A 288,358-nucleotide genomic window follows, 5' to 3' on the forward strand; every position below is an offset into this window, starting at 1 on the left:
TGTTGTGGCCCCTCCCGTTGCGGAGCACAGGCTCCGGACGCGCAGGCTCAGCGGCCATGGCTCACGGGCCCAGCAGCCGCTCCGCGGCATGTGGGATCTTCCCGGACTGGGGCACGAACCGGTGTCCCCTGCATCGGCAGGCAGACAGACAACCATTGTGCCACCAGGGAAGTCCCCAATCCTTTTATTCTTTTAATGTTTTTCTTTTGGTTCTTTTTAAAATCTGAAACTAAACATTGCTACAATAACTTTCTTGATTATATGACTAGAAAGTTGTTTTCCATATTTATTATCTAATTATATATCTTGAATCAGTAGCTAACCCTTCAACAGTGTGTCTACATGTCAAGCATTGTTCTGAGCACGATTACATATGCAAAATTCATATAATTCTCCCAACTCCCTATAAGGTGGTTATTTTTGTGTCACAGGTCAGAAAACTGAGGCCAGCTCCACGCAAACAAGTCGCAGAGCCGGGTTTCAAATCCATGTGTTCTAGCTCCAGAGTCATGCATTTAACCACTACTTTTCACTGCAAATAAATTACAGCTTAGTTAGGATTAGAATGTGGGGTTGAAAATTACTTTCCTTTGGCACCTTGAAGATATTATTTCATTCCCATCTGCATCAGTTCTCTCGCCGATGAGAAATCTGTTCTGGAACAGATTTTTGGTGAGCGATCTATTCTTTTTGGAAAGCTTCTAGGATTTTCTCCTTTTTCTTTGCATTTTAAAGTCTCCCTAGACATCTATGCCTTTTGCTTACAGCTCAGAATATCATCTTCTAATGTGAGAGTCTATGTCAGAAATCTTCACTTCTGGAATATTTTTGGTTACTATCTCCTTTGTCAGCATCCATCCATTTCCTTCTTCTGGCACCATTAGTACCTGTTGGAGGTTCCCAGTGTAGCCTCTGTGCTGCTTCTCACGTCGTTCATGTTATCACTCTGCATTGCATTCTGGGCAATTTCCTCAGGACTATCTCCCCATGTACCACCTATTTGTTCTACTGGATCTAGTCAAGAGCTTATCCTAATGGGATTACAAAATCATTTTATTATGACATAATTGATGTACCGTCAATTCAACCCATTTAAAGAGTACATTTCAATTTTTTTTTTTTTTTTTTTTTTTAGTCTATTCATGGAGTTACATAACTATCAGCATCATTTAACTTTGGAACTTTTTCATCACTCCAAAAAGACATCTCTTGCCCATTTGCACTCATTCCCCATCTCTCTGTTCTCTCCAGGCCTTCGATGCCTTGAGGGGAACTACTCTACTTTGTCTCTATACATCTGCCTGTTCTGCGTATTTCACGTAAATGGCATCATACACCATGTGGCCTTTTTGTCTGGCTTCTTTAACCTAGTATAATCTTTTTTACTTGAGGTATAGTTGATGTATGATATTAAATAGGTTTCAGGTATACAACATAGTGATTCATCATTTTTAAAGGTCGTATTCCATTTATAGTGATTATAAAATATTGGCTATATTCCCTGTGCTGTACTGTATATCCGTATTACATAGTAGTTTGTACCTCTTAATTACCTTCATTACTATATCTTTGTAGTAAGTTTTAAAATTGTGAATCATCCAATGTTGTTCTTTTTCAACATTGTTTTGGCTACTCTGGGTCCCTGGCACCTGCAAATAAATTTCAGTATTTTCTTGTCAATTTCTACAGAATAAACCCAGCTGGGATTTTAAAAGAGATAACATAAAATCCAGAGATTATTCGGGGGATTACTGCTGCTTTACCAAATTACATTTTCTGATCCATAAACATGAACTTTCCTTACAGTTATATTGATGTTTAATTGGTGCCCATAATATTTTATACTTTCAGTGTAGAAGTCTTGCATATCTTCTGTAAACTTTATTTTTAAACAGTTTAATCTTATGAATGCTATTGTAGGTGGACTTGTTGTCTTAATTTCACTTTAGGGCTGTTCATTGCTGGTACACAGAAATACAATTGAAGTTGGTGTATTGATCTCGTATCCTGCAATGTTGCTGAACTCATTTATCACCTCTAGCAGTTTTTTAGTGGGTTCCTCTAGATTTCCTATATAAAAGATAATGTCATCTGCAAACAGAGATAGTTTTATGTCTTCCTTTTAAAGTGCTTCTTGCTTAATTGCGCTAAGTAGAACCTTCAGTAAAACATGGAATAGAGATGGCAAGGGCAGACGTCCTTGTCTAGTTCCTGATCTTAGGGGCAAACATTCAGTCTTTCACCCTTAAGGATGATGTTAGTTGTGGGTTTCTCAAAGATGGACTTCCATCTGGCTGAGAAGCCTCCTTTATTCCTAGATTGTTGAGTGTTTTTAGTATGAAAGGACAGTGGATTTTTGTCAAATGCTTTTTCTGCATTCATTGAGATCACCAGGTGGTTTTTGTTCTTTATTCTATTAATATAGTGTATTCCATTGATTAATAAGTCATCATCCAGACCATAGTTTTATCAGCAGGATTTTTAAGAGGTTGGGAAAAATCCTTTAACAAAGATCAGCTACCCCTGACCTGCTCACTCAGACCCCAGTCCTCAGGGCTTGACTTCTTACTTTGAGCCGAGGAAAATTCTTATCCATGCACTATAGCCCCATCAGCAAGAGTGGCTCTTCCCAGCTCTTGCTTCTGGTCGATGTTGGGTCACCAAGGCTCACACGGACTAAAGGCTTTACAATGCTGGGCATCTGTCTGCCCTAGACCCTCTGGCGCCATGGACAGTTTATATGCACAGAAGTGAAGCGATCATTCTGGCGGCCACGGAGTAGGACAGCGGTTCTCAAAACGAGGTCCTTAGACCAGAAGCAGCAGCCTCCTCTGGGAACGTGTTAGAAATGCAAATCTGTGGGGCCCACCCCAGACCCACTGCATCAGAATCTCGAGATCTGTGTTTTCAAAAGCTTTCCGAGTACCTCTTGTGTATACTAAAGCTCGAGGACCACTGGGCGAAATGAGGAGAGCAGTAGGAAAGGACAGTAAACAATTATAGGCAAACGCTTTATTTGAGTCAGGGGAGTTGAAACCGAAAAGGAGGAGAGAGGAGTTTAGGAAAGAAAGAAAACAGGCTGTGATGACTGCAGGTGTGGGTGAGGAGAAAGGAGACAAGAACCGAGGATGGCTCTGGATTTGAGCTGGGGTCACTTGGCAATGCTGTGGACCAAACTAGGGAATAAAGAGAGGGAGAGAAATAGGTTTAGAGCAAGAATGGGATGGGCTGTGTACCTGACTCACCCTTGTATTTTGGGGTCAGGGGACCTTGTTGAAAATCCCCAACAAGCCACTCTTGAGCCGTACAAATGTTAACTGAGTCACTTTCAGCTCTCTGAGCATCAGCTGCAAGGAGGGACCACTGACAGTAACATCTTTGCATTGTCTTGAAAAATAATCACTGCTTGTGAAAGGTCTGTTAGGTCTACAACACCGTACGTATTTGCTAAGTCTTAAGAGTCGAAAGGAATGGAGATCAGATCCCTACTCGTTATTGGGAGCCTTGGGTCCGTCACTTCCTGCCTTAGTTTCTTTGTATGTTACATGAGGGTAATAGAATCTACCTCAACGGGTGTTGTAAGGATTAAATGAGTTAACCTGTGGAAATCGCGTAGCACAGATCCCGACCCTGCTAAGTGCTTGGTAAATACAAATCATTATTACTGAATATAACCAGTATTCCTTCTGAAAATAACATGGAACACAGTTAGCTTAATATTAAGTTTACAATGTAAATTTCCAAAGCTTTAGTTTTCACCGAAGACTCGAGTTTCAGTTCAAGTCACCTGCTCGTTACCATCACGACATTGCTGGTTTTGTGTGTCCTAAGACAAGCACACACAGAAAAAGCTTCAGAGCCCAGAATGGGGCCTTTGCTAATGACTTAAGTCTTCTTTTCTGAGGTGAGTATGCTTTGGGGTCCTATGACATGGGAATGGTAGTGCTAATGCATGAGTTCTATTTTGAGGGGATCCAAACAAAGACCCTAAAATCAGTTACGATTCTATTTGCCAGAAACGGGTGCAGGAGGGATGTTGAATCATGGTGTCCCCTCAGATCTGCATTGCTGTGGCAGAGGCTGCCTTTCTCCAGATCTCTGCCCTCCACGACCCATCCAGGAATCATGTCCCATCGTGACATTGACATTAAAATGCTGTGTTGCTCCCTAAAAATCACCCAGAGAACAAAGCTGGAGCCCCTTGTGCTGAGCCTCTAAGGATACTCCTAATTGGGTCTCCAGCCCTGAAATTTTCATTTAAGCACATTGTTAAACTGTTCGTTCTAATCAACCTCATCAACATAGCACTTCATCTATTATTCACACGCTCCAGCCCATCTCCTGATTCAGGAGAGACAGATAACAAGTGTTCAAGTTGCGCAGTTGGGGAAAGTTGAATTCTGATGATTTTCTCCCCAGGGTCTCGTCTCTCCTCTCCGTTTCCTCCTGCTGTGGGGTCTTCTTGCCTGGACCCTGCTCACGATGCTACTGCCTCCAGTTTCTCTTCCCCTAATGAGTTACACAAGGGGCCGCCAGCATTTTCTCTGAATCCAGTTCTAATTGGGCCACTTCTCCACTGTAACCCCCCGCGGGGATCTATATTCTTTGGAAATCTTTGGGAATCAAGTCAAAACTTCCTGGAGAGCATTCTGGGTCCCAGCAAACTACCTTTCCGTTCCCAGCCCCTCTCTCTTCCTCTTTTCTTTTGTCCTCTGCTTTCACCACCACGGATGACTCATCCCTCCCCAGCACCCATTGCCACGGTCAGCTCAGCACCCTTTCCCTGTGTTTCCTCCCATCCGGATTTCCCACTCTCTCTCTGGGGGATGTGGCAATTCTACCAGCCTTCAAGACTTGGCTTCAATGCCCCCTCATTCCTGAGGTCTCTCTCCGTCTCCATCCCCACCATGGAATTTAAATACTGTTCTCTGCGTTACACTCTTCTTTAGGATACCAGGGAGAAAGCAGATAGGCTACAACATGAATAGCTATGGTCAAGGAGTCCCAGCCACTTGCCAAAGTTGTTTGGGAACAAGAACCATATTTCCTTCAACTTTATATGGCTTGTAGATCTGGTGACATAGGACCTGTCTGCCCTGCCAAGACCAACTTATGCCATTTATATCAGCATTCTGTTCATTCTAACATTTGTCCCGAGACACCCTTTTTAATGGTTATTTTAATATTAAAAGGAGCAATAAAACAGGCCTGGACTCTGCACTATACATACTCCGCAGTGTGAGACGCACCAACTCAGATGTTCAGTGGGGGGCAGATTTTGATACAGTACAGGCTGTAGCAGGAAAGCCTGAACCCCTAACTGGCCCCTGGCCCCAAGGGTTGGCGTTGAGAAAAGGGACTGATGGTGGATATAAACTAATTGACTCGAGGTGCCGGGCTGTGGCCCAGGCTAGCATCAGAGGATTGGGGTTATCCTTTCTAGAAGAACCACCAGTGCCGGCAGTGGGTCCAAACAGTGAGAGCGTCCAGGAAGCAAATGCATAAGAAACAGTGCTTAGGGACGCCCCTGGCAGTCCAGTGGTTAAGACTTCTCCTTCCAGTGCAGTGGGTGCAGGTTCAGTCCCTGGTCAGGGAGCTAAGATCCCACATGCCTTGCAGCCAAAAAAACCCAAAACATCAAACAGAAGCAATATTGCAACAAATTCAATCAAAAACTGTCCACACGAGAAAGGTCTTTAAAAAGAAAAACAGTGCTTGGCACAGGGCACAGTCACTTCCTAATTCTGGGGGGGCCACAGAAGAGGGGTTCCAGCAGGAGGTGGGTAGGGCCTCCCCACTCTCTAACCTTGTATTTAGAAGCAGGACTAACTCCATTAGATCAAATAAGCCCCTGGACAGGAAAGAGACGCTACATGTACTGACAAAGCTGCTCTGGGGGCCTCTGGGACTTGCCTTACTCATCCAGCCTCTGCACTACTGGAGGGGTCCCACGGTTTACGTACTTGACTTGGTTAATTTCATGACGCTCCCGCAAAGCAAGTACTGCTGGTCTCCACTGCCTTCCTAAACCTAGGTCTAGACTCTTCCCAAATTCCAGCTTCAGGTGGTAGTAAGGGGTTAAAGGCTGAAGGTTAAGGTGGAACTTAAACAAGAAGCATCCTTCTTGCCCCGATGAATAGAAAATATTCAGAGAGGAGTAGGCCTGACCTGCCTGAAATGCAAGGGAACAAGCAGAGGCATGAAGGTCTGCCGTTGGGTCCGTGCAGTCCGAGCCGGGGAGGGCTCTCCCGCTCTGCGGAAGCGCCTTCTTGACTCTAGCGAGGCGAGTCAGCCAGCCGCAGAAGCACCAGAAGGGCTGCAGTCTGGCCCGGATGCTGCAGAGGAGGCTTTGGCGCCTGACGTCTGCCACTGGCAACAAGATCTGTGTTTGCATCAACGGGATCCCTTTGCTGAGCGCGAAAGACGTTTCAAAGTCATTTCTCAGTCAATCATCCAAGTGTTAGAACTGCATCTTTTCCATCAGTGAGTTGGGTGGTATGTCTACCTCGCCACTCATCCGGGCCTCTGGAAGCTGACTTTCTGGGCTGGGACCCGTGTTCCAACAACGACTAGAAGGGAGGCCTTGAACAAGTGACTTAAGCTCTCCTCCTCGCCTCACTTTTCTCATCAATGAAACGGAGTTGTTTTGAGGATTAAATTAGAAAATACAGGTAAAGGGCTCACGATCGTGCCTGGTCTATTGTAAGTTTCCAATAAATACCAGCTTTTACTGATAAGGTCGGATGGGTGTAAGATGTACCTGGGAAGGCACATGTGGAAACGTTTTGCAAACACATGTCAATAACGATTGTTATTATGACTTGTTCTGTCTTCCTCTTATGTAGGCCTGGCACAGATGTGACAGGTAATGTTTCTACATTACACATGAAGTACCTGCACACAGAGAGATGGATGAAGGTATCTGGTATCTGATGGAAGGGTCATTCCTGTTGTTGTAGGTTCTCTTAGGGCCTAATTATGGGGCCCAGAAGTGACACGGGGCCTCCCCGAAGGCCTGAATCTCCCACGTCAGAGACTGGGTGAGGCTTGTAGCCTCCCCCCATCTGGCATGTCTTACCATGTCTTCCACGTGGACGCCTCTGTGCTCATCTGTGTGTGTCTGTGTCAGTTACTCTAAGTGAGCTGGTACACAAACTCCAGCCCTTCACTATTTTTCTCAATAAACACAATTTCCTTCAAGACTTGTGTTGTTGGAAACTTTCCTGTGGGCCTGAGGAGTCGGTGGGGATGATCTTATAAAGGACCCCAGAGGTGTTTCCCACCCTGTGGCTCTCCAACCTTACGCTGGGCTGCCTTTCCCACGGTCCTTACTGGGTAAGCAGTCCTGCCCCATCGCCCCACCTGGTTAGAGGTGGATGACAAAATCATGGCTACTAGCCTGAACTCTGGTTCCAGACACTTTGGGTTCAAACCAGGCTCTGCAGCTTCCTAGCAATCTCCATGAATCTGTTCTCTTATCCGATAAAAGGGATAATAATGGAACAAAAACCACAGGATAGAGATACAACCGTGCTTTCCTGATACTCTACCTCTGCTTTTGATTGGAGACCACCTGGTATCCCTTTCATAATCTGCTGTTATCTTATAAGCAAAATCCCATTTCACTGGATGACACAATATGAAGGTAGATACTATTCCTATTTTATAGGTAAGTTTAATTAAATTCAGAGTTTGTAGCTTGTTCTCAATCACATAAGTGTTATATGATGCAATCACAACCGGAAATCCAGACTGCTAACTCCTAACTCCAAGTCTAGTACTCTTTCCACCAAAGCTGCGTAACCAGCCAAGCTAGGAGCAACGCAACAGGCACATTTCTAGCTGTGGTGGGACAACTACACAGACAGACAGAAAGACAGACACACACGCAGATATACACATAGACATATGTGTGTATATATACACACCCTTCACTTCTATAGGGGACGAGAGAGTCCAGTTTGGAGAGTATTAGTTCACCCAGGGTAATGCCTCTTACCTCCTGAGCTTATTTAAAAGATAAGTGGTTTTGCTTTTGGAATCCTAAGATTCCAACTAGCTCAGACTAGATGCTCAAAGACTTTGATTTCTCATTTGCTTTTCTGTTGGAATTTTATCAACTGACTTTTTTTCTTAAGTGAAAATCTCATGAAAATAACCCACACTTATTGGACCTATTATACCTGGGGCTAGTCCAAGTGCTTTACGTGAATCAAATTAATCCTGACAACAACCCCTGGAGTAGGTATTATTATCCTGATTTTGCAGGTTTGGAAAAGAAACAAAGAACTTTTAAAGAGGTTGCTTAAGGTCACGTAGCTTCAAATCCATGAGGTCGGGTCTCCACTACCAAGCAGAGTATCCATGATTGCTTGTGACGTGATACCTGGCATTTTAAGTAGATACATTCATATATTAACTTTGTAACTGTACAAAAAGCCAGAAAGGCATTGTATCAAGGGGTATAAAACCAGGAAAGCAGACACCATCCTGTGTGGCAGGAGGTCACTGAGAGGATGTGACCTCCAGCTGACCCACGGGCCGGACCCACGCAGTCGGAGGCTCCTCGGCCCCTCCCCTGTCCTTGGAACATAAGCTGGGCCCACAGGCTCCACAGTGGGAGCCCTGTTCAAGGACGCAGCCTCGAGAGAGCGATGTGGTACTGTGACCATCTGGATGGGGTGCTGAACCCCCTTAAGGCCTCTCTATAACCTTTGAAGATCCCAGTGGGTGAATGCAGAGATCTGCTGTCTTGAGGTTCAAGGCAGGCCTTGCGAGTAAGTTGCCTGCTTATTCGACCGGCCGCCTTCCCATCTGGACTGGCTGCCCCTTTCTTCCATCTCTTCCTCCCCTCCATGCACAGGGGCCAGTTTGCAAGCCAACAATTTTGAGTATTTTGAAAGACAGGGAATTTGATGCAGGGAGACGGTTAAACAGGTAATAGAAAAGCTGACAAATGAATAGGTGATGTTGAACTAGTGCAGATTCAGTAATGCCACAAATCCACTACCTCCATGCTTTTGGCATCAGGAGGTACTGTTACTGGACCCAGTGGCCAGCATTCCTTGACAAGAGTGGGAACCACCACGGACCCTCTGCTAGGAGGTGGAGCCCTGTAAGATGTGGGGCTGCTATGGAAACACTGCCTGAGCCATGTCACAGAGAGAAGAAATATCTGGGATCAGATTAGCGTTTATAATCTAATCTTCTCAGTTTTGTCACTGTAGGATAGACAGGAGCACTTTCCTGATGGTCTACACTGGGCCACGGGGAGTATGGGAATCAGTGCGGTGGCTTCCAGCCCTGATCTACGACTCTGAAGAACGGAGTTGGGCTGGTGGTAACGGGGTCAGGCGTTGAATCGGTAGGAGATGTGCCTTTGCACGTGTTTGGAGGCTCAGCTTTGGATGGGGTGTGCGTGTGCGGCCACATTACAAAGCTCTAAGCAAGTCTCCCTTCTTGTCCATTTGCTGAGCTTCTGTTTATACCTTTGATAAAGAGCAGATCAGTCCTGTTTGCACATCTCCCCCTTCGCTTTGAACCTCAGCCAGCATTTGTTAAGGCCATGTCTTGGAGTAAACAAGAGATCCTTTACTGAACCATCAAAGCTGCAACATCTTTTTTTTTTTAATTTTTAAGATATATAACTTTTATTTTTAATTGAAATATAGTTGGTTTACAATGTGTTAGTTTCAGGTGTACAGTAAAGTGATTCAGTTTTATATATATATATATATATTATATATATATTTTTTATACTCTCTTCCACTATAGGTTATTACAAGATATTGAATATAGTTCCCTATGCTATACAGTAGGCCTTGCTGGTTATCTATTTTATATATAGGAGTGTGTATATTTTAATCCCAAACTCCTAATTTATCCCCCCCTCCCCCCCTCCCCTTTGGTAACCATAAATTTGTTTTCTATGTCTGTGAGCTTCTGTTTTGTAAATAAGTTCATCTGTGTAATTTCTTAGATTCCACATACACATAAGTGATATCATGTGATATTTGGCTTTCTCTGACTTACTTCATAGTATGACCATCTCTAGGTTCATCTGTGTTGTTGCAAATGGCATTATTCCATTCATTTTCATGGCTGAGTAATATTCCATCGCGTATATGTACCACATCTTCTTTATCCATTCCTCTGTCAATGGACACGTGGGCTGCAAACATCATATCAGGTAGGAGAGTCTAGTAGTTCCTCCTCTGTCCTTATTAATAGCCCTGGTCTTTCAGCACCACGTTTACTTATACGTTTTTGAGTGCTTGTTGGAGGTGATATGTGTGCGTGGTCCACATGGCAACTGGAGTCTCCCTGCCCCTAAGATCCATGAGATGGGCTAGAACTCTATTTGCACACTTTGGAAGCCCCATATGTAAAATTCCACACATTTCCGATGATGAGGTGGGGGGGGTAGACTCATGTTTCCATCGTCCTCTCTGGTTCAATGCTCCTGCTTCTGCTGAGTTTACTTTATGCCACTGCCTGCTCGATATTCTCCCACGTTGGTCCAGGTGTGGAACTCAGCCCCTCTCTCAGTTGCCACACGCACGCTCACACATACTCACAATCGCACAGTATTTATACGTGTGGTCAACTTTCCTGAGAGCTTGAGAGGAAGGAGGGGGGTGTTTACGCTGACACAGTGCGATCACGATCACACTGGATAGTCGACTCCCAGACTGCGAGGCGCGCTGGCCACTCAGCCGCACCGCTACATAAGCCCACTCTTCGCCTTCTCTTCCAATAGCCCCACGTGCTCTGCTCTTTCCTAGGACTGAGCATCTTAGCTTTCTCATGTGCTCGACTCTGCCCACTCAGGACTTCAGTGCCTAAGTGTTGACTCAGGCAGCTCATCAAGGTTTCTTTTTGAACAGAGAGCCTTTATTTTGGGGTGCCAGCTCTAAGGCCCTCCTCCCATGGATGTTTATAATTAAGTTGGGGAGGGAAAAGCAGAGGGAGGGAGGGAGGGCCAGGAATCTCCACTGATACTATGGAAGCACGCTCCTAACTACGGGGAGAGGGGACTCGTAGAAAGCTAGAAAAAAACGAGTTCTGTGATGGTGGTGTGTGCAGAGTTTTGGGCAAAGGCAGAGGAGAGACAATCACCCAAGTTTGATTGGTTCTAAACAAGTGGAAACACATTGGAATGGAATAGATAAGCTTCCTGATCCTGTTTATTCCATTTATTTTAAGAGAGATCAGAATTCTGGTGTAGGAGGGAAGGGAGAAAGGGTAGAAACGGATGTGGAATAATACACATGTTCCTGTGTACATTCTGAGAATGTTCAGAAGCTCCCAGCTTGTGAGAGACCAAAACAGGAGGGTAATGGCCACAAAATCAGACACACAGACCAATGGGACAGAATAGAGAACCCAGAAATAAACCCATGCATATTTGATCAATTAATTTTTGATGGGAAAAGACTAGGCTCTTCAATAAATGGTGCTGGGAAAACTGGACATCCACACGCAACAGAATGAAACTGAATCCTGTCTTACATCGTACACAGAAATCTATTCAAAATAGATTGGAGACTTAAACATAAGACTTGAAACCATAATATTCCTGAAGAAAACAAAGGGCAAACTCCTTGACGTTGGTCTTGGCAATGACTGTGGACTTGATACCAAAATCAAAGACAACAAAAGAAAAAATAAACAAATGGGATTTGTTTATTAAACGTCTCTCTGAGGGTGACTGCGGTCGAGGTGGTGAGAAGTAAAGTGCTGTGTCTGGGGGTTAGTTTTGAAAATAGAGCTGGTGAGACATGCTGACAGATTGCACAGGGGGTATGAGGAAAAGAGAGTGGTGGAGGATGGCAACTAAGGTTTCGGCTGGAGTAGATTGCTGGTGTCAATGACTGACTTGGTAAGCCTCTAGGAGCAGGCAAGGGAAGGAGGAATCAGGAGGTGTACTTTGTGAAGTTTGCTTTGACTACTAGACATCTAAACAGATGTCGAGCAGACAGTGGCATAGAGAAGTTGGAGTTCGTAAGTTAGCAATGTACGTACATATAAATATGGAAGTTGTCAGCAGAGCAATGGTGTACAAAGCTGTGGGGCTGACAGAGAGCACACTGCAAGTGTTTAGAGAGAAATGAACTTTCAGGGATGAGTCCTGGGTACCAACATTTAAACAAGGAGGAGCAATAAGCAAAGGAGTGACCAGAAAGGCAAGAGGAGATGTCAAGGGAGGCTGTTATCCCAAAAAGTAAATTCAAGAAGGGCGCCATGTTCAGCCGTGTCCAATGCTGATGAGAAACTGAGTATGATGAGTTCTGAAAGTTGGCCGCTGGCCTTTGTAAGGTGGGGAGAGGTTGGGGTACTGATGGAGCTAGTTGAGAAGAGAAGCAGAGGTGAAGAAATGGAGATGGTCATAACAGACACTGATGTTGAGTTTTACTATAAAGAGGAACAAAAAAGTATCTGTGCCTCTTCCAGAAATGATGAAAATATTAATGTTTTCAATTAAGGATCCATCCTTTCATTCTGAAATAATATTTTATTATTTTAATTTAAATTCACTGCTGAGTTCTATTTGTCTGTAATTTATTATGGAATTTTATAGCAATATTTCAAAGTTAGACTTTAATTTTTTTTCTTATGCTGTCTTCATCAGAGTCTGGAAACAAGCTTATATACTGGATTTATAAAATTGAGAGCGTTTCCATATTTCTGTGTTCTAGCACTGATTATAAAGAGAAAAATTTTTGAAAAAATATTCATTCATAAACTGCCTAGGCTGAGAACTTTTTCATAAGTAATTCTATAATTACCTGTTTTCCAGTTTGGTCCACGGTTACTGTCCTATTCAGATTCCTCTGTTTTCTAGTTATTTTATTATATTTTATCTCATTTTTCTATTATAAAAACATTTATATCCAGATGTCTTAGTTAAGGCAAGATTTTAGTATTTTAATATCCTCTGAGCCCATTCTTGTATCTTTGTTTTAAGATACTCATTTATACTAGTTTGAATTTTTGTGTCTTCCTCTTTATCCTTTTCCTCTGCAATGTGGGATGGATTGGCAAATGTATCAGCCATGTCATTGATTTTATTCTATCCATTTTTATATTCCCTTTAACAATTATTTCTATAGACCCTGGTATGATTTTAAATATACTTGTTGCGGGCTTTCCTATTTCATCTCATCCATTTTCTTTTCCATTCCGCCTAGTTGCCTCAGCTTGTTTTATCCTGTGGTTTTCTGGTACTCTTTGCAGGGGGATAGCTCTCACTGTACCTTTTGAAAATTCCAAACAGCATCCTGGAATTTTCCACTTCACTGAAATAGATTATTTTCAGTGCAATACTCTATGGATAACCTTGATTTCCCTGCTCATGCCATACTTCATAGGACCAATATATATTTTTTTCTCCATATTTACCATGGAATGAGGTGGGTATCTTTTAGATTTTTACATTTTTGCCAAAAGACAGGGTGTTTACGGAGTGCTCTTCCTGGCATATACTGAAGTGATGGTCAGAGACTCCTCAGAGCTGCAGCTGGATGTTAGAGTGATGTATTTCTAGCAAGTAGGTCCTCGGGCGCTGTCTGGTCCTCTTCTGCCTGACCTTCTCTGTTTCCCTTGGCCAGAGCCCTAAGTCTCCATGCATGCCTCCCCTCTCCCTCTTTAAGTCAGACCTCTGTCCCTACCTGCAGTCACCCTAATTATCCTTAACTCTGTTGAACCTTCCTTCGTTTGCCGCTGTGATACTGAAAAACTGAAGTTTCAACTTCCTGCCTAGACCCAGGAACTGTTAATCCTGAACATCCTTTATGCTAGAAACCGTCCCTCATCAACTTCCTGAATAAAAAACTATTTCAGCAAAGCCCACTGTATTATAAAAAGCAAATTAAACTAACACGTGATGATCATATCCCAGTGCAGAAGTCCATTCCATTGATTAAATGCCCAGTGGGGATGTCTTAGCATTTCCTACTCTATCACAGAGTCTTGAATTGTGATACGTATACCTAGTACTTCAAAAGTCACATAAACATACCAATTCATATCCTGCCTCCTACAGGAAGCCTTCCAAGATTACCCCATTCTAATTTTTCATGTCTCAAACCTCTAAATTCCACAGTTTTATCCCCTTAGGGTGATATTTACATTGGACATGTTAACTTTTGTTTGGCATTCTATCAGGCACAGAGCAGATTCTGCATACATTATTATCTTAACACAGCATTTCTGTGGACTAAATAGTATAAATTGTATTTTGCATTTGAAGAAATCAAAGATGAAGAAATTGTCCACATTTACACTGTTAGTAAATGGCTGAGGGAATGAAACGAAGTAACTTCATCAGTTTCTGTGTTATTCACATACCTGTTCTGTAAACGAGGATAGACTCACAGGAGTTACATAAGTCACTCAGACGTCGATAATTAGCAATGAGAGCTAGCATTTGACTCTTGGTCTGCGTGAATCTAAAACCCATGCTCTTTTCTCTCTATTAGCAAGAACTAGGTCACACTTAGAGCAGTGCCGTTTGGGGTTTCCCTCATGGGTGTCAGTCTTCTTCTCTCAAAAAAAAAAAGTCTCAAGAACTCAAAACGTTGATATCATTATTAACATCACTATTAATTACTCCACCACCGCCACCACCGCCGTCATCGGTTTCGAGGCTAAAGCTACAATGTGCCCACTTCGGGTTTCGTGCTGTATCTCCAGTCCGTCCACCTCCTCCTGGGTCTCTGTGGTACTTGGCATTTACACAGGCTGCGTTTCTCACGGTCAGGTTTGCGCACGGTTATTTGCATACGTGTCTCCTTCGGCAGACTCCTGGAGATCAGATTCCGTGAGTCGTGTCTTGGTTCAGTACCCTGGACACCCTAAGGGCTCACTCAGTGTGTCGTGAGAGGATTTTTACTTATAACTTGAAGAAGGGCCTGGCACACTCACCTTGTGTTTTAAACCCCAGACCGAAACACCATTTTGATCGATGCTGTCATATGCTGGAGCTCTGACTACCAATATGATTTTATATATATATGTATGTGTGCATGTATTCTAGTTATTCTCAACTCAGATTGTCGTTACCCATTGATGAATTGGTCAAGTCCCCGTAAAGAGAAATAGACTTAGGCACTGGCCAAGTAAATGTGTTCGCAATTTGGCATCTGAATATCTGAGACCATTTTTCTTTGCTTTTATATGAAAATAGTCTCTTTGCTTGACCCAAGCTATTAGCCTCGGTGGGTACGAATTCCTTTTGCTTCAGGGCTAAAATGTTTTCTATCCAACCTCTGACTTGCTGAACTAACTACTCTGTCTTTTGAGGCTGGAGCTGCCATGGGAGACGTATGTTTTCTTGTCAGGAATGAACCCCCTGCTGCATTGTTAAGACGCTCCCTCATCTGCTCTCCTTGTAGGGCTGCAAATTCCTTGATGATTCTCTGTATATGATCAGTACTTTTTACCCCTACGCTGGGTCATGTGCTTCCTATATACTCTAACTAGACCCAGGGAAGATCGTGACCAAAAGTTCTAACATAAACATGCATCCTTATCAACTGTGTGTGTGTGTGTGTGTGTGTGTGTGTGTGTGTGTGTGTGTGTGTGTGTGTGTGTGTGTGTGTGTGTGTGTGTGTGTGTGTATCTAGGTAAAGTTTTCTTTCTTCGTACAGTGCATGATATGTAATAGATCAATAAATATTTTTGAATGAATAAATGAATGGGCAGATGACTGTACGGTGGCCTGAATGATCCCCCCCTGCAGATGTCCTTGTCCTGATGCCCAGCACATGTGAATGCTCCCTTATATGGCAAAAGCTACTTTGCGGGTGAGATTAAGTTAAGAATCTTGAGATGGGGAGATTATCCTGATTGCCCAGGTAGGCCTGATGTAATCACAATAGTTCTTATAAAAGGGACCTGAAGGATCAGAGTCCATTGTAGCGTATACAGTGATGGAAGGAAAAAGGTGCAGTGAGGTAAGGAAGGGGTCGTGAGACAAGGAATGCACGCAGTCACCAGAGGCAGAAAAAGACAAGGAAGCGGACTCCCCTCCCAGAGTCTACACAAGGAACTCTGCCTTGCCAACACCATTGACCCTATCTGACTCACTTCACACTTCTGACCTCCACAACTGTGCAAGAATAGATGTGCGTCGCTTTAAACCACTACCTCTGTAGCACTTGGTTCCAGCAGCAACAGGAAATGAATACAGGCGGGATGAACGAGCCTCTTCTAATCAGCATGTTTATTCCCCAAGTCATCTGCTTACTCATGCCGTTTGCTCCATCTGGATGACCTTCCTGCATCCTCTCTATCCACCTTCTTCATCCTCAAGACCCAGCGCAGGAAAGACTTTGCTTCTTACCCCGGCTCACAGTTTTCTCTCTCATCTGAGGCTCCAAACACATTGTCTCCACCAGGCTCCACCATAAGCTGTAATAAATACTCGTTGAATTGCACTAATGTAGAAATCATTTTCTTTCTGGGTTCTTATTCAGATTAGGTTGCCCTCTCCAGTATCGTTTGCTGCATTTCGCACTGGATGATAATCGCTCCTCCTATACCCTCCGTGAAGAAAAGATTTCGCACAGCAGCCCTGGGATTGCTATGCTAATAAGAAAGGCCTTCTTGCCAGCCTGATCCTGGGATGGAGATGGGAACCTGGGTTTGGGGAGGGTTTCCACCACTCCCGGGATGAATGAGAGGACTTCCCTGCGCCTCAACCGTTGGTACAGGGTGGTTCATGCTGAAGTCCTGCTTTCTCCCTGAGAATCTGGAGCTTGGTTACGTGCTAGGTAGAGTGCCTACAACACCAGCCCCGAGTGAAAACCTTCGGCGCTGAGTCTCCAATGAGCTTTCCCGGAAGACAGCGTTGGACATGTGCTTCACATCTCATTACTGTGGAAATGAAGTCCATCTTACGTGTCTCCCCTGAGATAAGACCCTTGGAAGCTTGCACCTGGTTTCCTTTGGATTTTGCCCTGTGTACCTGTTCTCTTTGCTCCTTTCACTATAATGCAGCGTAGCCATGAGTATGACTATAAGCTGAGTCCCATGAGTCCTCCTACGAGGTCATCTTATGGACCTCAGATACATCTCTGTTCAGTTGCAAAGTTCACATCGGGAGGGACCATAGTTTTGGCACCTCCCCTACTTATTACCCAGCAAAGTTTACATACAAGTCCTACTGGTTTCTTCCATGTTTGGTTCAAAGAGTGGAGTATTACTTATTGTCAAGGGGAAGACTTGCACCCCTGGGAGGACTGTAAGTGAAGAAGGGGTGCGTTGAAAGGTTCAATTTGCTTACCTCCTTCTGTGTGTCCCTCTGAGGAGAGTCGTTATGTGCTGAACACGTCACGCATACTCATACTCCACACTTTTGCTCATGCCACCCTTCTGCCTGAAATGCTCTTCTCTGTTGGCTTCCATTCTCAGCATTCCCACCAGGACAGAGTTTGTGGGTGCCTCACCCCTTTCTCCACATTAGAACTAATTACTGACCATTTTCAAAAAATTGTGAGGCTTTAGGTGAGGTGGCATGAAGAGCATTTGTCGATTACAGATCATTAATAGATCGAGTTCTGTTCCAGGTAGTATAAGTCTTAGGAAGTGAGGTCACTGAAGAATCTGGGCAACTAGAAAAACTGTGAAGTGTCCACAAGGTAATTCAATGTGCCTGTGATGAGTTACGTCTCCTTAACAAAAAATTTTAAATTGGATTGAAGGCATTCAAAGCTTACGAGACTGAGTGCAGAGATGAACTGTTCGGGCTCATTGTAGATGAAAGGGGGACGTATTGCTGCATCTGTTCTTTCCAACTCATTATACTATCTCCTGCAAGTTCAACAAATTAAAACTTGGCTGGTTTCCATCTCATTAGGGATCAATTTGCATGAATTATAGGTTTGCATTATTTACGATCTGTGTTTAACTACAAGAATGGCATAAAAAAAGAAGAAAAGGAAGTAACAGAAGAAGTAACCCTCACCTTTAAGGTTTTTATGTCGGTTTCACATTTGGCTTTATTGACAAAGCACAGAAATTATTTTTAGGGTTACAAGCTGCTGAAAAAAATGAGTAGGTAAGTCTTTTCCTTCGTTTAGAGCATATTCTCCCCACCTGAAACCCCCGCCCATCTTCCTTCTGCTGTTCAAACTCTGCTTGTCTCTGGAGCCCTGGGTCAGGGGCCTGGTCCTCAGTGGGAAGCAGGATGTGAGTGTGAAAGCAGCAAGAGCTTCCAGGTTAACTGGGCTGGAGTCTCACTCCTGGCTGCAATCCTAGTTGATAACAAGGACTGTTCTAGGTGTTTTCACACGCGCTCTACTACTTCATTATATCCTCTCAGCAAGCCTGCAGCGTGTGGACTATTATTCTCACCTTGGAACTCGAGGCTCAGAAAGAGAAGTGGCTTTCCAAGGTCCCAGCGTTGGGAAGCAGAGGTGCCCAGATGAGACCTTCGCCTGTCTACGTGAAGCCAAGTTTTCAGATCTTGTCCATAGAAGACAAACGGGTGTACCTGGTTCTTGTGAATACAGCCCCTTCGTATCGCCTCTAATTCATACCCTGAACTGCCTGTGCTTCTCTCCTGTCCTCGCCTGCCACATCCCCACTCTCTGTTCTACTGTTACCTTCCTTCCTGTCGCCCTTCAGACTTGGCCTTATCAATGAGAAGAGTGAAATAAAAGCTTTCCTGTGTCTGGTGGTTAAAAGCCAGATGGAAGCAGCATCAAATGTCAACGCCATAGTTTACTTGCTGTTCAACCTCGGGCAAGTAAACGCTTTCAACTCTCCTAAGCCTCAGATATTACATCTGTACTTTTGGGTAATGAAACCTACCTTGCTGGGTTTCAGTTATTTCACTGATTGAAATAATACATACAAAGTACTCAGCATAGGAACTGGGCAGTAAATTACAGTCAGAAATGTTAAGTACGGCATTTGAGCTTATCCTCCAAACATTACTGGTAAACGGTGCTATCATCTCCATCTTACAGATAAAGAAAATGAACCTAAAGGGAGGTTAAGTCACTGATCCAATGTCATGTAGTACGTAGGTGGTGGGGCAGACATACAGAGTCGGGCTCCTGGGCTTCACAGCCTCTACTATTCCATCATGTTTCCTGTGAGACTTCTGAAGTACTTTTCCAACAAGACCCAGCTCCTCCTCCTTCCTGTGCAAGAGCAGCTTGCGACAATGAAGAACTGACCTTATCACCCCCTTATTCTGTGGCCTCAGGATTAAGGCTGAGTTTATGCCATTTGGAACAATGACAGTGTGGGGCGTGCGGGGTGTGTGTGTGTGTGCGCGCACACACACACTTATATAAGTAGACTTAGTGATACTGAAATAAAAATAAACATCTCCACAAATCAGAAATCAAACAAGGATATCCTGCAGTAAATAAGGACTTGCTATGCAAACCTAGTGGACACTGGGCCAGAGACACACACGTGCAGCTACGTGTTCAAACCTTGCAAGATCTAACAATGAGGGAGATTCAGGTTCAGTGCATGATAACACGAGATCCAGGATCACTGCATGAAGTAAGGGGCTCAAAGTAGGGACTGAACTTGCCCTTGAAAAGAGGCAGATAAAAGTTGGGATCAAGGTCCAAGGCTGTGGCCAGAAGGATGCTGATTTCCCAGAGGGGCAGAAATGAGCAGAGGCAGCCCAAGTTGAGAAGGGGGAAAACACCAACCTGACTCAGGGACCAGATCAGGAATATCCCTGTGAGCTAGGAGTCCTGAGCTGACGATATTATATGTGGTTTTAAAATGGGGACTTAGGAGATAATAGAGACCAAAACTAAGAAAAAACTGCTGAGTATATATAATATAATTACTTATATCAATATATTGCATATAATGTATATATACATATCTGTACATATACATGTATGCTTGTATATTTATATGTATGAAAACAAAAATATATGAAAACAAAAATGAAAGTGCAGTTGTCTGGAAGTAAAGTAAGAGTAAACCAAAGAAGAAAAATTCTGTAAAACTGTGACGTGTTAACTGACAAAAACAACAGAGAAAAGTGAGAAACAGGTGGGTAAGAAATCAAAGCATTTAGAAATTCTAGAAGAAAAATTTTAAATTGATAACATCAAAAGTCAGCAACTCTAAACTGGAAACAATCAAGAGAGAACTGAGAATTAGAATAAAATTGTGACAAACTCCCTAAGAACAGACAGGAGGATAAAATAATGACAGATATGAAAGAGATTTTATAAGACTTTGGGGACAGATTGTGGTGTTTTAGTATACATCTAATATTATTTCCAGAACTAGAAAATAGGTGGGATGGCCAGTGTAGCAATATTCTAAGAGAAAAGTCACATCTCAAACAAAAGCAGCAAAGACAAATAAAGCAGTTGAAATTAAAATGATGAGAAATAATATCAAACATGAATGTATCAACGTTATGATCAGATAATGTGAAAAGGGGTACTACATAATGATAAAAAATTTGCCAAGATATAATAATGAACTAGTATGCACATAATAACACAGGCTCTAAATACATATAGCACAGCAAGAGTCAAGCCCTTTAATGTGGCCCACAATATCCTCTGTGAGCTGGCCAGATACAACCTGTCCAGTTTTACGTCTTTATGCACCGTCCATACTCCACACATAGAAATGCTTGAACACATCAGATGTTTCTGCCTCTCCCTAGTATGTGAAGGCCTCAAACTGCCAGGCCACCTAAAACACTCAGATCCCTTTCTCTGTGAGAAACTTCCTTTAGCCATCAAACCCTCTCCTCTCTCTATGTAAAAACTTCTTCGGAACTTGATTATTCTACAGAGCAGTAGGGAGTGGCCCATTTGTGGCAGGAGAGAGAGACCCCTGCTCACTGGCCCTTTAAGCCATCTGTGAAGTTACTCCTGATCAGAATACTCTAGAGCTAAACAAAGAACCATTGATCTAGATCAATCTTCTCATTTTACTAAAGGTGGGACCAAGACCCATAGAGGAAAGTGAATTTCCCAAGTTCACTCTGATACAGGGACCAACATGAGGATTAGAACTCAGATCTCTTGCTACTCAATGTTCTTTCCTGCCCACCGTTTCCCAGTCCAACCTACTGGGACCATGGAATGTAGACATTTACAAATGAAAAGGCCCCTACATCCTCTCAGCCAGACCCTTCATTCTGTAGAGAGGAGCACGGAGGTCCTGGGAAGGGGACTGGGGACACCCCACCCCCCAGGAAGGAGAGTTCCTATAACTCAGCCACCCAGTTTTAGTATTAAACTGGGCGAGCATGGGGTCTATATAGCCTTGTTTATATAATGAAGTGCAAAATGGCCCTTGGTACATACACCTCCCTTTATTGTTTTAAAACATTTCATTCTTTTCAACACAAATTAATGTATTTTCATGATAAGAAATCGAGAATGAAGACTTTGTATAAGAACCAGAAGCCAAAGTCCCCCTTTACATCTTTTCTCCAAAACCACTTCCCCAACCTAAAGGCAAGTGCTATTAATTAACAGTGAACTTTCCAAACATCACTTTATGCGTTTACAGACACACCCTCACGCTTTACAAGCACACACGCTCACACGCATGGACGCTCTCTACATCTGCAGCATTGATGTCGGTTATGGGCTGCACTGTGAACTCCAAGATCCGTAGAATCTTTGAGATTCTAACCCCCAGTACTTCAGAATGTAACTAGTTGAAGATAGGGTCTTTAGAGAGGGAATTAAGTTAAAATGAGGTCAGGAGTGTGGGCTCTAATGCAGTAACTCAAGTCCTTAGAAGAAGAAGAAATTTGGACACAAACAGGCCCAGAGGGAAGACCACGTGAAGATATGAGGAGAACACAGCCATCTACGCACAAGCCAAGAAGAGAGGCCTCAGAAGTAACCAACCCTGAGGACACCTTGATCTTGGACTTGTAGCTTCCAGAAATGTGAGACAATACATTTCTGTTGTTTGAATCGTCCGGCCTGGGGCACTATGTCATAGCAGCCCTAGCAAACTAGTCTAACGTGATTTGAAAACAAACGGTATCATGCCACGCTTGTTTGCTAAGGCTTGCTTTTTCACTTTACTTTAGCAATGACATCTACGGTGGACTTCTAAATCTATGTTACATTGTTCTTTTAAATACGTCAGTATGAGTGTAATATATTAAAGTCTCTATTTTATAGCAGGACAACTGCAAGGATTTTGAGGCCAGCATGTCCAGTGAACTTGTTTGTTATTTCATCTAGAATGTTCTTTGCATTTGTTTATCTTAGACCAAGTGGCAAGAACAAGGGATTCTGGAATCAGAAGAGCTTGGTGCTATGGACTGAACTATGTCCCTCCAACAAATTCGTATGTTGAAGCCCTAGCTTCCAATATGATTGCACTTGAAGGTAGGGCTATTAGGAGATAATTAAGGTTAAATGAGATCATAAGAGTGAGATCTTAATCCAAGAGGACTGGTGGGCTTATAAGAAGAGGAAGCGATCTCTCTCTCTCTCTCTCTCTCTCTCTCTCTCTTTCTCGCTCTCTCTGTCCACACATGTGCTTTGAGGAAAGGCCAGGTGAGGACCCAGCAAGGAGGCAGCTGTCTGAAAACCAGAAAAAAGGTCTCTATCAGGAGCTGAATTCGCCAGCACTGTCATCTTGGACTTCTCAACCTCTAGAACTGTGAGAAAATACATTTCTGTTGTTTAAACCACCCAGTCTGTGGCATCTTGTTATGGCAGCTTGAACTAAGACACTTGCTTTGAATTATCCTGGCTCTTCCAATATGAGACAAGGTACTAAGCTTGAATTTCCTCATCTGTAAGATGGAGCAATGCTATCTACTTCTCATGTTTCTGTGAAGTGTCTTAAATCAGAAATGGCAAACAAAGTTCCTTGCATTTCAGAAGTCTGCAAAGACAGCCAGTGAACACTTCTCCCACTATGAGAAACTTATCTCCTCCCAACAGACTTTAAACCCCCTGAAAACAAGGAATGTGTACAAAAATCCTTTTGCATCCTACAGTGTATCTTGGGTGGGGTGATACATTTAATACATCACCTACATTTCCAGATCATTCGTTCTAGTATTTAACCTCACACCAGTACACTGCTGTTCATCCTCCTTGACGTGCCGATTCCTGAAAAATCATTATCAGCACTCTCTTTCTGTATCCCCTCCCAGTTCTCTTGCCCTTTCTTGCTTTGTAGTACTCTCTTGGAAAAACCCCAGACCTATAAAAGAGTTCTTGGGCTTCCCTGGTGGCGCAGTGGTTGAGAGTCCGCCTGCCGATGCAGGGGACGCGGGTTCGTGCCCCCGTCCGGGAAGATCCCACGTGCCGCGGAGCAGCTGGGCCCGTGAGCCATGGCCACTGAGCCTGCGCGTCCGGAGCCTGTGCTCCGCAACAGGAGAGGCCACAACAGTGAGAGGCCCGCGTACCGCAAAAAAAAAAAAAAAAAAAAAAAAGGAAAAAAGAAAAAATAAGAGTTCTTCCCTGCTGTGTGCCTGCATCCAGGTAGCTAAATATGGCAGGAGAAACCCAGAACGACCACGATCCTACTTAAAATGTATGACTGAATCTCTAAGGTGTGGCCCTTTAATGTAATCTCACAGTCCTTACACCTTCCCCAGGTCACTCTCCCATGCCCTGCACAGTGGCATACTGTCCCTCTCAGACCAACAATCTCTCCCTCATTCTCACTCTCAGGTGCTGGTGTTGCTTCTAGATTGAAAAACAGAATTGATAAGAAATTCCACATGTTTTCACGCCCACACCTCCCCACCTATCAGCTTCTGTCCCTGCACCTTCTGCCCTCTCTCCAGGTTCCGTAGATAAATTCTCTAAGTAACACATCGCGGCCAGCCAGCCCCTCCTCTTGTGCATGCGGTCACACCCCTCTCTTCTACTCAAGGACACAGAGACTGTAATTTTCCACCCCTTTCTGCATCACCACTTCCCCACTCAACTAGATCACTTCCCTGAGCATGAAAGCCAGCTATTATTTCTCCCATCTTAAAAACCCAGCGTCGATCTCACATTTGCTTCCTAGATCTGTTCCATTTTCTGCTCCTGTTTTCAGAAAAACTCCCTAAAATAGTTGTCTCCTCCTGCTTTTTCAAATTTTCTTCTTCCTTTTCTCTCTTGAACTCTGAGCCTTTGTCACCTCTTTTAAAGACATGACTTGATAAAATCAGCGTCTATTCCTTGCTGTGAAACCCTGTGGTCATTTCAGAGTCTGCATCTTAAACTGTGAGTAGCGCTGTTGATTTCATTTTTCTCCTTCAAACTTTAAAATATTTTTCTTTTCTTCCAGGACAGCACATACACTAGTCGGGGTCTTGGCAGATACAGAGGAAATAACAGGGATTTTTAAAGAGACATTGTCATGAATGGACTGTTTAGAGAAGTGTGACAGAGCAAAGGGACGTTATTCACCCAAGAGAATAACCACCGCGGCGATTCTCAGACCTGAAGGGGCGAAGGGTGCAAAGGTTGTTACCGGGACCTCCTTGGGAGTTGAAGCCAAAGAAGGCGGTGCGAGGCACACAGTGTGGTCCTAGAGGGATGCTGTCCCTGCCAGAACTGCTCTGAGGAAGGATGCAAGTGCCCCCTCGGCTCTCTGGCTGCACCTCTGACATCCTGACAGTGACGTCCACTGGCTAAACCCAAAGGGAAGCCAGAGGGCAAGGCAGCCCACGGGGTGCATCAAGTGGGTGACAGCCTTCCAGGGCACGTGCAGCTGGAGAGGACAAGGAAGGAATCCAGGGTGGTGGCAGCAACTGGAGAGCAGATGACACGCCGACTGCCCCTCCCCATCTGTGCTGGGTCTCTCGGCCTCAAGCTGAGCTAAGCTGCAATTCAGTCCTCAGACCTCTTCTCCCTTCTCTGTCTACATTTCCTTAATGATCTTTTACCTTCTCCTGATCTCCAATACCATCTATAAGCTGATGACCTTGACATTTATACCCCAGATCAACCTTTGCTTGGAAACCCACCCTTGTATATTCAACTGCCTGCCCGACCGTGGCCCTTGTTCCCAGGTCCACGATGAAAGCCCTGAGCATCCGCCCCAGATCTGCTCCTCCAATAGTCTTCTCCCTCCCGGGTCATGGCAATTTGATCTTTCGAGTTGCTAGGTCAACAGTCTTGGCTCATTCTGGCTTCATTTTTTTTTAATCACACACCAAATATCCAATTTATCAAAACATAATTTTTACTCTACATTCAAAACGGTTCAAGAACTCAGCACTTCTCCCAACCCTGACTGCTAAGGTCCTTGGCCAAGCACCGATGCCAATTACACAGACCGTTGCAGTAGCCTCTGTGGAGGGTGCTGTGCTGTGCTGCCCAGACCCCTTGCCCCCTCAGAACTGAGCCCACCTTCCCTCCCCTGCTGAAGGGTGGTGGCTGAAGGCTCTCCTTGAGTCCCTCACTGGGAACTGTCCTCCACTGAAGAAAGCTGCCTAGTACAAGTTACTTTTTCATCTTGGAGTCAGAATGCATCCAGTGACTGGCCACTGTGGGGCAGAAAGACCCAGCCCTGTTATCTCAAGACTGGACAACACTAAAGGGCCATCCCAGCTTCTGAGTCCCCTGGGATCAGATAAGGCTTTTTTCACCTGCATCTCTGATCAAACCCTCCCTCTGCTAAATCCTATTTTTTTTTCCCTCCCCACATAAATCCAATGTGATCCCTGGTAAATTTTCTGCATGCAGATTTCCATCTTGGAGTGTGGCAGGGAAACATCTAAGAAGGCTTCTCGGTGACCTCCCTGACATCACCCTTGTCCTCCTGTTGTCCATCCCTAAACACTGCAGCAAGAGTGCCCTTTTAAAGCTTAATGCCACACCATGGACAATAGTACAGTAGTTCCTCAAAAAATTAAACATAGAATTGCAATACAATCCAGTGATTCCACTTCTGAGTATATATATCCAAAAGAGTTGAAAACAGGGTCTTAAACAACTGTTTGTACACCCACGTTCATAGCAGCATTATTCACAATAGTCAGAAGGTAGAAACAACCCAAGTGTCCACTGATGAATAAATGGATCAACAAAATGTGATATATACGTACAATGGAATATAATTCATCCCCAAAAAGGAAGAAAATTCTGACGCATGCTATACCATGGATGAGCCTTGAAGACATCTGAAGCAAAATAAAGCAGTCACAATACCACAAATATTGTATGATTCCAATAATACGGAGTACCTTGTGTAGTCAAATCGATAGAGACAGAAAGTAGCATGGTGGTTGCCAGGGGCTGGGGGAAGGGGGAAATGGGGAGATGTTGTTTAATGAGTACAGAGTTTCGGTTTTGCAAGATGAAAAGCGTTCTGAAACAAAATTGCGTTATTTGTAGTGAGGTGGATGGACCTAGAGTCTGTCATACAGAGTGAAGTCAGACAGAGAAAAACAAATACCGTATGCTAACACATATATATGGAATCTAAAAAAAAAAAAAAGGTTCTGAAGAACCTAGGGGCAGGACAAGAATAAAGACGCAGACTTAGAGAATGGACTTGAGGACACGGGGAGGGGGAAGGGTAAGCTGGGACAAAGTGAGAGAGTGGCATGGACATATATACACTACCAAACGTGAAATAGCTAGCTAGTGGGAAGCAGCTGCATAGCACAGGGAGAGCAGCTCGGTGCTCTGTGACCACCTAGAGGGGTGGGATAGGGAGGGTGGGAGGGAGACGCAAGAGGGAGGAGAGATGGGGATATACTATGCATATAGCTGATGCACTTTGTTATACAGCAGAAACTAACACACCATTGTAAAGCAATTATACTCCAATAAAGATGTTAAAAAAAGAAAAAAAAAGAAAAGAGTTCTGGAGATTCTGAAAAGAGTTCTGCACAACAATGGGAAAGTACTTAATCCTACTGAACTGGACACTTAGAAACGGTTAAGATAGTAAATATTATGTAATGTATATTTTATCACAATTAACAAAACAAAACAACTCAAGTCATATCATGTCATTTCTTGCTCAAAGCTTTTTAGTGATTCCCACATTCACTCAAAGCAAGATCAAAGTCCTTATGGTCAAGGCCCTCAGGGATCTGGCCCCATTAACTCTCTGAGTCTAGTCTCTTCCTTAGCCACACGGGCCTCCGTGAAGCCCCTCCAATATGGCAGCCCTGCAGCTGCTCTGTGCCCGTCCTCACTGTTTCTCCTGCCGGAAACTCCCTTCCCTCAATATTTGTGTGGCTCCTCTCCTTCACCCAATGCTCAAGTTCACCTTCTCCATGTGGGCTTGCCTTATCTATTTGATTGCAGCCTTCCCTCTCTTGGCATCCCCTATCTCCATCCCCTACTTCACTCCTCTCCCTAAAATGGAGTATTTTCTCCTATACTTTAACACTTACTTATTTTAATTATAGCAGACCAGCTCTGTGTCCACTAGAATATCCTCTGTAAGGACAGGAATGCTTGCCTCTTTTTTTCATTGCTGTATCACCAGTGCTGCAAAAGTGACCAGCACATAGTAGGTGGTCAACAAAAATTTGTAGCGTGAGTGTTAGGAGTTGGATATGTATTTTAGTAATGAAATGTAATTTGTTTGCCCCCTTCTCCATCTTTAGGAGAGTTAAGAAGAGGTTTCTAAAAACACAATACTCTTTGGAACATGTTTTTTTTTCCGTAGATTTAGTTTAATTCAGGAAGGATTTAATCAACAAATAGTTTATTTTCAAGACGAAATGCTCTTGAGGATGGACGCTTCTGTACCTGGGAGGAAGATGCTCTTTGATTTTGCCTCGTGTGATTGAAAGAACATAGCTTGAAATGTTTTTGCCCCACTTTTGGATGCATTTGGGCTACGTTCCTGGAAAGGGAGATGGCCTAGTTAAAAAGGCAGGAGTGATGTGTCTAGCAACGTGGCAAGTTTTCCAAATTGAACGATCCAAGTAGGTCTCCATACAGTAGAGGGAAGTGAAGAGGCAGCAGGGGTGTAGAGCTTCAGCTCTTACCTCTGGGGCCACTGCAGTACCACAGATCTATGCTTACTCATCTATTTGGCAAATGTGAGAGTACAGCGCAATGGTACCTTTTAGGAGCCATTCCGGTCATGCCTTTAAGCCTGGAATCCCGTAAAAGGAGCCGCTGGAGACTGCACCACGATTTCAGCTTATCGTATATCTTCCAAGCTGTCATGCTGAGGGAGAAAGGAGGATGAATTATTTATTTGAACTTCTAATTATTGGACCATTTATCAAAATAAATTTAAAGTCATGATCCATTATGCATTCCAGTTTATTGCATGCAAAGGTGTTAATCGGTTTCCCTGGATTCAGAGAATTTCAGCTCTGTTGGCTCCAGCGTTCAGCCCTAGTTTCTGAACTGAAACATTCAGGATTCAGCTAGCAGACCTGTGCAAATAGGACGTGCATTTATTAAGGTGGTCTGCTTTCACAGTACAAAGCTTTTCAGGAGTGTTGAGTGATAAGATCCTAGATTTTGGCCCAAATCTTACCTTTATAATTTTTTAAAATTCAGATAAAGGAGAAATTGATCTTTTTTAAAACTAATAAAGGCATCTAATTTATCAATATTCCAGACCCTCTTGTTCTAGTCTGTAAGGATGAACATGGAAAATGAAGGTAATGAACAAATCCATCACTTTCCCCCAAGTTTTCCGCGTCTCCCTAAGTGGTCTCTGCCTTACATGCTTCCTCATATTGTCAGGTTCCCAGGCAACCACCAATCTGCTTTCTGTCATCCTAGGGTAGTGAATTTTTAAAATGGAACCATGCAGTATGTACTTCTTTCATTTGGCTTTCCTTCACTGAGGATAATTCGTTTGAGATTCATCCGTTTCTTTCTCTTTCTTCTAAGGGCTATTTCATTGCGTGGACATATACCAAATCGTGTCTATTCATTCACCCACTGATGGACATTTGGGCTGTTTTCCAGTGTTTGACTATTACAAACGAAGCAGCTAGGGGTGTGTGTGCACAAGTCTTTGTGTGGACACAAACTTCCATTTATTTGGGGTTGGGGGGCAACCTGTGGGTGGAACAGCTAGATCAAAAGGCAGGTGAATGTTAATCTTCTTAAGAAACAGCCTGTTTTCTATCATGATTGTACCATTTTACGTTCCCACCAGCTTTTCTCTACCAGGTGGAGGCACAAGTTCAAGATCCCCCCTGACACCCGAGGTCTCCTACTTACTGCTGGGTGGGGATGGGAGTTCCGGCTGCCCATGTGGCCTCCACTGACCTGGGGAAGGGGGACTTGTGCCTCATTACAGGTGGGCAGGGATGACAGCCCTGGCTCTTCATCCCAGTGAGAGGGAGGGGAACCTCATCACAGCCTCCAAAGGGTAGAGGAAATCCAGCTCCACATGTTGGCGTGGGTGGGTGGCCAGTTTTTTCCTGCGGTGTTTGTATAGAGTTGGGTGGTTATTTTCTAAAAGGTTTCTGTCTTGCTAGGCTGCCTCTTTCCTGGCCCTTTGGCTAAAGAGAACAGGCTTTCGTTGGGGTTTTTTGGTTGCAGCCACTAGGGTGTCTGAGTTGCTATGTTCTTCAGCTCCAAGTCTGGGATACATGAGGTAGAAAGAAAGCCCAGGGAGATCACTACCTTGTCATTCCTGGAGTCCTGAGGTTCCTAACTGGTCTGCCTTCTCTCCATGGTTCAGAGTCCTTCTGTTTATCTTGCATATAATGTCCAAGTGTTTCTGTTGTACTTAGTGGGAGGAATAGGCAAAAACTCATTCTCCATCTTCCTGGAAGTGAAAGACCCAATAGTATTGTTTTTTTTTTTTTAATTACAATTTTTGATGGTTCCTTGCTAGTATATCGAAATGGAGTTTTTTCAGGGAGTAGCTATGGGGATATATGTATATGTACAGCTGATTCACTTTGTTATATAGCAGAAACTAACACACCATTGTAAAGCAATTATACTCCAATAAAGATGTTAAAAAGAAAAAAAAAGAAATGGAGTTTTTTTTAACATTGATCATGTATCCTTGTAACCTTGCTAAACACACGTTCGTTCTCAGGTTGAAAATGTTCTCTTCTATTTCTGATTAGTTGAGTGTTTTTATCATAAAACGGTGTTGAATTTTGTCAGATGCTTTTTCTGCATCTGTTGCGGTGGTCACGTGGTTTTTGTCCTTTATTCTATTAATATGGTGTACTACATTGATAGTTTTTGAATGTTGAACCAATCTTGTATACCTGGGATAAATCCCACTTGGCTTTGGCTTGTATAATCCTTTTTATATGTTGCTGGATTTGGTATGCTAGTAATTTGGTGAAGATTTTGTATCTATATTCATAAAGGATATTGATCTGTAGTTTTCTTGTGATGTTGTAGTTTGATTTTTGTATCAGGATAATACTGGCTTCACTGAATGAGTTGGGAAGTGTTCTCTTCTATTTTTCTGCAAGAATTCGAAAAAAATTGGTGTTAATTCTTTAAATGACTGGTAGACTTCAACAAGGGTGCTTGTCCTGGACTTTTTTGTTCGAAGTTTTTAAATTACTGATTCAATCTCTTCTTGCTAGAGGTCTATTCAGATTTCTATCTTCTTGAGTCAGCTTTAGTGGGTATGTCTTTTTAGGAATTTGTCCATTTCATCTAGGATGTTTAATCTGTTGGCATAAACTCGTTCATAGTACTTCCTTTTAATACTTTTTATTTCTGTATAGTCTACAGCAACATCTCTTTCATTTCTGATTTTAGTTATTTGAGTATTCTCTTTTTCTTGGTCAGACTACCTAAAGGTTGTCATTTTTTTTGAATATGTGTAGTTTTTTTTTAACATCTTTATTGGAGTATAATTGCTTTACAATGGTGTGTTAGTTTCCGCTTTATAACAAAGAAGGTTGTCAATTTTGTCGATCTTTTCAAAGAACAAGTTATTGGTTTTCTCTATCGTTTTTGTGTTCTCTATTTCATTGATCTCTGCTAATCTAATTTCCTTCCTTTTGCTTGGTTCAGGTTTAGTTAGCACTTACTTCTCTATTTCTTTAAGGTGGGAAGTTACCAACTTGAGGGATCTCTTTTTTTAATATAGCAGTTATAGGTATAAATTTCCCTCTAAACACTGCTTTAGCTGAATCCCATAAGCTCTGGTATGTTGTACTTTTGTTTTCACTCATCTCAATGTATTTCCTAATTCCCCCTGTGATTTTTTTCTTTGACCTCTTGGTTATTTAGGAATGTATTGTTTCATTTCAACATATCTGTGAATTTCCCAAATTTCCTTCTGTTATTGATTTCTAATTTCATTCCACTGTGGTCAGAAAACATACTTTGTATGATTTCACTTCTTTTATTAAATTTATTCAGATTTGCTTTATGGCCTAATGCATGGTCTATCCTGCAGCAGGTGTGCTTGAGATGGTGGTGTATCTGCTAGGGTTGGAAGGAGTATTCTACAGATGTCTGTTAGGTCCAGTTTTGGTTAACCATGTTCAAGTTTTCTACTTCCTTGTTATCTTCTGTCTAGTTGTTCTCTACGTTATTGAAATGTGGCATTAAAGTATTCAGCCATTTTTGGTGAATTGTCTATTTCTACCTTACATTCTGTTGGTTTTGCCTCCCGTTTGATTTTTGTCTTACCCTCCACTGCTTAATGAGATTTTCTGGAGAGGAAGCTCATAACTATGCATTTTAATCAGGTTCACTGAAGTTTGAGAACCACAGTTCAAGTTAGAGTATTTTATTTTAGTTATTGACTGAAGCCCAGACAAGGGAAGAGATTTCCTCTGTCTGTTGGCATCTAATCCAGGTTATCCCACTGAATCGTATCAGAAGTGGGGTTAGCAGAGTTAAAGGCTCTGCTCTTACTTTGAGAGAATAACAAACTCCCTAACACAGCAACAGAAACAAAGAAAATTTATAAAGCAAATACCGAAACCACAAGAAAACACTGAAATTCAAAAGGATAACACTAGTATGATAGATGCAGTTCTTTTGCTGGAATGAAATGCTGATTGTAACACCGATGATCCCAGCTGCTGTAGGACAAGTCTTGTTGAATTTTTCATGCCTTTACTTCTCTTTGCCACATGGAAACTTAATTTCCTCTCGCGTGTCTCATTCTAAACTATTGAAAAACCTTGTACCATGCAGCGTACTATCATTTTGTCCTACTGGTCCAGACATAAACACATTAGTCACACGATAATCTGCTTTATCAGTCCGAGACAATTAATGCAATATCATTAGCCACTCGGTGCCAATATGGTCATAAACAAAAATGATTATGCCTTGATAACAGGTTCTAGTAGATTAGGTATTTCAAAATCATGCCTGTATCCCCACAGTATATCTGGGACAAAGAATCTAATCCTCTCAAGTATATTCATGCAATCAAATCAGACATCAAAGCAGGAGAAGCTAGTTAAGCAAAGAGGTATTAAGAACAAGTGTACAAACAAAAGCACAGTTGATTTTCTAATTGTTCTTACCTTTGGAAAATCTACATTGTGAAATAAGTTTGTTTCACATGTTCAATGGCAGAATGGTTTTAATCAGCTGTTACTACATACAAATCATCCCCAAAATGTAGTGGTTTAGCCTAACATCACTTGTGGACGTTATGAGTCTGTGGGTCAGTACCTGGGCTGGGCTCCGCTAGGTAGTCTGCTTATCTATCCAGGCTTAGCTGACCTTGACTGGGGCTTATTGGTGAATTCGTTCAACTCCCAGAATGGCTGGAGGCCAGCAGAAACTCAACTGGGGCACCAGCGTTCTCCTCCACATAGAATCCTCCAACAAGGGAAACTAGACCTGTTGCCATGGAAACTGAATTCTAAGAGTGACAGAAAAAGCTTGCAACTCCTCTTGGGGCCCAGGCTTAAAATGACGTGACATCAAAGCAAAGCAAGTCAGAGGGTGGGAAAGTAGACTACACTCTTGTTGGGAGATGCTGCAAAGAATTGTGGCCCCTTTTTTTTTTTCTTTTGTGTGCAATCTACCACGGAGTTCTACATAAGAAGTCTGAAAAGTTCTGAGTTCCATGACAATTGTACATGCGTGTAACTGAATGCTAGATTTTGAGCAAACACCAGGGGTGGCAAACTACAGTCTGTGGGCCAAACGGAGCCTGCTGCCTGTTCTTGTAAATAAAGTTTTATTGGAACACAGGCACACATTTTATATTGTTCATGGCAGCTTTCACGCTACAAACAGCAGAGTTTAATAGTTTCAATGGAGACTGGATAGCCTACAAAGTCTAAACATTTATTATCTGGCCTTTGACAGAAAACTTCGCTGACCCCTGCTCAAGACCATTGTGCAATATTAGGGCCTGATACGCACTTTGTTTATGACCATATTGGCACCAAGGGGCTAGTAATATTGCATTACCATACTGTTCAAATTATCTTAGATTCATTACAGTTGCTACCTGGAGGGGCAGCTTCCACCCAGGGTTTTTTTTGTTTTGTTTTGTTTTGTTTGCGGTACGCGGGCCTCTCACTGTTGTGGCCTCTCCCGCTGCGGAGCACAGGCTCCGGACGCGCAGGCTCAGTGGCCATGGCTCACGGGCCCAGCCGCTCCGCGGCATGTGGGATCTTCCCGGACCGGGGCACGAACCCATGTCCCCTGCATCGGCAGGCGGACTCTCAACCACTGCGCCACCCGGGAAGCCCCAGGGTTCTTTTTTTAAAAAATATCTTGGATAGTATCCTATGTTTCCTTTTTTCCAGATAAACTTTAGAAAGTGTTTGTGAAATTTCAAAATGTCCCACTAAGATTTACGTTGGAGTTGTATAAACATAAGTTAATCTGAGAAGAGCTGATAACTCTACACTATTAAGTGTGTCTAGTGGGGAGCAGGTAGCAGTTCCCTGTTTATTCACATCTTCATTGTGTCCATCAATAAAACTTTGGCAGATTTTAGTGCGTGGTGGGGGGCGGCTCCTGGTTTTCATTACTTTGTTTGTTTTCAAGTCAGTTGTGTCCATTTATCTGAAGCTCATTGAGGTGCTTCATCCTCTTTGTTGCTCTCATGAGAGAAAAAAGGTTTTAATGTACTTCGTAGTGAATGTTCAGGCACATTCGAAGAAGCCATTAAGAAACACTTAATGGGGGAATTTAATTAAAGCCAGTTCTCTGAGACTCTTCACTCTGCATCTCTTTATTAGTTTTCTTTGCATATTTGCATGCATTTGAAAGTAGAAAACTATATCTAGCGTAAAAGTATTTGAAAATACACATCTCTCCCAGGTCTTGGCATCAAATAGCCACAACTGATATTATGTTCCTTAAACGCCTGCACGGCAGTCACGCAAACTCTTCTTTTCTGCTCGGCACTCCTGACCATTTTCAGTGTATCTTTTGGCCCCGGGTTGTACCTTCTGGTCCTTTGGCTCAATCGAGTCAAAATTCTTCAGTGATGTTTACATAACCCCTGTGGTCACTGGTCGCACTTTGGGCTCCAGCCTAGCTCAGAGAGCATCACCCTTCCTTCCCTCCTTGGTGGGGACCTTGACATGGCCTTGACAACTATCTGGAATGTCTTGAACCTTGGAGTTGAGGGGATGACAGCCAGGGAATGGGAAAGATGGAAAGGCTGCCACACGTCCCTCCCCACTGTTAGAGCATCCCAGCCAGAGCCAGCGTTCCCGGGAAATCCAGCACCACGCTGCACACTCCCCCGTCCATGCCATGTGCTGGAGTGCATGGTGGGGATGGAGCTTCCTACGGGACTCTTCCTCACTGTGGTTTTTGCAGGCGCCCATCTCATGGCTCTGCATTGAGACAAGCCACTTCCTCCAGGCTCCTCTCAGGGGCTCTCATTTCCACTTAACAGATGGTGGTTTTTACTTCATTGCTTCATCCATTGGCAGCCCAAGTCCATGCTCCAGGTCACTCCCAATATGTCTTTGGCTCAAGGAGAAGGCAAACTGGTGGTGAATAATTTCCTGTGCCTCTGAATTGGTAAGGATGCCAAATTATACTCATTTCAAATCATGCTTGTCCATTTTTTAAGGATGGTTTGACTAACGGGACTAGGCAACTCTCTGGTGACCTAATTTTAGTGTTAGAAAGAAGGAATTTGGAATTATTGTCATATGAGGATGCTTTCATGATACTGTCATTGCTTTGTTTTGAGAAGAGAGAGACAATATGGATATAACTGTCCTGTAATGGAACTTGAAGCACTTTCCAGGGACACAACGAAATACTTCTTCCATGCTGCTCCAAAGAGAGAGATGTAAAGAACTGAGTGAATATTCTAAGATGACATTTATTTCCCACATAAGGAAGATTTATTTTTACATGCTCAGATGTTCAAAAATGGAAATGGGGCTTCCCTGGTGGCACGGTGGTTGAGAATCCACCTGCCAATGCAGGGGACATGGGTTCAAGCCCTGGTCCGGGAAGATCCCACATGCCGCAGAGCAACTAGGCCCATGCACCACAACTACTGAGTTCACGCTCTAGAGCCTGTGGACCACAACTACTGAGCCCGCGTGCCACAACTACTGAAGCCTGCGCACCTAGAGCCTGTGCTCCGCAACGAGAGAAGCCACTGCAATGAGAAGCCCATGCACCGCAACAAAGAGTAGCCCCCGCTCGCCACAGCTACAGAAAGCCTGCGTGCAGCAATGAAGACCCAACGTGACCAAAAATAAATAAAATAAAATAAATAAAATTTTAAAAAAAAGGAAATGGCTTCTCTACTAGGTGGTGAGCTGTCTAGCAATGGAGGTATTCAAGCAGGGATGGGATGCTTACTGAGGGAATAATTTGCTCAAGGTTCTCAGCTCCTATTATTTCCTACAGTTGTTGAACATGGTATCCTGCACTTAAGAAGCAGCACAGAAGAACAGAAATAGTACAGGCACTAGAATCAGACATACTTCGTTGAAAGCACTTTCATCATTTACCTTGGGGCAAATCACTTTATCTCTTCAAGGCTTAGGTGCCCCTTCTGTCAAAAAAGGTTGCCCAGATGTCACTTCTCCTCTGTATTCATGTGCTAGGGCTGCCGTAACAAAATACCAAAGACTGGATAGTTTAAACAACAGAAGTTAATTCTCTCATAATTCTGGAAGCTACAAGTCCAAGATCAAGGTATCAGCAGGGTTGGTTTCCCCTGAGGCTTCTCTCCTTGACTTGTAGATGGCCGTCTTCTCTGTGTGTCCTCGCAGGGTCTTTCCTCTGTGTGCCTGTGTCCTAATCTCTTCTTATAAGGACACCAGACAGATTGGATTAGGGCCCACCCTGGTAGCCTCATTTTAATTTAATTATCCCCTTAAGATTTCACGGGGGAGATGGAGGACGGGCCCTAGGATTACACCCTCTTCGGGGCAGGATTTAGAATCACGAGTCAACTTTTCTCTTTTTGAAACAGGTGAATCCCAAGCCAATTCCACCTCAAAGACTAACCCCTCGCTGCTTAAATGCCTCCATTACTGGAGAGCTCATCACCTCTCCAAGTAGTAACTTTCATTTTTGAACTTGTGAGTGTATAAAAATAAATCTCCCTTATATGAAAAATAAGTGTCATCTTAGAAATTTCACCCAGTTCCTTATAGCTCACCCTTTGGAGCAGCGTGGAAGAAATATTTCTTTCGACCATCTGTACCTCTTCTGGGATTGTTTAGTTGTTTGTGTTTTCCCTCTGTTCTCTCCACCTGCTCCCTCGGTAACATCAAGCTTCTAAGTCCCTCTTTCTTCGGAGATTCCGGCACCTATTCTATTATCAAAGTCTCCCCCACCTCCATCATTAAGCAAAGATGAGCATGTCTCCCCAAACTTACCCGTACAGATCCACCTGGTGCTCTGCAAACAAAGGGGCCACCTCCTAGCAGGGCACCTCCTTCTTAGAAGGCAATTTACAAGGACCTTTAGAGACGGGTCCCCTGCCCAGGAGCCTTACCATAGGATTTCTCCTGACTACACACAGGGCCGCCTCACTGTCTTGCTGGGAGGAATTCTGCGTAACAAAATTTTCTCCATCTTGCTTCAGCATGCTACTAATTGAATGCATCTCATGTGGGAGAGAGGGAGGGGTGGGCGTCTTAGCCACGTTAGATAAGGCTTTTTTTCCCCTGAATGAATGTGTGAATAGATGACTGCTATAAAAGAAATTCCAGGATTCAAAAGAGTATTGTACTACGTGAGCTGACCCTGAAATGACTTTGATTTTCTTTTCCCAGGGGGGCTGTATAATACAGGATTGCTAATTCTGACTTTCTTTACATTTCTACATAGCTCTATTTTTAATAGTGAACGTTTGTCGAATGCTCACAATGGGCCAGACACCTGTTCAAGTGCTTTAGTTATGTTGACTCATGGAATCTTCACAAACACTCTGTGAGGAGGGGCTCTTGTTTTTTCCCTTTTATCCTGGCGAAACGGAGGCAAAGGAGGTTAATAACCTGCCCAAGGTTGTGAGGCTAGTTAGAGGCAGCACTCGTTCAAGTTCAGGCATCCTGGGTCCAGCGCCCACAGGTGAAGCCAACAGCACTCTTCCCCAGTGACGGCACATCCTGAATTCACCCCAAGGTCTATCTATGATCAGGGTGTCTTGAGTCCCAGCTGAGTGACGAGCTGATTAAATGAGTCAAGAGGAAGCACAGCTGCCCTGGAGAAATAGATTAGAAGTGGGAGCTGCTTGAGCACCAAGTCCGCAGAATCCCAGGGTTCAAAGGTACCGTTAGGTCACCTGGTCCAACCATCGACCAGCTGCTTGGTGCAGTTTGCTCAGCATCTTCTTGTAGATTGTGATCAATTCAGATCCCAAGCTCCACACTTCCAGCTGTGACCTCAGGATACTACTTATACCACTAAGCTTCGGCCGCTCATCATTAAGATGGTATATTGATGCCTGCCTAACGGTCCTGGTGAGGGTTAAATTAATTAATGGAATAAAGCTGTCAGCACAATGTCTATAGAATACAGCATGCAGTTAAGTCATTGCTGGCTGTGGTCATCAACAACATCATCATACGGTCAGCACATTGCAGTTAACGTGGAACTTTCACATCTTCCAGTCTTGTTGGAGGTAAAGAATAAATCAATCAAAAAGCAATACTAAAATGGGCAGAAGACCTAAATAGACATTTCACCAAGGAAGACGTACAGATGACCAAGAGGCACATGAAAAGATGCTCAACATCACTAACTATTAGAAAAACACAAATCAAAACTATAATGAGGTATCACCTCATGCTGGTCAGAATGGCCATTATCAAAAAATCTAGAAAACATAAATGCTGGAAAGAGTGTGGAGAAAAGGGAACCCTCCTACACTGTTGGTGGGAATGTAAATTGATACAACCACTATGGAAAACAGTGTGGAGGTTCCTTAAAAAACTACAAATAGAACTACCATATGACCCAGCAATCCCACTACTGGGCATATACCCTGAGAAAACCATAATTCAAAAAGAGACATGTACCACAATGTTCACTGCAGCACTATTTACAATAGCCAGGACATGGAACCAACCTAAATGACCATCGACAGATGAATGGATAAAGAAGATGTGGCACATATATACAATGGAAGATTACTCAGCCATAAAAAGAAACAAAACTGAGTTATTTGTAGTGAGGTGGATGGACCTAGAGTCTGTCATACAGAGTGAAGTAAGTCAGAAAGAGAAAAACAAATACCGAATACTAATGCCTATATATGGAATCTAAAAAAAAAGAAAATGGTACTGATGAACCTAGTTGCAGGGCAGGAATAAAGATGAATACATAGAGAATGTACTTGAGGACACGGGGTGGGAGGGGCAAGCTGGGGCGAAGCGAGAGTAGCATCGACGTGCATATACTACTGAATGTAAAGTAGATAGCTAGTGGGAAGCAGCCGCGTAGCACAGGGAGACCAGCTCGGTGCTTTGCAATGACCCAGAGCGGTGGGGTAGGGAGGAGGGGAGGGAGGCTCAAGAGGGAGGGCATTTGGGGACATGTGCATGCATATGGCTGATTCACTTTGGTGTACAACAGAAACTAACACAGTATTGTGAAGCAATTATACTCCAATAAAGATCTGTTAAAATAAAAACATTGTAAAAGCAATACTGTGTGTGAATACTTTCCCCATTGCAAGTAGCAACACTGAGTCTCACAACATTAATTATTTTTCCCAAGGAAAACTAAGCTTATGAGTGGTGGAGCTGATGTGATTCTAGGGCATCTCTTTCAAAATCTGAGCCTTTTTCTCTGTATTGAGTCCTTCATTTGTCACCTTGCTCATTCATTTATCTGCCAGATATTTATCGCCAGGCACTCTTTGGATGTCAGCAACACAGCTGTGAAGCTATAGCTGTGAGAAGACCTGGGCAGAGAGAATCTTAAGTTGAGTGGAAAATGCCTGCAAAAGTCCTTGAGCTTTTGAGGCGCAGAAAAAAATGCCTGTCCTGGACTTGGGTGAACAAGACGAGCTCAGAGAGCTGGAAGGGCTCGGAGAACGCAGAACCTTTTAACTAAACACAAAGGACCAATCTAGCTGCTAAACCGTGTATATAATTGTCAGTGCTTCTTTTCAAGTGTCAGGACCCCGAGTCAAAGTAATTTACCATTCCGTGGTTTGGAAAGCAGTCTGGGGCCGCTCAGAGAATCAGGGAAGGGCAGCGACCACCTCAGGGACTTGATCTGAGGACTCGACACCCACCTGACCCTCCTCTCTGTCCACCTGGGAAGCTCTGCTGGTCTCTGCACAGTCAGTGGCCTCGGCGTCTTCCTCCTCTTCGCGGGGCAAGTTCCAGCTCTGCACTCTTAGGGGAAAGGAGCCCCTCCTCCAGCACCTGAAATAGCAACCCCCAAGGACGAATTCGGATTGGCCGTTTGGGTCATGTGACCTGTCCTCCGCCAAACCCCGATCCCAGGATGTAGGTGATCGACATTGATCAACCCCACCTGTGCAGAGCTCTTTGGTGAGAGGAAGGAAGGGAGTCAAGATGTGTCCTCAGAAAAGGAGGATGGTCCAGCTTGCTGGACCGTTGTTGCAGTTGTTAAAAACAAGACGACAGGCCCAGAATGGAGTCACTTATGCTAAGTCCTGCATCACCAAACGGAGACTCACCTTAATTACTCACTCAGAAATGGAATCATAAATCAATCAGGAATCACCTGATGAGCACTAGTGAGGTCATCTGCCGGACTGATCCCTGTCATCCCCTAAAGGAACGTGACCTTGACACAACCAGTCTGCTGTTTTGTCTAGTATAACATCCATGTCATGCTCCCTTCTGCCCGTAAAAGTCTTTCACTTTGTACAGCTCCTCAGAACTCCTTTCCATTTGCTACATTGGATGCTGCTGGGTTTAATCATTGAATAGAGCCAATAAGATCTTTCAAATCTACTCAGTGGAATTTTGGTATTTAAGACAGTCCAGGATGACTACAGACCAGAGGAAATCCAAGCCACAAAAAGACCGTGGCTCAGATGCTCAGAACCATGGCCTGTCCACTGGAGGGAGGGTTTGCAAGTCACAGGAAGGGAGGAGCTGGGCCTGCCTGTTCCCTCTCCCGCCCCTGAAACTGGCACAGAGGGAGGCCAGGTGTAGAAGGAAGAGACAGGAGAACGTGCGGAATGTGAATGGGAGTTAAATCAGTCCCTTTCCTGTAGCTCCTCTTTAAGCCTTTAATATGTAAATTTCTCTGGTGGGGCTCCCGGAGGGAGTCTGAGCTCCAGCTTAAGGGAGAGGGAAAGACGGAGAGTTCCAGAAAGGAAATAGCAGGAGGATAGGCACAGCACGTTCAGGAAATCATAAACAAGCCAGGGTTTGCAGTACTCCTGGTGTAGGTTGGAATGGTTGATGGGGCCAGATGGCGGTGGCCTTAATCAGGTCATTCTGAGGACCACGCACTCTGCTAGGCAAGGGGGACCTAGGGCAGGTCTGTTGGTTTCAATGGGATTTGCTCTGTGGTCAGCAGTGTTTTAAAATGTTGTTTTCTCTTCCCTGAAGCCTTCCCTGATCAATGTTTTTTATGCCGAATTCTTAATTCTCTCTCTTCCAGGGATGTGTGATTTGCCTGAAAGTGGAGGAGAAAAATTTAAATGCCCATCTGTGGTTAAGAAAAATCCACACCATGGGATTGGTGGGGCATTAAAAATAGTAGATGGAGGGCTATTACTGACAAGAGAAGGTGGCCAGGAAGTATTGTAAAGTGAAAAGAGGACAATGGGAATGGTGGGAACAGTAAGCTCCCACTTACTATTTTGGAAAGAAAATTCCAGAATAGGGAAAGGTATGGAAGGGGATGTATAAACTGTGCATGGTGAGTGGTGGGGTCCAGACAGGTCATGTCAGCTGCTGACACAGTAGGGCCAGGGGTCCAGGGATGGTCTCCGAGGGGCCATGAACTCTGGAAATTGACTACGAATCAATGCACACATGTGCATTTTTTGGGGGAAAGAGACCTTTACATCCATCCCAGCTTCAAAGATACTAAGAGAGGCACAGACTCACCGAAGGGCTCAGAAGTACTGCTGTCCGAGGAAGATGCCATCGTATTCCAGGAGGCTGACCCCGTAGGACGCTGAGAGGGTAGACTTTCTTTTCTCTGGGGACGAGGATTTGATTGTGACAGTCTGTGGCTGCTATTCAGTGCCCCATAATCGGGTTATTTCAGCAGAAGGATACCTCACGGCTAATTGGCATAGGGAGAGGGCCAGGAGCCGAGGTGTCCCACCAGAGGAGGGAGAGGGAAAGTTAGAGAAGGCTGGAATACTGAGGGGGGCCTTCGGAGATGTTTAAATGGGTTTGAGAGGGAGCCTGTCACATCTGGTTGTTGTGATAATTAGATTAGGAAGCAGACAGATGGAGACAGAAGGTGTCCACTGTAATCTACACTGACTCGGCCAGAGCCTGGAGGTGGATCTGAACATAGGTGGTGTGCAGAGTGACCTCCAGAGGACCATACAGCCCGGAGCCTGAGGCGTGCAGGCCCTGGACCTGGAGAGCATCTGTGCAGTGGCTTCCAACCCTGTCCATGGAGCCGTCTTCGGATCAGAATCCCTGGTGGGCTTGTTTGACCGTATAGGCCCCAGGTCCTGCCCCTGCACATTCTACACGAGTAGACCTGGGTGTGGCCCCAGGAGTCTGTAGTTTAGACAAGTTCCTGGGTGATTCTGAGGCTTGTTCAGTTTAGTAGTCACTGGCCTAGTTCAGCGTTGGTGTTTGAGAGCCCTAGAAACGGGGTAAGGACATTCACCCGGGATCACAGCATAAGCGTATCGGCACCCACGCCGCACCATGCACTTTACATATGATGTATCTCATTTAACCTTCCTGGGCAGCCCTGCAGTTGACAGATAAGGATACCGAGGTTCTGAGGGGACCAGAGACATGGCCAAGGTCACAGAGCTAGTGAGTGATGCCCAGGAGACAGCATCACTGCCTCCAGGACCCCACAGGTCATTGTTGTCCGGGCTTCCTAACACGGTCCACAGAGCCCCAACCCATGAAATGGCACCTAGCTGTATCAGGATCTCCCAGCTGACCCCTGCCCACCCAGGATCTCAGCTCTTGACTCCAGCTTCAACCTTCTCCTCTATCATCACCTCCTTACCCATGTAGCTGCTAATGTTTTGTTTGTTGGGAGAAGAAATGGAAACCTGAAACTCTTCATTCCTAGTTCCTGGTTCTCTCCATTAAATCATGCAGCTGCCCATCCACAGTGTTTTGACCCAACTCCCATGCACAGCAGGGGCTCGCTTTCGGTCTACGCTGTTGGCAGGTGGGGGCATTCACAAGTGACTGCAGCCAGACTGGCTTTGATGAGTTTAAGTCCATGTCACTGAGCCCATGCATAATCTCCTTTCCTGCCGCCATGCCCTGTGTCCATGGGCCCATTTGTTAAAGACAAGCTGACTGGGGAAAGAGGTCAACAGACATCCAGAGAATTGGGTCATTTCATCCACCTGATTATTAAGACTCTCCTCTACTGAGGTTGCTCTTTGGGGCGCATTCACACATGACACAAACACGTTCATGGCTGTGCCCATTCAGAGAGGTCTATCCACATAGCTCTTCCCCAGACCTCCTAGTGATCAATTTCCCAAGCATCTTACTTTTAAGTCCTTGACTCTCCAGCCAAACTGTTAGTCAACGTTCATGAGCCAGTGTAGATGTAGACCTCTGATCGTCTCTTCTTTTAGGCCAAGTGGATATAGCCAGAGGTTCACTGCCTGAGGCTCTGGCCCCTGCAAGCATTTCCCTTTATTGCCTTGACTTTCCTTTGGGTCTGCTCCTGAACGTGGCTGAGGCCCTGCCTCTGTCCATTTTTGGCTAGTGTCAGAATCTTACCTTGTGCAGAACTCTCTGTAAACAAGGCTTGCCTGTTTTCTTCCTCAGTTAACTGGTCATGGGGAATTGCCCATGAGGCGATGGGTACTAACCTGAGAGAGGGGAGGTGATGTAGGCAGAGGATGAGTCATGGGAATCATTGCCACTTGCCCATGCAATTTCCTCGAGCCTTCAGTTCCCATTAGTCCAATCTTGTACACACCATTTCCGCTGGATGATGGAGTGCTTCAGTGCATGACACACTTCACAACGTACTGGATCAGACAACACCCAGTTCATGATGGGGGCCTTAGGTTGCCTAGTAATTTGGTGGGTTTTGCCCAAGCATTTGCTATACACTAGGGCTTGTAGAAAGCCAGGGACTCTCAGAAGAAGAGGATCTGAAGAGGATGGCATAGAGTGCTAAATCCTTCAAGGTTTATGTGGTGATTCTTCCGTGGGGCCTGCCAATGGCTCCACAAAGCATCTGTACCTATTGGAGACTTCGAACACCATCAGATCTGCTGCTTACCTGGCCACAGGCCCAGAGCAGCTTGAACGACAGCTTTGACCTGATCCAGTGCCTTTTCTCCCTCTGGTTCTTAATCAACATGGGCAGCCTTCATGTTACTTGGAAAATGGGTGAGAGTAGCCTGAAAAATTAGGCATACGTGGCCTCTAAGATCCAAAGAGGTCCACTAGGCATTGTGCCTATTTTATGGTCGTAGGAGGGACCAGATGCAGCAACCTGTCGTTCACCTTGGAAGGAATATATCAACATGCCCCAGACCACCAGGCCCCTAGAAATTTCACTGAATTTTCTTGAAATTTAAGATTCTGTCGGTCAGCAGTTTGGAATGGGCTCAACTGGGCGGGTCTCCCGATGTCACTCCCAAGTTCGCTCCTCCTGTTGCATCATCTAGCAATTCACCTGGGGCAGGATAGGCTCAGGTGGCCTCACCCACATGTCTGGCAGTTGGTGTTGGCTCCCGGCCGGACCTCTGTCTCCGTTTGATCTCTGATTCTCAGGGAAGGGAGCCGGGGCTTCCTCATATGGTGCTGTCGGGTTCTAAGAGAGAGCAGAAGTTTAAGGCCTTTTCAGATCCAGGCTCAGAACTCCCACAATTTTACTTTTGCTCTATCCTAAAGGTCAAAGTCAATCACAAGCCAGTTCAGACTCTGGGGGCTGAGGGAGGAGAGGTAGGTGGAGAAATAGACTCTACCTCTTGATGAGAAGAACCACAAAGCCATGCTGTAAAAGGGTATGGATACAGGGAGGGGAGGGATGTGTGGCTACCGCTTGCAGTCTCCCACAGAATCCATTGATGTGTGAAATTCAGGTCAGCCTCTGGGGCACAGAGCAAGCCCCAGGATGTGGGTGATATCCGACATAACACTTTAAGAAAACCTATAAGGATACAAGCAAGAGGGATGCTTTCACAGATGTAACCTTGAATTTTCCCCCAAGTTATTTATAAAGTACATCAGTTATTGAATGGTCATTAACCTCAGATTGCTTGTGCTCACTGAGATACACCAGAGAGTTGACACCAGATTTGAGACCAGCTCTTCTAAACAACAGGGAATATCCATGAAGGAGCAAGAGAAGATGATTTTTCCTGGAATTCTTGTGTCCTGCTCTGCTCTGGACAAACAATATTTCTAAAGTTTAGACCTATCAGTTTACAAGAGGGTTTAGTGATCTAAAATTAAATTAGATGATTTAATCATCTAGGTATATTCTCACGTCAGCTAGATATATTCTTTTCAGTTTTCCTTTTACTATAGGAATTAAGAAATGATGTGTTGACCTAGAAAACAAAGTTATGGTTACCAATGGGGGAAGGAGGCAGAGGATAAATTATTAGTTTGGGATTAGTAGATACACACTACTATATATAAAATAGATAAACAACAAGGCCCTACTGTATAGCACAGGGAACTATATTCATGGTCTTTTAATAACCTATAATGGAAATGAATCTGAAAAACAATATGTGTGTATACATATATAGATAGATATAACTGAATCACTTTGCTGTACACCAGAAAACAACACAACATTGTAAATCAACTATACGTCAATTCAAAAAAAAAATGTTGCGTTGAACATAGACATATACTATTACAAAGTAATGTCTTCAAATGATTGTTATCTACTGAAACATTTAAATGATTCTGAATAGTCACAATGCTTGTGAAACATGCAAGAACACTGCAGTGCTATTGGTTCTATGTGATGTGACCCGTGTGGTATGTATTGCATGGACATTATTAACCAATCACACACAGTTCTCTTGATACACCCTTGCCATGTGCCACAAACTACAGGTGATGGATTTTGAGTCAGGAAATCAGGTGTTTTTTTGTTTGCTTGTTTGTTTTATGACATATAATATGGATCTGGAGATGTGTGAGTCCTGCTTGACGTTTTGCGTTCCTTTGTATGTGATTTATTTTTTCTGCTTGAACCTTATTTTTTTTTTAATTGTTGAGTTCAATACATCAACTAAGAAATGCCATGGAGTTGAAAATTTTGAAACAGTTCCCTGAGTTACAGATTCATGTCAATCTTCATATGTTATTTTTATATTTTAGAGAAATTCCCTTGTATTTTACCTTTAAATTTGTCTTCTGTACCTTTGTTGGTTTTTCTACTTTAGAGCTACCAATTATACTTAGTTTGGCTTGTTTTTGTCCTATATATCTATTAGCTCACCTTTAATTGCTTTAATATTTCTCCTTTCCATCAGAAATCATTAGGTAAAACCCATCCTCTATGTTGATAGTTCAACAGTCAACCATGTTTATTCTGCTTAATAAACCTATGAGTTCTATAATGTCAATATAATAAATCTTCCATATACCTTAAGACAAAGAATAAAATGGATTAATCATTTAAAAATCTCTGTACATAAAAGGGGGAAGATAAAGATAATTCCAGAGTCTTCTTCCATAGAGATATAGCTGCTGACATATATTCAAATATTACAGATTTAAGTCAAATACTGTTACCAGGCCAACTCAGTTGCGTAATCTGCCTCTGTGCCTCCAGACCCACTTCTTATACTTTTCCACCCTGCACTGTGTTCCAGTAGGCTACTCTCTGTGGGCCATGTCTCATTGGCTCCCAGGGCCCTTTCTTCCAGTTGCATTCAGGAAAAAGAGGCACTAGCAGGAGATTGGAAGGGAGCAGAGGGAGGTCTGGGTACTTGTTACCAAGACTCTCTACAGGCTGGACCACAGTTGCGCAGTGGTTGGGCTCCTCTCCCCATATCACAGCTCTCATCAGACAGCCCTTTCCTACCGTTCTGATTCTTACTGGCTTCCAGCATCAGCTTCTTCCCTGTGTCCCCTCAGGCCCCGGGTCATAATGACCTCTTGCTGTTGCTTGTACCTTTGTGCTTCACCATCTCATGCTGATCTTCCTCAATGCTTCCCTCCCCTTTGCTAATAGGCTATTTGCTCCATTATTTTTATTCACCCCTTTTGAGTATGCCATCTGTTTCCCATTTAACCTCGACTGCAATGATCTGTAAGCATAAAATCCTTTAGCGATTAAAGTTTATATTCCTCAGGAAACGCATTAAAACCTTGAAATCCAGATGTCTGGGAAAAACTTGTTGTGTCTGTGTGTGTGCCTATTTTTGCTGCCTCCCCTCCGATGGTCTGCCTGAGTGGCTTACGTGCCATTTCTTTTCATTCTGATCATCGCTAGATGGCTCAATCCTTTCCATTTGCTGTGATGTAGTGAGAATACTTCATGACTCACTGCTCATCATATGTGAGGCAATGCTTTTTCTCTAATGGCTACAGTTGGAGAACAGATTCTGTCTACTCTTCTGACGTCGGGAATTGCTAGAGGTGAGTTGAGAGGTTGTTAAGTCAGCTGAGATCGATTTGGGGTTAACGTTAGGAAAAAAAATATTCAGCACCACCTTTCGGGATTTGATTAAATCTTTGGTGCCGGGTATTACCCCACCTGTTTGGAGATAGTAACTCATTCCATGGGGGATACCTTTGAGCTTCACATTTTCCTGCCAATGTAGCTTTGCTATCCTCATTTCCACCAGAGACAGACAAGAGCAAGTCACCTCCGTGGCAGGTTAAAGATGAACAAAGTATCTGATACTCTTCCCATTGAAAATGGGGTCTGCTTCCTCTCTCCTTGAATTCAGACTGGCCTGGGACTGCTTTTACCAATGGATTACACAGGTTATAATCCGACGCTTGCTCTGAGACTGCCTGCTCAGTTTGGCAACTTCTGCCTTGTTCTCCTGGAAGACAGCCACCAGAGAAGAAGGACAACTATCCTGATATCACCATGCTGTGAAAAGCTCAAGCCACGTGGAGAAGCCCTGGCAGAGGACATGTCCCGTGGACACAGAGGGGCCAAAGAACAGAGATGCTGAACTTGTGTGTAGAGAGGCCAACTTGGAAGCGGGTCCTCCAACCCCAGCTGCACCCCTGGACACCCAGTGGATAAGAGTCCCCAGCCCAGGCCCTTCTGAATCTCTGACCCACAAAACTGAGAGCAAAATAAATCACCAAATTTGGGGATAGTTTGCGATGCAACAATAGAAAACTAGAATAATCTCTTACAATGATTTTGCCCCAGTGACTTTTTCTAGTACTCTTCCGTCAGATGAGAAAATTTTCCATTCAGTTTTGTTTCCCTCTGGATTTGGGGTTGACTCATCAGTTCTGCTTTGTGGATAAAGGTGGGATTAGAAGTGGTACCATGCTGCAGTTCTCTTTATAGGACGGGCCCAGGGGGAGATGGCAGGAAATCATGGCTTGGAAATTGGGTGAGCATGAGGGAAACACGGGTACCAAAACGAAGGTGGGAACATCTTTTATTTACTCCTTTCTTAGATGGCCAGAGTTTATGTGCCACCTGTCATGTGCTAGACAGTGTACTAAACATGGGGATAAATGAATGAATAATGAAGAGTGTATGCCTTTCAGGAGTTTAGAGATTAAGGAGCAGAAACTAACGACTAGGGAATCATGTAAGTGCTTTTTTGTAGAGATGCAGAGAAGGATCCTGTAAGTGCTTCCTTAGGGGATGAACATCGAATTGAGTCCGGGAGGAGGTGCGTGCAGATGGGAGAGGAAATGCCCAGAAACTAATGACTAGGGAATCATGTAATTGCTTTTTTGTAGAGATGCAGAGAAGGATCCTGTAAGTGCTTCCTTAGGGGATGAACATTGAATTGAGTCCGGGAGGAGGTGCATGCAGATGGGAGAGGAAATGCATTATAATCAGAAGGAAGGTACTGCAAAATCAAGGAAATACAAAAGTTCTGGGAACTAGGTTTGACCAGGGCACAAGGTAGAGAGAAACTTGATCATGGACTGTAGTCCTTATGTCATGGGTAAAGGAGTATATTCAGTGATGTGCTGGAAAATTGACCTTCAAAAAAATTCACTGATTTGTAGTATTTGCCATTTTTTTTCTGGAGTGAATAATCCCACCATGGTCAATTTCAAGCTAACAACAATTTAACAACTGACTTGTGAAATTCCCGAGTATTAACAATTGACTCTCAGAAGATGATATGAACAGACTCCAGCACACCACTGGGCCAAATGAAGGATTTTAGAGTGGCATAAACCAATTTGTATTTTACAACATCACCATGTAACTGTTTTGGAGCCCATTGCCACGATCTAGATGAAAGATTCTTAGTTTAGTTACTATATATATATATATATATATATATATATATATATATATATATATATATATATACACACACATACACACATGCACATATAGATTTATTATATATTATTAAATATATCATATATTAATAATATATTAAATATTACTAAAATATAAAATATATGTTAAATATAATATAATATATATGTTTTAAGAGGAACGTTAACAGGCTTTGATGCCAGGTTAGATGCAATGAGCAAAGGAAAGATGCCAGAGATAAGCAGAGAATTTGGAGATACAATTTGAGGATCATGTTATGCAGAACCTTGCATGTACATCAAAGGATCTTGTCTTCAGTAGGCAATAGAGAGCCATTGAAAGATTTAAATTGAGGAATGAGATGACTGGATATGTGGTTTTATCTTGAAGACAAATGATACCTCTCAGAAAATACATATAAAGGCTCTTGACATAACCATATATTATAACATGTTAGGGTGATTGGCTTTAAAATTTTCTTTAAATAAATTTCAAATGGCAACATCTTATCCCAGAAAGATTGGTTTACACCAGAGCATTCACTAAGGCAATTCAAAACCTCAAAATATTTAAGGAAGAAAAGATATGGTTATATCACTTGGCATGGAAAAAAAGTATTAAATAAAATTCAACACCTATATATGATAACAGCTCTTATAGAAAAAAATAGAAATAAAAGGGAGACTCCTTAATTGATTGAAGAGTATTTTTTAAATTACAGTAAACATCATACTTAGGATGACCTGTTAGAAGCATTTCCATTATATTAAAAACAGGACCAAATATTTCCTACCAGCATGTCTATTTAACATTTTTACTGGAGATCCTACTTAGCACAGTAAGACAAGAAGAATAAAAAATGAGACATAGGAATTACAAAGAAAGAGAAAAATTGCAAACTAGTACAAAGGAAGAGAGAAATTCCCCCTTATTTACAAGTAAGTGAATAAGGTTGTCTACATGGATAGTCTAAGAGGACTCTTAAAGGAAAGTAGAACTAATCAAAGGGGTGCTGGATACAACATGAACCCACATATATCAATGGCATAGCTATAATAACTTCTTAGAAACTGTAATGGCACAAAAGACCTAGTAATATGATTAGATACCTTGGAAAAATATGCAAGGCCATTATATAGAAAATTCTGACATATTATTAAAGGATGTAATAGAAGACAGAATAAATGGTTATATATACTATGTTCATGGAAGGGTAGATTCGCTGTAAGATTCTGATCATGCCTAAATTAACCTAAAATTTTAGCTCCAAATAGCCTAATTTTTTTCTCTTGGAACTTAAGCTTATTCTAAAATATATATAGAAGAGAAAAAGGCAGAATTTCAGATACTAAAGTCTTATTACAAAGATAGGGCAATTAGGACATTGTGCTATTAGCACAGAGATAGGAAAATAGACAATACACATCTCATACCATTAAGGGAGATAATACAGGTAAGTGCTTAGAAGAGTGACTTTAAGTGGGACTTAAACTATAGCTAGAGATAGACTGACTGTCTAAGACTCTCTATCCACCCATCCTCCACCCATCTATCCATCATCCATTCATCTATCCATCTAGCTATCTCTCCATCCCCATAGCTTAATAAAATCTTTAGGTTGTCCACCTAACCACCCATGTGTCTCCCTTGACTGTATTCCACTTCCTCCTCCTCCACCCCCAGCTCCTGGGCTCACTGCACTTGGGCCTCTGCCTTTACTAAGGTTGTTCTTGGGAAAGTGGCCCATCACTTCCCCTCTCCAGCCCCATCCTGCCTGACATCTGTGCTGTGCTTTTACTTTGTGGGTTACTTTCTCTTTCTTGAAAACCCACCTCTGCTGGCTCCTGGGCTGCTACCCTCACCTGTCCTCACACCTGCCTGGCCCTCACCTGTCCTCACACCTGCCTGGCCCATTCGCTACAGTGTGTTGTTTTTCCCCTACTTTCACATTCTTAAAATGTCAGCGTCCTGGTGGTTCTTTCTGCAAAATCCTTTTCTTCTCTGAAACTCTTTTTTGATTGCACGCTTAATTATTTGGCTGGTCATCTCTCTGGGTGACCTCATATATCCCTCTAGGAATAGTTCCTTCTAATACACCGTCGACTTTCAGATCCCTAATATCTCTATCCCACCTGGACAGTGGCTCCAGACCTGTCTGCCTCCTGGGCAGACCCCCTCCTCTCCCTGCAAACTTGGTCCTCCACTTCCACACCTGGTCTTTATGAATGGCCCCACTATCCTCCTCAGCAAGTGTACCACGTGTCACCACAGCCTCTTAAATAATTGCAAACATCTCTGTAAACGTAATGAAAATAATAAGGTTTAGTGAAGAGGTATTATTTACCAGGCATTGTGCAAAGCATCTTATATAGTTCTTCTCTCTTCCTTGGTATAGAAACCCTATAAGGTGAGTACTATTACCTCTCACAATTTTTCCGACCTGGATGAGGATAAGTAACTTGCGTGACTGCAAAGAGGTGGAGCCCTTTAATAAGGCATCCTCTCCTCTGCTTCCCTGTTGCCTGCATCCTCCTTGCAGTCAGAAAACTTCCTAAAACCCATTAAACGCACCACTTCCTGGACTTCAAACCACTCGGGGATGTCCCAACAGCTGTAGGGTAACACCCAACTACTTTGCGTGACATACCTTCTTGTAATCTGGGTCCCACCCTTCTATCCCTTCTCAGATTCTGCGGCTCATGGCTCAGTCTTGGGCTTGCTTGGGTTCCCCTGGGCACTCTGCAGTTCCTTCCCAGGTGATGCTGTTCACCAAGCTCCTACCTCACCTTACTGCTCCAGAGTCACACCTGGAAAGCTCTTTGCTGCCCCCTACTGGTCCTCATAAACTATTGGTGAGCGCAAGCAAGTTTATAGCCTTCCCCCATGCTAATCACCCTCGGGACTCCATGCTTCCTGTGGATTTTATACAGACGTTCCTGTTGTGTTCTCTGCCCCGATCCCCCTTCATCACCAAAGGACCCATTTCGCCAGCTGGGGAGGCTACCTTCTCCACTCTGAAGAGGGCTACCCGGCCCTGGGTCACATCCTCCACACGTTCCAGGCCAACTCACACTTACTGGTTGCTCAAGAAGTGGTGTAAGGTGTGGTCCCCTTCTTCCAGCTCAGGCCAGTTCTGAAGGGGTATCCCAGCTTCAGAGTTTCCAGTAGGTTCCACTGAAGCCTTGTCATGACTTATTACTGCCCGACATGCACCCTTCCCTACCCCCATAGGTGCGGACCCTGAGACGTCTCCCCACTGAGTGTCTGGCACCTTCTTTCCACCTGCTTCTGAGGAAGTGGGCCAGGGGCCCCTACCCTGAGGCAGATGGGCTGTGCTCATCATTCCCAGACTTGAATCAGCCGGCTGAGCTCGGGCCTCCAGAAGCTGCATTCTTGGTGAGCATCTTAGGTGACCCTAATGTTCAGGAAGTTTTGTGAACGCCCAGCAGGTTGATGTCAGCCAGACCCACGTCCCAGTTCCTGTTCTGCCACTGTCTTGCCACTCTTGGCAAGACAAATGCCTAGCTCTCTTTTTACCTGAAAAAATAAAATAAACAACCCCCCCACCCCCCGCAAAACGAGATTTCTTAAAACCTGCCTCAGAGGACTGTTGTCAAGTTTGAATAAGATAAATGCTTGCTGATCATATATGTTTAAAAACTTAGCAACGTGCCACACACAGCTGGAGGATTCAGTAAATGCTCGCCCTCTTGAGAGACGAAGAGAGATGTGGGTGAATAAAAACTGGAATCTGAGGGCCACAAAATAGGACACACCAAAACCCTCCTGTCCCACAAGATCTGGGCTCAGACTGCTTGAAATTTTTTTCTTTGGCTGAAGGCATCTTCTTTCACCCTTGTTAACATGCGTATGCCCTCTGGGTAAGTTCAATTGTCACTGAAAAAATTCCTGAAAGTTTTGAAAGTCCTTGCTGTAGCCCAGGCTGTGTTAATCAGATTCTCTCTGGGGCTGGTTTGAGATCTAGGGGGAGGAGGGGAGTGTGGATGTGGGGCCTTGAGGAAATCTCTAGAAAAGGAGACAAGACAAATACCCCTATGTCTGCTTTCTTGGTCCTTGGTCCTGGGGACTCTGGACGCTACTTCTTGGAACTCTTCCCCCATTCCACCTCCTCCTGACCCCCTGACCAAGTCCGTCCCGGAGAACCTGTGCTCCAGATTAAACCTCAAGAAAATGACTTCAGTGCCTAGAGGGTCATCATCACCTTGAAATGAGAATGGAGTTGGCAAAGGGAAGCTGACAGCAGCCTCCCGCTGCTCGGTGACATGACCACCTGGTTTTCATTTTCGATCCTGAGATTACATCTCCGTACCTCCCTAAAGTCTCAGCTCGCCAGCCCCTCCCTCACTAGAAGGTGGAACTGACCCGCCTGATCCAGTGCCCAGCCCCAGGCGCTTCCTCTCCTGCTGGCTCCCCTCTGCCTTTGCAGAAGGATAAAGACTGCAGAGTGTGGTGGGTTTTCTCCAGAGGGCAGGCCCAGGTCATCAGTTACACCCCCCAGGAATAGAGGGACTGTTCATGAGCTCGATCCCTGACACGCTGAAGCTCTGGGCTGGACTACCTGGAAGGGGACCTTGTACCTCCCCTTTAATGCTTAAATTCCCACCCCAGCTTCATCCCCAGGCAGTTGTCCTGCCTTCCTTGATCTGGATCTGGGTGGAAATGGCCAGACCCCCTGCCCCTGCCATGCTTGGTCATCGCAGGTTGTCCTTCAGGCGTGCAGTACTCCCTGAAGGTGCTCAGTGGACGCTGTCAGGAGACGGCCCCTCGCGGTGGCCAGTCCCCATGCTCTGCACCCTCATCATGGCCACAGAGAGGAAAGACAAGAGGAAAGGAGACAAAATCATAAAAGAGACAGAAATAAGGAAGAGGGAGAAGAAAGATGAAATTGGTGAACAGGGTTAGGCATGATCTAGGAACACGGTTATCCTGAGACTCACTCAGTCAGATTTCAAAGGTTATCAGGCCCCTGAGTCAACTTGAACTCTTCCCTTCAAGAGCAAAAACTCTCATTGGCCACTCAGCTTCACAGTGTTCCCTGGGAATGCGGGAACCCATCATTCCAGAGTTACAATAACAAGATCCAATATATGCACAGTATCTTACACTTTTCCGAGAATGTTCACTTACCTTCTCATACTTAATGACCATTCCATCATTATATGAAGTTAGTTTCCCACTTAGGACGTTCTTTTTTCTGTACCATGTTATTTAAAGTCTATCAGAACTTGGAGATGCAAACAGTACCATCACGTGTATCCATTTTCAGGTGAGGGAAATTAGCCAGAGAGATGAAGGAATTTGCTGAAAGCCACACGGATTTTAAGTGGCAGAGCTGCGATCTGAACACAGGTTCTCTTATTAAAAATGCTGAGTTTCAGTTTGTGGGAATAACTGCAGGAGCATATGCTGTACCATCAGGTGAGCCTGTCTGAGCCAAGCATGGTCTCAGCACCTTTCAGGGGCTGACTCTCCCCTCCCAAAGGCACTCTGAAAGCATCAACAGAGATTTATTTAAAGGCGGGGTGGGGGGATCCCAAAATAGGCTTGTGCCTGAGTACCATAAAAAACAGATTTTTCGGTAAAGTAGCAAGTGTTGTATTTCTAGTTCCACATGACAAAAAAATAATAAGACCATGGTGAAAAAAGTCACCCAAGATATCAGATCAGTAAAAAATAGCAAAGCAACTCGAAATAATAACAGCTCCTTAGTGGGGAATCTTAAAAAATATCTCCTGTCTTCATCACACTTCACTCTTTCCAAAAAAGAAATAAAACAGCATCTGATTTTCCTGGAATAAATTTGGAAAATATGTGTTTTCTATGTTTTCCTCCAGCCTAGTAGGATGCCACCTTCTAGTAGATGTCTTCCTTCTACCCCCAGTGAGAGGCACTCTTACCCTCTCCTATTCTCGGCTTCTGCCTTGTGGCACTCGAAGCATTAATTTACTGACTTATCCTGAACCAGACATGCAGAATCTCACTGGCTGTTGGCCAGAGACATCAGTTCCTTGACATGGGGTTGGGGGGCCGCTCTACAGGGCCACCCCCAGAGTGAGAACCCAGAGAGAGAGAATAAGAAAGGGCCAGCAAGACAGAAGGTACAGTCTTTTTATAACCTAATCTCAGGAGATCCCATCGTTTTTGCCCTATTCATTTATTAGAAGTGAGTCACTAAGTCCAGCCTATACTCAGAGGGAGATTATACTGGGGTGTAAATATCAGGACGTGAGGTCATTGGGGGTCATCTTAGAGGCTGCCCCCCCCACACTGAGTCCTGAACTGAGAAGATTAGTGGAATCCAGCTAAGTCTGAATGAACCCAGAGCTGCAACTGACCTCGAGACCCATAATGGGAAATAAATGATTGCTGTCATAAGTCAGTGAGACTTGGCGATTGGTTACTACTGCCGAGGAAGCTGGCCAAAGCACTCAGTCGAATGGAAACCTCCTCTCCTCTGCTCAGGGCTTCCCGTCCTCTTTTTCGGATTATTCTCCATAGAATATATACTATGTCATATCTACAATATAGTATATATTATACTAAATAAAAAGTACACTATATTTTTCAAATTTTTGGTTTGTTTATTGTTTGGCTTCACCTTCTAGAACGTACATTTTATGAGGGTTGGGACTTCTGTCACTTTTGTCTACTGCTGTATCCCCAGCAGTTATAACAGTTAGAGCAATGTCTGGAATATAATTCCCCCTGATAAATATCTGTTGAATGGGTGAATGAATAAACGTTGTTGCAAGAGGCAGTTCTGGGGAATTACTGATGTCAAAGGGAGTCTATTCTCAGAAAGAAGATTGACTGTAGACAGTTGGGACTGCTGAGGTGGGTACTTTGGGGACACTCCTGGGAACTTTTGTCCTCACTTGTGTGAGATGCTCTGTCCCTCTGTAGGCTTCAAGTACTTACTGTAAACTCAGGGTGGGTGAGAAGTTTACATCAATTGGTCCAGCATCACAGAAGTTTGCATCCAGGAGGAACAACTTAACACGTAGTTGAAATAGTTACAAAAAAACCAAAAGTAAGACAGATATGTGAAGAGGCCCCTCCAGACAGGGCTGGTGGATGCAAGGTCAACAGCCATCACCCTCTGAGTTCCTGATGTTCATGTGGTGTCAAAGACGAATCATAGGTGGGTTCTGTGTTAGTCTGTGAGGGCTGTGTAACCAAGTACCACAACTGGGTGGCTTGAAACCACAGAAATGTATTCTCTTGTAGTTCTGGAGGCTAGAAGTTCAAAATCCAGGTGTTAACGAAGTTAGTTCCCTTTGAAGGGTTTCGACAAGTGTCCCTGGCAAGTGTCAATAGTATAGAGCACATAGAACCATGGACACCATGACCTGCCCTGGGGAGTGTGAGGGCGAGAAAAGCCACGGATAAAAACAAAGGCGTGGGAGTCACCAGCATTTACCTGGAAGACCAAGTATGGCAGAACCAAAACAAGAGGGTCTGGGCATGGGAGAGTGGAGGAGGGGGGCGGGGGAGGGGATCTACTTCCAGGATCTGAGGTACTTTCAGACGGAAATGACTATCTGTTAGAAAGGAGCGACTAAAATAATATATATTATTTACTAACAATGTGTATATATGTTCAATTATAATGTAAATACATATACACTATATATCATGTATAAAAATCATATGTATATAAAACTGTAATTGAACTCTAGTGTTTTAAAAACCAACCCGTCTTGTTCTTGGGCTCAGTTCTGAAATAGTAAATTCACCATGTTCTTAAACAGCAATTCTCAAACACAAGTCCTGGGTGGCTCTCTGGGCCAGTCTTCAGGAAGCGAGGGGTGGTGCGGTCGAGGAGCAGAGAGATCCTCTCGAATCTAGCTTGACCCCAAGGACACCAGCAGTTAAACAGCAGAGAACACAATGTGGGCAGGAGGTGTGCGAGGCTTTGAGGATGGACTGGAATGAAGATGGTACTGGCGCAGAGACCATCAGTCCTCAGCATATCGTTGGCCAACTCCAGTTAGGGAGAGAGCTGGGTAGCCCTGCAGATAAACTTCAGTGGGCTTTCCAGGTAAGGTTTCTAACAGGCTCGCTGGAAAGCAGCACAAATAAATGACGACCACTTGGAAGAGAAGGCTGTCTGATGGGAAGAAAGCCTTGTCAAGGGCAGGAAGTATCAACAGAATGATTGAGAAGACCTGTCCCACCTCCACACCAGGGAAGGGAACTTGTTTAATTGCAGCAATAACCTAATATGATTGTTCTTTAAACTGGTGCCTAAACACCCAAATGCACGTGTCTTTCAAAATACTGCCCTTAGCGCAAACACAGGAGCAGGATAGAAAGCCATGCATCTGTGGTCAATTAATCTTATGACAAAGGAGGTAAGATTACACAGTGGAGAAAAGACAGCCTCTTCAATAAGTGGTGCTGGGAAAACTGGACAGCTGCATGTAAAAGTATGAAATTAGAACACTCCCTAACACCATACACAAAAATAAACTCAAAATGGATTAGAGACCTAAATGTAAGACCAGACACCATAAAACTCTTAGAGGGAAACATAGGAAGAACAGTCTTTGACATAAATCACAGCAAGATCTTTTTTGATCCACCTCCTAGAGTAATGAAAATAAAAACAAAAATAAGCAAATGGGACCTAATGAAACTTCCAAGCTTTTGCACAGCAAAGGAAACCACAGACAAAATGGAAGACAACCCAGGGACTGGGAGAAAATGTTTGCAAATGATGTGACTTACAAGGAGTTAATCTCCAAAATATACAAACAGGTCATACAGCCCAATATAAAAAAACCCCAAACAACCCAACGAAAAAATGTGCAGAAGACCTAAATAGACATTCCTCCAAAGAAGACAGACAGACGGCCAAAAAGCACACAAAAAGATGCTCAACATCAGTAATTATTAGAGAAATGCAAATCAAAACTACAATGAAATCTCACCTCACACTGGTCAGATGGCCATCATTAAAAAGTCTACAAATAACAAATGCTGGAGAGGGTGTGGAGAAAAGGGAATCCTCCTACACTGCTGGTGGGAATGTAAATTGGTGTAGCCACTATGGAGAACAGTATGGAGGTTCCTTAAAAAACTAGAAATAGAACTACCGTATGATCCTGCAATCCCACTCCTGGGCATATATCTGGAGAAAACCATAATTTGAAAAGATACACGCACCCCTATGTTCATAGCAGCACTATTTACAATAGCCAAGATATGGAAGCAACCTAAATGTCCATTGACGGATGGATAAAGAAGATGTGGCACATATATGCAATGAAATATTACTTGGCCATATAAAAGAGTGAAATAACATCATTTGCATCAACATAGATGGATCTAGAGATTATCATACTAAGTGAAGTAATTCAGAGAGAGAAAGACAAATATATGATATCACTTATATGTGTAATCTAAAAGAATGGTACAAATGAACTTATTTACAAAACAGAAATAGACTCACAGACTTAGAAAACAAACTTATGGTTACCAAAGGGGAAAGGTGGGGAAAGAGAGAAATTAGGAATTTGGGACAAACATATACACACTACTATATATAAAATAGATAATCAGGGCTTCCCTGGTGACGCAGTGGTTAAGAATCTGCCAGCCAATGCAGGGGACACGGGTTCAAGCCCTGATCCGGGAAGATCCCACATGCTGAGGAGCAGCTAAGCCCATGCACCGCAACTACAGAGCCTGCGCTGTAGAGCCCGCGAGCCACAACTACTGAGCCCGCGCTCCTAGAGCCTGTGCTCCACAAGAAGAGAAGCCACTGCAATGAGGAGCCCACGCACCACAACGAAGAGTAGCCCCTGCTCGCCGCAACTAGAGAAAGACCGTGGGCAGCAACGAAGAGACAACACAGCCAAAAATTAATTAATTAATTAAAAATAAAAGATAATCAACGAGACCTACTGTATAGCACAAGGAACTCTACTCAGTATTCTGTAATAACCTATGTGGGAAAAGAATGTGAAAAAAAAAAAGTATACCAGAATATACTTTGCTGGGCAACTGAAACTAAAACAACATTGTACCTCAACTGTACAACAGTATAAAATTAAAATTAAAATCAAAAACAAAATACTGCCCTTAAGACACTCATCTCTTGTTCCAGTGAAGTGGCCTTGGTGTGAAAGGCCTGGGAAGTCCTTCTCCAGCCAAACATCCCCAGCCTCTGGGCTCATCTTGGTGTCACCTCCTCTAGGAGGTTTTCTGAATGCCTCCAGTGCCTACTTTCCTCTTCTTTCTCTGAAATCTTATGAAACATAAAGTCTGCGACTCAGAACCTATTTTCAAGGAGATATTTAATATGTCTGTTCATCTTTGATTCTATTACAAACCACGAGGATTTGGTGGAGGGTTAGAGTGAGGACTTTCAAGGCCACAACAATCTACTGCTGAACACCGGTTGGAGGTGTAATAACTACCTGACCCTGTTCTACTCACTTGTGCTAACTCAGGCAATCGCTCCAAATACCCTCTGGAGTAGTCAGAGGGTGGTTCCATACCTTGTTCCAAGTCCCAAAGCTGGTAAGTGACAGAGCCAGGATTTGACCATGAGCTGAGTGATTTAGGAGTCCATATTTGTAAGCCCTCCACCATATCTGGGTTGCAGCCTGATACAGTCCATTATGATTGTATGACTTGGACCAGCTTTTTCATGTCTTTGAGCTACAGATCTGTGCCTGGCCTGTCAGTTTGCCTGTGCATCTGACTTCTTTCAGTGTGATTGCCTGTGCCCACGACCCTGGGCACTGAGCCATTTGTTGGGCAGCAGTATGTGAGGAAGAGCTGATGACTTGAAAAAGGCTCTGCCCATGCAGAGAAACCTGGAGCCCTTTCCCTGTGAATTGCAGGAGGAAAGACACAGGGCAGTTGAAATTCACTGCTGGAGCCTATTTCCCTCGATCTCTATGAGCTGAGATAGAAAAGATGGGAGTGAAACAAAGTCTGGGAACCAGAGGCCCACCCTCTCTGCTTTCTGGTACAAACCTCGAAGGAGTCTGAAAATTCTAGATTCAGATAACCTGGTTGGTGGTTATGATTGCGTATTTGTCAATGCAGGAAATTAGAAAACACCTTACTAGCAGCTTGCCAGTTTGGCTTCTAGTTTGTAAATACCCGGATTATCACTGGGCCTCTGTTTGCATCCCTGCCCTGGCTCTTGCGCATGTTGGGAGCCGGCCCGAGTACGAGCCACGAGGACAAATAAACCGGGCTGGGTGGAGAGTAATGGTGGGAAATGGCTATTTTAGACATGGTGGTCAGAGAGGTGCTCTCCCTCTGGGCACAGACCCAGAGAAAGGGAAGGAGTGAGCCGCAGAGGGATCTGTAGGAAGGGACCCTGGCAGAGCAAGTTCCAGGAACCTGAGATGTGAGGATGCTTAGCAGATTTGAAAGCAAAGAAACAAAACGAAAGCTGTAGTGAGTACGGTCAGAGCAAAGGAACAAAGGAGAGGGTGGTAGGAGATAAGGAGAGAAATGTATTCAGGGGCCAGATATTATATATGGGCTTGGGAAAGTACTTTTTGCATTTTATTCTGAGTGATGTGGGATGTCACAGGGGTGTTTTTGTTGTTGTTGTTGTTTGTTTGCTTGTTTGTTTTTAACCATGGAGCTTTCTAGTCATAAGTCAATGAAGGAGAGATGAGCAAAGTAAAAGCAAAACCCAATACAATAACAACAAAAAAACCAATTAAAGAATCACAATAGACTTTTGAAACCATGGCTTCAGCAGGCCAGTTTTCAGTGGTTGGAACAGACATATTCCTACACACATTATGAGTTTAATTTCTTGTATCATGTTTGCTAAATTAGGGGCAAGATCTTTGGGGTAAGGTGACTTTTGGATTTCAGTGAGCAGCTGAATGACCTTGGGCCGTGGGACTTGTGAACTTGGCCTCTGAGCCTCAGATTGCTTTTCTTATGAACTATTTTAAACATGAGGGAAAGAACAGAAATCAGCATAAAAACAGGTGTACTCTCACCATCCAGTTCTATTCAGTTCTAACATCTTGCCATACTCTTAAAGAAGACTCTTAAGAAACATTGTAGGTACTGTGATGTAATAAAATAGTAACAATAGACAGCCCCCAGTCACTCGCCCTGTGCCAGGCCCTGCACATCTGCCAGCTTTTCCAACCTTCCCCACAGTCCTTTGAGGGGGGCGGTGAAAGCATCCTCACTTTATAAAGGGGGACCGTGGGGCACACAGAAATCTCGCGATTGCTAAGGTCATGCTTGTCTCTAGGAAGCTGGTATCTGAACCAGATTCTGTGCTCTTAACTGCCGTGCTCCACTGACTTTCCAACATACAGTTGTGTTTTTTGTGTTCTGCATCTTTCCAAACTGTATGAAATGGGTAACATCCTGACCTTACAATGCAAATTACTCTTCCTACTGTGTTTGCGAGACTCCCCCATGTAATGTATTTAGGCATTCATTCATTTTCATACATTGTCTGGTAGGACAGTATTGAACATTTCCAAATGTATTATTAATGTTTCTGTTGATAAATATTTATACAGTTTCTTTTTTTTTTTTGTCTCTGTCTTACAGACAGTACAAAGAACATTCTTATCTCCTATGAACGTTTACATGTGTTTCCGCTGGGCAGTGTATCTCAACTCTGGTTATACAGTTAACAGAGTTTAAAAATGAGAGAATTTAAAAGGAGAGAGAATGGATGTGCACTCCACCCCCTGACATTCCAGTTTCATTCATCTTTTTGGTTCGATGTGATTTTTAGAATGCCAGGCAATTCTAAGGTACATCCAGTTTTCAGAACCACCACCGTAAGCCACATTCCTCCATGCAGAATGACAGAACTGTCAAATTTTGTATATATTACCAAACTGCTCTTCAAGGTAGTTTTTCCAATTTACTTTCCCCCATCAGTGATGTATGAAGAGCTGCACTTATTTTCCCCCTTTTATTTCCTGATCTTGGTAAAACATGTTCACTCTTTTTTTGATTGGTATTGCTAGAGAATTACCAATTTTATTGATATTTTCAAAGAATCAATTTTTGGCTTTGATGATTTTCTCTATTTTACATTTTTTTCTATTCTATCACTTTGTTTTTTATTTCCTTTTCTATGCTTCCTTTTAATTTTTCCTTTTTTTTCAATTTTTTTTGAGATAGAATTGAATTTTTACCACCTTTCAAATATTGTATGAATTTGAGGCTATATATTTCTCTCCATGCACTGCTTTGGTTGCATTGCAAAAGATTTGCTACCTTGTATCTTTAATGTTCAGTTCAAAACGTTTCTACTTTTTGTTGTGATTTTTTTTGACATACATTATTTAAAAGCATATTGCTTAACTTATAAATAGTTCAGTGATTTTAAATTTACCTTTTGTTATATATTTCTAGCTTAATTTTCCTGTGGTCAGATAATAAGAATAATCGCAATCATTTGAATTTGGTGAAGGCCTTGTTTTGCAATCCATTAGACAGTCAGTTTTGGAAAGTGGTCATGTATACTTGAGAAGAACGTATACATAGGTGCAGTGTTCACTACGTCAAATAATTTAAGTTTGTTGTTTTGTTTTGATTTTCTTTATCTGTACGGATTTTTTCTTTTCCTGTATGATCTATCAGCTATTGTAAGAAGTGTGGTAACATTTCCAATATCCTTGTGAATTTCTTTACTTCTCATTTTGGTTCTGTCAGTTTTTGCTCTATGTGTTTTGAAGCCTATATATACAGGCTTGGAATTGTTTTTCCTTCCAGGTGATTCGGCTCCTTTTTCATTAAGGAAATGTCTTTTTTTCTGTAGTAACGTTTTTGCCTTAAAGTCTACCTTAACTGCTTTGAGTATAGCTAGACCAGTTTTCTTAGGGTTGGTATTCACATGATATGCACATTCCGTCCTTCACTTTGTGTGTTTCTGTGTCCTTATAATAAAAGCATGACTCCTGTCTGCAAAAGTAATACTGCATTTGCTTTTATATCTACTCTGATCATCTCAGTGCTTTAAGTGAATATTTAATCCATTCACAATTAAAATAGGCACTAATACAGTGGGGTTCTATCAGTCTTCCTACTATGTGTTCTCCACTGGACCCATCTGCTCATTCTATGTTCCTATTTCCATTCTTTGTACATTTTTTTGCCTTCTTTTAGATTAAAAAAGTTGTTTCCTTTCTCTATTAGTTATACATCTGTTACTATTCTTTTATTTATTTTTTTAAATAAATTTATTTATTTATTTTTGGCTGCATTGGGTCTTCGTTGCTGCATGTGGGTTCTCATTGTGGTGGCTTCTCTTGTTGCAGAGCACGGACTCTAGGCACGCGGGCTTCAGTAGCTGTGGCACACGGGCTCAGTAGTTGTGGCTCACGGGCTCTAGACCACAGGCTCAGTAGTTGTGGTGCACGGGCTTAGTTGCTCTGTGGCATGTAGGATCTTCCCGGACCAGGGCTCGAACCCATGTCCCCTTCGTTGGCAGGCAGATTCTTAACCACTGTGCCACCAGGGAAGCCCAACATCCGTTACTATTCTTTTAGTGATTACTCAGTGATTAGAATGTGGGTCCTTGAGATGTTATAATCGAAAACAACAACAAAATAAAGGTAATTAGAATTTGAATATTCCAAGGTACTAGCATTGTGAGAAAACTGATAAAAGTAATACTTTGTATTTGATTTGTAGTGAGTCAGGGAGTAACCACTAGATGCTAACAAGTGCCATTCTGCATGGCGGGATGCTCCAAAGAGGAAGGCAAAATACAAATACTTTTGAAAGAAATAAGAGATAATTTAATATCATCAGACCTGCACTAAATACCAAAGGCAGAAGAAAGTGATCCCCTATAAAGTTAAGGGAACGCGGGATGAGATGAAGAACCCAAATTTAATAGATACATAACGGAAATTCCTAAAAACTGTGCAAAAGATGGGAGGAGTAAAAAGGGAGAATTTTAAATTTCTGTGATTGGGCTTCCTTGGTGGCGCAGCGGTTGAGAGTCCGCCTGCCAATGCAGGAGACACAGGTTCATGCCGCGGAGCGGCTGGGCCCGTGAGCCATGGCCACTGAGCCTGCGCGTCCGGAGCCTGTGCTCCGCAACGGGAGAGGCCACAACAGTGAGAGGCCACGCAAAAAAATAAAAGAAAAAAAAAATTCTATGATTATGAGAAAGTGGAATACAAATAATTCAGCATTTTAGCCTCCCCTATCACGCAGCTTCAGAATTCAGCAAATGTCTTGAGCAGGGGTGGCCAGCTTTTTCGGGAAAGGGCCAGATAGTAAATACTTTATTTAGGCTTTGCGGGCCATGTGGTCTCTGCTCAGCTCTGCCATCAGAGCAGGAAAGCAGCCGCAAACAATCTAAGTGACTTGACATGGCTGTATTCCAATAAACTGGCTTGGAAAATATAGAGAGATTTCATATCTGAGTGTGTCTATTTCTGGAGCTTGTAACTGTGTCTTTGGACTCTTTATTTATGCCTTAGTTACTGTGGTTTTTAAATTAATCTTTGTATTTGGTAGATAAAAAATCCTTCCCTTGTTATTCCTAAAAATTGTCTCTGCTATCCTTGACCTTTTACCCTGCAGCATCTATTTTAAGGTCAGTTTGCCAAGTTCCTGAAAAGCCTTGTGAGACTTTTTGGAGTAGTGGAAATGTCCTAAGTCTTAATTGGGGTGGTGGTTACACTGACGTAGGTGTTTATCGAGACTCATCAAACTGTACCCTTGAAAATAGATCATTTTATTTAATATAAATTATAGCTCAAAAAATTGATTTTAAAAAGATAAAGCCAACCCACCAATCAACTAACCTTGTCAGGACTTGGCCGGAATGGCAGGTAAGTTCTGCTTAATGTATGGAAAGGAATGATGTATTTCCAATGAGTTCACTTGAACTAGGGTAACTGGACCCCCTGCTACATGTCAGTCCATTTTGTGCGTCCTGATGGTAAGTCTTCCCATCCTTAACCATGGTATACAGACCCTCATTTGTACAGGTCTTATTTTATGTTTTAATTTTTTTTCTTATGTTCTTTATGATGAACTTGCACACATTTGCTTAGATTTACTCTTAGTTAACCTACGTTTTGTTGCTTTTAGTGACTGAATCTTTTTTAAAAACTTAAATGTCTAATGGGTTATGACTGTTGTTTAGAAGTGCTCTTGATTATCGAGTGGATTTCTCTTTGAAATATCTGTTTCTCAGAGCTTCATTTCCTGCAGCGGTAAAATACGCAAGTTGGATTATTTGAACTGTAAGGTCCTTTTCAGCAACATGATTCTATTCTTCTCTTTTCTTCGGGGCTGCTAAAACCTTCAAGAATGTCAAGGACACTTCTAAAATTACATCATCAAAAGACCTTTCTTTTTATGTCTAAAGCATGCCCAGACCCAGTATGGGTCACATTAGGGCAATTTCCTTTGCAGTTTATTCCTATTGTCCAAAGAAGGCATTGTCTGCAGAGATTTTGCTTTTAAAAAGGAAAACAAAACTTTATTTTCCTCTCAGAAGAGACAAAATGTACCGATGTAAAATATTTGTAAGATACAGAAATGCGTAACAGGAAAAGCAAAATCCTCCCGAAATCCCATCTCAGAGAGATTAACCACTCTAATCAATTCGCTATCCATTTCTCCCACATTTTTCGTGCTTACACTGTTTATGCATATTTATAATTCAACAAGCTATTGTTGATTCCCTCTGAGAGACAGATTGCAGTCTCATTTTACAACACAGACCATCATCGTTACCCTTGCTTAAAACCTCCAGTGTCTTATACAGACGGCCAATAGGCACATGAAAATATGTTCAACGTCACTAACTGTTAGAGAAATGCAAATCAAAATTACAATAAGGTATCACCTTACGCTGGTCAGAATGGCCATCATTAAAAAGTCTGCAAACAAGAAATGCTGGAGAGGGCGTGGAGAAAAGAGAGCCCTGGTAGGTTGGTGGGAATGTATATTAGTACAGGCACTACACTGTTGGTGGGAATGTAAGTTAGTACAGCCTCTATGGAGAACAGTATGGAGGTTCCTTAAGAAACTAAATTATAGAATTACCATAAGATCCTGCAATCCCACTCCTGGGCATATACTAGACAAAACTCTAATTCAGAAGGATACATGCACCCCAATGTTCATAACAGCACTGGCCACAATAGTCAAGACATGGAAACAATCTAAATGTCCATCGACAGGTGAATGGATAAAGAAGATGTGGCACGTATATACAATGGAGTACTACTCCACCATAGAAAAGAAGGAAATAATGCCATTTGCAGCAACATGGGTGGACCTAGAGATGATCATACTAAGTGAAGTAAGTCACACAGAGAAAGACAAATACCATATGACATCACGTATCTGTGGAATCTATAACATACGACACAGAGGAACTTATTTACTAAACAGACTCACAGACACAGAGAACAGACTTGTGGTTGCCAAGGGGGTGGGGGGTGGGGAGGAATGGATTGGGAGTTTGGGATTAGCAGATGTAAGCTATTATATATAGAATGGATTAACAACACGGTCCAACTCTATAGCACTGGGGACTATATTCAATATTCTGTGAGAAACCATAACAGAAAAGAACATGAAAAAGAATATACATAAATGTATAACTGAATCACTTTGGTGTATGGCAGAAATTAACATTGTAAATCAACTATGCTTCAATAAAATAAATTAAAAAATAAAACTCCAGTGTCTTCCCATTGGTTTAGGATGAAGGAAGACATCTTTTCTAAAGCCCAGCACTCAGCTCCCCCGCTTCACCTCACCCTGCTTGTCCTCTCCAGCCTCACTGGCATTCTCTCGGTTCCTTGGAAGTACCATGGTCCATCCCAACACAGGGCTTCTGCACATGTGGTTCCTCTCCCTTGACAACCTCCTTCTTCTACTCCTTCCCCATCACTAACTCATGCCTGTACTTTGGATCTCAGCTGAAGTGCCGCATCCCCCAAGTCATGCTCTTGTATCCACCTTCATGAGCGGATGCGTCCTTTGATTTCCGGACTCTCCTGGAAACTGCCATCCCTTCCACCCCACCCACCAGCAGCCTCAGCCCTGGACCTCATTCCTGTTGTTACCTGTTAACACATGCCTGTCTGAATGCCACCCCCTTGTAGAATTCCCACTGCTTTTGTCTTTTCTGTACCAGGATGCTTGGTCTCTAGTACAATCACTTGCCTTTCCCCAGGTGCCCCTGTGACTATTAAGCCTGAAGAGATGCATTATAAGACCCAGGAGGGCAATGGCAGATCTACTTTGTCTCATCATTTTTCAAACAGCACCCAATACGTTGTAGGAAATGTTTTTGCAGTATGGAATTAAATCGTAATTGTTTCCTCCCGCAATACTGAGCTGCCACCCTCCGACGGATACATGTAGGGTTAGGGGTAAGCCCTCCCCAGGCCAGCCTCTTTAGTTAACTCTTTATAACCTCCAATAATAGGACACATCATCTAAAAGCCAGGTGATCTCCAACACTGGCGTTGACTGGCATTGGGGGATTTGCCTATGATACCTACACAGGGAGAGGCACAAGGGCACATCTCAGGAAGTCAGAATGACCAAGGTGCAGATGTCTGGGGGTTGGCTGATCATGGAATCATTTTTATACGTTCTGATGACTTTGGAGAAAGGCTGTAGTCTGCACACCCTTCTGGAGTTTAAAAAATTAGTCTAATTGATTTCAGGGGGCAAAGCTAGAGATTATATTAAGTGCATTGCCAAGCTCTTGAGATAGTTTTGGATCTGTCTCTATTCTGCAGTGACAAGGGCTTCCGAGGGTCTCGAGGCAGCCCTCCTTCCAGGTCCTCAGGATGGAGGTTTCTGAGGGAAAGCAGCTTCTTTTGGGAGCTGTGCCCAGAAAGGTCTGGAATCCAGTCGTTGGTCTACCACGTAGGAACAGATTCTCCAAATCTACAGCAATCTTAGAAATCATCTCACCTTAGCCTCTCACTCCTTGTGAATAATGATTTGAGAAAGCAGCTTGACAAAGACAGCTGGTTATTTAATGAGAACGCTTTGCAGATCACCATGCTGGAATGGCAGCGGAGGGAAGGGTTTAAGCACATAGATTCTGGAGGTAAGATTCTGCATTAGATCTTGGTCCCACCATATTCCAGCTGTGTGATATTTTTTTCTTATATTTATCCTTCCTGTCCCATTTGTGGAAAATTTATTCTTCTCTCCATCGAAATGTCAAATAGCAGATGATATATATGATTTGCTCTATTCCTTTGACCCATTATTCATCTGTCTCACGTTACACCAATGCCACACTCTCTTGGATACCATAGCTTTGTATTAAGCTGTGATATCATGTAGTGTGGGAGCTTCACTTTACTTCAAGATTGTTTTGGCGATTATAGGTCCTTGGCATTCCCCTATAATTTTAGAAACAATTTCTCTCACCTGAATAATAAAATCAGTAGCACCAACTATGAATAGATAACCAACATTCATGGGATGTATTACTACATGTTTGACACTATGCCAGGCACTCCAAATATACGATCACATTTAATCTTCAATAAACCCTAACAATAGGTACTCTTATTAATATAATTTTATAGATGCAAAAATTGAGAGTTAAGAAGTTTTAATAACTTTCAAGTTTTAAACCCAGTTCCCTCTTTCCCCACATCCAATGGTCCTAACCCCTACTGAAGGATGCCTCTAAAACCCTCGACTTTTTCCACTTACAATTTTCACAAGGACTTGATTTTATCAGCCTCAGGTAAATGGAGGGTCACATCCATCAGGGGCAGAGAAAGAGTCAATTCAATTAAACACCTCCAAGGATCTGGAAAAAAGTTATAATAAACAAATAGGTATCAACCTTAGTAATTAGCACACTCATGACTGAAGAAAACTCAATAATGATGGTTTGTTAACTTCACTGTGAAGATAAAACATTTTCTTTTCTTCCCATCATTTACTCAATACGTCTGTTTCTCCATTGCTGTAATTTCTACAAACTTTGAGCCTACATTGAGAATGAATCTTAGTTCTAAATCACGGAGAGTGTTTTGGTCACGCTTCCACGTAAGTTAATGAAGGGTTTATAGAATAAACTGTGGCAGAAAAACAGAATTCTTGGAAATGATTTCAAATTAAACCAGTATGTAAAGATTTGGGATCTCTTTGACCCCAAACCTTTGGCTTTTACCCAGACCTCTGTTCTGTCCAGAGAGAGAGCCGAGTAAGGTCTTTTGGAGAAACAAGTGCTGTCACCGTAAGCATATTTCTAATGAGCTATTTTGTAGGGTAGATTTCATTTCCCGAGCTCCATGGAGCGGTAGAGGCCATACAGTATTCTGAAACAGCACACATACTTGTAACCTAAGGAAATGCTGCACTAAAGACTGCAATAAATGAGGGAACCCTATTTCCAAAGGCATACCAACTAGACTCGGAGTTTGGAAACACGTGACTGATAGCCAAGAGCTCGCCTTCAAAATAAACCCTAGAAGCCAAGAAGCGGATATTCGAATGTTACCTTGTTTAGAACTTCTGTTTTGGGACAGTTTTCACTGTGAAAAATTTTCCTTTCCATTCATCTGAGATATGCTGTCACACAAAATTCCATCCCTTATTCTGCTCTTTTGGGTGAAAATGGCAAAGACAACTCTTCTTTTATGTGACTGGTCTTCATCGCTGAAGACCATGACCAGACTTCTCCAAGATATCTGTAGGACCCTTCGTCAAGCACCGTCGCCTTTTCCTTTGGGCATTTCATTTCATACCAAAAGCTTATGCGGTGTATAAGTGGTATAATTATTTTCCTATTGTATCGATGGAGGAGGGTGCTTTGGCTTACAGAAAGTTGATGTTTGAGGAAAGTTCTGGATTAAAGAACATAGGGTATAGAAGATCCTGGAGTAACTTGAACTCACCAGCATATATAGACCAAGGGTTTTGAACTCCGTGCAACTGTGATCTGCATTGTCACATAATTGTTTATGGGACTTTTCTTGGTAAAGGAATCAGGTCCTCCAGGGAGGATTCATGACCCCCAAATGGGAGACAAGAATGCAGTGCTTGGAAGCCTGGAGAATCATGGCATCTAAGGATCAGGCAGAGAAAGGGCAACCTATGAATGATACAGAAAAAGCAGTTTCTTTGACCCCAAGGTATTTGTTATTTCCAGGTACATAGGAGCTGGGGGACACAGGGACATTTTTGCCCCTCTCAGCTCCACGATTCTCTTTGTCTGACAGATCCTAGATTCTTGATATCAGGGTTCTCTCTCTCTTGAGCCCTGTTATTTCCTCTTTCTGCCTCCAAACAGCCATTCAAGAGGCAGAATTAAAGTTGGTTTTAGTAAATAACACACAAGAGACTATATCTCACCACTTAAGAGTCATGGAGCTGTCTGGCTTGGGAAGATGGAAACTCTTCCCACCCATCCCCCAGCTGTGCTGGTAGTGATCTCTGCCTCCAGCATCTTTATCCACTGGGTAGCGATTTGGATTGGACTCCATTATATTTCCTCTCACCCCACGTGGCCTGACAGAGACTCATTTGAGGGAAACGAACAGGCTTTGAAGCAGCACTTCATCCAGCTTCCATCTTCATTATTGGCAGCCATGGCAAAGGAAAAGTGTCAAACTGCTGGCTTAGGCTGTCCCTGTGTGTCTAACATTGGCACTTTCTGCAGTGTCGTTTGAGATGTTTACAGTTTAGAGCCCAACGACTTCTGGAATAAGAAGGTAAATGCTTTGCTCTCTTTAGAACTTAGTTTCCTCATCTGTAAGGTCAGAAAGTGGACTAGATGCTTGCTAAGATTCCTTCTCGCTCTCAGATGGTACCTATTCCAGCCACATTATCTTCAAGATACAAAACCAGAGCGGATGAGCAATTTTCTCAAGATCACACAGCAAGTTAGAAAGTGTATGCGTGGTAAGGTGTATTAAGGATAAGTCTGACTTGGGCAAAGAAAGACACTAAGCAAATAACTTTGAGTTTTCAAACCTGCTCAATTGCTTCTATTGTTGCCCTTGCATCCTTGGCATGTGGTTCCCTTTTACCAGGAGAGAGAAAAGGTGTCACTGAACCACAAATCTCAGCAACTAACTTCAAACCTTCCTGTCCACAAACTGTCTTCCCCAGTGAGAGGGGATCATCCCTGAAATTTCATGGAAGTCCTTTATTCAGGTGAGGCTCTGTAAGGTAATTTCTTCTTGCTCACCTGCCTCTAATTCCATAAGTAAGGAGGAACCTTTAATACCTAAATATAGGCCTTTCTAACTATCATTTGTCAAAGCTGATCTCTGCCGGGGCAGTGCTGCGAGACATCCACAATTAATTACTCATCTTAAAGGAAGGGTCTAACGTTGGCTAAGGGGTCTGTGCCAGGTTCTGTGATGGCTTTCCCCGGAGGTGGCCTTGTTTTGTCCTCGTATGACACTGCACAGACCAGTCAGAGCAGAGGCCAATCACACCAGCCACCAGGCCTTACCGGAGGGAACAGGACAGACACTGGGTCTCATCTTCTCCATCTTTCAGACCAGAAAACAAGGCAAGAGATGTGAGCAACCTTGGCCAACCTCACATGGAGAGGCAGAGGGAAAACTCAGACTCAGGTCGGCCTGAGCTAAGCCTGTGCTCTCCGCCTGACCCTGACGGGCCTTCCATCCCTCCTGACATCTGGTCTCTCTCTGCCTCCTGTCCCTACACTGCTCTGGGCCACCTCCACCCAGCTGCCCACCAGAGTGATCTGCCCAGACTGCTGGAAAACATATCAGTGACACACAGTGGAGGAGAATAGTAACCACTCTTAAACTGCACAGCACCAGCCTCAATTTTTTTTAAATTTACTTTTAGCCGCATTGGGTCTTCGCTGCTTTGTGCGGGCTTTCTCTAGTTGTGGCGAGCGGGGGCTACTCGTGGTTGCGGTGTGAGGGCATCTCAATGCGGTGGCTCCTCTTGTTGCGGAGCACGGGCTCTAGACGCATGGGCTTCAGTAGTTGTGGCACGTGGGCTCAGTAGTTGTGGCTCACGGGCTCTAGAGTGCAGGCTCAGTAGTTGTGGCACATGGGCTCAGTAGTTGTGGCTCACGGGCTTAGTTGCTCTGCGGCATGTGGGATCTTCCTGGACCAGGGCTCGAACCTGTGTCCCCTGCATTGGCAGGTGGAGTCTTAACCACTGCACCACCAGGGAAGCCCCAGCCCAAATTTTATTTACTCCACACAACCCCACCTTACAGGAAAGCAGTTTGGCATTACCAGCCTTCAGCTCCCAGCACGGACCTTAGTGCGAGGTACACAGTAGGTACTTAATAAATACTTGCCGACTGCATTTGCTGACTCAACATTTACAATGAGGAGTCAGAAGCTGAGAATAGGGTAGTGATTGGCCCACGGACCTGTGGTGTTGAATGAAATGATGGGACTAGAATAAAAAGAAAAGAAAAAGGGCTTCTCTGGTGGCGCAGTGGTTGAGAGTTCGCCTGCTGATGCAGGGAACACGGGTTCGTGCCCCGGTCCGGGAAGATCCCACATGCCGTGGAGCGGCTGGGCCCGTGAGCCATGGCCGCTAAGCCTGCGCGTCTGGAGCCTGTGCTCTGCAACGGGAGAGGCCACAACAGTGAGAGGCCTGCATACCGCAAAAAAATAAAATAAAATAAAATAAAAAATAAACGCTTAAATGATGTGCTGGGCACGCTTTGTAAATGTTAATTGCTTATTCCTTATAGTAACTCAGTGAGGTGAGTCTGGTGATGTCATCCCTGTTTGGAGGCGAGGACTCAGGCACAGAGAAGGTTATTAATTGCTCAAGGTCACAGAGTGAGCAAACAGCAGAGCCTGAACTTGGCTCCAGAGCCTGAGCCCTGGTCCCTCCCTTTACTGCGGCCACCATTTCTCACTGCATCAAAGCCTCCATCCAAGTCTCAGCCACGATGCTCTGGGGCTGATAAAGGGTTAACGGTCACGCTCACAGCAGCTGTTTCCATTGGTGCCAAATTACCGGGCCTGGTAACCTGCGTCGGGGCCACGTGACACGGGCAGCTGTAAAGGTTACATGAGCACCAACCGGCAAGTTGGTGCTGGCCCTGGAATGTGGTCACCCATCGGTGCAGCCCCACTGATGGCTGCCCAAGTCCAGAGCTGCTTGTAAGACACGGCTCCCTGCTGGTCGGCAAGTTCACCTTCTCACCTGGGCCTCTCCTCCTAAAGGCTTGTGTTTGTTCCCTTCTCACACACCTGTGCCCTTCAGGACGGCTGCCTGCCCTTGAAGCCAGTCCTGGACAAAACAGCACCTCAAACTACGATGCCTTCTTTTTCTATTACATTGCAAATAGCTGTGTGGATACAGCAAATTACAGAAAACCTTACAATGGGTGGTATTGGAGGCTGTACTTCATCCTCCCCAAAATGCCCTAACCCCCCAGTACCTCAGAATGTGACTGTGTTTGGAGAGGGGATCCAATTATTAATTAAAGAGGAAATTTAATTAAATTGAGGTCACTAGGGTGTGACCTAATCCAGGATGGCTAGTGTCCTTATACAAAGATGAATTAGGACACAGACACACATGGAAGAAAGACCATGGGAGGACACAGGGAGAAGCCCATCAACTACAAACTGGTACTTGCCATCTGCCTCTACAAGGATTAATTCATGAGCTGCTATAGCTGCTGACCTTCAACACCCCCAGAAAGGAGTTCTGGGTGGAGATCAGGAATGAGGCTCTCTGTGCTCTGGGAGAAACTGGCAGAACAGGTCATCAGATAGTTAGATCTTTTCGGGAGAAGATTTCATGAGCCCAGTTCTTACATCTCCTCGTATCTAGAAAAGCACTAAAATCCTTCCTGGTGACGTCTGCTCCTCGTGACTAGTAACCTTCACGAGCCTAGCACCACCTTCTGCAAAAACTACATGCTTGACGGTACACACTCCCTGTTCACCAGAATCACATCTATACTGGCCTTTCCCCCCTGCCTCTTCAGAGCAGCTCCTCAGAGCTATCTGAAATGCTGTCTCCCAGGCTATAGTCCTCATTTTGCCCTAAATAAAACTTAACTTACAACGCTCATGTCGTGCATTTTTTGTTTTCAGTCGACAAAACCAAGGAGAGAGGCCTCAGAAGAAACTAACCCCACTGACACCTTGATCTCAGACTTCTAGCCTCCATCATTGTGAGAAAATTAATTTCTGTTGTTTAAAGCCCCTGAGTCCATAGCAATTGTATTACGGCAGCCTGAGCTAAAGGCAGGCTTAAACAAAGGCAGGCTTATTTTTACCTGAAGGTAGGTCATCCAGGGCTAGTGTAGCTAGTCATTAAGAACCCAGAGTATTTCTTTCCTTTTAGCATTTCTTCCTAGGGTTGCAGGATGGCGTCTGCTTCCTGGGTGGTTAGAAGGCAAAACACAAAGGAGGATGAATATCTTCGGGTGTGGTTTCTCCCTTTTATTAGAGAAAGTCCCAAGTTTAATTGGCCAGAGCTAAGTCACATGACCATCTTTCTACAAGGAACCTGGAGGATTCCTTTCAGCTGTGCTCATCCTTCCCCAGATTATACAGCGGTCCCGGGCAGCACATGGCTATTGAGTAGACAAATTACAGTGTCTGCAGCCTAAGTTAAGGGCACCTGCTGAAAAGCTAAGCCATAGGCTTGTGTAGCAAGACCTCATCTTGGAGGTAGGGTCCCCTCAGCCAGCAGCACCATCTCCCTAAATAGTGGAGTTGAAACCGAGCAGGACTCTGTGGGGCTCCTGGGCACAAAAGCCTCTCTGTGTCCCCCCATTTCTTTTTGCAGGAAATAAGTTTCATTCATCCTCCATGACCTTCCCCGAGTTCCAAAGCGTAGGTTCAAACAGTTGCTAATCAGGGAAGGGAGGGGCTGCAGAGACAAGGGAGGAACAGTCGAAAGAAACAATAGTGCAGCCTTGGGGCAGGGTCCTGGTTCCCCCTCAAGGGATACACACAACAACATCTTTGAGCTGTTTTGCAGATACTGAAACCCTCACCAGGTGGGAGAAGTTAACTGTGTGCCGCGCACAAGCACGCAGACCCCAGACCAGGTGGAACCGGAAGGTTGATGATGCCGACTCCTACTTACCTCCCCACCAACCAATCAGAAGAGTGTCCACAAGCTGATCACGCCCTCTTTGAGCCGTTGCTATAAAACTCCTGGCTACCCCCTCCAGGTTGGGCCACACGGTTCTGAGAGCATTAGCCCGCCGTGGCCCCCTTTGCCTAGCAAAGCAATAAAGCTATTCTTTTCTACTTCACACAAACCTCTTGTCTCCAAGATTCGATTTGGTACCTGTGTATAGAGGCAGAATTTGGCTACATAGTCAGGTGTTCACATGGCGGGGCCGGGGGCTCACCTAGTAGGGCCATCTGTCCACTTAGCAGGGCCATCTCGCGATTTCTTCCTAACGCTGTTGAGACAGCCAACTCCTTAGGTTGTGTGGGATAATGAGCCATGTTTATTTGCAAATGAGAAATCCAAGCATTCAATCTGCTCTTTAGGAAATGAGACTTCATTCCTCCAGGGCTTTTGGCTGCGCACCAATTTCCAGTTCGGTAAATTATCCTCATGAGGCAGAGCTACCCATACTCTGGCGAGACGGGGGTGACTGCTCAAAAGTAGGTGTTCACCCTGGCAGAACAGTATCTGTCCCTGCCCCTAAGGTGTCCCCAGACCAGAAAATGATCCTCCCCAAGGTTCAGAATCCTCTAAAGAGCCCCTCAGCAGATAAGAGGCATTCGCTTCAGTGCCTGCTGCCAGCCAGGTGTCAGAGTCTGGGGACCCTTCCTGGGTGGAGCGGAGAGGGTCTGGGGGTAGAGACTGGGATTCCTACAAGCTTACCTGGAGGCCAGACTTTGGAGAATTTCTGCTCATTAGCGCTGCTCTTTGGGTTTGGTTAAGACTCATTTAAGTGGTGGTTACCTTGCATGAAGGGAATTAGCTGTCTGCTTGTCCTTTCTTTTTTTTGAGAAAGGTAGACAGAGCTTCTTCATTCTATGGTTTTTTTGTTTGTTTGTTTTGGTTTTTGTTTTTTTTGTGTGTGGTACGTGGGCCTTTCGCTGTTGTGGCCTCTCCCATTGCGGAGCACAGGCCCCGGACGCGCAGGCCCAGCGGCCATGGCTCACGGGCCCAGCCGCTCCGCGGCATGTGGGATTTTCCCAGACCGGGGCACGAACACGCGTCCCCTGCATCGGCAGGCAGACTCTCAACCACTGAGCCACCAGGGAAGCCCCATTCTATGTTTTGATTCTTTTTATTTGTTTGTTTCTGAGCCTTTATCTTGCCAACAAGATCATCTTTGGGTTGTCTAGTTGTCATCCATGCAAGTAGTTGGTCTTGTGTCTTAGTCTGTTCAGCTGCTGTAACAGAATACCATGGACTGTTTGGTTTATAAACAACAGAAACTGATTTCTCAACAGTTCTGGGGGCTGGGAAGGCTGAGATCAAGCCACCAGCAGATTCGGTGTCTGGTGAAAGCCAGCTTCCTGCTTCATAGACAGCTGTCCTCTCGCTGTGCCCTCACATTGTGGAAGGGGAAGGGAGCTCTCTGGGGTCTCTTTTATAAAGGCACTCATCCCATCCACGAGGGTTCCATCTTCATGACATAATCACCACCTAAAGCCCTCACCTCCAAATACCATCATTTTGGGAATAAGGTTTCAACATAGGGGTTCTGGGGGGACACAAACATGCATTCCGTGTTCGGCTGGTACATTTTGGACCAGAATTTGCAGTGAATCCTCTTTTCGTAGGTCACTACTGTCTTCCCTGAATCTCCAGGCTGTATTGCCTGCCTCCTTGGTGCTCCCATTAGAGCCCCTCTGTCGTAGCACACGCCATGCTGCTCTCACTCTTGGCCGTTACGTGTATCTTCTTTTCTAGACTGAGATTTGCCGTGGCAACCTGGGAGGCTGCAGCCCAGTCATGCCACCTTTAACAGCCCTGGTTCCTTCTTCTCTTATTGGCTTGTTGTGAGGATTAGGTAAGTAACATGGATGCAGATAAGTGGAGAATGAAGTCCAAAAAGACAGGCTTGGTTTCCAATATCAGTGCTTTAGTTTCATAATTTGAAGTTTGGATCCACTCATGTTTCCCACCCTGAGGTCTACATTTCACCCAGGACAGATGGACGTGTCCCAAGCAGTGCTTGAAGCTAAGGAAAGAAATGTCATGTGCGGTTTCATGCTTGGAGCAGCCAACTTTTGTATAGATTTTGATGAAAAAAATTAAATAATTTAAAAATATCACCTCGATGTGAAGAATGGGGGTTGATATATTTGGAGTGGAATATAAAGTGTGTGAGCATTTTTTCAAATTAAACAGCATACTTGCTGAAAAGTAATTTGCTTTGTTGGGTGGGCATCTCGGCATCACTGAGCCAGATGCAGGGAGGGCGTGATGGCTCTCCTCTCCCATACGGACAAGGGCCTTGGAGTCGTGCCACGGGGAGCAGTGGAGCCAAAAAACACACCGTCCTCCCAGCTCTTCCTGCCAGGATGCTTCCAGGAGGTCCTTCCCATCTGTCTCTGATTGCTCCCAACCCAGCCTCATGTCTGTCACCACAGCAAGACAGCATCCTAGGAACATGAGAAGAGATAAAAATAGAGGCAGGGGAAGGGAGCTGGGGTACTGAAATGTTGTACCATTTGAAGGTTACCATAAAGACCTGACTTGGGAGAAAAAGAATGCTCTCTCCACTCTTGGGGTAGGAGTGGTGCTTTGCTTTCCCACAGCACGTACTGTCCAAGAGCAAACGTGAACACGTGAAGACCTCGATATGCTCTGTGGCTGCCCAGGGTCACTAGTCTGAGATGGAAGGGGCAGGCGCCATTGCTTGAGCATCTTTTATGTTCCATGCTGGGCACGTTCCTCATCACTACATCATTTAATCATCACACACCCCCCTGAGGAAGTACTGTTGCCTCCACTGGGTAGATGAGGAACCAGAGGCTACAGGAAATTCATTAAATTGTCCGAAGTCACACTCTCATAGATGGTGGGACTGGGATTAGAACACATATTGGCTTGAGCCCAGAGCCCACCCACTTACCTGCCCTCCCGGGGTGTGTCTGGAACTCAGGTCCTTTCTACTCCAACGGCAAGACGAAATGTCCAGCATGCGTCTGGCACACGGCAAGCACTCAACCCATATGTCTTTCAAGATCAAATGGAAAGAACAAGGTAGACCTGCCAACGTTCCTAATTCGCTATATCCTGTGCTTGTGCTCACACTTTCCTCTAGGCCAGAACTATTTTTTCTACTCCCTGCCCATACAGTCTTTCCTTCTTTCAAAGTTCTGGTCAATGGTTGCTTTCACCAGGAAACCATTCCAGTTCTTCAGGCCAAATGCACCTCTCTTGATTTCATGTCACGTTTTCTTCTTTCTCCTGGTATCCAGCCATTCGGCACATGTCTTGGGTCTCTTCCTTGTTGCTAAGCACTGTGCTGGTTCCTGTGAAACAGGCTGGAACCTGGGACCTGGGACCCTTTGCTGCAGTACTTGCACCTGGACAAACGTCTGCTCCAGCAACAAAATACAGAGAAACTATAAGGGACTAAAAATAACTGCGTGCATATGCAGTTGGGGCAGATTATGGACAAGACACAAAAAGACCAAAAAAACCCAACTGCCACTTCTGAAGAGCCGGGAGCAAAAGCAGGGGCAGACCACAGAGAGAGACAAGCGGAAGTAAATGCAGGGCACCTGCTGCCCCAAGAAGAGGCAGATGGAGAACGGTGACTTGCAAAGGCTCGAACATTCATCCCATCCACGTTGTGAAGCATTTCAGAGACCCCTTTTTATTGACTCGGACAATGTCATAGGCTTAAGCTTCATGATATCTTTACTGGAGATGAAAAAATCCAGCCTTAACAAAAGGGTCACAAGCTATACCCAGAAGGCGTTAACAATGGCTTAACAATCCAAATCTGTCACGTGAGCAGTAACCCACGTGTTAGAAGAACAAATGGGCAGTTTCAAAAGCACTTGCTCATTTTCTCTCTCACTTGAGCATCACAAAAACCCTTCAAGTCACATGTTATTACTTTTTCCATCAATAGTGAGGCTGGAGGTTGACAGGTCGGAGAGACATTACGGTCACAGCCAGGGTTGGTGGCAGAACTGAAGTGGGTGTGGGGAGGGATTTCAACCCCAAAGCTATCCTCATTTCAGTGCTTGCCCTCATGCTAACAGCAAACATCATGGCTCACATTTCACAGAAAGCTCTCAGCCTTCTTCTTGCACCATCCCTCTGCTGCCTTGACGCTGTTGCTGCCCGTGCAGGATTTTGAAAGTCTCTCCTTCTCAGCTTTCTTCATGACAAGTTCTTCTGTTTCACTCTTTTTTTTTTTTTTTTTGCCATTTTTCTTCTCAGTTTCTTGGATGGCCTTGCTATCCACTTTCTTCCTCTTGAAGCTGGGGTTCCTGGGCCACTGAACTCCTTCTGTGCGGCTGTCCTGGGAGGGAGACTCGTCTGCCCTCATGGCTTCCCTCCTCCCTGGGCGTGGGGCTCCATCTCCAGCCGCCTCACTGCTCACCAGCTCCGGCTCTGCCTCTAAAGCATCCGCCTCTGGTGGTGCTGGCTGTGAAATTAACCAACCACTGCCCTCTCTCCTAGACCTGCTGTCTCTTACCTTTCCTTGGGTACAGGGGTGGGGACCTCCAGTGGGAGGGATGAACACCTTTGGCACAAAGTGGGAAATGAGAAACTATGGGGTTTAAAGAACTTACATTGCAGGTGGAAAAACCAAGGACCAGAAAGGGGAAGTGAGTTGTCCAAAGTCACACAGCAGAGCCACGGTAATGTTGCTATTTTTCAGGCTTCCCATTGAGGTGAATTTCAGGTCATTCAATCAAACAAGCATGCAGACATCTCAAACATACAATCACGAGGCATCTACGGATGTGCCGTAGAGACAGAAATGGCCAACAGCAGAGAGAATGAGACATTATTTCAAGAAACTTACGGACTCCTGGGGGAGACAGACACTCACTCAACTAACGACAAACACCATGTGACATGCCCCAGGGTAAGGCACAGGACGGTTGAGGTTCAAATTCGGAGGCTGTTGGTGTCATCTGGACAGCCTTTGAGCAGGTTAGTTCAACCTCCGTGAGCCTCTGTTTTTCTCCCCTTAAAATGAGCCTGGTGTGCTTCCCTGGTGGTGCAGTGGTTGAGAGTCCGCCTGCCGATGCAGGGTACACAGGTTCGTGCCCGGGTCCGGGAAGATCCCACATGCCGCGGAGCGGCTGGGCCCGTGAGTCATGGCCACTGAGCCTGCGCGTCCGGAGCCTGTGTTCCACAACGGGAGAGGCCACAACAGTGAGAGACCCGCGTGCCGCAAAAAAACAAACAACAAACAAAAAGCAAATTATGAGTTAAAAAATCTATTTATGAGAGGGATCGTCCTTGGATAGTCGTAAATATTTTTAAAGCAATGAATCAAATTTTCAACAATGTTTGCTGGATCTCCCTCCCTCCTACAGCTCACAGTGGTTTGTTTCAAAATGTCGATATACTTCACTTTCCTGCTGTAGTGGTGGCCCCTGGAGAATCAGCGGAGGAGGAAGGTAAATGGAATGCGGTGCATCCCAGCCTCCAAGACGACCGTCTGTGGCCCTGGCTGTTCTGAGATTGTGAGTTAGGCATCTGTCCCTGGCAGTCACTGCATATTTAGTTTGACCTCAGGAAAATAGCTTTCTCTCAGCTTCTTGGGAAACTTTGCTTTTCTATTGAATATTTCCAGAATCCCAGCCACGAAGAAGTTAGAGATTTGGCAGTGGGAACGGACAGCTTCCAGACCATTTGGCTGTAGTGGCCTCATTTAATTAACTGACCTTTTCTGCAGGCTGGTTACACGAGACATAGAAATCAGAGGCTCTTTGTGGAACTTAGGAGAAGAAAACGAATCCGTGATTCAGATTTGCAGGTGTGTCCTTCTCCTTTGCTTGGAGAATGGCTACACCTGTTGCTCTGGGCTGTGTCCGGGTGCGGCCTGCCCCCATCCCTCTCCTGCCTTCTTTCCAGGCACCTCATGCTTTATCAGAAAGAGCCCAGGGATCTGGGGGTGCGCACTGGCTCTGCCTCTAATGAGACACTTGGCCATCGACAAGCCTTCTCACCTCTCTGGGCTCAGTTTCCTCACATGCTCCAGGAAGGAGTTGGGCTCCGTGATCTATAAATTCTTCTTCAACTCTTAACCCTCAGGAGTGTCTTTCCATGCCAGGTTCCAGGCTTGATGCTGGGAGAGTTTGCCGTCATGGAACTTACCTTATCAATGGGGAGACAGAAAATAAAGAAGCAGGTAGGCAGACACAAACAGCATCCTTTCAGGATGTGATAGGTGCCCTGAGAGCCGAGAGAGTATGCATCTGACATCACTCTCCTTCATCTCTCTTAGCTCCTTTCAAGGAGAAGCCAAGGGGCCCTGGGGCCTGTTGCTATGGTCCACATCTGTCAGCTTGCTGGGCAGAGAACAGGGTGGAAGAGGGGTGAATAGACTGGGAAGGGCAAACAGATTTTATCTTTCACATCCTCAAAAGAATCTGAAATTACAACAAGTGTAATTTGAACTCATGGTTCAAAGGGGAAATTGTAATAGAAAATTGTCAGTATCTTGTACATTGCTAATAATGAAAGTATTATACACCAAACCATGGCATTTTTTGTTGGGAAAAAAGAAAACCTTACAACATAAGTTAAGCATTAAGAAGCTTGAAAAAAGGACAAGACAGTTCTCCCCTACCACCTCCTAATGTACATGAAATACCTAAATATAAGACTAGAATATAGTGACTTAGAAAACAAATATAAAACAGAAGTATTTGTTTCTGTGAAGTGCTAGTATTTTAGATAACATCTGCTAATACTCATCAAGAAAAAAATGACAGAGGGTAAACATAAGCATTAGGAATTAAAATGGGACATAACTACAAATGCTAAGACATTAAAGATATGTCTCATGAATGCAGTATCTCAATAAATGACACACATGAAAATTTTCTTGAAAAATAAGACTCAAACGTCTCTAGGGCCCTCCCAAGCATGAGGGAAATATATATATAAAATTCCAATTTTGTACAAATGCTTCCATAGAATAGAACTCATCCCCAACTCATTTGTGAGGTGAATGAATACAACTTCATGTCCAAACCACGTAAGGACAGCACAAGACTGAAAACTTCAGGCCAAGCTATTCACGAATATAGATCCAAAACCTGGAACAAGATCTTCGCAGACTAAATGTAGATGACGAAGTGAGGCCAAGGGAAGTGCTCTGTCCCAGGGTTCATGGACTGTAAGTGGCTGATCCAGGTCTTACCTTAACCTCTGCCTCTAGAGAGAGGGCTCTGCTTGACTCACTATTAAGATGGTGTCGAGCGGTCTAAACTTCTGCAAATCGAGAACAATGAGTGTATTCTCCACAGGTAGACAGGACTTTGAGTACCTTTGGGGCTTCTCTTATTGGTTCTCTTCCAGCCTATTTGATGATTGGGGGTGGCGTGACCAGCTCTTCCCGGCTTGCCTGAGACTGCTCCCGTTTTAGCTAGTTTGTTTATTTATTTAGGCCACACCACGAGGCATGTGGGATCTTAGTTCCCTGACCAGGGATTGAATCCGCACCCCCTGCGTTGGAAGCACCGAGTCCTAACCACTGGACCGCCAGGGAAGTCCTTTTTTTTTTTTTTTTTTTTGAGCTCCTATTTCAGAACTAAAAGCCTCGCTTCCTGGGAACCCCTCAGTCCTGGGCAAATTGGGACCATCTGTTATCCCAGATGGGGACAACCTTGGATTTCTTGTTTCCCTGATGGCCCCCTCCAGCAAAGAGCGTGGAGGCTAGAGGAAAGGTCAGTTTGGTGAGTGACAGCTGGAGACAAGTCTGGCAATTAGAGGCCTGACAGGTGCAAACATCCAGAAACATCAAACCTACTGAGTACTTTCTGGTGGCGGAACTTGAGGCAGGCTCTCACTGACCTCGCCATTTATCATGACAATGACCCGCCAAGATAGGTATCATCACCTCCGTTTTGTACTGGAAAAGAAAAAGCAAAATGGACAGAAAGCGGCAAAGGAGGAAAGTGTGAATGAGTTCACCAATGAATAAAGGAATAACATCATTGCTTCCAGTAAAGGGACAGCCTTGATTAATATGGGGGCATCTGGTCTTACGCCTGCTCACAGAGCCTACTGGAGCTTGAACAACGAGCCCCAGGCCCCCGCAGATGTGGCACGGGCACCCTTCCCAGGTGGGGCTGTCACCTGAGTCCCTCCCCGGAGCTTCCCCTCTGCCCTCTCCTGAAAGCCAGCAGGTGGCCTGGCCCACAGAGAACGATTCCTTCTCCTTGAATGGGAGAGAGGTAGTCAGGCAGCTCTGGTGAAGCTCCAATGTTACTTGGGACACCTGGCAGGAAGGACTTCTGCACTGTGGACTGGAGCCGGCGTTCAGAGGACTCACGGGTACTCTTTGTCGAAGATCTGGACTTGGAATATTCCAGGACCATCAGAATCCCTTGGACACTCAGAATGGTTGTGCTCAGCACACGGCCAGGCACACAGTGAGCATTTCATGGACTTCAGGGCTGTCTGGCTCCAAAGAATTGCTTTTATAACAAGCTGGTTACTCATTTCTTTCTCCTTCTGGGTGGTTAGCACCCAAAAAGTAAGAACCCGCATCTTTGCACCCCTGTATTCTCTGGGCCGAGTACAGTGTCTGGTACCCAGAGATGTTCAGGAAATGCTTCTTTTCTTTTCTGCCCCTCTTCCCCTCCTGATGTCCCTGACTATGCTGGTGTGGTGAGCAGCCTCCACACAATGAGGGTGAGGAGTGAACTTGAACTTGAACTGCCCGTGCAGGCACAGACCCAAGTACGTGCTGCTGGCGTGGCGTCATGGGGGCTGGGAGTCAAAGAGATGTGGGTTCAATTTCCAGGGTCACTCCAGGCCTCATTTTCCTCACCTGTAATATGGTGGCTGCCTAGCTGGGAATTTTTATAGTTAAAGGTTGTGTTGAATAGATCTCTTATACTAAATATTCTACAAATGAATTCCATTTTCAAATAAGTCAACTTCGATGACTCTTTTTTTTTTTACAACTGCAGAACTCCTCAGAGCTTCTCATAGTCTCTGGATACCATGAGTCTCTAAGAGGAGTCTGTCATGGGCCTCGTATGTGAAATGTACACAGTCATTTTGTCAAGGAACATCTTGAAGGTCTAGTGATCTTGGAACACACTTTGGGAAATACTGAGAAATCCCTCCATAGACACTAAAATTAGTATCTGCTCTTAGTATTATTTTCAGAATTATTACTGTTGTTTCATTACTTATTTACCAGTTGAAATCACACAGGGAGCCCGAATCTGAACAGCAGCCCTGAGACCATGTTTCAAAATTCACAAACAATTTTCCAAACAGAATTTCGTGCTGGATTGAGTCAGGCCCATCTCCCGTGAATTTTGCTCGGTTTAAAACATACAAACTGAAAGTAGACAAATCCTTTCTCTCCTTGCTAATTAGGATGATGGATTGTAGAGATGTGATCCTTCCATGTCACAGCAGAGATGATACCATTGCTTTTAATTAACCACACAGGGATTTGAGGGAAGTGGGAAAAGTGGAGACCAGTCTCCAAATGGGCACAGATGGACTCACACCCCAAACATACCAAACCTTCAAGGACCTGTGACAAAGGTACACAAGGATGCAAACACCACTTAGAATTTTTAATTGTCTCTTTCCACAAGGTAAGGTAAAGAAATACAAACAGAAAACAAATGGCAGATTCCCAGCATTCAACAGTACCAGCCTTTCTACAAGTCTTCCTGGGCAAGTGCTCTTACTTCTTGGGCCCAGCCAGTTCCAAACAGTCACTTAGGTCATGAGTGATTTTCCATAATTTACATGCATATTCTTGTATCCAATGCGTTCTGTTGGTCTTTAGGCCTGTCTAACACCCCCAGGTTTCTTGGAAGCATGGATTCTAGAAACAAGCCCTAGACTGGGAGTCCACCTCTGGGTTCTTATCTAGGGTCTGCTGTTAACTTACAGAGGGCATTTCTGAAGGTCCCTTCACCATGCATCTTTGCTTTCCTAGGAGCTGGATCGCTTCTCCGTGAGAGCATTTGAGCTGTAGCTGGCCCTGACTAATTTCTCGCAATCCAGCAAACGTTTGATCACCACCTGCTGGGTTCTGGGCGCACTGGGGAATATGGAGAAGCCCAAACCCACTTCTCATCTCAAGGACGGAACAGTCTAGTTACGTAAACATGGACACATGAATATCATGTATATCGTTAACTCAAGAGGGGCTGGGTGGTCAGAAAAGTTGTCATAGAAGAAATTCTACCTGAGCAGGGTTCAGAGAATTTACAGGTTTGTCAGGTAGGCTTGATGGAAGGAAAGGCTTTTCGGATGGAGGGAATAGCAATTGCAAAGTAGCTGAGAAATGAAAAAGTATGGTTTATGTAAAGGACAGAAAGCGATAAACCGTTGGGACAACGTGCATGTGCGTGTTTGTGTGTGTATGTGTGTTACACGGACGTCGGTGGTGGGCGATGGTGAGCAGTGGGGTGATCCAGCTTGTATTTCTTTTTTTTAATTTATTTTTCCTTTTTTTAAAATTAATTAATTAATTTTTGGTTGCATTGGGTCTTCGTTGTTGCGCGCGGGCTTTTCTCTAGTTGCGGTGAGCGGGGGCTACTCTTCATTGCGGTGCACGGGCTCCTCATTGCGGTGGCTTCTCTTGTTGTGGAGCACGGGCTCTAGGCGCTTGGGCTCAGTAGTTGTGGCTTGCGGGCTCTAGAACGCAGGCTCGGTAGTTGTGGCGCACGGGCTTCGTTGCTCCGCGGCATGTGGGATCTTCCTGGACCAAGGTGGATTCTTAACCACTGAGCCACCAGGTAAGTCCCCCAGCTTGTATTTTAAGACAAACTTGTCTCCTAAGTTTTTGACTGGAGTGGGTGCCATTGACTGGGATGGGAATGTTAGTGGGGAGCAGGCTTAAAGGTGCTGTGGAATCAAGAGCTGCTTTGACACAAGTCAGAAAAGTCCACAAAGTAATTGCATCCTTCCAGAGTTCAATGGACCATCACAGAAGCGACTCATCTGCAGCAAAACCCTCCCCTAGATGAAGCCCACTGGTTCTCCTGTTACAACAGACGCCGTAAGTTTGGGTTTTTGCCTTAAACTCTGCCTCTATTTTGTTTGCCGATTTTGGGGAAAAAGAAAAACAAAAATGAATCAACTTCCCCTGTTTGGTTGAAAAAGCAGTGGGCAGGCAGGAGGGATGCCTGGGGAGGTGGGGATTTAGCTGTACTTTCAAGTGTGGAGACATCAAGGTGACTAAATCAGGAGGGCTGACCTTGTTTTCACAGGGCAGGAGGCTTGGGCTTTTCCCTCCACTCAGCACATTCTGTTCACATGCCTCCAACTCAGTGCTGCAAAGAGACGCTTCCAAAACGCAGTTCTCACCTGTGAGTCGTTTCCCAGGCTTCTTGCTTAAACAATGTTCTTCTAAGCCAGGTCCCCTCTGATCTGGACCCTGACTCCTCTCCCAGGCTCACCCCCTTCTCACCACTGTCCTCTCACTCTTTCCCCAAATGCGGAGGCCCTTTCCTCCCCACGACCCCGCTCTTTGTTCCCTCTGCCGAGTATGTTGTGACCGTCGCCTGCCACTCACCCACCTGGCCACCAAACCATGGTTCACGTTTGAACTAGGACATAGTTTCTCTGGGAGAGTTACCGACGAGTGGTCAGGAGGGACCGATGACCCTTCTTCCCCTTCACCGGCGTCCCTGCCAAATTCCCTTTTTCTATGATCCTGCCTGGCAGTGTTCTGTTTATCCGTCTGTCTCTCTCTCCCACTGCCCATTCTGCATGCTCTGGGGACAGAAACGCTGCTCGGGAAGGACTCATCCTGAAAACCTTGTCTGCTGAAGATCTCCTTGAGGAAACTTTATAATATATTCAAGGTGGCAATGCGTGAAAACCTTAGATTCTAAAGTTTAGTGGAAGGAGTATGAAGACCAGACGGAAAGAGTGTGGCATGTTTCTACGTGATCACCAAGGAATGGGGATGTCTCTGCACCCCAAGACCTCCAAGCCCCTACCCCAAGCATCCTCCTCCTGAAGTTAGAGCCCAGTTGTGATTTTCTAGCCTCTTGCCTAGTTTCCTCTGCACCTTGCAGAGGGTCTGGCACACAGTAAGTCTCGATAAATATGTTCTGAATGGATGAGTGGCATGTAAGTCTTGAAAGAATAGCCATAGGTTAAAACTCTCCTGCCCAAATTTGAAGCAGTTTTCTTTCTCCAGGAATGCCTTCCTACTTCTCTCTCATGCATCAAGACCATCTATCTTTCAGGGCCCCACTCAAGCATCCTCTCTTCCACAGCACCCACCCTGCTTCCCAGAGGCAGAAGTATCACTCCTTCCTCCATTCCCCCATCCCTGCTGCAAAGAGAAGCAGGACCACTCTGGTCCTCCTCCATGGTAACAGCAGACCCCTCTGGCTCGCGTCTGCGTCCCTCACTGTCTTGGTTGCCTTGGGCTGCCATAACAAAATACCATGGACTGTGCGGCTTAAACAACAGTTCTGGAGGCTGGAAGTCTGATATCAAGGTGCCATGCGGTCAGGTTCTGGTGAGGACTCTCCTCCTGGCTTGTAAATGGCTGCCTTCTTGCTGTGTCCTCACATATGGAGAGAGAGGGACAGATCTCTCTCTCCCTTCCTCTTCTCATAAGGCCACAGTCCTATCAGATTAGGACCCTACCCTATGACCTCGTTTAACCTTAATTACCCCCTAGACACCGTATCTCCAGATACAGTCACATTGGGCATTAGGGCTTCCACATATGAATGGGGGCGGGAGGACACAATTCAGTCCACAGCACCCGCAGAGCCTTTGAGGCAATTTGCCGGAGCCCCTTGGGTGCCACTCACTGCAGTCCTTCCGGTGATCACGGTTGTTGTTTACTGAATGTCCTCTATGTTCATGGCACCTTGCTAAATGCTACAGTTCCAGCATCTTCTTACAAAGGGAAGACTTTTGTAAGTCCCGAGAGCATCTAGGGACACTTGGCATCAGTTCAAGCCTCCCTAAAATCGGTTCTGATCTCTTGATTCATTTTCTATAATCCTGAGGTTAGAGGTTGTTTCTGGAAGAATGTCTAAGCTTTGTCCATAGGTTTCCATCCCATCCATCGGGTCCCCATCCTTGCTTCCAACAGCCTTCCTTCTCCTGGGGCTGGAGTCTTAGTGCCAACACTGGGCTTTGCTGCCGGCTGGAAGAGTTGCCCGATGCCCTCTCTCCCTCTTCCCCTCTGCCCCTGGCCTTCCCGAGGGTCTGGTCTCCATGACCCTACATTTTAGGCTGTCAGAGATGAAGGAGCGTTGCCCGGGAGGAGGGGAGGAGGTACCAGCCCCCCCTTTGCTCTGGGGGATCTGCTTACTGGGGTGGGGGGCACTCTTACCCCCTCACTAACACTGAACGACATTCTCCAGGTGGCCACATGGAGGCTCAGAGAAGTCACAGACTTGCCTGTCGTCACTCAGCTAACAAGTGGTGGAGAGTGGATTTGCCCCCGGACGTCCCCTCCGTGAGGGATGGCCTTGGTGCTCCACTCAGATCCCTTCACCTGGAGGGTGCACCCAGCCCCCACCTGCCCTGAGTCTTTTCTGCTGAGGGGCTCCCAGTGTGTCCCCTTCTCTTGACATTTATCCTTGACGAAAAGAGCATGTCTCCGCCCCAGGGGACAGCCTGCAGCCAATGGCTGGCTGACAAGGGACACAAATGGCTGACCCCCCCCCCCCCGCATAAGGGCACCGCCCCGATCTTCCCCTATGGATCAGGCTCAGCTCTGTCCCCTCCTCTATTCTGCGTCCCTTACTCCCTTTCAAGTTTCTCCTGGGGGGATCACTCCCTTAACAAGTTACGTGATTCCAAATCCCTGTCTCAGGCTCTGCTTTAAGGGAACCTGACCCCAAACCAGACCTGTTCCCCAGATCACATCCAGAATGCGCCATTCTCAATCTCTCCCTGTCCTGCTCTGTGCCCTGCAGTACTGGGTGACAATAGTGAGATTGTCATTAGGAGTCACTGCCCCCTGGCTTGCAGGTAAGTTGACCCGTGGCGGCTGGAGGTGAGGGGGCAGAGGAGAGGGTACTGGTGTATTTGCTCCTCTGCCCCTGACCTGTTTGGGCTCCTGTGCCCACATCCAGCTCTGCCAGGCTCTGGCTTCAAACCCAGTTCTTGATGTCAAGTCCTCCCTTTTCCTTCTTCTTTAGGGGTGGCAACATCTCCCCCCACCCGCTGCTGCTGGTCCCATGACCCGGCCTCGTTTGTTAGGGTCCCTTCCGCACAGACTCGCTTCATTCAGAGTCTCTCCCACATTTCCAGCCGAGGGGGCATCTGTTCCAGCCAGACACCCTCACTGCTTCAGCTTTCGTCTGACAGGTTGAGGCAAATGGATTGTTAATGGCTGCCTGCAGCGCTGTGTTTTGAAAGATGTGAGCATTTAGTCCTAGCCCAGCAGAAAAGAGTGCTGTGATCTATTAGTGATGCCTGTCAGTGCATAGCATGGGAGCCCTGCCACGAGTGCCACATGTTAGCTGTTCCAGGTGATCAGTCCCTGAGATCCCTTCCAGCTCAGACTTCTAGGACCCACTTACGGACAGAGATGAGCTTCCCTGACCAGAGGGACCTAAAGAAAATGCTGGAGTTAATCAGTCTGGCCAACAGGCTGGCTCCTCATTCAAATAAACCAGTGGTACCTGGGACATTATCTTTCCTGTGTGGCCGGCTGCTGATGGACTCTGTGGATGCCAACGATAGTAGCGGACCACCAGGCAGCAGCCTTCCACAGGCTGTTGGATGCCAGGTAGAAAAAGACCAGGTGGTTCATTGACTGTAAACATTTCCAGTTACAGGTGGGCCGATTTAGACCCCTGAGCACAGACTGATTTGCTCAAGGCAACGGGAAGGTGGTGTGATATCATCGCAAGAGCACAAGACTGGAACCAGAAACTTTTTTTTTGAATCTTACCTCTACCTCAACTCTCTGTGACCTTCGTAAATTCATGTTTTCATTAAAGTACTTTTTGATCAGTTACTGCCGGCCAAATTTTTGGTATATTCTGTGAGTTCCCTCCGAATAACTCCACAGCCCTAGGCCTATGAAGGTAGGTAGGAGGCCCTAAACAATAACCACATGGATCAGTGTGTAATTTCTGAAACTGATTCAAGTTATAAAGGTGATGAATGCGAATGGGGAGTGAACTTTAGGTACAGGGACGTTTGGGCTACAAAAGACCTGAGCTGTAAGTGGTTAGGAGCAGGGGAATTACTGGTCCAGGCAGTGGGGACAGTAGACACCAGGACCCCAGGAAGAAGGAGGGATTGGAAACCAGGCCGGAGCATTTGGACTCTGATGGCGATGAGGCAGCTCACTGGGGAAGAAGGAGAGGGGAGGCGGGGCCCGATCAGGAAGGGGTGAGGCCAGGAACACCCAAGGGAGGCTGACCTAGCGCGTCCAGCGCAGCGCTCCCCGAAGCTGGGGGCTGGGTGGGCAAGCAGGGGCAGGCGAGTGTGGAGCTGGGGAAGGGGTCCAGAAGGAGCAAACCAGGAGCCGTGTGTCCTCGTCTGCACAATGCAGGCGTCACACGTGTCTGAGGGCTGCCGTGAGGCTCCAGTGGGGTCTCAGTGGGAATGCATTTTGTCAACCGTAAGGGGCGGTGGGCGTGGCCACGTTTTCCCCACTGTTGGCGAGCTAGCATCAGTCATCTCCTGAGTGGCAGTAAGTGCACTGCTGCTAGTGCTCGCCCGTCCTCTCGAAGCCCTGGGGGCCAGAACCCCTGTAATCCAGAAAGGAAGGCGTTTCCCTCTCTCTCTCCCTCCCAACCTGGCTCCATCTTTTGACTCCCAGCCCCAGCCTCTCCTTCAAACCGCCCCCCCCACCCGCCACACTCTTCCCTCCTCAACCCGCCTCCGGCAGTGGCTTTAAACCCCCACTTTGGGGTCCCTGATCTGCTCCCCTCTTTAGGACCCTGTAGGGCTCCATCTGCCCTGGATGCAAACACAGCTTGAAGACTCTCCATGGAGACTGAAGGCCACCCGGGAGGGACGGGGGTGCCGAAGCCCCCCGGTTCCATCCAATCCCACTCCACCCTCACCAGCATCTGCTTCCTCCCACGTGGCACCTGCTGGCTCCCAGGCCCCCTTCTGGAGAGCCCTTGCCCTCTTCTTTACCCCTGGACTTCTATATGCCCTTCAAAGCTCAGTAAATGGACCTTCTCGGAATCCCTAGGACGATGGATCTGTCCCTCCCCTCCCCCCAGCCTCCCACAGCCCCTGTTGCCACATCCTGTAGAACATGCATAAGGCTGTGGGGCCTGGTTCTCTCCTCCACGGTCAGCTCCCTGCGGGCTGGGGGTGTCCTGTCCCCCACGGGGCCCAGCACAGGGCTCCTGCTTAATAGGGAGTCTGCAGAAGTTCATCAAAATATGAATATGTGAGTCAGGAAATAGGTAACTGAACACAAGTCTATGGGACATTTCTCCTAAAAATACACCTTGAGAGTAGCCACACCCTGCCCCCCTGCCGGAGTGCAGCAGACTGCGGGGTGAGCCCACCACATCCTAGGAAGGGCCCCTCATACTGCAGAGAAAATAATAAAGAGATAAAAGTATTGTTTTGTCTTCAGCTCTCTGTTCCTTTATGAGACAGCCACAGAGAATAAACTCAGACTCCAGTTGGCAGCCGGAGCCCAGAAACTGAAGGATGGTTCTTCCCCGCTGCCATTGTGAGCAAACCAACCGGCAATAAATTCCCAATTAGCGAGGAGGGAAATTGATTGAACCTGATTCTCTCCTCCTCCACTTTTGTTTGGTGCTCCTTGTAAACAGGCTGTGTGGCTGGCATTCAAGAGGAAAGAAAATTGAATTTAATGTCATTTTAAGCTTGCCGTGATTAATGTTATGCCAGGCGAGCTATGCAAAGGAACATTAAAAGACTACAAAAATAATTCTACTCCTAAACCAGCAGAAGTTATCTTCCTATATGCAAATGTATATATCGTATAGATCCCTATCTTAGTCAGCTTGGGCTGCCATAACGAGAATACCATAGCCTGGGCAGCTTAGACAGCAAACATTTACTTCTCACAGCTCTGGGGGCTGGGGAATCTGAGCTCCAGGTGCTGGCGGATGTGGCGTCTGGTGAGGGCCCTCTTCCTGGCTTGCAGACAGGTACTTTCTCACTGTGTGCTCATGTGGCCTTTCCTCAGTGTGTGCTCCTGGAGAGATCTCTCTCTCTCTCTCTCTCTTCCTCTTCTTATAAGGGCACTAATCCTGTCACGGGGTGCCCACCTTCATCACCTCATCTCAAACCGCCTACCAAAGGCCTGACAGCCAAATACCATTCATCACACTGAGGGCTAGGGCTTCAGCATAGGAATTTTGGAGGGAAACAAACGTTTAGCCCATAACAATCCCTTCGCATTAAACAGATATGAAAGCATGAAGCCTACATGCAGATGGTAGCACACTATCTCTACACACACGTATGGATTCGTCTATAACATTCCCATACTCCTGTAACTGCACTGCCTTCTGGGGCTCTTCCCATCCCAGCTGCAGGGATGCACTATTAACAACAAAACCTCAGTGAGAGAATTAAAGGGGACCTAAATATGCGAGGGCCATGCCATACTCACAGTCATAAAACTCAGCATCGCCAATCCCCGTTGATCTAGAGACTCAATGCAATACCACTCAAAATCACAATTCACGTGAAAGTGCAAAGAACCTACAATAAAGCAGGACAAACTTGAAGAACAGTAAAGTTGAAGGACTTATTCTAAGCTATAAGACATTTTAAATCTCTAGTATTAAGGACAGTGTGATGCTGGCACAAGGGTAATCAAATATACAAGTGGCAAGGAAGGGAGGGTCTAGAAATAGACCCACACACACGTCATCAGGATTTCCTACAGAGACAGCCCAGCGTTTCAGTGGGAGAACGATTATTTTTTCAATAAGTGGTACTGGGAAACAACGAACCTTGACTCTTACCTCACACCGTACATGAAGGTAATTTGAAATATATCATAAGATGTAACATATTAAGAACAAACTTCTGGTACAGGAAATTCCATGGAAGAATTTCACAGCCACTGTGCTGAGTGAGCATGATGGACGCTTCCAGGCTACAGGGTGCCCGTGACAGAAATGTGTCCACATTGTAAAAATTATCGAGTTTCTAACTTATGGTATGTGCACATGTGATGAATGACTGTCACAAGTTGAGTCCCTCATAGTCTGAGGCTGAGATGCAGTTGGACAGAAGATGTGTATAAGGGACGAGGCCTGTGAAAGGGAGGGAGAGAGAAAGATTAAACAGAGGCAGGAGTTGAACAGCGGTGCAAGCCCAAGAAAGCCTCCATCAACCCCACGGAAATTTCCAGAATGTGCACTGCTGGACGTGGTCATCCACGCAGGGGTGGGAACCCCTCCCACATCCCTCCCACACCCCTCCCACATCCCTCCCACACCCCTCCCACGTCCCTCCCACGTCCCTCCCACGTCCCTCCCACATTCCTATTTCATTCACTAGCAGCTCTCTGCAATGGCCCCTGCTGAGCCGAGTTGGGACGCTGGGATGGTCCCTCCCACATCCCTATTTCATTCACCAGCAGCTCTCTGCAATGGCCCCTGCTGAGCCGAGTTGGGACGCTGGGATGGTCCCTCCCACATCCTTATTTCATTCACTAGCAGCTCTCTGCAATGGCCCCTGCTGAGGCGAGTTGGGACGCTGGGATGGTCCCTCCCACATCCCTATTTCATTCACTAGCAGCTCTCTGCAATGGCCCCTGCTGAGCCGAGTTGGGACGCTGGGATGGTCCCTCCCACATTCCTATTTCATTCACTAGCAGACCTCTGCAATGGCCCCTGCTGAGCCGAGCTGGGACGCTGGGATGGTTAACTTCACGTGTCAGCTTGGCTGGACCGTGCCGCCCAAACGTCTCAAACATCATCCTGGGTGTTTCTGGGAGGGTGCTTTGGCAATGAGATTAACGTTTAACTCGGTGGACTTTGAGTAAAGCACACTTGCCTTCCATAATGCGGGTTGGCCTCGTCTAATCAGTTGAAGGAATAGAACAAAAACTGACATCCCCACAGCAAGAGCGGATTCTGCCGCAGACGGCCTTTGGAGTTGAACTTCAACATCATCTCTGCCCTGGGACTCCAGCCTGCTGGCCTACCCTATGGATTTTGGACTTGCCAGCCTCTATAGTCATGAGTCAATTCCTTAAAATAGTTCTCTCTCTGTAGAGAGATAAGCATCCTGTTGGTTTGTTCCTCTGGAGAGCCCTGACTACTACGAATGCCAAGCCCAGAAATCGGGCGACGCGTTGTGACAGCCTCCTGGTCATTCATCCTGATGTGTTCTGCTGGCACAAGCTGGATGGTACCTTTAGTGGTGCCAATCTCTTGCTCCCCGGGATGCCAGGTTCTATCAACCATCGCCATAATCCTCTGAGGGTCAGGCCCCTTGGAGGCCAGGCCAGCCTTGCCAGTAATTGTGATCATTGTGCCCCCCACCCCCCTCTCATGGTGTGAAGGGCTGCTGTCTACTCCCTGCTGTTTCAGGGCTCTTGTCATCACCACAGCTCCAGGACACCCCTCTCCTTCCATCAGCCCTGGCTTAGAGAGGAGAGCCACCCCTGACATTTTTTAATATACTGATGACCCTCTAGCTGTCACATTCCTTATGGCCTTAGTAATCGCCCTGTCTTCTGGCTTGGCTCTTGGGAGGTTGAGACCTGGCGAGTCTTCCGTCCACGTACAGCACGTCCATTCCAGTGTATGCCCCCTTCCTGAGCCATTGAACCATTTCTTTCTCTGTCAGCTGTGACCGTTCTGACACTTCAGCTGGTTGAGTGCAGGTCATCATTTTCCCTGGGCTTCTGAGAGACATCCTTGCCGGGCTATGCTGTGACTTAGCCCTAATTATAGGTCCAGTGACCAGAACAGGAGATGGGGGGTAGATCCTGAGGGCAAATGCAAAGCCTTGGAAGCACAGGTCTCCGCATTGCCTTCCAGCCTCGGGCTGCCATGTCCTGATAGGGAGGGCTGCCATGTCCTGATAGGGAGGGCTGCCATGTCCTGATAGGGAGGGCTGCCGAGTCCTGATAGGCAGGGGTGCCATGTCCTGATAGGGAGGGCTGCCATGTCCTGATAGGGAGGGCTGCCATGTCCTGATAGGGAGGGGTGCCATGTCCTGATAGGGAGGGGTGCCGAGTCCTGTTAGGGAGGGCTGCCATGTCCTGATAGGGAGGGCTGCCATGTCCTGATAGGGAGGGGTGCCATGTCCTGATAGGGAGGGGTGCCATTTCCTGATAGGGAGGGATGCCATGTCCTGATAGGGAGGGGTGCCATGTCCTGATAGGGAGGGCTGCCATGTCCTGATAGGGAGGGGTGCCATGTCCTGATAGGGAGGGCTGCCATGTCCTGATAGGGAGGGGTGCCATGTCCTGATAGGGAGGGGTGCCGAGTCCTGATAGGGAGGGCTGCCATGTCCTGATAGGGAGGGCTGCCATGTCCTGATAGGGAGGGGTGCCATGTCCTGATAGGGAGGGCTGCCATGTCCTGATAGGGAGGGGTGCCATTTCCTGATAGGGAGGGGTGCCATGTCCTGATAGGGAGGGCTGCCATGTCCTGATAGGGAGGGCTGCCATGTCCTGATAGGGAGGGGTGCCATGTCCTGATAGGGAGGGCTGCCATGTCCTGATAGGGAGGGGTGCCATGTCCTGATAGGGAGGGCTGCCATGTCCTGATAGGGAGGGGTGCCATGTCCTGATAGGGAGGGCTGCCATGTCCTGATAGGGAGGGGTGCCATGTCCTGATAGGGAGGGCTGCCATGTCCTGATAGGGAGGGGTGCCATGTCCTGATAGGGAGGGCTGCCATGTCCTGATAGGGAGGGGTGCCATGTCCTGATAGGGAGGGCTGCCATGTCCTGATAGGGAGGGGTGCCATGTCCTGATAGGGAGGGCTGCCATGTCCTGATAGGGAGGGCTGCCATGTCCTGATAGGGAGGGGTGCCATGTCCTGATAGGGAGGGCTGCCATGTCCTGATAGGGAGGGGTGCCATGTCCTGATAGGGAGGGCTGCCATGTCCTGATAGGGAGGGGTGCCATGTCCTGATAGGGAGGGGTGCCATGTCCTGATAGGGAGGGGTGCCATGTCCTGATAGGGAGGGCTGCCATGTCCTGATAGGGAGGGCTGCCATGTCCTGATAGGGAGGGGTGCCATGTCCTGATAGGGAGGGCTGCCATGTCCTGATAGGGAGGGGTGCCATGTCCTGATAGGGAGGGCTGCCATGTCCTGATAGGGAGGGGTGCCATGTCCTGATAGGGAGGGCTGCCATGTCCTGATAGGGAGGGGTGCCATGTCCTGATAGGGAGGGCTGCCATGTCCTGATAGGGAGGGGTGCCGAGTCTGCGGCTTCAGAAGACCCCGAGTAGTTTGGAAAGGTTGAATCTTTGAGGGGCATCCATGGGCAAGGTCCCAGTTTTTCCCAAAGATCTTGGAAGTTCAGCCGCTCTATGGTGTCTTGGTCCTCAGCTTTCTCCACACTTCAGCTGCAGGGGATGAGAACTTCCGGGCTCACAGAGAGCTTCCTGTCATTCACCTGCCACTCAGCTGCCTCGTTCTGCTCCCAGACGTTGTTCTCCTCCTGCATTGCCCAGCAATGACCAACCAACGCTGTTACCCTACGAGTCCTTCACAGTTGCAGGTGACTGGAGTGGGAAGGGGCCAAACTGCAGCGAACACCCCGCAGGGCCCCGGCTGCCTCTGCAGGGAGCTCCAGAGTGGGGCTGCCCATCAGCGGGCCCCTCGGCTGCCTCGCTCGGTCACCAGGGGGCACTGTCCCCAGAGGCGTGTGGCCTCTGACATGGAGGCCCTCTGCAGCTGAGCCGGGCCCTGAAGGAGCTGAGAGCTGGAGGCTGCCTTCTGAGGCTACTCCCCCGTGCAAGCAAAGGTCTGGGCAGCAAGTCCGGCCCTGAAGGGGTCTGGTGGTGGAGTTCCCAGTTTCCACAATGATGTATATCGTTGTGGTACCGGGCGTCTAGAATACAAGGCACACGTGGCCTGGGACATGGGTGCTTACAGGCTTGAGTCTGACTGATGCTCTCTTGGGTGGAGACTGGAGGTGACACTGTGTTTATAGGAAGGGAGGGAAGACTCGCTGCAGACTCTGGGGCCCCTTCTGCACTCCTGGCCATCATTATGGAGGTGTCGACGGAAAAAAAATACACAACCTAAAAGCTGAGTGTTATGTTTTATTTGGAAGACTTTCTGAGGACTTCCAGCCCAGGAGACAGGCCTCTCAGACAGCTCTGAGGGACTGCTCTGAAGAGCTGAGGGAGAAGTCAGGATATATCCGGGTTTTGTCACAAAACCAGGTAGTCGGAACATCAAAAGATTACTGTTAAAGAAAACCAGACATCTCTAGTTAATGAATTTAGCAACTTTCTATATACGGGAAGATGCAACAATCTGGGCTCAGGGTGCACCAGTGGGGGGCGCTGCAGTGGCTGAGGGCCTGATGCTGCCGTCAGGGCTGCTGTGATGTGATGGCTTGATGACTGCAACATCCTTTGTTTACTGATATCACAGGCAACGCTTTTCATTTACAGAATGAATGGAGGAAACTCTGAGGTTATCAAGGGCAGACAGAAATCTGTGGGCATGCAGAAAATTCTCCCTCCTTCCTTCCTCCCTCTCTCCCTTTGTCGTCTCTTCCTCTCTGCTTCTCCTTCTTTCTCCTTCCTCCCTTCCTTCCTTCCTTGTCCCTTCCTTGAAAGGAACCAGTGCCAAGGTTAGAGGCCATGAGAAGATAGGCAGGGGCAAGAGCCCCAGCTAGGGTGAAACATCACAGGAAACATCCTCTCTGACTGCATCCACCCCCCCCCACACACACACACAGCCCACTCCCAGGCTGCCAGGGTGGGTGTTCTGTGGCTGCACGTTCTGGGGTCCAGGAAGATGACAAAGCTCTTTGGAGAGAGGCTGGATTTGAATAATGCCTCATCTACATGCAGCAGCAGCATGTGGGGTAATTATCCACCACCTGAGCGCTCTTCAGCCCCCAGGCCTTGGGCACAGAAGCGCCAGGCTGGCAGAGAGAAGGCTCTGGGGCCGCACGCACAGCCCGCGTGTGGCTCTGGGTTCCCGAGTGGACAGTCCGGAGCCGCTGTCTGGAATCCAGCTTGAAAACTTTTTTGGAAGCGTGTCAGAGCCAGAGGAGCTGCCAACTCTGCCCATCAAACGTAGAATTGACCGCAGGTGGCTCAGATGTGGTGGGCATAGTGCCAAAGATTTGGAGCAAAATGCTAGTAAAGCTGATATGATGCAGAAGCAGCCCTTGGTCTACGCCAGGCTCTGCACGCCAGGCTCTCTCTATGAGAGCTGTGTTGTGAATGTTGTTCAGCCCATTTTGAGATGAAAAATGGCCAGTTTATTGAGTGTTTACTACTAAGATGGGCTGTGCTAGCACTGAGAGGGGTTATCTCATCCAACACTCACGGCTCTGTGATGTGGGTACTGCTATGACCCCCTTTCAACGAGATGAGGAGACTAAGGCTGAAAGATATTGTGTCTATAAGTCAGCAGCTTGTGATTTTATGCAATTGGCTGGAAGAGTGGGGCTGGAAGAGTGAAGGTGTCAAGGAACGTCATGCTCCGTCCTACGATCCTGTGGAACCCTGCTATCTGAGAATGGCAGGTGGAGCTTTGCTTTAAAGGGAGGCCTTGAGATAGTCAGTTCACCCCATGGCCTCCTTACTTGTTCAGTGGGAGCTATCACATTGACCCTGACATCACCAGACTGCTATTATGCAGAGAAGGAATAAAAATATGGTGAACTCCATCCCAAGAGCAATTGTTGGTCCCTCTAGGTGTTCATGGCAGTGATCTGAGCGCTTTGAAAGAAGCAAAGACCAAACAAGTAACGCCCCAGAGGAGAGTGGGGATCAACAGGGAGACTGATGCTGTCGCAGCCTCTGCTCTGGGTCAGCCGACACGCAAGGTGCTTTTCCACATTAGTTTCCCCAATGAAAGCTGGGGGAACCAAGGGTCAGTGTGCTGAGTGACTCCTCTTAGGAACATTTTCACCGTAAGGCACCTGCGACAATCAAGAGTTCATGTGCCGAAGCAATGTAGAGGGATCCAGGGTTGTTTATTACCATTTATAAGAAAATGATGATGTTGATGATGATGATGATTGTGGACAAAGAATGACACCTGCCATATTAGCAAACAAAGGATACTGCAGCCGTCAATCCATCAGTCACTGCAATGTCCCCAACAGTGCACCCTGAGGGGATTCAGGACAGAAAAGAACAGGATACTGGCCCTAGATAGTTCAAGTGCATATCAAAGGAATGATTTCAATGAGCCCAGACTCTTGCATCTTCCCATACATACAAAAGTGCTAAATTCATTAACTTGAGATGTTTGCTTTTTCTTTAATTAACAGTAATCTTTTGATGTTCCAACCACCTGGTTTTTGTTGCAAAAACTCCTCTATATCCTGGCTCCTCCCTGACCTCTTTGGAACAGTCCCTCAGAGCATCTGAGAAGCTGTCTCCTGGGCTTAAATCCTCAGTATGTCCATCGAATAAAACAGAATTCTCAACTTTCAGTTTGTGCATTTTTTTTCAGGCAGCATGATGAGGATGTTAAAGATTCTGTTGTTGATGGTGATGATGATGACGACGATGAATCATTAGCTAACAGAGAAGTCATTTTATGCCAGGAACTCTTATAAAAACTATACCGTACATGTATTATCTAACTGAATCATTGTGAAAACCCCATAGATGAGTATTCTTATTATTATCCCAGTTTTCCTGATGGGGAAATTCAAGCTCAGAGAGGTTAAATGTCTTGGCCAAGGTCACAAGCTATGCCAATCCTCAGAGAGAGGTCTGGGAGAGGGAGGTTATTTGTAACGTGCAAAGGAAGGATCTACCCGAAGAGTGTGTAGCAGATGTGCCCTTCAGAGGGGAGGAGAAGGACAGGGATAGAACTGGCAGAAGCACTTCGTTTTTTTTTTTAAACAAAAGACAACAGTCTCTGGCAGCTGCAGTTGCCCAGTGTGATCATGGTCTTTCAGGGAGTGGGGTGGGCACCCCATCCCTGGTGGAGATGAAACTGAGCAGGACCCTGCGGGGCTCCTGGGCACAAATGCCTTTCTGTGTCCTGTGTTTTTTTGTTTGTAGGAAATAGACTTCATTCGGCCTCCATGGCCTTCCCTGAGTTCCAATGGGCAGTTTCAAACTGTTGCTAATCAGGGAAGGGAGGGGATGCAGAGACAAGGGAGGAACAGTCAAGAAACAATAGTGCAGCCTTGGGGCAGGGTCCTGGTTCCCCCCTCAAGGGATACACACAACAACACCTTTGAGCTGTTTTGCAGATACCGAAACCCTCACCAGGTGGGGGAAGTTAACTGTCTGCTGCCCACAAGCACGGAGACCCCAGACCAGGTGGAACCAGAAGGTTGATGATGCCGACTCCCACTTACCTCCCCACCAACCAGTCAGGAGAATGTCCACGAGCTGATCACGCCCTCCTCTTTGAACCAACAGGATAAAACTCCTCACTACTCCCTCCAGGTCGGGACGGACGGTCTTGAGTGCATTAACCCGCTGTGGTCCCCTTTGCCTGGCAAAACGATAAAGCTGTTCTTTTCTACTTCACCCAAAACTCTGTCTCCGAGATTTAGTTCGGTGTTTGGCGTCAGAGACATGCATGCAGAAGGTGGAAGCAAATGAGCCGGCTGGGTTGCTGAGGACGAGGCTCCATAGAGAGGAGATAAAAGTCCCTGTGCTTCTCACTTTCTGGGATTCTCTGGTAATGTTTCAGCACCTTCATCTGAACTGTGCTTTTTGCAAGAAGCAAGACTGGGGTTAATCTGCTAGCAGGTAAAGGCAACCGCTTGCTTGTTCTCTCCAAGAAAAGGCAAGATTTTCAAAGTCAGCTCTGATTAAGAATCACAGAACTTCTTAAGGAAACTGTGATTATGCATCACAATGAAAGGATAAACAGAGCCCAGGATGGAGAAGCTGCCAATTGTTCTTCCCAGCTGGGAGCACCAGTCCCCCTTTGATAGCAAGCTTACTGTCTGTGTGTATAAATTTTCCAAATTCTCCCCCAGTGGCTCAACAGAGAAATAAAGAAGAGCCATTTTTTAACCTTCTGGAATGAAAAGGAGTCCCAGTCCTGCTCTGAATTCTGGCTGAGCAGACACTCCTGTCTAATGACCACATTTGTTTCTCCAGGATCTCCCTGGGGAGTCAGGTTTACTGCTGAGGAACTCACTGTCTGCAAAAGAAGAGAAACAGGGACACGGACTTACTTGGGAAATGGCTGTCAAATCAATTATGCCCCGAATTTGATGAGCAGCCCCAGAATTCTCACAGGCGGTGTGTTCATCCTGTATCCCTTACCAGGACCACGTTTCAAAACCCCTGGCACAGGGAGAAGGGACAGGGAACAGGAAGGGGACAAAGGTATCCCATATCTTTGTCTGTGCCATTCCTTATTTGGTCATTCTATAGAGCTTGGAAGTCCTCACCACCAGAGTGCTTTAAAGGTCAGAAGAGAGAGAGTTTTGTGTGCCAGAATGTTTCTGGAGATACCGTGTGGACCTTGAAGGAAAAGAATTTGTGAAAATGGCATTTTCCATGTTTATGTGTCATGCACCAGTCTCACCACACTTTGCTGATTTCTGGGCTGTGGTTTCCCTATCTATTAAAAGAGGAGATTGTCTTCAAGGGCAGGTTACAAATTCAAATGATAAAAAGGTTAGTTGGGTTATAGCTATGAGAGAAGCAGCCCTGGATATGGGTGTTAGATATCAAATGACACTCTGGGTTGGGAGCGGAAGGGGAGGTGGCAAATGGGAGCATCACGTGCCCCTTTTACAGAGGCAGCAACTCCAGCTCACGGTGGCCAAGTGGGAAAGTACAAAGAGTGTTCCCAGAGAGTCTTGCTTCTAAAGACAAACTTGGCATCTAGATTCTTCTGAGAAATAGTTTCACCATTAAATATCAGTCACTAAATCAATTTATCTTTCAATACCCAGGACAAATGAGACGTAATCTGGGAGGCTAGTTTGACCTTCAGGCTGCCAGTTTTCAACTTCTGTCCTAGAGGATGAGAAATGAGATTCTGCTAAGGTGATAATAAGGACTGCATGCTTTGTCCTCCCAAATCCATATGCTGAAACTCTAACCCCCCATGTGATGGTATTTGTAGGTATGACCTTTGGGGGGGGTGATTAGGGTATGTGGGTGGGGCCCCATGATGGGATTAGTGCCCTCATAGAAAGAGGAAGAGAACTAGCCCTCTCTCTCAACCACATAGGGACACAGCAAGAAAGTGGCCATCTATAAATGGGAAGGGGACCCTCACCAGAACTGGACCATGCAAGCACACTGATCATGGGCCTGCAAGCCTCCAGAACTCTGAGAAATATATGTTTGCTGTTTAAGCTGGCCAGTCTGTGGCATTCTTTTATAGCAGCCTGAACTAAGACAGATGAGTCTGCTTTGGGGACAGCAGATCCCTCGATGACCCCCACTTGTCCACTCTGCCTGTGGCGAGAGGCTCATCTGTTCTCTGTCTTTGCCCTTCCAGAATGTTGTGAGTAGGGGTGTACATGTGTCTCTATGTATATATAGTCTCCCAAGAGGTCAGTGCACAGACTCAAGCTAAAGAGATTTTGGCTTTTCCCTGTGTTTACCATAAGTGCCACAGTTAGTTTCCAAAGAGCTGTTTAATTACTCTTTTGGTCACTCCAGAGAGCATATGGCGGGAGAGTGAAGGGGGCTGACACTAGGAAGACCTTTAAAAGGGCTACACACAGGTACCCCTGCTTTTTGAAAGTTCATTTTACACCATTTCGTTTTTATGAAAGACTTACAGTAGTACCTGTTTTGGCTAACAGAAGAGGATTTTCACTTTTCCGAAAAAAGACAAGTGAAAATCACTTTCAATGTCTGTTTGGCAGGCAGCTAAGTTGTTACAGAGGCAGTGAGTACACAAAGCAGCGAGAACAGCCCCGCCAAGCTCCCTTCTTTCCCGGGAACCACACTCGGTATCTGATCATCGAGCCGCTGTAAGCTTTGAACTGTCTGTGCTTTACCTTGATTTATGTTGTGCATCCGTTAGCAAGATGTGTCCTAAGGCAACTGCTTCTTTGCTTTACACCGTTTCGGCTTAGGAAAGATTTCATGGGAACGCTGTGCTTTCACACAGTGGGGGACGTCGTGTACTGAGATCAGATGGATTTTAATGGTGCTGCTCCACTCAGTATATCACCCTGGACTCTGTGTGATGTAGGACTGGCACCCAGGAGGGAGTGGGTTAGTTAACAGGAAGCAGATCAGAGGTAAGGGCAGGGGGCAGGTGGGCGCAGGTAGCCTGATGTGCTTACCACCAGCTCCCCCTCGCTATGGTGAGGAGGCCAATAATTCCAACAGGAATCAGACCAACATCTTCCGTGACTGACTGCCTCTGTGTGTCCGTGCTTGACAACGTTATCGGAATAAATCTTCACAACCACCCCCAGAATGACATGGTATAATTTTTTCCTATTTACTGAGTCTATTATTGGCTTGTGCCCACATATGAAGCCAAGTGACCCACGAAACAGCTTGGTCACTTTCTTCCTCCAGCACGGGGCTCTGGGCCGGCCACTCGAGCTCCTGGCTGTGCCTGCAGCCCTGCTCATCTCACCTGGTGAGAGCAGGGTGTGGGGGAAGGGGGGGAAGGGGGGGGATGCCATGCATCGTGCTGCTCTTATAACACAGCTTACTAATATCTACTCTTCCGGAGGGTAGGAGAGTTGATGACGTGGATTGTGTAAAGTGCCCCTACACAATAAGTCATAGGTACATTTTAGGGAACCTCCACCTCAATATTGTCTTAAACAGATGAGTGAACTGTGTGAGTCCGCACTAGGGCCAACAATACACCTAGAATTGATCACCTGTTGGCACCAGGACTAGGCAAATAGGGACCCAGTCCTAGAAACAGACATGACTTCTTGATGGACCAGGTCAAGGGGTACACAAGCCTTGACGTCAGAGCACAGAGCAGGGGTCTTCTGGCCAGCAAAGTATGCATGTGGATTAGCTTTTTTTTTTAGGTTCACCCAAAAATAAACATCTAAAACCTCGGTGGCTTCAAGCTGCAAACATTTCTATTTCTCATTTGTAGGGTTGGGGTCAAGTTCAGCTTTGCTCCAGTGTCACATTCTCCTGGGACCAGTTGCCTCCCACAGCTGAGTCTGCTCCTTGTGGCGGGAGCATCAAAGGAGCAAAGGATGATGGCCATTCTGACTGGTGTGAGATGATATCTCATTATCTAGAAACAATAAATGCTGGAGAGGGTGTGAAGAAAAGGGAACGCTCTTGCACTGCTGGTGGGAATGTGAATTGGTTCAGCCACTATGGAGAACAGTATGGAGGTTCCTTAAAAAACTACAAATAGAACTACCACATGACCCAGCAATCCCACTACTGGGCATATACCCTGAGGAAACCAAAATTCAAAAAGAGTCATGTACCAAAATGTTCATTGCAGCTCTATTTACAATAGCCCGGAGATGGAAACAACCTAAGTGCCCATCATTGGAGGAATGGATAAAGAAGATGTGGCACATATATACAATGGAATATTACTCAGCCATAAAAAGAAACGAAATTGAGCTATTTGTAATGAGGTGGATAGACCTAGAGTCTGTCATACAGAGTGAAGTAAGTCAGAGAGAAAAAGAGAAATACCATATGCTAACACATATATATGGAATTTAAGAAAAAAAACTGTCATGAAGAACCTAGGGGTAAGACAGGAATAAAGACACAGACCTACTGGAGAACGGACTTGAGGATATGGGGAGGGGGAAGGGTGAGCTGTGACAGGGCGAGAGAGAGTCATGGACATATACACACTAACAAACGTAAGGTAGAGAGCTAGTGGGAAGCAGCCGCATGGCACAGGGATATTGGCTTGGTGCTTTGTGACAGCATGGAGGGGTGGGATAGGGAGGGTGGGAGGGAGGGAGATGCAAGAGGGAAGACATATGGGAACATATGTATATGTATAACTGATTCACTTTGTTATAAAACAGAAACTAACACACCATTGTAAAGCAATTATACCCCAATAAAGATGTTAAAAAAAATAAAAAATAAATTTAAAGAAAAAGGAGCAAAGGAAACAAAGAAAAGGGGCAACTCTGAACATTTCATGCTGAAATGGGTCGACATCCACTCCTCAGCATTCCAAAGGCCAAAGTCCGCAAGTCCGTAGGAGGGCAAAACTATTCCCAGGCCAGTGGGTAGTGTTGGCAAGGCCCATGACCAAGAGCAGGATGCATCACTCTGGCTCGGGGTGGCAGGTGAAAGTCAAGAGCAAGGGCACCTTCCCCAATATCCTAACATGCGAGAAGAACAGACCCACTTTTGAAAGGACTCCGCTGTCGGCTCCCTCCCCAGCTCCTCTGTTTCAATCCTCCATCTTGCTATCCATCTGGCGGGTCTTCCAGGCAGAAACTCGTATTGGAGAATTCCTCTCTCTGGCCCCAGGGTCCAGCATTATCCCTGGGAGAGGCCAGTGTTCTGAGCATTGCAATTATGCCCACAAACCCGCTGGTTGTACTTGCCTCTTTCTTTTTCGTTTTCCCTCCAAACTGTGAGATTTTTCCCCTTGATGCCCATATTCTGAATTACCTACTTGAAAGGAAATTCTTCTTGCCCAGATCTATGGATCCTTATATGATACCTAAACCCAAACAAACAAAAGAGCAAAACCCTGCAAAGATGTATTTTTAATGACTTGGCACTCCTTAAAAGAAAGCCTTGGGCATGTTGCTGCTGCCTGCTCCATGCTTTTGCTATGAACAAGCGCCCACAGGAAGTAATACGTGCATGATGAATGCTGTAACACACAGAGGCGGTGACTCTCAGGGGTGTCATGGCCACTTATTTACCAACTGCTGGAAGCCTCTACCTCCTCATCTGTTAAAAGGGAGCAGTGCCTATGATGCTAAATTAAAGGCGGCGCAGCAGCGCTCTGAGAGAGTGGTGTTGGAATCACATATAGAATATGAGTCTGGGTGGGCACTTATATTGCTTCACCACGCCTCAATTTACTCATCTAAAAATAGAGGAGAACAGCTCCTAACTCATAAAATTACCCCGAGGACACAACGGCATGAGAGACTTGGAAGGGATTTTGTAAAGCAATGAGTGTGAGGCACTTCTGATAGGGTTTGATGCCATTGGAATAACTGTCCCTATTTATTTTTTAAACCGAACAATAAACTGTGGTTTGCTGACGTGTGGTGAGTGGTGGGGAATTTATCGTTTTTATTGACTCAGCTGCTGGAGCAACCTTGCACCAGGTGGGGACTGCCACAAAGAGTGTGCTGAATTCTGCTGGCTTTCAGTCACCCAGCTCAGAGCCTGCTGTCTCTCACTGCCCTGTCCTGTGACGCCAGGCTCCCGGGAGCTCCTGGTGTCCCAGTGGGGTAGGTTATAAAAATGGCTCCAAATTCTTCCCTTCCCTGTATCCATGCCTAGCAACGTTTCGATGTACAGAGTCTATTTCTCTGCACCTAGAGTCTGGGTTGGCTGTGGGACTAGCTTTGGTCAGTGGGATATTAGCAAACAGGAAGCACGCAGAGACTCCAGTGCTTGCCCACTGGGGCTCTGCCTTGGAGCAATTGGAATCCTACTGCATGTGACAAGCCGCTGGATGAAGAGAGACACACCGTCCAGTCTCCCCCACTGCCCTATCTGGCATCCAACCAGCCCCTGAAGCAGAACCACCAGCTGATTTGTATTTGACCACATGAGTGAGCCCAACTGAGAGCAGAACAACAGGCTGACTGAGACTAATCCAAATTGGAACCTACAAAAGCATGACTACGTAAATAATTGTGTGAGCCACTAAGTTTGGGATTCTTATACAGTTAAAGCTCACGGACAAAATCAGTACCCTTGGTCCAGACCATGCTCTGTCCATCTTGATACGACACCCTCAACATGTGTGCAATATGTTGATAAACAGAGTAGGCTGCTGTATCCGGCTCCCCCCAAGACCACCCTCATGTTCAACGATTCACTAGAAGGACTCACAGAACTCAGAAAAGCTGCTCTACTCATGGTTACAGTTTATTACAGAAAAAGGATGCAGACTGAAATCATCAAATGAAACGAGAAACACACTTCCTGTTGTTCACTCCTGGTGAGGTTGCGTGGGCCACAACTGGTTCTCTGAAAAGCCCTGTGTGACAGTGTGCAAATTGCTGCACCCTATTTAAAGGTAAGAGACCTTTTCTGGCAGAAGAATAACTCAGACAGAAGGGGGAGAAGGTTCGTGGCTCACATGACGTCAGACCTGTGCTGTGTGTAGAAGCTTAGTGTGGTTGGTGCCCAGGTGGCTGTGAATGTCACAGAACGCTGTCATTTACGTGAGAGCTAGAAAACCAGCCTCGGGCACAGTGCTTTTTAAAACTCCTTTGGTCAAGTTTCCTCTCCCCTCGCCCTCAGCCTCCTCCAGTATAGAATGAGCTGGTCCGATGAGATCACCTCCGAGGCCTCATTTAGTTCCATGATGTTCTGACCCTCCAAACTTGAAATGTCACTTGGAGGAGTCAGTGACTTGGGGCCCGGATTCAAACAGTGTCCTTTAAATGTCAGAGATTGTATATCCTTAGTCATTATTCTAATGATCTTCTTGTCTTGTTCATTCCAGATAGAGATGTAATCTATTCCCAATTCCCAAGATAATCGAGCTTTTAATGTAATTGTGGAAGAAGGATCCCAGAGCATCAATAACTCCACAGCTCTGCCATCCCTTGAAAGTATGAGTGACGTGAACCTTGTGTTCATTCACTCATTCATTCATTCAGTAAACACATCTTTAGCCCAGTTTTGCTTTAGCTCTGAAGCCTCCTAGGCAAGAAATTCACACTTCAGGTGAGCAGTGGCAAAGGCCATACAGTTGTCTCTTGGTATCTATGGGGGATTAGTCCCAGGATCTCTGCAGATACCAAAATTCATGAACGCTCCAGCCCCTCATATAAAATGGCATAGTATTTACATATAACCTATGCACAACCTCTGTACACTTTTAATCATCTCTAGATTACTTATAATACCTAATACAATGTAAATTCTATGTAAACAGTTGTAAATACAATGTTAATGCTACATGAATATCTGCTGACTCACAAGTTTTGCCTTGTGGAACTTTCTGGAGTTTAAAAAACATATGTAGTTTTGATCCATGTTTGGTTGAATCCACAGATTCAGAACCCATGGATTCAGAGGGTCAACTGTATCTGGAGTAAGGCAGAGGCCATCCACCTCCCCCAGGATCTCCAGTGAGCTTCCAAACCCTGATGATGGACTATGGGGGGGTAAATTGCAGACACAGGGAGCTGGTCCCTCCTGGCTAGGTATTCACCTAGGCTCAGATCGAGACACGCCCTGCAGGACACAAGAGGGTAACAAGTGAGTCACGTGGAAACAGACATTGTTTCAGTGTTTACTAAGTGCTGGAAAGGGATCCGGGCTGTAGGTAAAAAAGATAGCTGCTTAGTGAACATCGATCCCATCTCCTCCTTGTTTGCAGTACCTGGTGTTAATAGATGCCCCCTCTCCCCTACATTCCTGGGCGCTTAAAGAGATGCTGACCCCACTCCCAGCTCCAGGGCAGACACAGGTTATTCAGGCTAAAACCATACATTTTGCTAGCGATTCGTTCATTCAGAAAGGACTCAGCCACAGGTGATGTGATTCCTCTGGTCATAGGATTTGTCTCATCGGAACAGTCAGCTGTGAGAGGGAGCTTTGGAGGACATTTAAAAAAGAATTTAAAAAAAATTTTTTTTTTTGGCCGTGCCGCATGGCATGTGGGATCTTAGTTACCTGACCAGGGATCGAACCCCATACCCCCTGCATTGGAAGCACAGAGTCTTAACCACTGGACCACCAGGGAGGTCTCTGAGGGGTACTTTTGAGAAAGGAGCATCCCAGCTCTTAAGAGAGATCCCACAGGGCCCAAGAGTTGTTCTTTCTTTGGATTGGAGGCCCAGGGCTGCTGCAGCAAACTTCTACCCTCAGGGATAAAGCGTCACCTGGAGGAGGCCAGGGCTGGGGAGAATGACAGAGATTCCAAGCCAGAGCCCTTCCCGACCCAAGCCTGACCACCGAGCTGTCTCTCGGTGCATTCACTCCTGTGGGCCAGTAATTCTCTCTGTGGGATCAGGAAGACTGAAAAGCACTTAGCAGTTAAGGAGGAACAGAACTGAGTTTGTACAAAGCCAGAGAGATGTGAATCTTGAAGTAGTTTGAGGGAGGGAGTGAAAAGGGGTGAACCTCGAGAGGCAGACAGACTGGGCACTCAGAGCTTGTTGGAGAAATGAGCCTTCAGCTCGTGCTCGTCTCACTGAACCTCAGTTTTCTCATCTGCAAATGGAGATCTAGTCCCCGCTTCATACCACAAGCGTGTAAATACCTGGGTTGACCAGGCATGCAGGTGAGCCCTGGGTGGTGGCCATCTACACCTGTGCAAATGGGGCCAGGTGCTTCCAACACTAGTTTCTTTAATCAATTTTTTTTATTCAAGTACAGTTGATTGACAATGTGTTCACTTCTGCAGTACAGCAAAGTGATTCAGTTACACACATATACACTTTCTTTTTTTAATATTCTTTTCTATTATGGTTTATCATAGGATCTTGAATATAGCTCTCTGCGCTATACTGTAGGACCTTGTTGTTTATCCATTCTGTGTATAATAGCTCACATCTTCTAACCCCAGCCTCCCACTCCATCTCTCCCCCACCCCCCTCCCCCTTGGCAACCACCAGTCTGTTCTCTATGCCACGGTTCTGTTTCTGTTTCATAGATAGGTTCATTTGTATCATATGTTAGATTCCACGTATAAGTGATATCATATGTCGACTCCAGTTTCTGGTCTTGGGCAGAACTCAGTCGTTGCAAGCTAAGGCTCCTCTACGGTTTGCATCAGCGGTACATGTTTAACGACTCTTTAGAAAAATAAAAAAGGCTCTGCTTTCTTGCATCTGCCAATTTTCATGAAGTAAATACTACCACCACGATCAAATGCTAGCTCCGAGTGGGATGCTGTCACTGAGGAATTGGGAAGAGGAGCTCACACTTAGCCCTTATGAGCTATCATAACTGGCTCCAAATCTCCACTGGTTTCTGCAGCTCTATTACTTTTCACGCTCTGAATGTTAGTTAGGAGTCTTTCCCTCTCCTGGCAAAGGTGGGGAAGTGAGAAGCCAGGCAGGAGATGTGAGCTTTTGCAATTTGTCAGATGATTGATACCGCCCAGCCAGAGGGCCGGGGCAAAGGATGCTTGTACAGCAGACGGGGAAGGAAGAGGGATACCTGTAATACAGAGAGGGGCATGCGATTTACGAAAGTGGATTTATCTTTGTTCTTAAACAAGAGGGACGGGGAATGCCACTCCATAGCCAGGACGTTATCGCTCTGTCCTTGCTTTTCCAGCTTTTGCTCTAAGACTTCCATCCCAGCAGGGCAGCACTGCAAACAAGTCCTCACTCATCTCCCGGCACCATGCTCCTTACCTCTGACCTGTCCTGCAGGGGGACTCGGTGACCTCTGGGCGGCAATCCTGTCGCTGGCAGGCTGGGTGGGATTGAACAAGGTTCTAATCCCCTCGGCTTCACCCGCAGAGTGGGGATCACAACATCTACCCCACATGCTACTCAAACATTTTTTGACACCTGTCATGTTGCTTCTTGGGAAACACAGTTGTAGAGAGGGAAACATTTGCTGATCGATGGAACATGTCAAGTATGGCGTATGTTCTCCTTACACCGTGGTTTTCTTCCTTTTTTTCTTTGCTGAGATCCACTTTACAAACTGACTTGTCTGTTCTGAAATCTCCGTCAGCTTCTTCCTCTGTACTGGAAAAAGCTCACATTCCTTTACTGTTTGGACTCTCACAGTTAAGATGTCCAGGAAACAAATTCTATCGAAATTGAAGCTCTGCTTACTCTCTGGCCAAGTAATGTCATTTCTAGGAATTTAGTCTAGAGACACACAACAGAGCAATACACACACACATGGAAATCTGTTGCAGTGTTGTTTGTAACAGGAGAAATAAAAGAAAAATATTAATCAATGGAGGAAGAGAAAAGTAAAGAACAGTACACTCAACTATCTGAGAAAACTTTCTAGTGCTTAGCACGGCACCCGGCATGTAATAGGCTCTCAATAAATGTTGAATAAATAAATAAAATGCAGTGTGACCATTTCAACAGAAAGGAAAGATCTCAATCAACGGAAATTGACTGATGCTCAAGATTAAGTGAAAAAAGCAAGTTGCAGAACAGCATATGCAGGGTTTTTTTTTTCTATTTTATTAAACAGATTTATTCTCCTTTGCTCTCTCTGCATCTGAATTCCTTCAAATGCCCAGAAAATATCTGTAAAGCTGTAGAAGAAACACTTTGGCATTAACGTCTAGAGAACGAGACGGGAGACTGGTTGTATAATCTGCTTTTTCCATTCGACGATACTCATTAGGCAAATTTACATGAAAACCAGCATCGCTCTGCATCACCATTCCTCACGACTGCCTAATATTTCATTACATGGAGTTTTCATCGCTTGTTTGTGTTGCTATTTAAGGTTATTGCCAATTTTTCACAATTATAAATAGTGCCAAGACGAACATTCTTGTGCACACATCTTTGCCCATAGAGACTGTATTCTAGGTGCCCGGGAAAAACAAGTCTTTCACGTTTACATTGAATGCTCTGTTTCTCGATTAATTTTGAAGGCGTGACATGGCTCAGCCACTCACCCGCCTCAAGGCCGCAAACCAGAAAACCTCTGAATCTCAGTAAATCTCAGTTTCCTCATCTTGAGATAGGAGTTTCCAGTCCCAAGGGGTCATTACAAGAATAAGATACGATCAATGAATGGAAATTGATCAGCTCACGCAGGTTCACAGTAAGCTCACGACATTCAATAAGTAGCAGGTACGATTCTTACTTGAAGTCAATGGGACGAGAAGAACGAGGCGACGGGAACAAGCTGTGTTTGAGGGAGCTGGGAACTCAAAGGCAGGTGAGAGCGAGGTCAGGTACTGCGGCCCGGCCCCAGAGGGGCACATGGACTGGAAGAGGGCAACGGCACAGATGGCGGTCACTTGTTCCTCCTCTCTTCTAAAGAGAACATTTTCCAAGAGTCTCTCTCGATTCTAAAGACACAGGCCCATGAGGATCATGGGGATATTTCTGTCATCGGCAGCAAAGACTGAATCACCCACTCAGTGAAAAACAAAGCCAGGGCAGCCTGACTCGTAGAAGCCGCAGCAGAGCCAGACTGGCCCTTACGGGGAAGCCACAGAGGTCTCACGGTCAGGTCCTCGGCATTGGGTCTAGGGGCCTGTGGAGGCCTGAAGCTGCCCACTGTGATGGCAAGAGGAACAGGGTCGACTCATGGACGTGGGTCACCTCCCACCTTCTGAGGATGCCCAGAGATTCTAGAAGAGGGGAACTTGTTCAAGGGCAGGAGTGGGCAGGGGGCTCAGTGGATTTGAGATTCAGTTATTGAAGCACCTGCTTCTGTCCTCTTTAAAGCCTGGGGAAAGAAACCGATGCTGCGTTTGCCCAGGTGGCTGGATGAGGCACTTTGGGCTCAATTGAATTGAAATTCAAATTGCTGAAGAACTGGCTTCAGTGTCTCCTTTGTCTCTATTGCTCAGGGGTGTGTGAGTATCAGACACCGTGAGAGCAAGGCACCCAGCACATGGGATGTGGGTGTGATGATTCTTTTTTTTTTTCAATATCTTTATTGGAGTATAATTGCTCTACAATGGTGTGTTAGTTTCTGCTGTATAACAAAGTGAATCAGCTATACATATACATATATCCCCATATCCCCTCCCTCTTGCGTCTCCCTCCCACCCTCCCTATCCCACCCCTCTAGGTGGTCACAAAGCACCGAGCTGATCTCCCTGTGCTATGCGGCTGCTTCCCACCAGCCATCCATTCTACATTTGGTAGTGTGTATAAGTCCATGCCACTCTCTCACCTCGTCCCAGCCCACCCCTCCCCCTCCCCATGTCCTCAAGTCCACTCTCCATGTCTGTGTCTTTATTCCTGTCCTGCCCCTGGGTTCTTCAGAACCATTTTTTTTTTTTTTTTAGATTCCATATATATGTGTTAGCATACGGTATTTGTTTTTCTCTTTCTGACTTCACTCTGTATGACAGTCTCTAGGTCCATCCACCTCACTACGGATAACTCAATTTTGTTCCTTTTTATGGCTGAGTAATATTCCATTGTATATATGTGCCGCATCTCCTTTATCCACTCATCTGTCGATGGACGCTTAGGTAGCTTCCATGTCCTGGCTATTGTAAATAGAGCTGCAGTGATCATTGTGGTGCATGACTCTTTTTGAATTATGGTTTTCTCAGGGTATATGCCCAGTAGTGGGATTGCTGGGTCGTATGGTAGTTCTATTTTTAGTTTCTTAAGGAACCTCCATACTGTTCTCCATAGTGGCTGTATCAATTTACATTCCCATCAACAGTGCAAGAGGGTTCCCTTTTCTCCGCACCCTCTCCAGCATTTACTGTTTGTAGACTCTTTGATGATTCTGACCGGTGTGAGGTGATATCTCATTGTAGTTTTGATTTGCATTTCTCTAATGATTAGTGATGTTGAGCAGGGTGTGATGATTCTTATCGGTTTCTTCCCCCAACGAAACTTGAGACTCTCAGCAGGAGACAGACGTAGGCTGTATGGACTTCATTCATTCAACAAGTGTAGTGGTTAGCGCCTTCCAAGTGTCAGGCACCGTTCTAGGTGCTGGGTGTACGGCGTCTGCTCTCAGGGATTTCATATTTGAGTGGGAGATTTTGATGGGAAAGAGCATATTGCAAAGGAGTGATGATTGCTAGTAAGAAAAGACATCCAGGGCGAGGAGATAGGGTGTGATCCCGTTGTTGGCTTAAAAAGGATGGTCAGGGAAGGACTATGGAAGGAGGTGAGTTTGGAGCAGAGACCTGAAGGAAGTGAGGGTGCAGGACGTCTGAAGAAGTGCAGCCTGTGATGCCCCGAAGTGGGGGAACTTTGGGTGTTTTGGAAGAACAGCTGGCTGGAGCACAGCGAGTGGAAAATGGTTGAAAATGGGCCCTTGGACAAATCGCTAGGAACTCAAAGGACATAGCAAGGACTTGAGATTTGATTTTCTGTGTGAAGAAAAGGCTTTGAAGGCTTTCCAGGAAGGGTGATGCAATTGTATTTATATTTTTAAATGATCCCTCCGGAGGTGGCTGAAGGGAGAAGAGCCTGCGATGGGGAAGGGGGCTGACCCAGAATCTCCTTAAGTAGATCATGCATTCCAGATACCCCACCCCCTCCTCCCAGAGGAAATTAAGACACTTGGGCCCTTTTTATTCCATTAAGGTGAAGGCAGAAAAGATTACCGTCCCAGCTCCATGGGGGAAATCACTTATTCAATTTGCAGTCATAACCGCTTTTGCCCAGACGTCATCTGAAGACTGATACATCCACCCTTGTGCGGCCCTCCGGTGAAACACTTGGCGAGGTTCCCCCAGAGCCAGGCTGGGACGACTTCACCATGGCCGACCCCTGTGTAGTGCCACCCAGGGCCCAGATATGAGTGAGGGCCGGGGCAGGGGAAGGCTGGCATCACAGAAGACCAAGGACTCCAGGCAACTGATCATTTGCTTCTAACTGAAGAGTCTGGGTTCCAGGAACAGAGAGACATTGCGAATCCTACTTCATGTTTGGCTAGACACAGATGTCGTTTCTTAAAAGAGAAGTCTGCAGTTTTATGAAAAGGAATAAATGGATTCTAACCCTAAATCTCATCTTTATGTGCAATTTTCTCTACTCTTGAAACAAAAAGAAAATGGAGCAAAGAGGAAGCGGATATTATCAAGTGAAGTGTTGAAATAACGGGTCTTTGAAGGCTTAAAAATCCTCCATGTGACATCCATTGTTTAAAAGTGACATTACCTTTGTGGAAGACCCCATACAAAGATGACCAGGGAAACTGGTGGCCAGTCAAAGCTCGGCTTGGTACGAGCATACCCTCTGGATGCCTCAGAAAGGGGGCTGTTCACCTGAGGCAAGAGTGAGTCTTACAGTGTTCGGGGCACAGATTGACTAGGATTCGTAAATGAGATAACTAGCAAACCTGTGGTCTTCTCTCCAGAATGATGAGCCCAAGCAGAACAATTACTCCTGTCATCTTACTGTGACACATATGGTAGGGGAGGAGTGGCTACTACAGCGATCTATGCTTTGATGCTTTGTGTCGTGAACATTCATGCATGGATACAGACCCTCTGTCTTGACAGTAAAGGTACAGGTCATTCACAAAGTCTGGTTTTCAGTTCATTTTGCACGATTTTAGTGAGACTCGTTCAAGTGATTTCTTGGTTTTCCTATCTGTAAAACAGGCGTGAAGGATGATTTTGTCTGATGATGAAGCAACTACGCATCCTAATATTCTATAAGTTAGCCAAAGGCAGTCATTTCCAAGCTTTTATGAAACACGTGTGTTTGTGACAATTTTGTTAAATGTTCTGGGAGATATACATCACCCTTCTACATAGTTTATAAAGTTATCGGCATATATATATACATACATACACACACGTATGCATGCAGGGTATACTATGTTGCCAAATAAATACTCTACTGATTCAATCAGAACCATTGCACGGGGCCCACACGTGGAACCTCTGTCTTCTTAAGCCACAAGATTTATCCTTCCTGTGTCTTCTTCCCTTGGAAGCCCATTAAGTGTCTTAGGTTCATCTTAGAATCTCTTTCTGACCCAGTTGTGAATAGCTCAAATGTAATTTTCAGCTAAATCCTGGAGAAGACCTAGATTTTTAAAAGGACTGCCTCGGGACTTCCCTGGTGGTCCCGTGTTAGGACTCTGTGCTTCCACTGCAAGGGGCACAGATTACATCCCTGGTCGGGGAGGGGAACTAAGATCCCACATGCCTCATGGTGTGGCCAAAAAAAGAAAAAAAGGACCGCCTCTCTCCAAGCAAATTTAATGCAAAAAACCCCCCAAAATAGAGAAGGGCTGTGTTCAAAATACTGATTTATTTTAGGTGATGGGACGAAGGGTGATTGTTTCTTTTTTGCTTCTCTATCTACTGTTTATAATACGTTTATCTGTCTCTTACTCTTTCTTTGAAATTGACCTTTACTTGCTTAGTTATTATTAATTTTCTAAGCTATTTCTTTCTGTACCCCTGTTTTGGAAAGTACTTATTGGAAATCCTCTCAAAAGGTGGAACTGCTGATCTGGGGGGTTAAGTATGTGCTACCAGGAGACCCCCCAGGAGGAGGGCTGCCCGGGGCTGACATTTCTCGAGGACACCTCCTGCCAGGTAAGACCTCTGGTTCCCTTCTCTGGAGGAATGGGCTGGGAAGTTACACTGTTTTACGGGTTTGTCCCCGTCATCCCCAGGCTGAGCACGCTCTGAGCTGACCAGTACGCACCTCCCAGAAAGTTCATACGGAGCCCAGTCTGTGGAAACGCACCTGTCACTTCCGGTCCCACAGAGCACTTGAATAAAGTGCTAGAAGCCCCGGCAAGAGCTTTGGGCTGAGCAGCTTGTTTCAAATGGTGAAGCGTGGTTTGGGAGTTGCTACTTTAATAATTGGTAACTGACACCACGTGCTTCCTGAGATGAGCACCTTGTCAATACTTAAGAAGTGCAACTCAGATATATACCGGCCTCTTCCATATTTCTGGTAAGAAATTTGTTGTACAGTTTGGAGAGTTGTGCAAAAAAGGAGGATGGCCTCCCAAGAAAAGGAGGTTTCAGGTTTATTTCAACGTGTTTAGCCCACTTTGTCTAAATTGAATTCTTACCTAAGAGATCGTCCCGGGCTTCCCTGGTGGCGCAGTGGTTGAGAGTCTGCCTGCCAATGCAGGGGACACGGGTTCGTGCCCCGGTCCGGGAAGATCCCACATGCCGTGGAGTGGCTGGGCCCGTGAGCCATGGCCGCTGAGCCTGCGCGTCCGGAGCCTGTGCTCCGCAACGGGTGAGGCCACAGCAGCGAGAGGCCCGCGTACCACAAAAAAAAAAAAAAAAAAAGAGATCGTCCCAACGGTGTCTCAGCCAGATAGCTTTCCTGTCCTGTTTCTGTATGGTCGTCACAGCAATTGATTAGATCCCTATGATGGTGCGTCAAAGGCACAGGATGCTTGCTCTGCCTGTCTTCTTCCCACTCCCGCTGAGACTTGAGAAGTGACCTTCAGGGTCTGGGCACAGCAAGTTCCTAGGGCTGGTACCTCACCTGCCTCTCCAGGGCAGAACTTAATTGGGCCACTGTCACAGCACCTTTGTCTCCATCAATCATCTCAGTCTCAAACCAATCTGACCACAGTTGGTTTTTCATCGAGAATTTCTATCCCAGCAGAATTATAGAAAGCCAGACTTCGGCCTGTTAGAATCGCATGGCTTCATGTTCCGTTGATCCATTCCAGTTTAAATGGAAGAGTTATTTTGAGAAAGCTTTACATTTTAGGGCTGTCTTTTGGTTGACAAGCTTCTAAATGGTGCTTCCAGCTCCAATGCGTCGCGCTCACCGTCAAATGAACGTGAAGCTGGCTTCCAGCTGGAACACTGCCATTTGCCGGCTTGGGACCTTTGCCTCTGTGAACCTCACTTTCTTCAGCTGAGAAATGGAGGTAATAATCTAGTGAGCAGGGGAATTGAAAGTTACAACTGAGGGCACACAGCGGTTGTACAGCAGATGTTATTTTCTTTATGATTAAAAAAACCTGAGAGTCGCCTCAACAAAGAATATATACAGCTAGCAAACAATCATAGGAAAAGATGCTCACATCATACATCACCAGGGAATTGCAAATTAAAACAACAAATTAAAGCCACTATACACCTATCAGAATGGCTAAAATCCGAAACACTGACAACACCAAATGCTGACGAGCATTTGTGGAGCAACAGGAACTCTCATTCATCGGTGGTGGGAACGCAGAAAAAATGGTAGTCACCATGGAAGAGAGTTCGGCAGCCTCTCACAAAACCAAACATGCTCTTACCATACAATCCATCAGTTATGCTTCATCGTACCCACCCAAATGAGCTGGAAACTTACATCCGCAGGAAAATCCGTACACAGATATTACTACAACTTTTTTCATAATTGTCAAAAATTGGAAGCAACTAAGATATCCTTCAGTAGGTGAATGGATAAAAAATTGTGGTCCATCCATAGAGTGGAATATTATTCAGTGCTAAAAAGAAGGGAGCTACCAAGGCATGAAAAGGCACAGAAGAACCTGTAAGTTATGTTACTAAGTAAAAGAAGCCAAACAGAAAAGGCTACACATTCTGATCCCAACTATATGAGACTTGGGAGAATTAAAACTAGGGAAACAGTAAAATCATCAATGGTTGTCAGAGGAGTGGAGAGTGAAAGGGATGAATAGGGGAATCACAGAGGATTTTGAAGGCAGTGAAACTGCTCTGGAGGATACTGTAATTGTGGACACATGTCGTTATACATTTGTCCAAACCCAGAGAATGTACAGTGAGTGAACCGTAATATAAAATTTGAATTTGAGTGATAATAAAGTGTCTATGTAGGGTCATCAATTGTGACAAATGTACCACTTTGGTGGGGAATGTTGATGACAGTGCTCTGGAGATGAGGTGTGTGGGATCCCTTCATACTTTCCCTTCAATTTTACTCTGAACCTAAAACTGCTCAAAAGGAAAAGTCTGTTAATTTAAGAAGGAAAAAGAACGAACCCTGCTCATTTAAGCCACCTCATATGTGTTCATACTAGAAAGTTTATTTTTTTTAAAAAAAGAATGAGAGAAAAAGAAAGGGAAAAAAAGCAAACATTTTTTAAGGTATCAACTTAACATTAAAAATTATTTAAATGATAAATGGTTTTAATTTTCAGAAAGTCTATCAGTAAGGAGACAAATTCTGTAAGACCTAAAGTAAAGAAGAAAGCTATTAATCATTTAGGGTTTAGACCACCAGACAGACAGCCAGTCTGAACTTTAAAAATGTAATCAGCTCAAATATCAAATGAAAAATTCATTCACAAAGCTGAGTAAATGGCTTTTATGGGGTAGTATGGTTCCTTACATTTTGGAACTGAATCTAAGAGGCAAATGTCATTGTTTCATGTTGATATCATAAGCTCAAAATCCAACTAAAAAAAAAAATCAGTGTCCTAATTGAATGTGTATCCACTTCACCACCACAGCTTTTTATAAAATCTATGGCTGCACAGTCAGCAACCTAGTTATGAAAGGATTTATTATGACCAGAATTTGTGGCTAAATAATAATCACCTGGTGAATAGACAAATGGCGGCAATTCATAGAATAGGATACAACCTGCCAATAAAAATAGAGGGAGCTACTGACATACACACTCCAGATGAATTCCAAAACCATTATGTTGAACAAAAGAAGCCGGACACAAAACGATACTGTATGATTCCAATTATAGGAAACTCTAGGAAAAACAAGTCGAGCCCTGAAGTAACAAAAAGCCATAGTGTTTGCCTGGGCTGGAAGAAGTGGAGGAGAAACTGTACCAGTTACACGATTTTGTAACTATATCTTGATGGTGTACTTACTTATCAAGACTCTTCAAACTGTACACTAAAATGTACCTTGTAAAGTTTATTTTAAAATAAGTAGAAAAACCTCTGAGAGTGATGAATGCCATCAGTGACCCCCCACTCCCCACCCCACTCGTTGATTCTGCCGGGGGTTTGCTCTTTTTCTGGGTTTTCTAGACTCTTCTCAATTGTATTCAAAATTTGGCATAATTTTGAGAATAATTTTTCCACTGGCAGTTGTTCAAAGCTGTCACCAAGGAGTAGATGTGCTCCTCTACCCCAAATAAGAACTATTTGACTAAAATAGGGAGAGTCTGATGACTTTACATAGGGTTTGAGAATTTTTTGAGTAAGTTGCCAATATGTGAAGTTCAGGAGATTTCTCATTAAAAAAAAAAAATGAAAGCAGAATTTCTGACTTCTCTGGAAATATCAGGTTGGCATCATGGTGCTCTAATTTCTCAAAGGCAGCGAGCAGCCCACTGGAGCTGAGGAGCAGGTCTGCATTAGTTGAGACCATGTGCTCTCCATTAGCCACAGTCCCCACCCCTCCCTAGTATCTTACACCAAGCTCCTTTACTGGTTGATATTACCAGCTTTGCTCCTTTAAGCAATTGAGTTTGCCACCTCTGGACTAGATGATCTGGGCTCTGTCTTTCTTTCTGGTGAAGTCATTCCATGCGGTGACAGAAGAGTTTGGTGAGAGGATACAGGATATCATAGGGCGTATAAAGTGAGAGGGTGAGAGTGTGGAGAAGGTGTAACTGAGCTCTGTGGGGCTCCTGTGCATAAAAGCCTTTCTGGGTCCCCCATTTCTTTGATTATAGGACATAGGCTTCATTCAGCCTCCATGACCTTCCCTGAGTTCTAAGGGGCAGATTCAGGGGGTTGTTAATTAGGGAAGGGAGGGGATGCAAGACAAGGGAGGAACAAACAGTCAACAGAAACAATAGTGCAGCCTTGAGGCAGGGTCCTGGTTCCCCCTCAAGAGATACACACAACAATATCCTTTGAGCTGTTTTGCAGACACTGAAACCCTCACCAGGTGGGAGAAGTTAACTGTGTGCTGCCCACAAGCGCGCAGACCCCAGACCAGGTGGAACCGGAAGGTCGATGATGCCGACTCCCACTTACCTCCCCACCAACCAGTCCACAAGCTGATCACGCCCTCTTTGAGCCGTTGCTATAAAGCTTCTCACTACCCTCTCCAAGTTTGGATACAGTTTTGAGGGCATTAGGCCGCACGTCCCCCTTTGCCTGGCAAAGCAATAAAGCTATCCTTTTCTACTTCACCCAAAACTCTGTCTCTGAGATTTAATTCCATGTCGGTGTGCAGAGGCCAGATTTGGCTTCAAAGGAAAAACTTCTCAGGGCTCCTTGGACACGGCTGTCATGGGATGAGGGGCTGTCACGCGGATGATTTATTTTCTGAGGCCCCATCTTAGGCGGGTTTCCTGAGGCGGAGGCTGAGATGGGGACTTCCGTGAAAGTAATCCATTGGTGGAGAGCTCAGAGGAGCCAGGAAGGGGGAAGTGAGGTTACAGAATAGGGTAGAGCCAAAGCTAAGGCATTTCAGCTGAAGCGTGTCCTCAGTTTGATCCCGGGGGTAGCTGGGAGCATGAATGGCACACAGGGCCGTCCCAGCTGTGGCGATGGGGCCATGTGTTTGAACTGCTATGTCAGTGAGCCACTGGCTGTGGCCGCCCACGCCTCTGGGGTGGGGACATGACCTCCTAGCTCCTTCCAAGCCAGGTAGCTCTTATCAACGAAAAGCATCCCCTAAGAAGGGGGTGATACTCTCAGGAACTGGGGGAAGGAGGGCACCAACTCTGCCAAGGGGGTCTGAGCACAGAGTAACTGCCTCTCCTTCAATCTCCAAGGAGAACCAAGGTAGCATCTGGAGGTTATTGGCAACACACTTGCTCAGAAGATGAGAAATTTCCAAGGGGAACTGTGGGTGTTTGAAGGGACGGCCTCATAGGGCAGGGAGGCTTCCATAACTAGTACTTAAACAGAGGCTGCATGGCGGCCTGGAAAGCTCTCCTGTGCCAGGTGTCCTTTTAAAGTTCCTTCCAAAGCAGAGGCACTGTGATTCTGCAAAGAGCTGCCTTTCCCACTCATCTCTTCCTCTTCTTGTAATTGAAACAAGGATGGTGTGACAGCCAAAACTGATAGCGCAGTTACCACGTTCCAGGCCCATAGCTCCATCCCATTCAGCCCCGTGACAGTCCTATGATAAAGAAATTGGGACCCACACTTTTCAGATGAACTTACTAAGGTTCACAGAGGTTGAGCGTCTTGCCCAGGAGCACCCCTTGAACACGAGGAGCAGAGGCAGAACCAGGTTTGAGGGATGCCTGATTCTTCGCCCAGAAAAAGCTAGTACTTAAAACAAATGAAACCAAGCAAGCAAACAAAAGAACATATAAGTTCACCAAAGAGAAGAAGGACAGAAGGTGATAGAAAGGGCCATGAGGATTATCCGAGGGAAAAGAATAAAATGAAGATGAACAGACTAAGACAAAAACAATGCAAAGCTGAGATTGGCATCTCGTCAGGGAAGGAAATCACAGGGTGGGTCCAGGAGGGCATCAGTCAGGGGTTTCTAGGTGCTTCGGGGGGTGCGGTGTTCATGGTGGTTATGCTAATCAGCTGTGGAGTCCGAATTCCAGACAGGGCCGAATGAGTCCATAGGTCTGAGCAGGACAGGTGGAAACGAGCCCCATGTCCATGGGTCAGGAAAGAGTTCCTTGAAAACGAGATTGATATTGATGCCCCTTAGGCAAGCCCAGCTGAGGCGGGTAATTTCCCTGTTTTAGAGACCACCCCACGTCTCAGAATCGATGGCCTGATGAAATTGGCTGCAATTGTCAGGAACACAATTGTTTGAGGTGATGGGAAGGTCCAGTCCTCCCATCTTCCAGAGGAAAAAACTGAACCCCAGAGAGGGGTGATTTTCCTGAATCGTGTGTCACAAACAGAGCCAGGACCATAACGCAGGTCTCCCAAGACCTCAGGACTGAGGTAGGCTGTTCCTCCAGCATCCTCGCTTGAGGGGAGGGTCCTTGGAGCCAGAGGGCAAACCGACATCTCTCCCACTGTGGTTCGCCCAGGACCCAACAGTTGTTGAATGGAGAGAGGATGAACCAGTGGATAAATGGGTGAGCGAGTGAACGGGTAGCAGGGCAGGACCGAGCTCCAGCTGGCAGCTGGTCCGCAGCCCATCTCAGGACATATGTTTCTGGAGCAGTATGCATGCCATGATGTTTAGATTTCAAAGTGATTCCTCTCTCAGAAATCATAATCTCCAACACAAACGGCTTCCACAATCCTTCCTGATGCGATGATGTAAAATTGGAAGGAATATTTTATTTGAGACTGCCTTGCCCTAACCCCAAGAATTGCTGCTTTTATGGCCTTTTGTTCATTCCTAGACCACGGGTGGAAGCTGACGAGGCTCATTCAGTGATGACCAGGAGATGAGGGCTGATGTCTTACACGGAGCCCTGTTGATGCAAGAGAAGAGACCTTGGATGCAAAGGGATTAGCTCAGTGGTTCTCAGCCAAGGTGACTGTGTGCCCCAGGGCACCCCTGGCAATGCCTGGAGACATTTTTGGTTGTCACAGTTGGAGAGGAGGTGCTCCAGGCATCTAGTGGGTGTAGGCCAGGGGTACTGCTCACCACGCTGCAGTGCACAGGGCAGCAAAGAATGATCTGGTCCCCGAAGTCAATAGTGCTGAGGTTGATAAATTAGCTGAAGAGAGTTGAACTGGAGGTGGAAACATAGTTTCGCTGTGAATACTATTTATGTCTGACTATGGTTGTCTTTCCGTCAGTGGTATCGGAAAACCGATATTTTTAAAAAATTACCTGTATTCCCACCACCCTATTTCTCGGTATGTTTTAGATAACACAGTGGGAGGTAAAATAAGGGCTTTTTATTTTTAAAAGTCCGAGGGCACTGAGTTCAAATTATGCGGCGATCACGTGGTAACTGAGGGGCCTTGGGAAAGTCGGCTTGCCTCTGTAGTCTCAGATTTCCCTGTTTAAGACTCTGACAGCTCTCATTTCTGAAGGCAGCCAAGTGGTGGCAGCAGAACAGCTATTATGCAGAGCACGGTGCACATAGTAGGTGTTCAAATGTTAATTTCCAATTCCTAGCCACAGACATCCATGGCTTTAATAGAATTGTCTTCACAACACTGATGCAATCTTTCAATGCCATCTGATTACATAGCAATATTAATTATGCTTTTAGGGTGAATAAACACCATTTGCAATTGCTTTGTAACATCCCAATTGGAAAATCCATACTTAACGAAGCCCCTCTTTTTACTGTAATGAACATACGTATTGTGTGTACGGCTTTCCGCACTGGGGATTCTTCCCCTCAGGTAAATTCTGGATGAGGGGTGGGGGTTATTGGGTTAAAGGACGTAGACAGTGTAACGGTCTCGGGAGTTTTAGGACACAACGTCAATGAGGAGCGAGAAGCCAGGGTAGGAAGCACCAAACAGGAGGAAGGACCGACAATCACCTGAGATCTTGAGGAACACGGACCAGCCTCCACCACGTCTGTGAAGCTCTGCTTTGTCAAGTTCAATCAAGTTAACACGGGTGCAATATTTTAATCTATTCTGTCCCCTTCCTTCCCGTTCTGTAAGTTGACCCCAAAATGTCCTTTATAGCAGTTTCCCCTCCAGGATCCAGTGTAGGGTCAGGTATTGCATTTGGCTGTCAGTTCTTGCTATCTCTTCGACTTACTAGATTGAACAATAACTTTGTTGCTGCCCGTATGTCTTTACCCATGTGCTAACCACCATCTCTATAGCTCTCTGAGGGGTCACAGAGACAGCTGCCACTCTGATCCGCTGCTTATTTTGGTCAATGTTCCCACCTTATTTATAACAGTCCAGCTCTGCCACCTGGCCTTATCATTTTTATCTTATTTTAATAGATCTTTATTGGAGCATAATTGCTTCACAATACTGTGTTAGTTTCTGTTGCACAGCAAAGCGAATCAGCCATATGCCTACACATGTCCCCATATCCCCTCCCTCTTGAGCCTCCCTCCCACCCCCCATCCCACCCCTCTGGGTCATCGCAAAGCACCAAGCCGATCTCCCTGTGCTGTGCGCCTGCTCCCCACCAGCTATTTTACATTCAGTAGCGTATATATGTCGATGCTACTCTCACTTCGCCCCAGCTTCGCCCTCCCACCCCATGTCCTCAAGTCCGTTCTCTATGTCTACCTCTTTATTCCTGCCCTGCAACTAGGCTCACAGGATACAAAATCAATGGCCTTATCATTTAAGGATCCTGTTATTTCTTCTGTAGTGTGCCAGCATTGCCACTGTCATCCTGCCCTTGAAGACAACCACAAGCTCCTCGAGGACACTGGTGCTTTTCTTACCAGTGAGTGTCTCACGGTGGCTGTGTGAACTGAAATGCCCTCCAGCCCCTTTTGCGAGCGTAGAGAGCTGGTGACATATCACATGTCCACCGTAGCGCCCACTTCCCTCAACCTTGGATCCTATTTCCAATGTCTGCCATGACTTTTCCTCGTCACCCGTGGGCACCACTTTCTCCAGGGTTCCGAGAGCTATCCTAGCAGTGTGTGGGGTCTTTGCAAGGGGATTGACCACTGTATTGTGAGAGAATGTTCTGTGCCTCTCCACTCTCCTTACCTAGTCTTCTGTTTCATCCTTCTTGGGCTGGTACCCTCGGCATCCGGTTCCGTACACGTTGGCAGGTCCTGTAGCTCCTTCGGGGAGGAGATCCTGTCCTCAGCCAGCAAATCTAGCAATTTTCCAGCTGTGACTTAACGCTAGCTGTTGGTCCGGTAGCCATCATGGGAGGTAACTGTAATTATTGTTTGTGATGCAGAGACTCCTGCGTCATCTTCAATGACTTAAGGGGTAGTCTTATGTAAGAAGGAAGGGGACAAGCCTGACAGCCCAGAGGTTTTGAGCAATTCTGAGATGAAAGTTTTTCAAGTACCCCAGCCAGGATCTCCACATCCGCATAGCACTGCGGCCTCCCATTTCTTTCCAGTCCCAGCCCCAGCACTGGTGCAGAAGTCGGTCCGAGGTTGAGAACGAAAGCCCCTCTGGAGCTTTGCTACTCTTGAAAGTAAGTCCTGTGTATGATCCTTAGTTTTTATCCCCATGTCTGTGGGAGAAGGGAGTCTATCTACATACTGTTATGAATGTTCTTGATCTTAGCTTTTGTATAGAGAAAAAAGTATAACAATTTTATGGCTTCATGCTGTTGTGAGGATCTAAGACAATTGGGCTTGTAAACAGCCTGTCTCAGAAGCTGTTATATAGTAGATTTTTGATATAAGTAAATAGAATCAATTATGACTATGAGATTCAGGCTGAGAATGAGTTGGACGTCGGGCAAGTTTTCAATTACTCGCAGCTGTGTCAATCTGATTCAGAGTCAATAACATTGAACTCCCTAAACTCAGTACCTGACAAGTTGGATAAATTATATTTCTCCCCAGTCTCTGCTTTCCACCATACTTGCTCAAATTATACTTCCCATTTTTGTACAAACCTTGGACACGTTCTTTTGCTTTCAGGCCACTTTTGGTTATTAAAAAGTCTAGTCAAGTTCAGTTCAAATCTAAACTCCCATTAATATCTCATCTCTCTCCCTGCAGTATCTAGACCTGACCCCTGCCCTGAGGGGCCTGGGGCGAGACGAACATAGGACTGACTCTATCCTACCTCTTCCCCCTGCCCCTCCTCTGTTGGCACCAACTTCTCAGGGGGCTGGAGGGAGGGAGGCATGGAAGAAGAAGGACAATTGTTCCCTCCTTCCTTGGAGACCATGGTGTGGTCCACTCCTGGCTGTCTCACTTTGATCAGACATTCAGCTGCTGCCTCTCTAATGGGGCTTTTGTGACATTTTCCCCAGGCCTTACAGGACCCCCTTCACTGAACATCCCCCTGGCCGTGGAGTGCCATTCTGCCTGGATCTCTCCCAAGCCCCTCTCAGCTCCTGTCTCTGATGATATGTTTCATCCTCTTACTGCAGAAGTTTTCTTGCTCTGCAAATGGGCATCTTGTCTGGGTCCCAGCACAATGCCTAGATCCTTCTCCCCACTTTGTTTCCATTGGCACACTGGACCACGGAGCGCAGGCAGCCCCACGGCAGCCCTCTCTCCACCCAGGAATCCCTCCCCAGGTCTCCTCTCCACGTTCATAGGGACCCAGGGTGGGGAGAGTGTTGTTAGATTGGAGACTTTACTGAACCTGAGTGTATTATCTCCTGGGGCTGCTGTAACAGAGTACCTCCAACAGAAGTCTATTCTCTCACAGTTCTGGAGGCTGGAAGTCCAAAATCAAGGTATCAGTAGAGCTGGTTCCTACTGGGCAGTGAAGGTAGTTCAGGCCTCTCTCCTACTTCCTGGCAATGTGCTGGCATCCCTGACATTCCTCAGCTTGTAGCTGCATCACTTCAATCCTCTGTCTTCACACGGTCTTCTCCCTGTGTCTCTTCACATCATCTTCCCTCTGTGTGTGTCTGTCTCTGTGTCCAGATTTTCCCTTTTTCATAAGGACACCAACCATATTGGATTGGGGCCCACCCTAATGACCTCATTTTGGCCTGGCTACCTCTGTAAAGACCCTATTTCTAAATAAGGTCACATTCCGAGCCTATGGGGGGCTTATGGCTTCAACACATCCTTTGGGGGATGGGGGGCACAGTTCAATCCATAACACTGGATCTTTCTGACTCCAAAGCCTATGCTTTCCTGAGGTATAAATTAGGGGGTGACAAATTCTATGAGGAGAAGAAAGGGATGAGTCAGCGAAGTCCTAACGAAGGAGGTGACGCTGAAGTAGTGGTTTGTGAAAGATTCAGGAACCCCTGGCAGAGGACGAAGAAGGGCTCTGCTCATCCCTTCCAAGCAGCCAGACTTGCATGTCCTCCAGCTTCCCCTTCCTTCTCACGGGCCTCTGTACTCCACGTGAATCTGACCCTGCAATTCCTTGGAAACACCCGTCCCGACTGGCACCTTTGAAATAAGGTTGATGGGCCTTTGGGACAAGGTTATCTGATCACACTCAATCCCAAAGCGTAATATCTCTTACGGGAAATGAAATGAAAAGCCTTCATGATCACTGGTTGCCCCTCTTGAATGTTTCCCAGTATAAATCCATTTCCATGCTCTTTAGAATGACAGAGGAGCCGCTGGGTTGTTTCTATTTCTGAGCCAGACAGAGACGTACGAGGGAACCCTGGGAGACAGATGAGGCTATCTTTACCCTGTTCCTACGTTGTTCATTACACACACTTGGTGAATGATGACCAGGCCGCAAAGAAGTCTGAGCCAGCTTAGTTCTGTTGCTAATTTGGCTGTAATTTGCAGCATAGTGACAGATGTTATGGCTCAAAAATCCCATTTTCCTGTTGTGGCTGTTCATTTAAGCCCATCCGTCCATCCACCCATCCATCCATCCATTCACCCATCCAATATGGCGGTAGGCAGTGTGTGCTGAGCACGGGGCTGGGGAGAGGAGCACACGCCCCGCCTCACAGGACCTGTGTCATGGTCTTTCCTCCTGGAGGGACTTCGGTGATTAAATGAAGTAATGTGTGGAAGTGTCGGCAGGCACAGATTTTTTTAAACATTTTTATTGGAGTGTAGTTGTTTTACAATATTGTGTTAGTTTCAGGTATACAGTAAAGTGAATCAGTTATACATATACATATATCCACTCTTTTTTTAGATTCTTTCCCATATAGGTCATTACAGAATATTGAGTAGAATTGACTGATTTTGTCTCTCTGCCCTTCCCCCGTCCCTTCTTGGGGCTCTCAAACCTTAGCTCTGTGACCTTGAACAAATTACTTGCCATCTCTGAGCATTAGTCTTCTAAGCTGTAAAGAAGGGGTGATGCTAGCCGTCTTGCTGGATGCCTCCTAAGGGTATTAAATGAGCTTACCTACCTGGGTAAACCTCCCAGTGCGGTGCTGAGGACCAGAACGAAGAATTATGAAAATGGCCTTCCCTGGTGGCGCAGTGGTTGAGAGTCCGCCTGCCGATGCAGGGGACACAGGTTCGTGCCCCGGCCCGGGAGGATCCCGCATGCCGCGGAGTGGCTGGGCCCGTGAGCCATGGCCGCTGAGCCTGTGCGTCCAGAGCCTGTGCTCTGCAACGGGAGAGGCCACGGCAGTGAGAGGCCCGCGCACCACAAAAAAAAAAAAAAAAAAAGAATTATGAAAATGATTCTCCACCTGCGCACACCCTGTTCTACTCAGTATTTTATGTGTGTCAAAACACACTGCACTGTACTCTCCACCATAAAAGTCAGTGGAAAATCAGGGAAAGAAAGTGAATGATGGAGAAGAAATATAAGCTTTCCCTGGGTTGGGGTGAAACTATAGTGAAAATAACCCAGAGATTCCTTCTGGCTTCTCTTCCTCCTCTTCTTTCCCTCACTGCTTCCAGGCATCCATTGGTATCCTTTATGATAATGTCTCCCAAATCCATCTCCAGCCTAGATTTCTCCTGAAGGACACATGTATGTATTCACCTGCCCTTGGATGGCCGCCCTGGATGTCCCACAGACACCTGAAAATCAAGGTGTCTGAACCTGAACTCGTTACTGCCCTCCACCTGCTCCAAGCCCGTGTTGCTTCCCCTCAGTAACTGGCACCCAGTCACTCAAGCCAGACTCCTCCCCACACATCTTCCTCAACCTACTTCCCACCGCGCCCTGGAGTCTTCTGCTTGAACAGCACCTCTCCCCTTCTCTGTGCCTTTTCTGAGACCGCTGCATCGGCCCCCTTACTGGTCCCTCTTCTGTTCTAGCCCGTCCTCTCTAACGTTGCTGTGGATCTCTGCCTGGAAGCAAATCAAAGGAGGCCCCCGTGCCTGCAGACTTGCCCTGGTCCCCAGAGGCCTTCCCGGTAAAGCACGAGCTCCTTCTCTAAGTCACAAAGGAAGGCTCGGGCTGCCTTGGTAGATGCCTTTCTTCAAATGTGAAAGCCCTCTCTCCCCGTGAATTCCACCTTACCTCTCCAGCCTGAGCTCTCGCCAGCCCATCACCTTCCAATTCTGAGACACTCGACTTCCCTCTGGAATACACCACGTGCTCTCGCTCGTCCTGTGAGGGATTTAGGAAGAGGGGAATGTTATTACTGGTGCACAACCTTGCCCACCTGCCCACTCCCCAGCCATCCTTCTGAGCTCAGTTCAGGCATCCCCTCTTCCAGGAAACTTTTCCTCTTCTCCCTAGACTGGGTTTGATAACCCTCATCTTGGGCTCCGTACACTGACTCCATCATATTTTTTTGTTTGTTTGTTTTGTTTCTTTTGTGGTACGCGGGCCTCTCACTGCTGTGGCCTCTCCCATTGCGGAGGACAGGCTCCGGACGCGCAGGCTCAGCGGCCATGGCTCACGGGCCCAGCCGCTCCGCGGCAGGTGGGATCCTCCCGGACCGGGGCACGAACCCGCGTCCCCTGCATCGGCAGGCGGACTCCCAACCACTGCGCCACCAGGGAAGCCCTGACTCCATCATATTTAATGATCTTTTTCTGCCTCCATCACTGGACTTCAAGCTCAATGCAGGCCGTGCTTTAGACAGTGGGCCCAGCACACAATAGAATGCCCAGCCCATGAATGAATGAGTGAAAACAAAAAGGACAATTAAATCCCCAGTACCACCACCTGTGTCCATGGTGTAGCTCAGACTGTTATCCTTCTCCATTGTATTCTGTTATAAATGCAAGGACAGCAAACATCACATAGTGAATTTCACTTTGTAAAACATCCCCACCTCCATTTATCTCACGCGATCCTTGCAAACTTGTGAGGTACTTAACAGGTGAAGAAACTGAGGGTTGAAAAATAAGAAAAATAACAGGGATTGCACACTTAGGGGTGCTGGGCACTGTCTAAGTTCTTGTCATGTGATACCTCATATAATTCCTCTGACAACCCTATGAAGTCTCTATTGTTCTCTGTTTAACAGGTGAGGGAGCTGAGACACAGAGAGGTCCAGTGACTTGCCAAGTACTTGCTTGATTTGCACGTAGAAGGGGCAGTGTGCCCCGGAGCCCGGGACTGGAGGGAACTTGCACATTTCTGTTCATCCTCTTAGGGGCCGGCCCAGTGGCCGTGTGAACAAACCCCAGACAGTGCTGGAGAAGAGGGACCACAGTGCAGATACCAGCTAATCCAGCTGAGGCCATCGTGGACCGGCCAGCCCCAGGCAAACTGCAACCGCTACAGAGACGTGTCTCAGTAGAGCTGAAAACAGAAGGGACACCAGTGGAACCCAACCCAAATTTTAGGATAAATGAACAGTAGTTGTCTTAATCTACTAAGTTTTGAGGTAGTTCATTCCTGTAGAAAAAAATCTACTGACTCATGAAGAGATACCAAACATCATTATTTATTAAGGGAATGAAGATTAAAACCCCAATGGTATATGACTTAACACCCACTTGGGTGGCAATAATCAAAAAGACACATAAAGACAAGTGCTGGTGAAGATACGGGGAGACCAGAATTCTCCTACTCCACGGGTAGAATGTGAAACAGTGCAGCCACTTTGGAAAACAGTTGGACAGTTTCTTAAAAAGCTAAGTGTAGATTTACCATATGACCCAGCAGTTCTACTCCTGGGTATCTACCCAAGAGGAATTGAGACATGTCTACACAAAGAGTTAGACAGGAATGTTCACAGCAGCATTATTCCTTGAATCCAAAAGGTGAAAATAATCTGAATGTCCACCAAGGGCTAAATGGATAAAGAAAATGTGGTACATTCATACAATGGCATACTATTCAGCAAGAAAAAGGAACAAAGTGTTGATACGTGCTGCAGGATGAACTTCAAAAACATTATGCCAAGTGAAAGAAATGATATGCAAAGGCTTATTATCTGGTGCTATTTATATGAAATATCAAAAATCTACAGAGACAGAAAGTAGATTAATATTTGCCTAGATCTGGGGATGGAAATGAGAAGTGATTACAATTGGTTGTGAAGGATCCTGATGGGCTGATAGAAATGATCTAAAACTGGATGATGGAGAGAGTTGTGCAACTCTGTAAATATAATAAAATCATTTAATTGTGCTTGTAAAACACGGGAATTTTATGTTACATAAATTATACCTCAATAAAGCGATTACATTTTAAAAAACACCTAATGATTCATTGATGTAACATATGATTCGGGAAAATATTGCAGAAAGAAAACACACACAACGCATTGGTAAGCTCCTTGCTTCTGCCCATGGTTTGCATCATCACAAGGCCCTGGCCCAGGATAGCATGTGGTGTGCGAGCCCCCAGGCTGCAGTGTGCTAACTCTCAGTTTGCCTTTGTCATGTATCACTTTGCCCACCTCTCCATCCCCCCATGATGATTTCGCCTGCCTGCCTAATATTCAGTACTTTATCAGAGACCTGTTAGATGAAATTTGCTCTTAACTTAATCCCTTGTCAACCACTTAATATTTTTCTCTTTCTGAAAAGCCTCCAAAAAGATTGTAGGTGTGTTATAAGATCTATTCTAAAGTAAAATAATATTCTGAGATTCTGAATTTTTTCTTTCCTCCAAATTATATTCCTACACTTGTGGAAATGTAGGGCTTTGAGATCACTTAAAACATCATTCTCTCAATCTTTCAAATCATTCAGAATGATTAGTGGCTCTGAGCAAGATGCCCTGATTGGAGCTGCAGGTACAGAGACAGCCAGGCTGGGACTCTGTCCTCAGGGGCCACTGTGAGTGGGGTAGATGACAAAGCTTCCCCTCAGAACTCCAGGGAATACCTGGCTCCGGGGTCTCCTCACCTGGAAAACCTTCCCTGACCACCAGCTTCCACACAAGGGACCCTGTCAGGGCCGAGTTCCCAGACAGCAAAAGCAAAAGGCTGCAACACCTCTTCCAGCCTACGCTCTGGAAGCTGCATGATATCCTACCCACTGTGTTCCACTGGTCCAGAAAGACAGCCTGATTCGCCATGGGAGGAACCTGCACAAATGGGGGTACTGAGGGAGGCATGGTCATTGGGGCCACTTCCTAAGAATCTGTCACAACGCTAATATTCTGAGATTGTTTCCCCCATTCTCCTGAAGTACAGAGATGTTCAGTAGTTTACACAAAGGCACACAGTGAACTGGGTAAAGAACCCAGGGTAAGCCTTCTCCAAGTTCAAACTAGGTCACTTGAACCTCAAAATAAAATACAAGGTCCTCACAGTTATGTACCTTTTACAATTTATAACCTTTTCTGTTGGTGGTGATGATGATGACTTTGGCTGGAGCCTTACAGGAGTCTAGACAGTGAAATCTAAGTTACGTCATGGATTTCTCCCTTTATTAGTTTGTGAGGGCTGCCTACCACGAAATGGGTGGCTTAAAAAACAGAAATGTATTATCTCATCGTTCTGGAGGCTGGAAGTCTAAGATCAAGGTGTGGGCCGGGTTGGTTCCTTCTGAGGCTGTGAAGGAACCCTCAGCTTCTCCTGGTTTTGTGGCAATCTTTGGAGTTCCTTGACTTGTAGAAACATTATCCTCATCTCTGCTTTTCCTTTCACACAGGGTTCTACGTGCATGCATGTCTGTGCCTAAAGTTCCCCTTTTTAATGACATTGGATTAAGGGGCCCCCGACTCCAGTATAACCTCAGCTTAACTTTACTAATTACATCTGCAATAATCCTGTTTTCAGTCAAGGTCATATTCTGAGCTACTGGAAGTTAAGCCTCCAACATATCAATTTGGTGGGGATACAATTCCATCCGCAAGGCCCCCTTTAACATGTGTGCAAAATGAGGTTCAGTATAAAGCTTCACAAGCCAACTGAGAGAACCCCACCTTCACACTCGGATGCACAGGTGCAGTTTCACACAGTTCTAAGGACTGTCGAAATGATCGTACTCAAACTTGTATTCACATAGTGGAGGAAATGGAGTCCCAGAGGGAGGTGGTGAGTCGTCCAAAGTCACAGGGGCCAGAAGCCAGGACACCTGACAGCTCCTTTTAGAAATGTTTCTGCCACATCACACTTTATTCTCACATACTCACAATTTAGTCCATTCCTGGGCCTTTAGGAGACAATTTTTAAAAGCTACAAAGGGCTCTTTGGTGAGGCCTCCTGAACTCGTAAGCCCTTTGCAGCCTTAAAACAAATTTGCTGTAGGATTACAGCCCCCAAGACTGAGCCCTGCCTGGCCCTGGGCCACAATTATCCTGAAGGCGCTGGAGACGCCATTGCCCTCGAGACAAAAGGACAGGCTTCTGTGTCAAGAAGAAACGCTCCCAAGAAAGATCTCTCGGTCTAACAATTGGGCAAACACACTCAAAATGCTTTTATTCTATTAGTGACCAGTTCTGCCAAGGCAGGGATTTCGCTCAGCTCAGCAGCTCAGTACAGATTTTTTTTTTTTTAAATGAAAGCTTATTTATTTATTTATTTTTATTTGGGGCTGCGTTGGGTCTTCGTTTCTGTGCGAGGGCTTTTTCTAGTTGCGGCAAGCGGGGGCCACTCTTCATCGCGGTGCTCAGGCCTCTCACTATCAGGGCCTCTCTTGTTGCGGAGCACAGGCTCCAGACGCGCAGGCTCAGTAGTTGTGGCTCACGGGCCTAGGTGCTCCGCAGCATGTGGGATCCTCCCAGACCAGGGCTCGAACCCGTGTCCCCTGCATTAGCAGGCAGGTTCTCAGCCACTGCGCCACCAGGGAAGCCCCAAGAAAGTTTTTCTTTAAGATATAAATATAAGATAAATATAAATATAAATATAAGATAAATATAAATATAAGATAAATATAACTATATATATTTATATATATATTATATATATAAATATTTATATATATTATATATAATATATATAAATATAAATACATTTTTATAGCCACCATTTTAAGAGCTGCCTGGAATTCCACTGTATATGCACGTGTGTGTGTGTGTATTTAACCATTCCCATTGCCATATGGATGGTTATTTGGGCTTTTTCATATTTAAAATTTTTGTCCTTAGCAGTATTGTAGTGAACATTCTTATGTCTGTTTTTTTCTTTTTGTTTTCTTTAGTATAAATCGTAAGACTTGGAATTGTTCAAAGGGAAAACACCCTTCTCATAAGGACTTTTACAACCTCCCCAAAGACTGTGGCAGCTGACACACCTTTCTGGTAGAGCATGTGAATACCAGTGTTCTCGTGTCCTCACTCACCATGAATATCCTTAGACTTTTGATCTTTGCTAATTCGGTATATTACTATATTGTTTCAGAGTGTGTGTGTGTGTGTGTGTGTGTGTGTGTGTGTGTGTGTGTGTGTGTGTGTGTGTAAGAGCTTTTGCAAGGTGTTTCCAGAGGCTTTGAGCTGCTGTTATGGGTATTATCATGCCCAAGAAAAGGTGAGGCTGGGGCCTCTTCGTAACAAACTTTGATGCCATATCTCTGTGATGTCTTATAACACACTTTCCAATATTATATAATTTAAAAAGCGAATGTGATAATGCCCACCTCACAAGGTTGTCGTGTGAGTGCTGGGAATAAAGAAGAGAATGGTTTTTAATGTAATGCTCTTTCTTACAGAAGCATTGGAAACCACTTGATTTTCAACACCTAGGAATCAGCTCAATAATGTACACCATGCATGTAATAAAACACCTGTGGTCACTGTAAGGCCACAGTAGAGATGAGTTTACTGAGCTGGGAAAATGGTCATGAGAGGTTGTTAAGTGGAGAAAAAAGCAGGTTATAAATAGGTATGTAAGCTATGATTCCATTCTTTTGGTAAGTAATCATATTCAAGTAGAAAATTATCTGAAATTACATGTATTTTTATATTCGCATTGATTGTTTCTGGATAAGTGGGTGAACTTCTTATCTTGCCTGTTTCTTCAGACTCTTCTGATGGCCAACGTATTGGTTGTAACAAGAAACAGGCAATTTCACAAGAATAACCAACACCAACATTATTTAAAGTGCCTAATGGGCGCCCAGTAAATGCTTATTAACCTTTGACACTTTCAGCATCTCTGCCTGTGGGCCATTATCTTCCCCACGTGTCGTACAATGGCCAGGGAAGCCGAGGTTCCAGGAGAGCAGGTACTTGACCCGGCTAATGCGAGGCAGCGAAGGCACTTAAACTAGTTCTCTGACCCCAAAGCGGGTGCCTTTCAGCTTCATTCCTCACTGCACAACACGTTTGTCCTGAATCTTCCTTCTCCTCTACCTTCTGGTAGCAAAATTCCACTGCAACGTGGCCCTCATCTTACACCTGTCTCTGCCAGCAGGGGCCAAGAGGACTTGGAGAAGTTCCAGCATGTGGAACTCTTCAGAAAGGACCCAGAGCACCTGCATGAATGCGGGCCCTGCAGGGAAAGCCCCACCCCTCCCCTCCCCCGTAGCCTATGAGCCAGGATGCTTCAGACTCCAGGGAGAAGCCATGATGGTGATGTTCCAAAGAGCAACCCCCCTGTGGGAGTTGCATGGTGGCTGCTGTGACCCATCCCATGGGCCATCAGAGAGGTGGGTGTCGTAGGGCCCCGGAGGAGCAGCCGCTGAGGTCCCTCAGAGCCCAAACCTGCCCACACCCTCCGCAAGCGACCCGGAGTTCAGCACCACTCACACGATGCTGTACGCTTGATGAAAAAGCCTCCCTTTGTGTGATTCTTACTCACCAGCCGACCACCCGAGGGAACTGGGTAGATATTAGCATAGTACCCACTTCACATAGAGGTTAAATCGCTGAGACACAGCCAACAAGCAGTCCAGGTGGGTCGGAACCCACACTCTCCAGGTTCAAATCCATGAATGCTCAATGGAGAAACACTTAGCACAGTGCCTGCCATCAAGATGTGTCCTCCCTCCTTTGGTCTTTCCTTCCCTGGGAGGCAGAGCTAGGGGACACGGATAGAGGGTTTTGTGTTGCAACCCTAATTCTATGGCTGTGGTCAATGGCTTAATCCTCTCTGAGCATCACCTTCTTCTTAAGCAAAATGGGGATGGAACTCATAGGATGGTCAAACCTGGAGACAGTGGGGCATATGAAGCACCTGTTAAAGTACCCAGTGCATTGTAGGGGAGTAACAGACAGCAGTTCACACAGGCCCATGTGTGAGCAGTAGAACTTCTGTTCCCTGGGGCTTAAATGAGCTCAGGCTCCCCAGGGCTCATTGCTGCCCACTGCCTTCCCAGGGGGGTGTCGTGACTGAGGGTAGAAACAAGCCCTCAACAGTCAGCCAGATCGGCGTTTGAATCCTGTCTCTGCCACGTCCTAGCTGTGTGTCTTGGGTGGGCTGTTAAATCTCTCAGCCTCAGTTTGCCCATCTGTAAAATGAGGGTAATTATACCCACCTGGGGAAGTTGAACAAATTAAACTAAATCCAGCAGGTGGAAAGTGACCCTCAAGAGGGCAGGGCTTGCTGTCTTCTGTTTGCTGTTCTTTTCCTAGCAGCCAGGAGAAGGGCTGCTTATAGAAGTTGGATAAATATTGTGTGAACAAAGGGATCCAGTGAGGCATGAGCCAGCGTGGGGTGGGTTTGAGTCTTGTTAAAGAATGGAGAGCACATGAGATCATATTTATTATTACTTTAACCGTCGCCACATCCCAACATGAATGAACGTGAACAGGAATGTCTAGGGTCCTGATGGACACCACCTCTGAATCCTGCTGGCCTGCGATTGGTACCTGGCCGCCACCACCCCTGGCTGTTATCAGAGCGCCACAAGTTCCGCTTAGCAGGGATGATTCACGGTGCCCCCAGAAGCTCCCCCTGGCGGTAGCCTCTCAGAAGAGGTGGCCCCTTCCCCCCACATGGGTGTGGGGTTTCTCCTTCTGCATAAGTGCTCCACGTGCTGGGAAATGGGGGCTTGGGCACCAGTCAAACACCAGCTCCAATTCCGAGCCCCCCAGTGCGGAGCTTTGTTACCTTTGGGTGCCTCATGAAACCTCGCTGAGCCTGTTTTCTCCTTGGAATAATGGAGGTACTTGCTTTGCACGTCTGTTGGAGCAAACAATATCTAATGATCCCCGGGATACACTGCAGATGCTGCGAGACCCTCTCCACCATCTGCACCGATGGCGAAGCCTTTGTCTCTGGTGACACCTACTGGTGCCTGGTCCGTGGGGAGGAGGAAACCCTGAGACTTCTGGAATCGCAGGGTGTTGGACCCGGAGCTTATGACACCCCAGTATCACAGCTAATAAGGACAGCGCCCCCCACGGCTGCATGGCTCACCCACCGCTGGGGTGGCCTTCTGCTCCGGCTCGGGCACCGCGAACCACTCTGCAATTCAGCAGCTGGGAGAATCCTTGAGAAGGTAAAAAGCCTGCTGGCTCAAGGCCTGCCCTTGGTTTCCATTTAGCTTAGGATGAATCCAAGCTGAGCACCTCGGTGACAAGACCCCACGTGGCCTGGCCTCTGTCAGTGTCCGCTTACCTGGGCCCCTTCCTCCACGCACTCTCTGTTCTGGGACCCACGGAGGCCCTTACTTGTCCTTCTGCCTTGGACATTCTTATCCTGCAGGCTCGTTTCCGTCCTAGGGTCTGTTCACAAGCCGCCTCCCCGCAGGGCTGCCCCAGTGTGTGGCCTCTGCCCCCAAGCCCGCCCCTGCGTCACTCTCCTTAGTTCCCAACAGCGGCCATCAGCTCAAGAAATGAACAAGGACATGGGCCGAAGGCAGGTCCTAGTCATGCCTGTCTCTCGCACTAGAATGGGAGCCCCATGAGGGCAGGGACCCATTTTTCTGCTCTTGTGTTGACACATAGTGAATGCAGGTTTGCAAACTTAGACTTTCATCACTTAGCCACAATGAGGGACACAGACAGGAGATGAGGATCTCCATCCATCCAAGGCCCGGCAGCTACCCAAGTACGGTTTCCTTCCGCCCCTCACCCATTTGGGCGTGTCTGGGAAGAAAGCTGGGAGGGGTGGTTCCCCCGGGCAGAGAATCTCCGGCCTCGTTTTCTCACCAGTCTCTTACACCCTTCTGTCTAGTCTATTGGTCAAGGGTTGCTGCCCAGATGCCACTCCCCGGCCTCCTGCGTTCCCTAGGTCAGAGGCAAATCCAGCACACACCCGTCCACATTTATCAGAACTGCTGTGTGGGACTGTCGTGAGGCTTCAATAGCATAACATGGGTATAGTGTGCGGTTCTGGGTAGCCGGCATGCGTAGCTGATCGACAGCTAGAAGTTGATAATCAAGTGATGCTCGTGGGCTTTCCAAGTCTGTGTGCAAAGGGACCAGAGGGTGGCTTTTAAAATGTGCTCCAGGATGCTCCTTAGAGACTGCGGTGGGCAAGACCGTGCCCCTGCCCCTTGTCTGTTCTACATTTTGGACTTTGGAGAAAGGTTCTGTTTAAGGAAAATCTTTCTCTCCCCTGCAATGCCCCTCCCCATCTCCCCATCCAAAAAAAAAAAAAGAAAAAAGAATGTTTAATTGTGTACCATCATCTGTGCGGAAAGAGGTCTGCACATGACTCAGGGGTCCTGGCTCTGATCCCAGTTCTGTCTCGTCCGGGGGCTGTGACCATGGTCAGCTCGCTTCCATTTTCTGGGCATCAGTTTTCCTCAAACATCAAAAGAAACTAATTATTTCATCTCCCTCTCTGGCATGTGAGGATTCAGTTCAGTGTCTGCCTCGCTAGACAACCATTAACCAGACACTTATCAGAAAGGAGCCGGTTCTAAGGCCAGGAGCCTGGTGCAAACACTCCTCTGCCGCTTCGGCTGTGTGATGGTGGATAAATGACTTCACCTCTCTGGGCCTCTCATTTCGTAGGTGGAAGATCACTAAACTTACAGAGCTGCTGTGAAAATCAGTTGAGCAAGCGGGGGTGGGAGGGCTAGCACCTGAATTCCAGCCTGCGAATCACACCTTGTGCTGAAAGATGTCTTTCCCTGTCTCCCAGGCTCCTACCTCAGCTTCCTAAGGGCTGCCTGGGACGGCCACCCAGAGCCCTTTTCATCCAGGGAAATGTTCTGCAGCTCTCTTTTCTCTTCCTTCATTCACACCAAAGGGCTCAGAGAGGCCGGAGGCGCACAGTGATAATTTGGGGTCTTGACATTCTCTCTCTCAGTGGGGTGGAGTTCCGGGGCTTCATCCGCTGACCAGAGAAGCGCTCGTTCTTCACGCGTCCTGTGCATCTGCAGCTGGACCGCGCTGCGTACGTGGGTGGGAGGAGGCCGAGCTGTCAGCAGGCAGCCCCCGCAGGGCCAGCCCCGGACCCCCTGCCGGGCCCTAACTTCCTCCCATCTCCAGGGTCCTGCTGACGGGTCTGCCATACATGCGGGCAGTGGGACGTGTGATGGTCCAGCTGACGGGTTCTCCTCTGTTCCAACACCATGGCGGGGGGCGGGGCTGCCTGCAAAACGTTTCCCCAAAGCCGGGGCTCTGGTATTTGTTGCTGAGAAAATTCTGAGCTGGGACGTGGTCTCTCCTTTCTTAGCAATAGAAAGAAAGGGCATCAGAAAGCGTCTGCAAGAAACCAAGCTCTGTGGCGGATCCCCATGCACTTTACCTTAATTTCCCCCAGATTTGGCAAATTGTGATCATCATCCCCATTTGTTGGGCACTTCTACGTGCCAGGTTAGAAACTGTGAGTAGTATACTCGTATAAGAGATTTAAGCCCGTGAGCGATGCTTTCTGAGCAAACTTGAGAATGCAGATTAGCAAAATGAAGGTGAAAATCACCCCAAGGGCCACCACTGTCGACATCTTCAAGTGTATTCTTCCGGACCTATTTTAGGAGTTCCCTGTAAGTGGAGTGGTGTGGTGATATGAAGGAGACTTCTGGAATTACACTGAGTTTGAATCCTGTTCCAACCACTTACTAGCTGTTGACCTTGAGTAAGCCTTGCTCTCAGCCTCAATGTTCTTACCTCAAAATGACAGTGTTAGTACAGTGTATCTCGGAGATATTACGGGTCCACTTCCAGACCACTGCAATAAAGCAAGTCACACAAATATTTTTGGTTTCCCAGTGCCTATACAAGTTTTGTTTCTATTGTATTGCAGTCTATTGAGTGTGCAATAGCATTATTTAAGAAAACAACGTATGTACCTCAATCAAAAAATACTTTATTGCTAAAAATGCTGACCATCATCTGAGCCTTCAGCGAGTTGCAGTAGAAACAAAGATTGCTGATCACAGATCACCGGAACAAACAGAATAATGAAAAAGGTTGAACTATTGAAAGAATTCCCAAAATGTGACACAGAAACATGAGGTGAGCAAATGCTATTGGAAAAATGGCGCTGGTGGGCTTGCTCGACGCAGGGTTGCCACGAAACTTCAATTTGTAAAACAAAAATGCAACATCTGTGAAGTGCAATAAAACGAGGTGTGCCTGTCTGTCTGCAATATGGGGACCCCGACAGCAAAGGAAATGGATGATACAGGTAAAGTACTGGTTAGTGAGAGCTCAGTAAAAGGCAGCACAGATGTGCAGAGATGCATCCATTCAGAATATTGTTTGAGCCACATTATATGCCAGACATCATGTGAAGACTAGGGTGTAGGGGGGGTGTGTGCGTGTGAATTGTTGATCAAATTTGGATTTGACCCTTCACGTTACTTGTCATTCTGCAGGTCTATCCGGGTGAGGGAAGCTTAGCCTGAAGACAAGGGGACTCTTTTAATCCCTGTCAACGACTTTTGTAAGCGAAAGGGGGCAAACTTGCCCTCCCGTCCTCAGTGTGGTACCCGATGCCTGGCAAGCGTCCAAGAAATGTTTGTTTGGTGAAGAAATGAATGATTGAACAAATGAACAGATTAATTCTGAGAGTGGTATTAGATGAAAAACTCTAAAGGAGTGAGAGGACAGTTTCAAGTTCTCAGAGATCCCGGTCCACGGCAGAGCTGTCCACGGGGTGAATGGCAGGCAGACAAACTCGTGTTCGGGGGCTGCCTGTGTGACGTCAGGAAGCCTCTGCTTCCCCATCTGTACTGTACCGTCAGATGGGGATCATCTCTGAGCCCCAGTCCCTGGTAGCCATCATGTGGCTACTGTGATCATCAACACTTCTGACCCTCCTGCCAAGCCCGGTGTTGGCTGGCTGGCCTCGGAGCCGCTGAGGAGGAACTGTGCCGTGAGTCTGCAGGGGGTCTGATTCATCTCTCTCCTCCTCCGCCTCTTCCCCTGCCCACTTGGAATGTCATCATCTCATCTGTGGTTAGCTGCGCTCAGCAGCGACTGCCGGGAGGTGATGGATGGGCATTGACTGCTTCCTGTCTGGTACCCAGCAGGGCCTTCTGGGCATCCTTCCTGAGCTTCTCCTGGCCCTGCTGATCCCCTGCCTGGTCTCCAGCCTGCATGTTGAATGCACCTGAATTTTAAAATATGGCTTTCCACTTGGCAGAATTTACCTAATTCTCTACTGTTTAACCTCCAAACATTTTTTTTTTTAAATTTGTGCAATGAGAAAAGAAACCTACCCCTGTGATGGCTGTTGTCTGGAAAGTACCCATCCCAGTGCTTAGAGGACATCCTCTCAGTGCTGGCACTGCCATGTGACTGTTAGAGGAATATCCCGGCAACTCCGAAACGGGGGCAAAGGACAGACCAGAGGCTGGGTGTGTTTGTCTGCTCTGCAGAAAGACTGTCTAAGGATGACTGAAGGTAGACGGGCTTCAGAGACACCCTGTGCAATGCTGTGCATCCTCCCACCTACACAACATGCACCCTCCCATTTTGCCACCAAGGAAAATGAGTCCCAGGTAGAATGGCTTGCTACAGGTCACACGGTTGACGCCAGATGCTGTAAGAGAGCCGTGCCTCACAGCTACAACAGAATTTTCCTCAGAGCAGCAGCTGTGAACAAAAGGTACCTGACATCTGCTTGATTGCTTCTAGGAAAGGGGAGCTCACTCCTGAGTGGAAGCGTCTTTTTCTCCTCTGGGATTCCAGGAGGGTTTTAGTCATACAGGATCCGAGGGAAAATAAAGTAAGTGGGTAGAGAAAACTATGGAAACTAAAGTAAATGGGTAGAAAACTATGGCCCTAGAAAAGGATGCTTCCTAGCGGCCAAGCTCATGGTAGGCAGGTACTTCCCTTTCATCCCTCATATTCGAAGGAGAAAATTCAACCCACCGAAAACTAATTAGATACAATCCTGAATCCTGATAACTCATCTTTCTCTTGGTAAAAGGATTACTTCTCTGATTGATCCTAAATGATCCCCAGCTGGACCTGAGTCTATTGGATGGCAAGAATATTCTAGTCAGTTCCTTTCTCCTTCACCAGAAAACAAGGCATTTAATTTTACAGAGTCTCATTAACTGGTTCTAGAAACCTGGGAGGAAAGCCAGCACCCAGATCCATTCAGTGGCCTTGGAAGTAAAGGCCACAAAGCTGTTCAGCTGCTAGAAACAGACTCTCAACGTCAGTGATTTAAACAAATAGGTACTAGTAGAAAGAAAGAAAGGGATCTATTTTAAGGTAGTATAAGGTATTGGCTCACATGATTCTGGAGGCTGAGGTTTCTCAAGATCGGCTGTCTGCGAGCCGTAGACCCAGGAAAGCCCTGGTGGAAACAGTGTTCAGTAAAGAATTAACTCAGCAGGTGTCTGCATCCTGCACTTTCCAGTCAGACCTTTGCCTGACTCCTGGGAGGTCACCTCTAAGCCCTTGGAATGTCTTGCCTAATAAGAACATTTTTGCTTACCTGGGACCCTAGGGCCATACCAGAGAGTCTATGGTAACAATGTGATTTATGGTGGGGCCTTAGCCATGTGATAACATCTTAGTTTCTGGAGGGGCTGGTCAGCCATGCCTACGTCTGGATGGACTCCACAGTAAAAACCCTGGGCGTCAAAGCCAGGGTGAGCTTTGCTGGTGGGCTATAGTCCGTGTGGGTTGTCCTGCCTCGCCACTGAGAATTAAATGCTGTCCACACAGCTCCACTGGGAGAAGACACCTGAAGACTAGTCCTGGAATCTCCTGGACTCTGCCCTACGTGTCTTTTCCACTGCTGATTTTAATCTGTATTTTTTCACTGTACCAAATTGTAACTCTGAGTTACAATTAGTAACTGTATTAAATTGTAACTCTGAGTTACAGTCATGGCTTTGCTGAACTCAGTGAGTCCTTCTAGTGAAACACTGTGACTGAGGGTGGTCTTGGGGACCCCAAAACACAGCTAGTTTATGAGCTCCTGGTGGGTAGCCTATTCCCTGTTCATACGTTACCCCCAGAGACGCCACAGTCAACGTTTAGCAAATGCATGAGAAAGGAAGAGGATGGATAAACATAGGCCTGTCAGCTCCCTCTGCCTTTGCTGTAGGAATAGAATGGTCCTCACAGTGTATGCTGGGGGTACCTTTCTCAAGGTGACAGTGAGTGACTTTTGTTCATTGATCTGCCAGTTTCCTCTTACTTTTCCCAGGTATGCTTTCCTCAGCATGTGGCTGGACCTCTTTCAGCATGCTGGTGGAGAAACCAAGGAAAGCACAGGTAAGAATCGACAATTCACACATCATTTACGTCCGTATATATTTTTCCTGATTCTGACGTTAATTTTACCTGGATTTAGCATCAATAACCCTTTTCCCATCTTCGCCTTTGTCAGTAGTAATTATAAAACCATAAGTACTTTTCTGTGCGGGCTTTAACTCACTCCAGTGGACCATCTTAGGGTAAGCACAGGTCACATCTTCTGTTCAGAATTCTACAGAACGTTTGTGTCTTAGGTTGGATTTTCCCAGGTGCCCCTACTCTGCAGGGAGCCTTGATGGTGCTCAGGCCACTGGCATCGGGGTCAGCGTGGATTCTCTACCCAGAGTGGAGTATGGTCGCCAAGCAAATGACCACAGTTCACTTTGGGAAAGGATGGAGATATCATTACTGCAACTACTTGACCTGGAATTGCAGGACCTTCCTTCGTGAGACCTGGCCTCTCCTGTAGTTGATGCGTTTTGGGTCTTTGAAGTGTCTCGGGTGTAAAAACTGGGCAAGAGATTTTGACTTTCCATGGAGGTGGCTAACCCCAGTCTTATGATCATCCATCCTTGACCTTTTGTGATAAAATATATTAAACAATAGTTCTGCTACTGGCCCATCTCTCTGGCCGCCAAGATCATATATCCTTAGAGCCATCTTCGTAGCTTCCCGCAGGTTAGGCGGCTTTATACATTTCCAGCCTCACAGCCCTTTAAGGCAATGCCCAGGTGACTTCTGAAGGCTGATGCGGCCCCTGGCCTCTGCTGCCCTGGGATTCTCTCATCTCTATTGCCACAGGAAGCCTGGCTCTGTACCAGCATCCCCTACTGTCACTCCAGCCTACAGTGGACGGCATCACCCAGGTCTCGAGCTGGGATCCTTCACTTCCCCCCTTGCCTTGCTGATCACAGGGGCCTGACACCCCCTCAGGAACATTGCCAGCCTGCGGATTTCCAAGTCTCGCGGGACCTATTCCTTCCATCATACTCACTTCTCCGAGCCTTTGATCTTTTCCTCTTCATCCGTCACAGCAGTTTTGGTGTCTCTGCTTCATTTAGGTGGGCTGTCAGTGCTTCCAAGCTTCCCCGTGGCACTCCGGTAGGATATTAGAATCGTGTCCCAAGTCCCCCACAACGGGGTTACATCCTGTGTTGACAAATTCTTTCTTAACTAGCCTTATTATCTGTGTCTCTCCATCCAGCACTCCCAGGTGTGTCTTCAGGGCTCCTGCTGATACGCGAGAGCCACGCTCCGCAGCCCCTTTGGAGTAACATAATTCTTCTCATCCATCAGCCCTGGTGGGCTGTGCCGTAGGCTCTACCCTAGAAGTGGGTCTGGTGGCTGGGAGCAGTGGTGGGACCAACCTGGAGAGCAAACATCGTCCCACAGGGGGCTCTGCCTTCTTTGAGTCTCTGGCACAGTTGGGCCATTTCTTCAGGGGCAGAGTGTTTAGAGGTTCTGGGAACTCAGGGTTTTCAGTACATCTGCCCAGATGTCCCCACGTCTCAATCTCAACTCCCCCCCCTTCCCCATCAGGGGCCCCCGTTGTCACAGAATTGTCTAGGCTGATTATAATGATGACAGAGAGAAGCTTGAGTTAAATCCCGTGCCTGAACATCAGCTCCGTCTGCCCTCCTGCTGCAAAGCGATGGATGGGTCTTCAAATGCTGCCAAGAATGCCTCTGACTCTCCCGCTCCGCTTTAAGTTGGTTGTAAACTGACCCAAGCCTGTTCCCTGCTCTCTGATGCATCAGTTTCTCCCTGCAACAGCCACGTACTTTTCTTTTTTTTTGCGGTACACGGGCCTCTCACTGTTGTGGCCTCTCCCGTTGCGGAGCACAGGCTCCGGACGCGCAGGCTCAGCGGCCATGGCTCACGGGCCCAGCTGCTTCGCGGCATGTGGGATCCTCCCGGACTGGGGCACGAACCCGTGTCCCCTGCATCAGCAGGCGGACTCTCAACCACTGCGCCACCAGGGAAGCCCAGCCATGCACTTTAACTTTTTCGTTCATGATTACTTCTCCCAGCAGGTGCACACCTGTCCACCTGCATTCCATCCCATCTCACCACAGGTGAGGCTCTTAGCATCTGCGCCCCTACTGCATAGCATGCCAAGAACCATACTCCTCATTGGCCTGAGGGGTCCTCGTGCCATCTCAGTGGTGGGTGACCCCACCGCCAGAAGCCCATCTCAGTCTGCCTCTTGGGGTCTCTCCTGGTACAGCCATCCTGGGTTTCATCCTCTAGAAGCAGAGCCTGAGATAGAGATTTACGGAGGAAGAACTCTTGAGAAAACAACTTGTAAACTCTTTGGAAAAAAACACATAAGCAGAATATAGAATGGAATGCAGCTGAGCCAGGGTATAAAAGTGGGGGATGTATTGATTCCCAGGGAAGAGTCTAGGCTTCTGACTTTTAGAAGACAACGTCCATCGTGGTGCCCCCTCACTGAGCTGGGGAAATACACAAGGACGATGGCATTGGCGAGGTGAAGGAGGTAACCTTAGTTCTGCAGTTTCTCACCTGCAAAGCCGTTAGACCTCCCTCCCGTCCAAAAGCACTGAAGCTCCCAGGAAATAAATCACAAAGCTAGTGGGCCTCCATCAGCGCATGAAGAGGGAGCCCCGTCTGTACAGCTCCAGGCACACAAAGGGCCTGTCTGGTCCACCAGGTACTCTAATTACAATCCTACTAGAGCAGCGGTCCCCAACCTTTTAGGCACCAGGGACCGGTTTTATGGAAGACGATTTTTCCATGGACCGGGGAAGGGGAGTGGTTCAGGCAGTAATGTGAGCACTGGGGAGTGATGGGGAGCGATGAAGAGCCACAGATGAAGCTTTGCCCACTCACCCACTGCTCACCTCCTTCTGTGTGGCCCGGTTCCTAACAGGCCACGGACCTGGTACCGTCCTCGGCCCTGGGGTAGGGGACCCCTGGACGAGAGAAAGTTCCACCCAGGTTGGGGCCTGGACCAAGGAATGAAAGGCTCTTCCTGTCAATTTAAAGACAATTGCTGGGCTTCCCTGGTGGCGCAGTGGTTGAGAGTCCGCCTGCCGATGCAGGGGACACGGGTTCGTACCCCGGTCCAGGAGGATCCCACATGCCGCGGAGCGGCTGGGCCCGTGAGCCATGGCCGCTGAGCCTGCGCGTCCGGAGCCTGTGCTCCGCAATGGGAGAGGCCTCAACGGTGAGAGGCCCCGCGTACCGCAAAAAGAAGTAAATAAATACAATTGCTAATAGGGGCAGCTTTTCTCCGTTGAATGGAATTCAGTCCCCAGGAGCATTCACATTTAGGTGTTTCCAGTAAATAGTTGAGGCTATTATTAGAATTTCTGTGGCCTGGAATGTAAAGATGGGAGTCTGCCTACTGTAGGAGAAAAATGCCAGACGTGGGAACTTGGAGAAACAGACCTTAGAGTGGGCCCTGCTGCTCACCAGCTATGGGACTGGCCGGCAATTGATCATATGAGGGCAACAGGCCACAGTTTCCTTACGGCCGGGGCTGACTCCATGGGCGTGCGAGCCTTTGCGTGCTCAGAAGGGCCTGTGGCTGGTTTAACGCCCTGCTGTTGTCTTCTTGATATGTTCTCTGAACTTGTGTTTTGTAACTGAAGTCTGATGGGATAAGGGGACACGGGAGTCAGTAGAGGAGATTTACGCAACATGTCTGCCCACTCTCCTGGCTGTCCCATGGGCACACGGTGTCCACAGCGTCCCACAGGCGCAGAACGCCGGTGGGCCCTGCATGGGGGACACCTCAGTGCGAATCAAACCAGCACAAGGAAAGCGTGTCCCATCTCCCACTGAGGAACCTGACGCTGGCAGCCTGGAGAAGCCACGCCTCCCCCTGGGACCAGAACTTGTTTGGAATGCCAAAGAAGGCCGTGGTGTTCCAAGACCCAGGAAGAACCAAGGAACCCTACCAGCTCCTTTCTTATTCAAGTGACTTTCCTGTTAATTAGTCAGCCACTTATACCGAAAATGAGGACATGAATGGAAAGGGAAAGAAGACAATCTGTAGTCCCTTTTCCTTCCAATCCTTCCTAACTCATCGGTAAAACAAAACTAGAGAGTGTTTTAAGTGTGTGCCCGTGAAGGAGAGAAATAGAAACAGGTGAGTTCATTTTATGCAGTGTTTTCATGATGCTGCTGTGGACCAAGAACGTCGCCTGCCGCGTCAGTTAAACAAAGGATGCTGCAGCCCTCAAGCCATTGCGTTACAGCTGCCTGCCCTCCACAGCGAGCCCCGAGGGAACTCAGGATGAGAAATCACAGGAGGCTGGCCCCAGATGGCTGAGAGGAATATCAAAGGAATGACTTCAGTAAGCCCAGACTCTTGCATCTTCCCACATACAGAAAAGCCCTAAATACCTTAAATTGAGATACCCAGTTTTCTTTAACAGTAATCTTTTGATGTTCCAACTACCTGGTCTTTGTTGCAAAAACTCCTGAAGATCCTGGCTCCCCGCCTTGCCTATCTAGAGCACTCCCTCAGAGCTCTCTGAGATGCTGGGTCCCGGCTTAAGTCCTCAGCTTTTTCTGCTGAATAAAACATAACTCTCAACTTTTAGGTTGTGCTTTTTTTTTTCAATTGACACCGGTAAGAATGAAATACATAAGCATCTACAAGCTATGCAATAGCAATTGTGTCACTTTGGTGATTCTGCCTATGAGTTAAATGCTCTGATACTGGCATTTAAAACTAGCATCGCACATTACAAAAAGAGAAAAATTCATGCTAATAGCTTACAGTTTTAGTTTTTATTTACCTGGAATGACATAAAAAGCAAGTAACAAACACCATAACAGGAGGAAACTCAGAGTGGAAAAAAGCTTCATTTTAGTATGTTGATTGGCACTTTTTTCCAGTTTGTTTTTTTTTAAACAAGGGGCCCCGTATTTTCTTTTTGTATTGGACCCTGAAAATGACATAGCTGGCCCTGCTCCTGGTACAAATAGGGGGTCAGGTTAAAAGATTCCACTCGAACTATTCACAGTTCTATGACTTTTAGTTAGTAAACATCTCACACAACTGGTCTGGAATGCTAATTATTTCAAGTTTAATTACAAATGTATATATGGTGCAAGTCTTAAACTTAACCACACACATCCTGGATCTTTCTTGCCCCCAACACCACATCCCATGGATTCTAGTTCATTCTACCCTTTGATCTCTCTCCAAGCCAACTACTCGATACCATTGCCCTGGCCACTGCCCAGGAGAAAGTCACCGTTTTTTCACAGGAGCTTCTTCGATGGTCTCCTAATGGTCTGTTTCCAGTCTTGCCTTGAGCACGCCACACCCAGCTGGCAGAATGACGTCCTACAACGTGGTTCTGATCGTGCCTCCTGCCCTTCACAAGCTTAAAATCTCCCCATGGCTCCCCACTGCCTGTAGAGGGTGGGAGTCAAACAACCCCATCTGGCCCCTCCTCACATCACCCCCAGGTGGTTCTGCCGGCCCTTCCACACCTGCCGTGAGTTCTTGCCATCCAGAAACAGCTGCTATTTCCAGAAGGAACCTGACCCACTCAGGCCCTGGGGCCTTTGCTCACACAGCTACGTAGCATTCCCCTTTACCTGATCAGCTTTGACCTATTCTTCCAAATTCAGATCAGGCCTTTACTCCTCCTGGAAGCCCTCCTTGACTTCTCAGCTGGGTGAGGAAAATAACCCGTGTGCTCCTATAGCATCTTGGACATCCCCAGCTGATCATTTCCCCATTACACCGAAATGATGGATTTATGTATTTGTTTTTCTCTCTAGATATTGAACTCATGGAAAACAGAGATTTTTGTCTTGTTAACTATTGGAATATGAGCTAATACAGGCACACCTCATTTTACTGCACTTTGCTTTACGGTGTTTTGCAATACTTTGGTGTTTTGTGTGTTTTTGTTTTTCATTTTGTTTTTGTTTTGTTTTGTTTCTTACAGCTTGAAAGTTTTGTGGCAGCCCTGTGTTGAGCAAGTCTGCTGGCCTGATTCTTCCAACAGCATTTGCTCACTTTGTACCTCTTTGTACCTCTTGGTCCCATTTTGGGAATTCTCACAATATTTCAAACGTTTTCATTATTATATTTGTGATGGTGATCCGTGATGTTTGATGTTACTTTTGCAAAAAGATTATGACTCACTGAAGGATCAGAGGATGGTTAGCATTTTTTAGCAATAATGCATTTTTAAACAACACTTTTTTTAGACATAATGCTATTGCACACTTAACAGACTACAGTATAGAGCAAACATAATTTTTATATGCACCGGGAAACCAAAACATTCATGTAACTCGCTTTTCAATTTTTTTTTGTCTGCATTGGGTCTTCATTGCTGCACGTGGGCTTTCTCTAGTTGGGGTGAGCGGGGGCTACTCTTCGTTGCAGTGCGCGGGGCTTCTCATTGTGGTGGCTTCTCTTTTTGCGGAGCACGGGCTCTAGGTGCACGGGCTTCAGTAGTTGTGGCTCGTGGGCTCTAGAGTGCAGGCTCGGTAGTTGTGGCACACGGGCTTAGTTGCTCCGTGGCATGTGGGATCTTCCCGGACCAGGGCTCGAATCCGTGTCCCCTGCATTGGCAGGCGGATTCTTAACCACTGCGCCACCAGGGAAGTCCCACGTGACAAGCACTTGTGGTGCTCTGGACCTCGAGCCGAGTTGTCTGAGGTGTGCCTGGAGTAGAAGGCATTACTGGATGAGTATCCATTGGGCTCCTTTCTTCTCTTCTCCACCTGCTCTCTCTTCTCAATTTTCTTTGAACAAGAGCGCCCAAACAAACAAAAATGTACACTTTTAGGAGCAAATGAAACCCCCTTCCAGCTTACCATCTAGTGAGAGGGAGAGAAATGACCAGTGATGTTTCTGTACACCCTGAGTTGTTTCAGATTTGAAGCAACTACCCCTGTGGGGAGTCAGGGAAGACCGTCTCCATGAGGACCTTCCAGGATGAGCGGAGAAGCACACAGTGGTGCCGGTCACAAAGGAGATGCTACCCATCAATAAGCAGTTAAACCTCCCCCAACAGGTCTCGAAGCCACGTGATTTGGTGACTTTGGGGCTTGAGTGAGACGCCTTCTCATCGTTTCTGCATTAAACAATTGCCTCTTTATCTCGCGGTGCCTCAAATCGGGAACATTTTTCATTTTCCTTCCTGTGGCCCATGTTTATTTCAGACAATTCATCTTTCTCTCTGTGCCCTTTGCTGCCACCTGGTTAATTGCTTGTTGTTCAAAGTTTTTCATGTTTAAGTTTACTTTTTTTTTTTTTTTTTTTTGCGGTACGTGGGCCTCTCACTGTTGTGGCCTCTCCCGCTGCGGAGCACAGGCTCCAGACGCGCAGGCTCCGCGGCCACGACTCAAGGGCCCAGCCGCTCCGCGGCATGTGGGATCCTCCCGGACCGGGGCACGAACCCGTGTCCCCTGCATCGGCAGGCGGACTCTCAACCACTGCGCCACCAGGGAAGCCCTAAGTTTACTTTTTTATTCGGTATCCAGGAAGCACAGCTTGAAAAAAATCTGTGGTAAGATATACTAGAAATACAGCTTTTTTTTTTTTTTTTTTAATACCTTTTCTTCTCCTCTCCATGAAAATGCTGAGGGGGAAAAATATCAGCCTAAGGTGGGGGTTTCTAGTCCATGCACTGAGGGTGTGAAAGGAAGGGGCCCCTGCTTTGTGATCCCGGGGCCCACAGGCGGGGCCTGGGATGTGTTTACACCCAGATCCGTAAGGAAATTAACTCAGCCCCTGTTTTGTTTTGTTTGGGGTCTCTGAAGGTCCCAAAGTTATTTAATGTGATGTAATAAGTTCCATCTGAAAAATGGAAAAATCTGGGGAAAAAAGATTATTTGAAAGGATTCCGTATAGTTATTTTCAGAGAATCAGATAATAGACTGGGAGGGGCCCTACAGGCTCCAGTCTGCGATTCCCCAGCAGCTTCACATCCCTCTGCCCTGAACACTCCTCTGGGGACCATCACTTGACCTGTTCCTGAGAGGTTTAGGCCTCTGTCCAAAGCTCCCTCCCCAGTCAGGTCCACCTGACCGTATGGTCATTCTCACCTGATCAATCTGCAAACCCCACTCCCACTGACTGAGGTGGCTCTTGTCCCTGCTTGAAATTACATATATATATATTTTTATAACCATGTTCACTACTGGTCTCCCCCCAATAAATTCTAAACGTTCCATGAAAGCAGGGACTTTGTGCTGCTGCCCACTTCTTCTCCACGGTGGGCACTCAGAAACATCTGGTGAATAAGAAAGCAAAAGAATGATGTCTCGGTTGGAATTTCGCATTCGCAAATACCTCCCTATGTGAAAATGACAGTGATACTGAGAATAGTAAAATAATCACTTTTAAACTAGGACTTATTGGCTATTAACCAAGTCTCAGGCACTACGTAAAGGGATTTGTGCGCGCCGTCTGACTTCAGCTTCATCACAGTCCTATGAGTTTCACGTCACTATTTCTCCCATTTTCCAGATGAGGAAACTGAGGCTCAGCAGTGCCGTCCGACTTCAGCTTCATCACAGTCCTATGAGTTTCACGTCACTATTTCTCCCATTTTCCAGATGAGGAAACTGAGGCTCAGCAGAGCCTGGGGACTCACCTGAGTTAACACAGATATGAAGTAATGGGCACGGACCATAACCCACACCTGACTCCAGTGCTCCAACTTTTCACCCCAATGCTAGACACAGCTGCTGCCGGCCCCCCATTTCTTACACGGAGCGTAACATGAGCCCTGCGCCTTAGAGCAACCTCCCGGAACTGTCCACCAAAAGGGCTCATTTCACTGTAAAATAGTATGTCTCAAAGGTCTCATCAAGTGCCCTCTAAGCTACAAACAGCATCAGAAGGGGGTTTCGTGGGGAGGAAGCACTCAGGAGACAAAGCTGAATGGACTTCAGCTTGTTCAAGGGCAGCCTGCCCACCCCCCCGCCCTGGGAAGGTCAGGACGGGTCTGGCAGATTTTGCAGCCCATCAGATGTGAGGGGGGTAATGATGATGACAGGAAGGTACAATCATAAGAAAAGCAATGCACTTTTGACTTGTGTGACGTTAGGTGCTTTATGTACCTTGTATCAGTGGAATCTCCCGACAGCCCTGGGAGGTAGGCATCCTCAGCCCCACATCGCAGTGGTCCAGCCAGTTCGTTGTGTTATGTAACCAGGCCACACCCCCCAGCTAGGAGGAGACAGTGCTTGCATTCAAACTCCTTGCCAACCTCCCCAAAGACTATGCCGCTTCAACTACTCCACTCCCCCAATGCACATCATGTCCTCTATTAAAATTTTTTCTTAATTATCTTTCATTTTATGCAGAACTGTGAGCACAGTTCTTTCTCCCATTCTTCTGTTTAATATAAAATAATGACCCTTAAACTCTGCCAAATAATAAGAAAAATTCAAATGAAGTTTTAAAAAATAAAAAAAGAAAAGGAAAGTGGTAGGAAGGAAAACCACAGATTGTCATTTTGCTCCTACGGCCAATTCTCGTGTGCAAATAAATGTTAACAGGAGACACCTTGACGGAGTAGCATGGCCTTGACCCTGACCCATGACCTCCACCCACTGTTGCCCAAAATTTGTTGGCAAGCTCAACTTCTTCATTTCCCCCTCATGGCTTCCTAGAGAGAAATGGAAGTTACGTGGCTTCTTACTGTGTCATTTATTTTTCTCACTGAATGTGCCTTTGAACATGTCTATTTTCTTTATATATTTACAGCTTAACTGATACCTGTAGAACTGCACGTTAAATATGTACAATCTGAGATTGAACAAGTATAAGTATCCACGATACTGTCATGACAATCAAGGTAATACACAAACTAACACCTCCCCACGTTTCCTCGCATCCTTTTTCGTTGTTTGTTTGGTTGGTTTTTTGGAAGCACACGTAACAGATCTACCCTCTTAATTTTGAGATGCACAGAATTGTGTCATTAACTGCAGGCACTGCGCTGGCAAATCTCTGGAACTTATTTATCTCGCACGAATGAAACTTTATACCCACTGGACAGCAACTCCTCCCGCCCGCAGCCGCTGGTCAGCACGGTTGTATTCTCTGCTTCTGCGACTCTGTTTTAGGTTCCTCTTCTAAGTGGAATCATGCGTTTCTGTCCTTCTGCGCCTGGCTTATTTCACTCAGCGTCACGTGTTCCAGATTCACCCATGTTGTCACTAGTGGCAGGATCTCCTTCTTTTTCAAGGCCGAATTCTTGTAATTGCCAATTTTCAGGTTTATTCTTTTTATTCCATCTGATTGTCTGGTGAAATTCCCCACCTCGTCGTGTGTTTTCTTACCCATAATGATTACAGTTCCTTTGAAGACCTTGTCCCCGGGGATTCCAACCAAGTCACCAGAGTCTGTTCCTATTGTCCTTGTTTTCCCTTTTGATGCTGTTTGTTGACACGCCTGGTGATGTTTCACAGTAACTGTCTGCCTGTGCGTACGGAATGTCATGGAGCCTCCGAGGGTGTCTCCTTTACCAGGTAGACCAGGTGAGGTCAAATCACCTGAGATTGCTCTCTGGTGCTTGTAAGGCGAGTTCAACCTTAGCTTCATCCTGACTCATGGGTTTCAGCTGATGACCTGGCGATTTTATTAGGACCCATCCTCCATCGTGGGCTGTGAACTCCAAGTTTTGTCTTCTCAGCACCTTGAGATCATGCTTAATCTTATCCCATTTCTTCAGTGGCTTGTTCTGCACTCCGTAGACCCTTGCCTGTTCGCTTTAAGAACATCAACGCTTTTAGAGAAACCAGATGAGTGTTGGGCCCACTGCTCTCTGGATCCTAAGTCCTGGCTGCCTCGACAGCCCCAAATTCCATTTTTTCTTTTATCTCTCCTGCCCCGTGAGATTTCCCTTTCTGCTGGCTTCTCTGCCTTCTAGCAGCAACCCTCTGCCGGTTCTTGCATATGGGATCCTCATCTGCTCACCCTGAAGTATGAATCAGCAAATACACAGAGAGAGAGGCAGGTACAGAAGGTGGGCTTACTTTTCTGCGGTTCCCTGCTTGCAAAACTCTTGTTCTTCGATCCTGAGTGCTGCCGTAGCTGTCTGCCACCTGTGAGCAGAGCTTTCAGCATCCTATCTGGATTTTCTATTTGTTCCTGGCTCTCTCACTGCTGTGTCTCCAGCCACTCCTTCATGGCTGGAAGCAGAAGTTCTCGGGAGGATTTCAGTACAGCAGGTGGCATTTCTGATAAGTCCAGAAACAGAGCTGATCCAGGCAGGTCATTGGGCAGCTCCACAAAAGGAGCCACAAGAGGTACGTGGAGTAAAACCCACAAATCAAATAAGGAGAAATGGTGAAAACTGAGCTGGGAGCAGGATAGTTCAAAATGAATGGAGAAGCTGGTACTTCCCAACGGCCCTTGTAAGGAGCAGGAAATTACACCGGAGAAGTGGTCCATCATCCCCATTGAAGGACCATGAACAACAAGGCAGCGTCTGGGCTTTTCCCCCATAATCAGAAGTAACCAAAGGAGTTTGACCCAAACTGGAATTTCTGGGAATAGTTCTTTTAGCAGAGAGACCCACTGGGCACTTCACCCTCAGAACTGAGATGGGAGAGGCTGGAAGAATTGGGGAAAGTCAGGAGGTTAACACAGGGTTTCGAGAGTTTGCAAAGATGTATTTCAGGGGGTGACAGCAGGACTGGGTAGGAAAGGAGAAGTGGATGGGACCTTGGGGCCCTATAAGCTTTTCCTGAGCTTCACGCCGCACCATCCGTGAGTCGTGTGGGTCTTAGGATGCACGTAACTCCTCCTGCGAGGGAAGGAACTGCCTGGATTTGTGTCCGTGGAGTTTATAAAAGGCAGAGGCACACTCGGAAGGCGACTTCTCCTTTCTCATCAATCAGCAGTTGCTTTCCTGTGGGACAATGGTTCGAGTCTGAAAGCAATTGCCTGATGAATGTGCCTCTTCTCAGGAGAGCCTGGCAGGCAGGAAGCCTTGCGAGGGAGCAGTCACGTGACCAATTCTCCAGCCTCCAGGGACTTGCAGGTTCACAGAGACGGTTTCAACAGCCCACAGGGGCTGTGTTTTGTCTCAGAGGGGCGCTCACATTAGCTAACCACACAGGAGTGCGTACGTGAATCAAACCCACTTTATTACATTACAGTGAACAACAGCCCTTCACACTGGCAGACTCACGTTAGTGTGACAAGCCCATTACCTCCCTGTAGGTGGAGAGGGAGAAGACTGCCGAAATACCGAGAACCTCTGAACAAAGCCATAGAGACAGAATTATGAATTCAGGAAACAATCAGATACAGGCACAAATGTTTCTTACGGTGTAATTTGTGAGTGAAACTGGAAACCGTGAAAATGTCTTGCAGTGGGGGCACTGGTAAAGTTGTGGTATAACCAAATAGTGGTTATAGCCTGCAATGATTTCAATTTATATTTGGTAAAATAGGTAATGATAGATAAAATGCAGACAATATTTTTATCTTACAAAGCAGACTGGAAAGTCTGTATCAGCATTGAATGTGTGAGGGCGGGCAGGGGAGAGAGAGAAACTGGGGGGAAATACCTGAAATTTTTAACATTAGTTATCCCAGGGCGACGGTCCTTATATTATTTTAATTTTCTACTTATTCCACAATGAACATATGTTATGTTTATACTTATAGGAAGTATATGTTTATACTTTTATACTTTCTAAAATGCATGTTTACACATTTCATATTAAAATATGACAAAAGGATATTGAAAAAATTTGCGACAGCAGAGTATCCTAAAAAAACATTTAAAACGAGGCAGACCTTGTTTAAATCAACACTCTGCCAATTTCTAACTCTCAGATCTTAGATTTTAAAAGGCAGTTCACCATTCTTTGAGTTCTGTTTAGTCAAAAACGGGGAATCATGAAAAGCCCCTTACGCAATTTTTGTGAGATAAAGTGCAAAAGCCCTTAGCGCATCATCAATGCGCAAATAGGGAGCTGTTATTATTACTGTTAGAGAACCATGAGAATACTCCAGTTTTCTTCTCTGCAGGGACTCATGCAGATGTGACTTGTGACTCACAGCGAAGGATGCTGATTGGGTGGCCTGGCGCCAGGGTGTGAGGCTGCTGGGGTCCCAGGGTTTGGGACACCGAGGCCCAGGGAAGCACCCGCTGGTAGGGCCACCGTTGGCCTCTACAGCTCTGCTTTCCCTGTGTGCTCCGTGGACCAGCCTCTCCTGCTCTGAAAGTTCTTTCCTGTGCATGAAGATGATGACGATGATGACTTGAGTCGAGATAGGCAGGCATCGTGTCTCCTTCAGCCGAAAGGGTGGTCTCTGTTCTCCTCCATTCTCCATTCTTGGGGACGACTCCCTGAGGACCTCAGATCGCACCTTCTCACCACATTCAAAACCCAGTAACGCAAACATGGCGCCGCCTCTGAAACCCCCCACAGGAAGAACATATTCTGACCCAAGTCCTGGCAGGACTGGCATTTGGACTCCCTCTGTCTTCCAGCCCAGTCCTCAGCAACCCTCTCTCGCAGCTGGGCATCTACTTAGACAACGTTTAAACTCAAGCTCTGCCTAGTCTTAGCTGATGATTTGGGGTGAGTCACTTCCCGGGGCTTGGTCTCTCCCGAGTCTCAGATCTCCCCGCCTGGCAGGGCCTTTACGCATCATCTGGTCCAAACTCCTCATCTCGTCAGGTGAACAGTCACTCTGCCCCCGGCCCCATCACTCTGCAGCCCCATTGATCAGCCTTGGCCCGCCCTCACCCCTCTGCCAGGGAAGTGGGGGCTGGAGCCTCCCAGGCCAGGAGAGGCAGTGGTGACTCATGAGTATGGAGGGGGCCCCCCTTCGCTGAAGAGTCAGAAGTCCTCTCTGCCGAGGAAATTCATCGGCGTGGAGTCTGACTCCCCAAGAAATTATATTTCTGATTTTAGTTTTCTGTTATCAACCTTTATTTTGCTAATTTCAGCTATGAGTATCATGTATGGGATCCCCACTCTATGCTAACCAAGGGCAAGGTATGCTATTTTTATCTAATTCCTATATCAGTGCTTCAGGGATATTAGTGTTATCCTTATTTCAAGGAAGAGGATATTTACTTTAGAGATGGGATTGAGAGATTTAGAGACGCCAGCTGTCAATGCAGCTAGTAAGTGGGCTGTAAAATGCAGTTGATGATTATTATTGAAATAAGCTGGAACTCTTTCTAAAGGCCACTGTTTTCCTATTACAAGTGAGGAAACCGAGGTTTCAAGATGGTAAGTAAGAGGTCTGAGGTTCTCACATTTGAAGAGCAGTTCTAGGACTTAGAGCTGCTCTTCCAGGTCCAGGAAGGATGCTGCCTCTCCTTGGCATCTTGACATCTTTCATCATGTGCTCTGAGACTACTGTTTGAGGCCATGTCACTGGGCCTCTGCCCCTCGTTTTCAAAACTAGCCTCCACTATGTTCAGCAGTGTCCACAGATCTAGGCGCGTCCATCCATCATTACAAGGTTTCATAGGAGAAATCTGCCTGAATAGCAAGATCAGGGAGTGATCCCCAAAGAGAGACTTGCAGCCTGAGCTGGGGATGTGGAAGCAGAGGAGGAGAGTGTGGATCCAGGCGGACTTGGTGAGAGAGAGGGAGGAAGAAGAGGCAGGCTGCTTTCCCGCGTACGTGCAAAGCAAGCTCAGGTGTTTGTTTTTTCATATCTTGTTATTACTGGTCACCTCCCTTGCCCTCATCGCCTGTCTGTGGGAGTTACTCTCTGTCTTCTTGGTTTCCGACTAGAGTACCTGGAACAAACTTGGTGTGAGATCCGCCGTAGTTCAGATCAGACTCCACGTCCGATTATATTGTCTGTATATTCAGAGTAAATGGGCGTACAGTAGGTGCTAACAAAAGCAGTACTAAGAGGAAAGTTATAGCCATAAAGGCCTACATTAAGAAAGATATCACATAAACACGCTAACTTTATACCTCAAAGAACTAAAGAACAAACTAAGCCCAAAGTTAGCAGAAGGAAGAAATAAGATTAGAGCAGAAATAAATGAAATAAAGGCTAGAACAATAGAAGAGATCAATGAAAATAAGAGCTGGTTTTTAAAAAAATGATAAAATCAAGAAAAAATTGATTCACATAAATAAATTTAGAAATGAAACAGGAGACATTAGAACAGATGCCACAGAAATACAAAGGACAATAAGAGAACACTATGAGAATAGAGTGGTGGAGGGAGGGGGGACTGTTCTTCAATGGGTATAAAGTTTTTGTTATGTGAGATGAATAAATCCTAGAGACCCACCGTACAGCATAGTAACTTTAGTTAACAATAACCACAGGTTAAAAGTAGGTGCACTTTAAAAATATGTATGCTTTAAAATATGTTTAGAGGAGAGATCTCATACTAAGTGTTCTCACCAGAACAAAACCAAAATGCACAAAAGAACACAAGGACACCTTTGGAGGTGAGGAACGTGTTAGTACTTTGGTCATGGTAAGGGTATCACAGGTGTAACCATATGTCCAAAACTCATCAAGATGTACACATTAGATGTATGCAGTTTCTTGTATATCAGGCATACCTCAATAAAGCAAATGAACAATGTGTTGAATAAACGAGCAAATGAAAAAGAATCCCTGCTTCCATATATCCAGATTGTGAGCTGAGGACCAAAAGGCAGCTCCATTCAGTATAAAGACCGCAGATTAGCACCAGGCAGACTTGACTTCAAATGCTGGCTATAAATGCTGGCTTTGACTCATATTAGTGGCTCAACTCTTTTGAGTCTGTTTCCTTTTCTCTAAAAGAGGATAATAATCGTTCTTACCAATAAGATTGTTGGGAAGATAAACGTTAGCTCTTGTGTATGCTATTCTGTGACTAGGATTTTCAGTATCATGACGACAGTGATTAAACCTGGCCAACAGTCCTGGCCTGAGTGGCTGAGTCCGTCAGAGGGGCTGGGAGAGGGGCCAGGGGCTGCACTGGCCCGCACGAGACCCTCTCCAGATGCCTAGTCTTTGACCTTCAGAAATACAACCGCATAAGCAGAGGTGGACGTTGGTGGAAGCCTGCCTCCTGGGGGCAGCTGACTCATCTGGGTTACAGTGATGTGGAGGGAGGATTCCACCAGGCTATGCAATCTGTGAGTAGAAAAGGACGTGGGTGGTTTTGTTGCCTTTTCTAAATTGTGCGATTTCCACTGAGTTCTAATTCACTGAATCCTGAGGGACCCTCTGCTCTAGAGACCAGAGCCAGACTTGATGGAAGAACGCAGGCGGGGAATGCCCGTGGCTGCTGCTTCCTGGGCATGCAGCGCCCTCTGGTGGCCTAGAGCCCAAGCGTTCACTCCGCTTCCTTCGTGCAGGTGCTGCGGCTGAAGGGAGGCTCCTGAGATTTCCGCCATCCTCTGGGCTGTCTTGCTTCCCTTGGGAGCCTGGAGATCTATGAGGGAAGGAGGACAAGGGGAGCCCTCTCGTTGTACTCAAATGTGGCCTCATGTAATGGCTCTGGGCTGTACCATGAACTTGCTGGGTGATCCACAATTATGTGCCTGGGCTCTTAGAGTCAGTTTCCTCGGAATTGTGTTGGTGAGATTAAAGAGGACAGATAGTGCATGTGGAAGCACCCTGAGCAATTCCTAACACCCAGTAGATTCACATCAAACAATTAGTTACCCTGACTTCAACATTTTCCTCTCTCGGCTAGATGAAATTGCTACAGTCCAGAAAAAAGTCTCAATCTTTCCATAGATGTTAGCTAAGTGCTGAAGAGTGAGGGGTTCACAGATCTCTAAAACCTGCCCCCGCAGGAGCTCATAAACCTGACGGAGAGAAAGAGCTGTGCAAGAAAATAACTTTGTTTTTAAGATGGTTGCGTGAAGGTTAATCTTAATGTATCGTTAAGCTCGCTAGGCTATGTTCTCAATATAGTCCCATCCTTGCTTCAGAGATGGAAGAGAAGCTAATAGTCCTAATAACCATACCCGGTCCATAGGGTACCTATGAGAGGGACGTGGCAGCAATAGTCACACGAGCAAAATCCCTTAGGGGTTAACCTGAATCTACTGCATCTCGAAAAGAACCATTAGGGAATTAAATTAGGTATGCCATGGCCTTTGACCCAGTATTACACTCCCAAGAAATTATTCTAAGCAAATCATTTTGATAAAAAATTTAAAAAGCAATTAAAGTCACATACAGAGGATGTTGTTAACAGGACTTCGTAAAGAACACAAAAAGATGGACATAATCTAATGGTAAATAGAATTACATCAGTCAGAGGGACTATTACACAACCATACAAAGTTAGAACTAGGAAGACACTGAAAGAAATATGTATGCAATTAAATACAAATAAGAGCAGAGTATAGGGCTTCCCTGGTGGCGCAGTGGTTGAGAGTCCGCCTGCCGATGCAGGGGACACGGGTTCGTGCCCCGGTCCGGGAGGATCCCACGTGCCGCAGAGCGGCTGGGCCCATGGGCCATGGCCGCTGAGCCTGCGTGTACGGAGCCTGTGCTCCACAGCGGGAGAGGCCACAGCAGTGAGAGGCCCGTGTACCATAAAAAAAAAAAAAGAGCAGAGTATAAAGTTGTACATATTTACACCTAAAAAGGATGTATATACAATGAAAGAAACTAATATATTAGGATAATGTGATTTGGGACATGGTCTTGTACTAATAATATAAAAATTGAGGCTCGTACTTTTATATAAAGATGCATACAAATTTTATGTAAAGATCCTAATCCTAAAACAAAGTGAATAATTTAAAAATACAGTTTATTCTCAATTGTGCAAGAGTGAGGACAGAATGTGACGTGACTTCAGAATGGTGAGAGAGCCCTTCTGGACTGGGTGGTTTGTGCTGCCGTCTCGGAGTTGGTGACACGTCTCCTGCATAATGAAAGTAGAAAAGCTGTAGTCATCCCTGGACGTGGAGCAGCCCACGGGTTAAGAACACAGGCTTTGGAGCCCAAACGCCTAGACTTAAGTCCCCACCTGGTCAGCTGTTCCACTTTCAGCAATACTTATACCCTTGTGACTCAGCGTCCTTCTCGGTACTGTTAGATCATAATAGGACTTGACTTAAATGGTTCTTGTGAAGCTTACAGAAGTTAACATTATACACGGAAAGAGCTTGTTATGTAAAGTTAGCGTTATTTGATGTCTTAGTATCGTCACCGTAATTTTCTCATCATCACCGTGTAGTCTGAGTCGAGTGAGGGCTAGGGGAGGCTTTACAGACTGAAAAGGCTTGGATGTGGGACAGCGTTAGCTTTTAACCAGTCCCAATTTCCACGGAGTCGACAGTAATAGGTGATGTTACGGAGCAGGTCTGGGAGGTGTGTAAGTGCCCGAGTGCCTGGATTTTATCCCGTAGAGACCTTTGAGATTCACAGGGAAGTTGTGGGGACAGGAGGCAGCATGTCCCCTAAAGTCATGCTTATGTAAGCCATCAGCAACTCAGATGTGGCTGGGGGCAGCACTACCAAGAAGCCATTTCCTCAGCATCTTCACTGAGCTGCGTGGAGCAATAAATAAAACCTCATATGGATTTTATGCTCCAATTTCACGCTTGTGAGGCTGGAAAAAGTTCAGTAAGCAAATAAAAGAAATTCAGCTGAATTTTATTGAGTTAGTTGACTCAGCAACTGAGTTAGCTGGATTGCACATCCCTGAGTTCACTGTCCTTTACAGGACCATAAACACGGCAGGGGATGAGAGTGGGGAAAGGGGAGTCTCCAAGCTGAGACAATAGCCAAGGATGTTCTATGTTCAGAGGCAGCTACTTTCCTATGGCTTTCCCGAATGCTCCAAAACAGAGTCCCAGAAGCCTGGTGCAGCAGGAATCAGCATGTGTGTGTTCTGCAAGCAAGCACCAAGGCCCAGTGCAATGGCTCACCACACAGGTAAGGGGCTACATATGGGCTGGCCAAAAAGTTCATTCGGGTTTTTCCGTATGATGTCATGGACCAACCTGAACGAACTTTTTGGCCAACCCAATAGATGATCAGGAAAGAGAACCCAAGGCTCAAATTAGGAAGGCTGTGCAAGACATAGATTCATATCCACCAACTGAGCATGTGTGGGACAACCACCGGGGCCTCAGGCAAGTCTGGTTCTAAATCCAGGTCTCCCGAGGTCCCTGACACTGCTTTGTCCATCGAAAGTGTTGCTTCGAAATCTTCAAGTTATGAGAAGCAAAAAAGGATCCTTCCCACGCTGTCACGGACTTCGAGGCAGGTGATCTTGCAGAGGTGTGGTGACCCAAGTTCAGCCACTGGTTTAAGTAGAAGCCTGTACCTGAGAGCCTGAACCGGTACCTGCCTCAGCCCTGCCCCAAATCCATGCCCCACAGCAGGGGAGAGTCCTGCAGTTTTCAGGGCACCAGATGTCTTTTTGAACTTTGTTTTTCATGCCAAGCAGTTGTAACAGGAAAACTAGTGTTACAATCTTTGGAGTTACAATCTCCGGATGTACCACTGATGGGATGAATATTATCTACTTGCTGTCAAACCTTTGTTAGATGCTGTGTAGACCAAGGAGGGTAAGTTCTATTAACTAGTTGATATGATTAACTCACCACTCTGTACCTGAGGTTAAAAAAACAAAAGGAAAATGACCTGATCCTAGTTCTTTCCTGGAAGGACCTCCCCATCTGTAAGAGGAAACAGTGACCAGGAGCCACAGTTAAATGGATGTAACAGGGTGAGGGCTCTGATAGCCTCAATGGAAGCCCAGAGCAAGAGCACGTACATCCCCTTGGGGAAGCAGATGCAGGCCTGGATTCTTCCTGGAAGAGGCAACACTATAGCTCAGTAGAAGTTAAGCTCAGGGTTTCGCAATTTTAGCAGTACTGACATTTTCGACTGGATAAATCTTTGTTGCAGGGGGCTGTCCTGTGCATTGTAGGATGTTTAGCAAGCAGCATCCCTGGCCTCTACCCAGTTGTGAAAACCAAAAATGTCTTTAGACATTGCCCAGTGTCCCCCCTCCCACTGAGAACCACTGATGGAGCTCCAAGAAAGCAGGTGGGAAAGTGTCTAGAAAACAGAACTGAGTTTTATTTGTAGGGAGTCCCTGTGAGGTTTTAGAGCTCATCCTGCCATGAGGCTCACCTGGCAGAGGCAGTAGCTAGTGGTGATGTCCCCGCTCAACTCAGCATCTAATCAGGCAGGAGGTCTCGGGCCAGTCACTGGTCTGATCCTGCCTGAGGTGGCTTTCCTCGAGAACAGCCGTAGCGACCCCTGGGGCTTCCTGAAAGCCCCACGCGGCCACATGGCTCTATGACATCAACGTCTCCGATTTCAATGTGACATGGGCTTCCACTTACAGTGTAGACAGCATGTGAGCAAAGGGACTTTGAAAAACAGAAAAATCCAGGTTCTGGTTCAAAGTGAAGTTATGTTTGAAATGCTGAGGTTCAAAGACGTTTGGGAGCCGGAAGTCGACCGTGGAGGCTATCTGGTCCATTATATGGGTGCGTGATGGAGGGAAGGGAGGAGCTCAGACAACAGTCTTTTCCTCAAAGACCCTCCGCCCCTCAGCGGTGAATCTGTTTGGGCTCCAGACACCAGAAGAGGCCTTATACTTCCCTGGGTAACAGTACAGGCAAAATAAATGGTATGCCAGGGACAAGTGACACATCCTGTTTCTCCCATTCTTTCTGAAAGCACACAATGGAGGCACTGGCAACAGCAGGACAAAGACCTGCGGACCATCAAGAATTGGTTGGGGGCTTCCCTGGTGGCGCAGTGGTTGAGAGTCTGCCTGTCGATGCAGGGGACGCGGGTTCGTGCCCCGGTCCGGGAAGATCCCACATGCCGCAGAGCGGCTGGGCCCGTGAGCCATGGCCGCTGAGCCTGCGCGTCCGGAGCCTGTGCTCCGCAATGGGAGAGGCCACAGCGGTGAGAGGCCCGCGTACCGCAAAAAAAAAAAAAAAAAAAAAAAGAATTGGCTGGCCAACGCTTTGATGTTACGTGGTAGAAAACAGTGATTTCTTGCTTAAAAGAAGGCACTGTATGGAGACAGTAACTGTCATGGAGCCATTACTACGTGACATTCCAACCTGAGCATCAGCAGGCCTTCTCCTGAGCTCCCAACAACTCTAGAGAAGACGTGACTTGCCCAAGGCCACACAACTAGCAGGTGACATGAGTGGGACTGTCCTGACCCCAAATCTGCCACCCCTAACCCCTGTGCTGGCCAGCACTGTTTCCTCCCATTCCCCAGATACTTTAAGGTCTGGTGAAATTGCTGACACATGAAGTCAGCATTTGAAATAAAACCGTGACTCTTAGAACGTCAGACTCTCCTGGGGGACTTGGTAAGGCAGACTGCTGGGCTTCCCCACACCCCCCGAAGTTCACTCCAGGTGCTGGTCCAGCCTATTTGATGTATCATGTGGCATCAGCATCTGAAGATACGGGTGACGTGCGTTCGGATGAATATCGTAGAAGTCCCACACGTACAGTTTACCCCGATCCTGGCTGCTCACGGCTGGCTTAATCAGCGCCCCCGACTCCTATCCTTAGCCTATGCATTAATGTACATTATCCATGGTTATCAAGTTGGATGACTGTGGTTGAGAGCCTTCTATTCTTATCAGAATTAAAGAGTTTAGGGGAAAATAAGTTTAGCTGCTACGTGCCCTCACACAGTCTTTCAGGGTTCGGGCAAAATTCTGGGAAGTAAAGTTTAACAGGTGCCCTAGGCCTGTCCACCATGACGAAGGCCATGGAGTTTTCAGTTCAGGATCTCACGGCCCCAGGCAGACGAGGAACAGGACAGTCTGCACTTTCCCTCCAGCTCTGTCTGATGCTCAGGTGCTTTTACCAAGGGACTGGGGCCAGGCCCCCAGGGGCAGCTGGGCTCCATGCTTCAGTTTCAAGGGCAGCGCACAGAGAGATGACCCAGAGGTGCCCAGGGCTGAGGTCAGGTCAAAGTCACTGGCCATCACACCCCAGTATGCAGGCCCCTCTGCTTCCTTCGTGGCTGTCAGGGTGCCGAACCAGGAGGCACAGCAGGGCAGCCTGAGCCTGTGGACTCTGAACCTGGTAGGTTTATCCAAACCCAGCTGTGGAGCCCATGAGACCATAACCCCGTAAGCCTTGGTTTCATCATCTGTGGGTTGGCCATTATAATTGTTCCTGCCTTGGTGTTCATGTGAGGATTAAATAAAGGACTATCCCATATGGAAACACTCACGATGAGCTGTAGCTGTGCTGACCCTGGAGAACTACTGACATTTATGTACACCTAAGGGCATCGTCTGCACCCTCCGAGTCAATGCATTTTATTCCCAGAGGCTGGCCCAGAACTGACCAAGTCCTAGCTCTCAGAGTCACCCCAAGGAGTCCTTCTATTATAACGCCCACAGCTTCCTGAGATGTAGCACAGAGCTTCTCAATGGGCATACAAACTGCATGGGTCTCTTGTTAAAATGCCCTCACTATTCAAAGTATGGGCCGTGGACCAGAAGCCTTCACATCACCTGGGAGCTTATTAGAACTGCAGCATCCCAGGATCCACCTCAGCTCTATCGAATCAGAATCTTCCTTTTAACTAGTTCCCGCGGGTAATTTGCATGTTCACTAAAGCTTGAGAAATCCCAGCTCGGAAAATCCTGTTAGAAAATACGCTTTACTCGGGGTGTTTTAGAAGCACATCCCTCCCTGGCTCACTGTATGTATGTCTAATCCCTTCTTCCACAGTCATTTACTTTACATCTAATAATACTGTTTCTTAGCATTTACTGTCTGATTACATACAGATACATATATTCATGACTTTAACCTTTGTATGACTCCGTAAGGTAGATATTGCATTCTACAGACGAGCAAGCTAGGAACTGGTGACTAGGTGACCCGAGGCAAGCAGTATTAGCTCTCCAGGTAGTAAGAAAGACCTGGGCTCAGATCCTGACCCGGCTGTCAATGCTTCGTTACCCAGAACTTACCAAGTGGAGGACCTTCACATCTGCACAAATTGTCGCTCAAGACTGTTTGTATCTTCTTCCAAACAGATGAAACAGATTCTAGCGTAATAATGTAACTGCATACCAATAACAGAGCAATTTCTTCATGAAAATTCAATAATGAAAACTGATAATAAACTGAGAGACACCAAGAAGTCTTCACCTGACATTTCTAGGTCTTGCCCCTTCGGTGCAGGCAGTCCCTGGACCCCCAGGTGCTGAGAAGTGGGGTGGCTGGTGAATTTCTTCCTTGATGTAAACCCTCCACAGGGGGAACAGTGGGGGGAATTTTTGGATGGCTTCTCAGAACCAGAAGGTGCCTGGGAAGGCCAGTCAATCTCACTGAAGAGGCTATGTGAGCCTGCGTTACCCCTGGAGTTAACGTAAGTGTTTTCCTATACACTTACCCAACTCTTTAGTTTTCAGAGCATTTCACATTCATTATCTGCTTCCATCCTCTTAACCTCAGTAGTAAGCCACGTTCGAGATACTGATTTCTGTTTTACAGAAGAGAAAATGCGGGCCCAGGATCCTCCCCTTAAGAGTGATGCCCAGTGTCACTTATGTCAGTATCCGAAACATTTTCACAAGCAAACTCTGGAAACATCACTAACTCCCTTGTTACAGGTATAAACCTGAGGGCTGGGAGGCCGAGTGACTTATTCCACTCACCTAATCTCTTCAGATTCAGAGCAGTTAGGTACTTTTTAAATTAACCACACGTGAGTCAGTCAGACCACACCGTTAAGTGAAAGGTTTGCGTTCAAAGTATCTGTCTGAGCCACAATCCCTGCCACCAGCCATGACTAACTTGGTCAGGCAGCTCCCCCCGAGGTCCTTCCTTCTGGCCCCAGCCGAAGGGGTCTGTTCAGACCCGTTTCCAACAGGGAGATGGAGCCATGACTCACCCTCTGTGGAAACAGCTGACGTTTTTACCATGTGCTTTACAGTCCCTAATAATGATCCTTTGAAAACAACGGTAAGCCAAGTCTTATTGAGGCTGAAACTCAGAGACCTAAAGTGACCTGCCCAGGGGCACAGAGGTGGAAGGTTAGAGCTCCAGCTTGAACACAGTTGTTCTGAGTGCATGTGTCCACAGCAGGATTTCTCAGAGGACAGTCCACAGGCTCATCACCTCCAAAGCATGATTTCAGATGCTTATGAAGCTACTGATTCCTTGGTACATACAAGATACTTGAGAATCTCTGGAGTGCAGCCTGGGATCTGCTTTTTACAAGCTCGCCAGCATCTTCCTGCACTCTCAGTTTTGAGAAACACCCTCAGTACCATTTAGCGCTTCTGAGTAAATACAGCCCATCACATCAGGTTTCTCTCCAACGTTCTTCCTCTCAAGGCTTCTCCCTGCAACAACGTTCAGGAAGGCCGATGTCCTTTATTCCACTTGATTACTTCCTAGTACTCGCTGTGCCATTCATACGTGGCTGGCCTGAGATGATATCACCCTAGAGTCTCATTCGAGGCACCGGTGTTCCCAGTGAACACAGGTGACAACAAAGGCTGAGGAAGATGAAGGAACTCCCATTAGGCATTGCAGCAAGCAAGAGGTGGGCCAAGCCTGAAGTCGAATGCAGGAGGATCTGATTTCTAAGTCCAGTGTTTCAGTTCAACAGTCCCAGTGACAGTACAGAACAGTAAGAACAGTATTTGGCACGTGGTGTATGCTCGATGTTTACTGAATGACTGAGTGAGTCACTGCATCCTTGGTGAACTCACTTGTTCTCTGAGCTCCCGCATCCCCACGTTAGAACACGGGGAGGGTAGTATCTGCAGTGGGGCCGGGAGTGGAAAATGCCACATGGTGAGGAGGGTAGTGCAGGGCAGCTGCCCACTAAGTGTTAACTCCCTTTCGTCTCCTGGTCAGGGGCTGCATCTGGCTGCTTCCAAAGGTGTTTAAGCTGAGGCGAATCGCACTCGAGAGTGACAGAAAAGCCTGAGACCTCGGGATACAAGCATCATCTCCTGGAGCCGAGAAGCAGGCCTGGGCAGGCTCTGCCTCCTTTTCTAAGACACGACCCCCACCCCCGCCACCGCCGGCATACAGGGGAAGCAGGAGGGAGAGGATGCCCGCTCCCCGCACCCCCCACCCCACCCCGAGCTCACCGCAGCCGGTGGTGGTCACACCTCTCCCACAGGGGCGGCACCTGCTGGCAGCCCGGCGTGTGGGCACCTGCCCGGGAGGAGCTGTGAGCCACGGCTATGTCGACTGCTCGTCAGGGCACCTCTCGTGTGTGTGTCTTGCATCCTTGCACTGCAGGCCAGGAGGGATGCGGGCTCCTGACCTGCTGTACTTAGGTCCCAGGCAGCAGGCTCCGGGCGGAGCTGCTCAAGGCTCTGTTTTGGAGAATAGAGTCGGGGGACCCCAGACCAGAGACCAGCATGAGGAAGGGTGGTGAGGGCCCAGTGGGGATGAGGCTCCACAGTGGCTCCTGGAAGGAATGTCCAAGAATGTGGAGGATGGTGTCCCCAGAGCCCAGGCTGGGGCCCAGGGGTGTCTCTGTGGCCGATTTCCCACGGCACGTGGACAAAGTTCTTGACTAACTGTGCCTTGGTTTCCTCAATTCTCAACACAAGCAGATGCAGACGAGGCACAGCCCAGAAGCTCCCTAAAAGCCTTGGGTAGTAAGAACTGCTGGAAGAATTACATTATTACAAAAGTGACTTTAAAATATATTATTATTGTCTTATTTCTTAAGTAAGCACTAATATTGCTATAAAAGTTTTTATATGGAATTTATGTCAAATGTTGATAGAAGTTTTCTTCAAACCTGATTCAACAATTTTGTATAGAAATAAACCTCCTTTGTTTCTTCTGGTTAAAAAAAAAAAAAAAACAAAGCCTTGGGGACCTAAGCTTCCTGGTTACTGGCTCATAGAAATAGCCGGGTGGCCACTGTCACTGCCAGCCCATCACCGAAGCCACCGCTAGGCTCTCTAGTGGAGTGGGTGGCTTGGACACGCGTCCGCTGGGTGCCCCTAGTTGTTCGTCGTGTTAGCTGATCCAGCCATGCCTTGCGTGAAAGGTTAACTGGAAGTCAAAACAATATTCCGGAAATAGACCTACGTTACCCTTTTGGTCAGCGTCAGACAGCGAGAGTTCTTCTATCCCACACCAGACACGGGGTCATTGCATTAGTTCTTGAAGGTGGCAAAACAAATTGACACAAACTGGGTGACTCAGAAACTTGAATCGTGGCTCTGGAGGCCGAAGTTGGAAATCCAGGTGTCCGCAGACTTGGCTCCTTCCGGAGGCCCCGAGGGGTCTCGTCCACGCCCCTCTCCCAGCTGCTGGAAGTTGTTGCCGGTCCTTGGCTTTTACACGATTCCCTCCAATCTCTGCAGCCATCTTCACATGGTTTTCGTCCCGATGTATCTCAGGGTCTGTGTCCAAGTTCCCTTCTTCTGAAAGGAAAACGGCCATCGAACTAAAACCTTGAACCTTAGTTCACGGAACCCAGCAGGCCCTCATCCTAACGTGACTGCACTGGAAGAGATCTTATTTCCAATAGGGTTACATTCACAAGTACTAGAGATTAGGATCTGAACATGTATTTTCACGGCCTTAAATCAACCCATGACAGTCACTTAGGGATCAAACTCTAGTTGCCCTCCCTAAGGATTCAAGCTAGAGAGTGTTTAAGTTCTTTAACTGGGCTTGTGCAGCGTGGATAACTATTTAGAACATCTTTGGCTATACATCACGGATCCCACCGATTTCATAAGAGGGTCTATTTCCCATATCCAGCACGTTAATTAGAAAAACACTTAGTATTGATCAAAGGTAAAGCTTCCCAAGCACCCACACCTGGAGGTGTTTTCTGATTGGAATGCTTCTCGACCAACTCTGAGATGTGATTTCCTTAAAGCAATAATTTCCCTTTGAATTTCAGTGTAAACTCACCAGTGCACATATTTATGACTGTTTATGATGAAGTATAAGTGAACTACAGATGCTATAACATCAACTGACAGTCATATCTACTTCGCCTGGTTGCCAAGATAAAAATGAAGAAATACGTTCTATCATCTCTGGTTAATAAACAAGCAACCTGAGGAAGAGAGCTGAAGCCACTAATTTAACAAACACACAGTTAATACACTGCAGAGGGGAAGTGAAAATATAGTCTACTCACCCCAATTTCTCACTGAACTTAGGCTCACTTTTCATTCCTTCTTAACTTACTCACTTGAAAGTTGAGTGACCTTGGATGGGTCACTTGCTCTCTCACAGTTGTAGTGTCCCCAGTAGTATAAAGACTGAGAAATTGTTTTCTCTGACAGAATATTTGTATGTCATTGGAGGTAAAAGTGCTCTGTGGACTCTAAGCTGATAGACATGTACCAGGAGGGTCGTGATGGGAATTTTCTGCTTCCAGAGTGGTCTGCTGTCTTAGCTCTTTTAACAAGCACTGAAACAGTTATGGAAGATGAGGCATCTAGCTCTAAAAATAGCTTCTCGCAATTGCTCAAGGAAATGCAATGGAGGTTACTTTTTTAAACAACTTTCTGGCCGAGTCTCATCACAAGGAGGTTAGGCGGGACTTTTTCTTAGAGACGAATTTTAGCCAAGACATGGGTCTCCCTGCGTAGCCAACGCCAAATCTGCTCTAAGAAGGATGGTCACTGAAACGTCCAGATGTTTCTCCAGGGAGTAAAACTTTCCTCTTATCCCCTTAACTCAGCCATCCCGCAATACGTATTTCTAAATTTAATTACAAGGAGTTTTACCATTTTAAAGTAATACAGCTGCATGTTAGATACTTGAAAACCAGAGACTAGCCTACAACATCCTTCCCTCTTCCCCCGCCCCCGGCCATCACAAAGCTTGTGTTATTTGTAGTGGCCTCAGGACATTCTTACATATTTCAACTTTTACATAGATAAAATCATACTGTATACTTTTTTAATCCCATTTTTTCCTGCTTACATCATGGTGTAAGTATCTTTCCATGTCATTTCAGAGTTTTCTTAACTCATTTAAAGGAGCTGAGCGTATATAATTGATATACCTATTTCCCTGTTGTTGATTATTTAAGGCTCTTTCTAGTTTCTCCCCATTAAAAATGCCTCAGGGAATATATTTATACACAGATGTTGCTTTCTTTCTCAGACAAGGAATTACATCCTTAGGCTCAGTTCCCAGAAGTGAATTATTGGGTCAAAGAATATGAATATTTCTTTGTGTCTGGAAGTCTTTGCCAAATTGCTTTCCAAAATAGTCATTACAATAAAAGAGGGACAGGAGAGTTCTACCCTAACTCCGGCAATTTTGTGTTTTATTTTCTCCTTCAGCCACTGATACTTGAACAGGCAGAAAACCCTCCTTGTTTGGATTTGGGTTTCTCTGTATGTGAGACTGGCCACCTTTATGTATGTATCTGCTTCCTAGTTGTAACTTCCCAAGCCCTATGCTCTTCTTTACACGTGGAGACCCCCAAGTGGTATTAGGCGGCACTGGAGATTCAGACACAAGGCAGCCTCGACTGACTGCACAGACATGGGGTCCGAGTAGTTGGGAAGGGATTCAAGCCTCATGCTCAGTCATGACCAGGGTTTGGGGAACTGGTGGGTTACAGAGAGTCAAGAGAAGGGCTGAGATCCGGGGTCTAACAGGCTGTGGTGCTCAGTTGTAATTCACACACCAGGTGCAAGAGAAAGACTGGGAACGAGGAGTTAGATAGCGGCCACCGTCCGAAGGTGCAGGCTCATCCCCTAGCCTGGTGTGTGTCACCGGGGCCGAATCACTCAGTCTGGGATGTGTGTGCCGAGCGCCTGGCCCCAGTGGTCAGTACCCGGTTACGAGCAGCCTCTATTCCTGAGGGACAAGCCCTGCCATCAGGGCCTAATGACTTAGTGGGAGCAACTGACATCCTCAAAGGAAATGTCACAAATGGTTGCAGGGGCCACGTCCGAAGTCCCCAGAGCTCAGCACAGTGCTTGCAACACAGCAGCCCTTGCTGGGTGTCATCATGTTAATGAGCAGGTAACTGACAGTTGAATGGTTAGCACGTGTGCGATGTTTAACATCTTGGAACCAGACCCATACGGCAAGGAGAAGGAACCAAAGGTGTCAGGACTAGGGAAGAGGCCTGTAATGTGACAGACCATTTGGGTTTCAGCAGCTCAAGAGAATCCCGAAGGAGATGACAGCTGAAGGCTGTTGCTGGCAGGATTTCTAGGAGCTGCCGTCACCAGGTCTTCGCTGAAGGAAGAGCTGGGTGACACCTGCATGTGTCTAGTACACGATGACAGTTCAATACATATCCCTTCTAGTTCCCCTCTTGTCCTTCAGCAGGAATTGAGTCTACGCATATATCATTAATTGGCAAAGCCAAAAGTTTACCTTGAAGCCACACATCAGAGCATGACAGACCTGATAGGGATGTGAAAGACAATCCAATAAGAATCCCACATTTTAGAGATGGAGGAACTGAAGCCCAGAACGTTCTGCTCGCCTTCTACGGCCAGAGCATGAAGCGTTAGATTGGCCCCGAGGTCATCTGTCCCCTCATACCCATGGTATCTCCTCTGCCGTCCCCAAATGCACTTGAGAAGCCCAGGATATTTATTTTCTACATTTGGCCTCCGGCTCCACAGTGGTTCTAGGGAAGCCCAGACTCCCTCTAAGAGTGAGGAAGGCAGGAAGTGTGTGCAGTAGAACAGCCATGCCTGTTTGTGGTCCACTGAGGGGGATCTGGTCAGTGGCCCCGACTGCACGTGGGCATCTCCAGGTTAGGACACTCCCTGCCTGCACCTTGGGCAGCAGGGTTAGGGTTAGACACACTCATAGTGACACAGGGCAGGAGCTGTGGCTGCGTGAGATCTGGACACACCCTCAGCTGTACACTTAGTGTGCCCTGTGATCCAAGGAGAGCCATTCCCCACTCTACCTCAGTTTCCCCATCTGTCAAATGGGGAGACTAGAATAGGGAGGATCTATTTCACGTGTGATTTTCTCGCTCTGAAGAACAAGTCAGTATTTTTCTTGCATGTGCTTCCTCAAGTGCCTTTAACGCCAAACACTCAACGTGCCAGAGAGACATATTTTGGGATGGCGGGTTCTGAACTCCTACAGCATTTCCAGATGTTTGTAGCGAAGGGAACAGAGCCCAGCTCATGTGTCAGGCTCTTTAAAAAGATGCAGCCCTGGACACAGCTAGAGGGGCAGGGGGTTCTTTGGAACAGGTGATCTTGATTTGAGGGACTACAGCGTGGCAGGTGGCCTAGAGGACAATAGACTGCGTCAGCTGATAGACCAGAAATATCGCAAAAGCTAACTTTGTGAATTCAAGTGTGGCTGGTATCACAGTGAATGGTCTACTCATTAGTCGGGCTAGAAGTTGTATGCTCAAGTCTCTACTCTGTCGAGGAAAATACGTTCTGTCCAAAAAAGTTTTGCTGGTTGGTGAGTAGTCAGTTTTACAAGAAACGAGATTTTCCAAAGTGTTCTGCGTCTGACTTGGTGATAGGAAAAGCTCGGGGAATAGGAATCAGGTTTTGGGAAGTTCCTTCCTATGCTAGATAGGAAGTTCCAGTAAAACGCTAAGAGCCTTGGCTTTCAAGTCAAAACCTGGACTCCTACCTTGATTTACCGCTTACTAGATCTTAGATTGTTCAAACACTCTTAACATGTCTAGTCTCCCACCTCAAAATTAGGGAGAATACTAACCTCTTAGAGATGTTTTGAGGATTAAATAAATGAATGAAAATAACAGTTGGCGCCCAGTAGATGCGTCGTAAGAATTCAACAAGCATCACTCAGGTTTGAAGGGACTGCACTCGTGACCCATGCGACCGGTGTGGGGACACCCTCATCTTTTCCATTTTGATTCTAACTGTCATATTTCATCAGAAGGGCCTTCATATCCAAACAACAATTCTGAGTCTTGGCAGGGATTTCAAATGAGTCTTAGTTCAATTAGCATTTATTAAGCAGCCTTTCCTGGGTGAGGGGCTGGGTACTGAGGAGACACATTCATTCATCCATTTATTAAATACCTGCTGACCCAGAACCTACCATCGTAAACAATGGGAGAGTCTAGGGAGATCCCCCCTCTTCAGCTGTGGATTCCACATCTCAAGAACCAAGAGAGGGTTAACAACTTGAGCTCTCAAATGCCGAGCTGTGAAATCCTGGCTATCTATTCATGAAAGATTACTTTTATAAAGTGGGTTGTTTACATCTTCCACTGAGAATAACAAAGCTTTTCTTACGACACCATGCCGTTATTTGGAGGGCGCTGGTCCTGGACATGGATTTTTGGTGACATCTGGAGAGCAAGGCTAACCAAGGTAACTTTAGGTGACACAACTACTTCTTCTGAAAGAACCCTCTGGGTTCATCCTTAGACCACCTGGAAAGAGCACAGATTTCTTGCTCTGCAGTGTGGGATTGTAATTGGGTCTGTGTGGGCTCTGCTGATTGAGTTGTCTCTGAGTCATTATTGTAACCCCAGAGAATTTTGAGCAGAATTGTTGCTCAAGCTATGCCTGTGGAATGACAATCCCATAGTTGTAATGGAATCAGCCAAAGCAATCCACTTATTTGTTCATCTCTTGAGTGTTCATTGAGCCTTTCCTGTCTGCCAAGCCCTCTGGAGAATATAAAATTGAATCAAATGAGAATTGTGCTCACAGTGTAATAGAGAAGGCCAGACACGCCAAGTGCAGGGTAGAGAGAACTGAGACCTGGGGGAAGAACGGATGAAGTTATTGGGTTTTAAGAGAGATTATTTTGGATGAGATGAGAGATCTGGACCATCTTTATAATGGCAGTTGAACTGGGTTATAATAATTATTTGTACACACCACGCACTGTTATCTATTACACACCTGGCAATTTTCCTATGGTAGCTTATAAATTCTGACCCCCAAACCCTCAAGTAGCCACACACATGACTCATTTTACGAGTAAAAAGAGCTCAGGATGTTAGCAGTTTGTCCAATACCACTACGGACCTCACAGAACTTGAAACAAGGTTAATCTGTCCCCACCTCAAACTCTCCTCCCAGTCCTGTGCTGCCTACCAGTTATGGTTGGCTGATACTAAAACTGAACATGGACGTGGCCAGGCAGGGAGGCAGGATATGTCTGACGGATGGAAAGCAGCAACATTTGACGGAGGCATAGGGGGGAGGAGTAGAAGGTGTGCACGCAGCCCAAGAGGACCCTCCCTGCCAGCTGGGGAGCCTGGACTCTATCTTGCAGGCAGCGGGGAGCCACTGATTGTAGAAGCGGAATAGCTGAAACAGAAGATGGAGAGACCACTGGAGGTAAGCGGACATCGCAGCAATGATCTAAGCTGGATTGTGAGAACTTATAAAGAGAAGCAAGAGGACCAGACGTGCTTTCCTGCGCCCTAAAGCCTCAGTTAGGATGAGGGTGAGCGCAGCTGATTTCTGGTGAAGGGGTTCAGAACGTGCCGCCCCAACGTATGCCACCTCAGCCTATTATTTTGAGCTGCAAGCACTTGAGAAACAGCAGATGCAGGAGGACTACTGACCTACCCCTTTCTGCCCTAAATGCAGTCCACAAAATTTTCCTGAGAAAGGTACCTGCACTACAGCAGGAAAAGAACATTCTTATCACCAGAGATAGGGCGACAACACCAAAATGAGCCTATATAAACCAACCTACTAAGACAGCCCTCATCTTCCATTTCTTTCCCCCGTATATTTCCTGCCTGTTGCCCACAGTTTGCTGCCCTAAGACCAAGCCCCTTTGTCGGCTCACATCCCCACAATCATTCTGTGTGTAAACAGATGCGAAAGGTTTTTGGACTAACAGCTTCTTCGGGTGTTCACTTTCCTTCTGAAGACTCCCATGTATGTGTAAAGATATTCAATTTGCATGTTTTTCTCCTGTCACTCTGTCTTAGGTTCTAAGAATTAAACTGACGTAAGAGGGTAGAAGTTTTTCCCAACCCACAGTGGGGAAGATGTAAGGCATGTCTTCACTAACATGCTGATGGTTGCCAAATTCCCGAGTTTTATTATCACGGGCTTGTATGTGGTAGGGAAGGTGGAGAAACAGACACACAGACCCCCTCACGCGTGATGCTCACGTACAGGCATGACCCTTGCTCGTACACGCACAGGAGGCTCACACAATAGGTGTTCAGATCATAGGACGCACCCCAAATTCAGAAACATGGGAAAAAATGCAGCAATGTGCATCTTGAATGCAGGCACCAAAGCTGATCGCTCCACGTGACCTGTGAGCTCCCTCTACTGAGGGAGTCAAAGATTCAACCAGCAGACCTACTGGACCTCTGCTGGTGGACGGCACCAGAACCACCACTCACTGGCCTCCAGCCTGAGGCTCAGAAGGGTTAAGAAGTATGTTCAAGTCCACGCAGCTGGGAAGAGGCAGAGCCAGGATCGATTGTTCCAATCCTGTCAGTTTCCTTCTTCTGTAAAAATAGGACTTATTCTTCTCAAGACTGCTGTAAGAATTAAATAATGCATGCACACTGCTGAGAGCTGGCACCTGGCAGGTGCTCAAGGCACAGGAATTCATTTCAGTTTACTGCACAAATACCGAGCTTCCTATCAATCATAAGACGTTGGAATCAGTGATACCATAGCAGTCTTACAACCCAACTTCCTTGCTGTGCAAAGAGGAAGCTGAGGCTCAGAGGTGGGGGGTTGCTCTGGCGGGGCCAGGGACTGACCAAACCAGAGCGAATACTGAGGTCTCCCACCTCCAGGCCAAGAAATTAGCATTTGAATTGGTGGAGTAAAGCCTTGGCCGATTGATGTAAGCCACCCCCTGTCACTGGCCACCCCATTGCCAACATGGAGAGCACATGAACCAAATGACCGCGGAGACAGGGACGGAAGTTATGCATTTGGCCAAACAGCATGGGCTCCCACTTACCAAGGCTGATTTAACTACTTTGAACCTCTGACAGGGACCAAAGCCGAGGCCCTGGAATAACGCCATTCCTCTAGGAGCCCAACTTGGAGGTAAGCGGACTACACTGGGCTCCGTCCACCGTAGAAGGGGCAGTGACTTATCCTGATGGGCAAACCTCTCATCTATGAAAAAACTAAACTCAGAAAGTAAATTGTTCAGCTAGTAGGTGAGGACCACAATGGAAGACCAGCTCTGGCTCCATCGGAATGTATACCCCCCTCCAATTATTTTTTCGCATAGCGAGTGAATGGCTAACTGTTAGCTAATAAGCCTTTAACTGCGCGTAGAATTTTACAAACCATAAATCTGACTCATGGGTTACTTCCTTTGATCCATACAGAAATCCGCGAGGTAAGCAAGGCTCCTTCAAGCTCACGTTACAAATGAGCAATTGGCAGCACATTCTCTCCTATATCCCTCCTCTACCTCCTGCCAGAGCAGCGTTTGAAAAGTGATGGCCTAGGATGTTAACTCTAAAACCCTACTCACTCCTTAGTGAACTCAAGAAAATATTCATACTGTTCATATATTATAGCACAGTTCATTTAAGAGAAAATTTAATGAATTAGCTACCTAAAGGTTCTGAACCTCGGCTAAGATAACTGTGTGTAAAAATCGTTTACACCAGGCTTCCCAGGTGGTGCAGTGGTTGAGAGTACGCCTGCCAATGCAGGGCACGCGGGTTCGTGCTCCGGTCCGGGAAGATCCCATGCCGCGGAGCGGCTGGGCCCGTGAGCCATGGCCGCTGAGCCTGCGCGTCTGGAGCCTGTGCTCCGCAACAGGAGAGGCTGTGACAGTGAGAGGCCCGTGTACCGCAAAAAAAAAAAAAAAAAAAATTGTTTGCACCCTGTAAAGGACCATGCCAGTGGGTTGACAATGAAAACCTGAAAATACAGGGGCATTCGTCAGCATTCTGGAATTCCTAAGTAATCTTGATTTTCAAGAGAACGGGGCAATAAGAAGGTATAATATCGTGCTCAGTATCATAACGGGAATGGGTGGTGAGATGCAGACCTGTGTCTGAGTACCAAAGAATGATGTTCTCCCAGGTTCATAGGCACTTTAGGAGAGATTCAGCACCGTAGGTTAGAGGATAGTGTGGAAGATGGAAGGGAACTCGGAGCAGGAGGAATCCAGGTCAACTAAGACAGGTGAGACCAGAGGCACAGCACTGTTATTCAGCATCACAATGCAGAGCTCAGGTGAAGGCCACTGCCTGACTCAGACTAATCCCAGCACATCCTGGAAGTAAAGGAAAAAGAAAAGGCTGCTTCTGGGCTTCCCTGGTGGCGCAGTGGTTGAGAATCTGCCTGCTAATGCAGGGGACACAGCTTCGAGCCCTGGTCTGGGAGGATCCCACATGACGCGGAGCAACTAAGCCCGTGTGCCACAACTACTGAGCCTGTGTGTCTGGAGCCTGTGCTCCGCAACAAGAGAGGCCGCGATAGTGAGAGGCCCGCGCACCGCGATGAAGAGTGGCCCCCGCTTGCCACAACTAGAGAAGGCCCACGCACAGAAACGAAGACGCAACACAGCAAAAACAAACAAATTAATTAATAAACTCCTACCCCCAACATCTTCTTTAAAAAAAAAAAAGAAAAGTCTGCTTCTGACACTTTCTGGAAGGAGACAGGATATACGTTATAAATAAATATTGTCCGTACCTGCTGAAAAAGCTCAGCTCAGGAATGAGGACTGAAGGATGTTATCCTCCTAAACTCCCTCCCTCCAACTCACCTCTGGGGGAGCAATGCTTCTCTCTCCCAGGTTTCCCTTGCTGTTTTATGTTACTGTTTTAAAAGTAGCTCTTAAACCGGAAGGCACAGGATACGCCTGCAAACGTGTATCAGGATTATGATGTATTCCACCTATTAACTGACAGGGCAAGGTGGTGGTAAATCCAGACAGGGTTTCACTTGAAGCTAGATTTCCTGTTAACTGCTGTTGAGGGTGTGCGCGTGCCTGTGTATTTCGCACGTGTGTCTAAATACAATCTAACCACGTTCCCTCATGTATTTCACATCGCTCCTACTACTTAGGAAACAAATGAATCAACGCATCATAAAGAACAGGCAAGGATGGGAGTGTGGGGTAAGTGAGGCTTATTTTCCTGGGAGAGTTATTAAAATAAGTAGTTTTAGAAATGCCCCTGTTAACTCCTTCTGAGAGAAGGGAAAAATCTTAAAGGCCACAAAATATAGAAAAAGAGTAGGCACCTTACAGCTCACCTACCCAAATCCCCTCCATTTTTACAGGTGAGAAGGCTGAGGCATAGAAGGCCCAGGTGACTGACCCCAGGCTGCCCAGTGGATGACTTTACAGACAAGGGCACAGGACTCAGGTTTTTACCTGGATGAGGTGGGAAGCACTGGGCTGCCCACGATTTTGTGCAGCGTTAGGTTACCTCCACAGGTACCTTTTCATAGCGATCAGTTATCTCCTACATAATGGGAATGAAAGTATTCAAGAAAAAATATTCTGGCCTCCAAACTGACTAGCAGTGGGACCTTGAGTAGGTCACTTAACTTCTCTGCACCTTGGCTGCCTTATCTTCTTATCTCTAAGTAGGAGACCCTACTGCTCCATTTCAGAATCAAGTGAGCTCATTAATGGGTATCGGACTCTCCTCTTTCCCATCCTGGGGGCAGGAAAGCCCCTTTGCCGAAAGGTGGGATTGCCACACAATGGCTAGAGAAGACTGGCCAAGAGGACGTGACACCCTCCCGAAAGCGAGGGGGCTTCCAACCTCCAGCACAAGTTCGTCACTGGCTATGATCACCCCAGGGAGATGTAAACTTCCGGGCACTTCTAGCTACCTGGATAGAATCAGAGCAGCCCAGGCAGCCCAGCATTCACGGTGAGGATGCCCACCGTCATATGTAGTGATCCACTTCGCTTCTGAAGAGGTCAGTTTGGAGCTATGATGGACCCAGCAAATCCTCCACCTCTGAGTGCACCCATCATCTATCTCTTCCATTCCACAGGAGGCTTGGCTAGAAGTGGGGACTATTTTATGCTTTCCACTGGGCCTTTCCTGCTGTGATAGCTTCCAACCCACTGGTCAAGAAACTAGTAAGCATTTGTCCAGTTGCTTTGTTCATCCTGATTATGCATTTGGTAACTGGGGACGTGACTAACAGATGGGCAGTGGACCATTCAACTCTATTATTGGTCAGAGCTGGGTCAGATCCATTCATCCCCTGACCTCCAGAAGTCCTTACTCTCATGGGGGGCTTTGGGACCGCTGGAATCATGTCAGTTCACTCTTACATCCAGAATCCCTGGAAGTAAGTAGGTCTTTCCCCACTGTCCAATTATTTGCAAAGATTACAGGATCCTTCGAGGAAGAACTGAAAAATCACTACAGGTGATCTCAGGTTTTACTTAACTCCAGGAGTTACGCATTGCTAGATCCATTCTGAAGGTGAACCTATTTCTCTCTCAATAAATACGTCCTCAGAACCGGCTCGGTTCTGAAAATTGAGGGATTAAGACTTTCCATGGGCCTCGGCTCACCCTCCCTTTCTCTTGATGCACACGTGTGCATTTTCACACATACATATGCAATTATTTGTTGGCTGCCTATCTTGTATTATATTTATATATATTTACACACAGTTCCTTTGTCAGCTGCCTATTCATCTTGTCCTAATGAACTCCATGGCCCGTTGGACTCCTATGGGTAAAGGCCCCCGGTTGCCGTTACGATCGTGCCGTCTACTCAGTTATTTGATCCTTGATTTTGCTCATTGGTCGTGGTCCCTCCATGGTCTCTGCTCTTCTGCAATCCTATCAGCTCACTGACACTAGGGGACCCAGCATCTCCTAACATCACCCTCCTCTGAGAACTGACAGCACGGCTCAGTGGCAGGGCCCTCCCCCAGCACAGTCAACTGAAACCTGTTCTCTGGGAGGGTCCAGAGAATGCTATGGGTGGAGGGGCTCTCTGATCTCATAGAGTAGATTCTTCCCAGTATGCCTTCTTGCCTGAGCCTTTCCATTGCTTCCTGAAGACAGTTTTAGCAACTCTTCATTTGAGAATTTTTCCCTCATAGCTTTCATAATCCCTCCTAGCACGTAGTAGAACTGTCTCCAAGGACCCTTGCCAAGGCATCAAATCCCAAGCCATGGGAGAATGCCCCACGTCAACACTCATTCATCTTTTCACCTTTCTCTTCTCGAGGGCCCTGAAGATCTGTTCTCAGGCATACTCTCCCAGTTCCTAAGAGTACATTTGGGTCATATCTTTGCAGCTGCTTTGATAAATAATTCTGCTATTCTTTGAACACTGTTAGCATTACCCCAATCCGGTCATGATGAAACTGACCCCAGTTACCTGTTACCATGTACAACTCATGGCAAACAACTTCATCACCTAGAGCACAGTGCTTACGTACACTGCCTTTTGCCGTTAGCCTTACAGACTCCACTCAGTTACTTAGTTTGGGATTTTATTCCTCTGCCCCCCTTAGTGAAATTCGTACTTGTGTAATACGTTTATATTCTTTCATCACATTCTGAACTGAATTTGATCCTGGGATCTCCCAAACTCCTAAATATTTTTTTCTAAGTCTTGAATATTAAGGTTTAGGCCTTTATGCATTTGTCAAATGCCCAATAGAAACTTAAAGCATAATATCTTCTATTCACCATTACATGTGATACAGAATAACTGCTATTGCACCATATCCCCAGAGCTTCATCTATTCTGCCTTTCTCTGGTTTTGATATTATCTGGCCAGTAATCCTAGCCTTATAGCATGAATTAAGTGTTACCTCTGCTTCTAATTTCTGGAATAGACTAGCGAATCAATACCATTTCTCCCTGAAATGTTGACAAGAATTCAAAGCAATCTGGGTCTGGAACACTTAGATTGTAATTATTGGTTCTATTTTATAGATGTAGGGCTATTCAGGTTATCAATTTTTCCTTTTCTGAGTTTTACTAGTTTGTCTTTCAAGGAATTTGGTAAACTTCATCTAAGTTATCATAACTGCGGGCCTAGCATTGTTAGTCTTTTTTTTTTTTGCGGTACGCGGGCCTCTCACTGCTGTGGCCTCTCCCGTTGCGGAGCACAGGCTCCGGACGTGCAGGCTCAGTGGCCATGGCTCACGGACCCAGCTGCTCCGCGGCATGTGGGATCTTCCCGGACCGGGGCACGAACCCGCGTCCCCTGCATCGGCAGGTGGACTCCCAACCACTGTGCCACCAGGGAAGCCCCTGTTAGTCATTTTTATATTATTCTTTTAGCGTCTATGGGTTCAGTAGTGATGACCCCTGTTTCATCTGAGACTGACAATTTTTGTCTTCTTTATTAGTCTGGCTAGAAGTTCACTTTTCAGATAACCTGCTTTGGGTTTGAATTTCTGTTTTCTTAATTTCCATTTGTTGATTTTTGCTCTATTATTTTAGTTTCAATTTGATCTTATTCCTCTAGTTTAACGCATAAGTTCAGGTTATTGACTTCAGACTCTTTTCTAATATGTTTATTTAATGCTGTAAGTCTTCCTCTAAGCATGGCTTTTGCTTCATCCCACAGTTGATATGCAGAACTTAGTTCAAGATCTTAAAGCTTATCTTGATACTTCTTTGAACCATGTGTTTAGAAGTACGTTTAATTTGCAAGTGTTTGGAGATTCTCCATGTATCTTTGTTATTGATTTCTAGCTTAATTTTATCATGGTGTGAGAACATTCTTTTATGATTTGTTCTTTTAAATTTAAGGTGTATTCTATACCCAGAATGCAGTCTATCCTGGTGAATGTACCATGCAAGCTTGAGAAAAGTGTATTCTTTTGCTGTTGGAATATTCCATAGATGTCCATTAGACAAGCTGATTTATAGTGCTGTTCAGGCCAACTTTAAACTTATTGGTTTTCTGCTGCTTTGTTTTTCCTTTCAGTTCCTTGTCTGAGGAATGTCCAGGTTCTCTTCATTAGGCAAATGTATTTAAAATTATGACTTCATGAAGAATTGACCTTTTATTATTGTGTAATGCCCGCTTTTATCCCTGCTAAATTTTTCTTGTTCTGAAATCTGCTTTGACTGAAATACAGCTATTCTAGCTTTCTTTTGAGTAGTGTTAGCGTGGTTTTTCTTCATCCCTTTACTTTTAGCCTTTCGGTATCTTTATATTTAAAATGTTCGCTTCATGTAGACCACTTACTTGGACCTTTCTTTAAATCCACTGAAAATTTCTATCTTTTAATTGGAGCCTTTACGGCATTTACATTTAAGTTAATTGATATATCTCAGTGTCTCTTAGTCTGCATAGGCTGCTATGTAACAAGATGGTGTAAACCGGAGGATGGGAAGGCCAAGTCTCAGCCCAAGGTGCCAGCTGATTTGGTTCTTGGCTCGCAGACACCCAAACTTTTCACTGTGTCCTCACATAAGAGAGCAGAAGTGAGCTCGCTGGTGTCTCTTATAAGAACACTAATCATACGGGATTCGGTTGTATCTCAAGGGTCTTTGTTCTTTATACTATTGTATCTTTATACTATCCTTATAACCATTCAGGGTGTGTTATTATCCCCCAGTTTATACATGAGAACTGAAGCTGGCTCTTCAATGTTTTACAGTGTTTAAAAATTTTTAAGTTCCCCCAAAGTTGCCCTGTTTAAATAGAACTTACCTATATAGTATAGAGCCAATAAGAATTAAGGACCCTAACATCTGAGAGTGTCACACTCTGCAAGCTGGTTTTTGCAACATCATCGCATTGACTCCAAGGGTGCTATGAAGTGGGCATTACTGATCCAGCTCTGCTGGCGAGGAGACAGAATCAGGGAAGTAAAGCAATCACCCTGTTTCATCTACAATGGGTAAGTGGAGGTGTTGATGTTAAAACTTGGCTCTGCTGGACCGAAAACCTTTCTGCTATGGGCCACCAGCTCTGTTAGAGTGTGTTTCTTGCACACCCAAACTCTAGCTGGAGGGGATCGGTGATGCTTGGATTCCCTGGCGGGATCTGGGGCTGGCTGGCCACTGCAAGGCCCTGTGGCACACTGGGTTCATGCTGGTTTCATCTCTACCTCACGCCCCCCTGGGCACTAACAGGGAGAGCCGCCAGGGCTGGTGGCTTTCAACAATGGGACCCTCCACACCCAAGGAGGGTCATGGGAGTCTTGCCATTGGCAGCCGATGCTGAGATTGTTTTACTTCCTCAGTGTTTAGCCCTCTGCTCTCTTTTCCTGCTCCAGATGGTGACAGCATAACCTGGAACGTGTAGGGTTGAGGCACTTGGGGACACGGTGCTGGACTTTATGTCAGGACGCCCCATGAGTCTGAGTGCCTGGCTTCTGCTCTAACTAGCAGAACACGATGCTTTCTGACTTTTAAAAGCATGAAGAGCAGAAACCAAGCAAAAGATGAGGCAGCTCAGACCCTCCCATGCAAGCCGTTTGCTAACATGGCCCCCTCTCGACCACGGGAACTCCCCCGGCTTGGGAGCTGCTGGGAGCTGCTGCCTCCATTTCCTGCGTGCAGACAGGCTGCTTCTGAACTATCAACTCCACTTAGCACGCCGTCAGGCTGGGAGGATAAAGCACACCCTCATGAGAAGTCACAGACTAAGCTGCTCCCCTACAAAACGTTTGGTTAAACAAGAAGAAAAGGCAAGGAATATATGGCTCAGCCTCAAAAGAGTTCTTTACTTTTGCAAAGCTTGCTTTAAGGAACACGTAACAGATCACCACAGCCAACTCTAGGAATCCAAGGAGACCAAAATTAACACTTTCCATCATTAATGTTATGACTTCCACAAGTAGGGTTACTATCCTTACAATTTTTTGTTATGTGCCCAAACAGCTAAGCACTTTGCATGCTGTCTTAGCCAGTCTGGGATGCTGTAATGAAATGCCACAGCCTGCATGGCTTAAACAGGAATTTCTCACAGCTCCAAGATCAAGGTGCCAGCATGGTCAGGTTCTGGTGAGAGCCCTCTCCTGGCTGGCAGAGGGCCTCTTCCTTGCTGTATCCTCACATGGTGGCTCTTCCTCTTCTAAGGGCACTAATCCCATCATGAGGTCCCACCCTCATGACCTCATCTAAACCTAATCACCTCTCCAAAGCCCCATTCTCCCAACACTATCACATTGGAGGTTAGGGCTTCAACGTGAGTTTGGGGGATGAGGACACAGATATTCAGTCCATAACACATGCATTACCTTTTCATTGAATCTTCACAATAGTCCTGTGAGATTAAACTCGGCCCTATCATTCCCATTTTACTGATGAAACTCAAACTTAGAAATTTAAAAATTCATCTCGGTTTACACAAGTAAGAGGCTGACCAGAGTTTCAGATCCAGGTAATGAGTGATACCAAGTCTGTGCTGGGTTACACTACAGGAACCCAAAGGGGCCAAAATAACACTACAATCCTTTCTTTGTCTGTCATTACGATGCTCCTTTTCATCGTTGTCTATTTGTAGAATCATTTATTATCATTTACAGGCGGCTCTCACAGCATTTTCCCCTTTATTTCTACTTTTAGAAATAAAGTAATTCCACCTGAATTATAATTCAAAGACTCAGTGAGATTAAGTGGCTTTCTCTTCCTCATCTCAGCAAAATGTCAATCTTGAACCTGGAAACTTGTATTACTCACGTTACACAGGAAAGTAGAGGAGCATGCACTGATAACTGCTTAGGTTTCCATGAAATTCTATAGCCATATAAGTATTTACTCAGAACTTTAAGATTACTGCACCAGATGACTACACTTTTCCTTCACATTTTCTGGAAAAGAATCTTAAACGTAACTTGCATCGGGACGTGAGCAGACTGATTAACAGACTCAATCTGGCACCGTGGACTGAGCATCTCCTTTGTGCCAGGTGTGGGTGGCGTCCCTGGGGAAGACGGCAGAAAGTGCTCATCTGTCAGGAGCTGAGAAGCCAGGGAGAGTGCAGGTGCGTACATGTCCACAGTGCAAAGCAGAACGGGGCAGGCCCTGTGGGGCCCCTGAGGACAGGCTATTCCCCCCTGGACAGGCAGGGTGAGGCTTTGGGAGGAACAGAGACGTTGGGGCCAGGCACGCCTGGGTTCAATTCGCCTTGACATCCACAGTGAGGTCTGGGGCATGTCACTTAGACACTTTACTGCCTCTCCTGGTGGGTTAATCCCACCATAACCATTTACTCATGTGCCAGGTTTGACACTGGTCTCTAATTTATCTGCAATCTAAGATCACTATTTCTGCAATCATGCCAATTATCACAGTCACCTGGGGAGATTTAAAATTCCTATCAGCGGTTCCCAGCCATTTTGGCACCAGGGACCAGTTTTGTGGCAGACAATTTTTCCACGGACCAGGGAGCAGGGGATGTTTTCGGGATGATTCAAGCGCGTTACATTTACTGTGCACTTTATTTCTACTATTATTACATCCGCTCCACCTCAGATCATCAGGCATTAGACTCCGGAGGTTAGGGACCCCTGCCATAGATCTATATAGCTTCTCACGCCTCATTCCTGGCGGCTCTGACTTCACGGCACCTGGGAATCAGCAATTTTAGCTTGTTTTGTTACTGAGGCTTCCTGGGAGAGGAACACTCCACTTGGGAAGTAGCATCATACAGGAAAATGAACAGGCAAAGCCTCAGACGGAAAGTTGAAGCAGAGAGAGAGAAAGCCATCACTACAGCCCAGGCAAGATAACACGGTGACTTGCATCGGAAGAGTAGGCAAGGGTTGGAAGTGGTTTGCTTGACAGTGGAAGGGAGGATGTTCTAGAAGGGTCAGGATAGAACCAGCTTCCTAAAACAGAAGTTAGAGCAGGTTATCTGACCAATTAACGTTTTACTGGCTCAGTGACTCCCATGACTGAGAGATGCCCAAGGCTGTGTGTGACCACACCCCCCCACCATCACCCAAACTTTCCTGCCTCATCTTCAGAAACTCTGAATGGGATACAGTTCCTTACATATGCAGACGTCTTAGTCCTCTGAGCATTTGCACATGCTGTTCCCACTTTGTGGAACACCCAGAAATCCACATCTAACTAATGTCTTCAGTGATCTAAACATTCAGGGAATTCAGACTCAGAGCTGTAATAGCACATGTTATGGACTGGATGTTTGTGTCCCACTAAAATTCATATGTTGAGAACCAGTGTGGCTGTATTTGGAGATGGGACCTTGAAGGAAGTAATAGGGTTATATTAGGTGATAATGGCGGACCTCTGGTCTGATAAAATGAGAGTCCCTATCAGAAGGGACACCAGAGAGCTCATTCTGTCATGTGAGGACAGAGTGAGCAGGAGACCATCTGTGAGCCGGGAAGAGTCTTACCAGAAACCAAATTAGCCAGAACCGTGAACTTGGCTTCTAGCCTCTAGAACTGAGAAAATACATTTGTTGTTTAAGCCACCCAACTTGTGGTATTTTGTATGGCAGTCTGAGCAGAGTAATAGAGCACGTAAGTCAGAAGGGAGGTAAGGAGTTAGTGCTCTAGGACCCTTACATTCCCACTCATGAAAGAAAATGCTTATATTAGACCTTAGTGTTCCAGGAATGCAGGTTATAGTCGTCCTAAGATATTCTTTCACTGTTCGGTGGTTTATCCAACAAGGTAAGAGAGGAGAGGGGAAGAAATGAGTGATGTGAATTATTTAGTTAATTCAGAACAAGAACAAAAGGAACACAAAATATGAGAGTAGAAAGAAAACTCCATAAAGCACTAGGAGTAGCAGAAAGGTGCCCTGGGGGCAAAGGCGTTTTCGGCAGAAGTGGAAAATCCTCAGGAGGCAGCCACACAGCAGCATCCTTTAGAGTTCAATGTAATCAGTGTATTTCTAGAGACAACGCTTTGCACTTTGGAAACTACTCACACTGCCCCTCAAACAACTAGTTCTGACCCTGGGGTGTGGACCGTCTATTTGGACAGAGGAACCCCCAACACCCTGGCCAATGTAGGACTTGGAAAAGCAGAAGCAGGACACTTCTGTCGGCTGAGAGAGGCCCTGAAATGAATTTCATTGGCTTATGCACATCCACTCTGGTGGTTAAGCCACAAAAGTATGACTTAACCACCTTATTGCCATTCACATGCCCTGTTTCCAACTCTACAGTTCTGACCTTCGATAGGGCTTGAGGCGGCAGTTAACACCCTTGGGCAGCTTTTGTGACAGTCACAGTGTAGAGTCCATGACAGGGCAGACATTTAGAGATGGGGGCCCTCCAAGGCCGTATCAATAAGAAGGGTCCTTTCATTATTTTTTCCTGAAGGCAGGTAGGTAGCATGGCACAGTGACAGAGCTTTCAACACCCATGAGTGTCAAGTTCCTGAGCAAATCTCTACTGCACAGCCTGACACCTGGACAGACTCCCAGTTTCTAGTGACAAGGCTCCTGACTGCTGAGCCAAGGCACTGAGGTCAGAGAGTCTCCTTGGAACAGTCAAACGGAAGCCAGAGAATGCTATGCAGTCTTTCTGCTTGAGTGGGAGACCCTCAGCCATGCCTAGAGTCTCTATTTTCAAGGGGTGTCCTGAACCCTGGGGACATTGTCCCTCTCAATCTCGATCATGTAGGAAGTTTCACGCCTGGGTCTCCTGTGAACTATGGCTCCTCCTCTAACTATCCTCAGGTTGGGATTATCATGGCTGAGGAAATATCTTAAAACACCAACTTTCTAACAGCTGGCCTCTGACAAGGAGGGAGGAAAGGGTCCCGTGTTTGCTAAGCTGCTCTCCTCTCTTGGGATCATTTCTTTCAGGGAAGCACCTGGCCATGCTGCCACCACCTATGAGAGCACAGTTACCAAAAGGTCAAAGTCATCACGTTCAGCAGGGCTTCCTGATAAAGTCCTGTGGGAACTCACGGGTTGGGAAGAGAGGGGAAATTTTCAAAACGAAGGAAACAAAATACTGTACAACCCCAAACAAATGGAAACAAGTGAACAGCTTTGGTACCTATGAGAGCTCCATCTTTTAGAATGGAATACAGATTTTTAGAAGTTCCTGGAAGGAAGCCCAGGAGAATGACTCTACATTTTGGGAAGAAATAATCATGAATGATCAACTCACAATTTTAAGTCTTGTGCAGAGGAAATGAGGCAAAAGTTAACTTGTCTACGATTGATTCCCTGCAGTCTGGCCTCCCAGAAAGGGAGGTCCCTTGTAAGACTTCATGGAAACCATCCACCTCTCAGCTTAAGGCAATCAATCCTCAAATACAAGTATCATATTCTAGCCCCCGAAAAAGTCACACAGGAGGAGGGGCCGTTTCTCCTCAACCATGACCACTGAGACGGCAATACCTGCTGTGAGGTTTCACAGCTGCGATGGCTAGGTTAGGGCCTATCTCCTGGGCACACTTGGGGAAAGTCTAAAATGTCCCTAGCCCATGAATACTTCATAGGCGGGATAGTTTTGAAGATTCTGTGATGAGACTCTGATCACCAGATGAGGGATTCGTTTTGACCTCATCATATGGCTTAAAATCCCCAAGTCACAAACAAGACCCCTCCTCCAGAGTCTGTCCATCCGGCCAGACTGCCACACGCTACCCCAGAATACGATGGGCACCACATATATGCCTCACAGTGACAGAGGCCAGGGAGAGCTCTTCTCATTTTCTTACTATGGAAAAACTTCAAGTGATATTTCCAAATTCAGGCGAGTTGAGTTGAACCTTGTGGTTCACCTGGCAGAAGATGGAGGGTGGGGGGAGTCAAGGCAGTCCTTGAGCGCCATCAAACCTTGGGCCCCTTGAAAGTGTTACACTCGCTAGGACAGAAGTCCTGGTTAGTCTGCCTTCTGCAGGTGCCCATGTGACTCCAGATTTGGAAGCTGGGAGTTTCCTGAAGCCACTTTGAGGAATAAGTGTGCAATTAGGCTGCAGCTCAGTCACCAAGAGCCGCAGCTGGGCCCACATCCTCACTGTCATTTCCTCGGTGAACTCAGGACTCTAGTGTTCTCCAAGGACTGGTCCAGCTAGAGACCCTTCAGGAGACCCAGTGAAAGGCTGCAGCTGTCCCAAAATCATCAGAAGGGATATAAATGCAGGACCGGGCAGGAACCTGCAGTCTTCCTAGCACGCTGCTACCCCTCGTGTTGCAGGAATCTGAGCCTAGGTGGAGCAAAGACAGGCAAGGCTCTCCTACCCTTAGGCACCTGGAGGGAGAAAGGATGCTAACCCAGTCCTGACCTCTGTATCTAATCAGGGGCAAGTGAAAACAGTTACTGATCACATGGCCAGAACCTCTGATACAGGAAATGCGGTAACTTCCACCAGCTGCCCTCCCCGTCCTGGGATGGGGATCTTACACCAGCACAACTGTGGTGAAAGGGTCGAATTGGCCACTCAAGGCATAACAGGCTTTAAACTAATACTTTATGTGGCTTCGTAGGAGGATCCTAACAAAAGATGCATCTACGATGTCTTCATCGCATTGGGGACCCAAGAGTTTCCCAAGCACGCGACTTCCTTTGGCCTCACGCGCGTGGGACCCAGGACTGCACTGGAGTGCACACCAAGCTCTACACTGAGCTGAACTCTGCAGCTTGGAGAAGCACACTGTGAGCAGGTAGAGTCCAAGGTGTTTTGTGAGGAAGGTCTGGTCAACCCAGACCTGATGAGTATCTTACCAGAACTTTATATGGAGAAAACCCCATGTTAAAAGCTTAAACCTGCAGAGACCTGTCCTGGACAATGGGGTGTCACCACTCTTGTGTTTCTTCGTGTTACTAGGACTTAGTCCAATGCGTCTCGTTTCCACAGAGGTTGCCAGGTGTTCCCCTCCCCACGCTCACCCAGCGGCAGAGCAGTTGGTGCACGTTTCTGCTTAGGCAGATGGGACTCATTCCTCTCATCCCTTCCTAAAGTTTCTCTCCCCAAGGTGTCTGCAGTTCCCTCGTCCTGGTCCCTATGCAGTCAGGAAAGGGCCTCTTTGCCCTCTGACCTCATTCGGCCCATCGGGAAGAAGCACTTCAGAGTGGAGGGGAGAGCTGGCCCCACATAAGCCCTGAGCCTTCAGACCTGAACATGCAGACCTGAGTGAGCCCTGAAAAGGAAGTGCTGGATTCAACACCCCACTCTTAAAGCGACCACAGCGGATAAACATCCGACTTGCCCGGAGAAAGTGATGCTGTGGGCATCCTTCCTGTGCGACTACAGGTTTAGCCTCTCTCAGGGAGGCTCGTTCCTCATTCCCAAAGGTCTCAGTTCCAGAAAGGAAACAGATTCTACAGACCTGTGTCAGTGGCCTGCAGTTCCGTGAACCCCTGCTTGTCTGAGACTGACTGAAAGCACCTTGCTTGCGTTTATGGGCAGAGATTCCCTCTGGGCTTCAATATCCTGCTCCCTCTGAACCACAGCTCTGTTCTGCTCGTCTGTCCCTGATCTGTCTGCTAAGCACTGAGATCCCAAGAAACAAGGCAGCATGGAGGCCAGGCCCGGCTGCCCTCTCTGGACCACTCAGGGGGCTACAACTGGCCATGGTGACCATGAGGGAAAGGAAGTGTCTACTACCAGCCAGGACTTCCTTCATCACGGATACCCTAGACCCATCCTCAGCCACCCTGGTTGTCACGGCCTTAAGAAGTTGACAAGATTCATCCCCGTCAGAGCAGACATCCAGTGGGTGACTCACCCAAATCCCTTCCGGAAAACTAGACCTTGTTAACCGTCCTTGATCTCCGTCCTCCTGTCCCATCACTTTTATTCCGTGGCAAAATAGGACCTAGGTGAGAACAAATCATTCCCTCAGTCTCGCAGAGAAAGCAGGACTCACATGAATAAAACATTCTAGTCAACATTAATAGCTGTTGAAAATGAAGCCAGGAGCAAAAGCCCACAGGCTTCTCCACAGGGCAGATTCCATAACTCAGAAGTCTTAGAGGCTATGAGAAAATTTAATCGTTTAAGGCATCATTCATGCATCCCCTGTACTTAGCCCAGAGCGTGCCTGCCTGTTCTGGAATGAGTCTATGCATGTAGGAGCCGGGGGCTTTAGGTAACATGGGGCCTGGCTCATGGACACTGCAGCGTGCCCATAGAGCCTGGAGGACAGTTTGAGTGGGCTGAAGAAGCAAAGACACCAACCAGCTACAGCTATGAGCATCTGTGGTTTATAAGAGCTTCCCTGGCAGGTACGTTGTCTTTCCAGGAAAGAATGGCTTCCATCCTTCAACCTCATGTAGCTCCACACTTTGTTTAAAAATAACACTCTTTGATAATGTGATGTGTAGCCTGGAGTACTCTTATTAGCCCTTTTGAAGGGCTCATGACATTGGGCCCTTTACTATAATGTCACTTATACAGGAAATCTCAGACCCCTCGCCACACAGCTCCCCTTATTGGAAACAAGTCTCTGCCATGAAGTGAGAACAGGACTTAATGGCAGACAAAGCCTTCACCATCCTGTGCCCTTCGTGTTTCCCAGGATCCTGAACTGAGGACTCTTACTACCTGGCCTGCCACTAAGCCACTAGATGACCATGTTCTTGGGTACACCAGGTAGATATCTAGATCCTACATTTATTAAAGGTAACCAAGCCTTGTCTGAAAACTGTCTAATGGTATCTCTGTTGGGCAGTTGTCTTTGTGCCATGGAGAGAAGTTTTCTTCCAAGAACCTGGGGCATTAGATACCCCTTTTCCTCTTATGAGCACTTATCTAATATTCCTTTTATCTCTGCTGGATCCTTCATCGACTATGTTTGGGACAATTTGTTAGGTGTGGGGTAAGCTTCCCAAATACCAACTTCAGAATAACTGGCTGTCAAGAGCAAGTAAGAAAGAGAGGGTAGGAAAGGGAAGTGTTCTATTCACAGTCACTAAGGAATCACTTGACTATGAACATTCCTCAGAAAACTTGGCCAGGAAGTCACTAGGATCACCAAGGAGTGAAGGGAATGCGGAGGACTCCCAGGAGATTTGAGCTCATACCCTCCACGGGATGGCTCTGGGAGATACTGCACAATAGAGAAACAACTATACAAGCCAAGATTTAAATGGAAATAGCAGTGAGCATCTTTGCGACTGACTACACCTGCTTTACTTCAATTTGAAGAATTGGCCAGGACATTCTAAAGAATTTCCTTTGACAAAGTAGATAGATGGTTACATGCAGAAGTCCCAGGAGACTGATCTTTCCCCAAACTATTTTAATACCTCAGATTAAATTAATTTAATGTCTGTCTAGAATCTAGATGCTGCATATGGAGCAAGAGAAAAATCAAAGCCTGATTCTGTTCAAGAACCACTCGTCTTGGCAACCTCAGAGAAGGTGGTCTGATCTGTCCAACTCCATTTTTGTTGGTGACAACAAAGTGTTCAAAGTCATACATGTAGGTCTCCCTAGAAAAAAGGGGAGGGAAGATGCTCATTTTTATATAAAGTAAAATTATTTCCCACAGGTTTAAGAAAAGGTAGAACCTGGCCAGAGAAGACAAGAAGGCCGACGACCATGGCAAGTCGGGAGTGTGACCATTCTTGACTAATCACAGGCCTAGAGCTGCCAGCTGTCAGACTCTGAAACTGTCTCCCTGACACACTGTGTTCCAGGGCAGGAGGCTGATGGACAGTCCCGCTCAGTGCCGCCCCAGGAGGGCAGCAGAATAGGCTGTATTATAGGGCAGCCATTGGCAGAGTCAGGAAGGCTACAGATAGGGCACATCCGTGATGGAGGAGTTTGACTTCCCAAGGAAGAGCCCTTGGCCATCCCTCTGATGGCTCCCGTGAGTAATCTCTCAGCAGTATGAGTCTGGGATATCGATTAACTGACTGAAGCAGCTTTTAACACGGTCCCATGGACACTCAGTGGTCACAGCCTGGGTCAGGTCCAACTCGGAAACCAAGCTCATCCTAAGATGACTGGAGAACTACAGAAGGAAGAACATCTCCACCAACAGCTGGCCAGTGTGGCAGAGGCAAACAAGATTTGGACTCTTTGGCGTTCGTGGTATGACCTAGATCTGCCAGGTAATACAGTCAGGTCTGAGTTGAAAAAGATCATCTCAAACACAAAGCAAGCCTTCAGTGTAAACGGAAGGAAGCCCCCACTCTACCAAAGCTGGTAGGAGATAATAGTTCCACACCTGAAATTGGAGGATCAGGTGGGTAATAGTAAGGCATCTCAGTAATAGGCATAAAGTAGACCTCTCCCGCCCTCTGCAGTTCTGGCTGCAATCTCCCATCATATCTGGGGATGGAGACTGCATTCCTGGGGAAGACATGCCATCCTATCTCCTCTGGGTGGTCACTCAGGGATCCTGCACTTATTGCTGGATGGTGGGCTTGATGAAGCCAGGCTTCCTCCAAGACACTGATGTGCTGGGACAAGCCCTCTGGCCACAGAGCACACATCCATACACCAGGGGAGCGTCTATGACAGCATCCAGCTCTCAATCACTCAGCACATGATTTCCTTCAAGTTCCCAGTGCTGATGGGGGTGGGGTAGTGGTGACCCCCTTGGGCTGCAGCATTACCATTTCCAGGATTCTTGTGGGAAGGAGACTGGGACACAGTGCAGGCTGGCTGCACTGTAACACAGAGAATGCTTCCGGTAGCCAGACAGAAAGGCAGGAGTGTTGCAGGGTAACTTGGACACCCTACCAGCTCCAGAACTCCGTGCTGGGATGGCTGAGGCCGCGTCACAGCTCAGCATCTGCATCTGACCAACCCTGCCTCTTCCCCCTCCCTTCACTGGTGTTTATGCCTCACACCCCACGTTTGGTCTGGACATCTGTTTCTTGCCGTGACCTGTACTTCCTAAGAAGATAAAAGATCTAAATAGCTTCAGTGAAGCCAGCCTTGTGTAAGTGTTGGCCCTGTGTCAAAGTCTTAATAGAATTATCGCACCATCTTCTGCAAACACCCAGAAGAGATGACAGGCAAGATTACTGTTCAGAGGTTCTGCTAAGATTGAGATGGCTTTTTCCTCTCCTTGGGCTTTGGCTTCAGAAGCGAGCCTTCTCGGCGATACCTTGGAAAGAGTCACAGATATCCCCAATTCAACCTCTCAGTGTCCTATATGGACCCAGAAAAGGTGGCCTCGCCGTGGGAAAATTCATCTCTTGCTTTTATCATCCCGTGGGCCACAATCTCCGTGTTGGCTGTAAGCTGTCAGGCTGTCTCCTTCCTCCTATGTCCAATCAACCTGGCCAGCTCAAGCTTTTCTAGGCTGAGGTCAGGTAAATTCTAGCTTTTGTTCTCAATCTTTCCTAGCCACCTTCTCTAGTCATGATCCTGTGATGAATATTTTCAGCGACCCTCGTCGACATCCTCAGCTAACCGTCTTTATGGTCTGATAAGGTTTTAAGACCCAGGACATTCTCCTGGACTTGTTTTGAAAATTCTATGAATTTGAGATATGATGATCTAGGTAGATCCATGACTCCCTTGTTTTCCAGCCACAGACAACTCTCTGCACACCACTGTCTATTTGGGTTTCAAGGACACTAGGACCAGGATGAAGCTCAGACTCCTTTATGGCATTTGGCGTCTAGGTTGGCTTATCTTTTAAAGGGAAACAGATTTGGACACTGACATCCAGACTTATGCTCTCAGTCCCTAGTCACTCAAGTGTTCTCACAAAATAACAAAAGCAAACTCAGAGCAAATTGGTATTTGCCTGAGGGGAAGAGGGTTGGAGGGTGACAAAAGTGGGTGAAGGGCAGGGCCATGAAACAAACTTCCAGATATAATCATGGTGATGTAATATACAACATGGCAACTACAGTAATATTGTATTGCATATCTGAAAACGTCAAGAGGGAGTAAATCTTAAGTTTTCATTGCAAAGAAAGAAACACTTGTCACTTTGGTGATGGATGGTAACTACAGCTTACGGTGATCACTTCAGTGTATACAAATAATGATTTTGTATACCTCAAACTAATGTTATGTCAGTTCGATCTCAAAATTACAAAACCTTCTAAATGATTTTAGAAAGTAAAGCAACACTCAGTGACACTCAGAACAGGCTCATGCTACTAGAAGTAAGGAACTTCTAGTTAGGTAAACTGTTTTCTTCAGTAACACCAGAAATATGCTTGCCTTACTTAAGACCAAAATAAATAATTGCTGAAGTGGCTCTGGGATTTTTCCTAGCTCAAGTGATTTGATGTTCTGTGAAGTTCAGAAATAACTTGGAACTTTCCAAGCCTGGGACACAGAAGAGACTTGGCATTCCTGTTCTTTCAGAAGGTAGAGTCAGAATTGGGGTTCTGGCTCTCGTCTCTTTTTGTAGATGATCCTGGATTGAGGGGAGAAGGCTCTGGTCTGCTTCAGTGCTGTCCTGTATCTTGTGCTGCGCTCTAATGAGGGGTGGGGGTCATCTGTCAGGCTCCTCAACTATGTACAGTTGACCCAGGAGTCCGCTGGTCCCATCACCATCTGTCTCAGATGCGAAGATCTGCACTAGAGACACCAAAGCGATGGTGGCCTTTAGGAAGTGCAGTCCTCCACAAAAGAGCAAAAGGGCTGTGGGCGTGGCCTCCATCCATCCTAGGTTCTGGAGAGCAGCTGAAGACTCAAGGTGGCTGGGAGGACAGTAGCAGAAAGCCAAGCCCTGCCCGATGGCCCAGCAGCCTCAGCCAGAACTTGAGGACAGAAGATGCTCACAACAAAGGACAAGGGACAAAACAGGAGAGAAGGGGAGGGTGATCAATTTACTGCGGATGAATTATGCGTAGACATTTGAAGAGACTCTTCATGCTGATTTTACCACTGGAGAAGAACTGCGGCGCTGGACAACCCCACCATCAAGTGTGAGTGATCCCTGGTTTCAAAGACAGTCAGACATCGAAAGCAGAGCCGACTGCCAACTCCTTAAGGGAAGGGCAATTGCAGCCACACGAACAGCCTCAAGCTTGGACTCGAGAACACTTCCCCAAAGAAGCCAGGACAAAGAGAACACCCATCGCTCGATCACAAACCAGTATTCTCCTTCAAGCCTTCGAGAACCTATTTCCTGGCACGGCTATCAGGGAAGGACTGGCTAGACAAACAGGCATCCCAGAACCCAGATACGTCTTTAGAACCAGCGAGGTGGGCACCAGGAGAGCAGAAGTGGGCCCATGAGTGCCTTGGCTGGGGGCCCAGTCCCAGGTCTCGCGGGACTGTCCCTTTGGACCAAAGCATCCTGTCCACTGGTCCCAGCAGCCTTCCCCTGCCTGCCCACCATCATCTCGGGAACATCCAATCATTTGCTCAGCAGCTCCTCTCTCCCCAACCTTCTTTCGAGTTCCTCTGGGGGCGATGGGGGCCAGTCACCAGGGAGCGGGGTGGTCCAGCCTACCTGTGCCAGAGGAGAGAACTCAACCTCCTCAGACACTTAGGAGGAGTCACTCATCAAAGTCACAGATTGACCCCGGAAGGGGGCTCATCCCTTCACTCCTCTGGTGTCCACAACAAGGAAAATGCCAGGAGCGCAACTAGCACACTGGCCTGGCAGCACTGCCCCCTGTCCCAGCCTGACCCTGAGCATCCCCAGCAACAGGTGCAACACCTGGTCAGCCAGGCACATCCCACACTAGGCCAAGGTGGGGCCAGAGGGGAGGGGACAGGGGAAGGGGCAATTCTGCAGCCTGAACACACGGACACACGGATGGTAGCAGCACTAGGCCAAGGTGGGGCCAGAGGGGAGGGGACAGGGGAAGGGGCAATTCTGCAGGCTGAACACACGGACACACGGGTGGTAGCAGCACGCACCATCGGCCGAAGAGCTGTTGCCTCTGTCGCTGGGCCAACAGCACCAGCGTCTGCAGAAACTTGAATTTAGCCCCTTAGATGATCTCCTGTCAACCACGAAGACCCAGGAAGAGGCCTCGTCTCTCTTCTGCATGAGGAATGGCAAGAAGAGGACTTTCCAGGACCACCGGAGGCATCCCCCCAGCAAGGAGAATTTCAGGCTTCTCTCGACAAACTGCAGAGCTCACTAGGGCCTCAGCTTGAACAGAAGGGCATCAGCTTTCTCCCCACCCTTTTAGGTCTCTTTTCCTGGGATGCAGAGTCAGACTGACAAAGGGACAAGGAAACCCAGCATGCTGGAGTCCAAGACAAAGGCAAGAACACTCCCAGAGGGAGTGCTTCCTTTGTCCTGCAGGTGGCTCTTTCTCCGCTCCCTGATTGTTGCCAAGCTCAGATGGCCTCTAGAGCCACCATGGGTACCAGGCAGTGGACACCCTCCCTGACGAATGAATGAACCGGAGCATTCTCAGGACACACGTCACCCCCTCCCTGCCATTACCACACCTCAGCCATCTGGACCACCCCAGAACTGAAACCAGAACCAATCATAGGTCTAAGGACTCATCCACATGGGTTTCCCTTCTGGCAAGATCAGAAGTCAAGCCTGAAGTTAGGCTGGTGTATAGAAGAGGGGGATGCCCCATGTCTCGAACATGGGAGTTCAGGAACAGGTCTGTATCCCAGCTGTGAGTACTGGACCCGGCAGTGGAAGCAGCTCCTTTCTTCATCTATCAATGGTTAATTCAAAGGTTAAGTCCATAATATTGTGGAATCTTCCAATCTTGGAGCATTAAAACAAACAGAAGATAGCAGAGGACGGTATGGTAGCAGCTCCAAGAAATCGCTGAGGACAGTATGAATCTGGCACTTTCCATAGTGGTAGCATCTTTGGATGTATGGGCACGCCTGTTTACCCACCATCTTCCCTCGTGTTTTATGAAGTATAAGTTGTCTAAGCCTCTTGGTGGTCTTCTTTCAACTGTCTCCTCCCTTTTTTTTTTTTTCACGGTACGCGGGCCTCTCACCGTTGTGGCCTCTCCCGTTGCGGAGCACAGGCTCCGGACGCGCAGCCTCAGCGGCCATGGCTCACGGGCCCAGCCGGTCCGCGGCATGTGGGATCTTCCCGGACCAGGGCACGAACCCACGTCCCCTGCATTGGCAAGCGGACTCTCAACCACTGTGCCACCAGGGAAGCCCCCCGCCTTTTATTTAAATTAATTTATTTTTGGCTGCGTTGGGTCTTCGTTGCTGAGTGCGGGCCTTCTTGTTGTGGCCGGGGGGGCTACTCTTCGTTGCGGTGTGCGGGCTTCTCATTGCAGTGGCTTCTCTTGCTGCAGAGCACGGGCTCTAGGCATGCGGGCTTCAGTAGTTGTGGTTTGCGGGCTCTAGAGCGCAGGCTCCGTAGTTGTGGTGCATGGACTGGACTTAGTTGCTCCGCGGCATGTGGGATCCTCTCGGACCAGGGCTTGAACCTGTGTCCCCTGCATTGTCAGGTGGATTCCTAACCACTGCGCCACGAGGGAAGTCCCTCCCTCCTTTTCAAGTGCTAACTTTGAAAGATACATCCTGGATTATCAAGCTATGTGGCTTTCCATTGGTGTAATAACAACAATCTTTGTAAACTTGAAATTGTTCTTCAGATATAAACAAGCTAACTCCTTGAACCAGGGTGTTACCTTAATTCCAGGTTGTCTGAGAAATGAAATCACAACCTCTGAGTTTGTTCCTAGAGAAATGTCAGGACATTATTGCCCCTCTATACCTTCTACAATCTCTTCTCCCACTTTTCTCTTAAAATTGCCACCCACCCCCCAGCATCTTTGGCAGACGCCAGCTCTATGGCAGGGAGACACCTTAGAAGTCCTTCCACCCCACCCTTGGGGATCTACTATCAATGTTACCATGTATGGAGATGACCTTCTGAAAGTTTAGCTTTGTAAAGCTTCTTTCGTGACCAAGCTACAGGCCAGGCATACACTATTCACTAACTTTCACCACTCTCAATTTGTCTAGACTTTAGAGATTTGAAGTTGTAAAGGACATTCAAGAGGCAGCTACCACATGTGCCCAAGTGAGCTGTTAGGCTTTCAGTGGTACGGGAGATTCTTGCATGAACTGCCCGGAGGAAGAGACAGCGGGAGAACTAGCTCCATAGGATTTAGACCTTGAGACAAAAAGGGGAGTGATTATCAGAGGGGGTCTCTCCCATATCAAAGTCACAGGTTCCGTCCTGGACTCTGCAATGTTCCTTCTTTTATTATCCCTATTTCCAGGGAAATTTCCTGAAATTCTAAGTTAATAGAAAAAGGAATTTAAGCTGAGACGTACAATCCTGGCCTCGTAGAAATCACATCCATTTCCAGGCCTTCCCTGGTCATAAAACCCAGTGGGCCTCTGTCCTTAAGGTGGGTTGTGGCAAAGGACATCTTAAATCCACCTGCTGAATTTAATGTCCCACAGCCCAGTGCTAGGGGTCTGGGTTCCTCCTGGGCCCCACTCAACACCCAGCTTCCCTTTCTGCCTCATGGATTTCTTTGATTCCAGGTCTCTCATCTAAATGTCCATCTTCCATCTCCAAACTTGAGCGTTTACGTTTCCTAACCCATCAGGCTAGATTCCTACTTGCCAAGTCATTCATTACCTTTACTCCTTGTTTTCCCCCCGCAAAAAAAATACACGAGTTTTCTATGATCTCATTGAGTCACTGAATCAAGCAACTATCAAGTCCCACATTACCTTTGGACTTAAAATTATAGTATATACAGTAGTACATTTCTCTGATGTTAAATTTAGGAGTTAGGAGTCTACTTACATGAAATCCAGATATCCTCACTGAGGAAGAACCCTCTTGGGCACCTGCCTGCTGCTGCCCCTCCTGTGGGCCCCCAAGGCACCTTTGAAGAACATCAGGGCTCCAAGAAATAAGGTTTGAAAGCTTCTGAGATGCTCCACATCTTCTTATAAACGTAACAAGCTGAAAAAATGTTATTTACAATAATTCATAAATTAGGTGAACTGACCATACACCATCTTCAGTAAGTTATTTTAAAAAAAAGAAGCACTGATTAACTTTTGGTTTCTTTATCCTATGATTAGCATAGGTGTGAGTATCGCTTAAACTTCTAAGTCATTTAGTTGTGAGTAGTTTTGCTTTGTTTTATCTCTACAGGTTATTTTGTTCCTTTATATTTTATTACTGGTGTTTGATTTAATTCACTGTGATCAGAACCTATTGGCTGTATCTTGGATATTTCAAACTTGTTGAGATTTATTTGTGATCTAGTACCTGGTCAAAATTCTAAATGTTTCATATGCATATAAAAATAATTTTTAGATTAGGTATACTAATGCACTATCCTTTCTGTATATTTTATTAAGTTGTGTCAGTCTGAGAGAAGAATTTAAAACCCTGAATGAGAGGACCTTCAAGATGGCAAAGGAATAAGACGCGGAGATCACCTTCCTCCCCACAAATACATCAAAAATACATCTACGTGTGGACAACTCCTACAGAACACCTCCTGAACGCTGGCAGAAGACCTCAGACTTCCCAAAAGGCAAGAAAATCCCCATGTACCTGGCCATGGGGCTGACAGGGTCTTGGTGCTCTGGCCTGGTGTCAAGCCTGAGCCTCTGAGGTGGGAGAGCCGAGTTCAGGATATAGGACCACCAGAGACCTCCCAGCTCCATGTAATATCAATCGATGAGAGCTCTCCCAGAGATTTCCGTCTCAACGCCAAGATCCAGGTCCACCCAATGGCCAGCAAGCTCCAGTGCTGGACGCCCCATGCCAATCAACTAGCAAGATAGGAACACAACCCCATCCATTAGCAGAGAGGCTGCCTAAAACCATACTAAGTTCACAGACACCCCAAAACACATCACTGGACACGGCCCTGCCCACAAGAAAGACAAGATACAGCCCCACCAACCAGAACACAGGTACCAGTCCCCTCCACCAGGAAGCCTACACAAGCCACTGAACCAACCTCACCCACTGGGGGCAAACACCAAAAACAACAGGAACTACGAACCTGCAGCCTGTGAAAAGGAGACCCCAAACACAGTAGGTTAAACAAAATGAGAAGATAGAGAAATACACAGCAGATGAGGGAGCAAGGTGAAAACCCACCAGACCAAACAAATGAAGAGGAAATAGGCAGTCTACCTGAAAGAGAATTCAGAGTAATCATAGTACAGATGATGCAAAATTCTGGAAACAGAATGGAGAAAATAACAGAAACACTTAACAAGAACCTAGAAGAACTGAAGAGCAAACAAACCAGTGATGAACAACACAATGAAAGAAATTAAAAATTCTCTAGAAGGAATCAATAGCAGGATAACTGAGGCAGAAGAACGGATAAGTGACCTGGAAGATAAAATAGGGGAAATAACTACTGCAGGTCAGAATAAAGAAAAAAGAATGAAAAGAATTGAGTACAGTCTCAGAGACCTCTGGAACAACACTAAATGCACCAATATTCAAATTATAGGGGTCCCAGAAGAAGAAGAGAAAAAGAAAGGGTCTGAGAAAATATCTGAAGAGATTATAGTTGAAAACTTCCCACATGGGAAATGAAATAGTCAATCAAGTCCAGGAAGTGCAGAGAGTCCCATACAGGATAAATCCAAGGAGAAACATGCCAAGACACATATTAATCAAACTATCAAAAATTAAATACAAAGAAAAAATATTAAAACCAGCAAGGGAAAAGCAACAAATAACACAAGGGAATCCCCATAAGATTAACAGCTGATCTTTTTAGCAGAAACTCAGCAAGCCAGAAGGGAGTGGCAAGACATATATAAAGTAATGAAAGGGAAAAACCTACAACCAAGATGACTCTACCCAGCAAGGATCTCATTCAGATTTGACAGAGAAATTAAAACCTTTACAGACGTGCAAAGTTAAGAGAATTCAGCACCACCATACCAGCTTTACAACAAATGCTAAAGGAACTTCTCTAGGCAGGAAACACAAGAGAAGGAAAACACCTACAAAAACAAACCCAAAACAATTAAGAAAATGGCAATAGGAACATACATATCGATATTTAGTTACCTTAAACGTAAACGGATTAAATGCTCCATCCAAAAGACACAGACTGGCTGAATGGATACAAAAACAAGACCCATATATATGCTGTCTACAAGAGACCCACTTCAGACCTAGGGACACATACAGACTGAAAGTGAGGGGATGGAAAAAGATACTCTGTGCAAATGGAAATCAAAAGAAAGCTGCAGTAGCAATTGTCATATCAGACAAAACAGACTTTAAAATAAAGACTATTATAAGAGACAAAGAAGGACACTACATAACGATCAAGGGATCAATCCAAGAAGAAGATATAACAATTCTAAATATTTATGCACCCAACATAGGAGCACCTCAATACATAAGGCAAATGGTAACAGCCATAAAAGGGGAAATCAACAGTAACACAATCGTAGTAGGGGACATTAACACCCCACTTACACCAATGGACAGATCATCCAAAATGAAAATAAATAAGGAAACACAAGCTTTAAGTGACACATTAAACAAGATGGACTTGATATTTATAGGACATTCCATGCAAAAACAACAGAATACTCTTCTCAAGTGTTCATGGAACATTGGATAGGATAGATCCAATCTTCTAGGATAGATCATATCTTGGGTCACAAATCAAGCCTTGGTAAATTTAAGAAAATTGAAATCGTATCAAGTATCTTTTCTGACTACAATGTTATAAGACTACATATCAATTACAGGAAAAAAACATGTAAAAAATGCAAACACATGGAGGCTAAACAATACGCTACTGAATAACCAAGAGACTACTGAAGAAATTAAAGAGGAAATCGAAAAGTACCTAGAAACAAATGACAACGAAAGCACAATGACCCAAAACCTATGGGATGCAGCAAGATCAGTTCTAAGAGGGAAGTTTATAGCAAGAAACAAGAAAAATTCCAAATAAACAACCTAACCTTACACCTAAAGCAATTAGAGAAGGAAGAAGGAAAAAAACCCCAAAGTTAGCAGAAGGAAAGAAATCATAAAGATCAGATCAGAAATAAATGAAAATAAATGAAGGAAACAATAGCAAAGATCAATAAAACTAAAAGCTGTTTCTTTGAGAAGATAAACAAAATCGATAAACCATTAGTCAGACTCATCAAGAAAAAAAGGGAGAAGACTCAAATCGATAGAATTAGAAATGAAAAAGGAGAGGTAACAACTGACACTGCAGAAATACAAAGGATCATGAGAGATTACTACAAGCAACTCTATGCCAATAAAATGGACAACCTGGAAGAAATGGACACATTCTTAGAAAAGCAGAACCTTTCGAGACTGAACCAGGAAGAAACAGAAAATATAAACAGACCAATCACAAGCACTAAAATTGAAACTGTGATTAAAAATCTTCCAACAAACAAAAGCCCAGGACCAGATGGCTTCACAGGCAAATTCTATCAAACATTTAGAGAAGAGCTAACACCTGTCCTTCTCAAACTCTTCCAAAAGATAGCAGAGGGAGGAACACTCCCAAACTCATTCTGCAAGGCCACCCTGATACCAAAAGGTATCACCCTGATACCAAAACCAGACAGAGAGGTCACAAAAAAAGAAAACTACAGGCCAATATCACTGATGAACATAGATGCAAAAATCCTCAACAAAATAATAGCAAACAGATCCAACAGCACATTAAAAGGATCATACACCATGATCAATGGGGTTTATCCCAGGAATGCAAGGATTCTTCAATATATGCAAATCAATCAATGTGATACACCATATTACAGATTAAAGAATAAAAACTATATGATCATCTCAATAGATGCAGAAAAAGTTTTTGACAAAATTCAACACCCATTTTTGATAAAAACTCTCCAGAAAGTAGACATAGAGGGAACTTACCTCAGCATAATAAAGGCCATATATGACAAACCCACAGCCAACATCATTCTCAATGGTAAAAAAACTGAAACCATTTCCTCTAAGATCAGGAACAAGACAAGGTTGCCCACTCTCACCACTATTATTCAACATAGTTTTGGAAGTTTTAGCCACAGTGCTCAGAGAAGAAATAAAAGGAATCCAAATCAGAAAAGAAGTAAAAATGTCACTGTTTGCAGATGACATGATACTATACATAGAGAATCTTAAAGACTCTACCAGAAAACTACTAGAGCTAATCAATGAATTTGGTAAAGTGTCAGGATACAAAATTAATGCACAGAAATCTCTTGCATTCCTATACACTAATGATGAAAAATATGAAAGTGAAATTACGGAATAAACCTACCTAAGGAGACAAAAGACCCGTATGCAGAAAATTATAAGACACTGATGAAAGAAATTAAAGATGATACAAACAGATGGAGAGATATACCATGTTATTGGATTGGAAGAATCAACATTGTGAAAATGACTCTACTACCCCAAGCAATCTACAGATTCAATGCAATCCCCTATCAAACTACCAATGGCATTTTTCACAGAACTAGAACAAAAAATTTCACAATTTGTATGCAAACACAAAAGACCCCGAATAGCCAAAGCAACCTTGAGAAAGAAAAACGGAGCTGGAGGAATCAGACTCCCTGACTTCAGACTATACTACAAAGCTACAGTAATCAAGACACTGGATTGACAGTGTGGTCTGGCACAAAATGGTCCTGGCTCAAAAACAGAAATATAGATCAATGGAATAGGATAGAAAGCCCAGAGATAAACCCACGCACATATGGTCACCTTATCTTTGATAAAGGAGGCAGGAATATAAAATGGAGGAAAGACAGCCTCTTCAAAAAGTGGTGCTGGGAAAACTGGACAGGTACATGTAAAAGAATGAAATTAGAACACTCCCTAACACCATACACAAAAATAAGCTCAAAATGGATTAAAGACCTAAATGTAAGGCCAGAAACTATCAAACTCTTAGAGGAAAACATAGGCAGAACACTCTCTGACATAAATCACAGCCAGATCCTTTTTGACCCACCTCCTAGAGAAATGGAAATAAAAACAAAAATAAACAAATGGGAACTAATGAAACCTAAAAGCTTTTGCATAGCAAAGGAAACCATAAACAAGACGAAAAGACAACCCTCAGAATGGGAGAAAATATTCGTAAATGAAGCAACTGACAAAGGATTAATCTCCAAAATATGCAAGCAGCTCATGCAGCTGAATGTCAAAAAACAAACAACCCAATCCAAAAATGGGCAGAAGACCTAAATAGACATTTCTCCAAAGAAGATACACAGACTGCCAACAAACGCATGACGGGATGCTCAACATCACTGATCATCAGAGAAATGAAAATCAAAACTACAAGGAGGTATCACCTCACACCAGTCAGAATGGCCATCATCAAAAAATCCACAAACAGGGCTTCCCTGGTGGCGCAGTGGTTGAGAGTCCGCCTGCCCATGCAGGGGACGCAGGTTTGTGCCCCGGTCTGGGAAGATCCCACATGCCGCGGAGCGGCTGGGACCGTGAGCCATGGCCACTGAGCCTGCGCGTCCAGAGCCTGTGCTCCGCAACGGGAAAGGCCACAGCAGTGAGAGGCCCACGTACCTCAAAAAAAAAAAAAAACAATCCACAAACAATAAATGCTGGAGAGGGTGTGGAGAAAAGACAACCCTCTTGCACTGTTGGTGGGAATATAAATTGATACAGCCACTATGGAGAACAGTACAGAGGTTCCTTAAAAAACTAAAAATAGAACTACCTTATGATCCAGCAATCCCACTACTGGGCATATACCCTGAGAAAACCAATATTCAAAAAGAGACATGTCCCACAATGTTTATTGCAGCACTATTTACAATAGCCAGGACATGGAAGCAACCTAGGTGTCCATCGACAGATGAATGGATAAAGAAGATGTGGCACATATATACAATGGAATATTACTCAGCCATTAAGGAAATGAAATTGAACTATTTGTAGTGAGGTGAATGGATCTAGAGTCTGTCATACAGAGTGAAGTAAGTCAGAAAGTGAAAAACAAATACCGTATGCTAACACGTATATATGGAATCTAAAAAAAAAAAAGGTTCTGATGAACATAGGGGCAGGACAGGAATAAAGATGCAGATGTAGAGAATGGACTTGAGGACACGGGAAGGGGGAAGTGTAAGCTGGAAGGAAGTGGGAGAGACGTTGAGATATATACACTACCAAATGTAAAATAGCTAGCTAGTGGGAAGCAGCCGCATAGCACAGGGAGATCAGCTCAGTGCTTTGTGACCACTTAGAGGGGTGGGATAGGGAGCGTGGGATAGAGACGCAAGAAGGAGGGGGTATGGAGATATGTGTATACGTATGGCTGATTCCTTTGTTATACAGCAGAAACTAACACAACATTGTAAAGCAATTATACTCCAATAAAGGTGTTTAAAAAAATTAAAAATGAAAAATCCCTCAGTGTGTCCTAAAGGTGGTCTGCAGTAGCAGAATGCCTAGTCTTTTATTCTGAGTATATATCAAGGGCTTATTTGATATATTCACTATTTTAAACAAATATATGTGTTCAACAAGATTGGCCAAACCTTTTTATTGTGTGCTCACCCTGTATCAGGGGGTGATGGTCAAAACTGAACAAGAAAAATAAACTGCCAAGAGAGATCTTCCATTGCAGGAGGAAAAACTGAGTCACGAAGAGAAAACCATAACACAGTTGATGATCTCAGAGAGAGGGAGGAAGTGGGGGCCGTGGGATGGGAGGATGATTCACAATGTGCTAGAGGAACGTAGCGGAGCATAGGCAGGGGAATCCATTACTGTCTTATGCCTTGGAGGAAAAAGAGGTCATTGTGGTAGCTTCCGGGAGGAGGTGACACGGATTTGAATTTAAAGCAGGAGTAGGAGACAGATTCATAGTAATAGCCTCTTTGAGGAATGAGGGAGAGCAATTAAACTGCAGAGGAGAGCATGTCACTTCAGCCTTACTTCCCTTAGAAAAGTATTTTAATTTCATATATGAAAATTATCAAAGTTCAAAAAAGGAAGATTCATTAAGAGAATTAAAAACCAAGCCACAGTTTGGGAGAAGATAAGCAAACACCCAAGTTAAAAAATAATTGGCAAAGACCTGAACAGACACCTTACCAAAGATGATATACAGATGGCAAATAAGCATATAAAAAAAGATGCTAAATATCATATGTCATTAGGAAATTGCAAAGGAAAACAACGAGATACCACTACGAACATATTTGAATGGCTAAAATTGAAAAAATTGACAATACCAAGTGCTGACAGGGATGCAAAGCGAAAGGAACTCTCATTCCTTGTTGGTGGAAATGGAAACGGTACAGCCATTCTGGAAGACAGCTTGGCAGTTTTTTACAAAGCTAAACAGAGTCTTATGATTCAGCACTTGTTCTCCTAGTTATTTTTCCAAGTGACTTGGATACTTAGGTCCACACAAAAACCTAGACACAGAGGTTTAAAATCAAATAATAATTAATATTTATTGAGTGCTTTCTACATGCCAGACACTTGGCTCTAATTTCCCTCATTTTTATAGTTAAAGATGACTTCTCAGAGAACTGAACTCACATAACTTGCCCAACATCAACCACGCAGGAAGCAAAGCTAGATCAGAACCACAGGAGTCTAACTTCAGATGCCATGTTTTCAGTCACAGTGCATTTCTGTCCCCAACTCTAAAAGAAGGGAAAATATCCTACAATAAAATGCAGCATCGAAATTCATTAATTCCAGGAATATTTTAACTTTTCATCAGTGGAGTACTGTGAGAATACCTTTGGGGACAGACAGAAGTGGGTCCAAGTTCTGGTTCTGCCATATACCAGCTCTGGAAAAGGTACTGAAACTCCGTAAGCTTCTGGTATTTTAGCTGATAGATACTTTATTAGGATGAAATGTGGTAAGATACATAAAATGTCTAGCACCTAGTGCTAGACACCAACTTTTGCCATTTACGTTTTCCTGATGTGGTCTCCCAGGTGGATTTTCCCAGCGTGAGCAAATGAACTGTTTATCTTGGCAGCTCCGTCTCCACATGGAAATGAATAAACTGCTGCTGAATTTCATGTCATGAGCGTGGTCAATATGAGTCATTGGCAGAGTGAGATCAACTCTTGGAGAACCTGTAAGTTCTGTTCTTTGAATATATACCTCTGTGGACCAGAGTTTGAGTTCACTGAGTCCATCGTCTGAGCCAGCAGTCTACTTCCCCTCTCGTATTAGTACAGGATGTGCAAAATTCCTCTTTGATGACTTTGTTTTTATAGCTTCTGTTGATGACAGGGTAATGATCCCAGACTGCTTACCTGGATAGCACATCAGCGGTAATTCACGGAGAGAACAAAAACACGATGTCTCGGTTGGCGAGCTCAGAAGTGCACATTCTGTTGATCTCCGGCTCCTGGACAGCACCTCCTGGGTGCTGTGCCAGGCCGGCCTTAGCTCTCCTACCGCTCCCCATGCCATCAGGCTGAAGGTGCTGTGCCTACTGGATGAGACAGTGGGTGGAGAGCTGTTACTCTGTGCGTGGGACAGGGTGAGAACTCAAGCGTTCTAGAAAGCAAGAGTTATGATTTTCCACGCAAAACGGCCAAAGCTCCTCTTGCTGCTATTAAGGGTGAGATATTCATTTCCCTGTCCTAGCACTTAGGATGCTTGGGACTAGTGTCAGACTGCTGGGTGCAAGTTCTCAGGAAGGAAGATGACAGAGTCAGGTATCTACTTGAAGAAGGCAGGTTTTCTCTGTCTGTTTATTTCTTGGTGTATCACAAGGGTCTAGCATAGTGCCTGGCAACAGAGCCTCTGCCCTGTAAGATATATTCCCGATGCCTGATGTGTCACAGATACTCTGCTACCACGTATTCCAGTACCATCCCCTTCACCATCACTGGAACCATCACTAAAAAGCAACCACAGAACAATGATGCTTAGGGCTGAACCGCTAGTCACACTCACTCCTAATCGGTTCTCCAACCCTGGAATTTTCATTTAAGCACACTGTTAAAATATTCTTATTAACTTGCATCATCAATATATCCTTCATCTAGTATTCATATTCTTTACTTCTGCAGCCTGGTCTGGAAGAAACAGATACCAAGGGGGTTTATATTACCCAGTTGTTGAAAATTGCTTTTTCTGATTCTGTCCCCAACTATCTATCTTCCCTTCGCTTTCTCTCTGTCACTGCAGTGCTAGTACAGTTTCTCTTTGTCATTGTCACGGACCAGTTCCAAAGCGTCCTCATTGCTTGCACTATTTCTGATTCATTTTCCCCCTAATGAAGTAGAACTTCCTGGTTGCCTTCTAAACATTGTGCTGATCGCACCACTTTTCCTTCCTGGGCTTAGCATCACCTTCTGAATCCAAACTGACCTTCCCATGGGCTCTGAAGCTCCTTCATCATTTGGTTCGCGACCTCGTGCTCCCGCTCACCTCTTCCTCTCTTTTCCCGGCCACGACTGCACAACAGCCAATGATTCATCCTTTCTGAGCACCCACGTGCCCCTTTTCACCTTCTTCCATCAACTGGAATACCAAATATATTATCCTTAATACAATCATCCTTCAGGACAAAGTTCAGACATGACCACATACATCAAGAACGTCTCTACGGCTCCCCCTGGCTATTGAAGTGTACCCCACGCTCATACCTTCTTATACTTTTTAATGCTGCATTTTGTTTCTGCATTTTAATATAGGTATGTACGTTCATGGGTGTCTCAGCCTGCTTTCTATTACATTTTGGGAGGTGTAGCATATTGCAGAAAGAGCCACAATACTTTTTATCTTTTCCCATCAAAAGCTGAAGCCCAGAAGTGTTATTAATACCCAAAGAATGGACGGTGAGCATGGAGGTGTTTAAATACCTTCTTCTAGCTGTGGAGGAAACAAGCTGGCTACAGTGACTAGCCCAAACTCACTTATGAAGAATAGGATGGGAATCGATATTTAGGTGGAAGCTCTGCAACCAACAGTTAGTCAAGGTTCAGGTGACCTGGGGCTGTGGTCTTAGCCTCTTTGAATAGTGACAGATCTTTCTGCACATCAGACGTACGGTGCTGACCAGAAACTAAGATTCTCAGGTTTATATAGTAAAAAAGAAACATAAGCCAGCTAATTAATACATGGAACGTGCACCATGGTACTGTAAGTGCTGATTACCCAATATTTTTAAAAACTGACGACACAGTGCCTTCACTTCCTGACTGCCACCGCCTCGACTGGAGAAGTGTGGACCCCCTCCCTAGAGACAGTCCCATACCTGTGCACGGGCTGCCACGTGCTTCCTGTTCTCAGGCTCACTGGGTGACGAAGGCATGCATCCCATCAGTCAGTTGTGGCAGAGGCCTGGCTGACAGAAAAGTCCAGCAAGCAAACCGAGCTCGTCCACAAAGCTGAGAGGATTGTTCCTGCAAGTGTGCCCCATGGACAGTCTGCTGTAGGCTTCAGCAGTTCCTGGGAGGTCCAAGGCTGGAGCTGGGGGTCTGGGGTGAGGCCTGGGAATCAGGATGCTCATCAAACACCCCCAGTTACTGCAGGCACATCAAATGGGGCCTATGGAACTACTACAACTACAGAGCTGTAGGGGGAGGCTGCTCCGACCAGCATGTAATGGCTCACTCTTGCCATGGTAGGAAACCCCTTTCTCCATCCTTGCCCCACACTAACGCAGCTCCCAGCTCAGGAAGGGTTGTTTTTTTGCAGGGAGCGGGTGTTGTGTTGAGAATGTGAGTGTAAACTAAATAGCTCAAGGATGCAGGGCTGTGCCCCAGGTAATGTTGGAGAGAGTGGGATTACCTCCAGGAAAAAATACAAAACCAAACCCCCAAACACCTCAATCTCAGTTTGCGCTGAATCAGAACAGTAAAGGATCTGGATCATTTCTCCAGGGCTCCTGCAACAAAGTGCCACAGCTGGCGGGCTTAAAGCAACAGAAAGGTCTTCTCTCACATTCTGGAGGCTAGAAGTCTGAAATCAGGGAGTCAGCAGGGCCACACTCACTCTGAAAGCTCTCCGGGAGGATCGAATCCATGTTTTTCTCGTAGTTTCTGGCGTTGTCGCCATCTTTAGTGTTCCTTGCTTGTAGATGCGTCCGTTCAATCTGCCTTTGTCATCACATGGTATTCTTCTCTTTGTGTCTCTGAGCCTTTTCTCCTGTTCTTATAGGAGCACCCATCGATTTGGATTAGAACTCACTCTAACCTAGTGTGAACTCATCTTAACCTGATGGTATCTAGAAAGACCACCCCCCTTCCCAAATAAGTTCATATCCACAGGTACCAAGTGTTGGGGATTCAACATATCTTTTGGGGCGACACAATGCAACCCATAAGAGCATCCAAGAAGCAATGGACAAGAACACACTGTGCAGCCCACCCCCCAGTCTGCAACAAAACCCACAGAGCCAGAAAATGTAACTTCCTTGGGGAGTAACTGGGCTACTCTGAGTTACCTTCATCTGGTATTTGGAAGTAGATCTGGTATCTTTAGACTGAGGATGTCCTTGAAGTTTCTGGATAACAATGGAATATGGGATTTTCTGGGATCTGGGTGTGAAAAGGAGAAAAAAGGAGTGACTTTTTATTCCTCAAGCTGTTGGAAGGGGTCCTACAGTTTACCCCATCTGCTTAATTCCATTTCACAACCATCTTTGAAACATTGTATGTTTCGAATACTTCTCTAAATCCTGGACTCTTCCCAGAGCACCATACACTTATGTATCTTGTACTGATACACAAGGTTAAAATTTATTTCTGAAGCACGTGGTGAGAGGAATAAAGCATATGTTAAACAATAAGCATATTTTTTGGTAAGTCTGACTATCCCTGTAACGCAAATGAGCACAAGAAAAACTCTGCCATTTGGTCAATTCTGCAAAATATCAGAAAAAGTCTTCTAGCTCATCTTTGAAGATGATTTCTTGACTTCCAGGGCAGAATTTGTCCAGCAAATTAGCCAACTGCAAATTAGCCAGTTGCCTGGGGTCCTTGTTAAGGAGACTTCGGTACTTGCACTTGACCTTTGCCACTGGCAGTGACAGCTGGCTTTGCATACTAATGATCCTTCTGCCGAACTCTTAGTGCTTTTCAAATAATTTATCCATCAATAATCCCACCTGTAATAGGGTAGGTCATTAGGTCTCCCTTACATCTTGACTGGACAAATTAGACATTTCAGTCTTGGTCTCTGTATAAGAATTCCTGGGATAAAATCTATGTCTCTATTTACCAGCTACATGACCTTGGGCACGTTAATTAATCTTTCTTTGAATCAAGTTCCTCTGATGTAAAATGGGACTGATAAATCTGATAAGAGAATTACATAAGATAATTCACGAAAAGCACTGACACAGGTCTGCCCCACAGCAAGTTCTTAATAAATGGAAGTTTTTGTTAATACAGGAGACCTCATGATTACACAAATCAGGATGTAACAAAATTAGTCACGGGCTTCCACCTTCCATTGTAGGCTCACTCTTGTCATTTCACTAACCTTGAAATACAGGTACTTAACTTTTAAAATATATGTGCACTGTTTTGCACTGTTCTCACTTACAGTGATTTAACTATAATGTAGTACTTGTGTAATATTTGAGTGGAATAATACGATTGGAAATAGACAACATTGATGTGGTATATACACACGAAATTTAACTTTATGATTGGCTACGTTTTCTTCACATTAACACTCTGAGATTATATATTCAGTTACTATTCCGACATCAGCATATTTTATTCTTTCTGATTTTTTTAATTGAAGTATAGTTACTTTACAATGCTGTGTTAGTTTCAAGTATACAGAAAAGTGATTCAGTTATATACACATATATATGTGTATGCTTTTTCAGATTCTTTTCCATTATAGTTTATCACAAGATATTGAGCATAGTTCCCTATGCTACAAATAGCATACCTTGTTGCTTACCTATGTTATATATAGTAGTGTGCGTATGTTAATCCCAAACTCCTAATTTATCTCTCTCCCACTATCCCCGCTATTCCCTTTGGTAACAAGTCTGTTCTCTATATCTGTGAGTCTGTTTCTGTTTCATAGATATGTTCATTTGTGTCATATTTTAGATTCCAAGTATAAGTTATATCATATGATATTTGTCTTTCTCTGACTTACTTCACTTAGTATGATAATCTCTGGGTCCATCCATGTTGCTGCTAATGGCATTATTTCATTCTTTTTTATGACGGAGTAATATTCCATTATATATATATATATACACATATATATGTATATATATTTACACACACACACACACACACACACACACACACACAGCACACACTACATCTTCTTTATCCATTCATCCATTGATGGACACTTAGGTTACCTCCATGTCTTGGCTATTGTAAATAGTGCTGCTATGAACATTGGGGTGCATGTATCTTTTTGAATTAGAGTTGTCTCTGGATACATGCCCAGGAGTGGGATTGCAAAATCATATGGTAACTCTATTTTTAGTTTTTTAAGGAACCTCCATACTGTTCAACATCATTATATTTTAATGATATTATCTAACAATGCAATTCCCCACCATTCTACTTATAGTGGATAGAGTGGTACTCTGCCCTGAATGTTCCTTCAAGCTGATGTTACCATCCCATAGCTATTGGTTGCTGAAGAGTCAAAGAAGTGTCCCTCACTGGATTGTCCTAAGCAACAGAGAACCGCCCCAGCTAAAGTGATGCCCTCTGCAATGGTTAATTTTAGGTGTGAATTTGACCAGGCTAAGTGATGCCCAGATAGTTGGTAAAGCATTATTTCTGGGTGTTCTGTGAGGGTGTTTGCAGAAGAGATTAGCACTTGATTCAGTAGACTGGGTAAAGAGCGTCCACCCTTCCCAAGGTGGGTGGGCATCAACCCATCCATTGAGGAACCAAAACAGAACAAAAACACAGAGCGAGGGTGAATTCTGTCTCTCTTCTTGAGTTGGGACTTGCACCTTCTCTTCCCTGGGACACTGGGGCTCCCGGTTCTCGGGCCTTAGGACTCCCGGACTTACACCAGTAGCCCCTAGCTCTCAGGCCGTCAGACTGGGACTGAATTATTTCACAGCTTTCCAGGTTCTCCAGCTTGACGGCAGAAGATCGGGGGACTCCTCAGCCTTCATGATCAGATAAGCCAATGCCCCTGATAAGCTTCTCTTGCACATCTATATGTATCCTATTAGTTCTGTTTCCCTGGAGAACTCTGACTAATATACCTTCCAGGAAGAGGCTAAGACTGATGACTGACTGACAGAGGAATGCAAACACCCAGCCGAGGGGCCGTCCCAGATCCAGAGCTCCCATAGGATTGGCTGAGGCCCGGGTCCCACCTCACTGCCAGTCAGCTTCTTCCTCTGCCCGTCTTGCCTTCTCCTTTCTTCAGTTTACATACTGATTTTCTATCTTAAGCTTTGTTTCTACACACTCTGCTTTCAGACACCCACTTTGATATCCCACAGTGGATCCACTGGTCATGTCAATTGACGACATTATTCTACATGTCCCTGTTGAGCAGATTATAGTGGACACGCTAAGCGATTTAGCAAGGCATATGTGTGTCCAAGGATGGGTGTGAAAACCAGAAGACCGGTGGCCTGCCACAAGGGTAAGGTTCCTATGGCCCCATGTTCTGGGGTGTATAAGGATATTCCTTTAAAAAGAGATAGATGCAGTTTGCTATGTTTGCACTTTGCAACCAAGAAAAAGATGCAATGCGGTAACTCTCTTTGATTTTTGGTGGTAAGATACACTACCTTTGGGCATGATGTTCCGATACATTTATTGAGTGACCCATAAGCCTAAGTTTTATTGGGAGCCTGTAGCCAGAAATGGCTCTGCAGCAGGTCCAGGCGGTCTGCTGCTTCCGCCTCATGTTCCTGTAGATCTAATGATACTAGAAGCATCTAAGGCAGACAGGGATACTCATGGGCCCTCTGGGAAGTCCTCCACTGATGAATCTCAGCAGAGACATTGAGGACTTCGGAGTAAAACCGTCACCTCTTTTGAGACAGCGATTCTTCTTTTGAAAAGCACCTCTGGTTTCCTGGGCCCTGATAGCTATTGAATGCCTCAGGACACCATGGGAGTCAGCAACTTCAGTTTACTTTTATTGGCTGAATGGTACTTGAGCTGGCAAATCATAAAAAAATGGTTCTTTGATTAAATGGAAGTTATTTAAATGAGACCAAAGCCAATTCAGAGGCACAGGTAACCTGCAGGAGAATGCGGTACACATTCCAAAGTTACCCTCTCTGACTGTGCTATACAATGAATTGTGTCTCTCTGAAATTCCCATGTTGAAGCCCTAACCTCCATTGTGACTGTATCTAGAGATACGGTCTTTGGGAGCTAACATCAGATAAAGTCATAAGAGTAGAGCCATAATCTGATAGGATTATGGCCTGTGGGCTTATAAGAAGTGGAAACTCTCTTTCTCTCTTGCTCTCACTCTCCTGACCCCATGCCTTGTGAGGACACAGCAAGAAGGTGACCATCTGCAGGACAGGAAGAGAACTCCCTCTAGGACCTACCCACACCTTCACCCTGACCTTAGACTTCCAGCCTCCAGAACTGTGAGAAAATAAATTTCTGTTGTTTCAGCCACACAATCTATGATATTTTGTTACATCAGCACAAGCTGACTAATACATACTACTATACTAGTTCTCCATCAGCTCTCACCTACAGAACCATGTGCAGCCTCTGATGGCAGCCAACACAACAGGAAAGAAGCAAGGGTCTCTTTCAAAATCTGCAGTGTGCTGTCATCACTGGAAGTGAATGGCAGCTGCAAGAGAGACCCCCCCAAGGGTGCCCCTGTGGACGGTTACAAAATAAAGTTATGCAATGAAGAACTTGGGTAGTATTTCTATACGTTCATCATACAATGGAAAAGACAGAACCTGCATAGTGATTGCAAATGGATTGGCTGGCAGCTCATTTTTTTTTTCCAAAAAATAACTATTGGAAATTAGGTGTCATATAGAGGAGTGATGTGTGGACGGACCTCTTAGAAAGGGAATGGTGAATGAAGACATTTATGATAAAACTAAATAAACACCAGGAGACGTAACCCATTTGGAAAACACTCAGTAACCAGGTGGACAAGGTGAACATATGTGGACGTCCATCAGCCTCTTTCTCCAGGAAGCCTGGCATTTTCTCTGTGGACACAAAGATTCTGTGGCATCAGGAATGAAGACTATGCATGGGCTCTACAAGCTGGACATCCTTCACCAAGCTGAGCTGGACACTGCTATTGCCAAGTACTGATGGTGTCTTTAGCAGTGACTAATGCTAAGTATCTAGCATGCAGGGTAATTGTGCGTTCACTTTTGCCCCTAGAGTCTTGGTTTATCCCTTTTGTCCTGATGTCCCATTAGCTCCTCTTTTCATTCTCAAAAGTGTCCTACTTGAGAAAGTCAATTTTATGGCCACTCTGCTGATATAGCACCACCCCCAAATGCAATCATCCTGCTAGCAGGTGGTAGGTGTAGTACTTTGTTTCCTTTCTATAGTGGAGTGGGCGGCAATTTATTCTAATAGAAACACATACATATTCTAGATGCAGATTTGTCTTCCCTGCAGGAAATATTTCTAACAGAACCATCATCATTCAGTGACTTGTGGAATTCATCACCATAGTATTCCACTTTGCAGCGACACTAACTGAGGAAATCATTTTACTGTGAAGGAGAATTTGTAATGAGCTAAAACCTACAAATTAATTTTTCACCACGCGCCTTATAAAACAAAGTCACCGGCTTGACAAACAGATGCAATGGGCTTCTGAGACTCAGGACAGATTTGAGGTAACTCCGTGCAAGGCTGGGGTGCTGTCCCACGAAATGAGATGAGTCCCTTACACCAACAGCTATTTGTTTCAGTTAGGATCCAACAGGAGACAGAAACCACGAAGTACTTTGAAAATGAAACGTTTAATATAAAGAATTATTCAAGAATTACTAGAATAGGAGGTGACCCATCAAGGGACAAAGAGAACTCTGAAGAATCTAATGATGGACCTACTGTAGAGCACAGGGAACTATACTCAGTATCCTGCAATAACCTATAAGGGAAAAGAATCTGAAAAAGAATAGATATATAAAACTGAATAACTGTGCTTTACGCCTGAAGTTAACAACACTGTAAATTATAATGTTGTAAATTGTAAATCAACAACATTATAAACTATACTTAAATAAAAACTTTTTAACTAAATAAAATGTAGCTAAAAAAATAAAAGTTAAAAAAAAGAATACAACGATGACAGATCTGTAGAGCAGGCAGAATCACTAAAACTAAGATAGATCACCCATGGGGGATACAAATCTGTAAGTGCCTTACCCCCTGGCCGGAGCTTAGGACCCCGACCTCACTATGTCCTTTTGTTTCCCACACATGCAGCCTTGTGCTCAGAGGGTTCAGATGTCTGGTGCCCAAAGGATGCCTACTGACCAGGCTATACATAAAATTTCTGTCAAATCAGAATCGGAAACTCCCCCTTAAGCATTTGATCTCCTTGTGTTGCTACATCACCACACGAAGAAGAGCTTCTTGTATTTGCTGAGGTGGTCGATTTTGACTACCAAGGGCAAATTCTGTTACTAAAACACCACTGTAAAGAAACACAGTGTCAAGAAGGACCATGTGTGAAATCCAAGAAAGGCGCTGACTACTTCTTAGACATCTTAAGCCCACAAATACCAGTGAATAGGAAATTCTGGCAAATCCAATAAGGAAAGATCCAGGGAGGATATGAATCCTGTGGGAGTAAAGGCATCCATGACACCATCAGGAAGAAAATTTCAATGAACTGAGAGGCTGTCAGAGGGGATGGGAAACACGAGATGGGGGTCGTAGAAGAAGGCTCCAATTTATTAAACTATTCCCTCAATTATCTAAAGAAAAGTTAACCAGAACACACGTTTGGTTAATTAATTTAACCCCCTTTTTCTTCCTCCTACTACTTTATATAAAAAAGCACTGGTGGTGCCAACACCTCAAGTTTCAGGTGGGAATTTAATTATACTGACATTCTTCAGATCGCTCACCTTCAAAAACTTTGTAACAACCTAGACATTAAGCAGAGTTTGAAAGTACTGTGATGTGTCAGCCTGAGTAGCATCACGATAACCTGAATCATCTGTGGAACGTTCTTCTAGATAATGCCTAGTCTGTGTGTCATACGGACTTCCCCGAGGACACTGGGTGACCCAGCTACCTCCTACCTCTGTGCCTGGGACAAATCAGCTTCACTGAACCTTAGTTTGCCCACCTGTGAAATAAATAAAGATGATAACATACTGCATAGGGCTACTATGAGGCACACATGATACAATGTCTATAAAGCAACTGGAAAATATTAAAATAGTATAAAATTGTAAATGGTTATTATTCTTTGTTGACTCTACAAAATTCTTCTATCGTGTCAAGGTAGTTAACCAAAAGGCTCTTACAGACCTCTCATCTTGGTATCTGCATAAAACAGAATCCTACAAAAAAAAAATATATATACAACAAAAAACCTAGATAAGAAATAGTAGTCAAAAGAAGAGAGCATGACCTTACTTCAAATACCTGGAAACATGCACTGGTATCTTCCATCTGGGTCTACCAGAAGGTTCTTCCTGCACTGTGGCCTGACACACACCCTGCCTTTACCATTATCTGGTTTGAAAGATCCAGGTAGCAGTTTAAACTAGAGTCTAGACCTAAAACAGAGCCTTCTTTCGTGCAGAGCCCATCTGAAAACTTGCAGCCTATGCATAAATGGATTTGAACAATATTCCCAAATGTGGTACATGGTTACCTCCAAAATCCAGAGAGATCCACAAAGTATCCTATCCTGTTCTCCAGAGTGATGTAAGGTGAAGAAAATTCTCTCTACTTTTAAAAGGATTATTTCGACTTGCCCTACACTCTGGCACCCGGAAACTTCACTAACGTGGCAGAGCACTTACTCAACTATCAGACAGAGGTAAATCAGAATCTGTCGTCTCACTGTCCTAATCCCAAACTGACTAATAGTATTCAGTGATGTTCTGGGTGCCCAGGACTAGAGACAGAGCCTGTATCTAACAGAAGGTCTGGGAATTTCCCTTTTTCTGGTGCATGGTTACCCTGATGAATAGCCATAGGGGTTTTTTTTTGTGGCCATTTACGTTTTTAATAATATATAATGATTGTTTTTAACACTTTTAAATTTCATTAACAAATTTGAAAACACATTTCTCCATAATTTTAAAATTTGTACATTTTAATCTCTGAATCATTATTATAGGCCCCTCCCTTGAAGTTACTAATGGTTTTAATCTCAGTTATTTTCCTCTGGAACCTGGAGGGATTCTTGCATATTTGTTGTCTATACTGCTTATTTGAGTCCATGGAATTTTACATCTCCATGTTTTTTAGTCCCCAGTGTGACTTTTCCCTTTTTGTCTAACTTCCTTTTCTACTTCATCCTGTTGGCTTTTTGGCTTCGGTTTTGCTCACCTTGTGGTTTTCTGCTCCATTTCACAGAGGCTCTGCCTTCTTGAATTTTCCAAAAGCCCAACAGTTTAATTCCCATTGAAATGCAATTATACTTCATAGGTGAAATAATGTTCTTTTTAGTCATCGTTGAGTGATGTGATTTTTTTTCTGGATGCACTTTTAGCAGCAGGTAGTGTGGGTACGTAGTGCTTCTCCTGGCATACTGAAGTGACCTGCTCTGTGGACCTGACTCAGACCTGCAGCTGGATGTCACATTGATGTGTTGGAAGGAAGTATATGCCCTCAGAGAGCTGTCCAGGGAGCTGTCTGGGGTACTGAAATGTTTCTTTTTTGACAATCCCTGGGCTCCTTGGATAATGCACTCCACCTCCATGGTATTTAGAGACCAAGATCTGAATGTAATGTGTGCTAATTGCTACCCTAGCGTTATCGTCCCCAGTCCCTCTTAGTGGAAACATATGCATGAACACACACACCTTAAATCTAATTATTTTATATCTGTAACTACCCACTCATTTATTTATGGAATAATACATGAGGTGTTACCATAAGGTATCTTTCCATATTTCTACCTCCCTTCTTGTCACTGGAAAGCTGGCTCCCATTCCCAACATACTTACTTATGTGCTCAAATCCCTGTATGCCGATCTATGCCTCTTTTACCCTGTTCTGATACTGAATTTCAGACTATCATTTCAGTCACCACTGGAATGGCTCTGTGGTCTGTGTCTGATGCCATCCTATAGGATACTGTTACTGATTCACTTTGGTCTTCCCAGTGACTTTTGGACTAAATTAACAGGAAGGAAGGAAGGCAGGCAAGGAGGGAGGGAGGAAGCAAGGGGAAAAAAAAAAAGAAAGGAAATTTGGTCTATTCAGATCTTACCCAAACTTCAAGGCTCAGCTCAGAGAAATATTCCCTAGTTTTGCGGAATAGTAGCCTTCCAAAGATGCCCATGCCCTAACCCATAGAACCTATGAATATGTTACCCTGCATGTAGAAAGGATCTTGAAGATAAGATTAAATAGAGGATCTTAGATGGGAAGTTGTTACAGTGGGTCAAAACTAACCACAGGCGTCCTTATAAGTGAAACTGGGAGGCAGGAAAGTCAGAGAGAGACTTGACAATGATACACTACCGGCTGTGAGAATGGAGAAAAGGACCACGGGCCTAGGAATGTAGGTGGTCTCTGGAAGCAGGAAAAGGCGAGGAAACGTGTTCCCCCTTAGAACCCCCCAGAAGGAACACAGCCCTGCTGACACATCAGCTGCAGGCCAGTGAAACCCAGGTCTGACTTCTGACCTCCAGAACCGTAAGAGAGGAAATGTGTTATAAGCCACCAAGTTTGTGGTAATTTGTTAGATCAGCAGTAGGAAGTTCATGCACTGATCTTGGGTGATATTTACTTGAGGACTCTTCTTAGGATCCTCACCAGGGTTCAAACTCCACAAAGACAGGAGCCATGTCTTTCGTGTCCATCTTTATAGCCAGCACGTGGTTGCATCCCAGTGAAACTGACCCCTCCAATGGTTTAACTTTTGAGGTCTGACTCTTATTTATTTTAGCGGAGACCTTTAGGCCTTTGTGTGAATTACAGATAAAGAGAAGCGACCTTGAGAGATTTTCTGAGTTCTCCTTCATCCTGTATTAATCCATGAAACAACCAACACACCAAGGTAAAGCAATTCAGCCAAGGTATTATCTTCTAAACATTCCCTTGTTTGTGCATTTATTCCCCCATACATTTCCTGTGCTGGTTCCTCTGTCTAGAATGCCTGTCCCTTCTTGCCTTTGGCTCTTCCTATTGCCACCCAGAACCAAGATTAGGAATGCATTACTCTCTCTCCTCATGCATTAGAACACATCAGAGACCGTTTCCAGGAAATTGCAAGGCTACAGTCAAGGTTGCATTTAAAGCATTTATTGATGGCTTCAGGAAGTGAGCTCACCAAAGACACAGGGGACTATGAGATATTGGTGTAGCTTCAGAGATTGCATAATTGACTCAAATTCCCTGTCATGAATGATCGTCTCCTAATAGGGTAGTAAAAATTATAATGGAAACCTAAAACGCTTATAAGTCTGAGCTAAGGAAAAATCTCTGGGCTCATTTAGGGTAAAGAGGAATGCATTCTACACCCCTGCTTTCCTAGTCATTACATTATGTCTTTTAAGTTCAACAATCTGAAAGTCAGCTTTTTCTATCACACTAAGGACCCATCGATGACTTACGGCTTTGCATTATTCAAGGGTTTGTTTAATAAGGATTTGCTTACTAAAAATAGAAATGATGAAGCAGCTTTGACCTTTAAACTCTTCATGTGTGGTTTCAAATTTGGGTCTGCACTCATCTAGAAGGAAGATTTTGGCATTGAAATCAACTGAAATTGGAAGCTTCTCTTGCGTAACAGTTTATATGTTTTGTCTTCCTCTGAAATGTCCGTGTATCTTCCTCCTGCAGTAAGAAGTCCCTCAACAATGGAGACCTGGATAAAGTGCTACATCCTCAAAGGAAAGCTAGGTGGGGATGTGTGAAAGAAGCAAAAACATTCATTAGGCTGACTTCTGCTGTAAATCCTGGAACTCCATAGGTTTGGATTTGCTCAGGGACAATATCATCCTTTATGCTTTTATAAATGTTATAAATAACACTTCATTGGGCTTCCCTGTGGTGCAGTGGTTAAGAGTCTGCCTGCCGATGCAGGGGACATGGGTTCGTGCCCCGGTCCGGGAAGATCCCACATGCCGCGGAGCGGCTGGGCCCGTGAGCCACGGCCGCTGAGCCTGCGCGTCCGGAGCCTGTGCTCCGCAACGGGAGAGGCCACAGCAGTGAGAGGCCCGCGTACCGCAAAGAATAAATAAAAATAAATAAATAAAATAAATAACACTTCACTTATTTTCGTGAAACGTTATGAAATGTTTTATGAAAGGTTATCTTCATGAACGATAGTTATCCAACCATCCTGCAAAGAAATCACTGTTCTTTCCATCCTTTTGAAACATGAGAACTTGAGGCTTATAAGGATGACTCACCAAGGTCACTGCGGGCCACGGCAGTGGGAGGGTCAAGCTGAAAACCACTGATGTGATCCAAGCTCCTCATTTTCCCAACAGCAGGACGAAGACTAGATTCAGAAAAGAGAAATTTCCAAAAATTACTCCATGACTTAGGATCAAAGAAGTATTAGAGGCTTCCCTGGTGGCGCAGTGGTTGAGAGTCCGCCTGCCGATGCAGGGGACGCGGGTTCGTGCCCCGGGCCGGGAGGATCCCGCATGCCGTGGAGCGGCTGGGCCCGTGAGCCGTGGCCGCTGAGCCTGCGCATCCGGAGCCTGTGCTCCGCCACGGGAGAGGCCACAGCAGCGAGAGGCCCGCGTACCGCACACACACACACACACACCAAGTATTAGAATGCAAACTTGTGGCCTCAATCACCAGTATACTTCCCAACACCGAGGTCAAAGAATATAGGTATGCAGAGTGAGGACGAAGCTCAGACGCCATCTCATTCCTATCCTTCACTGTGTATTTCAGAACACTGAGGCCCCTAACAGACAGACAGGGACACCACACAACGAGACAAATTTCCCATAACTGAGCTGCGGTACCGATCATCAACTGCAAACTTCCATTAAGCTGAGTAAGCATGAATTCTCTTTACTGTTATCAACTTACTAAGGAGTCACATCCCCTCCATGTTATACACCCCTTTTATTTTTCTAATACTTTTCATATTAAAAATTTTCTATCTATAATAAAAATGGAAATTATCTTTTTATTTCATACACCCAACCCCAGTTCTCTAACTGAATAAAATTCTTATGAATAATTCATTGTGCATTCTTCCAGATACGGTTGGTTTTCTTTTTTTTGTATTTATGAACACACACACAGTGTTGGCGCTTTAAAACACAAATGATATCATAATATACAGGCATTCTATTAGTTGCTTCTTCCCCATATAATATCATGGTCATCTATGTCAATATCTGCATATTCATTTTTTTTCAATATTAGAGCATGAACAAAATGCATCAAATACCTACATGTTACAAGACATATTATATAAGGATTTAAGGCCCATACGAAAGGAAATGTCCAGTAATTTGCTCATCTTTCCCATACATTAAAATTATGCTTCAAAAAAAATCTATCCCCTTGTTGTCACCGATTCCTCTCTGCCCTTCTCTAAACTCAATTTAATAAGCTTTCAACCTTACTCCACCAAACTGTTCCTGTAAAGTCATCCAGGGCTGCCATGTTGTGAAACCTGATGGACATGTTCCAATCCACACCTAATTTTATCTTTCAGAAGTATTTGAGCAATGGGTCCTCTCTTCTTAACATCTTCTGTGCTTAGCTTCCAGGTTGCCACATGCCTGTTGTCTTTCTCCTAACTACGTCTCAGCCTCCTGTTCTGTATAATCCTTATTCCCCAACTTACAAACACCAGAGTACAACAGAGATCAGTTTCGAGTCTCTCTCCTTCTCTCCATTCACTCCTTGTGTGATCTTACAGATTCACAGGCTTCAAATATCACATAACACTGGAAATTCCCCAATTTTTTATCCAGATCAGTTTATTTCCAGACCAGACATCCCTCCTGAATAACAGACTTCTATATACAATGACCTACTCAAAATTTCCAATTCTATATTTACTAGTTAACTCATACATCGCAACTCTAAATCTGAACTCCTGATCTGCACCCTAAATACTGGCTTTCCATGTTTTCCCCATCTCAGTTAATGCAAATTCCAATTTTCTGGTTGCTCAGACCAATAACCTTGGAGTCATTTAAAATTATTTCCTTTCTCTTACACCCCATGTCTCGTATGGCAGCAAATTCTCTTGGCACCATCTTTAAAATATATCCAGAATCTGACCATTTCTACCACCTCTACTGCTACTCACCAAGCACAGACTCTGTCTCTCCACCTCATTGCAATAGCGTACTATCTACTCTTTATCCTTTTGTCCTTGATCCTTGTTGTCTACCCTCAAAAAGTTGCATGAGTATTGCTAATAAAATATGAAAGACTGTTATTCATCGGTTCAAACTTGCAAATGTTCCGAATAAAAACCCAGGTTCTTTCAAGGGTTTAAGATTACCATAAGAAAGAATGAGATTTTTAAATTGCGATGAAAAAATTTTTTTCCAACAGAGAGTTAGAGAAGGCTTTATGTAAAAAAGGGAGTACTTAGGGACTTCCCTGAGGTCCAGTGGTTAGGACTCCACGCTTCCAATGCAGAGGGTGCGGGTTCGATCCCTGGTTGGGGAACTAGGATTCCACGTGCTGTGTGGCATGGCCAAAAAACCCAAAAAACTTAAAAAAAAAGGGAGCACATTCTGAGAAAGGCATAAATATTGGAAAGTATGAGCATTCAGGGTAAAAAGTACATACAGAGGCACAAAAGAGAACTATAGTGCTCATGAATTTTTAAGAAAATGACTATTGGGCTTCCCTGGTGGCACAGTGGTTGGGAGTCCGCCTGCCGTTGCAGGGGACACGGGTTCATGCCCCGGTCTGGGAAGATCCCACATGCCGTGGAGCGGCTGGGCCCGTGAGTCATGGCCGCTGAGCCTGCGCGTCTGGAGCCTGTGCTCTGCAAAGGGAGAGGTCACAACAGTGAGAGGCCCACGTACCGCAAAAAAAAAAAAAAAAAAAGAAAAAAAGAAAATGACTGTCGACTGATGAGTGATTTACCAGGAGTTTAAAAACAAAAGGGTAAATTTAAGCTAGACTGTAATAGGACATTAACGTATCCTGGACTAATTTTGGTGGGCAATAGGAACCACAGAGACTTTTTTTCCACAGAGGAATTATGTGACCAGAACTGTAAAAAGTAATCTGAGAGCAGAATGTTAGCTGAAATAGCGTGGAGATTCCAGTGAGGGTACTTCCCCAGCAGTACAGGTAAGGGATAATGTCCAGCGGTGATGAACACGCAACTGAAAATTCTGTACAAAATGTGAGGAGGAGTGACTGATGACACCAGGAATTGGAGCCTTGGTTATCTACTACGTGGTTGAGAAGCTATTACAGTATCTCTGGAAATAGACACTGGTATTCTAAACTAAAGCAGTGGCAGTGGGGTGCAGAGAAGTAGGTGATTAGATGCAGTATCCAGGAATTCTCCCCTCTCTGCTTCTCCGCAAGTGAAAATCATTACAACACCTTTAACATTTTTCCTTCTGGCTCACAGACTTAGAGAATGAACTTATGGTTACCAGGGGGGAAGGGCGGGGGGAGAGCTAGGGAGTGCGGGATTGACATGTGCACACGGCTGTATCTAAAATGGATAACCAACAGGGACCAACTGTAGAGCACAGGGAACTCTGCTCAATATTGTGTAACAACCTAATTGGGAAAAGAATTTGAAAAAGAATAGATACGTGTAGATGTATAATTGAGTCACTTTCTTGTACAGCTGAGGCTAGCACAGCATCGTTGATCTACTATACTCCAATATAAAAGAAAAAGTTAATAAAAATTGTTTTCCTTCTGGTACCATATTTAGAGATATATTTATAGGGTATTCAGATTCAGGTCAGAAGTTTGTTTTTCTGATCCTGTTGCCATGAAGACACCGTGTTTACACAGTATGAAGTTCCGTTGGAGTCCCTGGTGGTAGAATTGGCAGGATATGAGGGCCGGATGAGCGAGATGGGTCAGAGTGATGGAGGAGTTGAAGATGACTTTTGAGTTTTACAATTCTAACATTTCAGTCCACCTTTTTAGAAAATCTTTCTTTATACTTGGTATAGACAAGCTTTCATCCACAAAATATTATCCAAGAAAACATGACTGGGTACGTACCTAGTGGTTGTCATTAAGAATATCTTTTTAATATGAAACAGATGTGTCATGCAATGAAGACTCCATAACTTTGCTCAAGACAAGATATATTACACCTGTCATCGTCTTCCCATCTCTGAGCCCCATTACCCTGTCACGGAAGATTTAGACTCATCAGGCAGAAGATGTTCCTTCAGAAAATCTCTCAGATGCTGCCTAATTCTCTGTTCTCTTCGGCGGTACCACAGTTTGTTTTCAGTGAGCATTTTGTGACTACATAAGAGACGGGATGGCTGGCTTACAACTAACATAGAGCTTCTAATTATAGTTGAAAAATTCATTTGGAGAAAATACAGATCAAAACAGTTTCCTGAATTTCAGTTAACTACTTGACAAAATAATTTTCAACATGCTAACATTCACTTGCTCTTGACTGCAAAGGGAGTCAATCCTGACTACACCTAGAGTCACCAAGGGAGCTTTCTTAAACAAAACCTGTACATGGGCAAGTCTACACTGGTCTAGGTTTAGCCAGAGACATCAGTATGATTTCAGAGCTCCTGGGTGATGCTGCCGTTGCCTCCAGCCTAAGAACCCCTGTCTAAGGATGACACTTCTGAATGTGTGCCCAGAACACACCTACATCAGGATGGCCCAGAATGCATGTTCAAAGGCAGGGTCTCCAGGGCCACCAAACTGCTAACTCGGATTCTCTGAAGCTGGAAACCTTGAACGTGCGTGTTCACCGAGCTCCTCCAGTGATTCTTATGCTGCATAAGATCTGAGGACCACAGTTTGTGTTCAAACCTCTCATTTTTTAAATGGGAAACTGAGGCCCTCAAGGTGGAAGGAACTGGTCTATGACACCAGCCAGGACATGGGGTCTCATCTCAGGTCTCCTGAGATATAATCCAGCATTCATTCCAATGGGTTATATTCAGAGGGGCAGGAAATTTGAAAGCTCTGGTATCCTTTGTGCAGCAAATTAAGCACAACCTTCTTGAATCAACTATAAAACCAAATAAAATTTATAACAGAAACATAAATAAGATCATGAAGCAAATAAAATTTAAATAAACAACATTAATGAGAAACACAAAAACTGTTTTGTTAGAATAAAAGAAAAGCTTGCTTGAAACATTATATGAACACAGGAGCCCCTCCACGGCCTCTAACCCGGAGAGTTCTTTCGATTTTGACACGTTCTACCGCTTCGCGCCATGTGATTTTATTTCCTCACCACTTTTCTCATTCCTAATATGGAAAAAATAAACACTCGTTGATGGTAACTCACCATGATATCAGTTTTGCTCTACCTAACCAGACACAACACATGGCTTACATATTAAGATTTCCTTTTTAATTTTCTCATTAATCTGAAAAAATTAAATCAATATAACTGGACATTTTGCCAGTAGTGTCATAAACATACACCTATATCTGGGGCTTAGAATGCATGATTGTAATGGATATAAGGTGATCCAGAAGGCTTTAAATTATGGCAAATAAATCCGTGTAAACACACATTTTCATGTGAAATGTCAAAATCAAATTGGGCAAACCATAGATACAGAAATGCCAATTTTGACCGTGTAAACTAAATATATTCTGACTTAGATTTCCAAGAGATAAAAACGATTTTCAAAAAACCAGCGGTGCTTTTGTTTTGCCTCTGGATTTATGGGGTAGATACTTCTTTGCGTTTACTAGCTGATTGTCTTTTGATTTCTGGTTTAACTAAATGAAGATTTTTTTAAAAAAAGATCAGCTCCTCATAATGAAACAAAACAGGGAAGTCAAACATGCAATTAAAATGCACATTTAATCTACCAAGTGTCTATTTTCTGGTCTATCATTTAATAGACCAGAAGGATCATTTTTCTCTTTTAAATTATTTATTTATTTGTTTGTTTGTTTATTTGGCTGCGTTGGGTCTTTGTTGCTGCACGCGGGCTTTCTCTAGTTGCGGCGAGCAGGGGCTACTCTTCATTGCGGTGGCTTCTCTTGCTGCAAAGCACGGGCTCTAGGTGTGCGGGCTTCAGTAGTTGTGGCGCAGGGGCTTAGTTGCTCCGGGGCATGTGGGATCTTCCCGAACCAGGGCTCGAACCCATGTCCCCTGCATTGGAAGGCGGATTCTTAACCACTGTGCCACCAGGGAAGCCCAAGTATCATTTTCCAATCAGTCCTACAATGCCATTAAAGATCTTGATGTGTCATCCTCCAGTCACACTAACTATGCTTTTTGGACATGAAGTAAAAACATTTCTTGCTCATAACTTTTCCAATTACTTATTCTACCTCTATAATTATTCATTAGGGAATTTTCTTCATATCATACAAGTAGCTCTGTGTTATTTTGTTAATCACTTACGCCGTCATACACAGACATATGCATATGCGTATATGTGTACATGAAAAGCATTTCATTAAGTAAATCCATCTTTTTATTTTCAAATATCTATTCTATTCTTATAAATTTTACTCAAACCTGTTTTTATATAGGTTTATACTTTGTTGTTATTACCACACTTTTTATAGTCAAGCTTCACTCTCTCTGCAAGCAGTTTTACATGTCAGATGAGTATATACCTGATTTTTCCCTCAGCCAAACTTCAAAATACTATTTAACAAGTAACCAAATAATCATTTTAACTTCCAATTTGAACCACTACCCTTTCATACATTAGAGTTTAAATAATAGATTATGTCTCTTTCTATTACATCTTCTCTCTCCTATACCAACACCAGGAGTTAAATTATTTTATGTTTACAGTAATGTCTCATATAACAGGCGACGGCCCCCTCCACTGGCCTTTTTAAAAATCCTTTTGGATATTATCCTATGTTTATGGTTAGAATTCCTTTAGAATCACTTTGCCAACTAGTATAACATCACATTAAGATTTAGGTAGAACTATGTTTAAGTTATACAACAATTTGGGACAAATTTTAATTTTCAGAAGATTGAGTGAGGCTCTCCAGGAACATCGTATGGCTCTCCATTTATTTTTAAACTTTTATTTGTTTCCAAATAGTGTCTTTGAGTTTATCCCTGGGTAGTTCATACGTTTGTTGTTGCTCACATGTCACATAATGTTTTCATGGTATCCAAGAGAAGAAGTGGAGACACAGTCAAAGCAGACATTAATCAATATATCTGATCTCATTCAAAGCCCTCCTTGAGACTCAGTCTCCAGCACACGCACCTCATCAGTGTAGTTTGTTTTCTTTGTACACATCCGAAAGTAAACAACGTGAACATCTCTAAGGATATCTTGAAAATTTAGAACTTCTACTTGATTCCATAATCGAATCTCCACAACTAGCGTCACCGTCCCCAAACGCTAACATCTCACCGACCCGACGCCTCTTCTTCCGGTGTGGAAACTTGAACTACTTGCAGTGGGTGTTGGAGTCCTGGGTTGCACCTTCTGGCTCTTTTGCTGAATTGTCTAGAAATCTGCCAGGGGCCGTTCCACAGCCACAGCTGTCACTCGTCCCTCTTCTGTGCCCTGCTCGGTCCTTGGCCACAGCCTCTCCTTATGCTCCTTGGCAGGGGACCTGACAGCCCTTTGACAATGATTCAGTATGACGTGGGCCTTGGCAGTGAAGGGACCACAGCCAGGAAATGAAAGAGATGGTGATGCTACCTCCATTCATTCCTCCCTGGCTCATGCCGGCCAATGTCCATGACCCTGGGAATCGCAGCGCTGCCTGGGGCACTGCCATTTCCCACGGGGTGCCCGGTTCTTTCCTACGTGATTTGTCTCCTCTCCTGACTGTGTGAGAAGCAGACCCAGCTTTCTCCAGCTACTTCTCAGGTCCTCTCTTCCACTTAGCAGATGGCGGTCTGTATTCCACTGCTCCATCAGCTGGCAACCCACAGCCCTCCCCGGGTCTCTCCCAACATGGCTCTGGCTCAGGAGGAGGCAAGCTGTTGGGGACTAATATCCTGTGCATATATTAATAAAAATTTTTTTAAGTTGTACTCATTTCAAATAATGCTTATATATTCTCGAAGGCTGAGCATTCGCGGGACTGGGAGACCTTTGGAGAAGGAACTTGGCATTGTTGTCATAGAAACAATTCATTGGCAACATTGTGGTTCCTTAACCTGGGGGAGAAAAGGGTCAACTGCGACTTCCCCTCTAAGAGCTGGAAAGACTTTCTGATAATTTGGAGGGAATACTTCTTTGATGCTGCCTCAAAATTTTGAATGAGGGCTGAGAGATTCAAAGTGAAATCTTCACTTTCATATTGAAAGTGAAATTCTTTTATTTTATAGAGTAAGTTTCACCCCCAAGGAATTAAAAAAAAAATCTAACCGGCTCTTCGGGAGGCAGTGAGCTTCCTGCCACCTTTGATTTTTCAAGTAGGAGTGGGATGGGTACAGTATAACTCTTTAAGGAAAGCATTTTTTCACGATTCACCTACGCTACCACCTTACTGCAATTATCACGATGTCGATCGCTGTAGAAACAGCACAGAAGAGTGTAAATAATTCAGCCATTGAAAGCAGACAGATCTAAATTCTACCTGAATAAGCTCTATCACTTACAATATCGCTTTAGACAAGGTACTTGCCAAACCTCAAGGCGCTTGTCCATAAAATAGAGGCTACACAGATGCCCCTCTGCTCTCTTGCTGACATGTGCTGAAGCAGTTTTCACTCCCTGCTAACCTGGAACAGAACTCATCCTCTTAGACGTCCCTGAAATAACCCATCTGCACTGAAGCCTCAGTGAGCACAGCAGACTTTCCTGAAGTGTCCAAATGGAGGAGGGTCTACGTTGCATCCCCCACATACATAAACAACTCACAAAAATGGACAAACGTTCCTCAAACTCCCTTCTCACCCGTGCCTCTGAACTGGCTGGCTGGCTGTCTTTATTTTTCCCTTGTTCCACCTGTCCCCTCATGGATACTGATTCCAGCTCTCCTTTCTTTCCAGATTCCAGCCCCAAACCCATCTTCAAATCCCTCCACGTTAATGAAATTCTACTTCCATGACTGACTCAGCCAGTGAGATACTCTTCAAATAAGGGATGTACAGAGGAAACTCCCTCCTTGGAAGGCTTTATCCCAGGACATTTTTGTGATTTCACTTCTACCCCAGGAAACTCATAAAAATATTTCTCCTGAATAAACAGAATGCCCTCTTCACAAGAAAAATGTTCTCAGTCTTGAGTCAATGAGTTAGTAGTAAAATGCCTCAGATGCCTCATTCATAAAGTGATTCATTATTATGACTGAACGATGTAAAGTGTGCGGCACCCATTGTTCAGTGCAGCTTAGAAGAGACAGAAAAGGAGGATGAGGATAATTAAAAGGCCAAAAAAAATTTCTAAATGAATGAGTGAATTCATGAGTGTCATGAGGGAATTTCAAGTCAACCAAGGTGCTATGGGCTGAACTGTACCCACCCCCATTCATTGCTGAAGCCCTAACTCCCAATGTGATGGTATTTGGAGGTGGGGACCTTTGGGAAGGAATTAGGTTTAGATGAGGATGGGGCCCTCATGATGGGATTAGTGTCCTTATAAGAAGAGGAAGAGACACCAAAGCTCTCTCTCCACCACATGAGGACATCTCCACCATCTGGTGGCCATCTGCAAGCCAGGAAGAGAACTCAGCCATGCCTGCTCCCTGATCTTGGACTTGCAACCTCCGGAACTGTGAGAAAAAAAAATGTCTGTTGTTCATTGTAAATCAACTATACTTCAATAATTTTTTTTAAGTGTCTGTTGTTTAAGCCACCCAGTCTATGGTATTTTGTTAGAGCAGCCCAAGCTGACTCATCCACGAGGCATCCTGGGTCCAGCTCACACACCTGACCACGCACAACGCCATCCGACAACAGGACCTGCTCTGGATACTCCCTGCCCAAAGGTCCACTGTCCACACTTCACTGCCAGTTGCTGGGCTGTGTGAGGCCAAATCCTTATGAATTACATCTGCTGCGCTCCTTGCCCTCTCACGCTTATTTGGGTTTGGCCGTCGGGCAGCACAAGCAGACAACCGGAGGGCAGGATAAAAGACTGACTGGGCCACGGTCCAGCAGTGACTGCCTCCCTCCCCACGTGGCCCTCGCTGAGTGATTCTCCTCCAAACTGCAACTCCATCTGGGGTCTGATCTCTCTTCATTCCCCCCTTGTCCCTTCACAGCTATAGGGGTGGAAACTGCATCCCAGGGTTGCTTGTCTTGGGCACCCTACATCCTGTCACAGTTCTCTTAATGCTTCCGTCACTTCTATAAATATTTCCTTCCTTGCAGGGTATTCAGTTGAACCCCCGTAAATGTAATTCAGTTTCCTAAATACAGTGCTGACCCTGACAGGTAGGTGCCTTACCCAAAGCATATTAGAAAAACTTAAGGATTATTTGCTCCTGGATTCCAAATTAGGCGATAAGTTTGTTACATAAAAGCTAAGATGAAGCATAGCTGCTCTGGAGACATGGACTATAAATAAGAGGTGCTTTAGCCTGAGATCCACAGAAATCAGAGGTAGAAAGAACATGCAGGGGTCACTTTGTCTAATTTTCAGATCACTTTTAACACGCATAATCTAGTGGAAACAGAATGGTCTATGGTGTCCGACAGCTCTTGGTTCAAATCGCAGCCTGCTTACTTACCAACTGATTTGGGGAAAGTACTTAAACCCTTCTGAGTCTCAGTTTGATCAACTTTAAAATGAGTGTAATATAGGCAAGCCCAAATCCCTTATCCAAAATCTTTGGGCCCAGAAATGCTTCAGAATTCAGGATATTCTCAAAGTTTAGAAGTTTAATATAATACCATGCCTGTTTCTAACTTTGTGAAAGGGCCAGAAAGGGTCAAGGGCATGACTCTAATAAAACTCATCACTGTTTTTGCAGGGAGACGTGAATATTCATGAGAACAAAACAAATGAAAACTATAAATAACATCACGCCATTTCTAGCCAGGTTTTTCTACCTGATTACTTACAAAATCCTTGGACTTTTTACCTACCTTAAGAGTCATTCTGAGATCACATTAATTAATGCATTTCAAGTCAGTAGCACAATAGCTGGGATACCGTCAGTCCTCAACAAATGCCATCCTCATCAACACTGTTACAGTGGCCAACAGCGAACCATCATACAGAGCCTTCCTGTAAACTGACCGGACTCAAGGCAAGAAGCTCTCTGGCATCTCCTCCAATTCCCACAGGTGGTCGGCAGGGCACTGGATCTCAAAGTGTAACGTTTTCGAGTTTAGATAGTTGGTAGGTAGAGCTGGAATATGAGTTCAGATCTTCCATCTCCAAGTCTGGGCTCTTTTCCTATATTTATCCATCCATTCAAAGACTGAGGAACAATATCTACAGTATAATCCCATGTGTCTAGAAAGAAAAGCATTACCTGAAAAGGTCTAGAAGGAAACACAGTAAGTTGTGCTCAGTGAGTGACCGGCATGGCTGGCTCATGTCAGCCACTAGAAGAGGCACCACGGCATTGACGTGGCCCACAGCTCTGGAAAGGGGTAGATCACTTTGCGAATATGCATTTCATTTCCTGGGGAAAGGCACCTTTATATTCATCACATTTTCAAAAACGCACACAGAGAGAGACACAGACACTAGAAGTGCTCGCAGGGAGAGGGTGTGCTGTTCCAGGGGGCTGACCCCCGTGATGTGCTCTCTCCTGGGCCCAATAATCGGATTATTGTGGCAGAAGGACATTTCATTGCTAATTAGCACAAAGAGATCTTCCAGGCTTCTTGGGTCAGGGCCTGGCGAAGGATAAAACGCCGGGTCCTGAACGGTGCCCTTTGAGATGTTTAAATGGGTTTGGGAGGGAGCCTGTCACATCCGGTTTCTAGGATAATTAGATTATGAAACAGGGAGGGAGAGAAGGCATCCAACATAATCTGCAAAGTCTCTGGCAGAGCCTGGAGTAGGAAACTGGCCACAGAGTTGACCTCCAGAGGGTCACATTCAACACGGGCCCCAGAGCCGGAGTTGGGGGCACCGACTCAAGGAATGTTTGGTGTCTAAGGGCCTGCTGAGGACATCTTGTCAAGTGGCTTCCAAATGCCAGGCACTTGGTGTGTTTGTTTGAAAGTATAGGTTCCCAGGCACTGTCCCTGCAAATTCTAGGTCAGTGGACTTGGGTTTGAACCAGTGGGGAGGGCGGTGTTTTTAGTTCCTGGGTAGCATTTAATGCATACAGTTTAGTAGTCACTGGCCTAGTTCAGTGCTGACATTTGGCAGATGGAAGTGAGGAGACATACTGGAGATGGTGGTGATGACAGCACCCATGTATGTTGTACCACATTTAATCTTCCTGGCAGCCCTACAACGGTGGCTGTGTTTGCCCAATTTGACAGATGAGGATACCGAGGCTCTGAGAGGACCAGGGACTTTTCCAGTCACACAGCCAGTAAATGATGAAATGAGACTGCATCAGTGCCTCCCAGGGCATCACTGAAAGCACTTGTCAGAGCCCACAGGCTCAGCATGGTCTGGCCCCTGCATAATTCCGAACATCTCGAAACTCTACCTCATTCCTGATGCTCCAACCAATTGGTCTTCTTTCAATTCCTCAGAGAAACGTGCAAAGCTCTTCTGATCTCAGGGCCTTTGCACGTGATGTTCTGACTGCCTGGCCAGTGTTCCCCCCACCACCTCGGCTCTTCACATAATTATCTTCTTTCCACCCATGTTAAAGGCAGAGTAACCACTGTGTCCGAGTGCATGTCCACATACACACAAATACACATGCATACACTTGCATACACACACACCCCTAAGGAGGTTCAGTACCTCCCAGTGCTCTAAGGTTAACAGCAAAATTCTTTAACAGGACCTGGAAAACCCTGTGTTGCTGGCCCCTGACCTCTCTCTAGCCTCACCTTGCCCCAGGCTTTCCTTTATGCTCTGAGCTTGTAACGCCTGGACCTTTCGGTCCTTGAAGTCTCCACGTGCCTCCTGTGGGACCCTGGCACACCCACGTGCTTTTGCTTTGGTTTTGCTTTGGGTCCCAGAATGCTATTTCTTCCCCTATTCTTTCACTCGATCGCTACCCAGCCGTGAGCCAGACTTTCTCGGGGATCCTGCCCTGACCTCCCAAGTACACTGAACACCCGTTTGTGGATGTTCAGTGTGTCCTGTCGGTGGCCAACATAACCCTTGTCATTTCAGAGCCTCAATCTTTAAGATGGATTGTCTCTTTCTTCTACTAAGATACAGTGCCTGGTGGTTCTCAGGAAGCCCCAGCACACAGCACAGAGCTTGGTACACAGTAGGCGCTCTGTAAGAACATGCAGGTGGTGACCTCACTGAGCCATTTGGGTATGTGCTTAAATATCACCTTTGCAGCCAAAGGTCTTCCCCAACTGCTTCCTAAAGGAGGTGTCTCTGCTGTTGCTTATTTGTCTCACTCACAGTCGTAATGGCAAATTATAATGATCTGGGTATCTTTTAACTTTCCGCCTTCCCCGTAAGGATGGGAGTTGCCTGAGGGCAGGAATGATGTCTGCCCCTTGCTCACTTCTAGAACGAGGCGCTTGCATTTGCTGCCTGATGTTCACGTGAGTGAATTGGTAGAGACCAAACTCCAGATTCTCAGTCCACGAATGTCTCTTCTCAACATGCAGCCCTCCTGCTGGTAGATTTAGAGCCACTCCCACCGTGATACTGGGAAAGGGATGTCCGCTTTCTGGACCTTAGTTTTCCCACATAAAGAAAGGAGTGAGATCAGATGAGCTCGAGTTTCTTTCCAGAGTGGACATTCAGAAATTCTAGGACCCACCATTTATTACACTGGACAGATGCCATTGTGATAATTGTTACTTCTAAAGGGCTGCACGGGACTCAATTCAGAGGCTGAACTTTGGTTTTTAGACCAGTGTTTGGCTCGTGATGGATGATGTCAAGTTCAGACCCAATCCCACAAGTTAACCCAGATCTGTAAGTAAACTATGCTGAGAACTAAATCATCTTAACTTCCCTTAACACCCTGGCAGAAAAGAGACAGCGTACGTAGATTTAAGGAGAATTTACATGGGAACGATTTGTAAACGGAACCATTTCATCCTGTGGGCAGGATTCAGGGGGTCAGGAGGGAAGGTCCCATCCGGAATCTGGTAACAACGGTGAGACACAACACCCCTAAGCCTGCAGGGTTAGCGGAGGTACAGTTACTAGATCCCAGAGGGAGGGGATGCTGTGTGGGGAACAGCATCTAAGATGCACTGCGGTTGTCAAGGACACAGTCAACCTGCAGAGATCTTGCAGGGAGAGTCAAAAAAAAAAAAAAAACCAAGACTCGGACTTTACCATCTCCCTTCCCTCAGATCTCTTGCCAATGATCCCCTGTGAGTTGGAGCAAAGTGGAAAGAGTAGAGAGAATGGTGGGTGGGGGGAGGGTGGTGGATAGAAAATGTTCAGCGCACAGTTTGAAGGAGACATCAAAATGCAATCAAGTAGAATTTTACAGATAACCTTGAATTGCTCTAAGTTATTCATAAAGTCCATAATTTGCAAACCTCAGCATGTTAACGGTTATTAGTCGCAGATTGCTCGTGGCACGCGTCTAAATCATTTGAGGTACATCAAAGAATCCTCACTGTGTTTACCAGGAGAAGGGGAGAAAAGATCATTTAACTGGAACATAGGGCTTCCCTGGTGGCGCAGTGGTTGAGAGTCCGCCTGCCGATGCAGGGGACGCGGGTTCGTGCCCCGGTCTGGGAAGATCCCACATGCCGCGGAACGGCTGGGCCCGTGAGCCGTGGCTGCTGAGCCTGCGCGTCCGGAGCCTGTGCTCCGCAACGGGAGAGGCCACAGCAGTGAGAGGCCCGCGTACCGCAAAAAAATAAATAAATAAATAAATAACTGGAACATATATGACCTGCTACGTTCCTGACAAACATTTCTAAAATGTCAATATGTCAATTCTAAAAGTATAATTACCTAAAAAATATAATTCACTTGTAGGATCATCTGCATATATTCTCTCAGGTTCTCCTCCCATTACATAATGGAAATGAGAAACATGACATACAACATATATTTACACAATCTGCAACTCAGTGACTCCAAGGGCTTGTTATTCACCAACCATGTAAGTGCCTGAGAACACTCACAACCCTTGTACTGTCAGCAAAGCTACCATTACAGTAATGCACTTTATACGGCCTAGCCTGCCCTGTCTTTATTGAATGGATTGGATTAATGGGGCATAGTGTCCAATTATTCACAATGCTTCGATCCTATCATTCTTCTATTCTATGCCATTCACTATGGAAAATTGTTCTTCAATTATATTTGCACTTCTGACTGTGAAAAAGTGTTAGGCCAACACTCCTTCCAAGAATAACTAGAAGAGAGTTTATATATAATTTCACTGCACATCACAATTCTATAAATGTGTAATAAATCACCCAAAATTTGCACACACACAAACACATACATATATTCCATGAGTGGATAAAGAACTACCCCCAAATTTAGAGGCTTAATCTAACCAAAATAATTCATGTTCTCGAGCTCCTTCAAACGGGGATGTGGCTCCAGCTGGGGAAGCTCAAAGAGGGCTGAAGGTTCTATTTCCAGGAAGGCTCACTGCCGCGGCTGGCAAGTTAGCGTGAGTTGTTGGCTGGGACCTTAGCCAAGTCTTCAGTTCCCAGCATGGCTTCTCCAGGTGGCTAGGTTGAGCTTCTCCCAGCATTTTACCTAGGTTCGAAAAGGAAGCATCCCAAAAGCAAGTCTTCCCGGAGATCAAGCCTCAGTATCCATGATTTTGCTGTTTCAGGAGCTAACAGTTAGCCTCGTGGCCAAGCCAAGACAGCAGTTAATGTGACAGGAGACTACAGAAGTGCGTGTGTTCCAGGGAGCACAGCACGTTGGATACGTGTATGCATTTGTTTATTTATTGGCACAGATAATCTGTCAAGGAAATTAGAATTCGGGGACAAAAACCTTAGAGAAATTAAAAACAAAATGAGGTGAATCCAAAATCAAACTGGATAGTGATTCCTTTATCTGAGTCATTTTCACGTAAATACAAATAGCCGAAAATAGCCAAGACAACCTTGAAGAAGTGGAACAAACGTGGAGGATTTTCACTACCAAACATTAAGATTTACGTAAAGTTACATAATTAAGACAATACACTCATAGGTGCAGAAACAGGCACATAGAGGAATGGAACGGAATAAAAATCTCCACTAAACACACACACACATAAATGCAGTAAAATAACTGAATTATTCCGGATAAATTGGATATCCATATTTTAAAACTATGAGTATTGATTCCTTCTTCATTGGACACATAAAATTCATTCCAGATAGATTATAGGTCTAAATTTAAAAGGAAAATTGCTATAAATTCTAAACGGTGACTTGAAGAATGGCTTAATGCTATGATATAGACACAGGTTTTTTTGATATAGGCAGCAGAGATAAATCTCAAAAAGATAATGCTGAGTGAACAAACCCAGACACAGTGAGGTCCACACTGTATTGTATATGTGTGTGAGCATATATATATGTGTACCGTGTGTGTGTGCATGTGTATTGTGTATGTGCGTGTATGTACACATTGGGCATGCATGTACGTGTGTGCACGTGTATTTTAAACACAGGAAAAATTCATCTTTGATGGCAGAAACCAGGGTCTTGGTTATCTCTGGGGGTAAGTGTTGTGACTGGAAGGGAAGCCAGAGGAGCCATGAGGGGCAATGTTACTGTTTTTATTTTCTTCCTTAACAGGTGGTAGAGACTTGGTCAATTTTTACTTTGTGAAAACTCATCCGGCTGTACATGTTTTATTTGGACACTTTGAGGTGTGATTTTTTGGCTCAAATAAAAGGAAGTTTCTCTTTAGAATGCTTTTTAGTTATTAAATGTACGATCATAGAGTATGGCTGAATGGCAGAGTAGGAAGACCCTGAGTTCCCCTCCTCCCCAGGCACACCAAAATTCCAACGGTTTACAGCTGTAATTACAGAGCAACTGTCTATAAGAACAACCCGAAGACCAGCAGAGAAGATTTTCCACAACTGACGACACGCAGAAGGATCCACGAGACAGGCAGGAGACGCGGTGAACTCAAGACCCACGTCTTGGGCAGGTGACCCACGAGCAGGAGAATAATCAAAACTGCAGAGGTTCTCCCCAAGGAGTGAGGGGTCTCAAGCCGCCATGCTGGGCTCCCAACCCAGGGGTCCTGAACAAGGAAGACAAGCCCCAGAATACCTGGCTGCGAAGGCCGGCGGGGTCTGCGTGTGGAAGGTCTGGGGGGGCTGCAGGAAACACGATCTGCTCTTAAAGGGCACGCACAGAATCTCACATGCTCTGAGTCCCAGCACAAAAGCAGTACGTTGAAAGGAGCCTGAGTCAGACCCATCTGTCCATCTTGAGAGCCTCCTGAGGAGGCAGGAGGCTACTGGGGCCTCCCGTTGGGGAGCTCGTTCTACCACAAGGGCACTGGTGCTGACAGGTGCTATTCTGGAGTCCTCTCTCTGGCCTATCAGTGCCAGGGGCTCACCTGTCCACCAATGGGCTGCCACCAGCCTCCGGCCCCAAGGGCCCCATGGCCAGCTGCCCTGGAACCTGGCCTGGCCCACCAGTGGGCTGGCAGCCACCGAAAGAGGCAAAGACAGACAGCCAGCTGGCCAGGGGCCAGCCCCACCTACCTGCACATCCACGGCAGTCGTCCCCGCCGTAACAGAAGGGTCCACATAGCCCACGTCGGGAGGCACCACTAGAGCACACACGTGGCTCTGGCGGCCAGAAGGGGGCGTGCTGCTGGAGAAATGGGACACTGATAAGTGCTGTGTGCAGGGGACTTCCTCAGCAGCTGGCTCGGGGGGTGCACGTAGAGGGCAAGTTGTTGATTCAGTAATTAATTACTGTATGCCACTTAGAAGCTGAGCTGATAATGCTGATTAGAAATATTGAAACATGGGCTGCAGCTTCAAAGCCTTGAATCCTCAACTCAGGCTGCAGGTAGAAAATCAGGTAGAAAATCAAAAGGTGTCTAGGGCAGTTCCGAAAGCAGCCCTTATCCCCTGCGGCTGCAGGTGAACGTGGGTCAAACACAGAGTCTGTAAGGACCACTGAATTATAGTGACCGTTAGATGATAATTCTCTTTGGTCTCCTGTGCCAAGTTAAGGGAACCGGAACTGACGGGGAGAGAAGGGACCCCAAGGGATGGCACGTACAGGCTGAGGACCTTGACCTCTCAAATCCCTCTCGTCATTCCTCGCGGTGAAAGCAACCCTCTCTCACGTGGAGAGAAACCAGCCTCTCGCTGCATTTAGAGATGTATTTATGAAGAACTCTGCTGGCGTCACACAGGGCGGTTGATTCACAGGGGGCTGTCGATTCTCCTCCAGACTCCGCCCACCCAGGGGCACCCTGTGCCTCGGACGGATCACAAGAGTTTTATTCCAGCAAAGCCAAGGTGCGGAAATGAGGCCTTACTGCAGGAGGAGGTGTAATACACCACCTGTTACCTAATCCTTCCAGTCTTTGTGGACACAGCCGAAGCCACATGAATGGCAAAGTGTTCTGAGGGCATGAGATGGTGGAAGGCGAATACAACACTGGATTGTGCCAGCTGGACTGCTATGACCTGAATGTTTGTGTCTCCCCCGCCCCCAAAGTCAGGTGTTGGAACCTAACCCCCACTGCGATGCTGTTAGGAGATGGAGCCTCCGGGAGGTGATTGGGTTATGAGGGCACTGTCCTCGTGAACGGGAGGTATGATTTCCACGGTAAGCCAGGGGAAGCAAGATGAGGCCTGATAAAACAGGTGGGATGACGCAATGACGGCGACCTGGTCACAGACATACTTGGGCTTAACTACATGTTCAGCCTCTTACACTGCAATATATACAGGAACATTTCAGACCTGGCAGACATATGCTTGATTTGAGATACCAGAGTGGCAGTGGGGGGGCAGGGGCGTGGGGTGAGGGATGTGTGGCCTTTTGCCAGATTCCCAGGTAGGAGTCAGTTCACAGATCCAGATCCCCTTCACGGAGAGGGAAGTGAGCTCCCTTTGAGAAAGGGCTTCACCACGCAGCCATAGGTGTGCACTGCAAATTGTCACCCAGACGGTCTTCCCGGGGAAATGTGTCCCACGGACAGGAACCTGGTCATGGCTGTGCTGTATTGACGTGATAAGTTTGCTCTTATGTTGTGGGGGGAAGGAGACCCATTTTAGGATTTTGAACAATTAAGAGACAGACTCCCGTCTCTGTCTTACAACAATGATTCTTGAACCCATTTAGAATGGTGCTGAGATAAAGGCTTTGAGGCTTGAACTGAAGCAAGGATTCTAAGTATGGAAAATAGGGATTGGATTAAAGAAACATTCAAAGATGACAATTATCAAGCTATAGTGACTGGCTGGGTATGAGAGGCTTAGAAGAGAAGACAGATGAGGGATGAGATGTAAAGTGTGAAGGGCCCTGGATATACTCAGAAGAGTTTGAAATTCAGAGAACAAAAGAGAGGCACCGAAGAATTATAAAGAGGAGAAATGGAGAATCAGGAACGTGGTTTTATCCTAAAGATACGTGACAGCTCCTGCAAAACACTTCTCCTGGCAGACTAACGTAAGGCTCCATTAGGGCGTTAAGGTCGCCGGCATTCATGAGTGATCTACCCAAAATGGTAACGTATCTCAGCAAAACAGAAAAGATGGCTCAATTTCAAAAAATCTAGTCATGAGATTCAACACACTGACATCCTAAAGGACAGGAAAGCAGCGAGCAACTTAACAGGATTAGGGAACTGAAACATGTATTCCTGCCCAACAGCTGTCTCTAAAATACCAGTATATACGGGGAGGAAAACTCATTTCCCTCCACCCTTCTAGGTTGTCGGCTGAGAATCCCATAAAAGACATACTAACAGGAGAAAAACAAACAGAAGCTTAGTAACATGTATCCCTCCTACATATTCAGTACATGGGAGAGATGCAGGAAAACTGAGCAACTTGTTAAAACGGCCCATCCACACCTTAAACACCTCCTCCAGTGAAAGACAGAAGATGTTGTTTAGGGGTGAGCGTTTTGGGGTGCAATTATCGGAGGCTTTCAGGTAAAGCACAGTAAAAGAAGCTACTGTTGTTACGTCTCTGCCTTCTTCATTGATCAGAGTTTCTGGAGATCTGGTCTCTAAGTTCCCCTGCAGCAGGCCCTCACCACCACGCCCGCCCCTCCTTCTGGTCCGCCCTCCACACTCCACTGACAGGCTACCCTTTCAGTTATGCACGATGAAAACGTTCTAGAGACCTGCTGTGCAACACAGCGCCTGTAGTTAACGACAATGTATGGAACACTTAAAATAGTTGTCACGGGTGTGGACCTTGTGTTACACGGTCTTAACATAAAAACAAACAAAAATACCCAAGGGGCACAAAGACGCTTTTGGAGGTAACGGATATGCTTTTAACCGTGATTGTGGTGATGGTTTCTCGGGTGTATACGTACGGACAAGCTCATCAGATTGTAACATTAACTATGCACAGCTTATGAATACCAGGTGCACCTCAATATGGCTGTTCTTAAAATTCAAATTCCTAAAGCAGAGCCCTGCCCAGATATCTCTGAAGGTGGGAATTGGACTCGGATCAGCTGGGTTTGAGCCCTTATTAGCTGTGACACCTTAAAGCTGCTTAAACAACCTGTGCTCCATGTTCCTTGTTGCAAAGTGGGGATGATACCCATTCGTAGGGTGATTGCAGGGGAAGAGGAGATGACGCCGATAGAGTGCCTGGAACAGTGACTGGTGGCTTACCATCAATGAACATTAGCTGCTATTAATTTTATTATCTGTAAGTTTCCTATGTCTACTTATAAACAAATCACAGTGCGATGGGAGGTCCCCCTCACACCTGCCTAGGCTCACCTGTCCTCCCTATACCTGCCAAGTAGCCTTAAACCCTTGAATGGAGGTTCCGATCTCACCTTCCTCCTCTTTTCCAAGTTTATTCTAACCTGACATTCAATCGTTTGTTTGGTCACCTCTCTGGGGGACTCTGATGCCCCCTGGACACAGTCTCCTCCTAGAATCACTGTCAACTCTCAGACCCCCAGTATTTCCATCCTCACGGGGACAGGGGCCCCAGGTGGGTCTGACTGCCCCCCTGGGAGAGCAGGTCTCCTCCCTGAAAACCTGCTCCACGTCTGGTCCCCAGCCCCCTCCCACCTCACAGCCAGCCTCTCACCACGTCCTGTGAATGAGACCACAAAGTCTCTGTAATTACAATGAAGATATTACTAATCGTTAACATTTAATCAGTAGTTAAGCACTTGGCGACATCACACTAAGCAGTTTAAGTGGATTAATTCATTTAGTAACAACCATATGAAGTGGATCCCATCATTCCTCCCATTTTGCACGTTAAACAGCAGCCTGGAGCTTAAGCTGCCTGCCCGGCGCTGCACGCGCAATAGGAGGTGAAGACCCTTCCTAATACGCCCCTCCCGGCACCCCCACCATTGTATTGCCAGAACCTGCCCTGCAGCTGCCACACTGAGCTTCCGAAAACACAGGAGACCTATTGCTTCCCCAGTTGAAACTGTTCAGGAACCCCGCATCTTCCGTAGGTGCAAGGCCCACCTGTGCCCTGCCTACCGACCAACCTCGGGCCGAGCTGCCGATGCTCCAACGTCACCCCGGGAAACTCCCCCGGTGACGCCTTCACAGGCTCTCATCGCAGTCACAGCACGCGGACGGATTTCAACACGTGGAAGCTCTTTGCTGCCCCCTGCCGGCCGTCGGCAGCTATAAGGGAGCCTACAAACCAGCTGTGTACCACCCCGTCCGCGGGATTTCAGCCCAGGGAGTCCCAGAATATTGTCTAGCACAGGGTTTTCCTGATGCAGTTTAGTTTACTGTAACGTTTTCCAAACTTGAATCTCAGAATCCCCAGTTGAGGGACCCTAGCATCTGTAACTTTAATAAGTGCCTCTGTTGATTTTTATTATCAGGCCAGTTTAGAGAAATCACGTTCCATACACCTTTGGCACCCAGACAAAGGGGCTTCACCTGTCAGCTCTGTCCCTCCTGCAACTGCCATCCTGCCCCATCGTCAATCTGAGCATCTCTCTTCGTGATTAATTACCACTTAATTGAGGAGGGTTTGTGGAGCTTGATTAAGACGATGTTGGTCAATTAATGCAGTCTGTCACCACTCACCATGGTCCTGACTGCAGCTGTTTTTTGTTTTTGTTTTTGTTTTTGTTTTGCGGTACGTGGGCCTCTCACTGTTGTGGCCTCTCCCGTTGCGGAGCACAGGCCTCGCAGGCCCAGCAGCCATGGCTCACGGGCCCAGCCACTCCGCGGCATGTGGGATCTTCCCGGACCGGGGCACGAACCCGTGTCCCCTGCATCGGCAGGCGGACTCCCAACCACTGCGCCACCAGGGAAGCCCTAAGAACACTTTTGACAGGGTCAGCTAACCAGGGGATTGACGTGAGGGATAATGTAACAGAAACGGCAGGAGTTCATGTAACAAAACCAGTTATCTTCTGCTCGACCAAAGCTCTGACTCCCAGGGCTTCAGGCCCTCTTACCAAAACCACTGCAAACGGTCTTCTTGACCCCCACCCCGTAGCCCTTGGGGTGGCAGTGTTGTGGGAAGGACCTTAAGCGGGGCGGGGCGGGGGGGGGTCAAGGAAAACCTCATATAAATTCATGCAATACATAGCTAGTGTTTAATACTGTAGCCACTAGCCGCATGTGACTACAGAGCACTTGCAATGTTGCTAGTAGAAACTGTACGAACTGAAACGTTAGAAAATACACACGGACTTTAAAGACTTAACTTAAAAAATGTAAAGTACCTCATTAATAATTTTATAGTAATTGCATTTTAAATAGGTTCGATAAAATATTAAAATTAATTTCACAATTTCTTCTTATTTTTTAAATGTCTACAGGAAAATTTAAAATCACCCCGTGGCTCACATTATACTTCTATTGGACAAGGTGATCTAGACCACAATGAGTGTAAATTCTAAACTTCTCCACGGGCCATCGGACTCGCCGTTCTGTGGGGTGCACGGAACGTGGACGGATCCCACACATTCAGCCCCTAATGAATCCATATTCTCCACATTTGAAACAGGAATTTCCGGCCCCCAAGCTCGGCCTACAACCAGTGGTTCTCAAAGGTTTCTTCCCAGATCAGCACATCAGCATCTCCTGGGAACATTTCAGAAGTGCACGTGCTGGGACCCCATCTCAGAGCCACTGAGCCGGCCGGGAGCCCCGAGCGGGGCCGGCAGCCTGTGTGTCAGCCAGGTGTTCTGAATCACGCAGAGGGGCCTCTGTCTGAAGTGCCCTGGGGCAGACGCTGACTTTGCTTGGCCATTCGTGACCACCCTTCACCCTTCCATTCCTGCTAACAAAACTCTTTGTTCCCTCAGGTGACAGTGACCCTGATCTGGAGGGAGGCAGCCAGAGGCTGGGTCTCACGATTTGGGTGAGTCCCGGCCATGCCATCCTCCCTTACCTGACGCTCACATCCCTCACGTTTCTGGATGCTCACACTAAGGTGCTCAGGGGATGGCAAGGAAGCCTGTGATGTCTCTTCTGTGACAGCTTTTTCTCTTTGACAAAAGCAAAGCCCCTTTGTTGTCTGACCTGCTTCTCTCCTTCTTGAGAAACTTTAGCATGAGGGCAGGTGCTCAGAGCAGCAGTGACCTTACAATGTGGAAGAAAAGGTCCAGGGGATGGCAGAGACCCACCCAGAATCCAGATATGGCCCCGCCTCTGGAGCAGGGCTGGCAACGCCCACCTGCGCACTTCTTGTTCAGTGCGGTGATTACACGTCCTCCTCCTTAGGCCCCCGTGAAGTAGATGCTGTTATACTAGCACATCCAAAGCTACTTAAACCTGGGGTCTCTAAATCTACTGAAATTCTAACCATCTCTCAAGACCCATGACAGTGTCAGTTAGCTTTCGGTGAGACCAAACGATGTCTCTGTCACTGACAACGGTGAATTGTACCGAGTCTGTGATCCTGGAAAACAGACAGTTAAAGAATTCACCCTCCCCACCAGCTCCAGGAACTAGCTCACTGCAAGAAACCCCCTCCCCATAGGACTTAGATGAGACCCCCGGATGCCTGAGGCTTACCCCTCCCAAGGCCAAACACGCACCCTCCGCGTCCCCATTACTCGCCCCACAATGATTCGCCGAGCTGCTCGTCCGCACAGATCAATGAGAACAAGTCCTCTTGAACCAAAGTTCAGTGCAATTTCTCTCCTTGCCCAGTTCCTGAACTTTGACCCACCCTCAGCCGGAGCCTCCCTTTAGGACCCTCCTGAAGATAAGCTGGCCCTCGGGAAAACCGTCCCAAACACCGGTTCTTCTAGACTCCTCTACTTTCCCTATAAAGCAAAAACCAAAAACGCTTTTTGTCTGATTTTTGAGATGCTTGCAGCTTTCGTGGTTCATCTCTGTACTGCAATAGCTCTTTCCCTTTTTGCGATAATCCTTAGGGAGAGTCTCTCCCTACCTAAGCTTGTGGTTTTATTCGACACCAGCACTACACACACACACACACACACACACACACACACACACACACACACACACACACACACACACACACACACACACACACACACACACGGTGATAGGCGACTTCTAAGATTCCCTGATCTCCTCCTGGTACACACGCCCTGTGTAATCCCTCCATGCTGAGTATGCGTTGGCTCTAGTGACTCACTTCCGATAAACAGATTACAGCAGAAATGATGGTGCATCTGAGACCAGCTCATACACAGACGGCGGCTTCCATTCGGGCTACTCTCACCCACTCTCCCTCATTCTCCCAGATTACCCACGTGCGGCCAGCCAGCTGCCGTGTCGTGAGGGCACTGCACAGTCCACGTGGCCAGTACCTGAGGTCTCAGTCCAACAGCCACGTGAACCTGGAATCTGAGCTGACGGCAGCCGTGGGCTGGAGGGCTACCTCCTGGGGGACCCAGAGCCAGGAGCACCCAGCGAAGCCACGCTGGCCCGAGGAAACCGTGAGATGATTCTTCTTTCCCCCTTTTCCTCAGAGAACAAAGGAGCCTGTAATTCCCTTATCCTCTGATGTTGGAGCCTACTGTGCATCTCTTCGCGTAGTAAATACCCTTATTTTAAAATAAATATCTAAATGTATTTTAATTAAATCTCAGTTACTATTAAATATTTCTATATTAATTCCTATCCTCCTAAGGACATTTGAACATTTTAACTTCTCAGTGAACACCCTTCCCCCATCATTGTAGTCATTGTTTTTATTTTTAAGCCTAAATTGTAGCGTACAGCATCCTAAATATTCTCATTTAAAAGTATTTTTGCACTGTCCCATATAAATAACTGGAACGGGCGATTTTTGTTTATATTATTGATTTTGCTGGCCCTCTCTCTTCGCTTTGGTGAACTTCATTTATTTCTTGTTTGTTGTTTGTGAGATGTTTTGCTAAAGAGATGATTTTGATCCAGTCTAGCTCATTCTACATAAGTTTACAGTGCCTCTGTTTAGTCTTACTAAAAAGTCAGCAAAAACATCTGTATCTTCCTATCTGCGGTGGTATATTCCTCTTAGTTATTTAAGATCCTGATCTCGTGGCCCAGCTCCTGCCCTTCTGCTGTGCTTTTCTCTCTCTTCCTTATTAGTCCCCCATATTCTTAAGGAAGATTTAAACTCAGAAAATACATTGCCAGCAGTTTCATTCAGCTTAATTCTGTGAGCGCCACAGGAGTGTACATGGGAGTTGAACTTGCCTATCAAAGATGCTTTTGGTGCCCCAGGTGGCTTTCGCTCAGGCTCTGATTTCAACCACACCTGTAGACTTGTGAATAGCAACCACCTTGGAGTCCTTTTGTCGTCTGCCTCAGGGCCTTCTCTGAAGCCACGGGAGTTCACTCAGCACTTTTGTCCTGTACAAAAGAGCTGTCAGAAAGTGTCTGTGGTCTGCCTTTTCATCATTGATTTTTTAAATGTTCTTTTATAGTGTGGATTTAAGTCTTTTGTCACACAGGCATTGCAAGACTTTTTTCCCAGTCTGCAGCGTACCTATTAATTTACTTACAGATGTCATTTGATGATCACATTGAAACAACAGTCTGTTGAAGCCCAATTTTTCTCTTAACCTTTTTTTTTAGGGTCGGTGCTTTTGTGTCCTCAGGTATCTTTGCCCACATGAAGGTGCATATATGTGATACGCGTTCTTTTACGAGTTTTATGGCTCCTGCTTTTAAAATTGAGTCTATGGTTCATTTCAAATTTACACTAAATAGTGCGTTTATATGGTTGAAGCAGAGATTCAGGGGTTTTTTTTTTTCTTCATATGGATACCCAATCGTTTAGCAAGTTGACCTTGTGAAATTCACTTATCTGTTCTACTTTTCTTTTTCAGAGTCCCTAGAGTTTTATGCATATACAGTCATGTCCTTGAGAATGAAGAGCTTGAATTCCTCCTTTGTAATGTCTGTCATCTCCCCATCTCTTGCCTATTGCTCTAAGACTTCCAGTTCAAGGCTGCATATAAAAGGTGAGAATGCGTGTCCTTGCCTGATACTCAATGATGGAAGGAAAACATTCAATATTTTACTTTTAGGTATGATAACTGTTGTGATTTTTGTAGATGTCCATTAGCAGATTGAACATGTTACCTTCTATTTCTGATTGATGTTGTCATCATGAATAGTTATTAAGTTATATAAAATAATTTTCATTCTTTCATTAAAATGGTCATATGATTTTTCTCGCTGATACTCTTTTTTTTTTGGTCGCACCATGAGGTCTGCAGTAGCTGAGTTCCCCAACCAGGGAGAGAACCTGGGCCTGCGTCAGTGAACGCGCCAAGTCCTAACCTCTGGACCACCAGGGAAATCAGGATACTCTTCTTTTAATTGAAGTATAATTGATTGACACTCTTAATCTGGTGAATTACCTTGACTGATTCCCAAATGCTGAACACACCTTACAGTTCTGAGATGAACTTCACTTGGTCATATTCACTCGATCATTAGATTCGTGCTACTAATATTTTGCTATGAATTCCTGCATATATATTCCATTCCTTCTTTCCTGATCTTGTGCTCTATACTTCACTTACAGATTTTGCAAACCACACAATACTTTGTTATTTCTGCTTTCTACAGTCATTGTTTTAATGAAAAATGTACAGAATAAGATTTTTCATGTATTTATATACATATTTATAGTGTCTGATATCCTCTTATTTTTCCTGTAGGTCTGAATTTCCATTAGGTGTCTTTTCTCTACCTTGTCCACTAGATTTTTTTCACCTAGTTTTCATAGCTACGTTAAAGCCCCGTCTGCTAATTCCACGCTCTGGGCTATCTGTGGGTCTGCTTCTGTTCAATGTTGTGCTACCTGATTTGGGTTGGTCTGACTCTTCATAGGTCATAATATTAATTTTTTATTATATGCACACAAACAGTAGGTTAAAAAATAATAATTATCCTCAGAATATATTCAGTTCTTAGGATGCAACTACTGGTAGAACTCCAAAGACCTCTCTATGCTTTTCTATCTATCCGCCAATTTTCTGAGTCAAAGCCGCTTTCTCTCTGATCAAAACGCTTGGCCACCAGACTTTCGAGCCCTTTTACTCTGCCATCCTGTTTCCAGCCTTCTGCTCCTGGGGAGACCCATCTCCATTCTGCTTCTCTGCTCCTACCCTTCAGCCACCTGCTACCTTACACTCAGTGAAAGCCTTACATGCCTGGCGGTAAGCTCTCACTCTCCTGCCCCGCCTCCATCCAAAGCAAGCATTTGTATGCGGGAAAGCTTTCATCTCGCCTAGAAGATGCCTCTTGGCTCTCCTACCCGTCTGCAGGCTTCCGCATACCACTATGTGCCCTTGGTGAGAGTTGTGTGGGAAAACGGTGTCAGGGGGGCTACCAAAAGCTTAGCGATGGGGGTACCTAGGAATTCCAGCCCATCGTATCAGCTGACACGTGGCCATTAAGCGTCCATTAAAATTTGTGCTGATTTCTTTTTACCACCTTCCATGCCAGGTTCACTCTTCCTTCTTCCCTATCCCCAGAGGTGAAAACAGGTGGGAACTCTCCTAGGAAACATTCATCCCTCTCTAGCATTTATTTCATTCTGCATATGTAGATCTCTGATCTTTAAACAATTAAAATCGCTTTGTTTATTCAGCTTGTTCTTGGTTTTTAGGGTAGTGGGAACTGTCTCTTGAGATGTCCTACATCCTACCTGGGAGGTGTGCTCAGAGTGGTCACATCCTTATCTTCCTTTCTTTACCTCCCCTAAATTCAGAAGTAGTGTGTCCTGTAACCAATAACTTAGGAAATTAATCTTGGTTACATTTTCAGATATTTAGAAATGGATAGTCTCAATCTGTCATGTAGGACTTGTTTTATTAAGTCATCGGTACGAACATGGGTTCGTAGAACAGAACAGATCCTTAGAGGTCAGCAAGACAACCCTTCCCCCTCATATTTTTTTTAATTAAAGAAATTTTTTTTAAGGCTGTGTCCTACAGCATGTGGGATCCTAGTTCGACCAGGGATCAAACCAGTGCCCCCTGCACTGGGAGCACAGAGTCTTAACCACTGGACCACCACTGGAAGTCCCCCCCCTCACCCCTCATATAGTAAAAGTATAGAAAACTGGCTCAGAGGAGACACAGGACCAGTCCAAGGTTACCCAGTAATTAGTTACAGAGTCAGAACTCCAACTTACCATACATTTATCTTTCTACTTTTGAAGTACCTGCATTTTAGAGATTCAGCTCCCACATTAGTAAAGGAAGGGAGCTGGATCAGGTTAACAGCAGGTCCCTTCCAGCATCATGATTCTATTTTTTCCTTTCATGTGCCTGTGAAAGCTTTCAAGGATGTCAAGGACATGATCCACGTTACATCATCGGAGGACCTTTTCTATTTATGCTTAAAGGTTTATCGGACCATGTCTAGATTACAATTCCGGGGAAAAATAATAGCTTAATGTAAAAAAGAAGAAAAAACCAAAATGAAACATTTAAAAAACATTTATTCTCACCAAATCCAAATGTGCTCACGTGAAATATTTGTTAGGCATTGTCAGGTATACTAAAAACACTATAATTTCCTTCTCCTTCCATTCCGAGATAACCACTATAAAGAGTTTCATATATAATTCTCACCATTTTTATGGACTTACATTATATCTATGCTTTAGTCCTTCTGCGTACGCTCACTGATGTCCTACTGTGTGCTGGAATACTCTGCTAGATACCAGGATGAGACAACAAGACAGGCAAGGTCTCTCCTTCCATGGACTTTATATCCAGTGATGAAGGCAGACAAGAAGCATCCGTCCCACAGGTAGAGATGGGCGACAGTGACCGGGAAGGGGGCTGTCCTGGAAAGGGTGATCAGAGCCTGGCTGTCTCAGAAAGTGAGATCCACATAATACCAAAGAATCAGACATTTTAAAGCATGAGGTAAGAGTGAGCTGGGGAGAAAAAGCAGAGGCCCTGAAAAAGACCAAGCTTAGTGCATTCAGCCCCCAAGCAGAGCGGCTGGAGTGCACTGAGTGGGGACGGGCAGAGTGAGGTACAGTGGAAGCGGGGTCCACGTCACACAGAGCCTCAGCCAGTGAATTAGGTAACGGCCTAAGTGCAGAAGAAAGTCACTGCAAAGTTTTAAGCAAAAATTTCAGAGTCTGATTCATAATTTAAAATATGGTTAAATCTAGACTCACACATAACACATGCTTATACTAAAATAGATATATATTCATCCATACGTACATTTTACTGCAGATATAATTCCTTCTTGTTTGAGAAGTGTAGGATCTTTCTACATATACTCTCGACACATCATTCAGTTAATGGTTTGGACATCTTCACTTTTCAGTGTCTAGCGATCACACACGGTTCATTTTTTTAAAAAAAACAATTTTATTTATTTATTTTTGGCTGCGTTGGGTCTTCGTTGCTGTGTGTAGGCTTTCTCTAGTTGTGGCGAGCGGAGGCTACTCTTCGTGTGGTGCACAGGCTTCTCATTGTGGTGGCTTCTCTTGTTGCAGAATGCGGGCTCTAGACGTGCAGGCTTCAGTAGTTCTGGCACACGGGCTCAGTGGTTGTGGCTCGCGGGCTCTAGAGCACAGGCTCAGTAGTTGCAGCGCACAGGCTTAGTTGCTCCACGGCATGTGGGATCTTCCCAGACCAGGGCTCGAACCCGTGTCCCCTGCATTGGCTGGCAGATTCTTAACCACTGAGACACCAGGAAAGTCCCTCACGCACACGGTTCTTTTCAACAGCATTGCTCTGTTTTCATTCATCTTTGCAGAGGGATGTTCACTGACATGACAGTGTGCGTATGAGTTCAATTTGCTTATTTCAGTTATGAATCATTCACTTATTCAGCCATCCAGAAAGCATTGTTTGAGCCACTGCAATGCCTAAAACTCTAGGCATTCAAACACGAGCAGGGTCAGCTGCTCAGTGAAGGGTCCTTGTCCTTAAGCAGCAGCATTCCAGAGAAAGGGTGCACTGTGCATGACCACGTCCTATCAAGTTTCACAAGGTCGGGAGGGGACATTGCACAGCGTAACAGAGGAGAACACGTAGGGAGGAGTCCAGTTTCAGATGCTAGGGGTCAGGGAAGCCTTACAGCGTGGCTGACTCCCGGAAGGAGTTCTGAGAGGTTGGTGGGGACATGCGTCAGGCAAAGGGCCGGGCATGGCCAGAGAGGGCCAACAAGTGGCAAGCACAGGGCAGGACGTAGCCTCACGTGTGACAGGCGCTGAGGAGACTCAGGGTGAGGAGGAAAAAGGCCCCCCCCGGTGGTCACACAGCTGGGCTCCCGACTTGCTTCTTCCCCTAATCCCTGTGTCTTCATCGCTAAATCCCTTCCCTTCCCTGTGTCTCAGCCTCCACATCTCAAAGGAGCACTTTGACTTTCACATCCTGTGACTTTAAGTAAAACTCTGACATAAGCAAGACAATTGTGGGGAAAAAAAATTTCTGTTTTGGTTGCTCCTGAGTTCCGAAATGCTGCCAAGTCTTTTTCCCAGAAGACAATATCGAAACAGTTAATGGAATGAGAAATACTGATCTCACAGAGGGCATCTTCAACAAAATAAGGGGAATCATTAAATAATACTGTAGTTAGAGTTTCAAAGTAACAAGGAGGTAATCTGGTCCCACGCCGGCCGACAATCTGATGGTCCTCAACAGCGCCACCTAGTGGTCATCCAGCTTTGCCTTGAAGCCCTTTAAGGAAGGAAGCTCGCCCTGCGCAGGAAACGAACCTTCTCTCCTGGGAGGGTCAAGATCGGCCCCCACTATATCAAAGATCCGTTTGTTCTGGGTGCCTGCCACACCCATAACTTCTGCTGAAGACATCTCAGACTGCAGCCCCGAGCTGGGGTGTCCATGATCTTTACAGTGTGACTCCCCACAATCTTGAGTCAAGGCAGCCTCAACCAGGGGAGGGCCCTTCCTCAGGGACACTCAAGCATCAGGCTGGTCGTAGGCAACGGTGCATCTTGTGGAAGAGCTGCAAACAAGGGTGATGGCGCGTAGCGGAAACAGACTCCTTCTTTGAGGAATCGGAAACGGGGATGTAATTAAACAGCCGATAGTGAGAGCAGAAGTATAGACATTCACCGTTCAGGACATGGTGTTTGCCCTTCCAATTCCCAACCCACTTTGCCATTGGGATTTGGGGTGAGTTTGCGACCCCGCCCTAAGCTCCAGGGGCATTTAACCAGAGAGGTGAATTCTATCCTCTTTGCTGTGTTGATTAGCATAGGCCAGTGGATGCCTGATTTTCCTCCCGGCCCCAGAGAGTGGTTTATGAACTCAGGATCTTGCAGGGAATTCTGAAAAACAGGATCCTATTTAGGGTCTAAAAATGCAAAATTTGGAACTTGAACAACTGCCATCATTTCCCCACTACGAGAAAAGGCAACACGAGAAGAAAGCAGACATGCAGAGATGGGCAGAATAAAGGGAACTGTAGAGAAACAGAGGTAGTGCTATTCAACCGGTCCTAAATCCCATTCTCTATTATTGTCTAGGCCAGTTTGATTTGGAATTTCTGTTACTTATAAAAAACGTATCCTCAAAAAAAAAAGAGAAGAGAGTGTTCTCTCAAAGATACCGAGGAAGGGTGCGTGTGCTGTATCCCCGTGGGAACCCAGCATCCCGAGTTCTCCCGGCTTGGGGCGTGACGATGTGGATGAGACCTTAGCACTAACGCAGATCCTGGTCATTCTGGAGCCAGGAATCTGCACGTACCCCAGCTTCCAAGTTGTGTTTGTTCCACAAACTTTTTTGGGTACCTTATTTCACAACACACATCTGATCATTATCTCCCATCCTTACTCCTGCTTAAAACCTTTTGTTTGAGGTTTCAGTGACTTTAGGACTCAGAACAACATTTTTCCTGGCCCAGAAGCTCACTCTCAGGTCTTCTTGACCTAGGTTACCTCCTTCTCAAAGATAAATGCTCTAGTCCACCTGCATCAGACCCCCCTGTCCCTAATATAACCCCTCACCCGTCACCAGCTCCTGGTGTGTCAGATGATTTTGCCAGTGAGCTTGTTGGGGGAGCCCCGTTGGGTACAGACACCGAATCTGCCTCTGCTCACCACTGCCTTCAGTCTCTGGCACGGAAGAGGTGGGAGGGGATTAACAGATAGGTGAATAATTTCCTACCATTAACTGAAGGGGTGAGTTCTGGCTAAGCAGAATGTCTGCAATTAACCCTTTCCAGCAAGCCAGACCGTGATACAGAACCTCTAGAACTGCCAAGTCAGGCTCCATGGTGTTCCCAGATGCTGCATGCCATCAGAGAACGGCAGGAAGGCACACCTCCTCAGTGGACACGAGCAGGGTCAGCTGCTCAGTGATGCCGTGGGAATTGGCAAGCCACGGAGTTATTACTATCAGTTCCACCGGATTTAGGAAAAGACCGCAGCTGACACACCCCTCTAGAGTCTAAGAAAAACGGCGACTTGATTTCAGGGGTGGGGTGGGGCGGCTTTTATAAAATTCATCACCAAACCCTTGGAATATATTTGAAGTGACAAGTGTGCTGTGCTTCCCGGGGCAGCTCCTACCACCTGCCTGGATGGATGAAGGTCGTGCCGAGGCGCAGGCTGCATCACTGGTACCATCACTGAACCATGCAGTCAAAATCCTGAGTTTTAAATGCAGCCCCACCACTTGGGAGCACAGACTGTCGAAGCTGAAACACGCATGAGAAGTTCGCTTGTCTTCCCCTCTCATCTTTTGTAGATGCGGATTGGGGAAATCCGATGACTGGCCGGCTTGGCATTTGGTGAGCATCCTTCCCAGATCACAGTGGAAGGTGTCCTTTCATGTGGCAGCTCAGAGCTCGGGCTCTGGTGTCAGACCAGTTTGGAGCCCTGCCTCCACCCCATGCCTCGGTGCGGCCTGAGGTATCATGCTTCAACGTCCAGCTCTTTCCTGATCTATGACATGGGGCTATGGTGCTGTTGCAGGCATTCAACGATACGAGTAAAAAGCAGTTAACAAGGCAGCACACGGTACGGAGCAAGTGTTGGGTGAATCTGCCCTCATGCTTTTCCCAATGAAGTCAAAATCTAGCTCTCTTTCTTGTTACACAGCTCAGAATTCCAAATCCTACACCACGGAGAAGGGGGAGCCTGGGAGACCCCCAGGAGGCAACAGCCAAAGGCCGAAGGAGCCGTGCACATCGTCCTCAGAAGGTCGGCGGGTCCATCTTGCCGGAGGAAAGTGTTCTGCGATTTGCCGCCTGCGCTTCTCCACAGACTGCAGGGAGCCCCACGTGTGGAGCCGGGCCCCGCCCCATTTCATGGATCCCATGTACCTCCAAGGCAAGCACTCCAAACCCATTTCCTCTCTCTGAAGCTCCGGGGACACCCCACTGGCTTCTCAATGGAAATGAGAATGGGCGACAGTATCGCTTAGTTCCCATGAACTGACGTCAGAGAGCTAAAAGCAGAACGTTTTGTGAGCTTGGAGAATGGGTCCTTTGTGCTACCTCAATTGCCGAATACTAGAGATGGGAGGGATCTCAGATCCTTGTGTTTTCCTGAGGCCAGAGAGGGAGAGTAACTTCCTCACACAGTGAGTCGCAGGAATGACGGGACTGGAAAATGCTTATTGTGACCCTGAGTTCAGATATTTTCCATTATCCCACATTGTCTTTGCTTTTGTCCTCAGATAATTTACATGGCCGCTCTTTGTGAGAACTAAATGTTGGGGAGAACTGCACAAGATTTGCAGTGAGAAGACCCCTGCCGTCTGTGTGACCTGCAGGGGGCCCTCAGGGATGCTCAGAGAATCAAGAGGGCTGCCCCACCCCCCCTGCCCTGCCTCTGCCCCTCCCTCACTCTGAGACTTCGGGGGAGTCACTGTGCTTCCCTTGCGCTCTGCGTCCTCATCTGTAGATCGACACAGGTGAACCAGACATTCTGAGGAACCATTGATTCGGAAATATCTGTGGTCCGATTCCCCAAGTGGTCAGAGACTAAGACGATTAGCTTTCTTCAAAACATCCCACCCTGGACATAGTAAACACCTGAGAGATATTTGAGGATAAATTAACAAAGGAATGGAAGGAACTTAAAAAAAAACTGCACCGAGTGAAAGAAGCCAGTCACAAGAGAACACATAGTGTTGGCTTCCATTTATAGAAAACGTCCAGAAGAGAAAAATCCAAAGACAGAAAGTAGAGCAGTAGTTGTCAGAGCTGTTATGCTCAGAGCAACATGCAGTATACAAGGACTTTCATATATGCCATCTAACAGAAGCCACAGAAGGATGGTGCCCAAAACAAGAATTACCTATGTTTCGTCTCCGTAACACTGAGGTCCAGACACGAGAAATGACTTGAAGGATGACTCACATACCTTGTCGGCGGCACAAGAGGGAGAGGGATCCCTCTTTGCTCCTCTGTGCCTCTCCTTTGCACCACAGCCCCTAATCCCACCCACTCACACCCATGTACCACCTACCTAGTGCTAAGAGCAATAGGTCCTGGACCAAGGCAGAAGATGGTCTCAGCCCAGATCTCACAGGGCCTGTACGCTGCCTCCACTGCTGCTCCCTCAGCCCCCCAGAAACGCTTGTCCCGCCAGCCACTCTTCCCTCCCGCTAGTGTCCTCACGCCGCGGCCTCCTGGTCTCCCGGGCAGCCCCCCATCTGCGTCCTGCCCATTGATGACAGGTGTTCTCAGCTCCTGGACTCGCCAGCTTACCCTATGACCCCTCCCAGGGGTATCTCATTCTTCCTCGTGGATTCTTCTTGCACTGTGTCCGGCTTCCTCTCCAGATTCTTTGCCTCTCGTCATCTCCAGTTGTACCTCTCCACGTGCTTCCTGAATTTCAACAGCTGTGGGTCCCATAGTCACGTCAAACTCAACTTCATCAATAGCTTCTCTGCTAGACCTTCTCTTGGCTCTGATCTTCGAGGGTGCAGAAACCTCACGTGATTGTATCCCTAAGTTCATGACATGCCAACATCGGCACAGAAGCCACCTCAGGCTTGCTCTCGCCTCTCTTCTCTCTCCTCCCTCCCTCTCTCTCTGGGTTCTGATTCTTCCCCTACTCCTTCCTCAATTACACCCCTTGCCTCTCCAGCAGATAACTGCTATGTTTGGTGTCATTCCCTGAATATGGGGGTATCCTTGGAAAACGTATAATGTTGTTTTCTGGGTACGTAGTTCGAATGTGTATTAATGATATCATGCTGACATTTCGCTCAGCACTTTTCAGACGTAGCCGTGTGGCGGCGTGCTCCCCTGGCTTGCTGCCTCTCACTGCTTCATGTCCTAGCGCGTTCACACAGTCTGTCTGTCTCTTTCTCCACTGATGGGCAGCTGGGCTTCTTCTAACACCTGCTATCACAAACAAAGCTGAGATACGCCTCCTTATATCTGTTCCCTGTAGAGCAGCTCCTCTGCTGGATCACTGGCTACGCGCCTTTTTATTTCCACTGATTCCACCCGTATTCCCTCCAGCACGGCTGGACCCGTCCAGCCTGCCCATCCCGGCCGGGCACCAGGACCCCTTTCCCCACTCCCCTCCCACATTCTGAATTGTACCTCCTTGCCACTGTTGTCAGGATGAAAGGCTGTACCTTTGTTTAAATTAGCATTTTTAATTACTGAGTCTGGATGTTTTTAATAAACGTGTTAGTAATTCTGACTTCCCCATCTGTCAGTAGCTATTTATAGCCTCAGCTCATGTTTCTACTCCACTGAGTGTCTTTTGTATTTTATTTTCAGGAATTTTATTCTTTATTACTGATATAAATCCTGTGTTCATTTTGGAAGCTGGAAGAAAACGTTTCCTGGCCTGTCATTAATTTAACTTTAAAAAAAAATTAGGAATCATTATTTTTCATGTTGTGAGAACAATTCTTATTCCCTGGAGGTTGGGGCTTCTAGTGGCACCTGTCTGTCACCCTTCATCCTAGCTGACAGCCCCAGTGTGTCCCGTCTCACCTGAGCCCAGATGGCACATCCTCCCTGACGGCCTCACCTCCTCCACCAGCTGCCCTCCACCAGCCCTGCCGGCTGTGGGGTCTGACCGTGACTGACGCCATCTCCTCTCCCCCCAGCATCGCTGCCCTGCTTTGTTGCTCACCGGCTGTCACCTGGACTGTCGACCTGACTGCTCTCCTGCCCCCAGACCCCACCTCTTCCCACTCTATGCTCCAAACTGCTCAATGAACCCTCATTTCCAACACACGACTCTGTCCTCCTCCTAAAATCCCTCAGTGGATCCCACTGACTCAAGCAGTTTCAAACTGAATGAAAAAAGCTTCACCGGGTGAAGCTTTTTTTTCCCCCTTTAATCAGAATTCTTAGATTCCGACCCAGAATTACAGAATGAGAACACTGGAGGACAGGGCTTGGGGAACTGTATTTTAGTAGAGGGTTCCCATGCAGGACTCCCTACTCCTTATGCAGGACTTCTGAAAACCCAGTCCTGAGGAAGGCTCTGTAGAAAGCAGCCGCGGACCGCCAGGCAGCTCTCCTGCCACACCTGGCCTCCACGGCCATTAGAGTAACGCTGCGGGCGTCCCTGGCGGCGCAGCGGCTGAGAGTCCGCCTGCCGATGCAGGGGACGCGGGTTCGTGCCCCGGTCCGGAAGATCCCACATGCCGCAGGGCGGCTGGGCCCGTGAGCCATGGCCGCTGGGCCTGCGCGTCCGGAGCCTGTGCTCCGCAACGGGAGAGGCTACAACAGAGGCCCGCGTACCGCAAAAAAAATAAATAAATAAAGTAATGCTGAGATATTTGTTCTTTCATGCGCTAGACTAGTTTTTGCTTCTCTGCCTCTGCAAGATTTGTGTCATCCTTCTGGGAATTCTTCCCCTTGCCTTCAACTTATTTTATCTCTTCAAGGTTTTGCTCAGCTGACCTCTTCTTCAGGAAGCTTTCTTTCTGTCAACTGCCCTCATCCTTGCCCCTCCTCGGCGTCCCTCCCTATAGCTCGTCCCACCACCGTCTGCCGTGACCCTGCCATCCCCGTGTTGCTTTCTAATGATTTATCCATGTGTGAGTCTGTTTCGTCAAAGTCTGAGTTCCCTGAGATAGAATGGTGTTAATTATTATTGAACCTGGGTCAAAAGGTCCTAGCATTTCAGACATGAAAAGAAGGAAGATGAAATCTGATGAACAAAAATCTTAGGAGTATCAGTGGAACTGTAAGGAACTGTAGGCAAGAACACGGCCATTTTCTAGAGGTACTAACGGCACCTTTTATAATACGAATGAGCGTAAGCTTCTGAGCATGGGGCTTAATGCCCATAGTTTCACTGGGAGACAAACCACCCCAAACTTAGTGCGATTTAAAAAACCCAATTTTATCACAACGACTCTACCACCACCCGTTCTTGTGGTCTGGGGGTCGGCTGGACTCAGCTGAAGGCTCTCACTTGAGGGCTCTCACCCAGCTGCCATCAGATGTGGCTGAGATGGAGTCTTGCTGAAGGCTTTCTCACTCTTGTGTCCGTCGGTTGGTGCTGGTTACTGGCTATGCCTTAGCTGGCATTGTCAGCAGGGCTGGCATGCTCCATGTAGCATGGGCTTCCTCAAGGCAAGGTGGCTGGGTTCTAAGAGCAAGTGTCTCAAGAAAGAGTCAGGAAGAAACTTTATTTCCCTTCATGACCCTAAGTCACATGGGGTCACTTCTGCTATACTGCATTGGTCCCGGCAGTCACGGAGATCCACCAGGTTTCAAGGAGAGGGGATAGACGCTCCCCCTGATGGGGCAGTGCTGGGTCACGTGGTCAGAAGAGCCTGTAGACTTTGTTATGACCCACATTTGGAAACTACTGATTACAAGCTGCCCCACCACGAAGCTACTTCACATCTCTGAGCCTCAGTTTTCCCGTCTGTAAAATATGGACACTAGCACAGACTTCACAGACTTTAAATCCAACGACACCTGACTTCTGTTCAGTAAATACTGAGCATCTGCTGAGTGAAAGCAGAAATGGATTGAAAAAGCCTGTGGTTCATGGTTATAACGAGTCTACAATAACCATTAGCTTCAAGTTCTCTGTAGAAAATGCCAACACCCAGTGTTCAAAGTTGGAGTCTCCATCTGGGGATGGGCCTTTGTGAAAAATACCAGGGCAGGAAGTCGCCTGCCGGTGTAAACCTCCCCTCAGCCACCACTGCTCCCTCTCTCTTCCCTGTTTTCACCCTTTTTCTGAGCTGGTTTCAAGCAGATCTGGGCATATTTCCAGCATCCAACACCCTTAAATATTTTGTCTTCAAATATTTCATTTTGGAAGAAATCCATGTTTAATTGAATAACCAGCCCAGTTTGTGTTAAGGAAAAGACAGAATATTCCCATTTTTGCTACAAGAAGGCTTATGTATCTCTCTTCTTTTTATCTTATTATTCCTTTCATATTCACAGATTTCCTCCCATAAATATCACTATACACATGCATGAATTTTATGAAATATAGGGCTTAATTTTTTTATCCCTCTCCCCTTTCCCCTTTGGTAACCATAAGTTTGTTTTCTATGCCTGTGGGTCTATTTCTGTTTTGTATATAAGTTCATTTGTATCATTCGTTTTAGATTCCACATATAAGCAATAGCCTATGATATTTGTCTTTCTCTGTCTCGCTTACTTCACTTAACATAATCGTCTCTAGGTCCATCCATGTTGCTACAAATGGCATTGTTCCATTCTATTTTATGGCTGAGTAATATTCCATTGTGTAGATGTACCACATCTTCTTTATCCATTCATCTGTCAACGGTCATTCATTTTGCTTCACGTCTTGGCTACTGTAGATGTTGCTGCAATGAACTCTGGGGTACATACCTCTTTTCAAATTATGGTTTTCTCCTGGGCTTAATTTTTTATCATGTAATAATTTATACCTAAGACCACTGTCTGATACAATGACTGAATTAATAAATGCATATACAGGTACAAAAATAAGTACATACAGTATATGTAATATATGTAAATGATAAAGCAAAAAGAAAAAATTACCCATGAACCTACTACCCAAATTAATATAGCATTGACTCAACCCGGGTGCTACCATCTGTCCCATCCTCCACCTCCTGCAAAGGTTAAGTTTCATTCTGAAGTTTAAACTTATTATCCTCTTGCTCTTTGAAAAATATGTTTACATTATATGTTATATTTTTTCCCCAACAATACTGTGCTTAATTTTGCTTATTTGGGGACTTTTAAAATAAATGCTTTCAGGAGATGGAACGTGGTGAGAAATTACAGAATGGTAACTATCTTAGAACACTGGAGAGTGAATTATGCCCTTTCTAAAGTTATCCAAAGTCAGTTAAAAGCAACAACAGCAACAGCAGCCTCGGCAACACCACAGGTTTTGCATGGAAAACCTCCAGCTTAAAACCCCTGGCTTTGAGGAAAAAGTGTGAATCCTAAGGCATGGATGCAGGGCTCCCTAAAATCCATCCACAACTTGCTTACCAGCCCATTTCACTTGTTATGGCAAGGATGCGGAGCGACTACAACATTCATGTTTTGCCAATATACACGTAGCTCTGCCCAAGCACTATGGAAAATTTTTAGTTCTAATTGCTGAAGATGGTATGCCAGTACTCTGTGACTGAGCAATTCCATTCAATATACTCAATAGAAATAAATGCACGTGTATATCAAAATATACATACAAAGATGTCTTCTGTAGATTTTGTTATAATACCTAATCTAGAAACAACTCAAATATACATCAGCAATCATCAATATATATTCCATCCCACATGTTTTTCTTACAGCAAGATGTTAACCTTCTTCCATTGAGAAGTGAGGGGGGTTTCCCCCCTTTTTTTGATCCTGGGCCAAACTTTGTAGTTGCCTTGACCAACATAATACAGTAGAAGTGATGCTGTGTGACTTCAAACTTGGAAGCTAGGTAGTAAAATTAGGTACACTTCTGCTTTGCTCTCTTACCCTCTCAGAACCCTCAGCTTTGAAACTCAGACACCGTATTATGAGAAGCCCAACTCACATGGAGACCCCATGTGTAGGAGCTAAGGTCTCAGCTGGAAACTAGAATCCACCCCCAGACAAGAGAATGTAGAAGACTGACTCTGTCAGCTGAGGCCTCAGGTATAGTGGGGCGTAGACAAGCCCACCGTACTGTGCTCTGTCCGAAGTTCTGAACCTATAAGTACAATAGATGGTTGTTTTATGCTACTGAATTTTGGGATGACTTATTATGCAGCCATAGTAACTGGAATAATTACACAAAAAACATGAATAACTCTCACAAACATAAAAAGTTAAGGTCAACAGAAGTGAGTACATGCTGGATGAGTCCACAGATAGGAAGCTCAAAATCATGAAAACTAACCCATAGTGGAAGAAGTCAGAAGAGTGGTTATTTTTCAGGGTGAACTTATTAGAAGGAGACAGGAAAGAAGATTCTAAAAGTACAGACAGTTTTCTGTGTCTCAAGCTGGGTGTGCATTTCATGACTGTGCTCACTTGTAAAAATTCATCAAGCCTTACACAGCAGACGCAAAAACTACTTCTTCAAAACAAAGTTTTTAAAAGCAAAAGCAGAGGTATTCTGAAGTGGGTGTGGATCCCTGGGGACCACTGACTCTGCTCCCTCTTATCCCACGGAATTCCAAGAGCTCAATAAGGAATGTGGTTTGAAAACCTTGTGAGTAAGGTTCTTCTCAGTTTTTACATTCCATCATCATTCTACCCGCAGGAACTACCATATGTAATAGCTGGTATGGAATAACTGCTTAATAAATGCTGAATTCATGAATGAATGAATGATAGCTTTTGTTTGTCTATGGTAACTACAAGGGTTCTTTCTGGAAGACTGAGTAGGAAATCCTTTGGAAAACTTCTGGAACTGTATTAATTCATTCAGACATTTAGTGTACTCTTTCAAATCATCTGACAAATTACTGTTCATTTTTTAAATTACTGTCCATTTTGCAATTTTTGTTCTTCCAAGTACCCTCCCTTGTTGTCTAATGGAAGCTTAGACTGTGGTTTTTCATACCATTAAGTCCTAATCACCTAATCTCACCATTAGTCATATACATATATGATTCTATTAAGAGGTGGATAAGAGATATTAAAGGGAATATCTAGCGAACACCTCGTCTGTTACAGAAATATATAAAAAGGGCAATATGATTTGACCAAGTGGGATTTATTCCAGGAGTGAAAGTTTGGTTTAATATTAAAACTCTAATCACTTTAATTTACACATAACAGAAAACAGAAGAAAAAATTTTGACAAAATTTGATATCTAATGATTAAAAATAATCAACAAACTGTGTTAAAGGGAACTTCCTGGGCTTCCCTGGTGGTGCAGTGGTTAAGAATCTGCCTGCCAATGCAAGGGGACACAGGTTCGAGCCCTGGTCTGGGAAGATGCCACATGCCGCGGAGCAACTGGGCCCATGTGCCACAACTGCTGAGCCTGTGCTCTAGACCCCACGAGCCACAACTACGGAAGCCCACGCGCCTGGAGCCCACGCTCCGCAACAGGAGAAGCCACTGCAACGAGAAGCCCACACACCGCAATGAAGAGCAGCCCCAGCTCGCCGCAACTAGAGAAAGCCCCCACACAACAATGAAGACCCAACGCAGCCAAAAATAAATAAATAAAATAAATATTTAAAAACAAAGGGAACTTCCTTAATCTGATAAAAGGTATCAGCTATAAACCTTTTGCTAACTTCATACTCAATGGTAAAATATTTAATGCTTTCCCTTTGAGGATAGAAACAAATAAAAGATGCCTATTGTTACCACCTTTAATTAACTTTGTATTGGAGACACTAGCCATTACAATCAGCATGAAAAATAAATAAAAGGTACAATGATTCAAAATGGAATAACAGAAATAGAGTTACAGATGTAGAAAACAAACTTACGGTTGCCAGAGGGTGAGGGCAGGAGGGATAAATTGGAAAACTGGGATTGACATAGACACACTACTATATATAAAATAGATAACTAATAAGGACCTACTGCATAGCACAGGGAACACTACTCAATATACTCTGTAATGACCTATATGGGAAAAGAATCTAAAAGAGTGGATATATGTATGACTGATTTACTTTGCTGTACACCTGAAACTAACATAATATTGTAAATCAACTATACTGCAATAAAAAGTTTTTTAAAAAAGGAAAAAAATCAAAAAGGAATCAAGCCATCTCTCTTCATAAATGGCATGATTATATATGCAGAAATTGCCTAAATCTACAGTTAGAATTAATAAGTCAATTTAGCAAAGATGCTAGAAACAAGGTAACTCTAAAGTGTACATAAATACAATAATATTTATATATTCTAGCAGCAAATAATAGAAAAATAAATTTGAAAATATGACTATTTACAATTGCATGGAAAATTATTAAGTACATAGGAATAAATCCATGTAAATGTGTGTAATATTGAATTTTTTTTTTTTTTTTTTTTTTGCGGTATGCGGGCCTCTCACTGTTGTGGCCTTTCCCGTTGCAGAGCACAGGCTCTGGACGCGCAGACTCAGCGGCCATGGCTCACGGGTCCAGCCGCTCCGCAGCATCTGGGATCTTCCCGGACTGGGGCATGAACCCACGTCCCCTGCATCGGCAGGCAGACTCCCAACCACTGCGCCACCAGGGAAGCCCAGTAATATTGATATTTTAAAATATCAAATACCTAAGAATAAATCTAAGTAAAGATGTGTAAGAATTCCACATGGAACAACACAAAATGCTGCTGAGAAAAATTAAGTAACGCCTAAACAAATGGACAGTTATTCCATGTTCATGTCTTAAGATACTTAACATTATTAAGATTTCAATTCTCCTTAAATTTATTTATAGACTCAATATAATTCCAATCAAAATCCTAGAAGATCATTATTTTAATCGACTTCATTTTGTAGAGCAGTTTTAGGTTTAAAAAAAACTGAACAGGAAGTACAGGGTTCCCATATACCCCCTATCCCACGAGTGCCCCCCACCACTATCAGTATCCCCAACCAGAGTGATACATTTGTTACAACTGATGAACCTACACTGAAGCATCATTATCTCCCCAAATCCATAGTTTATATTAGGGTTTCCTCATTGTACATTCTATGGGTTTGGACAGATGTATAAGGACAAATATTCACTATTAAAGCATCATACAGAATAGTTTCACTGCCCTCAAAATCTTCTGTGCTCCACCTACTTATTCCTTCTTTCCCATAACCCCGGGCAAACACTTATTTTTTTATTGTCTCCATAGTTTTGCCTTTTCCAGAATATAATATTGTTGGAACCATATCATACAGTGTGTAGCCTTTTCAGATTGGCTCTTTAATTTACTTAGTAAAACGCATTTAAGGTTCTTCCATGTCTCTTCATGGCTTGATAGCTCTTTTCCTTTTAATGCTGACTAATATTCCACTATCTGGATACCTAGGTTGCTGATATCCACTACTGAAGGACAGCTCTGAGCAGATCTCTCACCACAGAAGATATAGAGATGCAAAGAAGCATATGAAAAGATGCTCTGCATAATATGTCATCAGGGAAATGCAAATTAAAACAATGAGATACCACTGCACCCCTAATAGAATGGCCAAAATTCAGAACACTGACAACCCCAAATGCAGGCGAGGGTGTGGAGCAACAGGAACCCTCGTTCACTGCTGGTGGTGGTCACTTTGGAACGCAGTCTGCCAGTTTCTTATAAAACTAAACATACTCTTCTCATACCATCCAGCATTCACGCTCCTGGGTATTTACCCAAATGAGCTGAAAACTTATGTCTACACAACAACCCACACATGGGTATTCACAGCAGCTTTATTCTTAATTGCCAAAACATGAAAGCAGTTGAAGATTTTTTAAAATATTAGTGTGGTAGATACTGATACAGAAATTCAAAACTTTAATGAAAATGCTATGAACAAAGAATGGCCAAGACAACGTTAAAAAATATGTTAGATGATTTATAGGTTTCAAGACTTAGTGTGAAGCTGAAGTAATTAAGCCAGCGTGGACACTGACACAAAGACAGACAAATAGAATCATCAGTCAAAAGAGACCCTACGGAGACGGACATTGTCATTTACAGTGACACAGATTTTCACTGGGGAACAGTCTTTTCAATAAATTTTGCTCCCCCCGAATCCAGTATATGTATGGAGAAAAACAAACTTTCTTCCCTATCTCATAATTTAATTTGAGGAAAATCATAAACATAAATCTGAAAGTTAAAATAATCAAGCTTTAGAATAAAACAGTAGAATATGTTCATAATCTTGTTTTAGGAAAAGATTTCTTAAATAGCCTATGAACCATTCATCATAAAAGAAAAACAAGATAAATTAGACCGAATTAAAAGAAGGAAATTCTGCTCATCAAAAGCCAACATTATAAAAAGTGATTAGTTGGGCCAGGTCTTGGTGGAAACATTTGTGGTACGTTCCCTGTTCCAGCTATCTTTGTATCCCAGGCCCAACCGACACCCATTCCCAGAGCCGACACCCATTAGTTCTAAGGAAAGTTTTATTTTTTTCCCTGTCTCCTTTCTTCCCCCTAACTGGTGGCCTCTTGCTGTGTAGTATACGCATGAGTCTCTTGCACTAGCAAAGGGATGAAAAGGCCCATCATGCCTTGTAAGGAAGTCTTAAATCAAGGTCTGCTGTCTAGTTGTGGGTGCTTTATTTTGCAAATGTTCAAAAGAACTCCTCCACAAATCAAGGATGGAAGATTTCATTTCAACGGTCAAGTACATGCACACACCAAGACCCATGTCACCAACAAGATACACTCCTCGAGGGAGTATGGACTTTGGGATCAGACAGATAGGAGTGCAGATTCCAGGGAGGGAATTTACTTGTTGGCTTTAGACAAATTACCTTGCCCCTCTGGGTCTCATTTTTCTTATCTCTAATGGGATAACTACTTAATACTTTGTTTTTAATGCTTAAAATATCAAAATCTATTCCATGAAATACCAATTCCATGATGCTGATAGATATTACACATATGATACATTATCAAATATGGTTCAACAGTTCTAAGAAGAAACTATTTTTTTAAACTTTATGACTCCTAAAGGGATTTTTTCTAGTGAATGTTATAAATCTCCAAGGAAGGACTAGAAGATTCAGTTTTCCAATACAGCTCTGACCCTGGAAGCATCTTCCATAGTAAAAACTAGTGCTGTAAGAACACACTTGGAGAAATGACGATGTAGGACAGAATACACATCCCAAAATGCTACCTACTGTTATTATGGATACCATAAATATTATTAGGTTATTATTACTTTGCAGCAACAATAATAATACAAGGGGCCCAAATCTGAAGAAATCCAAGTTACAGTGCAAGATTCATAAAGTACCATTTTCCAAACAAAATCCTGCATGTTGGATTTTGCTTTTGCTGCATCTCCTCTGAATTGTACCAGTTTTAGAACAGACAACTTGAAAACAGACAAATCCCTCTTCCCTTTGCTAATTAGCATGATGGATTGTTGCGATGGGACCGTTCCATCACAGCAGAGATGATGCCGTTGTTTTTAATTAACCATACAGGGACTTGAATTGAATCAAAAAGAAAGAAAAGTTCGGAACATGCCTGCTCACCTGGGTTAAGGATCAAAGGAGTCAAAGAAGTAACAGCTGTGGGCCTACATTTCCTATCGAGTTCCTTATATGAAGACAGATTTATACATACCACTTTGAATATTTATAACTGTGTTTTCATAACGTGGGGCTAATGAGAATGCAGACAGAGAAAAGCAGTACACTCACATACTTCTGCAGGGCCAGCCTTTTGTCCAGTGCCTTCCTGGATTATGCTATTAATTCCTTGGAAAGTGTGAATCATAGTAGTTGCTAGACGATGAGTGATTTTCCCTTATTCATGAGTGCATTCTTGTACGTAAACAACAGCCTCCATGTGCATCTGTTTTACTGAGAGGATCCTGACCCCTGCACTCTGGCTCTAGCCCTCCAGCATCCACAGGTCTCTAGGACTCATGGAAAACCAGAAAGAACCCAGGCTCTGGACTCTTCCCCCTTGGGAATTAGGGCAAGAATCTCTGTCACTCCCCTTCTCTTTCCTGGTAGTAGACTGAGATGAGCTGGATACCTTCCGATTTCAAGACTGCATGACTCCACGGCTTCAGGTTAACAGGGAAATGAAACCATTGGATTGGATGGAGAATACAGGAATATTTGCTTTGTCACTAGCCCTATTTTTATAACTATTTAACAGGCCTTTACTGAGCACCTAGGTACCAGGCCATAGGCTGGACACTGGAGAAACAGAGCTCACAATCAAGTTGGATAGAAAAACATATGCCAATAAAATAACGCGGCGTGGAACATTTGATGCTGATGCGGACATACTACAGAGAGATGACAGAAGGCAGAGTGATCGCAGCAGGCCTCCCGGAAGTCATTACACTGAAGCAGAGTTCTGAAAGCTGCATGTGAGTTTGGCAGCTGAGTAGGGATGGGCGCTCTGGGTAGAAAGAACCGTACGTGAAAAAGTGCTATGAGACTCAATATACAAACGGACAAACGTGTGTGTGTGTGCGCGCGCACGTGTGTGCGTGTGCATGTGTGTGTGTGCGCATGTGTGTGCATGTGTGCGCGCTTGTGGAGGTGCATGTGTGAGCGTGTGTGTGTGTGCGCGCGCACGCACGTGTGTGCGTGTGCATGTGTGTGCGTGTGCGTATGTGTGCGCACTTGTGGGGGTGCATGTGTGAGCATGTGTGCGTGCATGCGTGTGTGTATATATGAAACGTTAACTCCAATCCGCAATTTGCAGCAACCAACCCTGGAAGCCAACCAATAACCCTTAAAACGATCAGCCCCAAATGGCCAGGTCTTGGTTGATAACTGACAGCCTCTCTAATTTTTGCCCCCATTTCTAGCTTAGGACCAACTGGAATAAAAATAATATTCACCTCGTAACAGTCACATGCCCTACTGGAGGTGGTTAGTCCAACTCCAGCGTCTCCAGGCCAACAGCCTCCAATCAGGGCACCCTGAAGGCCTGTGTGTTTTCGACACTATAAAGCTTTCCTGCTCCTCTGCCAGCTCTGGATTCTCTGCCAAATGCCCATGATGGTGGGTGACTCCCTTGCTAGAGCAAGTTCAAACTAAATAGCCTTTGCTTGCTTTCATCTGGGAAATCTTCATTTAATTTCACAGCAGAGAGGCGTGAAACCCTGTGTTTTGTGTAAAGAACTACAAGTGTATAGTTACTGTAGGTGGTTTTGTGTGTGTGTGTTTCTGAGAATGTAAACATGTATAAATTGAGGGGAGGGCAATGGTAGATGGGTTTGGAGAAACAGGCAATGGGCTTTTGTATAATGTATTAGTTAACGACTGCTGTAGAATAATATTGTCACAATCTTTGGTGCTTCAAACGACACACGTGTATTATCTCCATCCATGTGGGTCAGGGGTCCAGGCATTCTCAGCTTCAGACAAGGTCTCAACTGGGGCTGGGCTCATCTGAGGCTGGTCTGGGGAAGGGTCTGTTCCTGGTCCATGTGGCTGCTGGCAGCCTTCATTTTCTTCTGGACTTTGGTCTGAGGGCCTCAGTTCCTTCCTGGCTGGAGGTACTGGAGGAGGCAAAATAATGCCCCCTCCCAAAGATGTCCATGATGTCATACCTAGAACCTGTGAATATATGCCCTTATGTGGAAAAAGAAACTTTGCACATGTGATTACAGCTAAGGACCTTGAGATGGGGGGGGTGTGGGGGGCAGGTACCTGGATTAACCAGGTGGGCCCAGTCTAATCATGTGGACCTCTAAAAGTGGGGACCTTCTCCTGGTTATCGTTACAAAGAAATGTGAGAACACACGAGGGGTCAGACTGTGGCTGGGCGTGAAGATGGAGGGTAAGGGTCGTGAGCAAAGGAGCACGGGCAGAGCCTCCAGGACCTGGAAAGGGCGAGAACGCATTCTCCCGCAGGGCCTCTGGAAGGAACCCAGCTCCTGAATTGTGCACTGCGCAAAGGTCCCCAACCAGACCAAGCATGTGGCCACTGAAACCCTGCCTACGCTCTGCTCACCAAGCAACACCCTGTCCGAGTGGTGTCCACCCATCGGGGGCCACGTGTGTAATTTGTCCACCTGAAGACGATGCCATTTCCTGAATCTCTCTAGAAGGAATGTCGCTGTATACTTTGCCCAAAGGCACCAGACAGCAAGTCCTCTGTCTGTTCCCACAAACGCCTCCACAAATTTACTGTTACCTGCTCCCTGGAAACGACGCTTAGAAGTAAGTGACGTTTTGCTCTTAACTCAAAGAGACATAGGCTTTAATATTAGTGGAATTTTTTTCCCCCACTGCCGAGCAGTCTTCTTCATTTGTATAATCCCCAGAGCCTATACTGTGAGCCAAGCAGACCGGGCTTGGTGAAAGTCTGTTGCACTGAAATGACTGATTTGCAAAGGGACTTGGATGCCGAGGCTGCCACATCAGGGCTGCAGTAGGGAACGGTCCACCCCACAGCTCCCATTTCTGGAGGCCACCCTAAATGCCAGGGACTGTGCCAGGCAACCCGCCTTCCTATGACCCCAGGCCTCACAACAACCCTACCACATACGACTCGTAGTTCCCAATTTCCAAATAAGAAAAGAAAATACAAGAGTAGGGTTAATTAACTAGCCCAGGGTCATAGAACCAGTAAGGACAAAGCTGAGATCAAATCCTGGCCTCTGGGCACCAACCGATGTGATTTCCTCTGAGAAGCGCCTCCCATCATAACCTGCCCAAAGGAAAAAGAGAATCAGGGTTCACAGAAGCCAGCTTCTGCAAATCTGCTCTTCGAGATTACTTTTCATCTCGGTTGGGGTAGGGGACGGTGTCTAATAATATATATTATTTTTGTAACGAGGCTAAGTTATTCACTGTCCTACAATGCAAATCTTTATTCACACAACGTATCATTATTCACACAAATGACACCCATAACTCAGATAAGAAAACTTGTACAGGAATGTACGTTATGAACACTTTCAAAACTACCTCACAACCCCAAATGCCCATGGTGTTAGGTGACACACTCATCCGTGTGCACAGAAATTTTAAGAGGATGCACTTCTGAGTTAGACACTGCTTCAAACAAAGCCCAGTGGGGAAGGGCCACGTGGAAGCACTTCATCTTCAAGGAGGAGAAAGGGTGAGAGATTTACCTGCGGGCTCGTCCCGGTCTCCTTTCTCCACCAGACAGAGTACACTCGACAGTTCATTAGGTCCCTCAGTCTCCTGGGATTGTCATCTAGACCCTGCAGGAAGCCTCTGGGAAGCAGAAGCCTCTGGCGGTCCAGTCCCACCCATGCGTACGTGTACAATTTCCCCCTCATCAGGTGATGGCGCATGTCAGGGCTCCTAGGCCTGTGGGAACTTGTACTGTGGCAGCTTTGACGAGACCTTTCCAACAGCACGAAGTACACAAGACATCGCCGGGGCACGTTTGCAAGGAAACAAGATGTGTGGCTAAGAGCTGGAAGGAGGGGGGCAGAAGGGGCCAAGCTGATCTAGGGTGAGGTACAATCCAGGTCCAGTTCAGTCTGAACATCTAAACTGACCAAATGCATAGAGAAACAACGTGTCATTGGTAATATATAAGCACAGTACAATGCTTGATACGTATGAATATTGCATAAACAAGAAGTTAGAGTAGATCGGTACACAATTACTAAGACTTCTAAGAACTTCAGATAAATAATACTTAGAGTTTATGGAAGCCTGGGCGCCACAGCTACTGAAGTCTGCGGGCCTAGAGCCCATGCTCCGCAACAAGAGAAGCCACCGCAATGAGAAGCCCACGCACCACAGTGAAGAGTAGCCCCTGCTCGCCGCAACTAGAGAAAGCCTGTGCGCAGCAACAAAGACCCAACACAGCCAAAAATAAATAAATAAATAAATAAATTTAAGTACATTCAAAATAAATAAAGAAATGAAAGATAGACTCAAAACTGTGAGAAAACGGTAATATACTAGGAACAGAACAGCAGGCAAATAGAACACCCAGAAGGAAAAATGCAGTCACTGAAATTTTAAATAAAGTTAATGAATGGGCAAAAGTGACGTTTGAAAAAGATGATGATATAATAACATGTTCTAGATATTAGCTGTGATAACACTTCGACCTTACTCTAAACATAATCCAGAGAGATACAGACAGATAAATATGAAATGTAAATTTACAAGGATCGTGGGAAAAGGAGGCATGACATACATCTAATAGGAACAAGATAACCATGGGGTCAATATGTAATGAGGTAACGACCAGAAAAATTGAGAATTTCCCAGAACTGCCGAAGGACATAAACACTCAGACTCAGGAGGCGTGCAAGTCCCAACACAGACAAATACACAGAAAATCACATCTGGACCCACTGTCGTGATATTGAGTAATGTCAGCGGCAAAGAGAAGGTCTAAACAGACAACTCGAGAGAAGAGAGAGTACCTACACTGGAAAGACATTTGGACTAAATTACTGAATTTTAGGAAAGGTATTTTAGTCATTATGATGTTTGAAGAATATCTTAAGAAGGAAGAAAGAAGGAAAGAAAGGAACGGAAAGGAAAGAAGCGAGGGAGGGAGGGAGGCAGGAGGGCTGTTACACCCACAGGATAACCGCCATCTCTACCAGACAAGTCCCGCCTGGAGGCAGTTTTGACAAAGACCCTTCTGTGAACTGAAGGAGGTCAGACTACACTGGGCTTTGGTTATCAGCTTGAATTCTTCTTCTCAAGAGTCTCTTTGGCTGCTTATTTTAAAGGTAGTGGGGAGACCATCTACCTGGGCAGGTGGGGCCTCTGTGTGCTCTCAAGTATGACATGGTCGAGCGGAGCAGATCAAGGTCTCTGACCACGTTTTCTCAGCACCTTTTGCCCCTCAACTTGAACATTCAGATTTCCCTGCATCCACCTCCAGTGTAGCAAGTGACTTGTATAAAAGGCAAATCAGACCATGTGACTCTTCTTCCTAGCTCCCTGCTTCGTTTGCAGCCCCAGGTCCAAACGCCTAAGCCAGACCCTCGTGACTTACTCCTTCCAACCTACCCAGCACCTACCACCCTCTCACCCCAAGCTCACTCCTGCTTCAAGCCACCGAGCCCCTGTGCTTCCCCAGATGGTCACTGCTCTCTCCCTGCCAAGTCTATGCATATGCCGTCTCTCTACTCAAGCCACAAAACTAACAACTCCCGAAGTCTAGGTGTGACCTCAGAGCTAAGAACTAGAAGGCAACCCCTGGCATCTGGCAGCTGGCCTGGCGTCCTCCTGCTGAATCCAAACATTTCACAGAATATCAACACCAGACAAGGCCACTCTGCCCGTGACAGATCAAGACAAACAAGACCATTGCATAATCATGAACAAGAACTTTATCCAAAACACAAAAATGTCCAAACATCCCCCATCGTGGTTGACGGAGTGACTGCTGCTTCTTTGGAATCACAGCTGTAGCTGTCACCCCTACCTTCCCCTGAGAGCTGAAGGATCCTTGTCTTGATTTACCTCTACGTTTGTTTCAAAAGCACCTGGGGTTGAGACTTCCCTGGTGGTGCAGTGGTAAAGAATCCGCCTTACAATGCAGGAGATGTGGGTTTGATCTCTGGTCAGGGAACTAAGATCCCACATGCCACAGGGCAACTAAGCCTGCACGCCACAACAACTGAGCTCGCGCGCCTCAACTAGAGAGCCTGCGTGCCGCAAACTACAGAGCCCACGTGCCCTGGAGCCTGCGCGCCACAACTAGAGAGAGAAAACCCGCACGCCACAACTAGGGGGAAGCCCGTGTGCCGCAACAAAGAGACCGCATGCTGCAACTAAGAAATGACACTGCCAAAAATAAATTAAATAAATAAGTAAATAATAAAATAAATCTTTTAAAAAAAAAAAGCACCGGGGGTTTGACAGAGATGTTTTGTAGCTGTGCTTTAAAAGACATGTGCCTGAACCTACTCCGACCTGACCATAGGAGCCAGCATAAGCAAAAGAGACCTCGAGCTGTCGGGAAGCTACCTTTGCTTCATCATTATGCTAAGATCTCTGCCCAATGGGGGGATCTGTACTCTGCTAGGCACAATTCGTACCTTGTGCAGAGAAGCAGGGAAGACTTCGCATGCCCTGGCTGTCCCTGGAAATCTCTGCCCCTTTCCTAGTTCCCTGATGACACGCCTGCCTCCTATCCCTTAAAATTCCCTCACTCCCCTTCCATCGGGGAGAAGGTGTTTTTAGAGCATGCGCTCTCCCTCCTCCATTCCTTGATCGATGAATAAAGTTTCTGCTCTGCTACACCCAACACGGTTTCGTTTGATTGACATTTGCAACTCTGGGCAAAGGACCCACTGAGATAACATAGCCTCACTCCAAACTCCCTTACATAGGGGAGATCTCCCTATATGTAAGATATAGGTAGGATACCCAAAACTAGGATTACCTGCTTTTTCACTGCATCCAATCCAGAGCAAAGCCCACTTCCTTAACTCCTTCCCATACCACCTAACAGACTCCAACCCTACGTGAGTCTCTTCCAGCACACTCTGACAGTGACTCCCTCACCGGAAGGTAACCAAGCCTCCTCATTCATTGCAGGTGCATCCCTGGCGGGGACTGGCTGGAGGGCATGGACCGAGGTCTCATCAGAGACCTTTCCTTCCCCCTCATCCCAGGTGAGCTGGCAGGTCAGAGAAGAGCTCTCAGGCTTTTCTCTGTGTTCACGGCACCCAGAACAAAGCTCTCGCCACCTCTTCCCACCCAGGAGCAATTCCCAGGGAATAAAAATAAAGTCTGAGCAGTAAAATAAAGTCTAACCTTTTCTTTTCCTTTGCGCTTAGTCTAGTTTCACTCACTCACAGGGGGGCCGCAGTCAGAGGCCACGCTCTGGGCGCTTCAGACTAGAGATACTGGTGCAGCATGGCTGAACCCACACTTCAGCTCTCCGGCCGTGTGCAGACATGCTGCACCCGACCCTCAATCCAAGATGGCAGCGGCGGCAGCGGGCCGTGTGCAGAGGCACCGCGCCTGGCAGGGCCATCTGGAGCGGGGAGCCGCGCAGCTGCGCCTGCGCCTGCCCGCCCCCCCCCTTCCCGCGAGAACCCCGCCTCTTCCCTTGCCAGATCCCCAGAAGCAGCCCCGCCCGTGGCCTGGGGGTGGTGGGAGAGCATGCGCCCTAGAGCCCCACCCGTGCCCCTCCCTTCTCTGATCAAAGAATGGAGCTTTCGGGTTTCCCTGGTGGCGCAGTGGTTGAGAGTCCGCCTGCCGATGCAGGGGACGTGGCTTCGTGCCCGGTCCGCGAAGATCCCACGTGCCACGGAGCAGCTGGGCCCGTGAGCCATGGCCGCTGAGCCTGCGCGTCCGGAGCCTGTGCTCCGCAACGGGAGAGGCCACAACAGTGAGAGACCCGCGTACCGAACGGAGCTTTCCTTTGCTTCTGAACCCAACTTGGTCTCGTTCTACTGGCTCCAACGACACCAGGAAGAAGGACCCTTGCTGGGGTTGGTAACTACCTGTGTTCCATTTCTTCCTGTATTCACCTTGCTGTCTCCCACTGAAAACTAAGAACTTTCGGGGGCACAAGCTTTCCTGGAGGAGAGCTGCCCCCATACAACCAGCCTCCACGTGGAGGCCCCTCTGTGTTTAAGTTACAAGGGACTTCCCCGGAGGTCCAGTGGTTAAGACTCCACGCTTCCACTGCAGGGGGCGTGGATTCGATCTCTGGTCAGGGAACTAAGATCCCATGGTCAGCGCGGCAAGGACCAAAAAAAGACAGATGTGGTGATAGTTAAGGTCGGAGGAAGCAAGTGGCAAGCAGGACCATGAGACAGTGAGGGGACGATTCCTCTTTTATTTTACTTACTTATTCTGCTAACGTGATTTTCCCTTATGAGCCAAGGTAGAGGCCTGGTGGTCCTGCACGCTGTGTGCCCCTCGCCACTGTCCTCCCCCAGGCTCCCTCCTCTGAACGTAGAAGCTGCTTCTGGTTCTAACTCATTGCATCATGTCTACCTAGAGCAGCGCCTGGCAGATACCGGTGCCCACACACGTTTCAGATGATTGATTGGTCGGTGACTTGACCCATGGCTCTCCCAGCTTAACCAGAAAATGTTTTTTTCTCCTTCTTTGCCTTTCTGCCCCCAACTCAATGCATCAGAATTCTCATCCTCCAGGGCCCAATTCAAATGTCACCTCCTCCACAGAGCCTTCTCTGGAATTCGCCTTAAGAAGGAATCACTTCTTCCTCTGTATTTCCTGAAGAAGTCAGCAAATCCTTATGGAGAAATGAAGGTGTGGGAGTGAGTGAAGACCAAACCCCTGGTACGGAGACACTTCTAAAAGCTCACCTTGATTTTGCCCTTCTGTTCCATCTCATGCCACAGATAAAATAATAAATACATGAAAATACCATTTTGTCTTTGGAGTTTACCCTTTCATGAAGCAGCTCATAAGTAGTAAACCTCATTACACAACGCACATTCCAATTAGAAGCTCACAGCCCAGAAACAGAAGGATGGGTCTGCCCCCTGCCATTGTGAGCCAACGAACCAGTAATAAGTCCCCAGTTAGCCAAGAGGAGCAGGGCTTGAATATCTCTCCTTACTTTTTTTAGCCCTGCAAACAGGGCTGTGGGGTTGGCATTCAAGAGGAAAAAAATAAAGTCAGTTTAAATTTGCCATGATTTATGTCTTGCCAGGTAAGTTATTTAAAGTTTCTCAAGAATAACACTAGGGAAAGTCATTATAAAATCAGAAAGGTTATAGCTATATATATCTACACGTATGTATGACATCATCTTCTTATAGATAATAAATATCAATACAACGAAAAGTTCAAGAATTTTTGATGTTACCAGATCTGGTGTTTTATAATTAATTAATTACAATTACTTTGGCCGCTTTCTAGTTGGGTGATACCAATTAGGGTTTTTGAACCTAAATTTTCTCATTCTGTACAGTGGTGATGTTGGATATAAAGCTCTATTTAAAAGTTTTTAGGACAAGCAGCTGTCAGGGGGATGGGGCTGCCTGTGATTATTATTAATAGCGGAAGTCCCGACAGCAGGACAGTAACGCTGACCCACAGGTGTGCAGAGAGTGCCGTGTTCCCGGGGCCTTCCAGCCACTCCCCACGTGTACCTCCCTTGAGTATCTGAATCGAGGCAGGAGCTATTCTTATCCTTACCTTCTGAGCGAGGCTCAAAGAGGTTACATGACTCACCCAAGGTCACAGGCCCGTGGGAAACCTGGAGGAATGAGTAGTGACAGCGTGCTGGGAGGGTCCTGACTTCAAACGGAGATGGGCATTGTGGAGAGCACACACAGCTGGGAAGGAGAAGGCTCCGTGGGTGAAACCGCAGAGGATCCGCCCTCTCCAATAGGATGCATCATCTTCTGGCAGCTCAAGTTGTCCCGGCAAGTGAAAGGCTGTCAAGGAAAGTACTGAGTTCTCTGCTACGGGAGGCATCCAAGCCGAAGCCGCCCAGCAAAGGATGCTGAGGAGCAGGCCCCCAAGGAAGGGGTGCAGGTTGAAGCGGAGGACCCCCAAGGCCCCTCCTCATTCCCGCATCCTGGGATCCTAAGACGATACGCAGACGTCCCTGGGTTTGTCCGAGCCTCCTGGGTCTTACGTATCTCAGCAGGCCCTGTCTTCTGACGGCGTTAAGATTGGAATTCGTCCGCTGTTTATGGTAGTAAAGCAGGCTGTTTTCATAATTGCCTTTTGGAAAACACAAGCATTGCAAAGTCCAGTATGACAAAGAGACACTTTTTCTTAAGGAAACCAGAAACTGTGCTTCACAATGAAACACAAAGCAGAGAACTGGACGGTGAATTTATGGACTGTTCTTTGCAGCTGTGAACATAGGCCCCTCTTCGGTGGCGAGCTTGTTGTGTGCATACATTCTCTGAATTTTCCCCAGAGGCCGGGTAGAAAATTAAACTGTAAGGGTATTTCTACAAACCAAAGCTATGCCAGCAGATCCTGGGAACCAGAGTTTTCTGGCAGCAACTAAAGCCATGGTAGATGCCGTGGGACAGTAGAGGAGACAGCATGGCCAGACCGTGCTCAAAGCAAGAGGAAGGGGAGAAATACCCGCCTCACCTCTTCCAGCTGCCCTTCAGTCTTGCTCTTGGCATCCTGCTGGCCTTCCCCACTGGGAAGTCAGGAACCAGGACGCCTGGGGAATGCAGGTCCCCACCACGCAGGGGAGAGTATGCAGGGGTGGATGGATGCGAGAACAAGCAGACCACAGCTGTGCCCTGCAGTCACACGCATGCTCTCACGACCCTGAGGGGAAGGAATCAGTCTTCACGCACGAGGAAACTGAGGCTCAGAGCTGTTGAATGACTCACTCATTCAGCTCATTCAACCCCCCAAAGCTGGGCAGAATCGTAGCAGAATTCAATCCTGAGCTCTTGCTGCTACGCCGGTCAGCCCCTGAATGGCAGGGTTATGCGTGGCTCATGTTGTTGTCCCTCTTGGGACCTAGCATAGCATCCAGCATGTACGGGGCATCAATAAATACTCGCAGAATGTAAATGGGAGTGGATGAGTCATTACTGAGAGGGTAGCAAAGACAGCACGGGGTCTGGGATTTAGAGACGACAGGGCTCTGATGGCCCGAGTGGCTTCTGGACGTGGGATGTGGAATTGGAACGAGCCCTCGAGGGACACAGTGTCACAGAGTCAGAGGTCTCTGGCGTGGGCGGCTGCCCCAGATCCAGCCCAGACGACGACTTGGCAAGACCCTTCCTCACCTTCCCCACCAGTTGCTCACCTTCCTCGTTGGACACAGCAGGGGATGTTTCAAAGCAGACGTTGTAAACACGATTGTACAGGTAGGCCAGATGCTGCCTGAGGACGGAGAGACGGGGGGCGGGGGCACTAACTGTGACCGACCATGACACACCCCTCCTGCTGAGGGTGGGGGGCCCTCAGCTTCAGGCCGTCCTGCCCTGTGGGAACAGTGTGGCCTCACCGAGAAGCTGGGGACTGGAGCTTGACTGTGAAATTTTGAGATGCGATAATGAATTCAGCTTGCTTTTCAGTACCACACAGGTAATGACAATAATAACAACAACGAGAATGAAAATCTTAAAGGTCAAGTCTGACCTGAAGGCCACGAGTTCTGTCCTTCTGCCCTGGAGAAACTGACATGGGCTCCCCGCCAGCGGGCCTGTCCCGACTCTGTACCGTTGCGTCAGCTGGAGGCACGGATTCAGGTATTTGGTTTTTGCTCATCTATGCGCCTTCCAGGGCAGCTTTTTCGGGGGCATTTGTAAAAGGCCTTCTCCAGCTCGGCCTTCCCTTTCTGAGAAGGCAGTCATCTCTGGTCCCATCCCCTGGGCAACAGCAAGCCTTGGTCTGAGCTGCTGTCACACACATGTGATGATCCGGGTGTGGGTCTGTGTGCTGGAGGGTCTGGGGAACAGAAGACAGAGGGCCAGGTCTGGGGCGGGGAGTGGGGCAGGGCCCCAGCTGGCTGGCGAGGTGCACGGGGAGGAGAACGGGCCCCGGCTGCAGCCTAGCCCCAGTGCCCAGTGCGGCTGAAGCCCAGGGCTGGTGTGGTAGAATCAGAGCTGCTGAGAGCAGCCCCCTCAGGCCAAGGCAGTGTGGGGAGCAGGCCAGGGCAGGGGCCAGGGGGCGAGTGCAGAGGGGCCAGCAGGCTGTGTGTGTGTGCAGCCCAGGGTCACGGACACAAGGTGCAGGGGATTTGGGTGGGTGTGTGGCTGTGCTGCCCTCCTTTCGGGGATCTGCATTCTGAGCCCCCGGCCTCCTGAAACTGAGGGAGCTCACGGCGGGGGGGGGGGGGGGAGGGGGGAGGGGGGGGAGGGGGGAGGGGGGGGAGGGGGGAGGGGGGAGAGGAAACACAGCCTGGAGTGGTTTAGCTGATGCTGTCATTTAGCTTTCCACTGGAGAGGAACAGAGACGCAGAGAGAGAGAGACAGAAGTATAGAGACAGAAAGAGAGACACACACAGAGATGGACAGAGACAGAGAGATGGACAGAGACAGAGATACAGAGACAGAAAGACAGAGACACAGACAGACAGAGAGGGAGTGCTCCCTGGGAATTGAGACGGTGTCGCCTGGAGCTCATAAGGTCCTGGCCGTCCCTGTGTTCAACTGGCCTTCACGTTGCAGCTCAGTTGTCACTTGGGTTGGCCCCAGAGAGCCCCTGACTCTTCGCTCGCTGCCAGTAACAGGCTTTGCACGCGTTCCCTTTGCGCAGCTCAAGCTCAGAAAGGCAGCCTGGGGCTCAGCGTGCGGGTGGCCCTGGCGTCCAGGAGGGACTGGGTCGGGAAGAGACAGCACAGAAGAGCCGGGAGAGGCAGGTGGGAGGAAGGACGTATGGCTGGTGCGGCCTCGGCCGCCAGCCCTCCCCCTTCAGACAGCAGTCCCCCCGACGGCGGGCCTGCTCCGTGTCAGGTCCATAGCCCACGTTCTCCTCGTCGGTCCTCAGGACAGCCAGGCAGACGGGGCATTGCCGTCTCCGCCCCCACACCCCTACTTTACAGGGGATGAAATTAAGTGCAGAGAAGCAAATGCTTTGCCCAGGGAAACACAATTTTTAACTAGCAGAGCTGCCAGAACGAGTTACCTCCTTGATGGCTGAGAGAATTGAGAGTCTCGGATAATCTAAGGACACGGTGCTGGCCTCTGCACGGTCCTTCCTTCCCGCATCCCCATCCCTGAGGCCTGCCCCCCTCGCACTTGCAGCTCTGCTTCCTTCCAGGCTGCCGAGAGAATCGTGGAGGAAGAAGTGACCCCCATTCCAGCCCCGGGGGAGGGGTGTGGTCAGCCCTGGCCCTGCCCCTCACTCACTGAGACTTTGTGTGGCCCCTTCTCTCTCTATTCACCCTTTCTGTAGCTTGTTGATTGTTGCTCTTATTTTTATTTCATTTTTAAAATGGACTTAATATTCAGTTTGCTCTGAGTTTTTGAGTTTCTTAACATGGAAGCTTGGGTTATTGATTTTACAATTTTCCCCTAATATTTGCATTAAAGCTGAACGCTTTCCTCTAAGCACCCCTTTAGCTACATACCACAATTTTTTCCTATCTCTGATTTTTAAAAAGTTTCCAGTGGTCTTATAAAATAATTTTTAATATTTTAATGAAAACATTTTTATAGAGGTATAATTGACCTATATCACTGTATTAGCTTCAGGTGTCCAGCATAGTGGTTTGATATAGGTCTGTATATTGAGAAATGATCACCACCTAAGTCAGTGATGTTTTTCATGTTGTATTTTCCTTAAAACTCTGTGAGAACTCTTTTCCAATTTCCATTGTGATTTCTTTTCTCTTTTTTTCACGACGGGCTACTTAGAAAAGCATTACTTCCTTTCTATACTATGGGTCACAGTTTCTTACCTCTTTGTAAATTTTATAACGCTTGATTTTACGTCAAACATTGTGTATGGATGAGTAGTAGAGACTTAACTAAAAAATGTTTACCCCCAGGAAAGAGCGTACTCCTCCCGATAGGCTGCCGGGAGGTGGTAGCCCGTGAAGTTAATCCGTATTTACACCGAGACTTCTGCACTGCCGTTTAGATTTGCTGAACAATTGGCTTCCATTATTTTTAAAAAGGTAAGAAGGCATTTCCTTGAGGTGTGCACTGCAAAAACTCTAGTGATATCTTTACGTTTACAGTGTAGCTGCCAGCCTTTTGACTGTGGTAGGTCTCTCTCTCCTAATCTCTTCCTCACCTCAGATACGAGCTTTTGGGCTCCCTGGGAGTTATTTTCTTCCTCCAGTCCCATCCCGGGATTTCTATACCTCAGGGGATCTCCCTCTGCCTTGTGACCCTGACCTCAGCCTGCAGGGAACCCTGCAGCTACCGCACTCAGCAAACGCTTGGGCTACTTCAGAAGGATTTCTATCCACTCTCTTTCCCTGTATTCTGTCTTTGGAGGACCGCTGTCCCGCTGTCAGCCTTCAGGGGGAGGGGGTCTCTGCAGTGCACGCTGTGAAGGATTCGTATGACTCAAAGGGATTTATCTCTGCTTTGCTGTCCTGCCCCTGTGTGGCAGAGAAATCCCTAAATCCTGATGCATGTTTGTACCTATCTCCCTACCCCAACCTCACCATGTAAAGATTCAACTTAGTCTTAAGTAAGCTTTATGGGTACTCCCAGCCTGGATAAAAAGCACCTGCAGGACATTTTCAAATCATCTGATGCTTCTTGTAGCCAATATCTTGACCTTCTACATCTTAATGATCACCGTTCTTCTCTGTCTCTTCTATATGCTGAGCTTTTTTAACGACAGGGACCATGTCTCTTCCTCTATGTGCCCACAGAGCCTAGAGTAGCGCCCAGCACATTGTAGGTGTTGAGGACCTGCCAAAGCCACATCTCCAGGGGGTCGGTGCAAGGTGAACTTATCAAGGGGAGTCAGAGCCTCAGATATATGGGCACTGCTGAATCACCCTCCCACACTGGCTTAACAAATTGGTTATCTTGAGGGTTTGAAGTCAGATTTCATGCCCATTTCCTATAGCGCAAGAAAGGAAGGGAACTATTATAATAATGACAGAGGAAATCTCAATGAAGTGACATTTAAAGGCCATTGTCAGACATCCGGACCACAAGTCAGAGCCTCCTCGTGTGACATTATCAAGTTTGTAGTTGCCTGGCCTTAGAGGACTAAATAGGGCCTTGACACTGGTTTTATCCAATCTCAGGGCTGAGAGGTAGGCAGAGAAAGCAGCCGAGGGAACCTAGGCCATGAAGCTGCAGGACTCACTCAAACACCCCTTACCTCCGAGCTCCGAGGGGAAAAGAGCCTTGCCCTTCGGTTTAAGCCTTTGCTGAAGGAAAAGCAGTCAGATGATGCAATGAGTTTGCAATATTTTTCCATAATACTGGAAATCAACCAAAATGCTCAGTGAGTGGAGAATGATTTACTAAGATGATTATATTGTTTACAACCTAAATGATATTTATATTATTCATGTTATGGGATTTGGTACAGGAATTTGCAATAATATTTAGGACATGTTTGTAATGATGTTGGCCAATACTTATAAAATTAAGTGATCAAAGCATGATATAGTTGGACACTTCCTATATAGTCTCAATAATGTTCAAAACAGCTTTTTCTTAATTTAAAAACAGTCTCAGAAAATACAACAAATTGTTCATAGTGAATATTTGTGAGGTTAAGGTTTGGAAAGATTTTAACCGTAAACATTTTAGTTGACTACACGTTTTCTATGGCATCTGTTTTCTCGGAAGAGAAAAATTAGAAGCGTACACATATGAGAAAAGTGAAAGCAAACGTCTTCCTTGAGTCTCTGCAAATTCCTGGATTTCTTCTGGAATTTATTTATAAATATACATTTATTTATAAATTATAAATTTATAAATGTATTCATAAATATAAATTCAATAATACACTCCTGAAAAAGACTTAAAAGTAACTATAAGTATGAAATAATTAAATTTCCTAACTACAAAATGGGACTGGTGTCCGAGAGAACTGAGGTAGCTTTTGGGACCTGTGTCTCACACTGTGTTGGTCACGCAGAATACCTTCCACATTCGGCTGGCTGACTTCCTTTCATTGTCTCTAAGTGACACCTGGTGAGTTATCATCAGATTTGACATGTGCAGGAAGCAAGCTATTTTCCTGCAGAAAAACACTCTATAAAGCCACGTGACTGCAGGCACCCAGGGACCTGTGCTAGCACTACTCCCCGGGACACCTGTCCTGACTTACCCTAGGTCACCGCTCTACTTCTAACTGGTGCAACTGTGAGAAATTACCCTGGTCATTTATTTACCCATCATTGACTTCTGTCATCTTAAGGGAAAGTCCAGTTAGAACACCGCCTAGCAGATAATAGGTGCCCAATGCATACTCATTGAATGAATTATTCCCCATGGCCCCCTGTGTGCCCAGTCCCCATGTTAGGGGCTGGGGATGAAAAGATAAACACAATCTAAATCCTACCTAGCGTGAGGTTGCTGGAGACTCCCAAACTGAGGCATTCGGGTGGCCAGTATTCACCAGATCAGTGGGTTCACAGGCAAGTTTGGAACTCAGGTTTTAATTTTATCCCTGGATAAATGACTACACCAACATCATATATGTGTTCGCACACATGCACACATCCACACACGTGTGAACAGCCCAGCTGTCATCCTGGCAGTTAGAAGAGCACAAGAAAACACCATTAATCACAATACTCTGCAAATACATTGCTGAAAACTCAGACTGTGATGGATCTAAGGAGGAAGGACCAAAGCTTTCCATGCCACATGTAGAGAAAACGCCTCCGCCTGTCTGACTGAGCCTCCAAATACCACTCCCATACCCATCTTACCCAATGATCTTGACAGAGACGTTACGAGAAACGATAACAATGTCCCAAATAACACAACCTATTAAATGTTATCATCATTGGCTTAATAATCCTGTAAAAACCTGAAACTGATATTATAATCATAAAAATTGTTTGTTAAATGAAGTTGATTACTAGCAGATTTTATGGAGGAAGAAAAAAGAGAAGAAGGGATATTGTTTTCTCAAAGTTTAGTGACAAAGAAATGTCAGCCAGTGTATTGGTCATTGTTCTCCAAAGAAACAGAGCCGATAGGAAACATATATGTATCATGAGATATATATATTATTTATATACACATATATATATATATATATATATATATATAGAGAGAGAGAGAGAGAGAGAGAGAGAGAGGGAGAGAGAGAGAGAGAGAGAGAGAGAATATAAAGGAATTGGTTCATGTGAGTGGGGAGGCTGGCGAGTCCAACATCTTCAATGTGGTCTTGCAGCCTGGAGATCCAGGGAGAGCTGATGTTGCAGCTCAAGTCCAAAGACCATCTGCAGCAGAATTCCCTCTTGCTTGGAGGAGACCAGTCTTTTGTTCTATTCAGGCCTTCGACTGATTATACAAGGCCCACCCATGGGATGGAGGACAATCTGCTTCCCTCAGATTTCCACTAACTTAAATGTAGGTCTCATCCCCAAACACCCTCACAGAAACATTCAGAATGTTTGACCACATATCCGGGCCCCGTGGTCCAGCCAAGCTGATGCAAAGTTAACCATCACAAGCCAGAAATATAACCAAGTCCATCTCCCCACCCTCTGGCCTCATGCATAGCCCCCTCTCTGTACATCACTCTTCAGTACTGGTACCAGGAGCCCGTTGCTTAGTCCCCGCTGGGCTCCCGAGAGAGAGAAGCTAATTGGCTGGGTATCTGTGGTGTCAGCCGCATGGACCATAGGTCACGGGCATCCTAGGAGTGGCCACAGCCAGTCGAAGTGTCCGTCCTAGGCAGTGAGTGTGGTGCGGGTGGTGCTTATGGTGGGTACTTCCCGCTCAGTATGGGCCATGAGCATCAACTGGCCCTGAAGGGGGCAGGTGCCAGCACAGAGTCCTGAGTGCCATGGAGACCAGCTGGTGTTGGGCGTGCTCAGAAAGAAGGTGACTGCCAGCTCCTGAGGACACTAATTCACCACTGGCCTCATCTTGTTAAAACAATGTGCCCATTATCAGGAATTATGCTACAAACCCATGTCAAAGGGAGTGAGCCATTCAGCAGATCTGCTGTTTTGGGGCTGTAGGAGCCCTGAGTCTGAGCATGGCTCAGTCTTTAGCGTAAGAACCAGAGCCCAGAGTGCCAGAGGGCAGGACGTCCTCGTGAGCAATGGAGGGTGTCAGGTGGCCTGGGAGTGGAGGGTGGATTTCTGGGAAGAGTTCACTCCGAAGTTCTTGGGATGGGAGTACGTTTGGGACTTCCAAATATAGCAAATTAACCTCCTCCCCTCCACAATTCATTCCAGCTTTCCCGCCATTCCTAATAAGGCATGTGCTTTGGTGTTTAAGACCACACCAGACAGCCCCAACCAGATGGGACCGGGCCGACTCAGAAAGGGGCCTCAGCCCTGGGTGGGATC

This window comes from Grampus griseus (assembly GCF_964374135.1).
Source record: "Grampus griseus genome assembly, chromosome: 17".
Taxonomy (NCBI): Eukaryota; Metazoa; Chordata; class Mammalia; order Artiodactyla; family Delphinidae; genus Grampus; species Grampus griseus.